The 282,791-nt window shown below is 42.8% G+C and overlaps 20 protein-coding genes and 3 non-coding genes across 43 annotated transcripts in view; 9 read left to right on the plus strand and 14 right to left on the minus strand.

Annotated features, from left to right (window-relative positions):
* The first annotated feature begins 59,562 nt into the window (after window positions 1-59,562).
* Window positions 59,563-60,825, plus strand: lepa (leptin a). Its single transcript, XM_070972505.1, has 2 exons — window positions 59,563-59,712; window positions 60,377-60,825. Exons 1-2 carry the CDS (start codon window positions 59,563-59,565, stop codon window positions 60,710-60,712), a joined length of 486 nt encoding a protein of 161 aa, XP_070828606.1. The 3' UTR covers window positions 60,713-60,825.
* A 792-nt stretch (window positions 60,826-61,617) lies between these two features.
* rbm28 (RNA binding motif protein 28) lies at window positions 61,618-70,968 on the minus strand. The gene is made up of 20 exons (XM_070972098.1): window positions 70,610-70,968; window positions 70,312-70,458; window positions 68,868-68,974; window positions 68,651-68,726; window positions 68,429-68,521; window positions 68,265-68,336; window positions 67,734-67,830; window positions 67,435-67,649; window positions 67,270-67,336; window positions 67,012-67,121; window positions 66,847-66,920; window positions 66,556-66,691; window positions 65,717-65,781; window positions 65,418-65,576; window positions 65,055-65,204; window positions 64,754-64,828; window positions 64,513-64,642; window positions 64,008-64,146; window positions 63,324-63,438; window positions 61,618-62,120 (listed from the first exon to the last, which is right to left on the minus strand). Exons 1-20 carry the CDS (start codon window positions 70,725-70,727, stop codon window positions 61,986-61,988), a joined length of 2,280 nt encoding a protein of 759 aa, XP_070828199.1. The 5' UTR covers window positions 70,728-70,968; the 3' UTR covers window positions 61,618-61,985.
* Window positions 70,969-71,950: 982 nt separating this feature from the next.
* On the minus strand, window positions 71,951-77,885 carry LOC139337596 (transmembrane protein 53). Of its 2 annotated transcripts, none has more exons than XM_070972262.1 (4): window positions 77,588-77,885; window positions 76,854-77,149; window positions 74,607-74,853; window positions 71,951-74,460 (listed from the first exon to the last, which is right to left on the minus strand). In XM_070972262.1, exons 2-4 carry the CDS (start codon window positions 77,088-77,090, stop codon window positions 74,099-74,101), a joined length of 846 nt encoding a protein of 281 aa, XP_070828363.1. In that variant the 5' UTR covers window positions 77,091-77,149; window positions 77,588-77,885; the 3' UTR covers window positions 71,951-74,098. The 2 variants fall into 2 exon arrangements, with proteins under 2 accessions (XP_070828363.1, XP_070828364.1); XM_070972263.1 differs by having other exon boundaries at window positions 76,854-77,141; window positions 77,588-77,691.
* A 2,151-nt stretch (window positions 77,886-80,036) lies between these two features.
* Window positions 80,037-86,997, plus strand: prrt4a (proline rich transmembrane protein 4a). 3 transcript variants are annotated; one of them, XM_070972141.1, is made up of 4 exons: window positions 80,037-80,097; window positions 80,408-81,250; window positions 83,587-83,848; window positions 84,343-84,486. In XM_070972141.1, the coding sequence occupies exons 2-4, from the start codon at window positions 80,521-80,523 to the stop codon at window positions 84,356-84,358; spliced, it is 1,008 nt and encodes a 335-aa protein (XP_070828242.1). In that variant the 5' UTR covers window positions 80,037-80,097; window positions 80,408-80,520; the 3' UTR covers window positions 84,359-84,486. The 3 variants fall into 3 exon arrangements, with proteins under 3 accessions (XP_070828242.1, XP_070828241.1, XP_070828240.1); XM_070972140.1 differs by having other exon boundaries at window positions 80,408-81,256; window positions 83,599-86,997; XM_070972139.1 differs by having other exon boundaries at window positions 83,587-86,997.
* Window positions 86,920-94,649, minus strand: impdh1a (IMP (inosine 5'-monophosphate) dehydrogenase 1a). 2 transcript variants are annotated; one of them, XM_070972143.1, is made up of 16 exons: window positions 93,742-94,647; window positions 92,979-93,077; window positions 92,307-92,355; window positions 91,610-91,711; window positions 91,391-91,465; window positions 91,037-91,243; window positions 90,805-90,892; window positions 90,494-90,693; window positions 90,256-90,346; window positions 90,050-90,145; window positions 89,687-89,830; window positions 89,289-89,430; window positions 89,050-89,193; window positions 88,867-88,950; window positions 88,669-88,685; window positions 86,920-88,538 (listed from the first exon to the last, which is right to left on the minus strand). In XM_070972143.1, the coding sequence occupies exons 1-16, from the start codon at window positions 93,975-93,977 to the stop codon at window positions 88,435-88,437; spliced, it is 1,878 nt and encodes a 625-aa protein (XP_070828244.1). In that variant the 5' UTR covers window positions 93,978-94,647; the 3' UTR covers window positions 86,920-88,434. The 2 variants fall into 2 exon arrangements, with proteins under 2 accessions (XP_070828244.1, XP_070828245.1); XM_070972144.1 differs by lacking the exon at window positions 88,669-88,685 and having other exon boundaries at window positions 93,742-94,649.
* Window positions 94,650-97,108: 2,459 nt separating this feature from the next.
* On the minus strand, window positions 97,109-99,686 carry LOC139337377 (receptor-interacting serine/threonine-protein kinase 3-like). The gene is made up of 8 exons (XM_070971921.1): window positions 99,313-99,686; window positions 98,858-99,188; window positions 98,615-98,763; window positions 98,460-98,509; window positions 98,076-98,231; window positions 97,462-97,544; window positions 97,306-97,372; window positions 97,109-97,209 (listed from the first exon to the last, which is right to left on the minus strand). The coding sequence occupies exons 1-8, from the start codon at window positions 99,465-99,467 to the stop codon at window positions 97,109-97,111; spliced, it is 1,092 nt and encodes a 363-aa protein (XP_070828022.1). The 5' UTR covers window positions 99,468-99,686.
* A 3,103-nt stretch (window positions 99,687-102,789) lies between these two features.
* frmd4a (FERM domain containing 4A) lies at window positions 102,790-208,033 on the plus strand. Of its 11 annotated transcripts, none has more exons than XM_070971654.1 (25): window positions 157,538-157,888; window positions 173,529-173,594; window positions 179,141-179,235; window positions 180,425-180,517; window positions 183,544-183,628; window positions 185,719-185,775; window positions 186,558-186,580; window positions 188,617-188,700; window positions 188,816-188,881; window positions 188,988-189,045; window positions 189,275-189,361; window positions 194,039-194,115; window positions 195,080-195,218; window positions 195,987-196,128; window positions 197,895-198,028; window positions 198,121-198,243; window positions 199,657-199,888; window positions 200,069-200,125; window positions 200,255-200,492; window positions 200,700-200,858; window positions 201,042-201,374; window positions 201,485-202,068; window positions 203,362-203,464; window positions 203,967-204,038; window positions 204,590-208,033. In XM_070971654.1, exons 1-24 carry the CDS (start codon window positions 157,721-157,723, stop codon window positions 204,034-204,036), a joined length of 3,273 nt encoding a protein of 1,090 aa, XP_070827755.1. In that variant the 5' UTR covers window positions 157,538-157,720; the 3' UTR covers window positions 204,037-204,038; window positions 204,590-208,033. The 11 variants fall into 11 exon arrangements, with proteins under 11 accessions (XP_070827752.1, XP_070827753.1, XP_070827751.1 ...); XM_070971647.1 differs by having other exon boundaries at window positions 157,543-157,888; window positions 194,039-194,114; window positions 195,076-195,218; XM_070971651.1 differs by lacking the exons at window positions 157,538-157,888; window positions 203,967-204,038 and adding an exon at window positions 102,790-103,632 and having other exon boundaries at window positions 194,039-194,114; window positions 195,076-195,218.
* Window positions 202,618-202,690, minus strand: trnam-cau (transfer RNA methionine (anticodon CAU)). The gene has a single exon. It is a non-coding gene; the product is annotated as a tRNA-Met (tRNA).
* Window positions 202,821-202,893, minus strand: trnam-cau (transfer RNA methionine (anticodon CAU)). The gene has a single exon. It is a non-coding gene; the product is annotated as a tRNA-Met (tRNA).
* On the minus strand, window positions 203,024-203,096 carry trnam-cau (transfer RNA methionine (anticodon CAU)). Its single transcript has one exon. It is a non-coding gene; the product is annotated as a tRNA-Met (tRNA).
* Window positions 208,034-208,563: 530 nt separating the features above from the next.
* On the minus strand, window positions 208,564-211,814 carry tmem253 (transmembrane protein 253). The gene is made up of 6 exons (XM_070971922.1): window positions 211,653-211,814; window positions 211,447-211,557; window positions 211,291-211,347; window positions 211,093-211,203; window positions 210,747-210,893; window positions 208,564-208,590 (listed from the first exon to the last, which is right to left on the minus strand). The coding sequence occupies exons 1-6, from the start codon at window positions 211,812-211,814 to the stop codon at window positions 208,564-208,566; spliced, it is 615 nt and encodes a 204-aa protein (XP_070828023.1).
* A 633-nt stretch (window positions 211,815-212,447) lies between these two features.
* LOC139337648 (B-cadherin) lies at window positions 212,448-217,193 on the minus strand. Its single transcript, XM_070972338.1, has 15 exons — window positions 216,944-217,193; window positions 216,390-216,479; window positions 216,161-216,310; window positions 215,894-216,049; window positions 215,642-215,783; window positions 215,385-215,557; window positions 215,178-215,306; window positions 214,898-215,083; window positions 214,564-214,808; window positions 214,340-214,482; window positions 214,017-214,241; window positions 213,681-213,905; window positions 213,451-213,584; window positions 213,093-213,236; window positions 212,448-212,966 (listed from the first exon to the last, which is right to left on the minus strand). Exons 1-15 carry the CDS (start codon window positions 217,004-217,006, stop codon window positions 212,718-212,720), a joined length of 2,454 nt encoding a protein of 817 aa, XP_070828439.1. The 5' UTR covers window positions 217,007-217,193; the 3' UTR covers window positions 212,448-212,717.
* A 375-nt stretch (window positions 217,194-217,568) lies between these two features.
* On the minus strand, window positions 217,569-221,001 carry pdp2 (putative pyruvate dehydrogenase phosphatase isoenzyme 2). The gene is made up of 9 exons (XM_070972092.1): window positions 220,914-221,001; window positions 220,356-220,483; window positions 220,050-220,265; window positions 219,756-219,875; window positions 219,386-219,672; window positions 219,192-219,297; window positions 218,877-219,113; window positions 218,475-218,774; window positions 217,569-218,356 (listed from the first exon to the last, which is right to left on the minus strand). Exons 2-9 carry the CDS (start codon window positions 220,434-220,436, stop codon window positions 218,081-218,083), a joined length of 1,623 nt encoding a protein of 540 aa, XP_070828193.1. The 5' UTR covers window positions 220,437-220,483; window positions 220,914-221,001; the 3' UTR covers window positions 217,569-218,080.
* An 861-nt stretch (window positions 221,002-221,862) lies between these two features.
* Window positions 221,863-230,085, plus strand: terb1 (telomere repeat binding bouquet formation protein 1). Its single transcript, XM_070972939.1, has 21 exons — window positions 221,863-221,899; window positions 222,068-222,178; window positions 222,383-222,514; window positions 222,878-223,009; window positions 223,117-223,177; window positions 223,278-223,396; window positions 223,569-223,697; window positions 223,814-223,966; window positions 224,056-224,187; window positions 224,369-224,494; window positions 224,850-224,992; window positions 225,081-225,370; window positions 225,470-225,540; window positions 225,673-225,750; window positions 226,195-226,425; window positions 227,238-227,306; window positions 227,544-227,606; window positions 227,703-227,744; window positions 228,792-228,868; window positions 229,744-229,937; window positions 230,019-230,085. The coding sequence occupies exons 1-21, from the start codon at window positions 221,863-221,865 to the stop codon at window positions 230,083-230,085; spliced, it is 2,457 nt and encodes an 818-aa protein (XP_070829040.1).
* Window positions 230,086-231,961: 1,876 nt separating this feature from the next.
* On the minus strand, window positions 231,962-234,666 carry LOC139337700 (protein TsetseEP-like). The gene is made up of 2 exons (XM_070972412.1): window positions 234,546-234,666; window positions 231,962-233,647 (listed from the first exon to the last, which is right to left on the minus strand). The coding sequence occupies exon 2, from the start codon at window positions 233,638-233,640 to the stop codon at window positions 232,681-232,683; it is 960 nt and encodes a 319-aa protein (XP_070828513.1). The 5' UTR covers window positions 233,641-233,647; window positions 234,546-234,666; the 3' UTR covers window positions 231,962-232,680.
* A 662-nt stretch (window positions 234,667-235,328) lies between these two features.
* Window positions 235,329-237,070, minus strand: LOC139337841 (uncharacterized). The gene is made up of 3 exons (XM_070972627.1): window positions 236,845-237,070; window positions 236,641-236,743; window positions 235,329-236,257 (listed from the first exon to the last, which is right to left on the minus strand). The coding sequence occupies exons 1-3, from the start codon at window positions 236,946-236,948 to the stop codon at window positions 235,919-235,921; spliced, it is 546 nt and encodes a 181-aa protein (XP_070828728.1). The 5' UTR covers window positions 236,949-237,070; the 3' UTR covers window positions 235,329-235,918.
* A 7,970-nt stretch (window positions 237,071-245,040) lies between these two features.
* Window positions 245,041-253,126, plus strand: neto2b (neuropilin (NRP) and tolloid (TLL)-like 2b). 2 transcript variants are annotated; one of them, XM_070972078.1, is made up of 12 exons: window positions 245,041-245,403; window positions 247,502-247,558; window positions 247,758-247,916; window positions 248,681-248,929; window positions 249,134-249,181; window positions 249,324-249,451; window positions 250,032-250,133; window positions 250,369-250,495; window positions 250,822-250,935; window positions 251,493-251,623; window positions 251,723-251,815; window positions 251,903-253,126. In XM_070972078.1, exons 1-12 carry the CDS (start codon window positions 245,337-245,339, stop codon window positions 252,350-252,352), a joined length of 1,725 nt encoding a protein of 574 aa, XP_070828179.1. In that variant the 5' UTR covers window positions 245,041-245,336; the 3' UTR covers window positions 252,353-253,126. The 2 variants fall into 2 exon arrangements, with proteins under 2 accessions (XP_070828179.1, XP_070828180.1); XM_070972079.1 differs by having other exon boundaries at window positions 245,069-245,403; window positions 247,758-247,902; window positions 251,903-253,119.
* A 1,841-nt stretch (window positions 253,127-254,967) lies between these two features.
* LOC139337416 (transmembrane protein 116) lies at window positions 254,968-259,399 on the minus strand. The gene is made up of 12 exons (XM_070971967.1): window positions 259,332-259,399; window positions 259,164-259,207; window positions 258,333-258,396; window positions 257,926-258,057; window positions 256,832-256,936; window positions 256,689-256,738; window positions 256,464-256,589; window positions 256,298-256,343; window positions 256,081-256,152; window positions 255,735-255,888; window positions 255,564-255,646; window positions 254,968-255,471 (listed from the first exon to the last, which is right to left on the minus strand). The coding sequence occupies exons 1-12, from the start codon at window positions 259,362-259,364 to the stop codon at window positions 255,316-255,318; spliced, it is 1,065 nt and encodes a 354-aa protein (XP_070828068.1). The 5' UTR covers window positions 259,365-259,399; the 3' UTR covers window positions 254,968-255,315.
* A 755-nt stretch (window positions 259,400-260,154) lies between these two features.
* On the plus strand, window positions 260,155-264,871 carry LOC139337415 (ADP-ribosylation factor 4-like). The gene is made up of 6 exons (XM_070971966.1): window positions 260,155-260,361; window positions 261,236-261,316; window positions 261,432-261,541; window positions 262,569-262,640; window positions 263,505-263,630; window positions 263,738-264,871. The coding sequence occupies exons 1-6, from the start codon at window positions 260,295-260,297 to the stop codon at window positions 263,822-263,824; spliced, it is 543 nt and encodes a 180-aa protein (XP_070828067.1). The 5' UTR covers window positions 260,155-260,294; the 3' UTR covers window positions 263,825-264,871.
* Window positions 264,872-268,584: 3,713 nt separating this feature from the next.
* Window positions 268,585-272,437, plus strand: LOC139337690 (protein tyrosine phosphatase domain-containing protein 1). Of its 2 annotated transcripts, none has more exons than XM_070972400.1 (13): window positions 268,585-268,710; window positions 268,870-269,127; window positions 269,220-269,300; window positions 269,563-269,681; window positions 270,007-270,144; window positions 270,273-270,544; window positions 270,653-270,955; window positions 271,060-271,314; window positions 271,405-271,521; window positions 271,617-271,718; window positions 271,866-271,946; window positions 272,042-272,152; window positions 272,279-272,437. In XM_070972400.1, exons 2-13 carry the CDS (start codon window positions 268,937-268,939, stop codon window positions 272,399-272,401), a joined length of 1,893 nt encoding a protein of 630 aa, XP_070828501.1. In that variant the 5' UTR covers window positions 268,585-268,710; window positions 268,870-268,936; the 3' UTR covers window positions 272,402-272,437. The 2 variants fall into 2 exon arrangements, with proteins under 2 accessions (XP_070828501.1, XP_070828500.1); XM_070972399.1 differs by having other exon boundaries at window positions 268,936-269,127.
* An 800-nt stretch (window positions 272,438-273,237) lies between these two features.
* On the plus strand, window positions 273,238-276,011 carry cimap1b (ciliary microtubule associated protein 1B). The gene is made up of 7 exons (XM_070972739.1): window positions 273,238-273,292; window positions 274,639-274,754; window positions 274,862-275,065; window positions 275,243-275,344; window positions 275,435-275,556; window positions 275,630-275,770; window positions 275,864-276,011. Exons 2-7 carry the CDS (start codon window positions 274,643-274,645, stop codon window positions 275,954-275,956), a joined length of 774 nt encoding a protein of 257 aa, XP_070828840.1. The 5' UTR covers window positions 273,238-273,292; window positions 274,639-274,642; the 3' UTR covers window positions 275,957-276,011.
* A 757-nt stretch (window positions 276,012-276,768) lies between these two features.
* On the plus strand, window positions 276,769-280,689 carry rabl2 (RAB, member of RAS oncogene family-like 2). Its single transcript, XM_070971332.1, has 8 exons — window positions 276,769-277,478; window positions 277,608-277,637; window positions 277,819-277,898; window positions 278,014-278,093; window positions 278,185-278,296; window positions 278,483-278,580; window positions 279,651-279,734; window positions 280,058-280,689. The coding sequence occupies exons 1-8, from the start codon at window positions 277,372-277,374 to the stop codon at window positions 280,136-280,138; spliced, it is 672 nt and encodes a 223-aa protein (XP_070827433.1). The 5' UTR covers window positions 276,769-277,371; the 3' UTR covers window positions 280,139-280,689.
* A 429-nt stretch (window positions 280,690-281,118) lies between these two features.
* Window positions 281,119-282,791, minus strand: part of shank3a (SH3 and multiple ankyrin repeat domains 3a) — a 149,720-nt gene continuing 148,047 nt past the window's right edge. For all 5 annotated transcript variants that reach the window (XM_070971326.1, XM_070971327.1, XM_070971328.1 and 2 more), the window contains one exon: window positions 281,119-282,791. This exon is cut by the window's right edge and continues 3,289 nt beyond it. The gene's annotated coding sequence lies outside the window, so the exon portion shown is untranslated.

Below are 282,791 nucleotides of genomic sequence, written 5' to 3' on the forward strand. Positions count from 1 at the left end.
AATCCACTTACAGAAGTCACTTATGTTACAGTCATGTGGCCAGATAAAGAGGCTTTGAATTGACCTCACGGACCTCTAAAGTCAGCCTCTGAGGTGTCCCGTGAGGGTGCTGCGGGTCAGTGGAGCTGTCCCGTCAGCATCCACAGACTGACACTGTTCAGCACCATGGACAGCACTCCATAGTGCAATGCAATGGAAACTGCAGAGTGCTTGGGAGTTCATTTCAAACTGACTCAGCGTCACCACTTCACAAAAATAAGCTCTGTATCACAGCATGTATAATGTATGTTGCCTGCTGAGGGAAAAGAACTGACACAGACAGACCTGACAGCCCCAGGGAGTCAAATGAGTGAAGGAGAAAAGTTGATTATAAGGCTCTTAACGACTCCGCTAATTACCATCGATGCTAATTAGCTGGAGCTCCAAGTTAACTGCACGGAGGGTAATCAGTGTCTGGAACGAGACAGAAGTTCGAGTCAAACTATCATCTCTCAACCCTTCATGGAGCACAGTAAGACGTTCTACACTGTGCTGTTGTGTCCCAGAAATGTTAGCGTGCTTTTCATGCTGACATCTGACAGGCCCTCAAGACAACACTGAAAGTTTTAATTGTAAGCCAGTCTTAGCATAGCAATGGAGTTACTTTGATACTTACTTACTAAAGTCATCTTTGTAATCTGAGATGTGGTATGTACAAAATTAATTTTCACCAAGTGACCTTCATAGCAAAGGTTAATGTGTTGGTTTCTTTCCCAGTGTACAGTGTGCAACCAGACTAATCAATGCACCATTTCTTATAACCCACAACAACACACACAACACACACACAGACACACGTCCATTTAGCTTGACTTATGTGGTCTGTGACTGTTATTTTGTGCAGTAAATTCAGGTTTCTCCCGATGCCGAGATACTAGCTTTAATCTTCTCCCAGGCTGTCGACACAACAACCGCCGGGGCTGATTTACTGTGGTCAGCTGCAATTACCAACCCTGAGAGCCAAAGGTATTCCTCAGGGTCCGGATGGCCATACGTTTCAAGGACAATTATTTTTAATGAGACTGCCTTCAATCTATCTGCATGTGAGTCAAGGGGCGCTTGACAAATCTGTCCTTCAGAGGGCCTCCTGCTCACTCTGATCTATGGTTCTGCTTCATTTCCCCTGCCTGTCATGCTGTGTGTAGAACCGCTATCAGTATGTTTCACCTGGCGCAATGTCTCAGCAGTGGAAGGACAGGCCATGTGACTGATATGGCAGTATGGTGTTTCTAGTTCTAAAAAATGAAGGTGTTCAGATAAACTTTATGATGATGAATGAGACTAAACGTATGAAAGTATGTATGGGAAAATGACGAATAAGACATCTCACAGTACATACAGTGTATACAATGTATACAATGTATACTATACATTACTTGTACTTGTACTACAATTTTAAGACCAAAGATATTGTTAAAAAAAAAAAATCAAACAAAATGCTACAAAACAAAATGCTTGCATGAGAAAAAGGTCACTTGGAGAGATTAACCCACAGACAGTATCACCCAGTTCCCCTCAGCTCAACAGTGTTTTATAGTGACTTTCAGCTCCATGTTTGGGTTTCTGACTGGTAATTTTACTATTTTGGCTCCCTTTCACAAGCACTGTTTTTGGCAGCCATTTCCAGCTCTAAAAACCCACTATATACTGCCTGCCCAGCACCATACTGCAGATGGACAATGTTTGCGACAAGCTGGTGAAAAGAATGGAGCATTTAACAGCTAAGAAGACAGATATTTCACTCAAGAGTTGGTGGAGAACAAAATCAGAGCTAAAAAGAGGGCAAATATTGGGCTTACATTCAGCAGGTGGCCAGAGACATGATTCCAAATGAAGGCTAACGTTGCTCAGTGCCTACAGGATGTGTAAATGAGCATCTGCTCGCTAACATGGTCGCATGGTACAACAACTTCAAAGGTGATAGTATGTCAGCGTTGTGCTGCAGTTGCCCCTTAACTCAGAAATGACAGGTTTATGTGGCAACATATTGGCAATATAGCTAAAAAGCAGCTGAGGATGATCAGATGTGGCTTTAAGAGTAAACCAACTCATTTGGAGAAGAAAACAAAGGCCAAGAGTAAAAGAACTACTCACATTTTTCAGACCGACTGCCTGCTTAAACTTTGACCTACTGTACCTGCCACAGTTTCTGTGTAATGAGGGATAACTGCCGCCTATATGTTTGTGCTCTCTTTCGGTTTTACTTCCAAATTAACAATGTGGCTGAACAGTTGCCTCGTATATATATGACTGCTCATCTTTCTTGCCTGCCAGACTCTGTTTTAGCAATATGGCTTCCCAGATTTCAGCAATTTCTTTGTTGAGTGAAATGAATCCAATACAAATGGCTAGATATCCTACCAAACAAACTAAATCTATACACTGTGAGGGTGGATTACATTAAAACAGAAGGCAAGGAGTCGTTCCTTGACGATTTATGATTAACATATCAATTCCGTTCTGATTTCAAAGCACATTCAAGTTTAGTCCTTGGCACTTTTTGCTTACAGCATACAGTATCAAAGAATAAGTGTGCAACATTACAAAATCTGTGGAGGAGCAGATTTAGCCATGCTGGTCATCATCCATGTCTCTGAGCTGAAGAAACAGCTTGGCTTCATTAATCTGATCTATTTTCTCCACCAGACTTTGATCCTCTGCTGCTGCTGAGTGTACATCTCCAAAGGGGCTCCAGCCCAAGGGGAGTGTCTCCTGCCGTAATTCCCAGCTAAAGTCCTGGTTGTGGAGTTATGGCTTGCTGGTTGTCCAGGGCTTTCATGTCCCGAGGGGAACTACTATCTACGAGGAAGGCTGTTCAATTTACCAGCTTGACCTTATGACTGTAGGCAGTAATCACAGTATGAGGTTCTCACTGTGATTACGTGCTTATGTGCGTTAGTGTCTCAAAGGGACAAATAAAATGCATGAAGAAGAATGAGTGGGAGACAGAACAGTGGATATGATCTGTGTGTGTCAAATAGTGTGTCTGTGCTGACAAGTGTCTCCTCTGGAGTCTTAAGCTTTTGTTCAGAAGCTAGCTTACTGTTCTGTCTGCAAGGCCATTGAATAACATTCTTATTACTTTTCTGTGATCCTAGCCTCGGGCTGTTGTGTTGCGTTTGTTTCCTGCCTCCACCTGTGTATCTTGTGGTAATTAGATGCATTGCATGTGTCACACTGAGTTTTGTCTCCTGTTAAACTCTGTGACCAGATAGTGATTGAGTTGTAGCACTCTTTTATCTTCTCCTTGGTCCTCTGATGAAGAGTTCTCCCTGTGGGCCTGGCACTCTGGCTTAATTTGTTGCGTAAGATGGCCTGTAATGTTGCTCTACACGGTAATCACTCAGAGCTGCTTCACAGACACACCATCAGCATGCATACACAGCATCAATAGGAGAATAGCAGCACTGGAAAAAAATCAACTCTGCCAACATGCAAGGCACACAGCATACAATAGATAAAAACCTCAATCTAAATAACAAATCAGCACTCATGTTGCCCATGGCAATGATGGTGTTTGCCTTCTGCTGCCCTTTAAATTGCAGAGATAGATCGGATATTGGACTGAGTGAACTTGGTTACAGAGAGTTTGAGTGTTTCTTTTTAACCTCCAGCCATGCTGTGTGACTAACATTGGCAAACAGGCACAAGCGAGTGTTTGAAGCCTGTAGGAAGCAGCAATGACTCTGAGGACTGTAGGCAGCTGTGTCTCGCAAACAGTTCATCTGGCCCATGTTCCATGGGTGCTGTTCCTCAGCAGAACATGAACACTGTGACCTCCCCGAAGCTGGTTGAGTCAAAACAGAATTTACAAGCACCCACAGACCTAAACATAACCACAACACAAACACAAATTAACCTTAACCGAACAATTTTAAAAGCCCATTGAAGAAGTAAATGCACGTGTAATACAAGTTACTATATAGCCAGTTATGCCGGGTTGCCCCACATGCATTTTTAAGGCCTCAAGCCAAAAGCTTTTTTGCATTTTTCTTTTCTTTTGTTTACATAAGTTACTGTGCTCTGCTCTCGCTCCCTCTCTCATAAATACTTACAAAGAAACACAACCGATCACATTTACAAGAACAAACACACATATTCACAGCCCTCACTTACACACACTGGAGATGTCCCCCTAATACAAATACCATATTTGGCAAAGCGCAAAAAATGTTTGTCAGTGAAACGTGGTGCATGGAATGCCTGTAATCAACAAGAAATACATAGAGCTTTAATGGGGAGGGAATGAAAGAATTGTTGCCTAATTGATTTAATTACTCATTTATCATTAGTGAGGCCAATTTTTTGCTTTTCTTGTCCCGGCGGGTCTGCTGCTGTGCTCTGCTAATACACAGCAGCTTGTTTGCCTGGTAGTAGATGAAAAATCCCTGTCCTCTGAGCATCTGCTTAGTACAGCGGGGATGTTGTATCTCCCCAATGCCCCAGACTACTTGTCTTAACAAAATACAACTTAGATAGATGTGAGCAAAGCTACAGGCTAAAACCTTAGCCTCCAAACGGTGTAATGAATACAAAGATTTCAACTGCATTCTCTATACCGAGTATAAAAGCCACACTCTAATTTATGACAGGACAGTGTTGCGGATGGAGAATAATTTATCTTTATCTTTCCACAATGACTTTAATTAATTTATGTAAATTTTTGTTTTAATGGGTCAAATATGTTTATATAGTATTAGATTTTTCCCCTCTCATGGCTCGAGTCATTGTTTACTGTAACTCCAATTCATGAGCAGAAAATCTTAAAGGGAAATCTCTGATAAAGCCATTATTAGATACTGTCAGAGCACACACTAGCAAACTGTCAGCATGGTCAAGGTTAGTGGTAATAAGTCCTGCAGATCCCCGTCAGAGGGCAAAGCCTACACGAATCTATGCTCCAAAGTGTTCTTTGTTTCTGAAACCTTTATTCAGCCAAAATGTATCCTGTTTCATGGTTTAACTCAAGGACTGCTGGTAAACTCAAGTATTCTTCCAATCGGCCTAATTAGGCCTAAATTGGTAAATTCTGGCCTCTTTGGTCGGCCTAGCAAACTTATGATCGGATTGGATCATTGTTTTGTTGTTGTTGTTGTTGTTGTTGTTGTTGTTGTTGTTGTTGTTGTTGTTGTTGTTGTTGTTGTTGTTGTTGTTTTGGGGGGGTGTTTGTTTGTTTCTGTTTGTGCAACCAAATAATTTGTTTGGCAGAACAAACAGATATATGAACACAAATAGCATCTTAACACATCCCCAGTGCAAACACACACAGCCCAGATGTGACCCACACTTATATGTGCCAGTTATATAATGATGTGATTACATAATTCTGAACCAGTTTAATAGCAGGACATCTTCCCTGTAATCATCCCTAACCACTGTGGGGGAAATCCCTTTCAGTTGCAAGCCTGTCCTCTCCACTCTCCTACTCTCCCCTTGTCTACATACTGACAGTCTTACATACTGACCTCACATTACACACTACAGCACACATACGCATCACTCCATTGAACTTGCCTGTTCGAGTTAGCAGCCTCTATTGAATCGTGTGTTATCCTTTTGGTACAGAGCAGAGCCACTTTTGTTCCTGCTGCTCTGTTTGTGTGAGGAACCCTTGGTATTCTATTAACACAGGTAGAAGGTGTAAACCAAGCACCTTCATGACAGCAAGTTTATAGGCTGTTAAGCCCTGTGCTGCTAAGATATGTAAGTGTGCAACATCAACATCAGCTCCTCATTGGATATGTGAAACTTCACAATATCCAGCACTGTGACGTCATAAATTATTAAACCATACCAATATGCTGCTGTTCTCTGACAAGTTAAGTGATGTGACAGTTGACCGACCTGCCTTGTTAACACAGCTGTAACCGTATTAACCAGATTTCACACTATGGTTTCATGTTGTAGCACTACAGTATGTGCACATCTGGTGTAGAAAGGTCTAGCATCTGACTGAATGACCGTCCCTTCACGTAAGGTGAGAGAGAAAGCCAGTTGGTTTTAGTGGAACAAGTTACATAGGTAATTCAAAATAATTCAAAATAATTTTATTGATTGATGTGTAATTTTGTACTACCTGTGGATGAAAACAACGGACTGTGACGATCCTCTGACTTTTCCATGACAACCATCATGAGGTGTACTGTAGTTTTTCTTTGTGAAATGTTGGCAGCTATTTGAGGTGTTGTCATGACATTTATGTCTTAACGTTTCGTCATTATCAGGTCAAATTTTCTCTAATAATTTGGTTTATGACCAAATTTGTGCAGAACTAATTAAATTCCCATGTGCCTGAGATGTATGTTGTGTTCAGTGCCATTTAGCAAACGCTGGAATGCCAACACACTAAACTAAGGTGGTCCACATGGGAAACATTACACCTGCTAGACATCAGCATGTTAGCATAGTCACTGGCAGCCTGATGTCTGCCTAATATTAGCATTTAGTTCAAAGCACTGCTATGCCAAAATACAACCACACAGAGCCACTGACATGGCTGTAGACTCTCAGTCTTGTCAGAACACAGAAGAACTTCATATGTAACTATGATCAGCATAATAGAAGAAACTATGTGCATGATAGTACACATAGTACATGATACTTAATGCAGTGTCAATAGTAGGTTTGTATTGTGGAGTATTTGTAAATTTGTAATTTGTAAATAGTGTAATTGTAATAGTTGGCAATGGTATATATTGCAAAATACTAGCTAAAACCCTTTGTGTATTCATGTTTATCTTTTAAGTATCATAACCTTTCTAAACTACTTTTTTATATCTATATTTCACCAATTAAACGGTCAATTTGTTAAATACATTCAAGATTTACAAGAAATCCTGTAAACATTTTAGAAAAATGCACAGTTATTAAGCTATTTGTTTTCTTTTACATGTTAACTACCATCATGTGTCTGCTGACTGCTCTTGATGCTGAAAAATAATATATTTTTACATTTAGTACTTTCCCCAAAAAAGATGAATTATGGACTTTCAAACAGCTAACATAATTTTATAAAGTGACAAGCATTCACATTTTGTACAGATAAAAGATAAATTCAACCAGTGTGTCATTTTCCAGACAAAATTGTTGACACATGTCCCCTGTGAAATGGCCTTTGAGTGTCCCTTTCTGTCAGTGTGTGCTATTGATAAGAGACTGCATGTCCTGGCTGTCAATCATTCGATCAGTTAGGAGCAGGCTGGCTGCGTTGGGTCATAATTCAGCTGTGAGTTCATCAACTGAAGTGATATTACATCATTTCATCACGTCCTTTCATCAACCAGACAGCCTTTCAGATACACTGCTGCTGGGGATTCACCCCAGAAACCACAGTTACAAGCAGGTCACCTGCTGAACACAACTGGATCAAAGTCCAAAACTGCAAGACAGATTGAGGACTTTTTTTCACTCACATGGAAATGAATCAGGTATCAAAGGTATGTCAAAAAGCCCTTTTACATCATCTTCTCAAGGTAAAAATATGCATTAAATAGTTTTCTTCTTTTTTCATCTTGTTAAAAAGCAATAGTGATGGCAAAAAAGAAACACTAAAACAAGCATTACAACCTAAGTAATCTGAGGTTTACAAGTAACGATAGAGAGAACATTAATGCGGCTAAAAAGAGATATTTTTACTTTGCTGCGCACACACACACACACACACACACACACACACACACACACTCAAGCCTGTAAATAAAGCCTCTTTAGTGTGAATAAGCAAATTGAGATGTGTATCTATGTTCCAGTAGAGAGTGAGCTGGAGTCACAGAGCTGGATTAGCAGGTAAATATGTAAGTCATTGTTCATCTGGAGGTTAGGGAGCATTGGAGTCATATCAGGAACTGTCACCAGCTGCCATAACATTGCATTGAAATTCATCGAGGCCGACTCTGTCATGAATATGACAATGTAGGGATGAGATGCTCATGCATGCGCAAGCACATCAACAAACACACCTTAAACAAAGACACACAACACACACTCATAAACACGCACATCAGAGCAAACACCTACTTGCCTCCCAGCAGTCGGGATGTAAATGCATTAAAAACTCAGTGTGTGACGTGAAGCAAAAGGAGAAGACTGCCAGCTGACACAGGTGGCACAGAGCAGAGATACAACTTATTACAGCCAATACAAAACCCCCGCTGAGGAGGGCTGCTCAGACAACAAATATGAGCAGCGCGCTGGCACGGGAAAGCAAAGGCAGGAGGAGGAGATGGGTTTGAAGGAAGGAAGAGAGGACAGGAGCAATGGAGAGACAGAAGCTCAATGAAAAGCAAGAAGGGGCAGAATAAAGGGGTAGAGAAATACACAAAGAGATGATGGAGTGAGAGAAAGTGTGTGTGTTTGTGAGAGAGAGAGAGAGAATGAGAAAGAGAGGCGATAAGAGAAGCAGCTTGGCTGAACCTAAAGGGGGTGTGTTGGATTGGGACTGTCCACAGAGCCAGTTTTAAAGGTTGCCTAGTATCACTATTTATCCCACCTGCATTCAAATGATGGCACAGGCTCAAACACACATAGACCCACACACACTATGGATAGCACCCTCTGCAGAGAGCAAAAGCGTATGCATTCGTAAGAGAAAGACTTATTGCGCTCCACTGCACCTGTGGCAGGTTTCCAGTAGTCAGAGGTAGATAAATGGTCTGCTCTTTTAAGCTGGCCTGCAATCTGACCACTGTGCTGTTTATGAGAGAAGGGAAGTAAGAAAGAGAGAGAGTTGGTGAGTGAGAGAAGAGAATGAGAAAGCGATAAGAGAGGTAGGGAGGTGAGGAGTAAGCGAGGGGTGGAGGATGAATAGAGAAATGCACAGCGGATGATTTGTAACATGACTACCTTCTATTAATCTCCCCTAATGCACTGCTCCACTGTAGGGGGGGAGGAGCAGAAAGCAGTGGGGAAAGATGACAGAAGAGAAGAAAATTGGAGACAAGTCAGACATGACTTCACAGATAAATACATGTACAAATTATTATATATTACATGCAGACAGAATGTGAACCTCCCAGTTACCAAATAAGTTTATTACAGCATGACGACACGGAAAGAGTTTCAGCCTCATTTTTCAGTCGTCAATCACACACACACATCTGATGGAAAAGATACGCTTCTATTTTAATCTAGCTGTTGACAGAAGATGCATAATAGCTCATATTTTACTCACAAATTCAATATATGAAGGGCATATTTACACTTCAAGTCTATTTTTTTTTAGCTGCATAACTAAAACGAAGGTGACCTACACTCAATAACTGTACCTGAACACATCCTGTGTAAACACAGATGGAGGACTGAAGCCGCTGCTGCGCTAACGTGCTGCTCATGCTACTCCTCCTGGGTAGACATCTTGCAAGCTATACAGTTCAAATGAGAACATCATTTGCAATATATTGTTTAGATTGTTTTCCTGAAGAATTATTCGGGTAATTTCACTGCAGATTACTTCTTCTGCTCGTCTGCTCTTTTCTTGCTCTGACATATAGCATGCATTTATCATCACTGAAATCTCAAAGGTACACTGAGCAAAAGCATGGGAACATGCAGGGACCAAGTAATTCTAGGACACGGAAACATATGAAAGTGGATCTCAAATGCAAGAACAGGTATGTGGTAACAAAAAATAAGGTGAGGCTTAGAACCACAAACAAATGTAATACTTAAAAAAGTGGGTTAAAAAAAATTCTTAAACATGAATATTAAATATGAAAACAGATGGCCACAATTTAGATTTCATTAATATAGATATAGATGTTTGTGTAGATAAATATGTATCCAATTGTCTTTTTTGGAGAATGACTAGGTGCTGTTATCAGTTTTTACTGAACTTGGACTCGGCTAAGGCCTCATGCTGCTGTCCTTTACCAGGTTACAATGCGTGGCTAATGGCATGCTAATGACATTAACATTGAGTTACCTTGCTTTCACAAGGTTTCAGGAAGTTCAACAAAAGAGTGGCAGAGTGAACTGTTATTCCTTTTGTTCACAGATGGGTGAGATTTTTATCAAACACTCAGATTAGAATTATTGTCAACAAAATCCACAAAATAACCAAAACCAACAATGCACTGATGAATCTGCCTATTGCCTGTGTGTGGATTAATCCTCTGTGCCACAGACCTCTGTCCTTGTCCGAAGGCTATTAACACAACAGTGAGGCACACTGTTGCGCTGAGTGACTAAATGTTCCTCACAGTTTATTTTGAGCCAATCCCACATACACCATCCCACTGCTGTAACAACTTACCAGCACACCAAATCCACAGCTATACATAGTCCCCAGTAAATTCACTTTACTCCTGTGTGAGCAAGAAGGGAAAAAAGTAGAATACTAACAGATTCCCTGTTTTGGTGTCATGATGATATTATTTATTTATTTTTTTTTTTTTTATCTAAAAAATTGCCTGCCTTGTCCTTTAATCAAGGAATCAAGGAAATGATGATGACAAAATTCTTGCTTTCTCCCCCTCTATTCATTAAATTACAGTCTGCCATATCTGGAGAAAACCACAGCCGTCATTTTGCTCTCTTTTTCAGGCTTTTGATCTTCAGCTCTTCTCTATGTAAGGCAGCCCTTAATGTGCTCATGAAACTCATGAAGCTAACTAACTGACAAGCCTGCCAACAAGCCTGTAAGAGCAAAACACTGCACTGAAGATGAAATTATTCATTTATATTATGAATAGATCCCACATCTGTGAAGTTACATCATGTAGACAGCATTTGTGAGGAGTAAATAATCAACCATCTTTCTGCATCCTGTAGTTGCTTCACTGTACATAAGTGTAACATTGATGATGGAAGGTGGGGGGGTTGTGGGGCTGCCTACGTCAAAGCTGTGATAGCGCTCCAAACAGCATTTCCCTGGAGACTCTGTTTCCAGGCCAGATACACATTGCTGATTAAGACACTCATCCTAGTATTGATGCAGCTATAAAATACAAGATACTTCTGCACACATCGATCCAGGTCTAAACACAAGACACTCGCATGCACAATAATGTGTACAAGTTCCAGCATATACCATATGTGCACACACACGTACACATGTACACATACAGTGGATGCTTACACATGACTAAATACACACAGTCAAATACACAAACAACTGGAAAAGAACAAACAAGATTACCACAAATGCATGCAACCAGTAGATCGACGTGAGCTGTATTCAGCCTGGGTCTCCGGCTGTAGATCAATCAGAGATGAGGCTGGAAGTGACAGTTGTGAGTGAGAGGCCTGGAGGCAAGCTGCACTATGGGGTAATCTCCTGTCACAAAGTATAGGCTTTGTCCATGTGCTTATCAGGTGTATGAGAGTCTGACATGCACGCGTATACATATATGTGAGGGAATATTTCTGCTCATGAGGCTTCCACATTCCTATAAACCAGTGCGCGTTTAATTTGTAATTCAGCTGAAGCGTAGGTTGAGTGTTGGGCAGTAGGTATGTGTGCCTAAAGAGATGATGGTGATGTTCAGGTTTTAATCATGGCTGTGAGGTCTCTGACTGACTGCTCCTCTGTTCCTTCTTCCTTTCATCCTGTGATTCCGTAATTAGTTGATTGACCTCTGCTGTCAGGGCCTAATTAGACATGGTAATTAAGGATTAGATAGGTCAGGAGGGAGGTGTGTGTGTGTGTTTGGGTTTGAGGGGAGGGTGGGGGTTAGCATGTGTGTGTGAAGTGGGTTGATAAGGGATGTGAAGGTCGATACATTGCTTTTAGTTTTAGGGGACAGGCAAATGTCCACTCTCCTTGGCAAGAACCTGCCTTGTTGGCAAGATCAATGCAAGATGGATGCAAGAAGAATGTAAACAATGTTAATTAAAAAGTATCACTGTACTAAACCTCCTCTATTGACATCAATGAGCTGACTCATGCAATACAGTAAAGAACTGCACTGTATTTCTGGAGTGGTAACACCCACTGTTTGGGAAGTGCTCAGCTGGCAAAATAAATGAGGAAGGGATGGAAATGTTACCAAACCTTTCATGCTTGTCACTAGCACATTTTACAATCAGTAAATATAAAAGGACTCTGTATCTGATTGCTAAACACTGTTAAATTACAACTTGAAAGCAGTACTCATATATACTGTTGTGCTATTCAAATAAAATTAATTAAACTACATTTTACACTAAAGAAGTAGGTCACACAGACATTGTGGGAAAGCAGCAAGCACAATAGACCAGCAAAGTGATTCAAGTAACAGAAATTACAAAACCACAATAGAATCCACAAAAAGAGCCACCCTATGCATAATACAAAACAGAGAACGAGGAGGTAATAAGAATAGCATTGTCCAAATCAAACACCTGACAATGGCACAGTATATGACAAATGAGAAGAAATCTACAGACTCACATTGTGCTAAATCATGCATTTTCACCAAATTAAATAAGGTGCTGCTTCCCCATTTAGTGCTAGGGAATAAAAGGATGGGACAGAGAGACAAACAAGTCTCTGGAGGAAATTCTGCTTGTGACACTAAGGCTGTCACATCGGGGACAGACAGTTTTGCAGCTTATGGAGTGCAAAGAGGGAGTGTGTTGGCACCAGATAGGGTGCAGTGACAGGCAACCCCAGAGCCACACTTAGAGGGGGCGCCGATCTCTCACTGCTGCTCAGTGGGGGGTTGATACACTTTCTTCTCTTCTCCCTTTCTCTCTCTGCCTCTCAGTGTTTTGCTCCGTCTTTTTCAGAGAAGTGTGCTCTGTTGTCATTTGACACATGGCAGGAGGCTTTGAAAGAAAAATGATTCATGATGAACACAGATGTAAAGAAAGCAGCAGAGAGGAAAGAGACTGAAGATGTTTAATGTATTGAGCACATTATTGGTCATATGATGTATGAAGAGGAAGAAGGGCTAAAAGTTAGTGATGCAAGGGGAGCATGACAGAAAAGGAAGACAAAGGAGTAAGATAGTTTGAGGAGCAAGGGTGAAAAAAAATTAAAAAGGGCGCCAGTTGCATGCGGTTGGGCACCAGTGCCTGGACAATTATGATGCATTTAGGGTGAAAAAGTTCCCAACCCTGGTTAAGATTTAAGATCATTTACTATGTGACTCAAATTTAAAGTACTATTTCTACTGTGATAGAGGCAAGCAGGGACATAATAATCATTTAACCCTTTATAGGTACGTAGAGGCCAACTAATTGGAGCGTCCTGTACAGCATTGTATCATCTGTTCTCCACCAGATGGGCACCTTAGAGGGCACTTCATCACATTTTCTTGCACATTGTGTTTTATCTGCTATAGGGATATCCCAGAGGGCACTTTTTTAGCATTTTTTAGAACATGGCAAAATGGAGCGCAAACCCAGCACATCATAGCATGGGTGTGGAAAAAATACATAACAAATTATGTATGAGGAGAGATGATGGGTAGTTAGTATACTGATAACCGCTACATCTGTCTGAGCTCTTCACTGAGCTACTCACAACCGCCGCTTCACTCCCACACAAGCCACAATGCCATCCAAAGGCGCAGGAAACACAAAGTTGTCAAATATGAGCATTGAGTGTGAACCATGAAATACCAAGGAGCAGCTCCTCAAATGGAACAGAGCAGAGATGGACTTATGGACGTAGCTGGCGATATGACTATAGTGTTTTGGAGCAAAGTGAGAATGGGATGACCTAGTTAGAAAAGAGCGAAGGATAAAAACAGAGTGAGGGAGAACAGAGGACAGAGGTGTCAAGTTGTCAAGTGGTTGCATCACATGTTTGTCATACAGTATGTTATCAAACACAAATCAAATCAATATATCTGCCAAAATATGAGGCAGTGCTTTTTCTTATTCTGCACACAACACTGGATCAAGACTAAGAGTCTACAGCCATGGCCGCAGCTCTGTGAGGCTATGCTTGAGCTAAATGCTAACTTTATGCTTCCATCTTCCATGCACACAATGACAATGCAAATATGCTCATGTTTAGCAGATATATCTGCCATTTTAACCATCTTAGTTTAGCATGCAAGCATTTGCTGATTAGCACAAACTACAAAATTAAGCCGAGACTGAGGGGAATGTAATCTGTTTTGCAGGTTTTTGATCGGAAACAATTATATGGCACTAAACGACGAGTCAGGGGATCACCCACATTATCGCGATGCATCCTGGGAGGAAATTTAATTCCAATCAACCCAAACGATGTCCAGACATTTCAAAAGCAATGCTTGTCCATGGCAGGACCTCATTCTTGTCCAAATATATTCACTTTTGGCATAAAAAAAACAAGATGGCTGACTGCGTTCACTGTTTATCATTATATAATCAATGGTCACAAAGTGTGTCCATTACTTTAAGACAGCATTGTATTATGGATTGTATGTTGCCTTGATGTGCTAAGTTAGTAAGACATGTTCCAAAAAGCAGCCCAGTCTTTCAATGGGTGAATACACAGAAAATGTTGTCCAGTCTTCCAGCTTCCACCCAGGGATATCTGGAGAGATAGCTCACTTCATTGCTGAGTTCTTGGTTACAACTGCCCACACTGACAGGCATAAGAAAAATGTACTGTAAGACTTTTTGACACTTTTCTGTTTTGATTGGATCTCCAGCAAATGAGTTTACTCTATTCTTGCCTACATTTTAATTGTGGTCAGGCATGAATCCACTTCTTTGTCCCTCTTTCCTGTTCTTACATTCCCATTGTTTTCAGTGCACCATACACTTTTCTATGTGAGCACGCCCTTGGAGAAAATCAGATACGATCTTTTTTTGTGTTCATAAAATCATCTCTTCATGGAGCTTCACACGATTGAGCATGTAACTGAAAAAAAAATAGTAGACAATAGGAAATGGAGACCATCATTGTTATTGTAAAGTTTATTCTTTAAGCTTTTTTTTTTTTTCTAGTATAGGTTCACCCACAGGCCCAGTTTTCCTGTTGTTTGCACAAAGTACTAAATGAAGTTTTCACTTCACAGTTAAAACCTGAACAATAAGTTCAAGGCAGGTGAAGGACAAACACGTTTAAAAAAAAAAAAAAAAAAAAAAAAGCGAGGAGGAAAAGAAAATAAACTTTTGTTTAAATAAGACAGATGAAGACAGAGTGTGTCCTTGTATTTGTGACAGTGTGTGACTGAATTTCCTCTTGTGACAACTGTGTCATCCTTGGCCTTCCTGACACTGACTCTAAAAGACAACCTAACTCAAGAGACTAAGTTTGATAGCATGCTGTATTGCACAGAGCAGTCAGGCCTGTCTCTGAACTGAACATATTTGATTCCTCTGTGACTTTCTTGAGACTGGCTGCCATGAAAAGTCCTTTGACCTTCTTTTTTTTTTAACATATTTGTCAATTCATCCATTTCAGCTTGAACAAGCTGTTTGGAAAAACAAGTGTTCCATGAGCTGGACGTAACTCATACATGTAAAATAGAGATAATCAAATTCAGTTTCAGAGTGGTTCTTCCCCGACACTGTACACACTGTTCCTCTGTTCTATCTTAGGAGATAAGCACTGAAGCCCCTTTGTTTGTGGGTGCACAGAGGATCCTAATGCATGCAAACAGAGAGAGCTGTGTGAGCGCGGGTTCAGCAGGGGAAAAGAAAAACAATATTTTAAACCACACATGCACAAAAATGCACTCACATCCATGCAGTACAAGGATGGCTCATAGTGGAGAGGAGAATAGTAATGAGGCGAAGCTTTGTAATATTCTAAACTTGGCTGCAGGTCTCCTGATGCAGGTAAGTGTTCACATCGCACCCTCTTTCCCCTGCGTTGCCTGCTGTGCATAGATGAGTGGAGCTGTCTTATGCTAGATATTCCCCCCTTAAGGCTGCTTCCATTTGGGGTGTGGGGAATAATGTTACACACTCCATTATTTTTATAGGCCTTAGGCATCTCACTCAAATCCATTCATGAATATATTGACTTTCATTTTGCTACATGATTGAGGCTTGTTTGCCTTGCTGCCGGTAGACGGCTCGGACAAACCGTACTGTAAAGCATGAGTAAAGGAAAAACTCCACCAGGTTCAAACACAGTTTCAGAGCAATGCAGTTGCGATAGTGATGCTGTTGAAACTGCTGTGATTATCTCAATTCCCTGCAGGATACAGTATTTTAAGCATTACCCTCTCTCTCTCCCTCTCTCTCTGTAAAGAAATGGGGACTGATGCTCCACGTATGTTGCGATTAAGATGGAGAAAACAGCAAACGTTTGGAAGCAAACATAGCCTAGCTCTGCTTTGTATAAAACCAGAGCAGTACAGAATGAATGTATGTTTCGTATTGAACTGGTTATGTATACTTGTCAGTGTGCTGTAAAATGTGATGTGGTTTATTGTGCTTTTTTCTTCAATAAAAATATCTTGAATGTTCACTGAGGGGCCAGTGAATTTTTTACCTGTATCCCTACATGTCTAGAAATGTGCTTCCTTCGCTCTGTTTGCTCCCCTTCCTTCTGTCTTCTGCAATATAACATAATGTGTGCATCTCTCCATGGTTTGTGCGTTTATATCAATAAGTGTGGAGTAAAGAGTAAGAGTTGCCTTTATATGATTTGCTACTCAGTTCGCACTTGGTGCGGATTCCTCCAACCATCCCAGACAGAGAGACACAGATAACAGAGACACGCATAGCATTCTTTTATATTTTGCTGCTTATCTGGGTCTGGGTTGCAGTGGCAGCAAACTAAGCAGAGCATTCTTCTCCCCAGTTGCATCTTCCAGCTCCTCCTGGGGAATCCTGAAGTATTCCCATGACAGATGGGTATGTAATTCCACCAGCTTGGTTTGGGGTCGTTCTTGGGTTTCCTCCCAGTTGTGTGTGCCCAAATTACCTCAACACAGAGGTGTGCAAGAGGCTGTCACACTCAGGAAACACAGAATTGGACCCAAGTGTAAGCGGAGGAAGGCAGCAGGATGAGTTCAGTGATTTGTTTTGATGCAGTAGCTTACTGGCAGGTACAGGTAGGCAGACAGGTATCAGGCAGGTTCGGGTAAGCATGCTTAATAGACGCTCAAAAATGAAAGCACTAAGCAAGATATAAACAAAGCAACAACTACAAGTCTGACTGACTGATGAAGGTAATGAGATCCAGGGGTGGAGATTACGCGGAAGCTCAGGTGAGGGGAATGAAGTGATTGCAGAGCAGGTGGGATTTGCAGGATAGGGAATGCAAGTACAAAAGTCTGGGGACATCTCGGGTATATGTAAAGAATAATGCTGAAGCGACCTGGGAAAGTGAAAATGTGGTTGTAAAGGAGGACAGAGAGGTGGAAAATGTGACAGACACCCTGATCAGATGCATGAAGTACCATGAATAGAGCAGCATTTTAACGTCCAGTTCCTTTCAGGTTTACTGTAAAAGCACCGCTGTCTGTCTCTAAGGCTGTGACTGTAGGCAAGTGGTCACTTTAGCTTCAAAAATCATTCCTGTCTTCCCTGAGACTCCCAGTTAGAGCCCTGCAACCACAATGACCACATCAAGGGACTCCAAGAAGGTCAGAAAGTCAGAGACCACTTGCTCATAACTACTACAAGCTCCAAAGCCATGGATGCAAATGTATGTGTTTACATGCACACGCAACATGCTTTTGCATATGTTTGTATATGCTGTAAGTGTCTGTTATTCATTGAAGTGCATGGTTTTAATTATGGGGATGCTAACAAGCACGCTGGTCCTGCTGGTGACTGAATTGTCCCTGGACACTAATTTCCTTATGGGGAGCCAAACACAAATATGTCTCTGCTCATGTACTGTGACACTGTCATCATTAGTCACATTTATTCAATGTGACACTGAAACCTCTGTTACATCAGCTACTGTGGCCCTTATACCCCTGGGTGATGAGTAATTCTGCTAATGATGAGCGAAAGACACAGACACAGCTTAGTTAATGTGTCTGAAAATGACACCTTGAATGCAAACTAAGCAGCCGAGAGGTAGAGGATAGAATAACATGTATATATACAATTGCACAGTTAGTTCTCATTTTGTAGTTCTCATTTTCTGGCAGCTCAATGACTGAGACTGATAAATCTAAATTAAAAAAACTGATGTTGCACATGTATTCCAACAACCACAGATGCATAGTGGTCCACAGCATGCACTGGCACTATGTAAGCTTTTTGTGTCTGAAGTCATGCCATGTAGCTGTAGTTCTGCCATGCTTTCTAACAGCACAAAAACGAGCCTTTCCTTGCTGAGTAGTGTTCCCACATACCAGCACATGAGCTTGTTATACGTGATATTCATTTCTAAATGGTCATCCAGGTCAGAGTGATAACAAAATGAACCGCACAAGCTCTCAGGCCGCCCGACAGATTCCCCCGACAGCCCTGGGTCAGCCCCATGGCCTCCTCTCAGCTAATCAGTCCCAGAACACCCTCCAAGGAAGATGGCCAGTAAATATTCTTACCAAACACTCAAATCACCTCCAACTGGCTCCTTCTAATTTGAAGGAGCAGCAGGTAAACAAGAAATTCCTCTTGATTCTGAATCAAAGCAGTAGGAAATGGGAGACTCCACATCAAATATTGCCTACCTGACTCATTGGGCCCAATAAATTTAATTAATGGGATTCATTTTGTTTAGCTTGCATCCAACATTGTTATACGGCATAAAAACAAACTATTGGTGAAAACTCATTACAAAGAGGAAATTGCTATTTGGTATTTAGAACTTATCCTTGTAATCCCACTTGTTGGTATTTTTATGATATGCTAATTTATACCACTTATATAAAATGGCTGGGATGCATGTGGTTTAAAACAATTTTGCAACCACATTAACACTGACACTGTTATGGAGCAAAAAGAGTGAAATGCATAGAATCAGAGAATTCTCGCTTATGGCCAGTTCATTTCTTGAGCAAGAAGGTCGACTGAAAAGAGAATCTACTTAATGAAAATCAGTAGCCGGAATAATGACAACCCAACTTTTAACTGAATCTCATCACTACTTTAGAACATTTCAAATTGTGAAGATATTGAGTGCCTTTCAGGACAGTATAGAGCACAGAGATATTCATTTTATCACACCCTATTTCTATCACTGCTGTCCTCAGCTTACTTGAGATTGTCACGAGACAGCTAATACATGCAAAGCCACAGGCTGCACGCCAGATATACACTGCATACTGTAAGTGCACCCTGTTACAGCTATTTGAGAGGTTGTCCTTACACTAGTAAAGATCTAATCTGAAATAAGGTCTCACGCAACAGGTTCCAAGATAATGTTGAGGATGGAGGGTGGGAGGTTTGAGAGGTCGTAGCCTTTGTGGTATTGTACACCAGCACTCTTATTTTGATACAGCGCTCTCAACGGAGGACATTTAAGACCTGGAAGACAGGAAGAACTTCATCTTCTGTCACCAAGCTGCTGCTGGTAAAAGAGGGATTGACTTAAAAGGATTGTGATGGTCAGGTCTTAGAAATAAATAATTTTATCTCGGTAATCTTAAAAATGTTCCCAGAATATTCTTGCACTGTGTTGACAGGGGAGCATTAATGCCCATCATCCTCATAGGGTACAATAGCAACCATAAAGTAATTAATGCACATTGAACCACGCAACTATGTTGTGGTAACTTTATGAGTCCAGTAATTGTGCAGGTTGTGTTAGATCGTATTAGAAATTGATTGCTTCTTTGAAATCCTACATTATATGAAACAAATCATCTCCTTATTAACACATTTCACCTTGAGACCAGGCTGGGGTGACTTGATGTGTGTAACTGTAATGCAATACAGTCTCCTTCCTTACTGCAGGGCCTCTTATTCAGAGCAGCCGCCTCCTGAGAATAACAGGCAAACGGAGCATGAAGGGAAGGCGAGGTCTGGACCAGGGGAAGATAGCATGACTGTCTGACAGGATGTGCTTAGTTACACACTCTCTGTTCCTACTAGAGCCCAGACAGCCCACCAAGGCCACACATGGGAGAAGAGAGGAGGGAGGAGGCTACAGGATGTGTATGTGTGCGTGCATTTGTGTGTGTGTGTGTGTGTGTGTGTGTGTGTGTGTGTGTGTGTGTGTGTGTGTGTGTGTGTGTGTGTGTGTGTGTGTGTGTGTGTGTGTGTTGATGTGTTTTAATCATGTTGTGGGGACATAAATCTGTTTACACAGTTACATTGTGGGGACTTGCCTTCCTTATGAGGACAAAACACAAGTCCCCATAACATAAATCATTAAATTTTAGGGTTAGACTTGGGTGAAGGGTAGGTTTATGTTAAGGCAAGGTTAAGAGTAAGGGTTAGGACAAGTGGTGGTTATGGATATGATTAGTGTAAGTCCCCAGGAAATGAATGTAAGCCCATGTAATGTCCCCAAAAGTGATGGAAACACAACTGGGTGTGCGTGTATGATGTAAGAAGAGATATATCGTCCCCTTCTTTTGCCTGGAGAGACTCTGGTATGCATCCAAGATGCCAACAGCGGTGACAGCATCATCAACAAAATGTAGCTGTGGCACACACACACACACACACACACACATGCACGCATGCACACAGATTGCTGCTGAGCCACTTGAGAAAAACACTCCAAATGTGTTTAGGAAACTGCTCTGCCCCAGGAGGGAAAATCTTTTTTTTTTTTTTTTTCCTTTTTGTCCCAAACAAACAAACAGCAACACACTTTCCATCCCCACTCCACCAAGAGAAGATTCCTCCTCAGTGTAGCAGCAGGCCCAGCATGAACAAATCTGTTTTAGGAGCAAACTTTTCCCCTTCATCATGTCTACTGGCCATTAAGCCAATTACAGCCAAATGAAACTAAGTGGGACGGACTTAACAGAGTGTCAGATTGCTCTTGAAGGTCAAACAACACTGGGAGCGAATGGCTTCTGTCTATAAATCCCTCAGGCCGGATGTGTTGCTTTTTGGCATTCAACATCAGCACACCTGTTTATCTGATGAGGCTATTTCCCTATAAAGGAAGACTTTAAATGTCTGGCTGTTTGCCCAGTTTACCTTTATGGGCCATCTCTTGCTCTCATCTCTCTTTCTCTCTCTCATCTCTTTTTCATTTCCCAAGGGGGTGATTCAGTACCTCGAAGCAGCAGACATTTTTCACTCTTCGAACCACCTGAAAATAATAAGCCAGGTTGGATAAGGACCTAATAGGAAGAACAAAGATTTGAGGAGAGAGGTACACATGGTGATGAGACTCTTGCATTTAAAAAAAAAAAAAGTCTGTTGTAAGCAGGGTCTGTAATTGGTAATTTTTTTAATATTTTAAACTAAAGTATATCCCTTTTTTGCATGAATACAAAGTAACTAGCAGCAGATATTAAATTACATGCACATACAGTATGCGTATATGCCATTGAGGGGGTGGCATCGCTGAATAGACCAAATGCTTAATGACGCCAAATAGATCTCAGGTGAATAAAGCCACTCATGGAAACAAAACACCCTGCTACAGTAAGAGCATAGAGATTCTTTTTTTAGTGACCTATTTTTGTTCTCCAACAGAATGAATGAGTGAATATATGAATGACTGCCTGGAGGGAGTCTGAATGAGCGTGGAATGAACTTTGACACTAGTAGGAGGAATAGTAAGAGAAGAAGGCGCAGCTGAAGTAGAAAAACAGAGAGTGAACGAGAGACATAAGCAACATATGCTGACGATGAGGACTTCCCAAGAAGGATTTTAATATTTCATGTGTCCTAGATTCCACCCGACCCCCACCCCCCCGAGACCAAAAAAAAAAAGACTGAGGAGCCAGGGACAGAGAGATGGAGACAAGGAGAGAAAGAACAAGTGAGCGATTTAAAAAAGGCGAACGTGGACACACAGTGGGTGCGAGTTAGACCATGCACCCGCAGAGGATCAGAGGAATACTACGGCAGGTCATTTGTTTTGTAACACCTATGAGAAAGCATGTCCCGCTGAGCACTGAGCTCAAACTCACACACTGTGCAACCATCAAGACGATAAAATGAGTTTTTACTGTGAGATTTGCAGTATACACTATCAGTGACAGCCAGTGGCCTTGGAGGTTGTTTACAGAGCAAAAAAGGGCTCTTTACTTACAGGTTTGTTCATCGTGTGCTTGTTTCTGCATCTACTGCACATCACACACAGAACTCACTTCTATCGGACTACTATTTAAAAGATGAGCTTAATATTTTTGGGAAACAGGCGTATTCACTGTCTTCCAGAGAGATACCACTCATATCTGTACAGTGATCGTGAGGCCAACCCCAGTAGATGTTATCTTAGCTTAGCATGAAGGCGAAGAAGCTCTGTCCAAAGGTAACAACATGCATGTACCAGCACCACTAAAGCTAACCAACTAACCAACCAATTAATTTATAACCTATTTATTTAATCTACACAATAAACAGAAGAGTGAAAATGTCCCGTTGTGTGCTTGGCAACCTGACAGTGACGATACTATTATAACCAAACAGCACATAACCGCCTATAAAAGCACAAGCTGTTGTTTTCACACCACAAACAAACAAAATATAGCGTGTCAATGAATGAGTTTTAGAGGCGTTTGTATGCAGATTGTGTTGTTTTCAGATATTGCCTGTTTCTCCGTGTCTCCAGTCTTTATGCTAAGCCAAGCCAACTGGTCACTTCATGTTTGCTGCACATGAGAATAGTGCCTTCTCATGTAACTCTCAGCAAGAAATAAAAAAACAACTTATTTGCCTAAATTTTAACCTATTCTTTTGACAGTCACGAAAGAAATAAGAGAGGAACATGAATGGGTGCCACCAAACTAAAGACAAAGTGGGAGGAAGATCATAACAGCACAGAATACAATAGAAAAGAAATTCTATTCCTGACTGACCTTGACTTTGTTGTTCAAAGACGTTGTTGAAACTGTGCTGAGAACAAAAACCACCAGCATTTCCCACTGCACACAAAACATCATTAGTTGTTTAAAGCAGAATTATTATCTTTGCAGTGCACTGCATATTGTGATCAATCAAGAAAAGAGCCACCAGTAGCCTGCCACCTATATTCGTCTCTGCCACTTGATCAGACAGCTAATTAGCATGAAAAGTAATGTTTCTGCCATCCTCTCAGTGTATTTATGTGCCTGTCAGCCTGCCTGTCTGCGCACTTGTCCATCTGTGTTTGTGTCTCTATTTGTCTGTCTGTGTTTATAACGTGTGTGTGTGTGTGTGTGTGTGTGTGTGTGTGTGTGTGTGTGTGTGTGTGTGTGTGTGTGTGTGTGTGTGTGTGTTTGCACTTTGTGTCTTGCTGGTCTGCCTCTTTGCTAACAGTGTCTAGTTCAGTAGAGCAGGGGTGCCTGAAGCCCCTGACCCTGCTAATAACCCTCCAACTGGCATCCTAATTAATCCTGTTACAGTGGTGGGATGTAGCCTTGCGTGTCGATGTTGGGCGCTACAATAACAAGGAAATATTAAGATAATCACAGCTGCTTCTACCCATTGTCTTGTTATTAGATGTCAGTTGGTGTCTAGCCTGCGTGAGCTCCGGTCTGCTTGTGTTAGGGCAAACTGGTGTTCACCTGCAGCATCGGCTAACACAACCATAAAAAGTGATTTAAAGGTGATGAGAAGCCTAGCACCTCTCTGCTGGCTGCCACTCGGCGTTATCTTTAGGACTGCCCTGCAACTCACTTTCATTTCACTCTTTCATTTATTTTAGAGATAACATTTGCCGCCAGTGCCGACACACTCACACATGGAGGCGAGCATGCACCCACATGCACACACAGACACACACATAATGCCTTACATTCCTTACCTGGGAGCTAGCCCTTACCTTACTTTAACTGGAATAATGACCAAGCTCTCCCACATCACTGTGTGTGTGTAATTCAAAGTAAGCCCAACTGAGACTTACAGAAACACACACACATTTTTTGACTGTGCAGATTCAATGCTAGTCACCGAGAGGTTTCAGATTAAATATGGCGCAAACCACCACAAAATTATGATTCTCCTCTTGGAGCTCTGTCTGCTAAATCTGCATGTTTTACACTGCGCCGTCATCCCTTTATGGGACATCATAATGATAAAGATACTGTTTAGATATTCCCTTATTATCTCTCAGGCTCAGCTTGCAGACAAGTTAATGCTCCCTATGCTAACCAGAAAACGGGAAATATCTCGGGGTGCCTTTTCGGTTTCTATCGCTGGACAATTATAATATTTATGAGAGAGACCCTGTAGTGGAAAAACACAGTTTTATTCTCTAGCTATTTCTTTTCCCTTCTTGTACTGTACATTTTTTTTCTTTTTTTTCTTTTTTAATGAAACACCGCCAAGAAAATCACTCAAGCATTTGTCAGTGTAATTGTACAACACAATGCCATGAATGGATATGAGCCTGCCGTTTCAAACTGCTGACAGGCACAGAATAAAACACCTCGCACTGAACAGGGGATTAGGGCAGAGAAATAGAGTGAGTTAGAAAGACAGCAAAGGAGAGATGATGAGAGTGTGTGTATGTGTGTGAGGTTTTTTTTTTTTTAATTTCTATTATTTCCTTCAAGCCTTGAGAAAAAATAATTCCATTTTAATTGAGTGGGAACAAAACGTTGATTACACTAACCTTTTCCACACGTCATGAAACATTAAAAGGAAGAGCAACAGTTGTGCTGGAGGCTTATTCACATCTCTGTTGTAACACATTCACCCTCATCAGAAACTTGAAAGTGTAAGCTTATCATCCGTGTTAGACATATTAATGTAACTTTTTAAGTATTTTTTAATCGGGCTGTGGATGTTTGAGTGGGAGTGCTTTTATTAATGATGAGATGAATTCATTGTTGGTAGTCTGATGCTACATGGCAACCCAGTCTCACATGGTCCACAGTGCAAAGCGTGCTTTGTGCTGCATAGCAATAATCTAAAATGTCGCATTTCAACAATTTCCTGTGAAAATAAAGTGCATTATACTTGCTAGAAATGTTATTAAAACACATTTTAATGGCTGGGGGATGGGACAAGCCATTGCAGTGGCTGTGATGGCTTTAGCCGGGGCTGTTGTTTTTATTGTTATGATGACCAAGTCGGTGACACATCAGTTTTTAATGAAACAGCAACTACACACAGGGGTTGTTTGTGTGTGGGTGTGTACGTGTGTGTGTGAGCATACAGTAAATTGGCATTCTTGTGTTTGCTGTCCATTGTGGCGAAGCCATTCTTGAACTCCTGTGGTCTATTACCAGCACATCTATCAAGCACCAGCTTCAAATTCTGAGTGTCTTGCTCAGCAGTGCTCTTATAGAAACTGTATCCATAGCACAGTAGAAACAAGCCCAACCACAGCCAAAGTCATACAATTCTAATTACAGGTACAATTACAATTGTAATTGTAGCAGCACAGCAATAACCATCCCCACAGCCACAGGCTCAACTACTGCTCAACCCACAGCCAGGCAGGCCAGCTACAGCTGTGGCCACAGTGGCTGTATACTGTCAGAGCTCAGCCTTTAGAAAGGAGTAATGAGCAATAAATACATGATGTATAATAATGTTAGATCATTGCTCCTTTCTGTAGTATCTGCAGAGCATTACCCTAAACTGGCAGTGCATTATACCGCTCAAGGACTTCACTGCATCACAATCTATTACAGGCCCTAGTGTCAGGAAATTGCATGGATGATCATTCCAGGGTCAGAGTCCTAATAATTCATACAATGGACTGGTGTTGCCTCCACTGACAGGGAAAACAAGGGCCAATGAAGGTAGAAGTTAATTAGATACTAATTCCATCGTCCTTGTTGTCTGTCTTTCTCATACACACTCTAGCTTTTTGGACAGTGATGGAAAGTAACTACGAACATTTACTACAGTACTTCACTTTTCACGTCTATGCACCATAGAGTCATTTCACCTCTAAACTTCCTAGACGGTGTCATTTTAAATGAAAGACCAAAGAGGTAGAATTATGGTGGCACGGTGGAGCAAGTGGTCACACTGTCGCCTCACAGCTAGAAGGTCCCGGTTCAAATCCCGCTGTGGGCGCTGGTGGCGTGTCCTCCACCATGCCTTCAGTGCCTGCTGCTTGAGGAAAAAGGGGGCCTTTCTGTGTGGAGTTTGCATGTTCTCCCCATGCTCATCTGGGGTATCCTCCATAAAATATCCCCACTAAAAACATGCAAGAAGATCACCAGCTGACCAGGACCAGGATGGGTCAAATGCGGTGGAATTAATTTCACAGGATGCATGGGTGAAGCATGTAGTGTGCAACATGTGGTGTGATGTGATAATAAAAGTACGATTCTTATTCTTATTCTTCTTCTTCTTCTTATCCAGTATATTACAGAAAAGCGGAACTTTCTTCTTTCCTGCCCCAACAGTTATCTCACAGCTGATCAGATTTATCTTGTCAACTGTTGAACGGGCCTCAACGTGAGGGTTAGCAACACTGGACTAAAACATGTACTGTATACACAAGCCGAAAGAGACTCCACTTCAACAAACTGTAAAACAGTAAAATGTTGACACATTGATGCATTAGTATTAACAATCTAATAATGTCATATATAGTAATGTAGCTACATGGGCCATTTTTCTGAAGAAAGTTTATCTGATTATACTTTTTTAAGGCCGGACTTTTACTTAGTATTTTTACATGAATGTATCAGTACTAAGATAAAAGATCTTCTTCCTTCTTCTTCCACCATTGCTTTCAGATCATCAGTACCACTAACTTGAGATTCTCAGTTATCATCCACTGTGCATACTTTTCCTCCCTCCATGTCCCTCCCAAACACCAAGAAGTTATTCCCTGGGAAATTATGTTTCATATGATTCTCTCCATGCTGGCAGATGTACCAGATCCTGAGGGATTTGGGAGGCTGGCCAGCCAGAGGCTACCAACAGGAAATTATAACATGGAGAAAATCAGACCTCCAATGGCTGCTTCACAACAATGCAAGTCTTACTGAAGCTTCCCTTTTAACTCCAGGGACATTTTGCACTCCTGCGCTAACATTTTCTTCCAGCTCATTTCTCCAGTTTTGGCTTATCACTGGCAAAAGAGCAGGCTTACTGTGTAATTTGCGTGTTTAGTCTATTTCACTCTGCACATGGAGTCTTATGTGGGAAGACAGGGAATTCAGCATCACCTGCCCAGGAGCTTATTGCTCCTGATTTAAATTTGCATTGGAAAATGTGAGGGATCACAACACATTAGTGAACACTGAACTGGGAAAGCATTCTCAGAGAGAGTTGTGTATGTGCAGAGTAACTGAATATAAATGTGCCCTTTTTATGAAAGCATGTTTCACTGCCAGACTGGGGATTTCATTTAATTGAGTGACACTTATTCCTGTACTCTGCTCGATAACTCTGGGATTGAGCAGACTCTAACCCGTAGTACATGCTACACATGACATATCCATGCTCTATTCTATCTCCACCCACCGGGTTCTTCATATATCCTGCTGTGAGTTTTAAAATCTATGTACTTGTCAGTAATAGCCATTTAGTTTGTGTAAATGGAAGTGTCGCATTGAATTAAGCACCGTCTTTAATTTCATCCCCTTCCCATCAGGGTTCCCAAAGCACACTGCAATTTCCTTTTGATCACTTGCCTGTGACACTGCAGACCAAGGTTTGTGTGTGCATGTATATGAGGCTTTTCTGTGTGGGTGAAACCTGTATGTACTTACATTTTGTTTGCTGTCCCTGTGTGTGTGTGTTTGCATGCATTCATTGTGCACAGACTTTGATGTCAGGCACCAGTTTTGACAGCATCCTGCAGTCTATCTCTATCATTATCGCACAAAACATCACACACAATTCACACTCACTTATTCTGACCCGAGAGACTGATGGATTCCAAGCATGTTTAAAGTAACCAGTGTAAAGTAAACATGAAGCCTGTTCTCTTTGACCTCTCCTACATCTTGTTGCACAAGCACAAGGGCCACATACCTCAACCTGCCACCCAGGAAATCTAATTCTGCCTGTCTACAGCAACCAAAAGCACATGGATTCATTGCCTGAGGGACATTTGTATTTTAATATGTACATAAATATTTCAGTGATTCATATCCTCGAATTGCAAATTCTCAATGACTTTTGAGTCAGTGATCAAGTAACTTATCCATTCACCTTTCTTCCCAAGATGCTAACAACTTGCCAGACTTGCCAGACTGCTCTTATAAATATGTTTTTTTTTTTTTTCTTTGTGTGACCTGCATAAATAAAATCTTAAAATCTGTGGCTGTAATGTCCTCCCCATAGTTGCAGTGGGGCAAGGGCTGAGGCAGACAGTTATTTTAACCTTGAAATCAATCATACATCCATAAAGAAGTCATCCTTAGCGATACTCTTTATGACATAAGATGCATTTTATTAGCCTCGCAAAGCCAGACCACTTGCCTCAATCACTGTGGTCTGACAGCACTCAACATGCATTTCCTCAGGACGGACATATGAGAAAGACAGAAAGTCACAATCACTATCTTGGAAAGATTTTTTTTTTTTTTTTTTTTTTACTGCAGTTGCAGATGATGGAGACTCTCAACAGTTCCAAACGTTTGGAGTGATAGCTTCAGTGATGGGATTGTTATATTTGACAAGAGTTCATAAGTTGAACGTTAAACAGTATGTGTTACTGAACAAGTCCAGCTTTAGTCATTTTAGTCTGGTAAGAACATGGAAAACAAAGACATAATTTTCATGTAGGCTGAATAAAAGACAGCTGACAGCATCCTCCTTCACTCAGACATCAAACCCTCCTTCCTGCTGGTTCGGCAAACGCAATTTTTAAACTAGAAAAACATAGCAGCTGTTCTACCTTATACCAAATCTCTCCTTATCCTGATTTCTCCAACATGTAGGCCTGTGTGGGTCAAATTTAATCTTAACTCCTCCAGCTTGGAAAGCCATGCAGTTGCCCAGTCACATACATATAATACCTAGTTGTTCACAAGGTTCAGGGGTGTTGAGAAACAGTGTGTCCCATCATCATCTAAACACTCCCTGTAGTCCAGTTTCTAGCCGCTGGGCACAACCAGCTCTCAGAGGATGCTTCTCAAACGTTTGTTCTTGTTGGAAGAACTAAACTTGCAAGATGTTGTCTGTCCTCACCAAGCAAAAATGTTGCTGCATTACCATTTATCTATCTACCTATTTATTTAAGTCATATTGCAGCTGCAGCACTCTGGCAGTTTCCTTGGAGGTCTCTGTTCAGAGGAATTGACACATTTTTCACAGACAGGCAAAAGTGTGAGGCTAATTCTCTATACATGAATCATGACACTGAATGTCAGTCCACACGTGTGTGCAAGATGGAGACTGGAGCTGTGAAAATTAAAATGCCATGGTGAATTAATATATGTGTTCCAAGGGCTTATGGCATCCATTGCACATTGACACAGCCTTCTTTAATCAAAGCTCTTATCTCCAGCTTGGCAAAAGTAGGAATCACATTAATTATATTTGATGAAGATGCTATCCCTTTGGAATGTTCTTCGTCATAATCCTTCGCTGCTAAGTCTCTTGCTGTCTACAATAATGGGATGCCATCTTGAATCCCAAGGTCCTAAGCAAAAGTTAGACTGCTGATGACAGAGACTGGGCTTTCATGGGATTTTAAGGGAAAGCTGGTAAGCCACTTAACATCCCAAAAGTCAGAACATGAGGCGGGCTGCCAGTGGCTCACCATTTAGATTTCAAAGAGCTGATTGCTGAGCTCTTGCGAAGTGTGGTGTCACAAATTTCAGTTTAAAAGTGCTATACACACATGTGAGACACGCATACTCTCTCTCTCTCTCACACACACACACACACACACACACACACAAATAAATACAAACCATCTGGCAAACTTCCACTTCCACAATGTAATTGCACAGTTATGTGACTTTTGCATCACGTAAACCAACAGGATGTTTTCGTTTTTCTTTTTTGTGTTTTCAGGCTGTCACAGTGGTTGGCAAAGGAATCTCTAGCAGTAAATATGCAGTGATTGAGCAGCCTATTGAAACTCAACGTAATCCTGTTGACGTTTACTTCAAGACTCCTGTCAGTATTGCATTAAATTGCTTCATCCAAAGGGCACACAACAAAAGAACACAACGAAAGAAAAACAGCTTCATACTGAGTAATAGTCAGCTTTTTCTTGGACGGTTTTCACTGAAGGCATGCTGACATGTCACAGTAGGAAAAGCACAGGTGGAAATAATAAATTCTATAATGGTGGAATTCCATTTAGCCCCTTCAGTTTCAGGGTCCTGGAGCTGAGCACGCTGGCTCTCTGCCACACTGACATGATTTTCTTGGATGTGGCTTTTCCGACGATGACGAGTCAAATGTCTCTCTGAAAAAGGCCTAAAGGTTGTAAGTTGAAGCCAGGGTTAATAGAGGTGATGAAACAAGGCGTAAGCAGAAAACATGGCAGAGAACGTGTGAGTGTAGGCGTGTGCATGTCATGTGTTGGCTGGGTCGAGCCCCTGCAGTAAGCCACAGGACAACACGATGCCCTCTGAGCACTGTAGTCATTAATCAGCCACTCATTATTGAGCGGTGCAGTGAGATTTACACACACATCACACAATCACATGGGCGTTCAAGCCGAGCACGAGCACGAGCACGAGCACGAGCACGAGCACGCGCACGCGCACGCGCGCGCGCACACACACACACACACACACACACACACACACACACACACACACACACACACACACACACACACACACACACACACACACCACATGGTTCAGTTCTACCTCACTCTTCTGACCTCCCCAGGCCCCTCCTTATATCCCACAAACACATAAACCGTTAGTCAGCATGTGGGACTGTGGACTGCAGGGACATAGAGGGCAGAGGTAATTTTTTTTTAAAAATACAGTTTTACAGTTTGTATATTGTTTGATGTTCAGATCTCATAATTTTTCACAGGCCACCTTGGTCATTGAGTGAATATCCAGCAGACCTTGAGTGGACCACTTAATGTTACTTCATGAATCTATTTATGAGAATGCCAAGCCAGCAACCGAATGAGCTTCACTGTTAAAACATTTCCCTCTCCCGCTTTAGTTAATTAGTATGCTGCATATTTAGCATATCCAAATGACCATTTAATATTTATCATTTTAGTGTCAGCTGTCAAGGCTGCAGGTGTTCTTGATTACCTGCCCTCAATTTGTGTGTACGCCTCTGTGTGTGTGTGTGTGTGTGTGTGTGTGTGTGTGTGTGTGTGTGTGTGTGGCCGAAGCACATCATTATGCAACACCTGTTGGGGCAAGAAGTCATAATGCATGGCCTGTCACTCATCATGGCGCTGTTTGGCTGAAAAGCACAGCTCCAAAATGAAGTGAAAATGTCTCGACTGTCAATCACTCTCTGATAAGTGCTTGAAGAATTATTCAGTGTATGACTGATTTCAAAGAACGGCTTCCATTCACCCCATTACACGAGGACACTGTCATATTCTGCCGCTCTTACCCTTTCCTCCTCAAGGACAGAATCATATTTATCCTTTAAGCGTGGTTTCAGGAAGGAGTGTTTCATGCCCACTTTGTTTTGCCTCAATGCATTCATAACCCTATCTCCAGTTCTTCAAGCAAAATATTACCATCAATCAACCACACACACATCAGTCCCAGCTGTCTTACAATGCTGTCACAAATAGCCTTCGTCTGTTGGTGTGGGATGAAATCTCTTTGTTCCATACAAGACAAAGATTTATAACAATTCCCAGTCCGTCACCACCTACTGCTCCTTCCCGTCCACATACTTTACACACCATCGCCGTCTGTGTCAGTTTGGAATGGAGACTTGACTAGCTGGTGATCCACTGTGGCCAGTTTAAATCTGTGTCCAGCATGTTGACCCCAGCAAGCGGTCCCAGAGTCTGCACATATGTGTGTGCGCATGTTTTTATGTGTGTCAGTGCTGCGGCACTGCCAGTCATCACTGTGCTATCATGGAGGAACAGAGGGCTGTATCTCTGCTGCCTCACACAGGACAAAGGTTGCAACTGCAGCGAGACTCATGTCCTCCATCGCATCTAACACATGTAGAATGAATCTTACACAAGCCGTTCTCCAGTGTCCTTCCCCATCCCTCAGGAGGGCCGATAACAGTGGTAGGACTCCAGCTGCTTCTTCACTTACGCACACCACGCATGAACACTCAGAGAGGCACCCATGCATGCACACACACACACACATACACACAAACACACAGACACACACCCCTCAGACTCCCTGCTGAGAAGGTGGAGGATGAGTGGATCACACTGACATTTTCTCCCCAAGCAGTCACAGCCCAGAGACTGCTGCATTGTTTGTGTGTGTGTGTGTGTGTGTGTGTGTGTGTGTGTGTGTGTGTGTGTGTGTGTGTGTGTGTGTGTGTGTGTGTGTGTGTGTGTGTGTGTGTGTGTTGATGAGAAGTCAGCGAAAGAAAAGCTAAGTAAAAAGAAAGAAAACAGCAGGAAAGGTATATACAATGGGATCAGGTAGCAAGTGGGACAGGGTTGTATCAGGTGTTAGAGCATTTTCAGCTGTTGGATAGACATGAAACTCTCTTGTATTATCAGTACAAAGCATGAATACCAGAGCTAAAATAAATATGGTCTATTGATAAAATGTCAAAGGTACAAGTGCCTGTGCATAAAATTTTTAGCTGATAATATGCATCCCAAGGAGCACTGCGGTAAGAAACATCCAATCATCAGGCTTCAAATGTCTGTTGCCCATGCCGCGAGTGGCGAGCTGACAATAGAGGTTAAGCGTAGTAGACGTTGGTCAATACTTTGAGCTGCTTGAATCAATTTGGGATTCTAAATCAATTTTAGATCAATTCAGCAACTAGGGTGCTGTGTCTTGCTCCTGGCTGCATTGATAAAGTGTTTGAACTACAAACCTTCTGGCAGGTCCCTTCTCCAACTTAACCACTGCTAAAGCTCAGAGGTAGTAGTCTTTAGAGCCATTCAACATAGTAAAGCGATGGAAAAACATTATTCCTCATAAAGTAGTTTTCAACCAATGGTCCGTTTTCCACAGCAGACATTTTTGTCATATATAATGCTAATATTAACGCTGGCTCACCTCTAATCATGTGTCCCATGACAGTGAGCTGGCATGCACAATACCAGGATAATGAAACCAAAGCATCTAAATGGCATTCAGCCATGATTAATGTTATGGTTCACACCTGTGCTCTCCTTACCGTGACATGTCTAAATGTCCTCTGTGGACAAAAGGCCCATGACTATAGTATAACTCTATAGTATGTTAAAGGACCATAACACTGCTTTTCAAATCATGTTTAGGTCACATGTGGGCATATTGACAGATTGGTCATATCATATCAGTTTTCCTTGTTTTGCTCCATTGTTTTCTATTCATTTCCATACAGTACCAAAGATTAGTTAGCAGACTCTTGAAACCTACTGGAGTTGTTTAATTCATGATGCTGACTATCAAGTCTGCTTTTTCTTTTATTTTTGTCAAAGTTACATTATAGTTGTTAAGTAATGCAATGCAAATTTGGATGCACTACAGAATATAAGCAAGCTTAAAGACTGTTTTAAACCGATTTTCACACTGCATGGAAATGAATAGGAAACAATAGCTGCCTGCAACCGAACACCAAGATACTCGAAAAAATGCATAATGCATAAAAAATCTGTATGCATTGAAAATGGTCAGAAAAAATATTAAATAGACATCATTTGCAAAGAGCTAAAACTGGGCAAGTACACTGATACAGTCCTTTAAATGACATTTTTAGTGTTTTAGTGTTCTTGAGTTTCGAAACATTCATTAAAACATCTAAATGAGAATTTACAGTTGAGAAAATGCTCCTCAGCCTTGCAGCTCTGCCAGCGTTGCAACTTAATATGAGATTTGAGTGGTAAAATGATGTTCTCATTCTAACCTATTGATTGTAATGTTATATATGTGTACCCACGAAAGGACAAAATAAGTACAAATATTTGATCTTAACATAAACAAAACACAGGGGATTGGTTTCTGGGGAGCAATGCTACTGACAGATGTCTTCAAAAAACATAGCTCATAGAGTTTTCCTTCTATTAATATGTGTGGGCATATTCTCAATAGATTTACAGCAAAACAAACAAACACTGTTGATAGAATATCAATCTCCTTTTTCCTTCTCCAGTGACTGTCCTTTGGGTATTCCAGCCGAGTTTGCTGTTTTGTTTTGTTTGTTCGCTTTTGGTTTTTAGGCCAGCATTTCATCATCCATCACACTACAAGGCGGGATATAAAATCATTCCATCCGCTGCTTGACAAAGAGCTTCATTCTTTTTCCTCTGAGTGATGCAACTTTATCAATATTTGCCCAACAGTGGGACACTGAAGGCTTATACAAGCGCTGATATATGATATTGCCTTAATATTGCTGAGAAGTGAATTATGCTCCCTCTGTGGGTTCTGTTTTCTCATCCTACTCAGCAGGTAAGCACTGCAGATAATTCAGGTAAAACATAAAGGCTGAAAACAAACCCTGACTGTAGTCTTCTCTCAGTTTTACTATCCTGTAGTTCGTGTCTAGTAATTACTGGAGTGATCCTCTTAGATGTTCATATTCTGCACCAGTCAATAGCTTTTCTGCTAATTCACTCCCCAAACAATTAACTCATTTAGAGTCCTCTCTCAAGGCAATTAATCGAACTTGGAACTGATGCTGGTTCTTCTGGGCTGACCTGCTCTTAGCGACTTCATGGATCACAGGACGAAGGCCAACAGCTGTGTCACACATAACTCTGAAGATGTGAAATCACAAGATCTTTTACAAATACTGCCAGAGTTATAAGATAAGATAAAGAGCTTACAGACATGCTAGTGGCTCTGTGAGGCTATAGGTAGTCTGTCGTTTGACCTAAATGCTGATGTCAGCATGCTAACACACTCACATTGACAATGCTAACATGCTGTTAAGCAGGTATGTGGCGTGTTAGCATGCTTACCTTTGCTCAATAGCACTGATGAGAATCATTAGTCATTAGTTTTGCAGGTATTTGGTCATTTGGTATTTGGTGGCAAGCAACTAAACAACCTACATTACTTATGTACAGCACTTGAGGTACTTTTTGTTACATTACACTTCTGTTCCACTACATTTCAGAGGGAGATATTCAACTTTTTCCTTCTGATGGCACTAGGGGAAAAGTCAACGGGACACTGAAGTCACTAGGCCTCATCCTCTAGGAAGTGTACCAACTTTGGTGCCAACCCATCCAATAAATGTTGAGATATTTCATTGCAGGACTAAAAACTTTGACCTGCAAGTAGGGGATTACAAGAGTCAGTATGATTCACCTTCTGTGCTGCATGACTGTCTGCATAAAATGCCTTGGTAACCCATCAAATAATTGTAGAGAAATTTCAGTCTGGACCAAAGTGATGGACCAACCAACCGATAGACCAGCATTGCCCTCCACAGAGACAGGCTGCTATCATGACTAAAAATGCAGACATCCACATGTAAATACACAAGGCTAGTCTGTCTCCAGGGACCACTATTTTGAGTGCTACAGGGGCTCATTTGTTGTTTATGGGGCTAGCTCTGAAGAACGGGGAGTAAAACTATGTCACCATATAGCAAAAAGTAATGACAAAACAAACAACAACAGATCACACTTAAAACAGCTGAATTCAAAGTGAAGCACTCTGGAGTTTTAAATTGACCTTTTGATACAATTGTGTTAATTTTTAATGTGTGTAAAATGTTCCAAGTGTGTGAAGCACAAAACCTAAGAGCAGTATTCTGAAATTCAGTGTTTTCTATCTCTGACTCTAGAGAAGAGCATAATATGTTCAGTATTGTTTGCGTGCAGGACTAATTTCAAATTAAAAAGTGCATCTTGTAGTTTATCAAAGGCTTGTTGCAGGATTTCAGTGAGCAGCATTTAAAGCTAAGTAATATAAAACTGTATCATCTGCATAAAATTGGGCATTACAATTTGTTATATAGGCTGAAATATTGTTTATATAAATTGCAAACAACACAGGACCCAATACTGAACCTCATGGAACCTTTAGAAATACAGAACGATCATTTCCCACAATCACACACTGCTATGAGACAGGTATTCTCTGAAACCATTTACAGGACTTGGAATTAAAACCAATATCGCAAAGCCTCTGTAGGAGTGTTCATGATCAATATTATCAAATGCTTTGTTAAATCTACAACGAGGGCAGCACAATATTTCCCTTTGTCAACAGCAGATAAAATACAATGTGTAGCCAAAGCAATAGCAGTGACAGTGCTATGTTTAGCTCCAGTTGATGTACCACAGAATGTCTTGATTAGAGCTGATTATTAACTAAAGACTCCAGGACTTTATCAAGACATAACAGTTTGGAAATTAGTCAATAGTTGTTAAGATCCTTTTTATCACCACCCTCATGCAATGGAACTACCTGTGCAGATTTCCAGATCTGAGGGATAACTCCAGTAGATACGGAGAGATTAAATAGATATGTAATTTGTTCAGCAATGAATGTGACACAGAGCTTTAAAAAATAAGGGTCTAGTTTATCCTCTCCAGGTGCTTTCTTGCAATCAATAACTTGAAGTACCTGTCTAGCAGCAGAGGAAGTGAAGGTCTGTAGTCTGTACTGAGAGGTATAGTTTAAAGAGGGCACATGGACCAGCAGCTGATTATAAAGAGAGGATCCTGGGCTCACCATGTCAGCAGCAGCAGCAAAATGTGTGTTCAAAGCATGCTAAATCTCTGATGGCTGATATATTAAGCCACCAGTAAATATAACAAAAGAGTAGAATAGATACAGAGGATTTGTTTTTATTTACATTTACTGCTTTCCAAAATTTTGGCAGGTTTATATAGAAGCTACAGATTAATTCCATGTGATAATGGGCCTTAACTTTTCTTAAGGAAATGTGCATGTACATTTAATTCACAGTTGTCTAAAAGGCACCCAGTGGGCTGCTCCACCAGCACGCCTCGGCTTTGTCCTTTGCCTTGAGTATCATTGATAATTCTGTGGAGGACCAGGGGCTTGATCTGTCTTTAACCCGAAGCTTTTAAAAAGGAGCACGTCCATCAATGATGGCAAGTAATGAATTTATAAAATGCTCTAATGCCAGTTCTACATCAGGTATTTCAGAGGTGTGATGTATATTACTGTCAGCAAGGTCACTGAAAAAAGCCTGAGCTTGATCTTTCCTGTCTAGCACTTATAACTCAGACTAGAGATCAGGAAGGCCAAGCACAAAATCTCCAGTACTGATCGCTTTGTCCTACCTATTGCACAGAATCAAATTTATGAGGGTTGATTTCAAAGGGTCCTTCATATTAGGTCTGGTCGGCTCATCCATCAGCTGTGACAGATGGAGATTGTCATGCATCTGTTTTGAACTATTTGAATCAACTAGTTTAGGTTAAAGTCACCTAACTCTAATCTGCTAACTTATTAATTGCACTGGAGACAGCTGAGGATGATCTGTTCACACCACCAGATGAACTGAATTATTACAACATCTAAAAGAGTGATGTACCATGACAGCCTTTAAAACGGTTAGAGATAAGCATGTCTTCACATATACAGCAACACCACCCCTCTGTATATTCTGTACAAGTTTATGTGAGAAAACCTCAGTACCATGTATCCTCTGTTCACACCAGGTTTCTGTCAGAAGCCGGATATTGGGGTCAGTTTGTGATACAAGAATTTTCAGGAGATCTAATTTAAAGTAATTATGCAGACTTCTGATATTTAAATGCTTCACCTCCATGCCATTTCTGGATTTGAAAGCATGTGGGTTAAATCCAGAGTCACAGGAGGGCTTACTTACAAATGGCAACGTAGAGCTTTTTTTGGCTTTGGGTTTTAGGATTTTTAAATTTTCAGGGTTATAACTTCAGCTGGTGGTGTTTACGAGGGCCTTTAGTGATCAGTACAGAAATGTCAAACACAGGAGTGGAGATTGAGAGTGGAGGACAGGGTGTGCTCTGACTGTCAAAACCTCATGCAATAAATTCTTTGCAGGAATGTGGTGTGAGTTCAATGTTCAATGATAAAAGATGGGATCCTGCATGATTTGGGTGGAGGTGATCATATTTAAAGAGATCCATCCTGTTGTAGAAGGTGGTGACGCTGTCCACATTGGGGATGTTTCTGGTACTGCAGCAGCCCTTGAGCCAGTTGTGCTGCCGCCTCAGTCGACTAAACTGTATGTCGCCAAAACAGGGGGAGGGCAGTGGGCCTGAAATCATGCTGCTTGCTTGTGTTCAAAATACCGGTTGAGGCAGACAAAATCCTCTTTAAGTTTAGGCATAGACGACATATAGTAGTTACACATCCACAAGCATGATATATGAAGCAGCTTACTACAAGGAATTACTAAGAAGCTTATAGATGATTTAAGACAGATAAATTATACATTAAAGATGTATGAATTATATACAGTGCATGCAGGGCATGTGCAGCAAAGTGTGCCTCAGAGTGATTTAATCCGCTCAGTGAAGCTTGTAGTTCAGGCTGGACACATGGGTTGTGTATCAAGTACAGTCTGACATTTCAACAAGGTGGCGCATTTAAACTGCCACCTTCCTGTTGTTCCCTGCAGCTTCTGCTGTACCTGCAACATAGTAACTGCTGTTTCTGACTGAGCTGCTGCTTCACCATCCACTACCCCAACTTCCCCCTAGTTCACTGACATGTAGGCTTTACAGAGCTGTCTGTGAATCTGCTGAGTGCTCTTCTATGTATGTTGTGGGGTTTTGATGGTGTTCCCCATGGAACCTGCAGCATGCTGCCTGGAAATCTGCAGGGATCACCACCAAATGCAACTGTGAAGCCATTTTGCCCATAAATGGCTCTGACTGAATGACATGTGCGCCGTTACCTGGACACACATTGGGAATGGCATTTTGAGCTTCAAACTAGGCAAGTGTGTTTGTGAGATGTTTTTTTTTTTATTATTCTTTTATTTTTTTTGCATCTGTGTATTGCGTGTACACAGTGCGGGATCAGCAGATTCCAGCCTTCACAGACTATTGGCTTATACAACAGCATTACTCTCCTCTTTAATATCTTCAGTTAATGCGAGTCTCTGGCTAATTGAAAATGAACTAGTCTATGTCTCCCCGCAGTGCCTTTATAAAGCTGTTAAAGAGACACACACCCTTTCAATGCAGGACAAACATCAGAACCTCCTACTGTATGCAAAGAATAGTTTGCGCTTGTGAATAAATCAATAAATTCTTTAGTGCAGAGGCTCTATACCAGGCGAAGCTGTGGTGCTTTTATTCCTTGCCGAAAAGGAACAGCTGATAAATCAGGAATATGTGGAGATAAAACCACACATAAAGCCAGTGCAGAGTGCACGTCTCCAGTGGCAGTGATTTACAGCAGGCTGAGCTAAACTGCTTACCGTCAGGAGCTGTAATGGATGCCAGCGTCTGCTCCTAATTTCTGTGGCTGGGGATAGATATTGCTGCTGTTATTTTCTCCCAAGGCGATTTCACTGATGTCTCTCAAGGTACCCTACTGTGTTATATTTGAACCATATGGGTGCAAAATGGTGCAATTAAAAACACGCTGAAAGCCTCTGAAATTGATCACTAAGACAGGCAACTTTGGTTTCAATAAGCACCGCAATATACAAAATGTCTACTGACTCTCCTACTGTGGATCTCATGATGAGTCCCGAGAGCTGAGATGAGAAGAGATGAACATTAGTGAGAGATGAGCTGGAAAATTTAGAACAGAAAAAATATATATGGTGGTAATAAATGGAGGTTGTAATCCGTGTGTTGGGATTGAAGGATGCTCTCAAATGTACGTACAGGTGTGCACATTAGATGAGCAGGGAATCCCCTCCCTGTTTCACTATCTTACACACATAATTAGCATAGTCTCTGCCACACTGGAGACAAATATTAACTAAAAACTATCTTCTTTCTTTTGACTGTCCTCTTGCTGATCGTGGTTTAGATATGAGAATGCATTAAGTGCTACAGTGAGAATGCAGACTTATTTATGATTTGCAGAGGCTCGTGCATTGGCTGCTCATCACATAAAAAAAGGCTTACATAAGCTGCACTATACTTTATGGATGTGCTGCAACAGGTTTGCCTCTAGATAGTGCTCCCTCCTGCCACCTGCTGTCTATGGAGCCCATTGCAGCTGCTGTGAACGTCACTCAGCCTCGACTGGTTCAGTTCTTCCCTGCTTTCATTGGATGCAGAGCTTTGCTTGTCAAAAAAAATCCAACATTCATCCATCTGCAGCAGAGGATAATACATGTAAATTGGGGGGAAAAAAGGTCAGGGTGTCCAGTCCTCAATTTTCAGCAGGACAGGACTGAGAAAGAAAGCATGCCTCCACCCCACCATTTCCAGCTGCCCTAAAGCTAAATACCAGCGTAATACCAAGCTGCACCACCAGGTTAGGGGTGAGAAATGCTCCTTCTACCTGTGCTGTTTCAAGGATGATGCAACCCAGTTTTCTGTGATATGCAGGTCTCTTAAATAACCAGTAGATGGCATCAGCAGTTTAGGATTAACACGAAGCCTCAAAGCTCACTATCAACGTAGAGTATAATAATAGCTGTCAGATCAGACATGGCCTTTGTAAATACTGTTCTTTTATTCAAGTCAAACACTGCAGCTTCAAGACTGAAACAGTGATATTCACCTGCTTACCATGTGACCATCAATGGCTGTGAAAAACTTTGATAGTATTATCATTAGTTTGATTGTGTTGATGTTTTATGATTTTGGTTGGATGAGATTGGGTTGCAATTCATGAAAATTACAGATACCTAATTATGAAGCGAGGAGCGGAATGATGAGCCACTGCTATGCCCCACACCCCTGAAAACAGTGGTGGTCATAGCTGCTGTAAAGCTGTGACACAAAAAGACAAATTGATAAATAGATTACAACGGCAGCGGTTCATGCGAGTGGTTTTGTGTCACACCTCACCTCTGCTCTGTGAGTGCATAATCTTGGGCTTCAAGGGACAACCAAGATGCTGCAGTTTCAGTGTCCAGCTGGCACATTTCAACTCAGTGTGACTGAGGCAGAGGCTAACACGGCCTTGCAATGAAATCAGCCCCTCTGATGTCATACATCACCTCAGTGGAAGCCTCTTTCTTCAAAACAATGAATGAATGAATGAATGAAGAGTGAGTGTGTGTGGGGTTTTTTGGGGGGGGGGGGGGGGTGAATGAACTGCTACAGGAGCCACCTCACAGTGACAGGCTGCTCCACTGTGGCTGATGGCCTAGCCCCTTTTGATGGCCGTTAACTAGGTTTAGGGTCTTGCCTGTCCTCCCACAGCCCACTGCTGGCTGGGCTGTTTGACCGCTCTTTTGCTATTTTTATCCCCGTGGTGCTGTTTCTGTTTCTCAGCCAGCCAGCAGAGAGGAGAGCAGAGGTGCGGGCGTCTCTCATCACACCCACCTCTCTCTCTCTCTCTCTCTCTCTCTCTCTCTCTCTCTCTCTCTCTCTCTCTCTCTCTCTCTCTCTCTCTCACTCTTTCTTTCCAAAAATAGCCGTGAGTCGTGATCAGCTCGTCCTTGGGGGGGGGGGGGGCTGAGAGAGGACTGTATTATTGCTTAGAATCAGAGGAGGGGTTATGGATTGATACAAATAGTCACCCCCGCCAAGCCAACCCCAGCGCAGGCTGAATTAATGTGTTGCTATTTTTGGGAGCCCCGTGTTTCCAGGGGAGACCTAATGACGCAATGACGTCAATGCGGGTCAATCGCAGACTGGAGGAATTGAGTGGCTTCCATTTGGGGCTTTTGCAGTATTTCCTACAGAAAGGATGGAAACGAGTGCAAAATGGAAGTGTATTTCCTCAAAAAATGCATCGAAAATAGGGGTGAATCAAAATGCAGAAGTGAAAATGATCACAGTGGCATCACGTCGCCCCAACCCTTCGAGCATCAGCGATAGTAAGGGAGGTGTGTATATAAGGATGCTTTTTTTTTTTCCTCCTCATCCACAGCGCATCTGTGGGATGATACCTGCCAGTGACTAGTCTTGTGGAATAACATTTTCGAGAACATTTTTGTGTGTTGGTTTGATTTGCTGTACACAGCTCCGGCTGTTTGTTCTTCGTATGATCTCTGTGTGAACGTGTTGTGTTGTTTTCCCTGCGTAACGCTATGTGCTGTCTATCTTCTCTGCCATTACTTACATGTGATTATACTCTGTTTTATTTGCAATTTCTGCTTGTTTTATTTTTTTTCTCTCAAGGGCTTTACACAATCCCGACCTATTCCAAGCGCTCGCATCTAGACGCACAGAGGTAACGAGCACCTTCTCCCTCATCTCACATCTCATGAAATAACACAGCTATTGGCCATATTCTTGCATTTTACATGGTTGTGTTCGTGTGCCGGGTTTGCTCTTGAAATTGCTGATCAGGATTTGTGTGTTAGTAAGAGAAATGTCAGTTATTGTGGCTCAAGATTGTGCGCGTCATGGTTGCTCGCAGCTCGGCGACCTGCCGACGCGCACAGCCAAACGTTGGTGATGCGTGGAGATTTCGTCTTCTCCCAAACTTTGAATTCGCCTGTGGATCGTCTCTTTACGGTGAAAGTTCAAAGTGTTTATGAGGTGTTCGTGGTGTTATATCTGTGTGCTTATTTCCCACTGATTGTTAGCACATCCATCATTAGAGGAGGGTTTTTTTCAGTGGGTAGTAAGTAGGCTACTGGCCAGGTGACGTGGGTTTAGGCAGGATGAATTGACAGTGCAACCCCTTGCTACAAGAAAAACCTCAGGAGAGATGCATGTTGCATGCAGTAAGATGGTGTTCCTGCTTGAACACACATACACACGCACACACACGTACAGACATTATCGGACACATTCAGACAGACAGACAGACGCACAAACAGACACACACACTTGCACACATGCACAGTGTCGTGAGAGGAGGTGGGGGGGATTTTAGGGCGTTTACCGGCAGGGCTGGTGTGAGGCTTTCAGAACCATGGACAGCTCACATAACGCTCCTCCAATGTGGTCTACTCTCGCCTGTCCGCACTAGCTGCAGCATCTTTGTTTGGCAATAGCACTTCATCAAACAGCCCACATAACTCTGCCTTTCAGTGTAAAAAGATCAGATTCTCTGGAACAGTAATATTTTACATCATAGTCAATTGTAGGCCCCACATATGACTTGTTTTACCTTTTGCCTCCAGCTATCAAGTTTCTGCTCTTTTGCACCTGTGTGAAATGATGTCATCTGTCCACTATTTGGGTAATAGGTGTACTGGGGAAAAAAATATAATGACAATGTTGCTTGGTGTAAAATTCAGTATATAGATAATTTCCATGAATAATTGCACCATCTCATATTTACACCAACTTGGAAACCACAGAAAGACTGGGTCCACATTTAACGCCTGACCACCTGAAATCCAGATTTTCCCTCCCCGGCTTTGTCCCTGACTATAATTTGATATGCAGTCTCACACACCATGCACTCATATTCACATCTTTTTGACTTCTGTTCCACCTTTTTCTAATTCACGACCAATACGTCATTGTCATCCTCTGTCAGAAACTTGTGAAGCTTTCTCTGGGACGTTTCAGTGTTATTCACAGGTCGTCTAGTTTCACTGAGCTCCCTTTGTTCATAGAGTAGCAAAATATGTCAACCTCAAATGATTTTTTGACTTTATGTTGTGCCAATTGACATTACACTTTATTGTCAGTTGCTTACTTTGTGAGGTGTAAGCTGTGATGAAGCTAAATCACAGAGAAATTTAGGAAGCTGCATAGAAATCAGTATTTCTGATGCAATTAGGACTCCTTGCATCTGTGTTTTTTATTGTTTTATTGATGGTCATGTGTACTGGGTTGGGTGCATGGGACCTCTTACTGTGCAATCTTTTGATTCACTTTTTCCATCTAGTTTTTGCTGTGATGATCAGCCCTAATAGAGCGAACACACAACGATCAGTGACTGATTTTAAGCACGTTAACGTCTCTTCGCTTTTTAAACTCAGCACCTGCCAGTAACTCAAGTGGAAAACAGAGACAAGTACATTTATATGTGTTGTCTGTTATGGCATGTCAAAATCTGTTTTTTAAAGGAATGCAGTTCTGACTAAAAAGGAAGAGGAACAAACATTAATTGTACAAACATTTAGATGACGTCAGAAGGCACAAACTGGCACTGACCTGACGTTTTAATTTAAAAAGTGTCAATCGTGTATTCACATCCAAACGGACTTCAACATTTACAAAGAAAAACCTCTGCATGCTAACATGTTACCTTTCTGGTCTCACAGTGAAATGTATATCAAATTGCAGGGACACTGAAGTTTATGGGATTGTGTGGCCTGCAGGAATGTCACACTGATAATGTCCGCACTTTTGATTGTTATCACGTGTGGCTAGTTGGGTTTTTTGTTTTTGGGTTTTTTTTTTGTTTTTTACTTTCTTTTCAGTTTCAGTCAATTTTCAGCCATACGAACTGAACTGAAACAAGAGTGATGAATGTTTTTTTCTGTTCTTATTCAAATCTTGATGTTTGGGTGTCAGATTTATACTCAATGTGAGGCGTTTGAGTCCTGCAGAAGAACATTTACATTTCAAATGAGGATTGTTTATATGTGACTCATTTCATACCTAATTTACGTTCAGTCTCATGGATCTGTAACTGTGTGTTTCAGATGCACGACCAGCTGTGTATGATCGTGGCCATGATTTCAGCAGAGCCGCCGCGTTCTTTTCAGGTCTTTTTGCGGTCTGGGCTTGCTGTCAAATGACTATCCAGGAAGCCCTTACCCCAAAAAGCATCTGCAAGGGACCCTGACATCCAGGAAAACTTTCTGAAAATTCCCTCTCTTCACTTAAGCTCAACTGATATATTGTGAAGCCTTATTTTTTGTGAAATAGTGTACTTGACTTCCCTATGCAACATAAAAAAGTGTGTGTGTGTGTGTGTGTGTGTGTGTGTGTGTGTGTGTGTGTGTGTGTGTGTGTGTGTGTGTGTGTGTGTGTGTGCGGCTTCAGTAGAACAATAAAGGAATAGTGACCCATACTATAGACCATGCCACTTAAAAAAATCACCTGCTGTTAATCCTGTGGTTCCTGTGGTTAATTCCCGTTGGTAATCATCACCCTGAGTGATGCGGTCACTAACAACAAAGTGACTGGCTTAAACTTTATTTCAAGATGTAAACTGACCGAAAACCAGCAGGTTTCTGCATCCTAAAGACCAGCATTGACACCCATTACAACAATTCTAAACGAGTCTGAAGCACCACATAATTTCTCCAGAAGGTGGCAGCATTGCTCAAATTTTTTTGACTGTGAGGAAATTCGAAGTCCGCAGGCGCCCACACAAACACACACACACACACACGCACACACACATCAAATCCATTGGTACATGTGCAGTTCAGATGATGGCTGTGATCTTGATGATGTGACCCAGTGTGTTTAGAATGAGCCATGAGTTAGTAATTCACCATATTTATTCATTATTGCAATGCTGTAATGCAACCCAGTTGTGACACGTGCTAACTGTTGTACATTTCTTTGATTGTATATGTCTGTGGTACAGTTAAAAATGCAGATATAGATGTGTCCTTAAAGTAAATGAGAAGCTGTTGCTAGTACTTTAGCGGCCTATGTGGCATTATGTAAAATGGAAGTGAATTATGAGCTCCTCAGAACTCATCAATACTCAATAAACAGCTTCAAATTTGTCACTTCCCTTTCATTAGTCATTTCTGCCAAAATCTGTGTTTCTGCTGCCAAGAAGTTCTTTGGTGTCGTGTAACCCTGGATAAAATCACAACCCAAAAACAGGTGCAAACCACTTTTCCGCGTTTCATTTCTCCACTGCAGTGATGCGAGTTTACTTCCAGTAAAACACACGCAAACACGTGATTAAACAATTCTTCATCACTGACTCAAAATCACTCTGTACAACTTGCAGAAAGAAATCAAGCTTTCTGTTTTCTGTTGATGGTGGAGGAGTTTGTTTTTTTAACCTACTTTCAGAGAGAGAGCTTATGCCAAAATGCTAAAATCACCCTGTATTCAAACATGTGTTTTTCCTTGTTGTTACTTCATTTGCATGTTTGGCCTTGACTGGTCAGAATGTGTGCAGAGTTTGACACTAGAAAACTGTTGAAGGGGAAAGGTTACTCTGCGCGCGCCTTACATATCAGTTTTATTTGTGACAACATTACAACTCTGGAAGCCAGCTGTGGTCCAACATGCAACTTACACGATTGTGGAAAGTTTTCAGTGTGGCAGAAGATAACTTGCCTTCCAGCAGTTAAACTTTTGAAACTGTACTTGATTAATTTAACTTTTTAGTGGAAAAAAAAAGTACTAGTATGCAATCAGGGCATTTTTATATGTGGTAAAACCTCTGTTTCAGTAGGGGATCTTTAAAGGGTGGTGAACACATCTTTAAAAGAGTGCTTGCAAAGTCTGTATCATCAGAATCTACAAAATCATATCCAGACAAAGAGGTCTCAGTAACTATGTGAAGAGCAAAAATTTAACTACAATTTCAGACATATGTCCTTTTGTTATAAGCTACGTTTTTCAGCTCTTTTAGACTCTCTCTTAAGATTTGTCATGATGTCATGAGTTGTGGTTAATTTGTGTTTTTACCAGTCCAGAAGCTCAACCAGCTACCTCTTCAACGTCACTCGCGAAAACTTTTGTCAAAAGCATGATTTGTTTTCCTGTCATTTGAACTGAACCGCTCAGTCTGGAGTAAATGGGGGGATGCTCTTTTAAACCTGTCGTGGTGATCTCAACGGCAGTTATATGTGGCTCACACAAAACTCTGTGGAGAGAAGGAGGTGCTCTGGTGATGAATGTTTGAGCAGTTCTGCAGGATGGATATGCATGTGCAGACCTGGCAGACGTAGTACTGGATTTTTCCTTTAAAAAAATTCCCTCAACCACAGAAGGCTTCACCCAGATCCTTCTTACCTTGATACTGGAAATGGAGCAAGAATGAGGCTGTTTCTTTTCAATATGCGACAGAAGCTATTTTGTTTGACACTTGCAAGGCCACAAAAAAGTGTTGTTGCTTTTGTGACGTCGTTTTGTGATCTCACAGTGAGTTTTATACACTGAGTCTTTGCTGGAGTCCCCACTGGGGGTTGTATGGCCAAATACCTGAGTTTCAAACATCTGAGAAAAATCTGGATTCACCTACAAATCGAGAATATTTCTGATATATTTTGTTTACCATGTAGGCATATGAAAGAAAAGTAGCCAGGACATGAAACCTTTTAGTATCTGTCCATGAATGTTAAATGATTGGTTCACATTATGTAGGTGCACTGACATGTGTACAAAGACAGGGGTATTGGTCGCTGTAATTGTTCCTCCTGTCCATGGTGGTTCTTAAAGCAATTACAGTGTAAGTGCTCATATGTGAGTGTTGTTTTAAGATAGACTTGAAAAATTACTTTTTAAAAAAATCTAATTTTGAACCTTCACAGAAATGTGTCAAAACGTTTAATTGCTGAGTGGCTGATCATAGTATGATGCTTAAAAACTGTGTTTAAGTCACAGTCATACCGGTATCATAATGAGAGACAATCTATAGCTTTTCCACAACTCTGTAGATTGGACTTGTCATGTTGAATTTTGTTCTCAGTGTTGTGAGGACTTGACTGGTTTACTTTCCCATTTTAAAAAATCATTGGAAAGAGGTCACAGCGGTCACTTGTCCATTCACACAGTGTAAGAGGACATTCACTGTATTGTCATCAAGGTGCCATAAAAGAAAAGACAGAGCACAGAAGTGAGCGTCAACCAGGAGGTTACGATTCTCAAGTCGGAGGCGAAATTGTGTCTCCAGTCATTTGTTTTTCAGACTTATAAGAGCAAACCCTCAAATGAAGTTGCCAAATGAAAAACTGGGGAAGAAGAGCAGGAAGGAGAACAAGAACGAGGAGAAGCACAAGGAGAAGCAGAAGAATTAAACCCCTCCTCCTGGCACGAGAGGATGGAGATGTTTCTCTGCAAGTGAAATTAGTTCAGTAAACTAAAAGAAAAATTGGTCCCATAAAAACAATAACAAGTGAGGTGAAAATGGATGAAATGATGATTTTTCAGACTTTCAACACTCTGGATTAAAACCAGATGAGAGAAGGAAAACAAAGTTTCAACTATACTGAGTCAGTTCCCTTCTGTTTAGGCAACAACGACAAAGGAGTGTTTTGCTCAGTGCTTTCCGATCAAACAATTGCTGGTCTTTTCCAGTGTGAGTCAATAACACAAACGCACCTATTTGTAAGTCCATGGCACAGACCTAATTAAGGATATTTGGGATATATACATATTTATCTAGCAGAAAAGGCTTTGTTCCAGTCGTTTTCCTTGTCCTGGGGCTTGATTTGTCTCCAGGACTCGTCTGAAGTAGTCAATCAAAGACTCTGTCATGGGAAAACTGGTCAAGGATCTCAAAGACTTTGAGGTCAGTGGTGTGAGGGAATTTTCTATCACAGGCCTTCTGTGGTAAGGCGCCCAAAAGTCTCAGGGTTGGACAACACAGAGGCCTCAGACAGAGACACATTAACATAGTATTTGGAGGCCATTCTAGCAGACAGTAGATAGGAAGTCTGTCCTCGTGAGGTAGCCAAGGTCTTACAGATAAACTGTATAGACTGATATCGGACCAATTCAAGGAGGAATGCTCGAGGAGACATTTTAAGAGAATTAGGTCAAAAGTGTCCTCAGTTAGAGGGATGGATGTCAGGGCATACGCAAGTATGGTATGAGCTATTGTTTGGGCTTTGACTATCCAATAGAGTACCGGAAATGTAGAAGGAGGGTACAGAATATCCATAATAGGGAAATAGTTTAAGGAATAGAAGGGAAAACATTTGACATTGGGGGTATTAATACACCCAATTAGATCGGACATCTTCAGAGTTTCATGTGGCACTACCTTGGTTCACTTGTGGACATTGTGTTGCTCATCAACTTCTCCTCGATGCATCAAGCCTGCAATAAATACCTCTGCATAACACGTCTGAAGTCTCCTGGTGAACTCCCTCCTTCAGCTCACAAGAATTTCCACCACAAGTGGCATCAAATTACTTGATGTTCAGGTTTGCAGGAGATAATGTAGGTTCTCACACCAAAAATGTTTCTTTTTGCAGATTCTGTAAAATGGACAGACCCACAGCAGCTGACTCACTTTTAAGAGGAGCCAACAGGACTGAGCAGTCAAAGGCAACAGAAGCTGAAGTACACCAGAGCAAAGGGCTCAAATCTGACTTGCCTTTGACTTTGACCATGTCTGCCAGCCTGGCTTGCCTCCATGCATCGGGCACGATTTCTTTGACGGTATTGCGTCCTACATTTTGGCTTTAAACATCACACATCCAGTCACAATTCACATATGTAGATCTGCTTTGAAGGATAAGTCGTAGGCAAATCCAAACTTGAACTGGTGTTTCATGAGATTTCTGTCACAACTTAAGAACTCTTGCTGGAAACCATCAGCTGCTTCTGGCTTACTTGGGTGCTGACAGTCTGTTCCCACCTTTTTCTTGCTGTCTAGAATGGTGTCAGCAACTTTGGGGGAAGATGTAAAGGAGGTCATTTCCAAAGCACTGCCTGGTAGTACAGATGATATTCAGATCCTACAATGGACCTGTCAGACTTTCCCTGCCCATCCATATTCACAAACTGTTAGACGGTTTTAATGCCTTCCTGTGAAGTGCTCAACATAACTATTATTCTTATTATAACATTGCACATTAAATTTTGCTGATGACAAATCTGAAAATTAGCAGCATTACATAAGGCAAACCATCTCTATTACAGTAGTATTTCCTCCCTCTTAGCTAGCAGGGGTCGTTCCACAAATGCATCCTCCTCTTCTCCCGCTGTCACCTTGGACACCATGAGCCCACCAAGCCTTTCCTCACCTACAGCAATTACTTAGCCGGAGACATTTCAGGCTCCCTGGGACCATATGCCACGTGAATTACGCAGTGCAGTAGCGAGCGGAAAAAAGGCCACTTCTTCCTGATTACTGCAAAATGATTCGCATCCTCGTTGATGAAATGAGGAAACATGAAATGAACCCAAGCAAAGCACATCGCCTCACCGTACCTGAATAGCTTTGCGGATTACAATAATAACCCAAAAATGAATGAAATTGGGTGCCCTCTTGAAACAAATGAAAACCGGCGTGGAGCATGTTAAAAGAGACAACTGTCTATGACACAGGGGAAGGACTAGTGGGGCAAGAGATACACCTGAGATCACATGACAGAGAGGATCCAGAATCCAGAATCTTTACTAGCGTACAAGTGGAGGTGAAAGGGCTGATGTATGATGCTTTTGCAAAAGAACCTTTGTGCACATTTTGAGGAGCTTACCGGTGTCAGTGTACATGAAACACTCAACTAAGCCAAGCAGGAGTGAGGTAGAGTCCTCACTAATTTCCTCAAGAACACAGCCACAAATGAGGTTGTCAGAAGAAGAAGAAGAAGAAGAAGAAGAACCCAGTCCAATTTCCCATCTGGTGTTGCTACGCTTTCTGCAGCAGACTGCATCTTCAACCTTGAATAGGAGGCAGCATGTACATTGGAGTTAAGAGGTTAGTTTTGAACTCTTAAGTTCTTACGCTGCTCCCTCTTGACAACCTGCCTTTATCTTTCATATATGTAGTAAGAATACACAGTGGCGGGAAAGCTTCCAGTCCAAAAACTGATTATATGCATCATAAAGCTCAAAAAGTATAACTGTGTGTTTGTTTCATATGCTCGATGAGAAATGAGTAAACGTGACATCTAAAAACAACAGAATAGATTAATATTGTTTTCTGTCCTCTTTTAACTATTTTTATCCATTCCATGAACTTTCTAATGGATCAGGATTTGGACCCATCACCATTTGATGAAATGAAAACATACACCTGATGGTGACAGATGACCATGGTCAGGACGGCCCATTTCAACTTAGCAGAGATGTCACAGGCAGCATTGCTACTGGTGCAATCAACAAGAAGAAATATCATTCTGGATTTTTTTCTATAAGTGCTCTGTGGACTGCTTGGTGCTAGAAGACATTTGGAGATCATTTTGTGAGTTAGTGTAGAAAGCATGCACTTTGCCATACTGGCCAATTTATGAAACTTTAAAAGATCTTCAGAGTATTTTGTGGCCTCCATAATATGGAGGCAATATTATTGCTTTCAGGACTATGTTGGTCAATTAATGTGAACCTTCAAAAGACCTTGAATGCCCTTTGTATTCAAGACTATGTAAAATAGTTCATCTTAATGACAGCTATATTTTAAATAAAATTTTGTCTGTGATTAAGATATTCAAATGCATACAGTAGACATACTGTATGTCATATGTTGTTGTTTTTCTTTGTAAAGCACTCACTTGGCGCATGTGATTTCTTTCTTGTAAAGCACTTTGAGCTGCAATTCCTGTATGAAAGGTGTGAGAGAAGTTTATTATTATTGTTATTCAATGAAATGAAGTTACGGAGTTAAATCCCCTCCAGTGATAGTCATTTCTCAATGTCTACAACACGCTAGAGATGAAATTCCAAAGAAAGATTTCTGCAGAGGACTCATTTACGGTAAGTTCCTTTCAGTGTTTTGGCTAAAACATCAACACTGCAGGGATCTGGCTGTCTGAAACAGGAATTACTGTAAAGTGTCCTTCAAATGTATTATTGAACATCCACAGAAATACACAGCGTCTTGATAGCATGCTGGTGGGAAATAGCATCAGCCAGATGAATGCTAAAATATTTGGGATCTTGCATAACATGTCACTAGTAATAGTCTTCATTAAGGTAACAGTTAGATAGATTTGAAGGTATCAGCTGAAAAATCCCATCCTCTCCCTTCATGCCTGCCTGCAAAGCCATTCCCCCAAAACACAGGAAGGCGCACTGCTACTAAAGAAGTGGTGATAAGAAGGTTATTTTCATAAATACATAAATGAACAACTCTGTTAAATGCCACAAATAGCCATTAGAAAACAGTCTGTGCTACGGCTGAACACAAGTCTGTCACTGTGCAGGAGCACTGCATCATTAATATCATTAGCACTGACAGTATCCAACCTATGTCTCATTCACATGTACGAAAACAGCCAGCATTACCATGATGAATGTAGCATCTGTTCTCTTTAAAATATGAAGGAACCAGTGCCGCCAGTGTTGCTTAACATCTTATTTTATTGAAGATGTTGCTGGCTGTGACTGGACTTTTACAGAGCTCCGACTCATTGTAAGGTACCCCCCAAAGAAAGGCTGATTCAGGTCTTTTCAGACCGGTTTTATGGCGTTAACGTCACTCAAGCGTCTGGGGGTGAAAACAACACATTGTCCTGAATGGCAGCACATGCAGGATCACTAAACACAAATTCTCGTCATTCCTGTGACTCATACAGGTTCTGCTGAGTGGAATTCCTGGTTTCCATGCAGCATCTGGACAAGTAATCCAATACGGTGTCAGGCCCATTAACATGGCTGAGTCGGTGCTGCTAGGGGAACGGGTCAGTTACACTTAACCTTCAACTTCTGGTCTATATATTATTCTACATCATTTAAGGTAATTACATCCCTTCTCCTAACCTTAAAGGGTTAATGGATACTTTGCAACTCTGTGTGCCAGTATAGTTTGATAAAAGAGGGGTACACACATCTTCTGAGGATGTGACTCATAAGCTCCCATAAGTCATGTGGCACCTCATGAATTATTAATGAAGCCTTGCAGCGTCCTTCTGTCATACTCCAGGAGGTGACTTCTTGTCCCACGGGGATACAGTCCTGATTGATCCTCCATGATCACAGCGATAAGGGGCATCGAAACATAAAACTCTGGACCCACAAAGCTGCTTGTTGCACTTCTGGCTGCTAATGTAGCCACAAAAGTACAAATCTTTGCTGTTTGGAAATAATTAGTGCATGCTGAGAACCGTGGGCTAAATAAACAGATTCATAAACTAACAACTCTGTCTGGAAAAGAGGAAATACCTTTGAGTCATCCTTTTTATGAGAAGCTTTTTGCTGAACCAACTGAGAAAAGGCATAAAGGTTTTGATAAACCTTTGAGGTCAAATCAGTAACACCATAGATACCAGCGATCCATCTGAAATGTAATTATAAAGCATGATGGCCCAGTTTATTTTCAGTTTAGTGCCAAGATATAATTAAGGTGCATTCTGCTGTGAGGTAATATGAATAACCTACTCAAGAATAACCATCTACTACATTATCTTGAAATGTTTCCTGTATACTGAGACATCACATACTGGCAGGCAAAGCCCTGATTTAGAAATAGTTTTAGCAACAAGCAGCTTTTATTCTTCCCAGATGTCAGGAGAATATTTTCTGCATGCAATGAAACCTGCTCTGTCGCTGGCAGGAGGACTCACGAAACCACCGGAGAACAGCTCTGAAGAAACTTTGAACAGCATTTGGAAACTATCCATCCGATTATATCATTCACTCGCTCCTTCATGTTTTTCTTTCATGAATAATACACTATTCCTGATGGAAATACAATTGGGACACTGTCACCCATTTACTTTCCTTCCCAGAAATATGTCCTTTGCTGTGTCGTTTTCCCATCAATTTTCAGATCCAATCACATTTCTGTTTATTTTGCTCAAAGTGTGGTCATGACTGTGTGTTAATAGTTGTATGAGACCCTGTGTGTGTGTGTGTGTGTGTGTGTGTGTGTGTGTGTGTGTGTGTGTGTGTGTGTGTGTGTGTGTGTGTGTGTGTGTGTGTGTCATGAGCATGCTGGAGCACGTGCATGAAGTAGCTAACAGTTTGCAGGATTTACTGTAAGTTACCTTGAGAGAAAAGTGAAATTACTGTGATGGTCCTGTTTTGTTCCCAGCGGGTGCACACCTCCCTCTCGCACATGCAGATGATTGCACTCTCTGACCTCTTTGTTTCAGAGAAACAGAAACTTGCCCAGCACACCCACTCCACTCCTCTTCTGTGGAGAAACAGCAACCTGTGTGGAAAAATACATAGATTTCAAAACACCATTCCAAGAAGAGCAATGAATTAGAGAATGTGAAGGAATTAAACAAATGACACATGTATAAAAGGTTCCATTAGAAACATCTGGAATCCATCCTGTTATATGAAATAATGTCATTGTTGTTCAGCAAGAGACTGTACTTAAGCCTCAATTCATCAGAACATCACTTTTGGGAAAGTGCCTTGTGTGCGCCATGAAAAGATGAGGCTGATCATTAGTTGACTATCAGCAACCCTCATTAAGCCATGGAATAAAAATGTATTACTAAGTACTTTTATGGAAATCTGTCATCTATACTGTATGATGAATGTATATGAGTATTTTGCTTTGCTCAATACATTTCAACAGGAAAAATAGCTGCAGTACTCTATGTGCAGAATATCCCTCAAACTGAGCCAGGAAGGGTCGTGCATACATCTGTACTGTATGTATGGATGTTTGACCTGTGACTCAGCTGTTAGGATCCTGTTTTACTTTGGTATCCTGAGTTCCTGTTTTATTTTGGTAGCCTTCCTTTGTGTGTCGTAGTTCTCTTTACTTCCTATATGTTTCCCTCCTTTGTGATTTGTGATTGCGTCCACCTGTGTCTGTTTAGTTCCCTCTCTATTTAAGTCTGTGTGTTTCTTTTGTCTTTGTAGGATCATTCCCGTTGTATGGTTTTCCTGTCTCCCGGTTTCTAAAGTGGGTATTCCTGGTCTAGTCTGGTTTTCCTCGTTAGTTATTATTTTGTGGTTTTTCGAGTATTTGTTATTGGTTTTTGGATTTTTGTACTGGATTTTGGATTGCCGTCTTTTGTTAATAAAGCACCTGGGACTGTTTTTGCTCAACTTCTTTTGTCAGTCTGCACTTTTGGGTTCACACCTTAATTTTTCCTTGCTCCATAACACCAAGCCATAACAGAATGATCCCACCAGAACTGTACCCAGCAGACTTTTTTCCTCCGCTGGAGAAGACCCAAGATATTGAGTCCATTTTTGAATTTTTGGCTTTTTATGTTTGGGATGACTCCTTGGACCCACAGGAGGCATGGGCTGCTCTAACCACCTTAGAGACTTTGTTATATGGCAAGGCCTGGTTCTGGGGTCATCCTGCCGTGCCGAGGCTGTGTGAAGCAATAGACTCCCTTAAATACATCCTGGAAGAAGGCTTAGCTTGCAAGCCATCAGACCCCCAGCCTGCTAGCATCCCACCCAATCCAGTTCCTGAGTCGGCTAGCCACTGGCCGGTTAGCTCCCTGCCAGTTCCAGTCCATGAGTCGGCGAACCACCAGTCTGCTAGATCCCTGCCAGTTCCAGTCCTTGAGTCAACTAGTCACCAGCCTGCTAGCTTCCTGTTAGCCCCAGCCCATGAGTCGGCTAGCCACAGGCCAGTTAGCTTCCTGCCAGTCCCAGTCCATGAGTCAGTTAGCCACCAGCCTGCTAGCTCCTTGCCAGTTCCTGTCCATGAGTCAGCTAGTCATCAGTCTGTTAGCTCCCTGCCGGTTCCAGTCTCTGGGTGGGCTAGCCACCAGCCTGCTAGCTCCCTGCCAGTTCCCATCCATGAGTCAGTTAGCCAACAGCCTTCTCCCCTCCAGCCATGTTCGGTGCTGGAGTTGGCAAGCTTCCTGACTGAGGATGAGAGGTCTCCATTCTGGGGAACCCGGCTGGCCTTCAAAACAGCCTCCACTGGAGGGAAAAGGGTCCGCAGACATAAAGCCGCGAACCAGCCCAAGTCTCAACCCCAGCCTCAGCCCTAGTCTCAGGGTCCCAGTTACCAGCCCAAGCTTGAGCCACAGCCACAACTACCGCCAGAGCCACAGCCCAAGCTTGAACCACAGCCACAGCCACCGCCACAGCCAAAGCTTGAACCACAACCACAGCCACAGCCACCGCCAGAGCCCGAGCCCAAGCTTCAGCCAGAGCCACAACCAGAGCCACAGCCAAAGCTTGAGCCAAAGCCACAGTCAGAACCACAGCCCAAGCTTGAGCCAAAGCCACAGCTACAGCCAGAGCCACAGCTCAAGCTTGAGCCACAGCCAGAACCATGGCCAGGTCCACAGCCGCAACTGCAGTCGCAGCCACCCACTGAGCTAAAGCCAGAGCCGCAGCCGCAGCCACTCATCGAGCCACAGCCGCAGCGACAGCCACCCACCGAGCCAGAGCCACAGCCGCACCCACTCACCAAGCCAGAACCAGAGCCGCAGCTGCAGCCACCTACCGAGCCAGAGCCGCAGCCACTCACCGAGCCAGAGCTGCAACGACAGCCACCCACCAAGCCAGAGCCACAGCCGCACCCACTCACCAAACCAGAGCCAGAGTCAGAGCCACAGCCGCAGCTGCAGCCACCCACCGAGCCAGAGCCACCCACCGAGCCAGAGCCTCAGCTGCAGCTGCAGCTGCAGCCACCCACCAAGCCAGAGCCGCTGCAGCCACCTCCTGCCCAGGTGCCCCGTCACCGGTTCCCAGCCCAGCGGTCCTCTTGCCTGCCTCCAGTCCAGGAGGGGTCCACCTTCGCCACCAGCCTCCAGAAGGGTGTCACCTCCACCGATGGCCCCCGGAGGGATATCGCCTTCACTGCTGTTCTCCAGGGGCATATCGCCTTCGCCGCCATCCTCCAGATGGGTTCATCCTTCGCCGACACCCCTCAGAGGGGTACCGCCTTCACCAATGTCTCCCGAATGGGTATCACCTTCGCCGATGGCTGCCACTGGGGCTTCGCCTTCGCCGCCATCCTCCAGATGGGTTCCACCTTCGCCACTGTTCTCCCGAGGGGTATCGCCTTCGCCTCTGCCGACGGCCTCCGGAGGGATACCGCCTTCGTCGCTGTTCTCCCGAGGGGTATCACCTTCGTCTCTGCTGCCGGCCTCCGGAAGGATATCGTCTTTGCCACTGTTCTCCTGAGGGGTATTGCCTTCGCCGACGTCCTCCAGAGGGATACCACCTTCGCTGCTGTTTGCCAGAGGGGTTTCGCCTTCGCCGCCGGCCCCCAGAGGGATATCGCCTTCGCCGCTGGCCTCCAGAATGATATTGCCTTTGCCGCCCGCCTCCAGAGGGATACCACCTTCACCGCTGTTCGCCAGAGGGGTATCGCCTTTGCCGCCGGCCCCCAGAGGGATATCACCTTTGTCGCCGGCCTCCAGAGAGATATTACCTTCACCTTCGCCGCCGGCCTCCAGAGGGATATCGCCTGTGCCGACATCTTCCAGAGGTGCTCCGCTTTCCCCAACGGCCCCCAGAGAGATATCGCCTTCACCGCCAGCCTCCAGAGGGGCTCCACTTTTGCCGATGGCCCCCAGAGAGGTATCGCCATCGCCTTGGCCAACAGCTTCGAGAGGGGCTTTGCCTTGGTTGAGGGATTCGTCTTTGCCAACAGCCTCCAGAGACACTTCGCCCTTGCCAAGGGGCTCCGCCTTCGCCGAAGGCCTCTGGTTGGATCCGCCTTTGCTGGCCATCTGTCCGTCCTCCTGAGAGGTTCTGCTGCTGCCGACCTCCCGCCCACCCCCCTACCCATCCTCTTGAGTTGTTCAACCGTCATGGAACTCTGCATTTTGTTGTCCCGGACATTGTTTTTGTTCTGGTTTTGTTGGGACATCTGGGATCTGTCCCTTAAGGGGGGGTACTGTTAGGATCCTGTTTTACTTTGGTATCCTGAGTTCCTGTTTTACTTTGGTAGCCTTCCTTTGTGTGTCGTAGTTCTCTTTACTTCCTATGTTTCCCTCCTTTGTGATTTGTGATTGCGCCCACCTGTGTCTGTTTAGTTCCCCCTCTATTTAAGTCTTTGTGTTTCTTTTGTCTTTGTGGGATCATTCCCATTGTATGGTTTTCCTGTCTCCCGGTTTCTAAAGTGACTATTCCTGGTCTAGTCTTGTTTTCCCCGTTAGTTATTATGGTTTTTCGAGTATTTGCTTTTGGTTTTTGGATTTTTGTACTGGATTTTGGATTGCCGTCTTTTGTTAATAAATCACCTGGGACTGTTTTTGCTCAACTTCTTTTGTCAGTCTGCACTTTTGGGTTCACAACTTAATTTTTCCTTGCTCCACAACACCAAGCCATAACATCAGCTCCTGCATGTGTGGCTGGTAGTCAAAAAAGTTTTGATGATTTCAACTTTTTTTCTCTGACATTTGATGCGCAGTGATACAGTCATATTGAACTTGGTGTATACAAGAACTGAACAAACGAAAACCAACATTAAGGGTGTACAATGATAAAGATAGAGATTTTGGGACAGTCTCTTTCATATCACTGCTGGTGTGTGTGTTGTTTAATATATCTAATTTTTATAGTTTCAGTTTTTTTTTTCTGCTACTGTACAGACATGCTTTAACACACCACTTGATGGTACATCCTAAATAAACACTGACATAACTGATCAGCATTAGGCAACGTTTAGAACGAGCGGTGAAGATAAGTGTCAGTACAGGAAATGACATATATGGCATATTGATCAGTCGGGCTGCAAACGTTTTGCTTGCAGTTACAAAATTAGAAAGGTCGTTGTTATCATTATCTGTAAGCGAGCACCACTCTGATGTTTACACTTTACATGGAGGTGCAATTATGAATGGGGCTATGTCAAAAAGCAGTACTTGAAAGCTGAGTGTTGAAATGCCTTTGAGCAAACATGTAACCCACTGCAGCTCCAGTGAAGTTGTTGAGCAGTTAAAGTTAGTGTGAGACACATTTTTAATTCTCTTTCCAACTATTTCCAAAGGGAAAAAAGTGAAACGCTTCCCAATTTTGACCAACTTGTTTGGGACCCTGTGTGACTCAAACATGTCACAGGGCAGTTACCATAAATGCACTTCATATTCCAGTTGCCTCTAGTCCAGTGCAGCACCACCAGGGGATTCAGGGGTATGAGATGTAGAGAGGTAAGTGAGGGGGTGGATGGGGGTGAACGGGGGGTCGGTGAGAGGTGAGTAAGAGATGAGTCAACAGCACTGCACTATAAGATATCCTGATGGAGTCTAACAGTGGCATACACTCAGACACCAGCGGAGGTAAGGTCAACTCTCCTCTCCATCTCCTTCACTGCTTTATTCAGGTTTCAGCTCTTCCATCTGTGTTTCACTGTCTGTGTTCTGAGTCACACATGGTCTTTTCTCCATTTGTCAGAGCATCTGTTTGTTTAACAGCTAGCAAGTTTTTGGGATGTTCAAATGCTTGATTAATTTTTATTTTGTTGAGTAAAGGAGCGACAGGTGTGGTTATTCTTCTAGGTTATAGACTGTCTGGTAGCTGATGTTTTTACTGAGCTTCAGTCTGCTTGTCACAGAGCATGTAGCAGAGATTTGAAAAACCGGGGGTTGAGGATAATCATGTCAGCCAAAGTCAGTGATCTTTGTACCTGTTACACAGTTAGAAATTCATCAGTGTCTCCATCACAAATATTTGCTGCCATAATCAAACATATTGAGTAAATTACTGGAAGAAAACTTGTGTATATGCATGAAATGATGACATGCAGATATGAGCTCATGTCCACTGTCTTAGAGAGATGACACAATGGTGAAAGAGCAAGTGATAGAAGTGAGAATAACCTGTATGATCAATAATCATGTCCAACTTCATTCTTCTCCTAGGCATACCAGTCTCATTCTGAATTCCATACACCCCGAGGAAACACTAATATGGACTACACTCTGGCGCTCCTGCTTTCTCTGCTGCACCTTTTAAGAGTGGGTACAGCTGCTCCTGTGCCAGGGGAGGTGGTCAAGATGAAGTCAAAAGTGAAATGGATGGCTGAACAGCTGGTGGTTCGGCTGGACAAAGATTTCCAGGTAATATTTATGGCTCTGTTCATGATTGTCACCAAGTACATTTACTCAAGTACTTGCACTTCACTTAAGTATTCCCATTTTATGTTAGTTCATACTCCTTTTGAGCTAAATATAAGCAAATATTGTATTTTTTTACTCCACTACATTTGTCATTTGCCTTGTCACTCATTACCATTTTAATTACCCCCACCCCCAAACCATGTATCTCCAGGTCGGATTAGTTTGACCATTTAGAAAGATGCTTGGATTAGCCTGAAAATGAATTGTCACGAAGCTGAAAACAAGGCCGTTTTTTAGAGATCCATATGATTTTATGGAATATGATGCATTTGTGGAAATTAAAATACCCAACTGTATATTGAGTAGTTAAAATGAGCTCAACTTTAAACATCTACAGCAGTAAAATGAAACATACACATTAATGCAGCAGCAATATAGTACACTGAAAGGAACCATTTTACTGCATAATGAATACTTTTACTCTCATACTTTGCTCATAATACTTATTCAAAGGTTATTGAAGGTTTTGAATGCAGGATTTTTACTTGTAGTGGAGTACTCTCAGTGTTAGTGCTTTTACTGAAGAATCTGAATTCTTCTGTCCCTGATGGTGACACAGCATCTGAAGTGTTTTGACTGGATTGTGTTTGCTTTCTTGCTGCAGGTCCCTCCTGGTCTGACACTCAGCCCTCCTGCTGATGATCTGGACGGGCCTTCCTCCATAGTGACGGTCTTGGAGGGATATAACAGCATGATCTCCGATACCCTTAATGGTGTTGCCCAGGTCAAGTTTGACATCTCTTCACTGACGGGATACCTCGATCACTGGAGGCAGGCGCACTGCAGCGAGCAGCGGCCGAAGCCTTCAGTGCCGGGGCCGCTGCAGGAGCTGCAGAGCCGGAAAGAGTTCATTCACACCGTGAGCATTGAGGCTCTCATGAGAGTGAAGGAGTTCCTCAATCTGCTCCTGAAAAATCTGGATCATCTTGAGACGTGCTGAAAGACGGACAGTGGGACCACTAATTGTAAGTTGCTGGCCTAATAGTTGGACCACATGTTTCAAGTCTGCATCAGTGATGTCTGACTTTGCATTCCATCCTCGCCATGTTGAAATTTTGCAATGTCTTTTGAAGGAGATTTTTTTTTTCTTGAAAATGCACTTATTTATATACACATGTATTTATTTATATATTGTTTTTAGAAAATATGTATTTTGTAGCAATCAATGTCACAAAATTGTTTTCATCCGGATGGTTTTTTTTTGTTGTTTTTTTTCTGCACAGCAAAAGCTGTGCAGAAATGTTTATATGCAAACTGATCTATGCTTTGCAAGGTAAATCACCTACTTATAGGTCTGTATTATTACACCACTGTTGTATCAACAATGAGCTGTGGACAACATGGATCTATGTATTAATTCAGTGATGAATCCACTGTGCAGCTAGAGGAAACATCCCAATGAACAGTAATGTCATCCCTGGAAATTCCTGAACGCCAGGTTGAAACTTGCCAAGAATAACAGCTGTGTTTGTATATGAAGGACAGGAAGGGCAAAGGGCATCGATAATTTCAGCGTAATATCATCAGCTCTTCCAAAATGACTATTTATATCTGCAGATGATACTTTGTATATTTTTGCACAGTTGACTTTATTTTTCTAACTTCTGGATGTGAAAGTATGAATAAATAAATATTTAACAAAAACATTTCTTTGTAATATGCAAGTTTGTCAGTGTTGCGTAATGAGGTGAAAAAGGCACGTAGACCAGGTTAAACTATAATGTCATCTCTGCTGCCCTTGTACATTCAGGTGTTCCATGAGTGGGACGTGTTTATCCAGAGCTACCGGCTTATGATTAACTAATGTAATGGCTACTTTCATAATGAAGTGACGCATCCGCAAATCCAACAAATATGGATTTAATACAATAATGTAGAGAATCACAATAAAGGACAAATTCAAGGGTTTACATATATTTTCATAAACAGTCATGTAAATTATGGGTTGGTCAGTGGGGGTTTTATAATAAAAAACAGACATGAGCATGGATAGGATGACTGCACTGATCCACTGCACTTATTCTAAAACATCAGGGTGACGAGGGTCTCTCTCTCTCTCTCTCTCTCTCTCTCTCTCTCTCTCTCTCTCTCTCTCTCTCTCTCTCTCTCTCTCTCTCTCTCTCTCTCTCTCTCTCTCTCTCTCTCTCTCTCTCTCTCTCTCTCACACTCACACACACACACACACACACACGCGCGCGCAATCATATACACATTCAGCTATTAAACCACTTGTTTCTTTTCATATTGGTGTCACTGTTACCCATCAGTTTCTTCTTGTACTGCTCCACCAGGCTGTCGAAACGGTCCCCATTTCTGCCCTTGAAATGTTTCTTTGCCATTTTAGTCTTCTGGAAAACAACAAAATGGAGACAGTCAAAAGGTGTGAGATCAAGAAACAAACTAACACGCTAACATGCTAACAGGTTCTTGTTTCAAAAACTAAGAGTTAAATAGCAGATTAGTGTCCAATCTAAGATGAATGATCATGATGGGTAGTGCTTTAGATGGAATGTGTTAATTTATTGATATTAAATTTTAAAAATACCAACTGTGTAAGTTTAAATTCCCAGTTTTTTACCCACTTATTCCCTAACTTCACATCTTGTTCCCTTGCACCTACATGTATCTACATGTACATACTGTCCTGGTACACTGCTAGTACAAAAAAGTACTTTAAAGAAAGAATGGGAAGAATCTCACTGTAAAATCATTCCAGCACATTTAATTCAGCACCAAAAGTTTGCACTCCGTTGCGTTTGAATTTAATGAGCCACATTTCAATGGCTTGTGAGAATTGCTCTTTGAATCCAATCACAGAGAAAAGTGAGAACACAATGTCAGAAAAAAATCAGTGAGTGATCAGGGTGTAACTTCCGGTTTAGCCTTCCACTAATTTGAATGGGATAAAATAATTTAATCATGTGGCTCTTCTAGACTTTCCAAATGTTTACTGGACCAAAGAAGGACTAGCATTAGCAGAGCGGAGCGGCAACGAACCAGACCGGCTGACAAACACACACTGAGTGAGTGAGTGATTCATGCAGGCAGAGTCAGACCCGCAGCTCAGGCCACTGAGCATGATACGTTTCCACAAATACAGTTACTGTAAGAGTTGTACAATAGTCTGAGTGACACTGAGAAGTTTGCACTAGCTAGTAGCAGGTAGGAGGCACGAGTCGGTGAATGAATTAGTGGACATGTGGTCACTCCAGAGTCAGTAAAAAAGAGTTGTTCATTTCAAAGATTCGCTCACGACGTGCAGATTACGATCACACACCTACTTTCACACTGTCAGCCCCGACAGTATGACAGTATGTGTAACATTTGTCACGCTTTGTGATAAAATAATTCATGTTTCCACAATGTCACTATTCTTCCAGCTTTGAAGAGATTAAGGTAATGAGGTCTACCAGGCCAGACTGCCAGCAGCAGCCAGTTTGAAGCTTGTTTTGATTTGGTTCTGGAAAGTTTCAGCAGCTTCTTCGTCACAAGATGTTTTGTGAGTATGACCCAAGATTACAAATAACCATATACACAGAGTTTATATTAACCTGGTTTCTGGGCTGCGTGGGCTTTTCCATCTGTTGTCTTTGATGCTCTTTCCTGCCGGATCCAGGCCTTGCCCGTTTGGGTGGTGGAGCCTGTTGCTTTCCTTTGTCACGCATTCTGTAAAACACAAAAGATCACAATCTGTAAGCCTGATGCCCACTGATGAGTCATAGCCAGTTTTGTCATATGGGTTTTTCTAAGGTTGTGTTTATCTACTGTTTGACATGACTGTATCAGAGTTTTCAAAGGACTGTTCGTACCTAATAGATCAAAACAAGTAACATCATTTGCCCAAGCTGGGAAAGACAACTTAACATCAGCAGTAAGTGGAGTGAAACAGGCCCGGTCAGTTTTTCCAGCAATGAAACTCTGTGTGTGAGGTTTTACAGTTCAGACTGCTCAGCTGTGATACTTCAACAGCCTGAGACAAGGCTCATCGGCAAACACATGAGAACAATATCCACCACCAAAAAGTGCCGTAATATTGGAAAATAGCCAAAGCACTCAGGTTAATGAGAGCAGAACATGGTGATTTTGCTGTGTTTACTTAATAGAGATAGATATTTTAGCCATATCCTGAAAATGTAAGTGCTGTGCATTTTGCTATCAAGATTTATCTGCTTCAGCACTACGTGAACGACAGTGCATTATAAACAAGAGACCAGCCGAGGTCATAAAAACAGCACCTGTTCTTAGGCCCACGATGGGAAGGCAAAGGTAGAACCTTCCTCCGCTTCTGTCCTTTCTCCAACTCTACGTGCTCGACCTCGGGGTTGGTCTGGAAGCCAGAATAACGTCCATCTCGCGTCTGCTGTTGAGGAGGAGCTGATAAACACAGAGAAGTGGACAGAGAAGAAATGTGAAAATACAAAAAGAACTTGAATGATAACAGCAAAAAATAAAATGGCCAAGTTTGGTTCAGTGTTACAGCCAAAGGTTATCTGGCTTCTTCACAGTGCTCGTGAGCTGTGCTGTATCTTTGCTGTTGATCATGTTTTCACGTTTTACATGGAATCATTAAGAATCAGCATGTATGTATCAGAGGTGTTTTCCATCATCTATCACAAATTGTCCAGAACAGCAACTCATTTCAGGCCACATGCATTAGATCCTCATGTCCAGCTGCCTAACATGTTCTCTGAACCAGACAAAGAGGAAAAGAACATAAAGACAGAAACAATATTTTCACACCTCTCTCCTTTCCTGCCTGCTCTGATGAGGACTGTGCTTTATTTCCATCATTCCTTGGTCCTTTTCCATCTCTGACTGTCTGGAGCTGAGGTTTCGCTCCTCCTTTAAAATGCCGATTTGGTAAAAATGCCTGCAAAAATATCGACACAGTTTTACTTACAAATTAGGAAAAAAAGCTTTTTTTTCCATTTGAACAGGGAATCTCAGGTGTAACTATCACACAAAACTGATACAAACAGACCTTGTTTTTTTGTTGTCGCATTTCTCTCATTTTAAGTTTCCTTGAATCCTCCAGGGAGAACTCAACGATGGGTCTCTGCAGGGTGACATACAGTGCATAGTTACACATCAGTAACACAACACTGCTTGTGGACCAGGAAAAGAAATATGTAAACATTTGATTTTTAATCCAGAATGCCAAACCAAATAATCACCATAATGTTAACTCTAAAAATCCTCAGGGCAAATAAACACCGCAGCAACAGAGCAAAAACACGCTGATAATGATTTCAGCACCTGAGTGCTCCGTTGCAAAAATGTACCTTGTGTGAGCCAAAGATGTTGGGGTTGTTGTTAAGGTAACGAAGTGTGCTGAGAGCATGTTCGTGGCTCTGGAACTCAACAAAGCCATAACCTAACGACTGTCCCATCACCTGACCCTTCTCTGGCTTCTTGTCATACATCACCCGACACTGAAAGGAGAAACAGGAGTCACATGCACACACAGCATGAATAAGAGAGACAACAGCACCCCCTGCTGGGCAGGCAGGCACATGGTTGATTATGAACTGTGTGACAGCCCAACATTCATGAATATAACTCGCACAAAAGCATTTCCAGGATTGTTTAACAAATGATAACTTTAATAATGATACGACCTATTCAATGAAATGTCTGTTTCTCACCTCTTTGATGTGGACTCCCTTCTTTTCCTTTATTGCTTGGAGGCAGAGTGCTTTGAGTTTCTTATTGTCCACTGACTTGGGCAGGTTATGAATACACAGGCGAGTCTTTGATACAAACACATTTATGTCCCGAAGCTTGGCTCTCTTTATTTCTTCAAACTAAGGGAAACAGACAACACCAAATATGTGTCAACATAAGAGCGCTTTGAGAGATGATAAGTGGAAGATAGACTATTACACATTAAAAATCGTTCTTCAAGTAGAAATATCTAAAATGGCAAATGAAAAATGAAACTCACTCTGGTTCTTCTGACCATGTCCGCTTCAGGTACTCCCTCTGCAGCCTTGGTTCCAGCACGGACCACTGGGTGTTGCAGTCAAAAGAGAATATCATACAGTTTGAGAACAGGTTCAGAAGCGATTCAGCAAAGGCATGTGACAATCTAACCTATTTCAAGACTTTAATAGGGACCACAAGTCAGATATGGCATTCCTAAGTAGCTGTTAACACACTAGGAGTGGGCAGTATACCAGTTTTTTCACCACGTTCTACAACGACATGAATTTTGCAATTTCATCAGCATATTAAAAATAATGTGCTTTACTGTGCGATAACATGCTGGTAGAGGGCTACACAAGTACTCATAGAACTGCAGTTACATCCAGTAACTACTACTTTCCTTGCCGTAACACTGACACTGGTTACATAAAGATGTGAAGGTAATGTTATGAGCAGCACACGACAAGTTCTCTGTTGCTGGCTGCAAGAACCAACACAAAACTCTACATCTATTTCCACCATCCACCAGTATCCTTTTTATTTTTGTAATACTGTGATATATGATGTCATCACCTTAAAAAAAATAACACTATGATATAAATTTTGCACCCCTATAACACACTGATGTATTTGAAAAGTTATCTTGTTTGTTGTCTCTCCATGTAACTGTATCATGACAGATGTTTCACACTGAGATATGCTGGTTCACAGTTTTCCTGTGTAATATTATGGATTATCAGTCAAATCTGCATGAAATGACAGCTGTAGTGAAGATCTGCGTGCAAGACGAAAGGATCACAAGTAGAGCTGAGGTGCTAAAGAAGGAGAAAAGAAGAGCATGAAATGGGTTTAACTCACTTCCCTCTCTGGCCAGATACAGGTTCCTGGTGCCCGTTTCTACTTTCACCTTGTTCACTTTCAGCTGAGCAGCATCTTCTCTGCTCACTGCTGCCACAATCAACAGCTTTCTGCCATCGACACGGATGCCACCACTCTGCAACAAACAGCCCAATGTTACAACACGGCGGCAACATCAACTCAACACACAAAACGGGACAACAAATGATGCAATTCCATAAAAAAAGGCAGAGAAAGGGAATATTTCCAATCAATCATTCAGAATGGAATTCATATAAGATTGCACATCACCTCTGACTCATCCTGTGCTGCAGCCAAGCATTTGTCTACAGCCTCTTTGGTCTTGAATTGAGCAAATGCACAACCTGGCAAAATAACAAACCCAGAACAAGTCAACCAACCTGTTTTCTCAAACAACAGACAGAGGAAAGCTTCACTCAAGCTCTGTTGGCTGACCTTTTGAATGTTCTGTGTCTGGGTGGAGACAAATCTTTATGTACTTCATCTCTCCATACTTCAGGAGAACTTCCTCAAGACCCTCTTCATCCGTGTCAAAGGACAGGTTCCTAAATCAGACAGGAGTCCGATGAACAAAGATGGCGATGAGATACTAAATGAGTACGAATGAGCAGAGAGTTTTAAAATGGAGAAATTACGACACAGTAAGTTAAATTAAAACAGGTGTAAGACTGAGTAGCAAGAAGATCTGCAAACCTGATGAAAATGGTTCTGCCTTCTTTCACATCTGAAGGGAGGGGTTTCCTTGAAGCTTTCCTTTGAGCTAGAGCGAAGAGCAGCAGACAAGCAGCATCAAAACATTTGTACGAAAGAAAATATTCACATTATATGCAAATATATGAAAAACATAAGAAGATATACCTGATTCATCCTCTTCATCGTCCTCATCGTCACTCTCATCTTGATCATCATCTGACACAAGACTACTCTTATCATCATCGTCTTCTTCCTCATCATCATCATCCTCCTCCTCCTCCTCCTCCTCCTCCTCCTCCTCACTGTCTTGTTCCCCACTCTCATCTTCATCATCTGATTGGGACTCCTCCATCTGCTGCACAGCTGCTTTGGAGATGACTCTGTGGGAAGATGTGGCACAAAATTAATAAGCTCTTAACATCCAGAGGTATATCAGGACACGTATACATGCTTGAGGTTCATACTTTTTCTTCTGGGGTGCTGCTGGTGTCTTTTCTTCATCCTCATCTTCTTCATCACTCCCAGTGTCTGACTCTTTTGCATTTGACTCTTTCTTATCATCTATCAGGTAAACAAAACAGTGTCCATGATTATCTTTATTTTGATGTTATTTTAGTTACTATCAGGAGAAGTCAATCAGTCAAGTTGCAGTTTACATCCATGTCTGTCCAGAAAGTAGTGAAGACTTTGAAGGAATTTAACAAATAAACTATTAAGTGTGTTTTCATGCAAAATGGAAGCATATTAACATGAATGATTCCAGTGAATTCTATTACTGTGTAAGTTCACAGAGTCAGATTTCCAGTATGTGTTCACATGCTTGGCCAATTGGCAGACAATGTTTCAAATATGGATGTTGCTGCAAAGAAGCTGCAAGTTGTGTGGATGCTTTAAACCCATCTTTAACACGGCAGCACAGAAGATCTGACATCACATTCACGAGAATGGGACAAACAAGCAGACAACCCCAAAAATGCCTGAGCCATTAAAAGTACCTGTATTTGAGGGTGGCTGTGTGGCAGTATACTGGTGCTTAGCCACAGCCCAGTCAACTGCTACCTGCCGACCTGGGAAATAAACAATAAAACGCAGTCACAAACTAAATAACAAATAATTAACCAAACTGAGACATCTACAGTGAACAGTGTCTCTCACTAACCTTTTATCTCTTTCAGGTTCAGAGCAGTAAGCGCTCTCGCAGCCTGAGACACAGTTTTAAACATGACAAATGCAAATCCTCGCATCTTCCCATCTATACACAATGAAGAAAAAAACACATAGTGTCATCATAATAAAATAACAACCTTCTCAAGGGTCACACGACAAATCAAAGTGGATTATCTGTATAAATATAAGATATAATATAAAAGCCCACTTTTACCAGGTTTGAGGGGAATTTTGGCCTCAAGAACGGTTCCAAAAGTGGCACAAACTTGCTTCAGATCATCTTCGGAGCACTGTAACACAAGACATGGCACGTGCTACAGGTAAAACAACAAGTGTACCACTTTAACAGCAGAAATGTCACTGAAGTTCAGAGAGTGGATCAAAGTGAGCTGGTAAGTTGCTGCTTTTCACAACTATACAACACACTTTACCTTAAAACTGAGATTCCTTATGATGAGTCTGGCTTTCATCTGGTGTTTCCTGAAGCCCTTGTTCTTCTGTTCATTTTCCTTTGGTGCTGCAGCTGGATCATTAGGAGCTAAACGAAAGACAGGAGCAAGGTTATAAAGTATACATAAAGCAGTGTTTCCCACACGTTCATTTATTTGTGGCGGCCCGCCACGAATACATTTTAGCCGCCACAAATACATTTTTCAGCTTTTGACTCGACCTTGCCTCCAGACTGTTTGCTTTGAGAATGTCGCGTGTTGTTACAATTCTGGCGCACTGGGTGGCGGTATGCATTGTAACGCTGCTTATAAATTAATAAGACGCAGAAGAAAAAGTCGTGGTGGAAGAGGCCTGGCTCGAACGACGAAGGTAAGACGTGCCAGTACAAAGTGGTCAAATAAGCCCAAAAGTGGTCCGAACAACTCTAACTCATTATATCAGCCTGTGTCCGTATCATACCTGGAAGCTGAGACATGTGCAGAGACATTAACTGTTAGTGTATGTTAGCCGACAGGCATCAGAGCTGCTGCCGTAATCTTAATCTCTGCTCATTAGTAATTAACTTGGATGTTCACTCCTTTACACAGATGAGTATAGAAAAATATTTTCTAAAGAAGAAAAGACCTCGTCTTGAAGAGGAGGTAGGTTCCGGAACTCACGGGGTATTATCAAAACGGTATAAGACGCTTCAGAAACGCATGGAGTAGTGACAAGTCTTCCATCAGTGTGAAATGTATTTGCTTTCAATATTTCCAAGCTTCAACTAGCACCGCAGCTGTGGCAGCAGATGCAGCTGCGGCAGATGCAGCTGCGGCAGAGAGAGAGAGAGAGATGCGGCAGTAAGAGGGAGAGAGGAGGAGGAGGAGGAGGAGGAGGAGGAGGAGGAAGGGATAGTAGTAGCGGGTAACGTTACGCACTGAGATGTAGGGGAGGAAGCAGGCAGCAGGCAGTGGTTCCAGCTAGGGTGGAGATATTTTCACATTTTATGACTTTATTTTTTACACATTTAATCCTTAGGTAAAAATTGACCTCAGAAACCACTTGGGAGGTGAACACCTGGCTGCCTGCCTGAGAATTTCCATCAATGGACCTGACCCTGAGGACTTCCCTTACAATAAGGCCTTGGAGTATTTCTTTAGGAAGCCCAGAAGAATTGGTTGCTCAGATAAAGAGTGCAAACTTTGCAACCACTAGTGATGTAAATGTCTCTATAAATGTAAATATACTTGTATATCTAGTACAAACTAAATAAATACTCCAGTAAAAACTAAATAATCCAAGCTATTATTCATATCTTTTATTACTATGTATATCTATTAATCTTAACACACACACCCCACCACAAATAGATCCTTGATCTGTGGGAAACACTGTAAAGTGAGCTCTCTCTCGGTCGCTAGTTTTTGAACGCATCATTATACATACCTGTTTTCTTTTTGTTTTTTAGCTTCTTCTTCGCCACCGACAAGTGAAGCCTCTGCCCATCGTATTCTTTTACTTCTTTCAAGGCTCGCTGTGCATCCTCCGCCATGGAATAGGTGACATAACCAAATCCCCGACATTTTACTGTACCTGATTTAGAAATAAAAATGTGTTAGTTATGTTTACATCCATGTTTTAATTGATCTGCATCTCAGGTGCCTTAACCAACGTACATTAGAGTACACTTTATCGCTGACACATTTAGTAAAATACCCTGAATAAATCAAAGTGACGACTTCACCTTTCTCTCTGACCACGAAGCACTGCTTTATCGGACCAATTTCAGAGAATATTTCCTCTAAGCGTTCGTTCGAAGCTGAATCCGGTAGGGAACGAACGAATACGGTGTGCGTTTGCATGGCTGTCTGCTGCCTAGCTAACTTAACGTTAGCTCGCTAATGTTAGCCTTTTGAGCTCGGTAATAACTCACAAACGGATGGCTGACTTGTTAACAATTAGGCATTGGAAGCTAATATCAAACTAGTCGTTATCACAAGAATCCGTCGGATGAATACGTGTTATTGGGTGCCACTAGCTTTCAGACCAAGTCGCATGTTTACATGTGTGGGCAGCCATCTTGAAAACCAAACGGAAATGGCCTCGAGCCTACACTTCTCTTATTGACTTGCAGACCCGTGCGCCGCCTACCGTCCCGGAGTATTAGATGTTGCACGCTCCTGGTTGTTTATTTAACCAGAAACAACTACAATTAAAAGGAAACATTATATACAATGACACGGTCTACATAAAACATGAACAAGTAGAAAATTGTAAAGTAAAATAAAATTTAAAAAAAATTACAGAATTACATTAAAAGTAACTAATTTGTACTGAATATAAATGATACAATGATAGTAATATGCTGTAATATTGAATGCAGATTGGTGTAAGTCAAGTACACATAAGGAAAACACAGGACTAGAGGGTTAACATCAGATGAATCTTTAATATAAGAGATATGATGAACACATGCCATATATTGAAGTTCCGGTGAACACGCTGGGGGAGGTGAGGTTGTACTGTCAGAGGACTTCCCGGTCCAGCACAGAGGAGACTTTTTGAACAAATAGGAGAATTTGTTGTAGATTTCTTTCAAGTGTGCAATAGTACAAACACTATTTATTATCCATATTGGCAACAGTATTTTTTTATAAACTCTACATATTGTTCATAGAGCCGTGCAATTCGATGTTGTTGTTTTGTTTTTTTTGCAACAGCATTTCACAAGTGCAATTTAACATCTGACATTGGCACTTTTTCCAGCATGCAATAAAGTTTTATCTAACAGGATGATAGCAGGTGCCAGAATTTACTGTCATTTCTCTTCACAGTCAAGCTCAATGACTTAAGCCTCTTGCTGAAAGTGCTCTGAACACTTTATTCTCTATTCCAGTTTTTCTCCCCATCAGCTACAGAATCTGTCGTACTCTTCTGCAGTTACCAACAATTTACTTTTTGTGTGCATATTTGTCTTGTTTGTTCATTCAAAGTGGAAATTAATGGCGCACACACACACACACACACACAAAACTTTGTCACTGGAAATTGATAACTTTCCTTTTTAAATGCATTTTGGAATTTTCTATAAACAAGTCAGAAAAAAATAACATCACACCTCGAACCAGATGCCTCCACATTTATTTCCAAACCACATACAAGGCAGAAAACATTAACAACAAAATGTTTCAATCAAAAATGCATGAAATTCAAGTTATGAGAACCAAAGCTTTACAACATCAGAGGCGCCATTTCATGTTCAACAACCACATTCAACAGACACATCATTCATCTGTATTCAGTACATGTTAAAACAATGGAAATTCACAAGCTAACTATTAGCAGACATGATCAGTGTCAAAGTCCTACTTGTTATTTCAGGCTTTGGTAGTTTGCGGAAGCACAGTTGATATTGATTTACAACTGAGACTCATTATCTCTCACAAGAGGTCATGTGAGGTCCTGAGTGTTTTACGGTGCTATTGTGTTGTGCTGTTTTTTGTTCATCACTGTTAATGAACACCAACACAAATGAATTTCTTGTTGAAGAAGAAATATTCTTCAAAGCGACAGCGGGCCATCAAAAGAATCAGTTGTCTGCATAAACATGAAACATTGTTCAGTGACGAAATGTTTTGGCTCAGAGAAAGTTGAAAACAGTGCAAGCACAATGGTGTCTTGAAACAATTTGCTTTTTTGCTTCACAACATAAATTATGAGAGCTGAAACTCTAAACTCTGTGATTATATACCCAAAATCCTCCCAAGATCTTTAGTTATTAAAAAGAAACTTCTCCATATTCCAGTTGAGAAACTTAAATGTACAACTTCAATAAATCTTCCTAACAAGCAAACAGAAACGACAAATATACGATCCTTCATGAGCGGCGCCTGCTCAATGAGAGAATCGAACAGAAATTCAGAGCAGAAACATTTACACGTGGCACTTTTTGTGATAAAAAAGAAAAACAGGAGCGTGCTCATCACGGAGCTGATTTTGTAGATGTTGCTGGATCTCACCATCAACAAAATCTTAGCGACTGTGTACGCAGGTGATACAGAGTGGAACAGATACCTGAACTCACACAACTCAGTTTCATCTGCTTCTGTGCATTCAAGGTGTCAGAGGACTCACTCGAAATTTGACTGAAAACTCAGTATTTCCAACTCACTCAGATGTGTGTCTTTTATGTCGCTTGTAGCTGCAGGCAATTTCGTGCAAAGCGCCATTAATGAAATGTGCTATGTAAATAAAACTGCCTTGTCCTACTTCATGATGCCTGGAACAAATGTGCTTGCGACTATCTGTGTTCACATCTTTCCACTGACTTTGTTCGCGTTCATCGTAAAGAGTAGCTTCAAAATGGAAAATGGAAACGAACGACAGCACTGAACATACTTGCGTTTGCTTTGGAAATTTACATTCGAGTCAACAAAGGTGTTAGTCTAATGTGATCCAGCCTTGTTCAAATATGTGTTCTTTTAATTCCGTTATTCAGATTTTATTCATTGTTTTAAGAGACTATTATTCATACTGAAATAGAGCTGCAATAAGCGGCTGATTAGTCAGTCGACATTATGTTCATCAGCAACCACTCTGCTAAATCATTTCAGTATTTTTTGAAGCAGAAATGCCAAACGTTTGTACATTTCGGCTCCTCAAATATGAAGGTTTGATGCTTCTTTGGTGATACATGATAGGACACTGAATATTGTTGATTTTTTTTACTGTGTTTACTTTGAGAGAGTATGATTAATGATGCTAAGGCCTCTTGGACTTTTATTGCACATTTTGGTGTACCACTTTGGCCCCGGGCTGCTATGAGTTGTGCAAACCTCCAGGCATCACTGTGCTTACTAAATTTAAAGCCTGGAAGCCTCAAATCTTTCTCCCTGACACAAATAGAAAGAGAGAAAAGACAAAAGAAAGATGGCATCCACACATGAGAAAATAGATTGACAGTAAACTTACAAGGAATAAATTAGATTTTTTTCCAGTTTGTTTATCAAACCTTGTTAAATGTATCCTGAGTATATCTCATTTGGGACCCGTTTTTTGAATCAAATTGAACTGAATCGTAAGTCGACTGCATCCTTACTCCCCCTACATCAAGTACTGTAATTAGTGTATGTATTACATTAATTGTTTTCCCAAAGTACATTAGCACTGCTACTCTAAGACAACGCAGGCTAACGAACAAGCTAATATGTCATTATGTTTAAATGGAACCATCTTACATCTTGGCCTTTAGCGGGGCGATGTGGACTGAGTGGAGAAACGTGTTCAGGCTGCTCAGATACTCTTGTGGGTGCTTCTTTAGGTGACCTGCGTGTATGGAATCCTCCCATTTCTTTGCTGTGACATCTATCCCGCGCTTCCGCCAATAACCGATCAATTCCTCTGTAACTCGTGCTTCGCTGATCGCATCGTTCTCGCAAAAGAAGAACAGTGCAGGAGCGGTGATGGGACTGCTCCAGAATGCATCGATGCCTGTTTTAAAGTAGTCCACTGTTTGGTGTTTGAAAATGCGAAAGTATAACAGGCTCGTTTGTTTTACCAGCATCTCCCAACCTGGAAAGACAGTCTTACTGAGACCTGGACAGGCAGGAGAAAACCACACTTCATTCATTTGCACTGAAAAAAGCATTCACTCCTTTTCCTACATGTACAGTATCATTTCATGTTTAAATATACAGTTTGAAATGAAGTTAATGAATGTGTTAGATCATGTCAATACTGACCTATGGTCATTGTCTCCAGAGAGCCCACCACCAAGCTATCATACACTTGGCCTTTGATCCTCTGTGTGAGCGTCTGATACTTCTGCATGTCCTGGGAAATATGCACCAGCAGCTGAGCAAATGTGTAGCCACCAATAGAGAAGGCATGGACAAGCAGGGGGCGGGAGACAAAGCGTTCACTCTGGAGCAACTCCAGCAACTTCTTTCCACGATCCAGACCCCAGCGAGGCCACAGGAACTCTTGGACCTTGTGCAAGACAAACAGAAACATTTCCTTGTCAGTGTCACTATGACACCAGGTCATTTAGGATTGTCTGAGAGTACCTGAGACCCAGCCTGGGACCAATAAGGGTTCAAATCCACATTTTATGTGGATCACTACAGGTCCCAGGTCTGTTTCACATTATGTGTTATACAAGTGGATCAGGGAAGAGCCGGCCGTGATCAGACAACGCTGATCACGATGAGAGCAGCAGTCAGACGTGTCCCGGACAACACAGATGACAGCAACTTAGCAACACCAATGCTAGCAGACACGGCAATGAATGAGTAATCGTTATTACAGGTTAAAAGGCCAACGAGATGCAACAAAACTGGAACGCCAATTCTAAACAAGTCACATTTGCATTGAAATAATGGGTGGATGAGCCATGACGTTTCAATCAGCAACAGAAAACCTGGATGGATTTTACCAAAAATCCTGGCAATAAGGATGCATCATGCGTGACAGCCAGGCACAGGGCAGAAGGCCACTGACATTACATTTGGCAACATGTCTGTTTTAATTTACAAGTTGTCAAATGTAACTCGGCCACGTCCCAGCTTTCAAATTATAGACGGGTCTCATCGGGCTCCTGGTAGTTCATTTCCGGGTCTTTTTGATTTTAGCTTGTTGCATTACAATACAGGCGGACATAGACAGACATAGCTCAACTACATGCCACAGAATTCCCTTAACTTATCTTTAAATCACCTCTGTCTCGTTACCTTAAAATGAGAAAAGAATATTAATAATAGAAAACAAAATGTGGAATTAAGCATATGCAGATTATTAACCGGGCCCAAAATCTTACTACGGAAAAATATTTTCCTACAACTCCCTTGCTTCAAGCACTGCAATTTAAAAACACAGCAGTGAGCTTCAGCCAGCTTGACTGAAGGGCCCATCCTTTTCACTCAATATTTAAAGGAGCTCTGAAACCCATTTCAAGAAGCAGCTTGAGCTAACTCTGAGATGGGAAACTCAGAGCCAGACAGCTGATCAGAGTCATTTCAATTAAAACTGACTATGATCACTCTGAGTAAAGCGCATGAGAGGTGAATGAAAAAGACGATCATCAGTGGAGCTCTGATTCTACGATTCACCACAACCATGGATAAATTAAGAGAGAAGCTGCCATTTCAATCCAGTGAAGATGGAATTATTAACTCTGGACTGTGTGCATTTATGTTTACAAAACACCAGCAGCAGTGAAACAACCTGAGCTGGAGAGCAAAAAAGTGTCAATACACTGATACATTTTGCTCAGCGCAGACCACTCATCATTTACCAGGCTTGAATTTCCTTAATGGACGATAAAGTGCTGGAATCCTGCAGAACGTTACACCAAATGTGCAAATATATTCACCCAGCTGTAATCTTACACGGGACAAGATGCTGGTGGCAGCACCTGACGATGAAATATAGATCACAGACATAAGTTCACTTTTAGACCTGTGATAGTTACTCAGAAAGAAAGAAAGACCTCATAGTATATAGTACTGCCATGCAACCTCCTCAACAAATATTCCCTCAGATGAACCTTTGCACCACTGACGGTGACACATGTCTTATCTGTTGTAAATATGTGTTTGGGTATTGTTTCAGGTCAGATATTGGCTAACACTAACATGCAGACAGGGGTGATATCTAGGCACATGTCAACAGTCATGACAGACAGATCAGACCTGAGCAAAGAGGAACAAAATTCTGCATGCTCGGATGATACACACGTCTATTCTACCAACATTTTAAGCAGATGATGAATGGACTGCACTTTCAAAACAGCTGTTTCTGCAGCAGCATTGAAGAATACACTTCAACTATGCTGTTGATGTTTCATCCTAAATCGTAACAATTCGACTGATCTGCTTACTTGTAGCATACAGTGCAACAGTTCTATGTAACTGCTATACAAAAAATTAACTGTATTCAACATCAACTTTAATTTGTCATTTGGTCAACATCCGATCACACGCTGTCCTTACCTCACTCTCTACTACAAGCACATCAAAGCCGGTGCGGAAGTAGATATCACAATACTTAGAAATGGCTTGGGGACGTGAACCCAACCAGGGCAGCATCAGCAGCAGGGGTTTTTTTTCCTCGGAGGCTGGGGTCTGACATCCTGACACCGGAGATCCTGATTCATTGATGTAGAAAGTGACATTCTTGCTGAGGCGGTGGGCAGTGACGCATCTGCTCAGCGGGGTCCTGTCCAGCATAGCGGCCGCTGTCAGGCTCTCCGGTGGGGTAGTTAAAAGTAACAAGGGTCTCTGCGGGCCTGTCCAGTGATGAAAAAAATGGAAGTAAATATGACGATGAGAAGCAACAGTACGAACCATTTAGTCAGAAAACACGTCGACATAATCACAAGTTTTGGTATTTGTATCTGGGTAGTATCTGGATAGTTCACCTGAGGCTAACTCATGGCTAAGTAAGTTACTGACCAGTGTTAGCTAACAATGTCTTAACAATACAAATTCAGGTTAGCTTCCAGATTCTCCTGTACGTTAATACATGATGTAAACCTGTCGTTGAACATAAAACTGTCTCTCACAGTTAACTTGGATGACTTCATTGGTGTTATTGTGTTGAGGGTCAAACCGTTCACTAAGATAGCGACACGGCGCTCACACCCCTCAGCTAGCTTAACTTTACGTAAGTTTTAACGTCAAATCCCTGACCTTCCTTCCCTCTGTCTGCTGGATGTGTTACTGACCTGCTTTTCAGTTGTTGAATTAATGAATGAGCAGAACTCTTCCAGGGCACACTGTCGCCAGCATTGAAATGTTTAAGATGAACTAGCAGAAAACACATCCTATGATCCCTCCCTTCCTTCCTCTTCCTCTTCACCCCTGCGAGTGTCCTCAGTTCACTGACAGTCGCATCTAATACGCACTGCTGCCCTCCTTCGGAAATAAACCCAACTAAAATAAAACTAGCCTGACCGGTTTAACGTCATCTGATGTAATTCTTAAACACATGCCGGCTTTTCCCTCAAGGCTTCCGTACACAATGCGCCAGACGATGCTTCTGTTCTGCTGCGGCCATCTGCAGGGGTCATCAGCGTTACTCACTCAAGACTAAACTGATGGGAGTTACAGGGTTACAGTGTAATGAATTTATAATGACTTTCGTTACAGGCCAACTTTTTGGTACCTGCTTTCATGTCCCGAGCTCTCTCAAGCTTTTAATATTACTCATATTGGCAACAGTATCTTTATAAACTACATATTGTGGATATACATCCCCGTTCCCCTTTTCCCCACTGTGGGATCAATTAAGTCTTATCTTAAATTTCCATAGATATTGGCATATTCACAGTCACCTCAGTGCAAAGACATGTGAGTGTATCTGTGACTGTCTGTGTTAACCCCTCAAAGAGGATGTGCAAAGAAAAGAGACTAAGACTAGTATCTCGGACTCAATATGCAGCTTACATCTTCATCTTATCCACACCCCTATCCTAACCGAGACCATGACTTGTTTTTATCTTCTTTGCTTATGCAGCTTTGTTTCTGTATCGTCCTGACTGTCCACTTTCCCAGCTGGACCCCAGTCCCTGCTGACTTTGTCCTGTTGGAGGATGATTTGTCTAAACAGAAACCAGTTGACCCGATGAATTAGGATAGCAAGTGTGAGGCGGCAATAATTTGGCCGTGTCCCTCTCTGAGCTCACATGTTTGGCCTGTCATTGTTCCTTTCCAGTCCCTTTAGTTACGGCTGGCTTGGTGCTTTCCTGTGTCCTCATCAGACAGCCAGTTAACCACACCCCTCGGGAAGTTCCTATCTTCACCACTGACTGCGTAAATGTGTAATAGCCTCGACTGTCTTTCAGTCTTTGTTTGTGTGAATCTAATTCTTATTTTATTTTGCAAGCAGAACTTGTGCACAGGCTGGTAGTAAACTGCTCTCTTCATTATTGGCTGTGGTATTTGCTGTCACAGCCAACATTATTCTTGGCATGCAGGAACAGCCTGCGTGTCTTTGTGTTTTGTGCTAAATATATGTTTGGCAGAGTTGTTTGGGGTGCAGTTTGATCCGTATTTATCCAAATTCGTTGGACAGAAGAAGAATCAATGTGTGCTTGGCAGAATGCCCACACTGCAATAATCCTGGCTTGAAAAACCGTGTGCCCTGCTAATTCAGCAACAGTCAGTGGAGAGTTTAAAGCAGAACTTTTCAGATCCTTACATCAGCCAGACGGACACAGCATATAAGTGTGACTGTGCTTTAAACACCCTGACTCTAAAAGCATCCAAAGGTATGTGGATCAGTGTCTATTTTAGAACCATCCTTGGGAATTGAATTAGGCCACGAGGCTACTGGATTTCCCCCCACTGGGTGAAAACAGCACAAGTGAGCAAGTCTGATGACATTGTTGGGAAGAAAAGAAAGAAAGGAAGCAATGTGGCAGCATCAGAGAGAGATCATTCATGTCAGAGGCTCGTGCCACCGTAACTGACATGGCAACAAGGTCACGAGTGGTAATCATGGACTTAAGGTTAGCAATTCTTTGTCCGTTTGGTTCAGAGGTACTGCATACGCAGACAAGTAACCACAATCATCCATTATGCATGTGTGTTATTCAGAACGAATCTTCTGCTTCGTCCACTGTTAGTGACATGTTTCAAACTGAGCTGTTCATGCGATGGCTACTTTAAGAGGAAGGGCACAGCATCAGGCGTAAATTATACTCAATGGCATGTATTGATCTGCAGTACTGGTTACTTTAGTGCAGGGCGCTGCCTGCGTGCTGGTTGATGTGTATGCTTTGGCCCTTATGACATATTCATGCATTTTCCTTTTTTCTTTCCTCTTTCTTCTCTCCTACCCTCATACTAAACATCACATACCGTGCATCATACACACACACCAGAGAGATGTGTGTGAGTGCATGCAGGGAGCAGAAACAGCAGCACGGCTGCTATGCAACTATAAAAGAAATGAGCGCTGTGTGGATGGTGCCTCAGATTTAGGGGAATGGGATGGTGCAAACAGTCAAACTCACTGTCAGATCAGTGCAACGGCAGAGTGTGGGACAACGGGGGTTGTCTCGAGGAGGTGGGGTCTGTCCCATGTGTTGACTGTCTGATGGAGAGAAGAGGGGCACAGTACAGTGAGTATGAGAGGACACAGAGCGCTACGCAGAGAGAGACTGCAGGCATGCCGCGACACAGAGCAGCATATATGTTTAAAGAGGCTGCAGCAGAGTGGGCTACTGATGAGGTAAGAGAGCTGAAACAAAACCGGCTACAAGCAAGCAGTGACTTAACGTCTCTTCTCATGAATGAATCTTTGCACTCTAATGTTTGTGCTGCGTGTATGTCACAGCTCTTTGAAGGAGAAAGGGTGTCAGGTTTTCAAGACAGTGTTTTTAATGTACCATTGAACCTTTTTCATGTACTCTATTTACATTTTAGTACCCCAAGTGTAGAGATTCATGCTATTTACCACAGATTTCCCTGCAATATCAAACCTTTGATGAGTGGTCGTCCTGACTGTGTCTTGAATGTGATTTACCTTTCTTTTTCTCCAGGTGCACGTGAACCCCAGACAATTGAGGTTACAGATCTGCCAAACATGTGACTGGACAGTCCCCCTCGAAACCTACAGCATGTGACTTTGCGGTGGAGTTTGTAGACCCTCGCCATGCTCTCTCTGTGGAATAGTTATCTTCTTCTCTCCCTCTCCTTGCCTCTCTCACTTCATGTCACAGCCTTTACCGGAGAGAATGTCAAGGAAATGCCACAGCCAGACTCCGACACACCAGTGCAACGTCTCACACAGCCCTCACAGAGACCTCATGGATCTGGTTTAGCAGCAGGGAGTCCCATGTTTGGACCTGAGAATGGTGACTTCCTGGGTCTACCACTGAACTGGCCATTATTGTCATCTGAGGAATTAGATAGCCAAGGTGTGATTGGCGAATACACTGATTTACAGGAGAGCACAGAGACACCACTTTTGTATTCTAATGAGAAGGGATTTATCATATCCAGACCCACAGACAGCTCTACAGAAGATGCCACCTCCAAGGAGAGTACACAACCTCAACCTACCCGTGAACAACAAACATTAAAGTATCAGTCGACTGAGACCAGGACTGGATCTTTATTGCATTCTTCACAGACTGGAGATAATCAGCCAACATTTCCAGCCTCGCAGAATGAGACGACTGACAGCCAGTTACCTTTTCTTCTGTCTGGCTCACTTCCATCAGACCAGAACTCCACATCACAGCTGTCTGCTGGACCTGGGCCCAGCCCTGAGCAACCCATTTCACCAGTGCCCTCTGGCAATTTTGGATGGACCACAGGTCCTTCTGTTATCACACAGGGAAAGACACAAGAGGAGACTGTCAGCATTGAGGAGGAAAAATGTAAGAGTCCTTCCTTGAATGAAATTGAATGCATCAATCACTTACTGACATCAATAACAGTTGACACTTGTCACTTATGCCCTGGTGTGAGTGGTAGGATCTAATGTGTTGTAAAATCTACCAGACTCCAAGTCTACTTGTGACTGCAGTGTTTGTGATATGTATTCTGCTGGCAGACACAGTTGTTTTACATTCACAGAATGGTTTGCATCACTTCACTCCCCCTAGCTTTCACGCTCCTCAAAATTCTCTCTCTAACTCTTCCATAAAACACTCTCTCCCATCTCTGGCTCTGTCTGTCCTTTAAAAACAGGTTCTCCCACTCATTCCTCCACTATCATGTTAATGTACAAACATTTACTTCCCATTACAGTCAGTGTTGATCACCCTCATCCAGAGGTTAGTGGATAATGTGGTGCACGCCTGCACATGCAGTGTTTGCAGTACATACACACAAACACACACATGAACACACACACACACACACACACACACACACACACACACACACACACACACACACAATGGCACTCACTTGTCAAAGCAAATGATGTGTTGTGTCCACAATAGAGGGAGAAGGGCTTTGACAGAACTGTGTGAGAAATTGCCCTTCCTCAGTCTGCCAATGCATTTAATACCAGCCACAATTTCCAGCCTGTTGGTTGAATCGCTGTATCAAATAATATACTTGTAATTGTATCACAAGAGAACCAACGCGTCAAGATGAACACAGTGAAAATCCCTTGTTTAAAAGGTTTCTCACTGCTTGTTCCTGCATTGACACAATCACTTCACCCCTAATGGGGGACCAGAAATAGGACACATCCCATTTATAGCCTGTAGGTTCCCTGATTCTGGTGGCTCCACACAGCTTGTTCTGAATCTTATTTCACTAGCTAATGAGATGCTTATATTATTTATTATTTATTGGTTACAGAATCATAGTCAGATGTGAAAGTTAAGCACTGCTGCAGATTCTGGTTGAAAGCACGCAACATGAATGTTAGCATAACCTTCTGACAATGCTTAATAATAGCCACACACAATGAGAGCAGCAATGAGGTCAATACTGGCTAATCAACACACATCTCTATCTCTTACACGAATGCATACACACACACACACACACACACACACACACACACACACACACACACACACACACACACTACAGTATGTGCTTGTGCTCCCGCTCTCTCTGTGACCCAGTTAGACATTCCCAGTTACAAGCCTGCTCTGTTTTATTATGGATTAGCTTCACACATGGCAGATATATCCCTGCTCTTTGTTGGACAATATAGACTGTGGATGTGTTTTACTTTGGCCTGTGTTCATTGGTTAGACTGTTATCTTTGTTTCATATGTAAATTATGTCATCATTAGTAAATGTGCCAATTATGAACTAAAGACCAAATATGAAATATCAAGAGTACAGAGCCACATTAGCAGGGAAGTGAGGCTGCATTTTGGGCACAGCATGGTTTTAAGTCAAATGCTACCATCCACATGCTGACGTGCTATTGATGGTTAGGCTAACATGCCTTGTCTGCAGGTAATTGTCAGGATATTCACCACCTTAGTATAGTGTGTCAGGATGCACTCTCCATTTGTCAGCTAAAAGTTGCTAGTTATGTCTGTTATGTTTTAAGATGGGGCTGCACGGTGGCGCAGCAGGTAGTGCGCGTGCCTCACAGCAAGAAGGTTAATTGATGACTCTAAATTGTCCGTAGGTGTGAATGTGAGTGTGAATGTTTGTTTGTCCTTGAATGTGGCCCTGCAATCGGCTGGCGACCGGTTCAGGGTGTACCCCGCCTCTCGCCCATTGTAGCTGGGATAGGCTCCAGCCCCCCGCAACCCCGAAAGGGATAGGCGGTATAGATAATGGATGGATGGATGGATGTTTTAAGATGTATACAAATCACTGTTCTTTGAGTAATAATGTGTTTCTGATGTGGTTTTTCCACAAAATGGTTCTATTAACCCCTCAAATTTACATCTGCTCCATTTCCCTCATTCAAAAATCCTAAACCTGTGATTATGCAAATTTGTGTAATTTCCAAAGTTTAACTCCATCTCAGGAGATGCTTTCTATTTTACTGACACGTCAGTTCTCAGTGTTCATGATCATGGGTCCACCCCTTTGAGGAGAGATAAACTTTCCACTTTCAGGTAGTGAATGTCAAAATATTCTTCTAGTGTAAGCCTCTGCACATTCATCACCCTGAGTAAAAACATTCTTTTTGAGTGGAGGGGGACGTCATTTTTTCTACCTTTTGGTTGTTTGTTGACAAAAGAGATTATAGGTAATGTTTCATTTTATTGCCTTTGCTTTACAGATGTCTCCAAAGATGATGACCTGCATGTCTCAAAGACCAGTGGCACACTCTCACTTGATGCTAATACAGACACATCTCCCACACTCTGCAAAACATCAAACCAGCCCTGGACTCCCACCTACCCAGATGATTTTACTCCCAACGAGTCCCTGCACCCCTCTCTGGTTCTCAGCCCTGCTCTTTTTGTCCCTCTGTATTCAGACTGGAACTCTGCCCTCGCCACATGGGGATTTGCATGGGAAGCCCACATCTATGGCCTGGGGTCTGTCTTCACTGTATTTGGCCTAATCTCTGTGGTCTGCTTGCTAGGTCTGCCCCTGCGGTGTCCTCCAGGAATCCCCTACCTCACCCTGCTGCACTTGTTCCTTCTTGCGTTTGCAGGGATCCAAGCTTTTCGTTTGCTCTATGACGCTTACAGTCACCAAGATCGTCTTCCCCCTCTCGGCTCTCTGCTGCTCTCTGAGCTTCCCTTCCCCTGTTTGATCTCAGCTTTCTCCCTGGCCATCCTGCTTCTTTCATTACGCTTCCGCATGCGTCTTTCTCTCCCACTTGCTAATTCCACCTCATTCTCAGTCTTGCCCAAGCCTTGCCTGTTACTCTGTGTGTCCCTGTTGCATTCTGCAGTCTCTCTAGGATGTGTTTGCATGCTCCACCTCTTCCACAGCCTCCCCACCCTGCTCCTGCTCTTCCCTCAGGGTGTGTTTGTATGTCTTACTGTTTTTCTTTCATGCTCCTACCTCATCTTCTACTGTTTAGTCCAAGTCGACACTAAGCACATCTACAGGCTGAATGACAGTGGAGAGAGTGGAGGATCGCCTGAGGTGATGCGACCTGCAAGTTGCCCCTTTGCCAAAGCAGAGGACTGGGGTAGGGCAGCAGGAGCTGGAGTAGGGGCTTCATTCTGTCTGTTAGGGTGTGGAGGCCTCCAGCTCTATGGGATTCTACATGCTCTTGGCTTGGGTGGGGTTGATGGCTATGGGTTCCAGCCTTGGCCCTGGTGGGGCTACCAGGTAGGTTGCAGGCTCTGTGAGGTCGGGGTGTGTCTAGGTTTGTCTCTCATTGGTACACACCCCCTATTCTGTCACAGCAACTCCTCTATCAAGACCATAGCTCATCCTCGGCCAGGATCTTGGTCACGCCTCTCCTGCAGCTCCCCTTCCCGAGGGCTCACTCTGCCCTCTCAGGGAGCTGCAAATTCTCCTGTCCTCTCATCTCATGACTCCTGGTCCCAGGATAAGCAGGAAAAGGTGGTGGTCTGTAATGTCATCACTAAGGGACAGTCAGAGGCCCTTCCTCTTTTCTCAATGGCAGATCCTCCTGGAAATGGCCTAGATTGTGTCCCCAAGTCCAGCCAAACTAGGAACACTGTACTACCTCTACCTACACCCCCAAGCCCGCCACACAAGACTAAAAATGCAGCTGAGTCTCAGCTATCATCGCTAGATAGCTTACGACTGGAGACGGACTCTACTGTGGACCTGCAGCCCCCATCTCCCATAAACTTATCCCGCAGCATTGACCAGGCTCTGTTCAGTGAGTCCCTATTCTCTCACAGTATCTTTGGTTTGCCAAGGCTAAACCACACTTCTTCCAGCCTCTCTTTGAGCTCTCCTAGCCAAGGTTTGTCAAAACAAGGGCTTAGATCTGTGGAAGATGCCTTATTCCGAACCTCTTCCTGTGGAGACGTGGATCAAGAGAATGCCCTGTCCAGTTCAAAACCTTCCCAGCCACATGTCTCATTGGCCTCTCACAGCAAGCCATCAACGTCACCAGAGCAATGGGACTGGAAAGGGAGCGTCTCTGGCTCAACCCAGGGTCTGTGCAGCAATCCGAAGGAAACAGGAAAGGTGCGCTCACATTCCTGGGCCAACAGAGGTCAAAACTTTGCTCAGAGCAGCCTCCCACGAGCAATTCCCCACCTGTCTTACCACAGGCGTTACCGGACCCTGAGCTTGGCCTCTCAGGACAGTCATGGGTCTGGACGACTGGCAGGGACTAAACACCTGAGTGAAAGCAAACAGCTGGAATGGGATCTGGCTGTACAGGCAGAGTTTGTCAACGTGTGCAAACAGATTGATGCTCTGAGCGTTTGCAGTGACACCATCGAATTGTAGAGAGTCATAAGAGTCCAGTTTGAATGTACATGGCATTGTGCAGAAATACCAGACTCCAATCAGGTTAGATGGAGGAATTCAATTGCACATCATAAAAGTTATACAGATGAAAATAATTACCTGAACTATTGAGAGGGGATTTGAAATTATTAATACAATATGTAGACCCAACTTGTTTTCTAGAAATGTACGGAACTGTTGATATACTGAAATCTTGATTTTAAAGGCTGACTTCATCACAGTGTCTTCAGCAGCTACACTATGCTCATCTCCTAGCAGTTTTTGTTTGTTTGTTTGTTTTTGTTTTTGATATTGTGGCAGTATTCCAATTTAAATACTCATTCTAGTTATACATCCATGAATGTCAAGGATTCAATATCTAGATTTTTAATATTTGTATAACTGGCATGTTGGGCTTTTTAAATATTTGATGCTATCCTGCAGAGAGAAACTCTAAGAGTCTATGAAAGAAATATAAAGGAGTGATCAAACAATATTAATTTAAACAAAGTTTCATTTTACACCACTGGTGTATTGTTGTGCTTTCAAAAAGGACAAAACATATAATATGATAAGTCCCTGGTACCTCTTCCCCACTCTGATTATATGGACACATACATCCGAACAATATGAGGAGATATTAAAGTCTAATCTATCAGAAGGAGCACAAAATGACTGTCTGTTTGTGATGGTGAAGCGTATTCTGCCGATACATGATCGGCACCTTCGTGGCCATTAAGATGTCTACAGAGTTGACAGATTTATGCTTCATCATGGGAACATACATTTTGTGTAGCATTTTCCTCACAGGTTTATCATTATTTATGTTATCTCAGTATGGTGTAAAAAAAACATGGATATACTGTATATGCTGGACAAGTTTGTCCTCCATGGTGTTCTGTTGCCTGCTTAGCCAAATATTTAAAACTTTATCAGATCAAATGTCCTGTGAAAGTTGAAATAATCTTTGTTTGTTTTCTGGTTAGATCACAACTGGATGGCAAACTGGAATTGTGTAATGCTAAGGTTAGAACTTCAGGGCTCACTTTAAGACATTTCTCAGGATGAAAGATGAGTATTGAAGTGGTTAAATTGTGAATATATTGCCCTCTAGTGGTAATCAGAAAAATCACCTACACAGGAGTCAAAGGTAGCTAATGGCACTTTTTGCTTCATATATTTCTGGAGATACAACAAAAAAGGCCAAACAATATCAAACTGACCTTCTCAAATTTATCTTTATTCAACACTATTTACAATAAATATACTTTAAGTTTTAGGGTGGGTGATAGAAGACAAATATATTTTCTCTGTTTTCTGTAGCCCTCAAGTAAGAACAGCTGTCAGATAATGTTGTCAACCAGCACAAGAGCTCATTTGATTGGCTGCAAGTTATTGCAAAAGAGTTTTATCAGTGATATATGTAATACCAAAGACACTGAGTAGCTCCCCCAAAATACACAATCACATTGAAAACTGATAAATCAACTTTTTGCCTACAAATCTAGAAAGATATAAATCTAAGTTGGGCGAGTGGTTTGTTACTACCCTGCTCCACTGACTCTCACCGTTTATTTATTTTTTTTAAATACTGAGCCTGAAAAAAGACAAATAGCTCTATTATTTACAGCCAGAAGCCATGTAATTAATAATGTGTACTGTCAAAATTAAATTATGGAAGATCAGAACATGGATGTTGTATGGAATTATAAATCAGATTGCTGAAATGTAAAGCATCACCAATCTCCTGTCTGGTCACACAAACATTTTGTTGTCCCGTATTTTCTAAGACAAATAAGACAAACAGAGGAAAATCCAGAGAGAGATTCCACATGGACGCTCCTTTAAGACACTCCTTGCTACAAATGTGTATGTGTGAATTAAGGCTGATGCTAAACTTTGGTCCCTTTTGCAACAGTGCAGCAGAGAACTCAGAACTCACCGGCTGGGGGTGAGATTACATGCAGTATGATCAGAGCAGAGCATCCATCATGTAAAAGCCCAATTTTTACCTGTCAGAGAAATTACACTGAACTTGCTTGGTGCAGTAAGAAGACAGTGAGAGCATGATTGTACTAGATGTACTACACTGTATGTCTCCTTCTGGCTCAGTAAGCTTTATACACAAGGCTAGAAAATGTGACCATGCATATAATTCTAGGGTTATTTTACACCTCTGTAGTCTGCTTTCATTAGCAGCGGAGAGCTGTTTTAAAGCTGTTTTAAGTTTCTGTTACTTTCCTCTTTAATGAAATAAAATGTTAAACATTTAACAAATAATGTCAAAAACATGCTGCTGCTCATGCTTTTTCTTGCATGTCTTTTACTCTGTAAATAAAGTATCTGACTGCCTGATTTCCTGCAAGAAATGTTGTTTGTTGTGCACTCCTCTGCATCATGGTGTAATATAGGCCAATGAGGAGATAGGCTTCTCATTAGATCAGCAATGATAAGCTTTTCCTGAAGTACTTAATGACATGTGCTGTCTTTTAGGAAGGGATCTGCAGAGTTAATTACCCCCACTACACCTTGGCCTGAGAAGGAAGAAGACGTATAAAGAGTTTGTATAATGGACGTAACTGCACATGAACTCTTTGTCCCCTATTTTAAACCTTAGACTCAGGTTAAAGTGTGTTGTTTCATCTATCTTTGAAGGGGTCAGACATGGGACAGACAAAAACAAGGGAGGGTGTGGATGTTGTACAGCAGCGACAGCTCTGTATTTGTAGTCTGATCACGTGAGTCTGGTGCATCTGCTCATAGCTGCTGGGCTTGGGACGCTGGGTCCTGAACGAGTGTTTCCTCTTCCTCCCGCCTCAGTAAAGCCGCTTTTCATAACTACGCATGGAAAAGAAAAGGACGAGTGTAACCATTTCCTGTGTTGTGATCACATTTCACTGCTACAATAGCAATCTTGGATGGAGATGACAAGAGGATGGAGGTGTGATAACCACATGGATGTACTTACATGGCACAAAAGAATATCTAATGTGATAGCATGGGTAAGAAAAGAGGAAGAGAGAAGACTTTTTGTTATGAAATAAATGCCATGTATTCAGGGAGGAAAGCTCTGCCTCCAAAATATTCAGACAATAGAAAGTAAGTCCAGAAAAGTTGCAGAGGAGGGCGGTAATGTCAGAAGTTGGGGGCCAGGGGTCAGACTTACGAGTGGAGGCCATGGACTCCTCCCTCCATCTGAGCAGACATGGTCCTCTTCTCAAACTTCAGCTCTCCAGAGTACATCATCGAGCTGGAACAAAGACACGCAGCACATAATGTCCTAACATCCTTACACAATAAAAGCTTACAGTAAACACACAAACATGCACACACACAATTTCACACTTACCGTAAAATTGACAAACTCTTGGCCCCTATGTCCTGACAGCCATGTTGGATACCAGCAATGAGGTAAGGAACAAACTTGTGGATGGAGCCTTTGTCTTGCACTGATCCTGAGACACCTTGAGCCACCTTCACCTTATCTCCCTCACTGGACACACAATTCACACAGAGCAAAGACAAAGTGTGTAACCATGACAAATTATGTTTGTACAGCAAAGGTCCTCTGTAATCCCCTTGCCCCACCTGAAGTAGCGTTTCTGACTGTTGTTTTTCTCCATGGCATCCAAGGAGCCCATTCCTCTGTACTTTTTCAGACGCACACCATCTGAAAAGAAATATTCTCCCGGAGCTTCAGTGGTTGCTGCGAGCAACGACCCCATCATCACTAAGGGCAGAGACATGAGAGGATCAAAAACAAGATGAAGTGATGCGGATTGCAAAGTACAATAAGTGAGGACAAAAAGACACAGGAGTAAATAAGCAATAAAATGCTGCTTTTATTTTAAAAAAGCAGTGAAGACAAACAGTGCCAATCAACAGCCATACTTCCTCACGACTCCTGCCTAATGTGCCATTACATTACTGTAAATCATTAGAATTTAAGACTTGAGGAAACCAGAGAATACAACATATTTTTCTACCTGTAGATGCTCCCAGGGCCAGAGCCTTCACCACATGTCCAACAGTCTGGATGCCTCCATCAGCGATTACTGGCACTCCAAAGCGTCGGGCGTACTCTGCAACCTTGTACACAGATGTACCTTGGGGCCGGCCGCATGCCATCACTGAGAAAGAAGAGCATAATATGGTGTTGTGGCAGCAAAATATCCTCAATACAACTGAGATGCATACATTTTTATGCTCCCTGCTTGAGGTTTATCCCATTTCAACGAATTTTGTGTCTCTTTCTCAATTAGCCATTCATCTTTTCTTTTAATCTTTTGGATATAAAAGGTTTTATCTACAACCAGCTGGCGTTCACAGTACTGCACTCTTTATTGTACCTTCCTGGGTGATACAGATGGAGCCGCAGCCCATTCCCACCCTCAGGGCATCCACACCAGCGTCTATGAGGTTTTTAGCCTGAGCTGCTGTCACCACTAGAGAGAGACAGACACACAGAAAAGAGCTCACTATGGGAGACAACTGCTTACAGGGAGTTTTCACAGCACAAAATAGTAGAGAGCTGTGAGACAAGAGGAGATCTTACCATTTCCTCCAACTACCTGTAGTTCAGGATATTTCTGTTTGATGTAGTTTATCATGTTGATTTGATACACTGAGTTTCCTTGAGAGGAATCCTTTAAAAAACAAAGGTGAAATAGTTTCAATGAGAGATGAAGCATCCACTGTATCACTGGATCATTTGTGTGACTGTTCTGTGCTATGACATCAGAATCAAATCATGAACTAGCCAAAAGCTTATTTGTACCACAGTCAGAACTCACCAGGACGACCACATCAACCCCAGCCTGCATGAGGAGGTCCAGTCTGAATTTGTCGTCCTCCCTCGTACCGATAGCAGCGCCACACAGCAGCTGTTTGCGGGAGTCCTTGGAAGCCAGAGGATAATCTCTGTTCTTCTTCAAGTCAGTCCGAGCAATGATGGCAACCAGCTCATCACTGTCATTCACTATGGGGAGCTTACCTGGGAGAGTCAGAGTGGAAAATGAGTGAAAGAAAAAAGCTCAAGTGTGTATCTGATCCAAGTACTGGTTACTTTTTCTCTACAGTGGTGTGGCCTCCTTCACAGATTTACCTTTTTTGCTACGTTGCAGTATATCATTAGCCTCTTTTAGCGTGACTCCAGCGGGCGCAACAACTAAATCTTCCCTTTTTGTCATTGCCTGAATCAAAAAGAGGTTAAACTGATTCAAACAGTGATGTACATGTACATCAGTATGCCCCCCACTTATTTGACATTATATGATTGCTGCATGTATGATGTTCTCATACACATGCACACAGGAACACATCCATTATACACACACCTCTTCCAGGGGTCTGTCATGGTCCTTCTCAGACAGAAAGTCTATGTCTCTGGAGGTGACTATGCCAACCAGCTTGCTGCCCATCTTTCCAGTCTCCGTAACAGGGATTCCAGAGAAACCGTGGCGTATTTTTGCCTCAAACACATCCCCCACTGTGTGCTGGGGGCTCATCACCACTGGGTCTGTAATGAAGCCTTGCTCAAATTTCTGGCAAGAACAACAACATGAATACAAGAGATGAGTAGTTAAAGGTGTAGATTGTTTTGTTTCAACATCTTATTCTGAAAGCAGTGTCACAGATGACTTTCTCTGTATATCATAAGTTCAAGTCTTCGTTGACTTGATCCAGCTTACCTTGACTTTGCGCACCTCATTGGCCTGGAACTCAGCAGTACAGTTATGATGAATTATTCCAATCCCACCCATCAACTGAAATCAGCCAGTCAGAGAAAAGACATGGGAGAGAGGCATTCATTGAAAGGACTGAAAAAGTCAACAAGGCCTTTGTTGTTCATGCATTTCGCACTGTGGAGCAGGATGATGTGTGTGAGGTTGTGCAGCACTGGTACTCACTGCCATGGCGATGGCCATGGATGACTCTGTGACTGTATCCATGGGAGATGAAATAAGAGGCGTCTTCAGGGTTATCTTCCTTGTCAACGCAGAGGTTAGATCCTAAAAATGGGGTGTATTTGGAAACAGAAACATCAGCTTATGATCTTGTAACACTGATAAAGACAATCTTGAATGTGCTCCGACTCACTCTAAATTACTCCAGTGTGTGCATTGATGCTGGGAGATTAATCTACATGATAATACATTCCTGCAAACAACGTCTCACCAGTGTTGCAGCTGCAGCACAAAGGCAGCACATTTGCTGGCCAAATGTTGAAGTTTATTTTTATTTTTGCAGTGCAATGAACCTAAAGCCAGTTTGGACACATTAGAGTCTGACTTGTTGCACAATTCACCTGCTGAGTGTTAGATGACGCAGGTGTGTGTCTGTTTTGAACACCTGCTATCCAGCGATAACCCATGTGACCTGTGCATGAAATTAATTTACCGTCCCAGCAGAGCTTGCAAAGACGAAAACAAAGCAAGCCAAATAAACAACCCTGTGCTCAAAGGAACATAACAAAGCATTGTCTGTACCTGTGAATTGTTGTCAGGAATAGGAAGATCTGAACATTTATGGCCAAAAGAAATGATAGTCTAGCATTGCCATGAGAAAAACAGGGGAAACACATTACATGCACCCTAATATACTCACCACCTCATCAGAAGTAAAGTCTATGAAACCAGGGAGGATCAAGAAGTCACTGAGAGGAGAAACACATGTGGTCAGAGAAAAGAACCTCCTTTTCAGGAACTGGAAGAGTGCTACATAAATAAAAGTAATAATACAAGTAACAATCGCCATCCCAAACGCGGATCGAGTAGCTTTATTTATGTACGAGTAGACAGCACATATCCATTTCTATAAAGCGACACTTTTAAATTTAGCTGACAGTGAGCAGACGTAATCTGTCTGCCTCTTACCCCACTGAAATGTTCTGTAGTTATCCTCTGCACACTGATAAACCTCCGCGTATAGCCTCCATTAAGGAAACTACACTGACACCCATTAACACACTGATGTGTTCACAAACACACACTGCTTTTAACGTCTGTGACACCACTCAAAGTCATCCTTGAAAGTAGTATTACTCATTATAATCCTCCTATAAAACCCAAGCAGATGTGTCATCACTGATATTACTAAATATATTAATGGAAGACATTGCATAACTCTAATGTGTGTTTCTGTATGTGCACATGCAGACATACCATCTGTGCACGTGCATCTGTGTCAGTGTGTTAGATGCGTCCTGCTACGACATGCAAGGCCATAAAATCAGTCAGTAAAATGCATGTGCTTCTTTTGCCCGTTAGCATTTCTTACTTGTATGTTAGTCCATCACCGATAGAAAAGAGCTGTTGTGCTGTTAATCCATCTTCGGGAACATAACCTGTGCCCCCACTGATCAGGTAGTCTGCCATGCTGAAATAGAAAAACACATGCACACGACACAGCAAAAATGAATAGGTGACACCACCGTCACATCCCCATACAGTTAATACTAGATTTGAATTGTAATTGATAATAGTTGTTGTTACAGATTGAATATTCAAATGAACATTTTATTGATTACTTTAACACAATCCTCCATTCATCACTTCCCATGACTGCGAGCAGTGTTCATGAATCTATTGTCCCTAAAAATAACATGTTCGTTTAGTCAGCCTTTTATTTCTGGTGGTATTAATCCCTTATGCAAAACATGGACGTTGTTTCCTTCCTCTCTCTCTCTTGACCTCTGTTTCTTGCACTCATGCTGTGGCCAGATCCTATTACAAATGTTTGGGATGAGACAGGAAACGCTAACAAAAGGAATTCGTCCTTGTCAATGGAGACTCCTTCTATGCACCTATGACGGCAGTACAGTAGGTAAGAGGATTTAGCTGGCTGACCAGGTAGCTAATAAATGGGCTTGTAAGAGCACACAAGCAATGCTGTAAGAAAGTGAAAACATCTCAGCTGCTGCAGGAGATGCAGTGTTTGCAGGTTATAAGGCTTCACATGATCATTTCAGCAAATCAAAGAAGGGCATGACCTTACAGTCTGCACAGTGTGGTGAAAGAGCGAGCAGGAGTATGAGACTGACCTCTCTGGTTCATATCCAGCTTGGATACGTGTAGCGCTGTATCGCTGGGCTGCGGTCTCATGCCCATGTCCATGTGGCGTTGGGTGGGCATAGGCCCCATAGGAATGAGGTTGTTCCCCATCTCTGTTTGAGATACGTGGCCGTGCTGGTTCCATGTCCCCTACAATCCTCCGATAATCGATTTGGTAATTGTCCCTCTCCCCATCTCCAAACCGGTCATAACAATGACCCTCCATCTCTAGGAAATCCAGGGCTACGACCTCCACTGGGCCCGACCACCTCTCACACGCAGACACACACACTCTCTTCAAGTACTTCTGACTTGTTTCTCACACACAAACAAAGTCACAGCAACAGCTCTCAACAGACACAGAGCAACACACTCAAATTACTTTCCAATTATAAGCACTCATAAACACCCAATGCTTTGAGTGCATGTTCACACAAACACCTTTCAGACACACCTGACATGGGAGGAAGCCGTCTTGCCATCTGTTTTGTGGCTGCTGCAGCAGTGATACCGAAATAGCCAGAAATTCAGGAGTTGACAAATTCAAGCTTTCAAAAGTCTGGAAAATGCAAAAGCAGTGGCAAAAAAAAGTCCTTTAAAACAAAATTGCTTGCCCAGAGGAGAGTTTGTATTCCACTTTGCCAGCTCTAATCCTTGGAGTCTGAGGCCATGAACGCCCCCAGGCAGGGGTGCAGAGTTTTTAGCTGTTGATGAAGTTGACTACACCTGCATGTTCCCAAGCTGGAGGCATTAGCAGCCGCTGGGGAGGAGAGTGAGGTCTTGTTCGTAGGTGGCAGAGATTCGTCCCCCTGGAGGCCCACAATGCAGTGCTGCTTGGTTATCTGTGGAGCTTCTCTGCCCTCCGTTCTCCCGATGCCTGCTGAGCTTAACTCTGTTTCTGACAGTAGCAGACGTCACTCTCCCACAAAGAGGATTGGAGGCATTAATACAGGATGGGGTGGGGCGAGATGGGTGTGTAGGGTGGAGTGAGGCAGGTATACTAGCTGACCTGTTTCAGTTGCGTAGGGAAGAAGGCTAAAGCCATCCTATCTGACTGTGTTCAGACCTTTTTTTGAAGAAGAAGATGAAAAGGAGATGAAAGTGAATTTCAGGTTTTGCCTTCTTGCTCTCAGTTCACATTCACCACTGCTAATAGTAACTCTCTCGCTGAGTGTGTAGTCTCATTGCAATGATGTGATATGAAGATGTGGTTCAGGATGATGATCAATCACCATGTCTGGTGACTATGGACTTTACTATCCTTGTATATGAATGTGCTCATATTCTATTTATTCAATATACCTTGTAATTTGTAGATGTCATTGGTGCTGTGGCTTGTTCACTCAGTGTTGGACACCACTAGCTACTTGGACGTGTATTCAGGACACCTCCCCTCCCCTGACTATATGATCTTAAATGTGTTGCACTACACTTTGCTTTAAAAGTAACTCCCTCCGGAGATAAAATAAAGTTAAAAGTAGATGTTGAGAGCAATAGGACTGAGAAAAAGAAGGATTGGTCATGATGACACTTGAACACACTTTCCCCCTCAGAGGATTACAGTTGTTTAGAGGTGTGTGGGGCTTTTTTTTGCAGAGCTCAAGGAGACAGAGCTGTGAGTGAGACAGAGGTCAAATCCCAGCGTGCTGTTAGGCTGCAAGCTTCACTCCTTTGAGACAGAGAGAGGAGAGGCCGACAGACAGAGAGACATATGCTAGTGTCTGTGTGTGACTGCCAAACTTTTAAGAGCACCACATTGCATTAGATTCTTTATACTAAAAGTTAAGAATGGCCAAGGAAAAATAGGCTTATAGACACATACAGACACTCACAATTAGTCAATGCAGTCAGTTTTAAGACTTTACCACCGGCAGTCAGAAATAAGGTTAATGAATGCAAGGAAAGGTGGTTTGTAAGGGCTTCATAAATCTTTATCAGATCCCGGTTTGGACCATTATTCAGTGTGAGCATAATGAACAGCAAACCTGTACATCAAAGTGAGACAGGAGAGTAATTTGTTGTCTGGGATGCCCTCGACACCATCATCTGCAGGTGACTGACTGACTGCTTGTGACAGTTCCTGAGGGATTGAACCAGAAAAGCCTCTTACCCAGTCTCTCTCTCTCTCTCTCTCTCTCTCTCTCTCTCTCTCTCTCTCTCTCTCTCCCTCTCTCTCTGCCTCTCTCTCTCTCTCCTCAACCCGCTGCCACCCCCTTTGCAAAAAACAAGCAACTTCAATATTAACAATGGCAACATGTTTGTTGCAAATAATTAAGCCATGACCCCTAAACAACACACCAGGTTACTCTGTAAAATAAAACAAAAGAGCAGTTGAGGAGACAGGAGTTTCTTTCTGAAACAATGTTTATTAAGAATATATTTAACAGATATATATATATTAAAAAAATACAGTGTAGTCAAATATCAAGAAATTCAATATATACAAATGAATAAAATATATACAGTTTTCAGAAAAGATCAAACCATAGGAGGAGAGGCAGGGAAAGTCTCCGTCCTTAAAACAAGAATGCTCCAGTCTCAGGATCAGCCGCCTGAAGAAAAAAAAAGTGAAATTAAAAATTTGATTAACGCATAGATTAAATTACTATTTGACTATTCTATGTCAGATCCTACCGAGCCTCTCCATTAGACTGGGCTGATGTATTCTGAGGGCATCGTAGAATGCTGCCTTGACCATCACCCCACCTGGACGAAATGTCCTCTGATAAAGCGCTCTCATTCTCTCCTGGCTTGTCTCTTTGGCTTCAATCACTGAGTAGGTTTCACCGTGGACCATGTCTCCGAGTTCCTCTGCTATTGCCATCACCTCGGAAACACTTTGAATCAACACTGCCCTGTTGTCATCGACGAATTTTGCTGTTTTAAAATATAGATGACATGTACAGAAAGCATAATTCAGTAATTAATGTGGCCGTCCAATATAATGCTCTTTTGAGTTCTGTTGATAATGAAAATTCATTAACAGGAAATGTTAATAAAAAAAGAACTTCAGCTCAATAATACTCACCTTTATCTGCATCACTCACTTTCCTGGGAGAAACACTGACAGAATCCTGCTGGCAAAAGAAACTTTTTCAGCTCACATTGTGCCATTTATTACACCAGCGCACTGCTAAACGTATAATACACTGTTTCAGAATACCATTCAAAATTATGCAATTTAGTGTAGTATGACAATAAAACACTGGAAATAATATGAATTTCAATTATTGATACAAAACAGTCCCCTGACAAATTGACTGCTGGCTACATGTTTTTGTTGTCAAGACTCTCTTGATCTAATTGAGACTACCTGATTAAATAAAGCAACTTCATTTGTTTTCATCTTCTTGTAGGTCAAAGGTCAAAGTGCATTTGGCATACCTGTACTGAAGACCCTCCAGTTTGTGTTTTTGTAAATCTGACATAATCCACCATATCAGTTGACTTCGGCTGTTCTGAAAAAGAGGAAGAACCATTGTGCTTTATTGTGGAAACTGAAGAAAGACCTTAGTGAGACTCACCCAACCCACAATCCGGACCGGACAGTCTACCTGGTGTCTGAAAAGGAAACTTGAATGCCACGCTTGTTTTTGAATGTTGATCACTGGATGGTGACTCCTACAGTCAAACAGGGAGAAAACGTTATCATCATGTTTAAGTACCAGAGCACCATATCTAATTTCTAAAATGAAATTCATGACATGTACCAGTCTGGTCAAGACTTGATGGACTGCATCAGGGATTCCCTTCTTGTGCTTTGAGAGCACATACTCGGTGACTTCAAGGCACTCTAGAACAGAAGCGAGGCTTCATTTTAAATACATAGTGAATGTACATAGGGTATGTAAATTACAATGAGCATGGATGAACAGCACCTTCACAGTGAATGCAGGTATTAAGTGTCAAGCTAGTCTATAAAAGGCTTCTAAGCTCATTTGACTTAAGCATACAGAACTATTCAAAAGTGTCTGTCACAAGAGCTTTTTTGTGGTTCAGTGATCTAGAGTCATTTATGCTTTTCTGGACTGGAAAACAAATTATTTGTTTGGTATTTTGGGAAAATGGTCACAACGGTTTTCCCCTGTCATATCAGGGGATACTGACTAAATACAAGTTTTAATGATTTAATTATTTTAGGCCACAACAATTTCAAATGCGGTCTGAATCACATCACATTTTATCTCCAATAAAGTAGCCATTGTTAAAGAGAAGAAGCAAAACATCAATGTAACAGGTGGTTCTAAACTGTTGAACGGTGGTGTATGCTTGTCCTTTAGAGTAGGAAATGTTCTCATTAGGCGACGGCGAGCATAACAAATACCTTTAAAGGTAGGCCTCTTGGTGGGATTCCCTTCCCAGCACGTCTTCATGAGGTCAACCAGCTCTTTCAACCCGTCTACCTTCATCTGGTGAATTTCCTCACACAGGGGTCTGTCCCCCATAGGGATTTTCAGGGCCACAAGACTGTAATCAGCCGCTACAATGCATGCGATATGATGTGAGAAATATACTGTATACACTGTACAGTGTATGTAGTATGTGTCCAGTTCACAATGAACCACTGCTTAGTTTAGTTGAAATGTGATAAAATAATACAGATGAGATCAAACAAACTGGAAGGACATATGGTAGGATTTGATTTCATTGAATGAAAGACTGGGCACCTGAATGGCATAGAAGTGGGTAGAAAATGGTCTGTACATACCTGGATAGGGCTCTTTACCGGTAACAATGGACCAGAGCAGGATACCATAGCTGATCAAGACAGAAGAGGAGATGATTTTTTAAGTAACATACAGTTCAAGGTTTTATCATATTCAGTGGTATTCTTATTGATGAGTTTTCTTTATTAATGTCAACCTGTATCTGTCAAAAGCACGGACTGGTTCATATGATGCCTCAAAAGCCTCGGGAGGCATGTACTTGTATGAGCCTCCAAACTGTCCTTTTTTTTCTGTGTTGCTGTTCAAAGCACTGCTGGAGACCCTGGACAGACCAAAGTCTGCTAGCTGCAGTGTAAGAAAGGAAGCATTACATCAAACAAGCAATAAGTCAGCCTCATATTTAATGTAAACATCATGGTGGAGGTTGGTGGCAGGCTACCTTGGCGTTAAGGTCGTCATTTAGCAGTACATTACTTGGCTTTAGGTCATGGTGCATAAGGTTCCTTGAATGGAGGAAGTTCATGCCGAGAGCCACTTGATGGACCAAGCGGAAGGCCAGGGGCCATGGTGGAGGGCCAGACAGGTCGTTCATTAGGGACTGAACAGATCCTCTTCCCATGAACTCCATCACTATTCCCTGTTGGATGTGTGATCCAACGGCTGGTGGACATCCCTGATAAATTCCATAAACCCTCAGCACAAACTCACAGGAAGCCGTTTCCATGTGATTAGCCTCTTCACACAGCGCTTTCTCTTTAGGCACGAAGAGGCTGGAGTGAGGTAAGGAATTGGTAAAAGGCATGGACAGAGAGCAGAGGACACGTGAGTTTAATCATTAAATTAAGTCCTGCTCCAGACAACTACAGAAAAAAATGCAGAAATGTCTACTTTTACCAGACACCATCATGAAGTATCTTAATGGCCACATCAAACCCCCAGTCCTTGTGCCTGGCCTTGTAGACATGACCAAATCCCCCACAGCCGACTGACTCCCATTTGTCCAAGCTTTCATTACCAACTGGCTCACTCTTGTGGCTCAGGAGTGCCATCTCCTGCTGAAGTCAGGTAAAGTCAGGTCAGGTACAACTGTAATCTCAGTCATTTAAATAATCGTAGGAAAAAGCGTCATGAAGTGGCTCAGTGACTGTTTAGCTATTTGCCTTTATACACTACATTCTGATGACTGCTTACACGGTGCCCTTGCTTTTACATTCATAAGAGCAAGAGCAAGTTTCTGCCTGTAAAGCTACAGCTAAACATTTTCCACTAACATTCCCCTCATATTTTATTCCTCTTACATGATCAAACAGCTGGATTTTACTCACCATTGTATCCTCTCATGTGTTGTCCCTCAGAAAAGATTCAAGAATTAGTTTGTACCAAAGCTGTGGCAAAACGAGACGGTACAAGTTGCAGTTTCCTGCCCGTGCTGTCCGAGCAGCCTGAAGCTGTGGCTGAGGGGAGGAGTTTAAACTGAAGAGAGCTTGAGTTGGGCAACATCTGAGTAGACTGCATTAACTGTAGTAAGTTGAAAATAGTTTGAGTCACATTTCCCAATGGCATAACAGAAAATTAAGTATCAAAATAAAAGTAACTGGGGGAAAGCTGAGTTAAAACACTTTTAACCACAAAGTTTGACAGGAATTTTATCTATATGGCTGCTCATATCACAGCCAGAGGAGACAATGAAAGGCCTCAAATGACAAACAGCATTAAACTTTTAATCACTACTGAGTTTTCTGTGGTGAAATCAAGTGCCAGTGCAAAACCAGAACATGTGTTTCATTTTATTACTATTTATATAGTGGCTATAAAAATGCTGTGACACACTTTTTTTTACTTCCTTATAATACATGCATGGTTGCAGGCTTGCGCTGTGAGAGGAAGTGATGAAGGGCAGAATGAATAGCGTGATGGTGTGGTTAGAAAAAAAACTTTTTTTCTATGTCAGACTGTAGTTTCAACAAAGTGGGGATCTGCAGTTTTCCTCTCCTTTTCCCATTGCGTCTTTGTGTTTCCCTCTCCCTCTGTCTTCTGTCTGTCTGTTGTGTGTGAGTATGATTCTCTGCAGGGTATTGCTGGCAAGGTTTGTCCGACCTCCTCCTCATCTGAGCAAATCCATCCATCCATTTTCTATGTCGCTTATCCCTTTCAGGGTCGCGGGGGGGCCGGAGCCTATCTCGGCTGTCAACGGGCGGGAGGCGGGGTACACCCTGGACCGGTCGCCAGCCGATCGCAGGGCACATACACACAACCATTCACACACACACTCACACCTAGGGGCAATTTAGAGTCACCAATCAACCTAATGAGCATGTTTTTGGTCTGTGGGAGGAAGCCGGAGTGCCCGGAGAGAACACACGCACGCACGGGAAGAACATGCAAACTTCACACAGAAAGGCCCGACCCGGGAATCAAACCTGCGACCTTCTTGCTGTGAGGCACGCGCACTACCTGCTGCGCCACCGCGCAGCCCCTGAGCAAATCCTACTCACAAAAAAAGAAGAAGAAGAAGAAGAAGAAGAAGACTCACCTGCTACCACAGTAAGCACTTTCTGCCTTTCAGCCCAGTATTCCTCAAATCATCAGTTCATCTGCAGGATAACGACCCTCCACAAAATCTCAAAAGTATTTTTGACACCTTTTACTTACCTGCCCTCCTGACTCTTCTTTTTTTTTGTGCTCATCTCGTCCTCCAGGAAGTCGCGCTGAAAACAACAGCATAAGCAGTTGCACATGAAAAAAAAAATCAGCTTAGAACACCAACAGCACATAAAAGCAACACAAGGGAAGCAGTATAAGTAGAGAGGCATACAGGCCATACCAACAATGTCCACAACACACACTGAAGTCAAGGATTGTAAAACAGTGACATGTTTCCTTCAGGGTAGTCTGACCTTTAAATGTATTCAAAGAAGGGAGTGCCTCTATGGTGATGATGTTTTTCAGTTCTTTCCATGGAAAGAGAAATTAGATTAACCAAGTTCTGAGTGCACCCTGGGAACATTTTGCCTGAAAAAATCTGATTGGTAGATCTTGTGCTGTAGTTGCTGGTATGAAAGGATGAAAGCTTTGTGATATTTACCCAACAGCATCTTGGCCATAAATAGCAGCATGTGTATTTTTCAGCTCTGGTGCAGAGAGGACCATCCTAAAGATTCATATAAAATGTAATGGGTAGCCTGCACTTGTTACAAAAACATGCAGCATCCAGCTTTTTAAGTAGAAATGAAGTTGTATGCATGTAAATCACATTATCATAGTCTGATACAGATTGAAATGAGCTTGGAACAATTTTCTTTCTGGCCTCAAATGGAAAGCTTTTTTAAAAACTGAAATTTTTAGAATTTTTTTAGTACATTATCAATATGCACATTAAAAGCCAACTCTTCATCAAGCAATATGCCTACATATTTGTAGGAAGCGACAGTTTCTACATTTGCACCTTCTAAGAAGTTTTTTGATTGAGGATCAGTTTTAATTTTAACAATGAAAGCTGCAGTGATTGCTGCAGTGAGCTCTGTGGCTTGACTCAAAGAGGGTGTCACCATATAAATGACTGTGCCATGACCTCAATCGTTACTAAAGATAGAAAATACAATAGGGGCTAAAATAGATCCCTGTGAGACACCTTTTTTTTTACGTTAATTGAGGCTTAAGTATAGTTTTCCTCACTGATGCACTGAGTTCTTTGGGATCGATAATTTCTCAACCAATTCAGAGCATTTTCAGCAATTTCTAGAGCTAAGTCTCTGTAATAGCAGTTTGTTTTTTGACAAATCAACAAATTGAGCTGCACAGCCTAACCCTAACCCTTTTTGCATGACTTTGTATAAGAGGGCGTGTTTCACACTATTCAAAGCTGAACTGGTGTTGATCCAGATTGTACTGCTTGCTTTTATTCAGGTTGTAGCAGTCATCATTTACATGATTACATGATTTTTGAACTTCCTTCTCTCATCTCTCTTTATCTGATGCTCTCTTATGCACACACAAGACAAAAGCCACACCGGCTGTTTTCTGTCTAAATGATTAATGCCCTATACTGCTCTAAAAAAAAAAATCACAGTCTGGAGCACAGGTGTCCATGAACATGACAGCTACCACGGATCTAAATCATATGTGCGTAATCACACATGCACACATGCGTGATTAAGTGAGGTGAGGTGTATTTACTCACATCCCATGCTGCCTTGCTGCTTCAGCCGGCATCGATAGGCGCGGTCTGCTCCTGCTCGCTGCATTTCCATTGCTCTCTCCCCTCCCTCTTCTCCACCCACCTTCATTTACGCTCAGCACGGCGTGGACCTCTCTCACCAGTGCCTGCTCTCTCCACCACATCTCTCTCCTCCTGGCTGCCTTTTAGCTCATCCCCTGTCCTTTGGAAACTGTCCATTATACTCTCGTTTATTTGCTTCACTCTCTGCCCTTGTCTCATGCTGATGATATATGAGGCAGGGGCTATAAGTCTAAAGGGGATCTCTCTCTCTCTCTCTGCACTGGATCTCTGAGTGGAGAGGTGAGTTGAGCATCTATCTTTCCCATCACAGTGGAGGAGTGCTTCATACTGGGGAGCATCACGGTTGCAGGTTACACCCTCTGGAGCAGCGACAGGACGGCCCCCGGAGAAGGACTCAAAACCCCACATGCACGTCTGGATGTGCTTTGTGTTGTGAGGAGAGTAGACTGCAAAACGGGAGGCAGAAGGCAGCAACAGAGGGAGGGGAGCATTTAGCAAGAGGCACTCCAGTCACAGGGGTTTGGGGGAGGTGGGTGTGGGGTCCGCAGGGAATGTTTTAAAAGTGAAAGGAGGAGTGGGGGGGAGGTCTGCTCTGCTCTCAGATCAAAGAACTGGAAGAAGGAGGGTTGCTTTTCACTCAGTCTGAAGAGTCGCAGAGAGACTGGGGAGTCACAGGCTCTCCAGGGACTGTGGCTTTACAATCACAGACCAGAGGCTGTCTGCAGCACTGACTGAGAGACAGAGGTGGTTCAGGACATAGAGAGAGGGGGGGCAGTCAAAGGACTTCAACTGGGCACTGGCACTGAGGTGAGCGTGCTTCCTGAGTGAAGGCTCAGAAGGAGAGGAACAAGGAAGAGGATAACGAAGAGAGTCCCTTCAGGAAATTGCAGACGTTCCTTTTTCAAAAGAAGCTATAGGAGGATCCCATCATGGCTGTCCAACTCATGCCTGAATCAGCCGTGTGTTTGCTCATGGTGAGTCTCGGAGGGGTATAGTATTTCCGGCGCTGTCTACTCTCTGTCTTTGTTTCTTCTTTCTTTCTCTGCTGTGCCTTTCTCTCATCACTCTCTCCGCATGTCAAATGCTCATGCAGCAGGAGGTGAGCTGTCATCTCATTAGAAGAGATCTTGCTTGTTTGCTCCTCCTCTTTACTTCAAGCCTAAAATCTTCCAACTTCCCAGTGAGGCTTAGGAGCTGTTTTCCGAACTAAAGAAATGTGTGTCTTTTGCATCCAACTCAGAAAACTCTCGCTTTTGTCTAACTCCTCCACGTGTTCAGCTACTGCAGTGGTCAAGTGTGGGACAAATCCGTCACAGACTATTGCAGGCATGGGGGATGCGGTGCTGAACATGGTGGCTGTGCATGCTGTAGATGAAAGTCATTTAATATATCTTATTATATTGGTGTGAGTAACATGAATCATGTGTCTGTGGTGCATGTGAATAAGTTACTAAAGGGAATTGCACTGTGTGTGTTTTATGAGTGTGTTTGAGAGAGATCAGCGTGCGATCATTTCCCGTCTTCAATAGCAAATCAATCTAATTACACATTGTAGAGAAAACAGTTTTTCCACAGCCTGCAGCAGAGGATTTGTAGGATCTTGTTAGTGTAGAATCCAGTCTCTCGCTGACATGAAACAGATTGGCTTGGCTCAACCTGGTTCAGATCTGACCATAGAGAGCAATGAAACAGAAACATGCTTAAATCCATTGAACTCCTCTCTCCCCTCTGTCCAGCCGCACAGTGAGACAATGGCCGTGTGGCTTTGCTGCATGTGTAGAATACAGATAAAGCATGGACTCCTCTTATACAAGCTTCAATGAATTAGATGTGCACCCCGTACACAGGATGACTTTGTACATGAGAGCCTGTTCTGCTCATTCTCATTCTATAGTGTTGGCATTCTGCAGTCCCAAGGGGAGTCACGCATCACCGCACTACCTGCTATCTCCACCTGTCATGGCTGTCTGTTACTATGGCGATAGGCCATGCACCCCACTCGAGAGTAAAAGGAGCAGGGTGGGAGAAAAGTGTGCGAGATGATGGACAGGGCAGAGGGAGGAAGGTGAAAAAGGAAGTGTGAGTGATGAGCGCAGGAAGCGAAGGGGAAAAGAAAAGGGGATGGAGATGAAACTGGGCTTTTGTTTCCTCAGAAAGTAGCACACTACAACAGATATTTCCACCTTTAGGATTGGTCCCACCAAAATAGACTCACCTTGAGGTTTTTTTTCTTTTTCTTTTTTTGGCCTTGTGTGGCACGGCTGCAAGAGTGGGCTTATCTGTGGAACATCTTCTCATATTGCTGGGAGACAGTTTGTGTCCCCTGACTCATTTTACATTGCCTCTGCCTTAGCAAATAGCATTAGCATAGAGGGCGTTCCCTTACAAGTGCTCTTACTGTCACAGCTGTCATAGACCCTGCTGTCAAATCCAGCTCGCACAGGCAAACTGGCTTACTGTCACAACTTTTCACTGTCACTGTTCCATTTACCATTATAGCCCCACATCAATTTTCTCAGCATTCAGAGCTGCACTTTGCCAGTTAGCAATGAGCAACACGCTCCATTATGGACACCATTAGCTCTTTTGGTGTTTTCTTTAGCCAAGAATTTATTCACGACTGTTAAGCTCACCAGGCTGATAGCATGACTTAAATCTTTTCTGTGTTGACTTTTCCTTTAAATATATACATGCTGAACATCTATTGACACCAGATAACTCATTTCAGAGCTCAGTGATTTGTTCCCAAAATCCAAGGCATTTGTATTCACGCTGACATGTTCAGAGCTTGAACCTATCTTAATTATTAATGGGGGTTTATGCACTGCATTTGTGTGTGTGTGTGTGTGTGTGTGTGTGTGTGTGTGTGTGTGTGTGTGTGTGTGTGTGTGTGTGTGTGTTTCGTGCATGCATGTGTGTACTTGTGTTTGTGGGTGAGCCAAGACTAATATTGATCATGCTTCCTGCCTCTGTGTGTATTAATATTTCAGGTGAATAAGTGATTATCTAATCACCGGAGCTGCTTTAATAAGCATAATATGCATTGACAGCACAACAAATAACCAACATCAAACATATGACAAACAAATCATTTATATAGATAGAAAGACAGATTGAGAGAAAGAGGGAGAGAGAGAGAGACTTTAATCAGTTGCCACAAACAGGAAAAATTAAATTTTCTTGTTTTCTGTCCTGCATCCGTTATGGCTGATACAAATAAATAAATACAGTAAAGTGTGCTTTAGTTCTCCTCTGGGGTTTATTGGTCTGGAACTAATGTGATTGGCCCAGACTTAGACTGGCTCATGCTATAAAAGCGAATGTTCTCAAGTCTGTCAAAGAGACTGGGCCAAGAGGGGGAGACTATTGTATGAGAGCTATGGTCGGTATCCTCATATGTTGTGAATAGATTAAATCAATGTAATAGTATGAGTGGGAGGAGAAATTGATAAAGGAGTCTTAGGGGAATTACATTCTTTTATAAAAATGCACTTAATCTTTATAGAAGATTAATTAATCAAATACAGGCATGTTCATATAGATATATATAGATATAACCAAGATACAGAGGATTTCGTGCCAGTTGTATCTACATGAACAGGCACAGCTTCTCTTCTTATGCCTGGTTTGGTGGGTTTCTGTTTTAGAGAAGGTTGATGAGATCGATAACAAGTCTGTCTCCAGCTAAGATATGAACAGACATGCTGTCAGATATCTGATATCTGATATCTGAATAGGTCACAAATGAGATGGAATCATTTGACCTCAGCGGGGCATGCCATCGCTTCACTGCTGAGATCTCCATCACTGGGTTTTGACATGTCTCCCAGCTTTATGCTTCTCCTGAAGTGGAATGTGTGACAACCAGGGTTGTGACAACAATCTCCCTATTCAATACTATCACGATTCTTGTATGCCAATTTGATATGTATTGTGATTCCATATTACAGTTTTACTGGATTTGCTTATTTGGGTTAGCTTTTTTAATACTCAACCATGGGAAAGAGTGCAATCCAACACTTCTAGAAACAGCATGTCATGAGCCATATTTCCAAAAAAAATGCACATCACATGTCAGCCAGTCGTTCTGAGATTTATTTCAATGATGTCATTGCTTTACTGCATATAAAAGAGGTAAATAAAATAATTTTCAAGTAAGCTACATTTAGCTGTTCCTGCCCATCAAAGTAAGTGACCTAACATCTTATTTTCTTATGGCACTATAGTGCTCACAACACAGGGGGAGACTTTAAATTAACACATATGAAAGTGAACTTGAAAATTGACGTTATCATGGTTACAATGCAAATTTCCTCTGACACAGTAATGGTAATTCCAGTTATGTGTTAGCACTGAGCTACACATACGTATAAATGTATTTTCCACAACTTTACAAGACTGGAACCTCTTTTGATCATGGACTTGTGTGATTGCATACAAGTCTTTCTCTTTGTGCTTCAAACTAATGTCTGTGCTCTTGATTGTAGGTTTCCTTTCATAAATCAGAACTGGAGCAGCTATAGTCTTTGCTGCCTTGTTTGGCCCTGAGCTGATTAGCTCTGCTCTTGAGGGCTCTTGAGAAGAGGACCTCTAAGCTATCTTCAAGATGGATGTACCCTGTGGGGTAACTTGAAGCACAAAATAAATGCCAATAAAACCTCATTAAATGTGGGTTTTATAAAGAGCAGATTTAAATCTGTACCTTTTGATTTGTTGAGCATGTAGGTAATAAATAACAGCAATGATTGCAGACTAAATAAAACAACATCTCAAACAACAGCTTTGTTGTTGTCCTGGTTTTTTTTTTTTTTTCTGGTGCAGCTAATCCAGGATTTATTATGAATTCAACACATGCTGATAAAGTGTCACATGCTTCTAATTAGAGAAGGGGATGAGGCTGTCAGAAAATGGGAACACAGTTTATCTCAGTGTTCAGCTCTGGCTTATCTTGTTTTATTTTGGTGAATCTCTTGTTCTGTCAGAGTGGTTGTCTTTTTCCATATGCAAGCGCAGTTGATCAATATGCATTTTGCTATCTGTTACACTGGGCCCTGCAAGTACAGCTGAGAGAAACCAGGGCAAGTTGGTATCTTGACACACACAGAAGCTAAGTGGATTATCTTCATATTGCTGGAGGGTTCTGCTCTGCATACAGTGAGAGGACAGCAGTTCGCAGCTTCACTGCTCCTCAGCGATACAGCAGCATACGTGTTAGAGGTCTTTTGTCTGTCTCCTGCATGAAAAACGCTCTGTTGAGGTAGATGACATCATTGCGCACCTGTCAAAACAATCACCACGTCTATGAAGTGGCAAGTGTGTAGCTTCCACTCTGCCTGGTGTGAAGTCATGTTGATAGCCTGATAATGGAGGTGTTATTAATACATGGCCAAGCATCCAGCGATGAACCTACACTGAAAGAGAGGCAACCCAAAAACAAAGACCTTACGCTGGCCTTCATGTTGGCGTCCATGTCTCTTCATTACTGTCTCTCATTCAATTATCCTGTCACTGAGCATGGAGACCAGATGACTCAGTGCGATCAAACCAGAGGATTCATCCTGCAGTAATCAAATCACTGCTCTATGACGTGATGTACCGAGTGTGTGTGTGTGTGTGTGTGTGTGTGTGTGTGTGTGTGTGTGTGTGTGTGTGTGTGTGTGTGTATGTGTGTGCGTGTGTCTCTGTGTGTGTATTTGTGTGTGTGACTAAACTACAATGTGTATTAGCTTGTGTCGATCTGTGCGGTTATCCCTAAAAACCTGGAATATCTATATAGTAGTCCAATAATGAAACATGGGTTATTATCAGTGTTTGGTGATTCTTACTGTTTTTTTTTTCCACTCTTGATCTGATGCACACCATGATAGAGCAGCCAGGGTACAAATGGAGGAGGGCTGAACAGTATGGGGGAGGGTTAGCGGAATGACATCATACTGAGATAATTGATTACTGCACTGTAACCATGGTGGAGGAGGAGAAGCAGATAACATTGTGTGTGTGTGTGTGTGTGTGTGTGTGTGTGTGTGTGTGTGTGTGTGTGTGTGTGTGTGTGTGTGTGTGTGCGTGTGTGTGTACATAACTGTACAAAAGACTATTTGATACCTTTGGTACATCTGGTTGGAGCATACACATAGAGTCAGTCACTCACATCTCATAATCTTTCAGTAGCACCATCAAATACTCACTCACTTTTAAATCTGCCCAAAATCCACAGACAGAACTACACACACACACACACACACACACACACACACACACACACACACACACACACACACACACACACACACACACACACACACACACACACACACACACACCTTCACTACCAGAACTGTGAGTATTGTCAAGCCTCTCCTTCTGGACCAATTTATATTTTATCCTGCATAGATTCCTACCTCTTATGGGTGATTAGCATAAATGAGAAGCAGAGGCACGGATGGCATTTCATGACTGCATTTTTTTATGTTGACTCACTGTAAGTGCCACTTTATGTTCTTATCATACTACTGAACTGTTCTTGCTCTCCACTTCCTTTTGTTGTTTATTTGTCCAGTACTACTTTCTCTGTAAGACATAAAAAAGCTAACTCATAATTTTCTGTTATTTCTAAAGCTGCAGTGTGACTGCAGAGCAGTCATGCTTGAGTGATGTTAGGAGAGCTGGTTCTGCTGATGTCAGCTAGTTAACACTCTGCAGTTGATGTAGGGGGGAAGAAAGACTGACTTTACGACAGAGAAAAATCATATTAGGTGTGCTCAATCTCCTGTTACTCTTATGACAATGAAATTATTAGTATTATTTAAACCGCTTGACTGTTGGTGCTGTGCTGTGTGATAAATGTTAACATTAATAAGTTGGAGTGTTTGGGAGGGGCTATGGCCACAACTTAAAAATTCAGTAAATGCAAAATAAGGAGGAAACATTGCATGATTACCAAGGGCTCTGAAATATTTAATGCATGCAATTCAGGAAATCTTATGATATAAAAACATTGCAAATACCAAGATCAAATTTTGCATTTCTCTATTAGAAAATCCTGCATCTCTTTCAGACAAATTCATTAAATTTATGCTGGATGTTGTTTAGTTTCAGTACTTTGTGCAATGTGGCTGAACACATTTAACTGGCTTTTGTGCACATTTTGAAACAGACGAGTGAAGTCCCAAAACAGCCAAAATTTTTTTCTTCTTTCATTGAAGTATTTTTGGCCACCAGGGGGCAGAAGAGCACTCTCACGGACAGCCGTGCTGTTAGCTCGTCGTAAAGTTGTAAATAAAGTTATTAGTAACGTGATAGCGAACACCTAGCAGACATGGAGGAACATTAAATTGTCTTCATACAGGAGTGGTGCTTCTGACCACCTGAAAAATGTAAGTCTGATTTTTATTCGACTCGTAGCTCTGGTTTTGGTCTCCTTCACGTCCTGAGTAATCTGCGTCCTTAGCTTGCTAACTGCTCGACTCTTGTCAACAGCTAACGTTAGCTAGCAACTAGCTGTGTCTGCCATTAGCTGCCAGGCAGGTAGCATTCAGTGGATTTATTTGATTTATGTACTGGAATTAAGCTTTGATGAGAGAATTGACATGGAACCAAACCATTAAACTAATACTATGAGTTTAAATGGACAGGTGATAATTCTTTGTTATTCCTTGTCATGAATGAACACTTTGATTAAATGTCGTCATTTGATTTAATGTGACAGTAAAACCGTTGATTAAAGTTTATGCTGTCATCTGGATGTTATTACGTAATTAGTTGCTTCAAGGTTGAATGCAAAACCATTTGCTGAGTCCACAAAGTCATGGACATGGCTGAGGTTTGATATTGATTTGAGCTTTGATTCTCTGGTGTCCAGCTCTGAAAGCTGTCCATGATCACAGTATTGATTGGCCTGTCTAAGATGAGAGGGACATCATCAACAGCTGCTGCTGCAGAGCTGGATTTGGATGTAAACTCTTTGAAATGTTTCATCACAGATGTTAAAGCATGCTGTTTATTTGTTTTTGATGTGCCAGTTTGCTAAGAATTTGATTTTTTTCTGAGTGAGAGGAAGAGAGAACATGTAACCGAGAGAAAAAAGAAAGTAACCAAGAGGAAGCGCAAGCGAGAGAAATGGTTCTCACCTCTCACCACATGCATAAATGTAAAAGGGTTAGTGTGGATGTGTGTGTGTGTGTGTGTGTGTGTGTGTGTGTGAGAAAGAGAAAGAGTAAGAGTGTGTGTGTCTGTGTGTGTGTGTGTGTGTGTGTGTGTGTGTGTGTGTGTGTGAGAGAGAGAGAGAGAGAGAGAGAGAGAGAGAGAGAGAGAAAGAGTAAGAGTGTGTGTGTGTGTGTGTGTGAGAGAGAGAGAGAGAGAGAGAGAGAGAGACCATGGCATACCATTAATTTCCTGACCTGTTTACATTGCAGCCTGTTTAAGGACTATTGATGAGCTGCAGAGGTGAGGACGCCTCAATTCTAATTGACTTCACCAGAGTATCTGCTCGCTCAGCTGTGGTCATTTGTGTGTGTGTGTGTGTGTGTGTAGCCAGGGGAGGGTCTCAGGTGTGAAGTGTTTTCAGTGTGTAGTGTGTGTGTGCACTGTGCATCCCCTCCTGCATGTTAATGTATGCAGCAGGGTCTCAGTGGAGTGTGGCAGCACTCCTTGTGCATCTAATGGTCGACCGGTGGTGAGCCAGTTTATCAACTGAGCTTAGCTTGTGAAGGTGACGTGAGGAAGGGGTTAATGAAATAGCCATTAACGAGCGGGACGTGACCCAGCATGTGTACCCTGGCAGATGCTCATCAAAGTCTGCCAGTGCATCCCGGTGCTCTGTTTCTCTGCCCTCGTCCTGATGTTTATTAGGGCTCTCCATCTCTGTTCCAGCTACCTCTGCTGGTGCACTGACATGCACTGAAGTTGCTCAGATGAAACGCGGCTGGCTAATTATGCGATTCTCGGGTTGGTGCAGTGTGTGCGTTTGTGCGAAAATGTGGGCTTGTGGGAGTTGTGTGTGTGTATTCACTGTAAGATAGAGGTCATTTCATTGATTGAACAGCAGCCTGAGATAGAGCTGTGTCTTTATTTCTTTCTCGCCCACGCACACTCCTACGTTTACACACTACCCATATACGCACACATGACCTACTCTATGGTGCAGTCAGTCAATGCTTTCAGAACAAGAAAAATGTCGAGATGAAATTCCTACACCAGCTTTAAGAGATCCCCATCTTATTTCAGGTGGCTTGCAGGATATTGCCCACAGCAAAGCGGACATATGACATTTATCTGACGGCTGTCCCCTTTAGAAGGTCAAGCTGCCGTGGAAATAAACCTTTCAGGGTAGATAAATGAGGGCTTTCTGCTTGCTGTTGCGGCATCAAAACACAATGAGCTCAGTGTGTTCCAGTTTAATCAATCATAGCCGAATCTGAGGCAAACCTCTGGATGCAGTATGCATTTACCAGCGGAGGAGAGGTCATTTAGTGCACTCTGTCTGCTGCTTTTTTGTCACTGGTTACGGATCGCATCTCATGCCTTTGATCAGTGTGAATCTGCTGTGACTTTCGGCAGTGAAAAAAAAGTTAAAGGGGGTTGGACTGGATTCATATATTTGGTCTTCTGCCGCATGCTTGTTTTAATGTAATGAATACATAAATTATTTTCCGGGGCAACAGCGGTGGCACATTTGCAAGATGCCACCTGTCATGTGTGCCAGGATGCAGGTTTAGGGGAGGGACGGAAGGGTGGCGTGGGAGGCGGAGAGTAGCAGAGGCACCAGGCGGTCTGATTGGCTCACCATCTGTCTCTGGGACTGAGCAGATGTCTGAGTGGAAAGACCAATCTCTATTTGCTTCCGAGTTCACTTTCTCTTCCCTCTGTGTGTGTCTGTTGCTGTGAATATAAGCATGTGTGTATGGGTGTGGATCATTTTGTGTATCGTTTTATAGTGTGCCTGTGTCTGACGCTTCACACTCTGGTTGACACAGGTCCCAGTGGGGCTGATTGTCCTCCATATGGAGTGAGTTAACAGAGAGCAGGTCCTTGTCATAATGAAGAGCTGCCTTGTTAGCAGCACTTATGTGATAGACAGGCAGGGAGAGCTGATATGACCGCAGTGAATCCCTTTGCACGTGTAATATGTTCAAGCTTTCCAGAACGAACAAAAATAAACTTGTTTTTTTGATCAACATGAGAGATAGAGAGAGGGGCTTTGTTGTAAACTTCACCCTCTCTTGCATCCCCTGTCCATCAGGATTATCTGAGAGTCTCTAACAACTGATTGTTAAAATTTTAATTGGCAGAGGCACACACAAGCAAAGCACACATACGACACACACGCATACCTGAGCATGTGCATACTTATGAAACTATTTCGCCGTTTTTTTAAATGAACCACTGTGCCAGACATTGTGGGGATCACAAGCAAAGAGAAAGCACCAGAGCACATGGATGAATTTACACCATTTAATGTGCACCACGTTACGGTTAGAGGTGAGGTGAAATGACCTGCTTTAATATGTAGTAGTTGGCAAAGTGTCGGTCTGTTGCAATAGAGATTTCCTGTTGGCTTGTAACAAATGGTAGTAGGGGTGAATGACCTGCTGGTTTCATTTCGCTTCACTGAAAAAAGCATGTGCATACTCAGTAAAACCAGGAGGAGGCCAAGCATCCTGTTTGCAACAGGAAGCAACATGGTTTTGATAGATGTGGCTTAGCATTTGGCTAAATACTGAGAAGCACTAACCGTAACACTTAAGAATATCATTATCTCATCTGTTTCCACAGAGTCAATGGTGTCAGTAAATTTCATAGTTACCTTAACACAAGTTCATTTTTTTAAAGTGTCTGTAAAGATCGTAATAGCCAATAACCACCAGTAGGAAGGTGCAAGCTGAGAGACTGACTTTGTAGCATCTCTTCTGTAGGATCTCCCACTTCCACAGACAAAAGTGTGACCTTGGTTGTCTTAGCAACAGCTGCTTTACTGCGAAACACCCTGAAAAGATCTTTAAAGCTCCCTTTAATGCTCAGTACAAAAGGTTGATAAATGAATATATGATTATCCCCAAAGTCCTTAAAATATACTTACAGCAATACAGTTGTTTGCTTTTTCTCAGAATTTGTAGAAATGGTCTGCTTCATGACTTAATGATGCATTCATTTGAGGTATCATAGCGACCTTTTCACAAAGTGAATATCAGGTTCAAGTTTATTTATATTCCAGCTGTAAAGATAACGCAGTGGAATATGCTTTCATGACAAGGGTGTGAAGACTGAAAAAAGACAAATACAAAGCACCTAAAATTTGTGGGTGTCTAAAAAATCTACTGTTGACTACTAACAAACACCTATTTTCATTATCAGTTAATCTGCTGATTATTTTTTGGATTAATCATTTGGTCTATAAAATGTCAGAAATTAGTGAAAGATGTCCAATGTTTCTCAGACTTAAAGGTGACATCTTCCAGTTTCTTGGTTTGTCAGACAAACAGTCTGAAATCCAAAGATATTCAGTGTACAATGACATGAAAAACAGAAAATTATTACATGGACTAACAGCCACCAGAGAAGACGTGGCATTTTTTCCTAAAAATTACTTAAACAATTAAGTGATTATCAAAATAGTTGCTTAAATAATGCTCTGACATTATTGACTAACAGTCTGACAATCAACCAATTGCTCTGCTAAAATTTAATGAAAGATTGTTTTATTAGATGTTCAAATAAACGTACATACAACAAGGAAAAAAACACATAAGATATACTCAGGAAGTTGCATTAATAATGATGTCGAGGGACTCACTATTTTCATGGTATGATCACTGCGAGTGCTGGGTGGCTGTATATGAGAAGTGGTGGTTTGAAATGTGGAAGCGGTTCCACTTTTAAACATGATAGCAGAGGTTTGACAGGATTTAGAAGAGTAGGGGGGATATTACCACCATGCATATTTTACAAATGATTTACCATGAAGCAGTGACGGAAGGAAGATGATGAAAGGGCAGGACACAGCAGGAGAAAGAGGAGGAAAGGAGGATGCAGTGAACTCTTTATTGTAGCTTCTGCTGTTTACCTCTAGAGGGAGCTGAAGACTGTTGAATCAGATCTAAATAAAGTCGGATACTTTCCATAAGGAAGAGCAAACTATGCTTATTTGAGCTTTAAATGATGCTTCATTCGTTTTGTAAGGCTTATTGGATCCCTCGAGGGAGCGCACTGTGTCTTGTCCTTTGAATGGTATGTCTTCAGGTGGTTTGAGCACAGTTGCTTAGTTCAAATGTGCAACCCCTGCAGGTATGAGCAGGTCAGGGAGCAGGAAGGCCAACAGTAGATGCTTCTCCACAGCATGTTACTGTAAATGGCATCTCCCCATGAGCCTGTTCACATTTGTACACACGTGCACACACACACACACACACACACACACACACACACACACACACACACACACACAAGGTAAAAGCAGTTCATAGCTGTTACTATTAAAGGAAGTTTTTTGTCCCAGTTAATGCAGCTGGGTGCCGTTAATTAGCTGATATGACTGATTGATGACTGATTGCTGCTGATTTTAAGCATTACAAGACCTTAGCCATACTAATCCCCTCTGTGATGCATAATATATTACCCAGCAGACACACCAGCCGTCAGCTTATTTCAGTATTGCTTCATAGCCATGTCTCATCATGCACCAATTTTTACCAGGTCTTGTTTCAAAATGACTCAAATTAGATTCAAAGTCATTCTTTGTTAAGTGTATCCTCTACGTCGTTGTAGATGCCAAAGCTTACCAATCTGTATCAATCACAGCATTTGTTTTTTTCCTTTTACATTTGTTTTCTTGCTTTTTTTAAACTTATCTTTTGCCCGTACATGAGGAACTGAAGGTGCATGCTTTTTCAAGGCACCGTTTCCAGGAGGATCTGTCCAATACACCTGCAATCTTCCTGTGCTCCCGATAACTGAGCAGCTTTGTTTGAGCCGTCAGGAGTCAAGTTCTTGCACATAAGGTCATCTCAGCTGTAGCTAATGAGAGAGGAGAGAGCATTTCACCCTTCTGCTTTCATCATCCTTTTATCAGGCCAGTCCAGAGTGAAAACCTACAGAATCAAAAGTCATCTTCTTCCAGCCTCATGGGCTTCTGCTGCTGGTGAAACCTGCTCTCATAGTCTAGTTTTTCCAAGAGAAACCATGAAATATCATGTGAACTGAAGGACACACTAATATTTATTTCTGTTGTAGAGTAATAGAGTATAAAAAAGGTAATACCTCTGTTCTAATGCCAGATTGCTGTGCATGGACTAAGGCTTGAAGGTGCTCCCATAGGTGTCACAGTGGTGGCTGTGCTGGTGATGAAGCAGCATTTTGAGTGAAGAGGATTCACATTCCATACTGTACCCTGCTGTTTGAATATCAGTGGAAACCAATTAATACCATTAACCATCACCACAATTCAATTTTCAGCCTTGAATTTTGTCGACCTCATTATCTCATCATGAAATTGAAGAATGATTTCATTCTGAGAAGGGGTAGTATCTGATTGACATGTTAATAGATGCATGTTGGTGCTATGGACCCTTGGACAAGAATTCAATTATAGTCAGATCAAAGATGCAAGACAACAAAGAGATGAATGCGATAAATAAGAAATGTGTTTTTCTGTATTAATATTCCAGTTAGTGACGGGACTCTACATTTTATCAGTGAGCGATAGATTGAACTGTGTTTTCATTATCTATCCTATTATTGCATCTTCCTTGCATGCATTTTTGCATTATTCATGACAACTGGAGATTAAGCAAGATCACATTTTGCCAAACAATATGCAAATTGATTTGTTATCCTCTATATTCCTTTTTCTCATGTCAAATCCTCTTAAGGTGATATTTGAACAGAGGATATGCCTGCATGTTCTCTTGAGCTTTAGCAGTAGAGGGCAGTGTGTGAATGTGGGTGGGTGATAGGACAGGACTAGTCCATTCAGTAGTGAGTGTCTGGCCATGCTTTGGGCATGTGAGTATACAGCATGTGTTAAAAATACAGAAATAGGTCAGATTTCTGTGGGCCTGCAAACCAAATCAGTATGCTTCACACGTAAAGCCTGGGCTCTGATTGGAGAACGATTTTCACAAGCCATTATATGAGTCGTGACACATGACAGTAGATGATTAATCTGGATTAGGGAAGCAAAGATTGTGTTGCTGTTAACACCAAAAAGACACAGCAAACCTGTAATTTAAACATGTGGTCACTCTCTATGTCTCTCTCTCTCTCTCTCTCTCTCTCTCTCTCTCTCTCTCTGCCTTTCTGCAAGGCTTGGTGTGCTGTCTGCACAAAATGCGGGTTGCCCCTGACAACAGTTGCTAGGAGACCATTCTGGAGTGACTTCATAGCATCAGGCATGCTCACGATGAATAAAACCAATTCACGTTTCCTTTGAGCTCAAATGTGCATTTAAAGAGGCGAAATATTTTATAGTACTGATATCAATGCATCAGTGCACACACACACAGTGTACGGTGGGTAGAAAGTGTTTTCATGTGAGTGCTGCCTCGTTTGCCTTCTTAGCTGGTGTCAGCTGTGTTGTTGTGGAAGAAATGTTGAACGCTGTCAGTCTGAAGGTTATGTTTTTGTGTGAATCTGGCTAAAACAACACATTTCTAATCAGTGGGACCACAAAGGCTGCTTCTTTGGCAGATGAAAGTTATGGAAATGAGATTGATTAAATATTCTCTCTCTCTCTCTCTCTCTCTCTCTCTCTCTCTCTCTCTCTCTCTCTCTCTCTCTCTCTCTCTCTCTCCGTCGCTGCCATTCTCTCTTGCCCACTCTCTCAATCCCGTATGTCCTTCTCCTGCAAACCCCTGCCCACGTTACCCACTACCATCCATCTCTCTCCCTCTCTAATTCTCTGTCTCTCTGCAGTAGTGAGATAAGATGTTCCTCCCTCTGAGCAGTGGTGAGGTGTGAGAGAAGAGGGGCTTTCCCTCTCTCCCTTTAACTACCTCCATGATTGCAGGCCAATGAGGGCAGCCACACATAGCAAATGTATATCTCTGCATATTGGTGAAGGACATTTTCTCTTTGTGTGTGTGTGCGCACGCGTGTGTACGTGCATGGACGTATCATTGTGCATGTGCAGCATGTTTCTTGGGATTGCTGTTTAATGAACTTTAGATTGGATGTCAGACAAATTCCCTCTGGCAACAATCAGCCCAGCTCTTTCAAACATGGCCAGGACCCTTGGCTCAGGGAATGGGCTGAAGTAGTCACACTCCAATATATCATAGTAAATCTCAGCCATGGCCATGAGTCTGGCAGCAAACAGCAGTACATTGTGTTAATATGTTGTTGAAAGCTCCTGGAGCAGGGTCAAACCTCTCTCCCTCTTCAGATGTTCAGTATGTGTGAGACTTTCGCAGCTATTGTGGCCTATCGCTGCTGGAGTAATTCCTGGATTAACCCATCTACTGTACAGCAGCTTACCTCAAGTCTCCACCAGGAATGAGGATTTTAAATATTTAATAATGATAATGTGGTTAATTGATTTAGACAGTAATTAACACTCCTCTTGGCTTACTACTTTAATCCCACAGAAATGCACTACATAGATCTGTTAATATTAATTTAACAGATCTGTATGGTTTAATTTGGATGCTGAAATAAATGATGGCAATAGACTGAAGACTGGGTTAATACTGACTAAAAAACTCTACAAAACTAAATAAACCACACCTTATCTTTCCATTCCAGGACAATGAAACATAAATGTTGGCGGCTGAAATGTGTGTAAAACCCTCGACAACATCTCATTTTCCATCAGACCACCCACAGTATTGACAGTGATTGTTAACAGGTACACATCTTGTCTCTCCAACTCCCTCCTGAGTCGATGCTATTGGTCGGTATAGAGAAGAAAGTCCCTTCACAGTGTAAAAAGAGTCAGCAGCAGTTCCCTCTCCACAGACATTGATTTAGCTGTAATGCTGTGACAGGGTCGCACATTGACTTATGGGTCCCTCTGTTCCCAGCCAGACACCTGGGCACATTCGCTGAATAATGATGAATATGACTTCTCTCTTCCTTTCTATTCTTCTCTTTCTGTCTCTTTCTCTGTCTGGTTTGCTCTGCCACAGGGCTGCCAGCCTGCTTTGTTTAATTTGGTCACCTGGGTTGCTGGACCAGAGAAGTTTTGAAATGGTCTCGTTTAAAACATGCTGGACCAAATTTCATGATTGAATATCAAATAGTAAGTGAAATAAACTAACTAAAAAAATGATGTCTGCCTAAATAAACAGCGGAGTATTGGAACTGTCACGATGGCAGATGGGACGACAGATTAAAAGACAAAAAGACATCGGGTTGGAGCATGGAGTTGGAGCGGCGCTAAAAGAAAGAAGAGAACCTCTAATGCTCCTTTTCTTGCTGTGATGTAGTTTAATTGATAATCATTGCAATTAATTCCTTTGTTTTCCCCATCAAGTTACGGTCTGTTTAGCAGCGGCTAATTACCTCAGCCCATTGGACGTCTGCTTTTTGCAGTCTAATTGCAGCTCTCAGTAGAAACACAAACAGCCAGAGAAAATTACACACCATTTTCACATTTGTCCATGATGTGGCTCTCATATATTCGCTCTGTGCGGATGCTGTTACTGTAAGATTTACATTTGGCGGCATGAACCAGAAAGAATCAGAAAGAATTAAGTACTGCAGAATACACAAATCAAACAAGAACCACAAGGCATTAGAGCGATAAATCAACACGCTCTGACCAAGGTGTTGTCAATTCACATCTGCGTGATGGAAAGACTCCGAAGGGATTCATTTTGGGGTCCAGCTGGGGTGACAGGAACAGGAGTGAGGAGAGGGGAATGGGAGATGGGGGATGGGGAGACAGAGACACTGGGGATGGGTTTAAGGGTAGCATATTGCAGTGTGCACTGCACTGTGCAGTATTGTCCTGTGATTATAATAGTTATCACCCCCTATATCCTGTCCGCCCATTCTCTCCTTTATGTATGGCTATGTGCAGGTTTAATAGTGACTGGGAAGGGTTGGGGGCAGGGACTAGGTGTGTATTTGGTGTGAATGTGTTTGTGCCTGTGGGATTCACTGACAGGTTAATATTCACTGTCAGCAGTAATGCGTGATGGTGATATATGGGGCTGTATGTCACTGCCTTGCCAGACACATGCAGCCTGGTGAATGAAGGCACATTTTCACCCTTGTTTTATCCTAAAACAATATTTCTACCCTGGAAAAAATACAGTTCCGCCAAAAAAACATACCTTTGTCATAAAACCATTGAGTACCAAGCACCAAGCTAAAGCAGGCAAGATATTTTCAGCCTGCAGTTCTCAGAAAAGAGAGTGTAACCAAAACCCAAAATGGATCAAATGAACCATTGTTTGGTGAAAAACGAGAAAAGGCACTCTGCGAATCGTGAGGGGTAAAGGTGCTCTAGTTTTATTTATGAGGCTGCATTTAGGAGAGTACCTTGGGTCTACCACTGCTCCGAGGTCAGAGGTCAGCTGAGTAATGAGATTTGAGCTCTTCCCACTGCCTGTCTATGGAGACCTCTGCGGCACTTATCCAATTTTTACATCATCAATAAGCATGTGTGAGAGAATTAGGACTTGATAAAGTGTGTGCCTGTGTGTTCATTTGTTTTCGTCTGCTTTGTGTCCTTGGTGTGTGTGTGTGTGTGTGTGCGTGTGTGTGTCTGTATGTGAGAGAGTGAGAGTGAGAGAGAGTAAGCCCTGTGATATAATCATATGGTCTGATGACAATGTTCCGTGTGAAGGGGTAAATTGTCTGATGTGAAGTGGACCAAGAAATGTTCTCCTATGGGAAATCTCCTGTTTAAATATGCTTTATAAATGAAATACATGACTATGACCCTGTTCATGGAGGCTGATTCTAATTAGATTAAATTAGATTAGATTATGCATATTGCATCATAGTTTTAACCTTGTAGGCCCCCGAACAGTGTTTCGTTCATGGCATGCATTCTCAAGAAATTGTACAGATTTTTCAGTGTGACCAATTTGACCAATGTATTTGCATGCACACACACACACACACACACACACACACACACACACACACACACACACACACACGCATAGGGCCACAGTGGCCGTGCCACCTGCAGTTTGACTGTTATTGATCTCGTCCACACATTGTTGTGCTGAGTTGTGTGTGTCATCCAGAGCAGCCTGCGATCAATGCTGCTGTGTGACAGCAGGTACCGGTCTATCTGCTTTTTCACCGCTGCAAAGGTTGTGTGGAAGTATCACAGTAACCATGTGGTGTCACTTTGGCCGCACCAATCAATCAGCAGGCCATTGACCACCAGCTGTGGGTATTTAAATGCATGTTAACACACACGCACTTCAACACCAAATCATCATCAGACTCAATTATGTCTCTCGTGGAAAAGAGAAGCTGATGGTCGATCATCATTTATTGGTGCTTTACTGCACAGCGATGACCCAGTGAAACCACTTGTTTAGCAATTGATTAAGGGAAACTTTCTGAGGTTATTATGGTCTTATGTGGTGTAAACATGAGAATTTGAACGTGAAGGTCATTACTGTTAGTTCAAGTATGATAGTCGTGTAAAGTTCTGGTCCATGGCACAATCAGGATATGTCATACTATGTATAAAAGCTAATGAGGGATCCTCAACGGTAATGTCAGTTCTGGTTAATTTGGTTAATGTAATGCTTTTTTTGTCTTATGTGGGTCAATACAGAGAAGCCAGGCTAAAAATAATTGAGAGAGAAAAGAAGAGCGAGAGAGAGAGAGAGATAGAGAAAGAGTGCACATCACTTGGTGTCATGCAGTCCGGGCACCACACGAGCATCTCAGTGAGGCTTAATGCAGTCAGAAGGCACCTGAGCCACCGCTGTCTTCTCACTGCATGTTTACATCCAAGCGACTCAGGAAGGCAGTGGGCGCAGGAATGCAGCGATTTTATTAATGTGTTTCAGTTTGTAATGGTCTCTCTGCATCCATGCACGTCTACCCTGAACGGACATTGTTGCCGTGGTAACGGCAAGATGCAGCTGGGAGCAGGGGTGATGGTTTGTCTGTGTTTTCGTCTGTTTAAAAGGAGGAACATTAAAACAAGCACACGCATAAAGATGCGCGTTCAGTGGCACTCAGGCATCACCTATTATTTTGCTCTTAACAGCAGCTCTGTTGTACACACGCTAGAAACCTTCAGCGAGGAAGAAGAGCATGGCATCAGACCGCTAATATAACAGCCTGCAATACGCCAGATGACCCTGTTACATGTCCTGACTGTATACAGTACAAGTTACTTTACAGGTGCAGCTGTGTGAGTGTGGAAAAGAGGGACAGGGTTTATGTGAGTGTGTGTGTTTGAGAGGGTGACTCATGCTTTGTGTTTTAAGAGAATAGAGGGTGATCAGGTTGCTAGGCGATTAAGAGCCACTATTGTCTGGAGGGACAATAGTGGCCCCAAGAGTGCCCTCTACTCTTTTTCTCTGTGTCTCTTTTGCTTTCTTTCTCCATCTCTTTCACACACACGCACACACACACACACACACACACACACACACACACACACACACACACACACACACACACACACACACACACACACACACACACACACCATAAATGTACATTTTGTCTGACCCCCCCTGCCCTTTCAGCTTGGGGCTTGGGCGGGAACAAGGAGTTGACAGTGAGCAGGAGGACCAAAAGAGAAAAGCATTATGGGAAGCTGAGAGGGTGAGAGAGGACGGAGAGAGAGAGAGGAGGAGAGGGAGAGGAGAGTGCGAGCACGAGCAGGAGAGCTGTGCCATGAAAAAAAGACCTGCAATCATTTGCCACATTGAAGGGAACAAATGTAGCTGGAGGCAGTGAGGGAGAGTGAGAGAGAGGGGGACAGGCAGGCAGGGAGTGTGAGAGAGGGAGAACAAGACGCAAAAGGACACAGAGAGAGAGAGAGACAGAGAGAGAGAGACAGAGAGAGGGGGAGACCTTCCATGGACACTGCACATTAATACCACAGCGCTTTGCACGGGAGGATCATACACCAACTGACAGGTCGGCGGAAGGAGAAGAAGCGCAGGGAGTTTGGCACTGCCCTTGCTCCTCCTGCTCCCCACTGTGTGTGTGTGTGTCTCTGTGCCTGTACACACACACACACACACACACACACACAGCCTCTGTGAGCCTGTCAGTGCGCTGGGCTCTCTGGGTGGGTAGGGAGCTGCGTTGTAGAGATGTTCGCTCTGAGGATGAGACAGCGTTTCTAACAGGATCTATTTGTGGACTGGGATAATACATCGACACAGCTGAGGGGACCCGAGCCCACCGGAACCAACCGAATCAGCCATGGAGGGACTGCTGTCTCCAATGAGGACGCGGGTAGGTTACCATGGGGATTACAGAGCATCCCAACTGCTGTTTCCTCCATCAGCTGCAGAACGGCATACAGGGAGACAGCATGTCATGTCATGCAAGTTGCCGGGCTGCTGAAATGAATCGGCCTGTGCCGCTGTCACCGTGGTGATGCTGGAGCTCGAGCGGAGAAGTTTCCAAGCTACCAGCGTTGCTAGGGGCGATAGGCAGACTGCTGGGAGACACGGACGTCTCAGATTGTGTTGAGAAATGTTTAAAAAAACTAAAATACAATTTTGGTCTTCATGCAATGTGTTTATGGATTTGCATTTGTGTGTGTGTGTGTGTGTCCGTGCACAGTTAACAAGGGGTCGCTTTGAAAGAGTGACTCAGTGTTTCAGAGTGGTGCCTCTCTCCCTCCAGTACAAACCACTGGCCTTTTGATACAGGATGGAGAAAGAAGGATGTGCAAGGAAGGAACTGGCTCCAGTTTGTACAGTGAATTGGGTGAATATCTGAAAGTGGCGATTCACTATTGTTCTTGTTCTGCATCACCTTCTGTGTTAGATAGTCGCGTCTCTGTCTGTCTTCAACATGGGAGCTTTTAGATTGATGTCTCAAAGCACGCTGTGGTGAAAGCTTCTGACTGACAGTAGATGTCTGTGTCATACAGAAAAGGCTAATAGAAAAAGATAATTATGTGCGTGTGCCTGTGTTAGCGAGTATGCGTTACTGTCAGAACACACTAAGTTGTTTGTCTGTATCCGTGCGCCTGCATGTGACATCCAGCACAATTGTGTGGACAGTAATGGACCCTGAGAGGTGGCTCCCTCCCAGTTTATATTTGAGACGAAAACCTGTTGGTTCCAGCTGGGATTTTATGTTTGAGACATCAGTGTGTGTAATGTGTAAGAGAGGGAGAGAGATAAGCAGTGTAATACAGAAGCTGTGATTGTGTTATTAATATTTATAAAGGCATGACTGCATTTTTGTAGGGAGGGTGCTTTTCAGTTTCTTACAGTTACAACCATAACCAGACATCACTCAACATTTAAATAAAATGGGACAAATTTGAAATGTAGCCCTATTTATTTATTTGGTTTTGGGGGCATTTTTGCCTTTATTGGACAGGGACAGGAGCAGACATGAAACAGGGGCAAGAGATCGATATGACATGCAACAAAGGTCACCGGCTAGAATCAAACAGGGGATCCATTCGGCTACCGTGGCACAAAATGTCGCCCCAATCTGACCTCTACTAAATTCATTCTTGAAGCATTCTTTAGTCTCTACTCTTTCTTATACCTTCCTCCCCTTCAGCCTGCTGTCCAAGAGGACAGAGGTGATTTAGCAACCCAGCTCTCACTTACACATTCCACCCTCCCTTCCCCCTCCTTGTTTTATCACCACTCGTGCAGACCTGCACAAGCAAAAATAAATTCTTTATGCATCCTCCACCAACTGTACATTTGCATGTATTTTTATGGTCTGTTTGATCAAAATCCAACATAAAGGATTAGCTCAAAACCATATAGCGTCTCCCACACAAGCCTCGACTTGTGAGGATGCTGAAAGGGTTAACCCCCTGGGATGACCTGATGGTGTTGTCACACGCGAGTACCCTCGTCTGCTCACCTCTCCTCCCTCACCTTCACAACTCACCTCTCTTCTTCTCTTCATTCTATTGTAGTTTTGGCCCCTTTTTTTCCTTCCCCTTGTGCAGGATGCACCACTCACTCCTCTTTGCATTTAAGCCAAGAGCGTGTCTGTGTCTTTCTCGCTTCCCTGTCCCTGTTTGTCTGCCCACCTGCCTGTCTGTCTGTCTGTCTGTCTGCCCCTCGCTGTTTTTTTGGCAGTTAACATGAACACTGTAATTGGTATTTGCAGATCGGCCCATGATCTAATCCAAAGAGAAGTGTTAGTGGGCTGTTTGGAGATAGACTTGGCTTCAAAGACATGGCATGGAATCAAGCCTACCATATCTGTGCTGTCTGCCACCCTGGCCAGATTTGCCAAAGAGCTGTGGGAATCATTTTTAATGACTAAATGACTTTTGCATTTATCTTCATCAGCCACATTGAGCTTCACATGCCCCACAGTCAATCTGTGTATCTCACTTTTGGCATCAAAGTCGCTTTAGTAGATTTATGTGAATGAATCACAGCATAATGAGTGCAGGAGTCTGTCAAAGTTTACGCTGCATAATCTCACCTCAATGTGCATTTTCTCACCCTCGCAGATAAAAGGAGGAATCGAGTGAAAACAGTGACTTTGATTTGACTTCCTTTTTTTTGTCCTATCTTTCAGTTCTCACAGCTGAGATGAGACAAATACGAAGGTAAAGAGGGGAACAAACTCATGCTATATAAAATGTTAGTGTTATCACAGTGAAAGAGAGCTGTGTCAGGGTGTTTCTCAGTGGCAGCAGAGCAGTGTATACTCCCAGCATCTGTAGTAAATCTGAGAAAAATCACTTCAAAGTTTGTCTTCTGTCACCATACAAAGTGATGGCAATACATTTTTTTTGCTCATATAAAAACAAAACCGAATTCAGTGTTTTTCACATTACAAAAGACAAAACAAGAAGGGGGAAGAAATCAATTTATTCTTGTCTTTGTTGGGCAGTGTGCTTCTAAGTCTTGCTTCAGGGATACACAAAAGGTGACCTCAACCTCAAGATAACAGACAGCGAATAGCAATAACCTGTAAAAGCTACACTGCTCCTAATCCTTGGCTCACTAAAATGGGGACTTTGTGCTGAGATGGCTGTGTGGGCTATCTAGTGGACTTTAGAAGAGTTGTACTCATATCTCCTCAAAGCTCCCTTTCCTCTACCTCACTCAGGCACGTTTTCTATTTTCTTTTCCCTGCACTCTGCATCACTCTTCCTCTGTGTTTCTTTATTTAGGATGACAGTAATGGGCAGTGAAGCAGGAAAATGAAATAAAATAAGCATCAGTGAGCTGTGCGTCTGTGTTCCTTTTGTGTAGTTACATAGAACGGAAAAGCAGGTCAACACAAACACACAGAGCTTGCAGAATATAGTGAGCAAAGTAATCCTGAGGGAATCTGAAAGAAGTAGCCAATTTGTTATCTTCAGTGTCCATAAACTTTGCTCACATGTATTCCTCGTTATTGTACAGTCTCTATTTATGCCTTTTTAATGCGATGTTATAGTTTGGCTGTTATTGCAGTCAGGACATTACTGATTCACATAGACATTATTGCACACGATTTCCACATCTCTTCTCTGCTTAACCGTGCACATTAGGTACTCCTTGTCTTTTTGTGGCAGAGAAGAACAAAAAGACTCACTCACAAAATCTAAAAGAGAAAGATCAAGTTCCCCTTTGGTATCCCCAGTTGTATGTAATATATGCATATAGGTCAGTAGAACAAGGAGCTCTAGCTTCATAGAAATCTTCCCATCGAGAACTTGTGCTGTTTTATGGCACACACATCAGTTAGTTTATGGATGTGTGTGTGTGTGTGTGTGTGTGTGTGTGTGTGTGTGTGTGTGTGTGTGTGTGTGTGTGTGTGTGTGTGTGTGTGTGTGTGTGTGTGTGTGTGTGTGTGTGTGTGTGTGCATCAGCTCTCCAGTGGACTCCTCCTGCGTGTTAGTGGATCAATAGGGAGTAGTTATCAAGAGATTAACCCTGTCAATGCTCTGTCAGTCTAATCAGTGGCTCCACTGCTCTTCCTCTCTCTCTCTCTCTCTCTCTCTCTCTCTCTCTCTCTCTCTCTCTCTCTCTCTCTCTCTCTCTCTCTCTCTCTCTCTCTCTCTCTCTCTATCTATCCTGTCATTTTTCTGCTGGCTTGTTCTCTTTTTTTGGCACAGTGTCACTGCCTCTCTCGCCTCTAGCCTCTCTTCAGGTCGTGCGTGTGCACATGCTTCCGTGTGTGTCTATGTCCAGCTGCCCGTGACAGATGGAGCCATTACTGAAATGACCATGGGCTTGGACATACATGCACACTCACCCACAAACATATTTATTTCATTAAGGAATGGCCATTGTACAGATGCATACACACACACACACACACACACACACACACACACACACACACACACACCCTCCTCTCATCTGTGATGTTGCTCGAGCTGCACTGCATCACATTCATACATGCAAACCATCACAAGCGCTCCAGCTTGACATCAGCCTGACTCATCGTTCTCCCTACGCTCCAAAATCCCTGCACGCTCTGGGTACCACATGCTTCTTCTGCTCCCCCATCCCCACCCCACTGCACCCCTCCCTGCCTTTACCCCACATCCATCCACCTGGTTCATTAGTGGGCAGGCGGCTGTCAGGATGGTTAAGGTCAGGGTGGCATGGAGGAGAGGATGTAGCAGCCAAAGGAGAAGTGACCAGACCCACATCCCTGAAGCCGACCGCCTCACTGCTTGGATGAAAATAATTAGGAGAGAAAGGCAGGGCTGGTGGGGTTTGGATTTGCAGCACAAGGTGGGACTGCCTTTGGCAACCCACTCAGACACTGAGGGACACATACACACACACACACACACACACACACACACACACACACACACACACACACACACACACACACAGTCAATGCACAGCAGGATGGCTGGCAGCATTTAAAGGCCAAAGTAAACAACAGAGAGGGGATGTCTGGTGGCTGGAACCACATGGGGCACATGCAAACAAACACACATGCTGACACACACACACACACACACACACACACACACACACACACACACACTCATTGGATGTAGAGCTACATCTCCCAGCTGTCATGTTAGCAAGTGCATTGTCAAGCGTAGTCTCTATTAGGGGCACCACAACAATAGTTTTTGGAAGAAAGCATGTTTTTTTTTCAGAGAGTATGTGTCTTTGCATTTTAGTTCTAACAGTGATACATTCATGTTTAAAAAAAACATACTTGTAGTCATTCTTATTACAAAGTTGCCTCAGTGATCGTTACTGAACGATCATGGAAATGTTTTAGGAATATGACTGTCACTTTGATCACTCTACTCTATAAAGTATATGAGCTGCCATATTGTATATAATTAAATATTTATAATGTATAGTTTAGAGAATACGCAATTACTAATCCGTCTGCTACTTCAGCACCACAGGCAGAGCCATGGATTTATCAATTCACAGCGCAGTTAGGCTGCTGATATTTCACAGCCATGGTTGAGGCCATAGATTCCAACGTGCACAAACCTCAATCAAATAAAGGATCAATGAGTCAGGCAGACTAGACTAACACATTCAACAACCTTCACTCTCTCCCCCATTATTCCCTCTTAAATTGCATAGTAGATGCATTCTTTGGTTTTGATAACCACATGAAGAGTAACAGATAAAAACAATGTTTTTAATAATATGTATTTGCTTTCTTAGCCTCTGACGTCTTTAGACAGTACAAAGAAAATGTAAATCCCAACCTAAGATTCACACATCCGCTGGGACATGGCTCTATGCATTGAGGACATAACAGAGGCAAACGAAGATAAAGAGCGGCAGAACTGCTGCTTTATTGTGTAAGATTACATCAGTGGGATGCCATGTAGAGAGATAGAGGGAGAGATCCTCCCACAGTTCGCTGTTTGAAGCTTTTTCTCTCTGCCACACATCTCCACTTTCCCCGTTTGAAGATTTGCTGCTGCATGTCGGCCATACGCCATCTCTGATCATAAGCGTGCATTTGTGTGTGTGTGTGTGTGTGTGTGTGTGTGTGTGTGTGTGTGTGTCCACGTCTGTGAGCGTGCCCTGCTGTGTCAAGCATGTCAAATGTGCTCTTGTCCCCTTGAAGAGGCCTGAACGATGAGATCAATCAGAGCGCAATTGAGCAACCGGAGAAGCAAACCAGTGATGCACTTAATGTTAGGTGTTGTCATGGAAACACAGGGTGCAGATTTTCCACTTCATTGGCTGCCGTCAGTCTACAGGCATTTTTTTTTAAAATTATTTCCAAGAGAGGTAGTTGCAAGATTAGAGGGAAAATTAGTCAAGTGTCCACTAGAAGACACAGCAAGACAGAAGTTTCATAATGAGAAATTCACTGGAACACTATACTGCAATTAAATACATTTGTGTTTGTGTGTCGGTGTTACAACCATGCACCTCAGATTAAAGAGCCTCTAGCAATCCTATTATGTATATTGACTATCTGTGTAATTGCATAGAATGGATAGTCCCAAGAGACCTTTCCCTGTACTGCTTTTAGCCTTCAGAGAATCGGAGTGGCAATTACACTTTCCTATATTGGTATGTAATCACAAGCATGCCACAGACACACTCAGACACACACACACCCCTTTGATAAACGAGCAGAAGATTGGTAGAGTCTCTCCAAGGGTGACGCTGCATTGAACTGGGGTCGTACGTCATCCTATCAGTAGATCTACATAGCACAGACCAGTTTACGATTGCACAAATACTCATGCACTCACACAAATAGGATTTTCTGTCGTCCCCTCATCTTATTTCTTATTAGTATCTTTTCCTGTCACACACACTTAAGCATTTCCTCCACTCTTTATTCTGCAGTTTTCCCCTCAATCCCACCAGAGACCCACCATTTCTAGCTCATTTCTCCAGTCTTTTTTAAGCCATCTCACCTCCGTCCCTGTACATCATCCCATGGGCTCTGAACTATGACCTCCTTACATGAGCAGAGAGGAAGCTGGCAGCAGTCAGTAGTAGGATTTGATTGGCTGACCAAAAACTGGACTTATGTCCTGAGAGAGAGAGAGAGAGAGAGAGAGAGAGAGAGAGAGAGAGAGAGAGAGAGAGAGAGAGAGAGAGAGAGAGAGAGAGAGAGAGAGAGAGAGAGAGAGAGAGAGGTGGCTGTTGAAGAAAAGAGAGAGGCAAAACACAGCATTTTGGAACTGAATTTCTAAGGTGCTAAGTACATCCATATCAAGAGAGAAAGACGCTGTAAAACAACTCAGCATTTAATACAGCAAGAGCAACTGTGCTGTTCCAACTCTGACCTATTCACATGCACTGAGGGGTGCTGGCTCTATTACAATTACGAGTGCAGCCAGAGGTGCGGGTTGTGCAGAAAAATCACTCCCCCACCACCGCAGGGACTCAAGCTCAATCCCTGGCTGCAGTGTTTCTTGCCTCTGGCCTGGGTGCCCCTTTGAGCTTAATTGACAAAGTCGCAGGTTCAAAGCCACAGTGGATCATATCTTTGTAACTACACTGATAACTACTACGGGTTGGCTGGAGCACACATTTAGGGGTGTTTACTTGGACCTGCATGTGTTACTGCCTCCTGGTGAAATCCTCCTGGCAGATGAAAAGAAGCAACTGGCGAATCCATGTGTATCTGAGGTCCACACCCTCACCAACAGAGGGAGTTGTTACTAGCTACAAAAACTGCAGTGCAGAGGGAATTGGTGTTTCCAAAATTGTGAGAGCAAAACGACAAAGACGAGGTACTCTCCCAGTGATCACAAAAAGCAGTATTTACTCTTGTTATTGCAGAAGACAAAGTCATAACATTTCATGACAGACTGTAATGTTACAGATTGTGCAAATCTCCTGAATATTTTATTTTTGTCTTGTTCAGTAGAAGTGCTTCCTTCCCCTTTTTTCCTAGTTTAGTCATTTCAGTTTAGAAAGTCTGAAGTGCAAATACCATGCACAGATTTTACATTTGCACTTTTTATGCTCCAGCGCGCTAATATCTAATTCATGATTTACAGACACGGCTGCTCAAGGAGGCAAAGACCTGAGCACTCTCCAGTACACACATTTTGTGCAGATGCACACACAAAAAGTGCATACCCACAAATGCATGCACACTGGTCAATTTGCATGCTCCATAAGATCCACATGCACAGCTCCAGACATATGGACCCATATGCTGCCACCAGACTGCCTATTGATGTTTGCCTGTCAGCTGCCCAGCAGCAAGGCTGCGGCAAGCAGGTTCACAGCTATTGGATGGATGGATGGATGGATGGATGGATGGATGGATGGATGGATGGATGGATATGTCCAGTAGAAAATTGGGCATGGAGGGGGAGTTGATTCTGTAGAGCTATTCTTGATTTTCAGCTCTTGATTTTCTGATGCAGTAGTCCATGACACTGTAGGCAGTTTAATCCCATCCAGCTTCAGTGATCTTATTGGTGCTTCTCAGGAGATGCAGATACTGAGGGGTCATTTGTCAAAGTATATTTCAACACATGTGGGAATCAAACCTTTGATTTTCTTTCCTTTCAAGCTCACCTATTTTCTTGCTTCATTACCAAAGTGTTGGTAGTACAAAGTGTTTTCTTTGACCCTCCTTCAGTTTTTTTCCTCTCATCGCCAATCCGGTTTTCTAGTTACGAACACTGCAGTGGTTGCCAAGTATCCTTTTACCTCCCCTCTCCCATGTGTAGACAGCTGCCATTACGCTGAATTAAACCCAAATATGAAATCAGGGTTGCCAGATTGACGCTCATCCATCCTCCAAGGAATACTTACATCATCCTAAGTGTCCCGCTGACCCTCGATGCTCTCATTATTGCTTGTTAGAACAATTAAATGTGACATGTGTCAGATTTATAACTCACCCCTGTGTGTTTCTGTGTGTGTGCACATACACGTGTTTGTTTTACTCTGAACAGATGTGAGCATCTGCCATTGCAGTTAAGGCCATTAATACATGTCTAGAGGTGTTTGTATGTGGATGTGTCTGGTTTTCAGCAACATCTGTTGTTATTTGCCGTGCACTCTGTTAGTACATGCCTCTTTGCAAGGTGTCTGACATACCTGATTTTAAATATACGTTTGTATTTTTGTGGCATCGATTGTCAGTGTAGGTGTGTCTTTTCAGCTAGGAAATGACTGGATCCTGCACCTCCTGCTGTGGTTTGTTGGAGTTGCAGATGTGTGTTTGACCACATTTCATAGCTACACACACCACCAAGAGCTTCAACAACAGTATTTGGTAAAAAAACTGGTAAAATTTCTTACATGCAGTCAAGTTAGAATTCTGGAAAAGGGAATTTTCTTCACTGATTTGTGAACATCTCTCACATATAGAGTACTCAAAATTCCACTTAAGCTTTTTTTTCCCACACACATATTTTAAACTACGTGTTGTCACTTCTGCGGGGCTTGAACAAAACTATGGGAAGTGCCTAATAATACATAAACACTCAATCAATCTGACATGGAATGTTGCCCTACAAGTCCTGAAGTGGGTGCAGTTGGATGTTGGATAATTATTATGTGTGCTGATCTTTTCGAAATAATAGTGCTGCATAAAAAAACACGCTTGTAAATCATAGTTTGTGGTGAGTCAAAAGTTTGTTGTGTCCCAGAGACATCCAGTTCCGTGGTAACCAGTGTGTCGCAACTATCCTGTTGGGCCTGTGTATGAACGTGCACCCACTGTACCTGTTTATCAGTGTTAATTGTCTGATTTTGCAATATGACAACGTTGTATGAGACAGTCACCGTATCACTGCAATTGTAATCATGTGTCCTTTGGCTTCCTTGGAAGTGCTGGCCTCTTTGACATCTTGCAACTATGTTTTAATTCCTCTAAAGTCCCTTTTCCTGTGCTGGTTCTGTTATTTCATCCACCTCTAACCTCCTCTCAGAGCTTTTCACCAGTGTGCTGTGTTTCACACTGTGACCACCAGAGTGTGCTGCATGATGGGATTCCTCTTGCCCAAGGCTTCCTTCAATCATGAGCTGCAGCACTTCAAAGTCCAGGTGTAGTTTAAGTCATGGAAGAAGAAATGGCCCACTTGGCCCACTGTGTCCATGTCTTCTTCAGTAAAGTTTAGGTTAGAATAATCTTTTCACAGCAGTAAGCGAGCATTGAGAAGGTCAGCGCTGGTGAAGAAGAACTCCTGGCATTGCTTAAGATTCGCAGCTTTCAGAAGCAACTTGCCTCCTCCTCGTCATGTCCTGTCTGATGTATGGAGCCAATAACCTTCAGCTGTAATGAGCAGTGGTCTGCTGCTCTGCTGCTGTGTGTGAGTGCTGGCCATTTGGCCCCAATAAACACAAAGCTTTATTGGACAACACCGCAGTTCCTCTCTTCCATCATTACAGCTCTCCCAGAGAAAGAGGGCTTGTGGAGGGGACCAGGTGGGGAAGGAGGAGAGTGAATCTGTGTGTGTGTGTGTGTGTGTGTGTGTGTGTGTGTGTGTGTGTGTGTGTGTGTGTGTGTGTGTGTGTGTGTGTGTGTGTGTGTGTGTGTGTGTGTGAGAGAGAGAGAGAGGTGACCAGAGAACTGTTATGTGTATAATTAATGACCTCATCCTGCTCCTCCTGCTGTCCAAGGAGAGAATGTGTGTGTGTGTGTGTGTGTGTGTGTGTGTGTGTGTGTGTGTGTGTGTGTGTGTGTGTGTGTGTGTGTGTGTGTGTGTGTGTGCGGGGGGGGGTGAAAGACAAAGAGCAGACATAGCAAGTAAAATCGAGAGTGAGAAAATGACAGGAAGGAGAAAGGGGACGACAGCAAGGGACAAAGATTGAATGAGGGAAGCATATGTTAAAGGCTGCACTTGATTAATAATTATGAGGTTTGTCAGTGACCGAGTGGCCGTCCCATTACCCCTGCTGTCTGCTAGAGGGGCAATTACATAGGATTTACCCCCCTCCATGCTCCCTCCCCAATAAATTCTCCTTCTTGTCCCCCAGTTCCTCATTTTTCAATTCCTCAGCTCCTACCTGCTCCCCTTCTACCTTCTCCACTGTTCCCATGGCGATAACAGGAGCTGAATGTAAATAAGTGGTAAATACCAAGGGACGGGACTGTGGCTCGGAGGGAAACCTGAGACTGATCAAGCCTTGCCTGTCACAGCACATCGTTTTTTCTGACTGCTGCCGAGGTGAGGAGGTGTAACAAGGACAAAGGCGAGAGGAGGGTGGGAGGTGACTGGTCTGTCTAGCAGGGGACTCCAGTGGAGGCTGTGGCCCCAGGGGGTTAGTCTGGCCCCCTTCTGTCAGCCCACTCCCTCTCTGGATCCTTCCCTGAAACCATCCATTGTAGACATGAGGCTTAACTAGCTGACCATCAGCGCCTTAAATTAATAAAAGTGAAACTATACAGGCACAAACTGCACAGCTGTGATTTTTCATTTCATTTTTCATGTTTTTCATGTTTACGCTGTGATGAGAAGGACGGCCTGGAGTAATGTCACAAGGTGAAGATGATCTCCTCAAATTACGTATCTCTTTCCCCGAACCCCAAGGGCTCTCCTCCTTCTCCTCGCGTTAACAAAGGCAATCAGCCTGAGTCATTCGGCCAGCGTTCGGCATTGGTTTGCGTGGCAGAGGAGGAGCCGGTGCACCTGTCAGAGGTGTGGGGCCCATCTGTACAGTAACAAGCAGCTTAGTCCCATGCCTGCAGCAAGAGGTGGAGCAGGCACAATCTGCCTTGGCCTACTGCACTCAAGGGAGAACGCATGCGTGGGTTACAGAATGAGTCGGTCATATCGGCTCATTACATGAATTGTGTGTGTGTGTGTGTGTGTGTGTGTGTGTGTGTGTGTGTGTGTGTGTGTGTGTGTGTGTGTGTGTGTGTGTGTGTGTGTGTGTGTGTGTGTGTGTGTAAAAAAACAGTATGCACAGGTGCATCCCATTTGAACTTTGCATTTGTTTGTGCATATACTTTGTTAGTTTGTGGTTTGCATGCCTGAGGGATCATAATGATTCATTGTCTATAAAGGAGGGGAGTCGTGCTGTTACGAGGGGGTAAGGGTTTATGAGGGTTATAAGCACAGCTGCATCCTGCATGCAGACAAATGAGTCTTACGTAAATGGCTGAGGAATGAGAGCTGTTTGGCTAGAGTGTGAGGAATTCAGGAAAACTTACATTAGTTTGTGGGCTTTCAGTAGTTAGCCTCAGTGCCAAAATGGTTGGTCGATTAATCAAGTGTTTAATCAACAGAAAATTAATAGACAAGTTTTATGTAATTGCAAATAGAACATCTTTGAGTTTGGGACTGTTGTTTGACAAGGCTTGTGATGACATGGCTTTGGCCCATGGGAAAATGAAATGGAATCTCTTATCATTTTCTGAGAATTGAACTGAATGATGAATTGATTAATTGTAGATGATAAACTCCTTAATCTTAGAATCAACAACCATTCGTATGCATTAGTAAATAATCATCATATAGGACAGTGATCCATTACAAATTCTCTGTCCACACTATTAAAGCACACATGGACACACACGCACATACACACATATTAAAGTGTGTTAACCCATGTTTCCCCCTTTCCCAGTATCCCAGTATTTTCCCCTGGGAGTACGATCATGTATAACCCATTTCCCCTCATGATCTGGCCTGTAAAGATTAAATATGTAGCCGTATCATCAAACATTTAACGCTCATGCGCTGCTACAAATCAAATTTCTAATCGTGTGTGGACTTTGGGGATGGGGACTCACGTGCATGCCTTGATCCTAAGTTGATGTGAGTGTGCTGCTTGCACGCTAGAGTAATTCTTAAAAGTCGTGCAGACTTGGAGGCAGACAGGCATGCCTGCTTAACGGAGTGTTAATTGTTAAATCAGTGCTAGGCAAACAGTGTTTTCTTACTCACTTAATGCTGTTGGTGGGTGCGTGTGCGTCTATCTGTGTCTATTTCTGTGCATGGCGGAGGCTGGGAAGCCTCCTCAGCACAGGGTGAAGTGGGCTAAGTTTACTGGGGCAGAAAATGCTGAAGCGTGACTCAATCCAGCGCCTTCATACAACCAGCCTCGAAAATATGCCTCTGTCGCATTCTGTCTGCTCAGTGCCTCTCAGACACACACTCACTCTGTGGTGGGAGGCTTGTATGTAGGACAAGGAACACAGAAGCATAGGCTCCAACCAAGTTTGAAAACGTAGAAGGTGTGTGCACTTTTATGAATGTCTTTCTGATCCCTGCGCATATCAGATGTTCTGTTCATTTTCTTCTCTGGTTAGACTGAGTATGAATGGGTCTGACTGAAATCCAAGGTGACTTTCACTGCAGCAAGAGTGACATAAGATAGTAGAGTGCACCTGCCTCTCCCCTCAGAGGCCTTTCTAGAAATCACCCCCATACACACACACACACGCCTGCGCCCAGAGAGACACATATATAACAGAGAGCCATTCACCGTAATGTGGGATGACAGATTTGGGGTGCGGAGTGACACAGCAAAATTCAGATTACTAACAGTGCTGCAGAGAATGACTTAGCAGAATCCCTTTCATCTGCACTTAATGTCCTTCGTCACTGGAGGCTGACAAAAAAAGACACACGAACGGAGATGAAAAAACAGAAAAGGACAGAACACCTGTCAGCAAAAAGATGAAAATGCTGAAAGTTAGAAACATACCTGCATTATATAAAGACTGTTTGTAATAGTAATGCTCATAATAACCGGGCAGAGTGGTAAGCATATATGCTTATATAGAACATGCGATAGAATAACACACAGTGTGACATACAGGGAGTCAATCAAACCATTTTAGGTCATTTGGCAAGACACCTGAGCAGATGAGGACCAGTGTGTTGCATTCTCTGCAACCTTATGGACTTTAACACCTACGTGTCCAGTTTATAAGGCTGGCAGTAAACCTGTTAGACAGTTAGCTGCAAACAGGTGCTTAAGAGGCTTTATTAACATGTCTGGAATAGATACTATTTTTGAGTCCGTGAGTGTGTGCGCACAAACCTCAAACCACTTGGAAGTTTGCCCACAGTTTGTGTAGCACATATCCCTATTTTCCACACCGGGTCAGTCAGATTCACACAGACACACACTCTCTTACTCAGAATTAAAGGCCAAAACCATTCTCAGAGCTTTTATTATGAATCAGAATCAGAAACGCTTGTTAAGGCCAGTTTTGTGATGCACAGTCTGAGCTGCTGTCAAAGGCACAACTCTGATGTTCTAGCTGCTTACTGGATTACTGGGACAGTCAAGTTCCATGAGGAAACCGGTGGTGAAGAAAGATGGAAAAACTTGTCAGATTTCGACTGCTTTGGCGCGTTTCATCCCAAGGTACTGTAAGAAGGAGTGGAGTTGATTTTTAGGTAACACTAGCTGGTGGACCAAGTCTGTGGTTTCAAAATGTTAATGCAAATCATTTTGAAGAGTTATTTGTTGCATTCTTGACTATTTCATGATACTTTTATGCATATGTGTATATTAGGTTAGGAATATATCGTATTGCTTCCTCTTGTGACATGCTATTGATACACTGGTGCCAAATGCTTATAAATTCTGCCTTTATATTTATACAAATCTGTGCAGAAACAGTAGCTTGGCTGTTCAAACTCCCTCGTGTGAAATTCACACAATAATGTGTTTTTGTATATGCATTTGTAAGTACATGTGGGTATACCTTGTATGGTGGGATGGAACATAATGTGTTGTGTTTATGTGTTATGCATAGAGATGAGGTGGTACTCAAGTCTCTCTGAGATGGTTGTTGTAAGCGTTACACCTACTATTCATTCCACTACCTTGGCTTGCTATCTCTAACACACAGACACACAAACACACGCTGGATTATACTCAGAAATCTGGGTTTTAACCCTAGCCGTGCCACTGAGTAACACTGGGACATGCTGTCCTGTGTTACCTCTCTGTTGGGGGCTAAGCTCCTCACTAATGACGAATGCTGGTCTAGATTGGCTACCTGCCGCTCCCGACACTCTTCACTGCAATCAGTCTCCACGTGCCACCTGCTTCACAAGTCTTAGGGGCCATATACTGTCCATCTTCACCATGTGGGAGGGTATTTATAATGCATGAGCAGCATGCAGATGAGAATTAGAGGGATATTTCGGAGTTATTAATGGTGGGGTGTTACACATTCACAGCAGGCAGCATTAGGAGTGACCTCAGGAAGACTGGAAAGCCTCCTGAGGGCAACAAAAGACTGATGGATCTGTGCACTCTGTCTTTAACACCCAGGGATGTGTATTGTGCCTGTGCGTGCGTGCGTGCGTGTGTGTGTGCGTGCGTGTGTGTGTGTGTGTGTGTATCACGGCTGTGCAGCAGACTCGGTCACAGCCCAGTGCTCCTGACCACAGAGTTGATGTGAGGACTGATGACAGGTCAGAGGGTAAAGGTCATTGGTGCTCTGGGTCTGTATGGCTTAGGTGGAGGACAGGAGGGAGAGATAAGATTGAGAGGGATGTCTCTGAGACACAGTGGGGCTGAGGGAGGAATGGAACAAGAAGGGAAGATAGAAACAGCAGGTGGAAAGAGGTTGAATGTGAGACATAGAACCAAAAGTGTGACGAGTAAAGGGTTTGGGGAGAGAGAGGAGGAGGTGTGGCCATCAGGTTAGATGCTTGGATTTTTAGAGGCACACCAAAAAACATGGATTCAAAGAAAACAATGTATTTCTATGTCAAAACTTCTTACCAAATATGTTGTTTGTTTCATCAGCACTGCGTTTTGCCTGGTTAATATTGGTTCTCTGCACGAACCTGATGCCCTGAATGTAGTGCAAGCGACATATAATCTTTTTTACACAGAAAAACCTATGAACCTGGCTTCTCTGATTTCTGCATGACAAAGACTACTGAGTGCAGCTGATTTGTGCAGTGGGAGGAATGGACCCATTTTTACATAATTTAGTGCATCCAGAAATCGAATCCAAAGTGTACCACCACTAAAAGTAACATTAGAGGTTTAGAAATGTTGTTATCCATATACACATTTTTGCTTTAATGTTGTAATCCTGTGATATTCAAAGCATTTCAGTGAGGAGGGGGAAATGTCCAGGCACCCACCTCAACTTTAAGATAGAGGTAAAACTCACAACACACCGACTCCTACTTATCCCATAATGCAACTTAAGAGCATCTTTCATTAGACCCTTGGTAACACAGGTTTTCTGTCACATATTTGAAGTCTCAAACTCAAGAAAACCCCGACGACATCAGTGTGATGTCATGAGGGTTAATTTCTCAGACTTGACAAAGCTCCTTCAGACCCACAGAAGACATGATCCAGCTGTTTTTGCAAGCTGAGTAGCACTGTGTGATGATTAGACTGACCTTCAGGTCTAAAATAAGCTGAGTGTCTCTTTACAGAAAAATGTGGTTCCATCACTCCAGAGCCTCTCCTTTTTCTGCGCTGCAAGGCAAAATGCTCTGGCAAAAAAAGATTATTAATCAGCTGCATGTAGAGTAAATGCTGGTAGTCAGTGTAAACTATATAGAAACCTGATTTTCCCCCAACTTGCTTTCTTGTATGCATTTTAAACGTAGTGTGTGTCTCCTTCCGTACAGCTTGTTGCTGTACACAGTCATATCCTGTTTGTTGGTACAGCTCAGCTAAACTCACTTTCCTCTTACCCCCTGCAGTCTGACTCGGTCTCTCTGTTTCTTTCTTTTTGTATGTCTGGTTAACTGAGAGAGAATGGGGTGAGGGTGGGGTGGTCTACATTCCACCCGCGCTTGCCAAAAAACAAAAACAACCCCTCTCCATGGAGCGACCCACCAAGATCTTTCATCCCCCTTTTTCCCTTCTTTTTGTCTACTTCCTCCCTCACTGAAAATCCCCTCTGCTATGGACTCCTAGCTTCCCCTCCACCCTTCTCTGTCCCAGTCAGCCCTCTACCCCATATGCCCTGTCCCCCCAGTCACTGTTACATAAGCTTCCAGTCATAGATCCAGGCCATATCGTTCTTGTTTTCCCCCTGTGTGTCTACTGGATCCTCAGCATGCAGGGCCAACCCTTAATGAGGCCCCTACAAAGGCCCATTGATGAGAGGCCCAGTGTGACAGAGGATGACCCCAGCCATGAGCACCCAAAACTGGGCATCAGCTGCCCCGGGCTCTCCCTTCGCACAAAGAGGTCCACTGTGGACGGAGACCTGAAAGAGCACAGACAAAAAGAGGCAGAGAGAGAGAAAACAGGGGGAAAGAGGGAGGAGATATCCTGTTCAAGCAACTTTGAGAATGTCAGAGATAGAAGTACATCAAAAAATGAAACAGATGCATGACTTCATCACAGAAGAGTTGCTTCTCTGACTATTTGCCCCCTACTAAACTTGTGCTTCCTCCTCCTCTCTTCCTCATCTGTGCATCCCAAGAACTGTGAGACCCACCCTCTGCCCTCCCTCTGCCAGGGAGCTGTCAGGGTCTTTATCTCACCCATGGATCGTAAGTCAGATCTGAAGAGGGGACCACAAGGCTCTGTTCCTTCACAAATGCTCATTAGTGACCATAGGTTGCTCAAAGGAGTAATCAGAGCACTTTGATGGAGCCCCCACACTCTTTTTGGACACATTTTGAGTCCTAACTAATCGGAATCCAGACCATTTTTGGAGCCACGTTCAGTGGAGATAGACGTGTTTGTTTATCAGATTTGGACTGCGAGTTGTCTTGAATGGAGAATGAAAGAAGAATGTGGACAAATCAGGCTGGACTTTTAGAAACTGTCGTGGGACGATCATTGGAGATTTGGGATGTTATATAACTGGCTCAACTTATTCCTTTAAGTCATCTGTCTGCAACCCATGATTACACCTAATAATAGAGAGGACAAGAAAAGGCTGTAGAGCCAGAGTTCAGGTCTTGATTGGAGGTTGATTATTTTTGGTGGCGTTTCTTTTATCAGTTGAATGATGACTCTCGCAGCACGACTTGAGGACTTGGAGGTGACCCTGGAGCACATGCTTATGGATGTCTTTGTAAGTTTGCCCATTCCTCCTTTTCTTCAATTTTGTTTTCAATCCATCACATAGTGCATTTAGCTAAATGCATTTATCTTCGTCTTCTGTCAATATTCTTCTCTGTGTGTTTCATATGGGTGACCTCTCCAGTGCGTAATTACAGTTGAACACCAGAGGCCAACATATGTTCACGTCTCTTTCCAGATGTTCTCTCATTAATTGGCTTAAAAAAAAAGTGTTGATTATACGTCAAACTTTGCACTTGGAGAATTAGGGAATAAACTGGCTAACCAGGGATCTAACCTGGACTGCACATGACTCCTGAGTTAAGACTCTGGGAATGTTAACTCAGCATGTGAGTACCTTTCTTCCAACCAAAGTATTAAATATATGTACTTGGCTTATTTATGCTTTTTGCGGTCTGCAGCCATCGTAGTTATCTGCAGATAGTCATAAATCTTTTGATTAGGAATGAATGAAATCTCCAAGTGAAGGAAGACAGGATTGAGAATGAGGAAATGAGGGATGAAAGAGGAATGAGAAGGAGAAGGAAAGTCTGATGGATGTGATAGTCAGGTTTCTATTGCCCACGACGCTTGGATAGAGGTAGATTACTCAGGCCTCTGTGGTTTACAAAGCATTCGAGCTGTGGGAATGAAAAACTGCTTTGCACTGCATCCCTCGCAGACATACGCAGATACACAAACGTGCACTCACATGCATTTAGATACGTGGCATGCAGGCACATGCAGTCAGACGCACACACATGTAAATACGACATCAGTATCCCTGGTTGCTTTTATCTGCTGGCTGCTGTAATGAGTTTGGTCGTTAAGCTGCTGTTTTCCTTTAACATTGTTTACAGGCACAGGCATCTGTTGAGGGAACAGTAATCTGTCCTTTTCCTGACATATACTGTGCTTCCAGTGAACGCCATCAGCACTCGTTCCACTGCTGCAGGGCATCAGTGTCACTGATATATGCAGATATTCTGCATCCATCAACCTATTTTGGAGATTTGGCCATTTTCATATATCCAATAGATGATTTATGACTGAAGCAATAAAGATTAGCGTTTGTGGCCAGAACAGGATTTGGATTATTCATGCACTGCATGTGGGATGGAAAAAAACGGGAGTCAGGAAAATGTTTCCTTCCTCTACACTTCCTCTCAGCATCCTAATTAGCCTGCTTATTTATTTATTTCTCTAATTGCTGGAAGAAGCTCGAAAACAGAGCGTTATCTGGCCACTTTGCATACTTAAATGAGAAATATTCAAATCGCCTACACCCTTTCCAGGCTGGCTGCTTGCTGAGCCTGTATATGGCAATGAATGCTCACATCCAAATGCACATGTACACACACACACATGCAGACATGAGCTAAGAAGAAGCCTATTTCAGTGTACCATCAAATAAAGGCAGGGTGAATTAAATAAGGCTTACCAGCAGCAGACGTGTGTCATGGGTCAGGCATCTTGCACTACTGAGAGGGCTTTGTCAGTGTTCCAAAATAGGAAACTAGCAGTAATATTATGTGTATGTGGAAGTTCAGTGAATTTAACTGGGTGTCAGCGTACATGTAAGTGTTAGACATGTCTGTATGTGTGAAATATCCCAACAGTGAGCAGAGACAGGGGTCGTTAGAGGAGTATTAAGGGTCATTAGAATAATGACAGTGCTTCTCCATCCTCCAGTAGAGAAGGACCCCCAGAGCCCTCTGTGCTTCTCATTGGCTTGAAGCTGCAGCTGAGTGCACAGCTATATTCAAGGATGCACCGCTATATTTTCATTAGCAAAGCAGCGCATATGAATGATTCAGGAAAGCCGAGAGGATCCAAGGAAACAAACCTCTTTTACTACACAAAAAGGAGGTCACTATTTTGTTGCCTCAATTGCTCACAGGAAGCTGGAGTCGAAGTGGAGCCATTTGTAGACTTGTAGATTTTTTCAGGTCAACACTTTTATTTCTCCTGCATTCAAGGCCACTGTCATAGATTTAAAGTGCATGGCTGCACGTGGCATGATTGCAAAGTCATGCCTACCAGCTTAGAATTCAGAAATCTAATAAGAGAACCTATCAAGGAACACTGCACTGCCATTGTCACAAAGGCGAATATAGCCGACACCCATCCACCTCGGTGCCCCTCCCAGAAGAAATGAAATGTCTTTTAGAGGAGAAACATGTCTGCTCATTTGAGAGGAAAAACAGCAATTATCTGAGTTACTATGTAGCTTGATCTCCATGACATTTGTGCCACAGAGGTCTCATTCACATAACGAACATAGCAACGCTTCCACATACACTGCCACAAGACCCTTTGACATGAACAAAATAGAGGCATGATCTGTATCTGGCGATTGGATTTTTTTTTTCTGGTGGCTGTAAAACATCCATTCATGGCGTCATACCAACTCCTGCCAAAGCTGCTGTGTATTGTGCTTCTAGTCCACTGAGCTGCAAGGGGAGGACAGAGAGAGAAAGAGATGGCAGCTCCTCTGTCAGGGGCTGCCTCACAGTCTCTCACAAAGGCTGACAGTCACGTCAGGAAATGAAGCGTTGTGATTAAAAATGCATTCAATCCTTGTGTAGTTTAATTGAATCTCCTCCTTGTGCCCCACCACCCACCCACCCCCAGTCCTCTCCCCCAACATCCTCATCCCGTCTGTGATGCAGGCCTGGAGGCAGAGCTAAGCATCCCTTCTCTCACTCTTCTTCCTCATTTACTCCTCCATCCCCCTCATCTCCTCTGACAGAGGAAGACCTCAGCTGGATGGGACTGTTTCCATCACAGCTGTACGCCTCTGCTCAGCACTGTCTCCTCTCTCTCCAGCAGCCATAAAGCACTAGTTCATATCTTTGTGAGGCCTGGCCTGCCACAAAAGGCCCTGTGGTCTGTGAGAGCATTCAGTCTGCAAGGAGCACAAACACTGTGACGCACTGATACCAAGAGCTTGTATCCTCTCCACCCAACAATTGTATCACTGCATTGTGCATTATGCGTGCGCCCATGTGCATGTGCATGTCCTATTCTCTAGCGTATTTTTCTCTTTTGACCGTGCTACTATAGATGTGTGGTTTCACATAGAGGCTGTTGGTATTTTGTCTGACCATTCTATAATGCATGTGTCCTCTGCACAGTGTCAAAATTGTTCAATCATAGTGAGCTGACCTTCTCCTCCTTCCTCTGTCCCTCACTCTCTTGCTCTGTCTGTTTTCTCTCTCCTCTCCCACTCTACATGATTCTCTACCTTGCTCTGCCTCTCTGCTACCAAACAGTTGTCATCCCGTCTACATTAATCTGACAGTGGTATTGATCGGTATGAGGCTGGAGCCGCAGTGTCAAGTCCTCTCAGGGCCAAGGCATAACTTGGTCAGTTTTTTAACGATTTTTTTTTTTTCCTTTATTTGATAGCAGACAGTACAGAGGCAGACAGAAAACAAGGCAAGCTTATTTGTACAGCACCTTTCAACAACAAGGAAATTCAAACTGGGGACAGCGTGGCTATGTGGTATTCACTTTAACCACTCTGCTGTACACTACAGCCGGCTGATTTTTCATGGTCTTGCCTGGTATTTTCAATATTTTTTTTCTTATTGTCAACAAATCTGAAAAAAGGAAACAAAAGAAAACCATCATTGCATTAGTCTCTCTAGCAGTACTTTTAGACTTCCCTACCCTGTCTATGGCGTTCAGCCTGAAGTCAACTCATTCCTGCTGAGGATGTAAATCTTCAAAAACTGGTAGTTTTTTCTTTTTTTGTTCAGTCATTTTAAGTTGTCCTAAAACAGCTACCCCGCTTTTTAACTTTTACTCTAACAGGAGTAAATAATGCATTTATTTGCGACTATCTTTAGTTGTGGTATAATACACGTTAATCACAACTTGGTGTGTTAGTGTGTATTTACAGCACCAGGATGGTGAATGCAGCATCAGCTCAAAATAAACTGCAGTGCTCATGTCCAGTGACATGAAGGAACATGTCACCCAGTGCAACAGTGTGGCTCACTTGCTCTGGTCTATGGGACAGAAGAAAAAGTTATACCAGGCTGTGGCTAGTACTTGCTAGCAGGATCAATTCATTGCTAGTCTTGATGTTTTTGTGGCATTTTTTGATGAAAAGAAAAATGTTGAATTAAAAAATATAGAACACACTAACAAGTCATGTTTTATTATATGAAGTTCCAGGAAAACTTCAGTTTCCCCCATTGTTTCAAATGAAATTTGAATAATATAGCCAGCTTTAGCGATCGGATGTGTCTCATTTTCTTGCCTCATTAGTCTTCACTCTGACTGCAGAATCACTCAAATAAATAGAGAAAAGACAATTATCATAAACCTGATCCAATTTTTAGGTGCACATCCATAAACTAATCAGCAGTTATTATACAGCCCTCAATTTCTATTGTATGCACGGCCCAGATTCTGACGTCAGCCGGGCCGGCACATGCAGAGGCTTTCCAGAAGTCTTGGGTGAATAATTCAGAAGCCTTGTATGCTATTGAATACTCAAATTGGTCTTCTAGCGCCTCATTCAAGTCTGCCGCTTCCCTCATAATAGACTAGTGATTGGCCCATTGCAATGATATATTCTAATTCCATTGAGGCAAAGATGACTGTATAATGGACTGCACTCAGAGAAAAATAGTTATTTTTTCCAAGACAATGCCTACACACCTTGTCAAGGCTATAAACGGAGTCTGTTCAAAGACAGAGGTGATTTTTCGGTCTGTCTATATTCCTTTGGTGCCACTAGCAAAAATTTTAATCATGTTGAAAGACACACAAGCAGATATGGTGCGCACACACACAATCACCTCACAGCGGGTTGAGCAGATGTTGCGCCGAGCGACATGGTTTGACCAGGACAACCTGTTCCCCGTGTTCCACCAAATCTCTTCGAAATACAAATATGCCCCAGTTTTCACAGTGAGTCACACAAATGTCCCCGTTTCCTGACAGATCTCATAGGCTATCTGTTACCTTTCTAAGCATGTAGAAGTGTTTCCCAGGCCTTCTTACACAAACACTTCTGAGGCGATGATAATTGAAGTGGATGCTCCCCTGTAGAGAAGTCATTATGATTGGTTCTGGCCTGATGAAGGGTGCGAGGCCCGGCTTTCCGCTCATCTCGCTCTCATAAGATAGAGAAAGACAATGCAAGCGTACACTTGGAAGCAGACACAGAAGCACACAGCAAGAAATTAATGAAATAACTCTGTCAGGGTGGTATTGTTTAGCTGCATTCTGTATATGTGTGTTTTCTGTGTAATGGTGCCATAACTCAACGCTTTGTAATTTGTGGAGTCTTGCAACATAAACATTCAACCCCCTCCCTCACTGCCTGGGATGGGGAGAGAGTCCAGCTAGAGGGCATTTCCATAAACACACCCACCCACACACAAACACACACACACACACACACACACACACACACACACACACACACACACACACACACACACACACACACACACACACACACACACACACACACACACAGTCAGGAACAGGACCATAGGGATGAGTCAGACAGCCATGGGCAGAGACTGGCTGGGTTATGGGGGTAAATTAATACGTAACAATGCCAGGATTCTACAATCGCGAAGCATAGCATCTTCATGTTACGACTGTGAACAAAGACTAAGCAGACACACAGACACACAGCAGAAATAAAACCTAGACAGTCCAGATGCTTTGTTTGCAGCTCCCTTATTAGCATGTCTCGTAGGCAGGTAGTGATCCTCTCTCTTTGCTTTCTTATCTTTCTCCTCTTTGTCACTCTCTCTCATGTAATCTGCAGATGATTTCTTGGAAATGTATTACAAGCTGTTAGTTCAGTTTGAGGACAGCAGCTGGTATGAACTGCTCCAGAACACAGAGGCATGTCAGCATCTCCCAGCTTTCTGCCTGATTTTTGTACTTTTATTCCTTATTATGTATGCAGCTTTGTATTTCACATATTCTTTATTACCAAGCGTGAATCCCATTTGCCTTTATTTTTGTGTGGTTGTTGACTAAAATGGGTCATCGTGCATCTAGCCCGAGGCATAGAGAACAGTAACATATTGTTTTTTTGTTTTTTTTTCCTCCTGTCAAGATGAGGGTTTATTACCTCACTGGATTTGAGGCAGTGGAATTTTAAAAATCTCATAAGGCAAAAAACAAAGAGCTGTGGCGGAGAACAGACACGCACAAACTATACTTAAACTGTTCAATTAGGGAAGGGTATTGTCATCTCCCTGTCAAGGTGTCGTTCGAGATCCCAATGAAAGCAGCATGGGTTTGTCTCCTGAATCAGCGGTGGCAGTTAATCTCTGTCATCAGGATCTGAATTAACATCAAGCACACACATCACACAGAGTACAAGTGCAAAGAGAAATGAATCATGTCTTTTGGTTCTCTTTTCAGTTCCTCCAGCATGTCGTCCTGCAAGACCTGAAAGTCTGCTCACTAAGTTTATAAATAGCCCTCTGATAGTTCTCATGTAGGCCACAGTCACTCACACACTGATGTGGGCCAGGGTATTGAATAAATAATGCTTACTGGGGATTACCACTGCGGATGATTTTCTCCTGTATGCTTGTCGCGCGGCTTTTAGCACAGTGTGTGTGTGTATTGTGCGTTTGTGTGTTTATGTAAGTGTGACATATACTAGTATCATGTCACTGAAGCCGTTGGGGGTGCTCATGTCAAAAGATGATGTAGGGGATGGAAAAGGGCTTGTTTAGTTGCTCATTCTGGCCGATGACTTAATCTGATTTTATACCCTGTGACCCACCATCAAATCACCTCTTAACTATGATAACCAAGCTAAATCTTTGTGCTAATAATCCAGTGCTGCTGGCTTACAGCAGCTACCTAGCTCATACAAGACGCTTGCTGTTACATGGGTTAACCCACCGTACATGCGTGTGTGCATATGTGCATGCCGAACATCTGTGCATGCCTGCATGCGTGTGTTGATCCACTTAAGTTAATCAGCTGACTGTTCAGTATTGATATGCAGAGGCAAACAGAGCTCAGCGGTGACTGATGATGGGAATATGACAGTAAGTCACTATGTGCAGCTGTAACTCATGAGTCCAATAGCTTTAATGGACATGTAAAGACCACCGTAGTGGATACAGAGGACTGACTCAGCTCTCTGTGGCTGCAGCCATCATGATGAAAGATATTTGCAAGGGCTGGAGCCTCACAGCTGAAGGTCCACCGCAGTCGCAGCTTTTGTGGAAAAAATCCGGGGCAATTTCCACACCGTTCTGCATGCAGACGCTGAATCAGGTGATAGGATGATCAATATCTGCATTCATCAGGACTGTGCAAGATTGACTGCAAGGATGTATGGTGTGTGTGTGTGTGTGTGTGTGTGTGTGTGTGTGTGTGTGTGTGTGTGTGTGTGTGTGTGTGTGTGTGTGTGTGTGTGTGTGTCTATTCCCTCTTTGTGTCGTAGTCCAGACAGTGCAGGGAGAGAAAGCTGGATGTGGGATTTCAAAGATAATCTCCCTACCAGATGGCAAAACATCCCATATTCCTTTTGAGGTTCCCCACGTGATCCCCTGTAAGGACTGTGTGTGTGTGTGTGTGTGTGTGTGTGTGTGTGTGTGTGTGTGTGTGTGTGTGTGTGTGTGTGTGTGTGTGGATGGTGGGGGAATATATGCTCACAGACAATTATTATTGGATCACGTGACACGAGTGCGTATGCTAATAACAGCCGTAACGTCACATTAATCCAGTGACCTGGTTAAGCCCCCAACTGAAGGAAGTGAGTGTGGGAGGCAGGGAGGGGGAGCTGCCAGAGCTGGAGAAGAGAGCGGAGAAGAGAGAGCACAGACAAAGCGCGCTCCCTCTCCCTCTCACACACTCTCACACACTCATTCACCTCCTGAGCGGTAGAGTGGAGCGTAGCTGAGAGGAGCAGAATGGGAAGAGTTTCAACACAGGGGGAAATAGAAGCAGAGAAAGGCACATAGGACTGGTGTGAGGCTGCTACACCCACACACACACATACACACACACACACACACTTTTCTCCTTACACGCCCACGCAGGCTCGCGTGAACCCCGGCTGCCAGGCTGGACGGGACGGCGAGGACGCCCACCTCACACACTCGCACACATGCTCACACACCTACGGAGACACACACTCTGGAGCGTACCATGGTGCTCCAGGGAGCAGTGACGCCCGGGAGAACCCGCCGGCTGATGCTTAAGCTGCCGGTGGGGACTCTACGGAGGAACAGCGGCGAGAGGGTAAGACACGAGCTTCCCTCAATTCCTTTTTCTCACTTTCTCACTTTAACTTTGCGTCTCCCTCTCATCTTGTGTCTTGCCGTGCTGTTGTGTGTGTAAGTGGGATTTAAAAAGGTTCTTGGCTAATCCAGGGGACGGTATTAGATTTGAGTTGGTGGAAGGCAAGTCAAGAGCAAAGCTTTTAATCTCTCCAGTGAACAATACTTCTCTGTGTTTCTCTTCCTGTCAGTTTGAGTCTGTCAATCTTTCCAGCACTCCGTCTGTCTCTGTCATTGCTAATGTATTCCACTGCGGTCCTCGGTTTTCAAGGTTAGAGGGAAGTCTCACTGTGGGAGAGCTGTCTTCAAGTGCAGCTTGTTTGCCCGTCACTGTCAATGCAATTGAACTGACTTGAGACACGAGTTAGGTTCCTTTTATCAAGCAAAAGCCACACATAGCCTCGCTTTCAGCCTGAATTGATGTGCTGAATCCTGTCATGCCCAGGTTTGTTTTTTTTCCACAATGGAAATCAGTTTGTCTGCCAGCCATCAAAAGCTTCAGTGTTTATGTGTTTGTGTAAATCTAGTGTGTGTGGTACGAACGCAGGAGATAATAGTTTCCAGCTAAGCTTAGACACACAGGAGGCTTAGACATGGAATATGTGTTGTGAAGTTAACCATTGTGTCAGTTGTAAGGACAGGCTGTGGCCTGCCAGGTGATTCACCTCTTTTGCTCTCCAGCCAAGTTGTTTACACCATGAGAAAGCTGCGTATGTGCGTAACAAAAGAAACACACAAGTTTGCAGCTGCGAGGGTGTTTGTGACTCCCCATTGCATTCATTCTGTGATGCGCGTCAGCTCTCTTTCATGTTGCAAATACACGGGCATTAAATGAATCTCTGTGTGTGTGTGTGTGTGTGTGTGTGTGTGTGTGTGTGTGTGTGTGTGTGTGTGTGTGTGTGTGTGTGTGTGTGTGTGTGTGTGTCCAGGTGAGGTAAGCTTTAAACTGCGATACCAAAGTCATGTGTGCTCAGGATCTCACCGAGCTGAATTCTAACTCGCTTTTGAAAATCTCAGTCTTCCCACTTGATCTAACATGACTTTAGTTTCATTAACACCCCTCTTTGAGTGAATGTGACTTGCCACAAGCTCTTCTGAGAATCACTTGTCTCTTTGTAGTTCTCCCTTTGATTGAACGTGTCCACAGAGAACACAGTCTTACACACAAGCGCACACATACTGTACCCATGCTGTCGTAAATTTCACAGCCTCTGTATAGTGAATGAAAGCTGCTTTCACTTTAGTAAGCCCAGACATGCGTGTTCCCTCCCAGCCTTAATGCAAAAGAACTGCTATAGCCTTCACCTCTCCCTACACAGAAACACAGAACACAACCTGGTTCCCTCACCAATGATAGCTTTTCTGGTCAGGTTGCACTGAGGAAGCAACGGTGTAAGTTACAATTTGTTCTGATGTTTTCAGGTCTCACTCCTCAAAGACTTAAGGTCGTTTATTCTGTACTGGCGGGTAAACTGATTAACTGCGATCTAACTGAATCTGGCTGGCTGTCATAATACTGCTTGATTGGAGGAAACTGAATATTCACTGAATATTCACTGTCCTTTTGAGAGAAGTAATTGCTCCCGGTTGATTGGCTGGTGCCTGCACACATGCACACTCTCTCTCACACAGTCGCTCAAATCACCATAATTAATGGAGAAAAGCAGATTTTCTCACACAGGAATGGAGGGAGGTCTCTCTCTCTCTCCCCTGATTGCACTCCCTCTCTCTGCCTCCCATTCTTCTTGCAGCCAGCTGTGTGCAGACAGACTGGAGGGGGATTACTTGTTGTGATTTACATACACTGGCTGGAATTATTCTGCTGTTGTGCAGGGAAAATGACGGATGTGCATCAGTTTTTTCTATGTAAGGCAGTGAACGCGTCAGATGTTTCAAACCACAAAGGCAGAGAGAAGTGTGAAAGACATTTGAAAAGACAATATAAATCATCAAGCTGTCAAACTGATTCCTGTCCTCAGTGATGGGAGTTGAACAAAGCTCAGTGATCTACAGGTTTTTAGCCCTGAGGCTCTCTAAAGGTTGACTGTCTGTTGGATTATGACTTAACCATCCTGTACTGAGCCACCAAAATACTTTCACTTCTAACACAGCTGCAGCTTTGTCCTGCTCTGACTTGTCATGTTAGATAACTCATTGCGTTATCACCCAATCTCCGCCTTATGCAACCTCGTGACTGCACACAGGAGTAACAGCATACAGAAAAAATATTGACAAAATCTGTGTATCCCCAAGCAGCTGACAGAGCACAGAATGTTGTCGTGGAAATGTTTCTCGCTGCAAGCTTGGATCCACTTAAAAGGGCTTTTGTGCGCTGGGAAGCCTAGTTTTTCATATCCTTGAGCAACTTTTTGCCGTTAAACACGCAGAGGTTATTGGGTGTGTACTGCCACTGGCTAAGCATGCTAGCAGCCCTTGACTCATTCGACAGATATTTGAAACGGGGATTCTGCAGATTGCTTTTCACCTTCCAGATTGCAGAATGAAAAGGACAGACCACGTTCTCATCTGCATCCTGTCACTTATCTAATGCAGATGAATCGTCTCACGTCTGTGTCAGTAGTTTCTGATGGATGCGGGTTTCTGAGACAGTAAATTGAGTAATATCTACAGGGAGAACATAGCCATCCTTGTTCACGGTCAACAGCTATGAGACAACTGAACAAAACATGCCTCATTAACTGCGGAACAATAGAAGAGGACACAAACTTGATTACTCCCCCTTTTTCTCCGTGAATCACTTTCTTTTCTTCATTTTCTCCTTCGACTCCTCGTTACTGTGGCTCAAAAGTCCTCTTTCATATCCAGCCTTGTCATGCTCTGCATTCCCCCTTTCTTTGGTTCTCACACACCTTTCATTACGACACTTTTGAGAAAGTCAAAGTGGCAACACATGAAAGAAGTGTATCAGCGTGGACAAAATGGGATAGAAGGACTTATCCCAGCAAAACACTAGGTGTTTACAGTATAATATGAGGATGATAAATTGTGCAGTTGGCGTTGACAGTTTAAAACAGCTTCTTTTACGGGATGTGAGCGGTCTGAATTAGGATTATCCACCGCCTTTGTTATCCTACTATCATGTTAAGCTGCTCAGCTATTTTCTGTGGAATTAAGAAGAAAACCAACAAACAAACAAAGGGAAGAGAGGACGCGAGAAAGAGCGAGACATGCGTGTGTGTGTGTGTGTGTGTGTGTGTGTGTGTGTGTGTGTGTGTGTGTGTGTGTGTGCGTGTGCGTGGGGGGGCTGTTTGTTCAAAACAGACAAAAAACATTTCAGATTTGTGGAGATTGAATCGCTTTCCAAAGAAACGTGTTGTTGTCAGGGGCACCGCGGGGGAGCAAGGGTTTAAAGGTGGGAGGGGTGGATCACTGTCGGAGAGGTTCACACAGACACGCACATATAGAGATTTAGACGCATACGCATGTCGAAAACATGCGTGCATGAGCGGAATAGCAATGCAAACAGATAATAATGACTGTAATTTACCGCTGAAGGCCTGAAAGCCAGAAGCAGCCGGGCCAAGTGGTGGAGAGCAGGAATACTAATCGATCCTCGTTACCTTTTAACATCTTGTCTGCACCAATCACAGAAAAGGTCAGCGCTGGACTCGGGCGTTCTGTGGGCCAGGTCGGTACTCTTGTTTGTTTCTCATCAGGCTGATCTAATCGCCTTGGCGTTAGCGTCAGGATCCATTTGAGCGGCTGCAAAGTTGATGTGGAAACCGATGAAACAGCATTCAAAATAAGTTTCTATTTCATTTGCTTTTGACGTGCCTCTGTTAGCAAATACAAGTTTTGAGCTTTTTGCCCCCACAGCTCTGCTCTGCCTTGCAACAGTATTGATTCCCAGGGATCTCAACCCTCCCCTCCCGGACAGTAGGCGAGAGAGCTGTGGTCAGTCAGTCCAATTAAAGAGACAAAGGGGAAAGAGGGGAAGAGAGAAAGAAAGAAAGAGGTGGGAATAACACGCGCTAAAGGCTCCTGAAGGCCCCTCTTGCACCACACCCTGTTCAGCATGAAAGGGGACCCCCCTTTTCTCCCCAAGGCAGCTCAGAACGAAGAATGTTTTTGAGCAAGGGAGGAAAGGGGGGTGAAGCACAGGGGAGACTCCCACCCTCCTCTCCACCCTGTCTCTTTCATCACCCTCTGCTATGATTTTTTTTTTCCATCTTTTATTCCCCGTCCAAAATCAACCCGCAGACCTATAGACACACGGCACAGCTGCGCACGAGTTCAAAGTAAATCTGAACAGAGCAGCGATCAAACAATGAGGAGATGATCGCCTATTGACTGCGAGTGAAGGCTGAAGGCAGTGAGCTGCTGATAATGTGTTTTCTCTATGGAGACAGTTTGCTAGCAGGGTAGCTATGGTGAGAGTGGACTCCTCTGTCCTCTGCCAAAACATCCCCAGTGGTCATGTGTGTGTGTGTGTGTGTGTGTGTGTGTGTGTGTGTGTGTGTGTGTGTGTGTGTGTGTGTGTGTGTGTGTGTGTGTGTGTGTGTGTGTGTGTGTGTGTGTGTGTGTGTGTGTGTGTGTGCGTGTATGTGTGCATGTTCCCATCCCCTGCCACCTTCATGCAGTGCTCAGAATGATTTCTTCATTAGCTCTGCTTCTCTGTTCTCAGAAATGACTGCATGGAACCCTTTTTTTCTAAAAGAAAGAACGAGAGAGCAGAGAAAAAGAAAAAAAGATGAGTGTGGGTTGATGGGAAGGAGTCTGTTAAATTCCATCTCCCCCAAAACAGGATGTGGAGACCCCGAAATGTTCCTTAAATATCCCGGCACAATCTGTGCCCTTTGTTAGACAGAGATAACACGACTCAAATGTGAACGGAGGCGCTGTCTGTGACTCACTCATCTGAAGGGGTTTATTCATAGTTTGTGTGTGTGTGTGTGTGTGTGTGTGTGTGTGTGTGTGTGTGTGTGTGTGTGTGTGTGTGTGCTGTATGAGTTTATGTGCGAATCTTGCAATGACAGAATAAGAGGAATAGAAGGGAGGGATGGGCAGAGAAAGAAAGGATCTCTGTTGTACAATTTTCAGATTTTCTTGAAGATGTTGAAGGTAATAGGAGTGTGTGGGTGGGTGGGTGTGTGGGTGTGCATGAGTGACAAAAAGGGAGAGCGGGAAAGGGCTAGAAAGAGAGAGCGAGTGAGAGAGGTGCAGTTGCTTGTTTTCCCGTGGGTGTACTGCAGTAACATAGTAATCCTCATTAATATTTATCTGCCAGGCAAAGTGGAGAGAATGATTAGCTTGAGTGTGTGTGTGTGGTGTGTATGTCTTCTTGACTGAACAACCCTTTGTGTGCATGTGTGTGTAGAGCACATTACAGCATATAACACGTGAACTAGGTCAACTTCTGTACTTAAGAGACTAACAAGTCCTGATACTTCAAAGGCTTTGTGTCATCATGGGGGTCCCTCATTGCACGCGTGCACAGTAAACAATATTTCCATTTTAATGATTCCAAGCACACATATGAACAGGGAAACCAAAGCTCAGGACATGCACATGCATTCACACACACACAGACATAAAGAAGATCCCTGCTTTCATCCCTCTCTCGAGCCATATTACTTTATGTTATTGATTTTCCTGCTCGCACCTCTAACACAATCACATTAAACTAGACTGATCGGAATTGAATTTTAGACTGGGTCTATACGCGTGTGTCACTTGTAATCTCCGTCACATAGACAGTGGCGTGTGTTGGTGGGTTGGTGGGTGTGTTGAAAATGAACCTATAGGATAATTAAGCCTGCAAAAGCCAGGTTTTTTGTCAAAGACAAGAAAAACATTGTCTTTCTGTCAGATGGACTTTTTACTATCTTTACATGACTGTTTTTCTGAAATTTGTGTGCCGTAGTGCCTCAGCTGAGAATGTTCTTGTGAATTCTGTGACCCATTTCCCTCCACTGCTCTCTCTCTCTCCCTCTCCCTCTGACTTGCCTGCACTCTAGTATAACACGCCTGAGTGGAGATCAGAGAGCAGGAGGAAGATTGAGAGATACAGAGAGAGATAGGAGGGAGAGATGAAAGAGGGAGAGATGGAGACGGGAGAAAGTAACAGAATACTGAGAGCAGGAGATGGAGTTGAGAAAGTGAGAGTGTTTACTCCTGATTTTCCTGTTTCCTGCCTGTGTCAGGACTCGGATGTCCACACGACTGACTGTGTAGTCTGTACAGGTTTATTTATCATCAATACTTGGATGAATGTTTGAGAAAGAATGAAATAATTCCGTCCATCACAAGACTGATTGTAAAATCCCAAACAGTGTCTTGTCTCAGTCTTGTTACTATGGTAAAAGCCGGCCAGCTGACACTTTGGTGCTGACTGTTTACATCACAGGGCCTGTATGACCTTTCCCAGGAATCAGCGGGACATTGCACACACATGGAATCATGGGAACAGTGCACTGTCATACCTAACCTCCCGCCTCACTCCCCACCACAACAAATATTTACACCCCTCATAAATTACAGTGGCTGAGAGGTGAACGTCCACAGCCTTCGTGTGCAGCTCCAGCCCAACTCTGATTCATTCTGGAAAAGTCACACTATATGAATGCCACACATTCCTCGTGGGTTTCTCAAGAGACCGCTGAGAGGGAAACCCTGAGATAGAGAGATGGGAATATGGTGCTCTAGAACAAGGGATGTTGGAGCATGTGGTTAGTGAAATAAGTTTAAGAAGATGCTTAGATGTTTATTGCCATATATGGGATTCCGATTTTTTTTTTCGTGCCATGAACCTCTGACAAGCCCGTTAAATTAGCCATCTGTGCAAACTGAGTCACAGAGGAAAGTATACCACATACTGTGAGAGAGAGAAGGTACTCCTACAGCATCAATAATAAGTACTATTTTCTCATGTAAAAATTAAAAATATTATTTTCAGTATCAACTTTGTACAGGGCACTATAGTTGATCAAAGCCGTGGCATTAATGGCAAGGGGATCATGCAATAATTTTCATGCACACGCAACATCTAAGCACTACAGGAGTGACCACCTGCATCAGTAAACCCCTACATGAATCAAAGTGGGCTCCGAAAAGGCCATTTAATCCACCCACAGTCACACTGGGTTTGGTAGGAAGGCAGAGAATTACTGTACCGTCCAGAGTTATTGAATTCTGTATTGATCAAGGCTGTCTAAGGAAAGTAGAAGGGAAGCAGGAAGAAAGGAGTCAGCTCGGCAGTAAAAATCCATTGGACATTTGAGCTTTTTTCATTTAAAATGTGTAGATCGACGCATAAGAAATCCTCAGTGACCCAGAAGATCAGAAAAGGTCTGCTGGAGCTGGAAAAAATACACTATGGGTCTGTGTTTGCTTTCAGAGCTGTTTTAACATTCATATTACACATGAGACAGACAGCGTTGATCATTTAGGCTGTATTGTTTTAGCAGTGCTGTTAAGCCAAGAGTTTATCACACACTGGCAAGGATAAACACACACAAACTGTAGGCTTGGCACAAGTTGTATGTGGGTGTTGTATTGCCTCCATGTGGCCATTGTTGCAAATGGGTGTGTATGTAAGCAAATGTAAGATAAGCTTCACTGTGGATTTCTGCCTCAAATAAACAATTACATTCGACATAATCAATCATGTTTGCATGCTTTACACATTCTGTGCGAGGATAATGTGTCGAGCTGGTACAGAGCTGCAGATGGGTCGGATATTATTGAATTTTTGCAAGAATTAGATAGGTCAGGTCAGGATACTCCAGCCGGGGAAAACTATCTCCTTTTTTAAAATCATTCTGGCTGAAGTCCCAGTGCTGTTAGAAAGTAGCACACTCATGCCTTTGGAGACCAAATATCAGTGCTTTTCAGGTCAAGAACTGTAATTAAAGTCTGCCTGTGAACAGTATGTATGTGCATGTGTGTCTGTCAGTGTGTGTGTGTGTGTGTGTGTGTGTGTGTGTGTGTGTGTGTGTGTGTGTGTGTGTGTGTGTGTGTGTGTGTCACCTTCACAGATTCAAAATGACAAGCATGCAGATAGTATCAAGTGTGACCAGGTGTGTGAGAAGGTGTGCTTAATTCCCCCAGTGTGGGATCAATAAAGTCTGTCTTATCTTACCTTATCTTATCTTATATTAAACCTACAAGCAAATTGTTCTGTCGTCTTGAAAAGTGAGACAGTTGGATGAATAGAGTGCTGTCTGTTCTTCTCACTGGCACTGACTGGTTGCTCTCCATGTGAGCTGCAATGTGAGCGTGCATATCACTTTAAAAACAACCAGTGAGGGAGACTCACAGACCGGCTGCATTTCCTTAGTGGGAATGTTTGTGTTTGTGACGTTCAGACCAACGGACAGAGGGTGCATTGCTTCAGTGAGAGGAAACGAGAGAGGAAGGGAGGAGGAAGAGGAGAGACAGAGTCAGCAGGGACCACTGGCTGTGTGGGACTGGGACAGAAGAACTAGCAGAGTTTGACCTTGAGGAAGCGTCAGACTGCTGAATCCCTGAGAGACTGAGAGGACAGAAGCAGTCGAGAAGACAGCCACAGGGGTTATCCTGTCTCTCTGTGGCTTACCTCTAGAGATGACCCAGTTATTATCTGCTGGAGCTAAGTGGTATCAAGAGGACAATAAAGACTAATTCCTCCTCATTACCTGAGCCTCTGTGGATTTTACCTGTTATTGCTCACCTGAGCAAATAAAGGTTTGCTGATGTGAAGCCTGTGGATATCCCACTGATATCAGCTCGTACTGCTATACTGTCCATACCTCTGGAGGTGCATTTCTCATCACAATGAGCTTGTAGGTGAAGTAATGGAGGCAGTCTTGTTGGGTCTAGACGAGGCGGTCTGCACTCGCCAGAGTCTGCTGTGGACTCTCACCTCAACGGCCCTCCGACGCCTTCGTGTGCATGCCAGGAACCTTCCTGCACCCCTTCATCTATTGCACACACACAGGTGTGTTTCTAGGCCACTCTACCAGGTAGGCTGCATCCCACACACAAAACAAAACAAACAAGCAAGGTATGCATGTGCATATCCATGCATTCGAACTGGCACCCTTGCACAAGGCATTTACTGCATCTACATGTGCTAAGAGATACTTAATGCAGGGATTACATTTGCAACCACCTATTGTCAGCCGTGCCACCTGCGGAGATGGAGATCTGGTTGTGGAAACTATTATAAATGAAGGAGACCAGACTTGTGTCAAGGCTTGTTACTGACGTAGAGCGCGAACACAGGATGTACTGTAGGCCAGGTATGTCCTTCAGGCCATAGACCAGGGCCATAGACGGGGGCAGGGTTAAACATGACTGATTTGTTTCATTAAGCATGGGTGACAGAACTGGGTTAGATGTGGTGGCATTGTCTCTGCTCGTAAAATGGGACACATAAGTTGGCACTGTTTTAACACACAGCTCAGGTGCATGTGGAGTGCTGTCCTGCAAGTTCATCTGCTGCATAGAAAACACTGCTGTGTGGCTTTATCCTGACCTGGAGTTCTTTTGTTGTTGTTGTTGTGCTCAGGAAACGGAGCCTTAAAGGAAGTTTTGTTGCTAGGGTCACTATTAAGGAGCCGGTAACTAAGCTGTTAAGCCTGTAAGTGATTCTGTAGATATGTGAAAGGGGGATGCTGGCACACAAAACACACACAGACACTGCATAAGAGGCTGTCTGGTCAGTCACCATGCCTCCAACGCCTGACATGTTTAATCTAACTCACTGGAAACTTCTGAATCACTAAATGTGTCTGCTTGCTGCAAAAGAACAGCTTCACTTGTGTATTTTAATTGTTTTATGAAAAACAAATGTTTCTTTAGGGCCATGTGTTTGTTGAGCTGTGATTCAGCAAAGTGGTTGATCAGTATTCCCTTCACCACGTCTGAATCGGTACTCAGGGCTTTCATGGAGCCATTAGTATTCCCCAGGCGTCCCACCTGCCCTGTATGCAGCTGGCACCACCAGGACAAACCCAACAGGCTCACAGAGAGACACCCACCAGGCCTGTTGCTAGATACCGAAAATCACACTGTGTTGTACAGTACAAAGCCATGCAGCATCAGTGGAGTAACTTACATGCATGTACATCCACACAGGCACAAACATGCTTCCTGTCTTTTTGCTCTAATTCCCCTTTTACTCTCAAGAGGGGAATAAGTTGGATTGTTATTCTAACTTTTGTCTTCAGATGTGTTTTCATGTGGCTCTTAAGTTTAAGCATCCTGAGGGAGGGCAACACAATCAGAGGAAACTGAAATAACATACCAGACCTCCCTAAGACAAACCCATCCTTAACACCCCCTCCTGGTTTAGAGATGCACATACATCTGAAATAGGCCACCCTCAAACACCTCCTAAACAGAGGTCTTTTAACACTTTGCCAAACATCCGTTGGACCTCTGTGCTTTGATGAGCTACAAACAATATCTCCCCCTGGCTGGGGCAAGGTGGTGCAGTCCATGTTGGAGCACTTAATAGTGGAGGGAGTTGCAAAAGCAGGGAGGAAGGGGTCAGTGTGTCAGGCTGCAGGATGGGGATATCCCTGGCTCACTGCACTGCCTCCCTGCTCGGCTTCCTCTAATACTCTTAATGAGATACCCAGCCTCACACAACTGGCAGACATACAATGGTGAGAGAAAGGGACAGAGAGGGGACTTAACTGTGTCTTTATATTATATTAACCTGTTTTCACTCCCTCAAACTCCTTTTCTACCTTCTTTGATCCTGAAATGATTTCTGCTCTAGTGCTCTGATCTAATCCTGTTCCCCCGTGTCTCTTTTTCCCCTCTGACACCCTATTTTTGCTTTTTTTCCCCCCCTGCTTAAATTACTTCTTCATTTCTTATTTAACTCTCTCTACTCTCTTTTCAACTCTCACTGGAGAAGACATCCATCACCAGCAGCCCTACATACTCAATCAGGACACCAGCCCAGATATTATTTTACCGTGCTCCAGTGTGTGACACTTATGTCAAGGTGATAATGTTACGCTCAAGGTGCTCTGCATGTCGCGTAAAGCAGCGCCCTGCGTGATTGAGCTGTGGCGTTACAGTAAGCAGCAGACTACAACATTTATGAAATGTTGTTTGCTCACACAGACGTGGTCTTATTTGTCTCGTGAGAGAACGCAGCCGTCTGTTCACACTTTCATACATCAGGCTGAGTAACATCAACTCAACAGCCTCAAGTCACACGTTTTCCTCTGGTGGTGTAACCCATTAAATTGGGTTAGCATCAACAGGCGTTGGAGGGCAGTGCTATGTTGTGCTGTGCTAGACAGTGTCTCAGGGTAATTGTTTGTCATTTCTCATATTGCCTTCCACATTGTATCTATTCCCCTCTCATTGGTCTCCTACCAGCGCCCCCTCCCCCTACAAGTCACCCAACCCCAAAGGCAGGATATCCTGCATGGGGAAGAAGCAGGGGTAAGAACTATAGCAAACACAGGTGGCTGGACTTCCCCTGAGCTGCAGTAATTTCTCATTTACCTGTAATCATCGCTCTCCCGAAGACTCACTACAAGTCATCATTTTGTTCTTAAGAATGTGAAGCGGCACGCTGTTGAGTAAAACTCCTTCTCAGTGTGTTCAACATCCCTGTAGATCATTTCAGGCTTGACAAGATAAACATGCCAGATACACCAAGTTGATTTCCTGTTACAGTGCCTGCTAATAACAGCAGCTGTCAGGAAACGGGTTCTCCAAGATGTCATGCAAATGGAAGCTGTTTCCTAGCAACACAATTCCACAGTAAAAGTTTTATACATATTTAAAATCTCGCATTATGTCACATCTGTCATGCATTTTCATTACAGCTCCCTGCTCTGTTAGCTTGCGCTGCATCGTATTTAGGATGGAAACCCAGACCAGTTTATTCCCACTGAACTCATGTGGTCCTGCTTCCTGTGAGAATAGCTCTGTCGCTGGTCATATCCCTCTCCCTGTGATGAGTCCCAACCCATTAAAATAACCAGGACACACAACCCTCCCTCTGTCTCGGAGCTGGTTCGTTTGCGTCTGTTAAGTTACTTCTTTTGTTTGTGGTCTGATAAGCTGTGGGCACTCAGTCAATCCATGGTGTTTTCAAGCAAGTGGATTTCTTGGAAGTACAGTCCACTGTGATTGCCAGCAGCTCCCCTGAATCAGGGCATGGTTGTACTCGCTTCAGTTTACGTCTCTTTGACTCTCATGTTCAATTTATCATCCATTTGTTCTCTTATTCCACTGAAACAGATGTCAATAAATAGACTCATGACAGGCAGGCAAATATCCAGAATTGGAAATCTTGGTTTCCCCTGTTTTCCAGCCAAGTAATTACTGCATAGAGGTTGAAGTTGAACTTGTGACATCCTACTGAAGAATTTTGATCACTATCCCTGTCTGGCAGCCATCTTTGTTCTCATTGCCAAAGTTGGGATCTGTATGTGAGAAAAATCTTTTCCCAGAACCAGCAGAGAGACGTTTGGTGGTGGGAGGGGTAGAGGGCAAGAACGGATATTGTCTCAAATTTTTCCAGTGCTTTGTTTATTCTTTTTTTTTTTCTAATTTCTAATTTGTTTGCAACTAGCTGGAGGCATGTTTGTGTTTGATACCCTTGCATAGGCGCACACACAAACACCCCTCTGTAGATTGTGTTGGTGGTTGAAGCCGTTTACAGTGTCTCCCTGGGGATAAGGTCTTATTTGCATAGTTCGTCTGGAAAACATTTCCACTGCTCCATTCCCAGGTTTATCAAATACCCAGCGTGTGAGTGTAAATGTGTGTGCGAAAGAGAAAAAGGAAGAGGGGGCAATGCTGTGTGATGTCTGAGAAAAAGGGTTCCTTCAGCCATGGAATCAGTTTTCCACCCCATGAATCATAAATCATGATCAAAATTTTATCTTTCATTCATATTTTCTGCATTTCAACAAGTCTCTTGGTGATTTGCAGCCTTGTCACATGTTAAACATTTAAGGCATGACAGCCCTCCTCCCTCATGTAGCATGTCATTTAGTCACTGTGCACCATAAGCTTCTTAGCCATGCCAGAATCTAATTTCTTTGGTAATGTGAGAGTGTGGCACACTACTTGATAGGATGGCAGCTCACTTGATTAATTGCAGACGTTCACATGTTCACACGCTTACTTCCTCACACGTGTACCACACTGTCATCCCGTCTGATCCTCCTTTAAATGCACAATATGCAACATTTCTGTGTTAAAATGTCTAAAAGCGAATAGACCAGTTTTATATATTTTGTTGAGTCTTGTACTTACAGTATCCCAAATGTTTACACCCAGAGACATCTGTAATTTCAGTTGGTGGCATGTCAATGGTGACACATTGGCTGCAAAATCTTGCTGGTGTGTTGTTGCGCCATGGTTGAGGAGCCTACTTGATAAATCTGGCTGGTATCCCTCCAAATCCTCTAAGTGTGTCTGAGTTGTGGCCAGAGTCGCATTCTGAGTATCCAGAGCACACATGATGCAAGGTATTTGGAGGTGGTCCTCCCCTATTGAATGAAGTGATGGTGGTTTAACTGTGGCATTAGTGATGGGGATATAAGGGCTTATAATGTTTTAAATTCAGAGGTTAGGGCTTCAGTATAGAATGGTAATCCCAGAGGATTACTAGGGAAATCTGGTGAATATCTGAGGAAATCCCTCTCAGGGACTCTCGGATCCTCTGTTTGTATGGATATTATATCCCCGAACAGTGTGTCCACGTGTGTTTACCGAACAGAGGTTTAAAGTTTTGTATGTGTCTTCACTTTCAGAGTTGAGTAAGGAAATATCATCATCTCCCCGAACCTCACATTTTACAACTAGAGTCTTGCCTCAGCCATAATCTGACACAATATGCTGTGGTATGTTGTGAAGACGCAGTCGCATTAATACTGAATGAGAATGGAAAATATGATGCAAGTCATATTTCCCATGGTCCTTTGGGGAGGTAGGATCAGCCACGATCCTATGTTTAATAAGTCATAACAGTCATCATTTTGAGATAAATGACGACTCATGAATTTTTATCATGTGTCCTTTAATACTGTTAATGCCATTAAACTCTCTCAAGTATGAACACCTGTGGGCTAAATTATGCATTCATAAATTGGACACACACAAAATTGCAGAAAAAAAGTAATGCGCACAGTCATGCAGGCTGGTGTGTGTGTGTGCGTGTGTGTGTGTGTGTGTTTGTGAATTTTAAAGTTTTCACAGACCACTGAACAAATAATTGTCGACCACTGTCGACAAATAATTCAAGTGCTGAAGCTAAGAAATGAAGCCAGTTTTCATCTGTAACTGTGGCACATGACTGATCAGGTGTCTTCATTTATTGAGCAAAAGCTTTCCACCCCCTCCCTTCAGACTCTGGCCGCCCTGAGGCAAAATGGCCAAGTAGAAGACATTCAATACCTTTACAATGACAGTCACGGGATTCCCTTTGGACAAGAGCAATTGCACACACACACACACACACACACACACACACACAGACCACACATACTTGCCAAAGGGCTCTCCCTGCAGATGAGCTGGGTCATTTTTCATTACCCTGGCTCAGAGGAATCAAGTGTGTAGTAATGGAGCACAGTCACATTGAGCCAAAGCTATGGAAGGATAAATCCCGACCGCAGAGCACAGTGGAGAGACAGACCTGACAGACTGCAGGTCACAGCCTGTGGAGGAGCGTATAGCTCTTTTTAACTCCTCTGTTTGTCATTAGAATACCTCAGACTAGATCCTGGGGGAAGACGAGAGGACGTCTGAGGCTGCAGCATCTTCTCACTATCTGCTCTTATCTCTCCATTGCTTCTGTTTTCTTTATTGTGCTGCCTCTGTTTGTCTGCCTGCCTCATCTCCTGTTTGCTCCTACTTTCCGTCCTACCTGTCTGCTTTACCCTTTTCAGACTCTTCCCCTGTGAAATCCTTGCTTGGCTGCCTTCACTGCCGAAGCGTGTGTTTGTGTTTCTCTCCTATATGCCTGTCCCTATACTGCTCTTGCACAGAAACCCTCTTTCGTCACCTGAGCCAGTATGGCCCGAGGCTGAGCAGGGGGAGGTATGATGAGGGGTTGTTGAGGTGGAGTGAAGGGTATGGTGGGTGTGTTAGAGGGTCTGCAAATTGTAGATGTATGTTGACTGTATAGAGCGATCTATGTCTTAGCCATCCACGGATCACGACACTGCTGTCAGCTGGGTATGATCACTTTGTGATGGGAAACCTTCATTGTGCTCCTTTTTACTTTAGATTTATACCCCTGGGTCATACTTTTGCCTGTTACAGTGTCTTAGCATTGTCTTACGGTGCCTCCTCCTTTAAGTGCCCTACATTTCTAGCAGAGTGCACGCTAGATCTCCCGGAAAGTTGTCATGACAACTTTTGTTTGTACTTTAGGTTAGAGAGCGTGGGGGAGTGAGGCTGGTCAAACATTTATGTGCTCATGTGTCTCTCTGTGTGCGTGTCTGTCGCTCTGTGTGTGTGTGTGTGCGCGCGCGCGCGCGTGTGTGTGTGTGTGTGTGTGTGTGTGTGTGTGTGTGTGTGTGTGTGTGTGTGTGTGTGTGTGTGTGTGCTTGACAGTGCAGGTTGTGTCCATTCCACTTAGCGAAAGAAGTAAGTGCTTTTAAAAGCTAAGACTTATTTTGTGGATGGAAGCTCACCAAGCTCCTGTAAAGCCGCTGCTTTGAATAATGTCACTCTGTCTCACTAATTAGCCTGGAGGGTCTTTGGAGCCCCTGAAGGGCGCACACACACACACACACACACACACACACACACACACTCACATACAAAGGCGGAATATGCAAAGAACAGAGCGGATTTGGGTGCTTTTTTTGTCCAAAACCCCTTTTCTCCTCTACCCTGCTGTTCTGGTCTCTGGGTATGTTTTATAGGCTAGTAGAATACATTAGGACAGTGAGACACACACACACACACACACACACACACACACACACACACACACACACAGGAGGTTTCAGACTGGACTGTTTAATATTCAGCATGCTAAATGATTAAATGTTTGGTATTCTATCCAACCATCGGACAGAGGATAGAGGCCACAGGAGTTCAACTGCTCTGCAGTACACATTGCCCTTGAGTTTAGGCCACAAGCTGTGCGTGTGTGTGTGTGTGTGTGTGTGTGTGTGTGAGTGTGTGTGTGTGTGTTCATTTGTTTCATGACAAACTGAAAGAGAGGGAGAAGAAGCAAGAGAGATAAAGAGAGGTCAGGGATGAAAATTCATCAATCAACAAGGTTCAATGGGTTTATAGGCACTAGACAACAAACACACACACACACACACATCCTGTATGCATTTATACATAGGATAGTATTAGCAGTGCAGAACCAAACACTCCTTCCTACGTCACTTTGTCTTTCTGCATGCATTGCCAGCAGCATCAGTGAACACAGGGTCACTCAGGTCTACGGTGATTTCTGACTGTGTAAATTATGGATGAAGATAGGAGGTGTGGGGGTAAAAGATCCTTCCCCTGTGAATGTGTCACACTCACACACACACACACACACACACACACACACACACACACACACACACACACACACACTCACACTCACACACACACACACATAAACACACTGACAACTTAGATCCTTGAGGATCAACTCCCGTGATCACTAAGGCTGTGTTTCATTGAGATAAAAAAAATAAAAAAGACATGACATCACTTGTGCCTATTTGTCCTGAACCTCTGCACCTTTTGTAAGGCTGTCGGCGCTCTGGCTCCCCCTCTCGCCCCGATCACTTTGGCCTTTGTCCCTCCTCAGAAGCTGCTTTAGTTACCGAATCACCTCCCATTTATTTAATCCAAAAGACAGACAAGATGTCTGGCAATGTCTTCAGAGGTACACACACACACACACACACCAAGATATACAGTACACACACACACACACACACACACACACACACACACACACACACACACACAGCTGTTGTTCCTGTAATGCCTTTGTCCAGCAAGTGCTGTCTCTGGACTGGAATTTAAGGAATGTCCAACCCATGTCAGGATAGGGCAAAGCTGAGCAGAAAACGGTGGACTGAGATTGAAACAAAGGGAAACATAAACCATGGAAGAAAGACGGCTTGTCCTTCGTTTGGAAAATAGGCTAAGTGGAATAACCCATTTTGACTATTTTGAATACAGCTCATCCCCGTAAAAACAGCAAGAAAAACGTAAAGCAGATATGAGTGAGCAAGTGCAAAAACATTCAAATAGTTGGTGCCATGCAAGGACAGTGAACTGCATGCAAAAAGTGACCAGTGGTGACTTGCTCTCAAACTGACACACTGTGGCGCAGTATCATCACACTGTGCCCCTGAAAGGCTTTCATTTTCTTCAGTGTCAGCAAGGGAGGTTGCTATGGTCCTGTTTTAGAGCTTTGTGTATTAAATATAACTTCAGGCTCTATATGAGTGCCACACGTGTAGACGTGTACATGTATTTGACCCAGTTTTGTTTTTTGTTTTTTTTAAGCCACATAGTTTTGGCATCGGTAAAAAAAACGTACATTGTGGATTGGGAGCAGGGAAAAGAAACAAATGAGTGAAGAAGGATGCAGACAGAAATCAGTGGCTCAGCAGAGTAGAATGGTCCATTAGCCCTCCGTTGTGTGGCTGTGTTACTGGCTGGCAGCCGGGAAATAGCTTTACAGCACAGAGATACAGAAGAATCTAAGACAACACTCCACAACTGACTGTCATGACATAGTTATGCTGGATATTCAAAAAAGCCTTTGATTCTTCTGGATATCAGACAATGTGACCTTATAGTGGGAAAAATGGGAAAAGAATGAAAAGAAGAATGTCAGACCTTCAGGAGTTTATCAAGAACAAGGTGAGGTTGTGTTATGACTCCAGAGTGTATTCATATTTGCCATACCAATACAAAATGATCGCTCCTTGCCTTCCTGTGTTATCCTCACTCCTTCTATAGAGAGTCATTCTGTCTCTTTTGCAAAGTGTCACCTATTTGCCCACATTTTGCAGATTATTTAGAGAATGTTTAGTGATTTGTTGTGCCAGTGGATATATGACTGCAACCACTTCTGCTGCATGTACCCATGATAGCAAACTACAGATGTGCAGTAAACGTGTAAGAAGCAGCTTTTGTATGTCTCCCAACACGAGCCATAAGACTATTTTTGTAATTCATTGGGGACTGTGACTCCGCTTGAGATGGCGCAGTTGAACTGAGGCAGAGATGGATTTGTGTGTGTGTGTGGATTCAGCACAACTAAAGTTAGGATCACGCAAAATCTACCATAAAAAGCATGGTTCCTGATGTCTTCATGATGTGTCCTGAAACACCTCACAGCAATATTCCTTGTGCTTACGTAGTATTTTAAATGCATAAACATCTCCATCTGTCAGTTTTAGTGAAAGTTGTGATTCTTTGTAAAAAATGTGGGGAAACATCTGAAACAATGAGAACCGTTTTGGTAAAGTCTGGGAACGGAGCTCGGTAGTAAAATGAGAACAAAGCAGAGTTGGCTACAGAAATATCTCCAGTTTGTTTGAAGTGCCAGTGTGTTTCTGATTTTAAAAACGCCCTAACTGGAACCACATTTCAGTCCCAAAGTCACTCACGGGCAGGGAGGGTGGAGCTTGCAGACAGACACACACATACACACACATATACACACTTGAACAAACAAAACAGATCTCTCCAAGTCAGTCGTTTCTCTAGACATTCCTGGCTGCCTTTCCATGACCCTCCCTGCTCCGTCTCACTCTGCCACTACATGAAGCACTGGATGGAGAAGAAGACAGGATTTGGCTCTGCTGCTGTTTTTCCATCAGGTTTTCAATAACCCATTCAACTGAAACTGTAGACTATCGAGAGCTCCAGTACATTTTGCTGAATCTCGAATTGTAATCTAATCTGCACCATATGCAGATAGTGTTGCATTAAAACTGACAACGAGTCATGACGCCTGTTCAGCTATAATGATCTCAGCATCATAAATCATCACGGGGCTGCTTGTGTCAAAACCACAGCTTGTTCTCAATGTGACGTGTTTAAGATTGTGTGTTTGTTTAGTCTCCATAAATATGGGAGAGACGCAGACAAAGACAGACGGAGCAAGGAGTGTGGAGTGTGTGTATCAGTCTTAACTGCCTACCGCAGCGTCCCACAGCCAGGGTTAAAGAGACTCTCCATCTTGCTTCAATTAACCATTCAGCACTGTTTATATCACATTCCACCAATATAGGTTACCTTTTCCAGCTCAGACCATCAACCCCATTCCCCTGCTCGACACTAAAACCTGACTCTAATACCCACCCCTGTTAAACCCACCTCACTCATCCAGATCTTTCCCCTTTGGACCCCTGCTCCATAGAAATACACCAGATCAGCACCTCATTACGACCACACCTCAGCCCGGAATAGAAGCCCACTGGCTCCATAACAAGGCTCTGTCAGGGCCCAGATATGTCACACCTACAAGTGTTTCTCACCTTGTGCTTCTTGGCAGCACTCTCTGTAGGCCATTGAAAGGTGACCACTTATGGGGAAGTTAAAGGGGGATGAGCATCGTGCAGACACTAAATCACAGCTGCATGTTATTGTTTCTTCCTGCCTTGCTTCCTTTCTTCCTTCCTTTTCCTCCCCCTCTCATTCAGCTTCTCTGGAGCACCTCACATCTATTCCAAGCTGGAACAATCATTCATAGTCTTGTAGCTTAAGTGTTCAGGATCTTCCTACTGCAGTTTTTATTTTGCTCTTCTCTTCTGTCTTTGTCAATTTTAGTCCCTTTCCTCCGCTGCCCAAATTGTCCCCTTCCCTCTCCCTCCCTTGCATTGGCCAAACAACAGGGCCCTTGTGATAGCAAACTAAGGAAGCTACCAATAAAGTGAGATATGTACTTGACCGGAGAAAGCGAAGGAGGGATGGGTGTATGTATGAAAGCCAAAGAAAGAGTCATCTGGAGATGTTTAAGTTGGACAGGCTAGTTTCCGGTGTCTGGAACAGGCCAAAAATATCCAGAAACAGAAAAATCCTGCAGGAGGGGAAAGGATACACCTCGTTTCTCATGTGACCTTCTGCATTCAGCAAACTAAGAACTATGAATTCTGGCCTTGCAGCATATGCTGTGGTAGTGACAAACTGAATTTGCATCCTTGCGTTGCCTATTGTCTGGGAAGTGAATATTGCTGATGAATCCTGCAGATTTAAGATATGATGCAATTATGGTGCAAGTGCATTTGGCTCAGACAGACTGTATTTAAGACAGATTATCTAAATAAAAATTTAAGATAAGCGTTAGACAACGAATGGTAAGTATTTCTGATGTTGACAGCCTAGCAGAAGCTGTACTATATATGTACATACATACTGTACATGTGCTACACATGGGATCATGGGGATTACTCATGTTGTAATTCAATAATAGAAAAAAGGATAGCCTACGCTTGCCAAGTCATTCAAAGACTGTATTGACAGTATGTATAGACTCAGCCTTGCCTTCACAGCACATGTTAGTATCTATTTATGGTACCAAAAACTGGACTGATTTTGTTATGTTAACAACTTGTGGTTTCAACGGCTGCTGCTCCAGCTGTGTAAGGTGAACACAAGTGCCCAATTTAGGTCATACCAAAAAAAGAGAGAGAGAGTCAGTCAGTCTAAGGCTGCAGCGGACTGAAGGCCAGAAATCATTCAAGCAAGCCAAACCTGAGAGCAAGAGGATCTTTGTTTTAAAAATGCAGACAGGAAGTGACAAACTGGAGAGCTGTAGGACAATGTAACCATGTTAGGTCTATGGAAATCTGTCATAATACACATGGGGTAGGCTTAGCATGTAACTTATATAATATAACTTTATGAGAAATAAGTCATACGAGGTTAAGGGAACTCTCCCCCAAATGGCATGCATATCTGAAAGTAAGGCTGACTTAGAGTTGGCAGACTGTGATCACTGCTCATTGTTACGTATCAGCAGCGCATCCCTTGTTTTAAAGGCAGACTGTTGGTGCGCTCTGCAGACACACGTCTGTTTGGGTTTGTAAGCACACGCACGCACGCACGGAGAGAGAGAGAGCGAGAGGTCTGCAGTTTCTCATGGCTGTGAGCTGCTGCAGAAAATTTCCCCTCATCTCCTCCTCTCCCCGCCCCCACATCTTGCCTCCATTATTCCCGTGTTTTCGAGGCAACTGCGATGACAGCGAGAAACATAGCTGGCAAGTGAAGGCAGCCCGGAATACGTTCGAACGTTAGCCATTTCTTCCGGTCGTCCCCCTCGGTTGCTGACCGTTGGTACGGTCTGCTGCTACCCGCACGTTCACTCACCGTTTATGCACGGTGCCGGTAGCGAAAGGGGGGTTGGACGACCGGGACCAGCGCCGTGAGAAGCCCACTGCCTTCGGAACGAGGGAGGTGAAGCCAGCATTGGAAAACGCTCCACAGTCGCCGTTAATTAGCGCCGAGTTATCTCTAGCTTGAATGGCGTTGATATGAGATGTAACGGCTCCATGAGTGGCGTTTAGAGGATACTGGGAATCTACAGTGAGCAGTGTCGCTTGTAATTAACGTTAATAAGTCACTAACATGGATGCTGATGTGCCTCCTCCCCTAGGCCGGCCTGGTAAAGGGGTGTTTTTTGACGATTTTCTGGCAGTAACACGACTCGTTTGGTTCTGGGATTAATATTTTTTTCTCCCTCTCGGAGCCGGTTTTTGTGTGGGAGCCTCGGAGTGAGCGCTTCTTTGCAAGGTAACTAACTAATGATAACGTTAACGTCGCCAGCACTGACCAAGCATCACTGTCAACTGTCTATGTGTGTGTCTGTGTGTGCGCCTCTGTAATTTTGGTGCCAGCTTCAGCAATATAATGACACGTTGTGAACATGGCTGCTTTATATATTGTTCATTCTCATCTCTTGGCTTTTAATCTCACCGTTTCATGCCAGTGAGTCAGGCCTGGGTATGTACGTTAGCCAATGCAAAGCTGACTGGTAATAGGTCAGAAATGCATGAATCACACACCAGGATAAGGTGATGGAGCTAGTACCACATGCATTGTTATGTTTCTCCCAGTGGAACTTCATTCTAACGTAACGTTTACAACATATCACCAGAGCTCAGTGTCTAGACGCTGTAAATATGTTAAGTGATTTTGTCATGTTAAAAAGACGAAGGCTAAACTGTTTCATGGTCCACCATCATTACATTACAAGTTGAAATCTTCCACATTTTCTGTTTTTATTTTGTGTAATGACAAGAAGCTATTCATAGAAGCTTTATGACATTTGGTTTCATGGTGAATAGTGTCCAATACCACTTTGTGGTATTGGACACATGGTTTTATGACTAAAACCTATAAGCGTCTGTCTCTGCCAGATTGGGCTGCCTAATTTTAGCCTCCAGGCAGTGATTTGTTACCTTGACGCTAAGGTTTGTACTATTCCCAGGTGCCTCAAGCAGAGTGCCTGTGTGTGTGTGTGTGTGTGTGTGTGTGTGTGTGTGTGTGTGTGTGTGTGTGTGTGTGTGTGTGTGTGTGTACTGCCTGCATTGCAGTTTAAAGTATTGCAGACAAGATGCAAAAGATGTTTGGTCAGTACATTGTAGTCTTGTCCTTTCTTTTGTTACATGTTGTGGCGCAATACAGGAGAAAGATTAATTTAATCCACAAAATGTTTTCAAAAATTAGATATTTATTTACAGAAATACTTTAGATAAAATTGGCATCATAGGATTGTTATGTTACTGATGTTTGGTTATACAGAATTGTGTTTGCATCACTGACCAACTACTCTGTAATTATAATCACTATATACAGTATAAACATGGAAAGTTTTGGAAAGGTAATGTAACTCCAAGACAGGAGGGTGGGAGATGAAAACAAAAACCAATGTTGGAAAATGTGTGTGTGTGTGTGTGTGCGCGTGTGCATGTGTGTGTCTCTGTTACTGTGTGCACAGGTGCACCCAATCTAAACCTTCAAACCACAGGAGATCAGTGGTGAGTGGGAGGGTAAACTCAACCCTTCAAAGTAGCTAGAAGCCACACAAACACACACATACACACACCAGTAGTCATTCAGGAGAGTTCACACAGGGATGAGTGTTGAGACACAACTTTGTCACTCCTCTCCCTCTCTTTCTTTGGTGTCTTCAGCTCTCTGCTAAACTCTCACCTCCAACCTGTCACCTCAATGCAAGCTGGCATGAGTGCTGAGAAAGTAGGTGTATGCTAGACTCATGTAGTGGACACACCCTTACCAAATTGCAAGAGCCTCGGGTGACCAATATGATCCTCATGGTGAGGACATACAAACCGGTTTACGCTCACGTTTGTGCCATCATTGTCTTTGGAAGGAATTGTCATCAAATGTTTGACACTGAGGAGGTCTCTCCCCCTTTCTCCCTACTCATTCTCTTCTCAACATTTCTTACCCTTCCACACACCCACACAGCACCCCCCCTCCCCCCGTTCTCCCTCCCCATCTCCCAGATGTGAGGGAAGTGTGGGAGGAGCTTGGGGTGTTTGTGTTCCTCAGGGTCCCCTCTTCCTGTTAAATTGTAGAGAAACTCCACATGTGCTGAAAACACCAGCACGCACACACACACTCACACACATACGTTAACATGCTGAATACTCCGGCACAGTTTGTACACCTTTTCTTGAAATCTTTGTCTCTTGAATTCTGCCATGCAGGAATAGCAAACTTCCAGACAGGTCTAGAGAATTGCCTTGGCTTTGTCTGTCACATGAAATGTGTGGTCTAAGTTGTGTGTATGCAGCACATATTTCCCACAGTTGACTGTTTCATCATTGCACCTGCTTCACTGTTTACGCCTGAACTTGGCAGACGGATATCATCAGTTTTTTTACAGCACTACTCAGCAAGCCTTGTATCAACAACACAGACAAACACTCCACTGAATGTTGTGTGCAGGCAGCTTCACTCATTGTGGTCACTGTTGTCCACTGATGGAAAATAGATTTCCTGCTCCAGGAGGAATGCTACAAATGTCCATGAGGAAGAGAGCAGAGCAGGACGTTGTCTCTATTGGCCCATTGTGTAGTTGGCTCATGAACCTTGTAAAGACTTCACTGACACAACACACACAATGCACTTGCCATGCAGCCCATGTCTCTCCTACTATTAATGTGGGGATATGTCTGGGTATGGTACATGTACAGTTACTTGAGAATGTAGTAAACCACATAGCACTTCTTATTAAAAGAGCAAAGGATATGCAATAAAGCATCACATTTAAATATATTCCAAAGCAATTGAGTGGAACTGAAGGTTAAGTAAGCCTCCCATACAAACAGGTGTAGCAGTATAAATTACTATGGCAACTCTTTTAATGTTTTGAAAGACTTGAACAAATGGAGTGCACAGCAATACTTTATCAACTAGTCAAAAGCATGTTTCTGTACACAAGTTCAAAAAGCAATAAGAGAATTTCAAAGAGTGTAATGTCAAATTGGCTACTGCATAAAATTGCAAGAGCTGTGTGGAGAGATAAATACATGGATCGATGACGTAGTCTAATATCCAATAAGTCAGTATCAGCAACTGATGTCGATAATGGATCGGTGCCAACTGTAATAAACAGGGAAATTAACTGGTCTCCTTTGTCTTTTGCTCTCTTTTTCTCAGATGACAGAAGGGAGGCGATGTCAGGTCCATCTCCTGGATGACAGGAAGCTGGAGCTCCTTGTACAGGTGAGTCTGTCTTCCTCCCTCCCTTCCTCTCGTTCTTTCTTCCCTCTCTCTCTCTCTCTCTCTCTCTGCAGACTCTCGTTTCCTTAGAGCAAGGGAGGAGTGATGTCTGGCATCCTGAGGGAGTCAATTACTGCTGACCAAGGGAAATTTGGTCAGCAGTAGGTGACTTTGCGCTTTCTTGATGCTCACCTGATCTCTACACACACACAAAAACGCATACAGGAGCATGCGTGCAATGGACCCAGCCCTGCTTTACTCTCCCTGTAGAAGCTGTGCATCCCAATACAGAGTTCAGGCCTATCGATGTCCAAAGAGAAACTCATGCTTTACTACTCATTCTTCATCACCCATCCCCACTGCTGTCCCCAAATGCCTCAGCACTACTAGAATCATCCGACAAAAAACATCAGCTATCAATCTGTGTAACTGACAGTGTGCCATTTTATCCTCTAAAAGTCTTGAAAAACAAAGCAGCATGATTCCCCCCTCCTCTGACTTTGAACCTTCAATCCCTCAGCAGGCCTTTCTGTAGTAATGAACAAAGTCAGCAGCAGCTGTACCCACAGCACACCAGTCCCCCCCCCCATTTGCTTTTTAGAGCCCCTACCTTTTTCAGACAGCTATTTGCTACTGTGGATATTGTCTGCGTTCTGTTTTATACCCTGGGATAAACCTGGTTATAGAAGTTTTTCAGTATCACATATTAACATACATTTTTGTTAGTTGGTATTTTTAGTTTAGAAATAACTTCTCCCTTCACTTTCTCTTTTTCTTCATTGATTGTTGATGACATTCACTTTGGTCAGCTTTAAGACCTCTTTCATGGTTTTGCTTCAAAGGCTGAAGCATTTTCCCTCAGAAGCTCCCTCCACTTTTCTTAACCTGCTTTAGCCCCCTTTTGGATCTAACCATTAGCCGATTCCACTGGAAAAATCAGAGATAGACAAAAGAGGGTAATTGCCTCGGCAAAGGAGAAGGAGAGCAAGCGAACAGAAAGATTGATGCAGAAACTCAGAGGGTTGAGAGGGAGAGAGAAAAGTGAGATGGGAGCTCAGGAATGGAGAGAGGGGATGACAGTAAAGAGATGGGAATAGAGAGGAGAAAATGGAGGGGAGAGCCATGGCGAGGTCTGCTGACTTTCTGATTTGATTACTCTGGCAGAACTGATCCTCTCTTTCAAATTTGTACTTCTTTCTGCTCCTCTTCCACACTCCCTCTCTCTCTCTCTCCATCTCTCTCCTCTCTTCATATCTTCTCTCACTCAGTTCCTTACTTGCTTTAACCTGCCTTACCCTGGCTCTGTCTCCTTCTAAACCTCCAAATACAGCTGTAGCACCTCATATTTCATCCATCCACCCTCTCTTCTGCTCATGCTTCATCGTCTCGGCCATCAAGAAGGGAAATAACAAGGAGATAAACAAAAGGGATGTGGCAAGTTGAATGAAAACTTAACAGTAATCTTGGTTTTCTGTAAAGAGTTTTCCAGGTACTTGAAGATTGGTTGTTAGTGGGAAGATCTGTTCTGTTTACCATATAATACACACAATGTAACTAATAGTATTTTTACAGTTTAACTGTGATATTAGCAAGAAAGAAGTTATTGTCAAACCATTGTCATACGTCTTTCTCTCTCTTTCTCTTGCTCTCTGTCCTCACTTCTCTCTATCGGGCAAATGATCAGTCAGCCATTACATTGCTAATAGGACCACAGAGAATCACAATGTTATTCTTAGTTTCCCAGTGAAATAGAAAGCAGTCAGGCTCTCCACATATTTCCATCCATCCATCCATTATCTATACCGCCTATCCCTTTCGGGGTTGCGGGGGGCTGGAGCCTATCCCAGCTACAATGGGCGAGAGGCGGGGTACACCCTGAACCGGTCGCCAGCCGATTGCAGGGCCACATGCAAAGACAAACAACCATTCACATTCACACTCACACCTACGGACAATTTAGAGTCATCAATCAACCTAATGAGCATGTTTTTGGTCTGTGGGAGGAAGCCGGAGTACCCGGAGAGAACCCACGCATGCACGGGAAGAACATGCAAACTTCACACAGAAAGGCCCCGCCTGACCTGGGGATCGAACCGGCAACCTTCGTGCTGTGAGGCACGCGCACTACCTGCTGCGCCACCGTGCAGCCCCACATATTTCCAAAAAAATTGTTTCTTGAAGAGATGATCAAAACTCATAAACAGTGCAAACGCTTGTGTTTTTCAAATATGAAGGCAGCACTCCAGTATTACATATTTCGCTGGGCTCTTTCATTCCGTCACTTATCATTTAACAGTGGTGTGGTTAAGGAGGTCCTCTTGACATTTTCATTTCAGCTCCAGCCCATGCGCACCAGCCGGCTGGCCTCTGAAAGGCTGGATCTCATTTCTGTCACTGACTTGTAACATTGACCAGCTGTTTGATCCCAGAGGTGTCGTTCACCTTTTTCCTCTTCCTCATCCCCTTCCTCTAATCTCTGATAGATTGTCCTCTGTGGTTTGTTTATGGAGCAACGCCTCATTGGCAGGGAACTGTGTGCCAGAAGGCCAACACACCTATTGAGCAGGCCATAAAGATTGAAGCTAACCACCAAATATACCACTGGGTGAAAATATATGTCAGTCATATGGCTATCACTCCCTAAGGCTAGAGTGGTGTAGGATAAAGAGCAAAGGTGGTGTTTAATTGTGTAATCGATGTTTATATGAAAATCTACCCAAATAAAGCGACACTTTGGGGTTTTAATTGAAGATGTTAAAATGCTACAGCATTCTGTATTCATCTGTATTGAACAAAGTATTAGTGAAAATATTAAAACACATAGGACATGTGGGTAAAAAGCTTTTCCTTACCCACCCTTGGACTGCAAAGGACTGCAACTGATAAATCAGCAAGGCGCCAAGGGCCTGACTAGCTGTTTTCAGAGACTGGACTGTGAATTGCTGCCAGCTACCAAGTGAGCTACTGTTGTGTATTTGTCACTTGTCTAAAAGTTTTCCTTAGCATCTCTCCTCCTCACTTGCACTGCCCTATAATTCTTGTGTTGTTAATTACCTGTGCTGCTGAGGAGGCACAGGCTAAATGTCTAATAGTAGTGATGCTGCCTAGGCTGGCAGAGAGCTTTACTGTCTGTTAGATGGCTCCGAAGTGTGTTTGTAGTGTGTATCTGTCTCTGTCTTTGTGTGTGCGTGTGCACAGTCTGTGTATGTCTAGAGTGTGTGTCAAGTTATTGTGTGTGTGTGTTCAGTGTGCCATATCACTTACTATATTACCCGTCATTCACTGTCTGTATCACTATTGGAATCTTCCCCAACATTATTACGCATCCGTTAAATATCTGCCATCTCACAGATAAGCTGTAGTGCCAGGATGTGTGTATGCATGTGGAAGCGGTGAGTTGTCACTCGAGGAGGGAACCAAACTCAATTATGTTATCCAGTGCAGCCCATGTGATTTTTACAGTCTGCTTGGTATTCATGACAATGTTGAGGAAAGAAGCTCAGCTTAAACTTACAGGGGTCCTTTTCTTCTTTCTCATGTTCACTCATGCACTTCAGATGTTCAGCAGTGTAACTCTGTATCATCTTTCCAGTGGTTTCCCGTTTGTGTCCACGTGTCCCTGTCCCCCACTCAGTGGTTGTTCTGCTGTGGTAGCATGGATGCAGTTTAATTGATGTTGTTGCCAAGACAGTTGACTGCTGTATGGTAATGAGAGACCACCTCTGTATGTGTCTCAGACTGAACCAAAACATGCATTACTACTAATACTATAAAGATAGCCTGCTTGTAGACCTAAAATTTCCACATCTACTGTAAAATGTTTTGAGAACTTCAAAGAGATCTAGTGTTGCTCTCTTGAGTGGCTGCTCTGCCGTTTAGAGAAACAACAGAGCTAATCAGAGCCTGTGTGGATGGGACTACCAGTTTTTGTCAGACAGACAACTCAGGATGTAGTTATGGACATAGTTATAGTCATGTCTATGATCTCATTCTTTGCTAAGAGAGGTAAATTAATTATTCTTACTGTAAATATGCATTTTTTTCAATGATAAGCAGTAGTAGTAATAGCATAGCAGTATGGGAGTCTCCAGATAATTTACCAATACTGCAGGGTTTCATAGTTGAGCTTTGTCAGAGGAAAGGAGAGACAGAATCAGCTAGTGCAGTAGCCATGTTGTTTTCCTATTTAACATTATCATCTGGTACATAAACTGATACATGGAAATATGAGGCAGACTCAACCTATATGTTAGCTTCTCCTCCAGCTCTCTCTCTATCACTTCTGTTCTCTCCTGAGCCTTTTTCTGTTGCAGGATCACTGCAGGCATCGTGCTTATATGAGATCTAGGTCATTGGAGTTGTGTGTGTGCATGTGTGTGTGTTTATGCTCGCTGTCTGCATGACATCACCTCCTTCTCTTTAAATAGCTCTCAGTAGGTTCTGTCAGTGTAGTTGTGCAGTGAGTAGATAGTACAGGACCTCAGGGGGAGATTCTTAGCAGTGTGCACTGCACACTATGGCACATGTAGCTGTGTGGTGTGGTGCGTGCGTGTGTGTGCGTGTTTGTGTGTGTGCTTGTTTGCACATGGTATGGTATGTTTTCCTCTTGTCCTCCATCATGGATATGGACAGCACATGTTCCCCTTAATACTGAGAACGGACAGCATGTATGTAGTGTTGGGAATCATGTGTACATATCTGCATGCAAATTTGTGTGTGTGTGTGTGTGTGTGTGTGTGTGTGTGTGTGTGTGTGTGTGTGTGTGTGTGTGTGTGTGTGTGTGTGTGTGTGTGTGTGTGTGTGTGCGCGCGCGCGCTTGTGTGTGTGTGTGTGTGTGTGTGTGTGTGTGTGTGTGTGTGTGTGTGTGTGTGTGTGTGTGTGTGTGTGTGTGTGTGTGTGTGTGTGTGGGTGCGCGCAATGAAAATGTAGCCAGCGAGGCACACCCATGGTTAACCTCAGGGTGGGGCGTGCTGCTGCTCAGGATGTCACAAACCAGCAGCATGTGGCAGCAGTCCCCAGCCTCTGCCCGGCCTTAAGATGCTCTCCATGCTCTGAGCATTGTGATGAATGGAGGTTGTCATCACATATTGCTTGGACAGTATTCCACAGTATTAACTAGCTAGCAAGCTTTTATGCTAGCTGCGGCCTTCTCTCTGCAATACTGTGGCTGTGGTGGCCCAGAGCCATGACTCTGCAGTAGAGGTGTGGGTCAGAGAGGTGGAAAGGAGAGGGAGGGAGAGGAAGGGCAGGGTACCTGCACTGTCAGCAACATCCTCACACTCCATCCATCTTTCTTGTGCTCTCTCTCTCTTTCTCTCTCTCTCATTTATTTCTCCCTCTCTTGTTCTTTTCCTCTTTTCCCCGGTGTTTGTCAGAATGCTTAGTCATTGCCGTAAATCAATAGCTGATAGAATACATTAACATAAAGCTCCACCACATGTACACATTCCAATTAAACCAGTGTGATAAACCACTAGACTCACACACAAGTTATAACTGATAAACAAAACCATACAGAGAGCAATACTAATATTTCTGTCTCCCTGCAGCCCAAGTTGATGGCTAAAGACTTGCTGGACCTTGTGGCCTCTCACTTCAACCTCAAGGAGAAGGAGTACTTTGGGATTGCATACACAGACGAAACGTAAGTCACAATCAAATAGTCCAAGACCTATTATGTACACAAAACACTTTTTTTTTGTTTGTTTCAGCATTAAGCAATGAATTAGCACTTAAATTTTATACATATACCCACTTATTCTCCTTAAAAGTAACTGAGTTAACCTTTCTAGCAGCATTAATGAATAATTTAAAAAAATGTAAAAAAAAAAAAAAAAAAAAAAAGACTAAGTGCAGACTGTGTTTTTTGTTTTGTTTTGTGTAGGTTTTTCATGTTTACATATGAAATGGCTTCTTTTTTTTTTTTCTTCTTTTTTTTTCACTTTTAATTTCACATATAAGTTTTTTTCAGCTGCCTTCATTCTGGTCAAAATGACCTAACCCTGATCATCATGAATATCACACTGAACCAGAAACTGATGTATGATAAAGGGTGGGGGCTATGATTGTCTTATCTCTGGGCCAGCAAAATATCAGAAGTCTTTGTCTACCAGGAGGCTTGCTCCAAGAACTGGGCTTGAAATGCAAAAATGACATTCAAATTCATTATATTGTGTTTGGTGACCTAGAAAGCACCAGCGGATAGTCCAGAACTAGTCATGCAAACATTCAAATGATTTACATACAGGCAAACATTGCCACGACCTTTGTTTGCTCTCTTTTTTGTTTTATCTCAAACACCCACTGATGTCAAGGAAGATTGGCCTCTGCTCTATGGCATTTACAGGACTGTGACACGTACTATAGCCAGTGTCAGTCCTGCAAAGCAACACCAGCTTTGCAGTCTTAGTCCCCCTGGGCTGATTCTATGATGTGTAGATTTGTTGTATGTGCCTGGGGAGAGCAGACGCTTCAGCTCTGACCGCTCAGTGGTCAAAGAAGCTGTATGGGGGGGGGGGGTTTAGAGACAGCGACAGAAGGAGGGAGAGTTTGAGAGAGATGTTGCTCAGTTGCTCAGGAGACCATGCAAGGTTACCGGGGTGACAAGCTGTCTCTGCAGTTTTTCTCTCTGTTGGAGAGGGAGAGAAAAGAGTGGAGAGGGGGAGAAGTGGGGGAAAACAGAAGGGAAGAATGGTAACAGGAAAGAAAAACACAGGGGCTTAAAGGAGAAAATATTGAGTATCTTGAGATGAAGTTTTGTGTATCCTTGTTAGATATTCAGATATCTCTGAATAATGGCATTGACTGGTTGTTTTGTTGTTTTGTCTCATCAGGGGCCATTTTAGCTGGCTGCAGTTGGACCGCAGGGTATTAGAACACGAATTCCCCAAGAAGTCTGGTCCCATTGTCCTCTACTTCTGTGTCAGGTGAGTCTTTCTTCATTAACCTAACTTAGACTACGGTCTCGGATTGGAGATGCTGGTGGAAAATATGTGTGTGTGTGTGTGTGTGTGTGTGTGTGTGTGTGTGTGTGTGTGTGTGTGTGTGTGTGTGTGTGTGTGTGTGTGAGAGAGAGAGAGAAAGATGGAGAGCGTGCGCCTGCATATGTGTTTGTACATGCACACATGCCTCCATGTAGTAATAGGAACAGATTAACAAGGTTAGTTATGACAGGCCCCTATGAAATGGCATTGACCCAGGTGTTTAACTCCCACCACGGGGCCTCTCAGCCAATCATGAGCCTCTTAGACCTCATCAGTATGCACTGCATGCAAATCCCATCAAATAGCTTTGCGGTGACTACAAAGTGCCATACTCCAAACAAGACATCGGAATGCTTTCCATAGAGAGTAAAGTCTTACCATTTCTTCTCTATGTGATTACTATACATTTTTATCCCTAAGCGATTTGACAAAAACTGTTGCTGACTTGTTTGTAAAAAGTTCACTTGCCAGTGTAATGCTAAACAGGGTGGAAAATATTCTAGCGAGGCAACCTATGATGGGGTATGAGCCCTTGCAGTGTGCTCTTCTTGCTGTTGCTGTTGGAGTAATCTCCTCAGTTTAAAGCCAACTCTTGTATGACCTGTTATGATGGGGTTACTGAATCACCCTCCAATCCCACACTCTCTCAGCCCTTTGTGCTGCTCATACAATGGCCCCAGTCATATATAAAACACTCCTGACTCACACACAGGCACTGGATCAGGTGTGTATATGTGACAAAAATACAAAATGTGTCTGTTTGTGGGTGCATTTTTGTGTTTGTGTGTATGTGGGTGTTTTATCTTCAGTAGGCTGTTGAAAAAGAAAGAAAAAGGCAGCTGACCTGACAAGAGATTTTCTGATCTTTAGCCTTAAAATGAAAATGCACAGCCCTCCCAGCTCACTCTCCGCCCCAAAAATGAGAGCCCAAAAGAGAAAGCCAAGGCTTTGTGTTGGACCCAGTGGTGTTTTTTGTCCCCAATATATCTCTATGATGTCATATACACCCCAGAGACCAAGCCTTGGTTAGCAACGTACATAGTAACGTGACGCACATTAACTCTGCTAAACAATGTCCTGAGCAGTCATTTCCAGGTTGACATTTACAGCACAGCTAAAGTCACGACATAGTGACTGTATGGTAAAATCATAGTCTTAACACATACACCTATTGTTCGTTTTATTTAGTGAACAATGGTGTCATTGCACAAAGCAACAGTGATACTGTCAAAAGATATACATATATATGTTTGGCTGCTATCGCTGCATTACTTTCAGTGAAGCTGCATTTCAGCTGTATTTCAGGACAGCTATAAAACCATATAACATAACTATGTGTGTGTATGTGTGTGTGGATCAGGTTGAGGGTCATTTAGGGGTGGTGTAGGGTGTATTTACATAGACTAATAGGTGTTCAAGGATGTGGTGCTGCTGTGACATTGTGAACTTTGACACCATTTTGGGGCTTCATCCCCCCCTTTCTCTCCCACATTTTAGTCCAATCTCTAAGCTCAGTCTCTCCAAATGTCACACTGACTGACCCCCCCCCCCCCCCACACACACACACACACACATACACACACATCCCACACTATCTCTTAGACGCACATGCGCACATACACACATACGAAGATTCAGAATTCAAATGGAACAACTATCAGCCCAAATGTCAGGCCTGAATCCATTATCAATCTGAGCATATTGCTTTCATTACACACTACAAGGTTTTTTGTGTGTGTTCATGTGCGTGTGGGTGCTTGTGTGTCTGTGCAGGTGCATGCATGTCATGTATTTGAATGCTCATGTGGTATTGGTGTGATGCGTGTGTCCTCAATAAATGCTAGGCAGATGCCCACCTCCTGCTGATTCAGTGGGTGCCTTGATGCATGCTTGCTACTGTGCTGGCAGTGTGTGTATTCCTCATCAACACTGTGGCTTTAATTAAATGTTCACATAGAATATTGACAAGGCTCCTCTCACTCTCTCCTGCAGTTCAATGGGTAACGCGATTTAAGCCCTCCAATATTGATCCTCCTACAATCCCTCTCACTCAATACCTACACACTCATAAGCACACAAATCGACACATTCGTTCACATGTCTTCATAGGAACATGTGCTTAGGTCACATTTTACACACTTGAAGGGATATATAAGGCCATTTACTATGCCAAAGGTCTTTAACATATTATATTTTGATGTGCATTTCCACCAGAGAAGAGCTAACAATGAGTAGCCTCCTAGGGTACCATTGTAGCTCCCCTCTGGCTCTGCATGCATTCACGAGCTAAATTTAGACTGCATTATTATGTTAGTTCCCTCCTCACCACTGTGCCAGAAGTGGGTTACTGTGCTTCTCTCTCCAGTGTGTGAGAGTGTGTGTGTGTCTGTGTACATATGCATGTGTGTGTGTGTGGGTCTGTGTAAGTACTGTATGTGCATGTGAAATCACTACACACTGCTGATGATGCAGAGAAGCAGACAATGTGTATAGTGCCTCATGTGCACATTCACTGTCACTGTGTGTGTGTGTGTGTGTGTGTGTGTGTGTGTGTGTGTGTGTGTGTGTGTGTGTGTGTGTGTGTGTGTGTGTGTGTGTGTGTGCGTGCGTGCGTGTGTGTGTGTTCAGATTGTGGAATGTGCTCACACTCGCAAACTAATAATGGATCATTGCCAGCCACTGTGGTGAGAGAGAGAGAATTGGTTGAGGGTGGATTGAAAGGACATTGGTATTGGTCAGCCTTTGGTACTGTGTGCCCCCCTCTGGTCACATTGGTCATTGCACCATATCTGTCACATCTGCATAATGCTACTACCTCAGCCTCCATGTCTAACTGTTTCTTTTATATTATTTGTGTGTGAAGCAACGAAATCAGCAACCTCACTCATCTTTTTTATGGGATTGAAGGTCAACTTATTGTTGCCTTTGTGGCTGGAAATGTATTGAAAGTTTCCCTTTTATGTTTTCAGGTTCTACATAGAGAGTATATCCTACTTGAAGGACAATGCCACTATTGAACTGTTTTTCCTTAATGCCAAGTCCATCATCTACAAGGTAAATTCATTATATTCTTGCCATAATATATATTCTTAATACTGTTGGTTTATGATAGAGGAGGGATGTATTTACCTTGAAATGCTGTAGGTGGTATGAATACTCTGTAATATTGCATGTAATTACAAGGTTTTCTTGTGGACTCAAAAGATTTTTGCTGGTGGAAGGATTTTTGCTGGTAGAGGGTGGAGGTGTACAGCGAGTATATTTCAAGTTACAATGATGTATAGCGCTCCATGCCTCTCCATTAAACCATTTTTGGTTCTAAATGAAGAGACACAACCAGAAGCCAGCTTAGACTTCGGTGCTCCACACTGATTTGGTGAAGCAGAAAATGTGAACCATTTGCATCAGCTGTTACCCAACATGTTATGTGCTGCACCACATTCCAGCGACTAGCATATAATTTGACACATTTACTGCCATCTGTCAGTGAGTGCTGAAGCACATTGATTTTGTCTTTTTAAATGGAATTTGAAATGAGGCTTTTAGATAAACACTGGTAGCAAGTTGCCTAAGAAGAAAATTCCAAAACAAAAAGCAATTAAAGCAATTATAAGATATAAATTAATTACTTGTTGCTTGACTTGACTTAAATTGATCCCAGTTAGAAAAGTCCAGTTGTATGTTTGCTGAGTATTCAGTTAACTGGTTCACATTCTAGTAACCCTATAGCAGTTATTTGTGATGTCCAGAAGAGGGTGTATGTGTCCTGATGGAAAATCCCAGTAGAAATCTCAGCCAAAGCTTAGCAGAAACCAGTGATAGTGTCATAAGAACCATTATTTTCTCTTCTGGCAGCGAGGGTAAACTTCATCAGAGCAAAATCCAGCAAATTTAAATGTAATGTGTTATCCATGAATGAACAAAGAACCAACACTTCTGACCTGTAATGTTTGAAGTTTTGAAAGGGCCAAAGGTTTGCTGAATGCTTACCAGTGTGTCATACACAGGTTTCTTGTATGCATGAGGTAAAAACAGGTGCTTTCTTGGCACAAATAATGAAGGGAACCTAAGTTTACATTGGAGGCTTTAGGTTGTGTAGTTAAGCCTTGTTACAGAATGAACACAACATTAAAATGCCCCTGAATTATTTATTATTATCATCAATATCGTATCACAAGTCACTGATAAGAAAATCAACCAAACATCTGTGTTAAGTACATGCTCTCCCCGTCAGCTTCAGCGGTAGATGACCCTGACAGCACCATGGAGGGGTAGAAGCAAAAGAATTATCACATGGTATTTTTAGAAAACATGTTATATATGCATAGTAGATGAAATATAATAGACCAGGATGCTGTGAGAAACTTTTTCTGCAGTGCTGTGGGAACACATGCAGTACAATAACACACAGTATATGATCATCTGTGGCCACGCTGGGTGGTACACCCAGGGTGGGTTTGTCTGTCTAGTGTTTTATCCTGGCCGTCTGATCTCCCAACCAATTAAGAGGTGGATTGTAAAGGGAACATTCCTGGCATACTTGACCCACTACTCACTAACCACTAACCCTTATCCTTCTCCCTCTCAGTGCACACATAGCCATCCTGTGTATATGTACATGGTTGGTGAACACACACAAACCTACTCTAATTATCATACAGTTAAAGAAACAATTTCGGTGCTGTCCAGCATCCCAAAAAGACCTCTCCACCTCCTTCCTTCTCCATCTACACTCTTTCCTGTTCTCCATTTGTCTATCTTTTCCCCAGGATTGTCCACATGTCCTCAAATAACTAAAGAAAACACCAACACAATTTAAGAAACTGCATTGGAAAATCTTCTGAGTAATCAGAAAGCAGAGCATCTATGTCTGCTCTCAACCTCTCCCACCCCCTTTAATCTCCCATCTCCATTCACATGAAGAGGTCATGAAATTAGAGAAGGGAGAGCAAAAAATGAAGGGGGAGTGGTATGGAGATGAAAGGAACTACTATCTTGGATAAATGGATGTTGAGCTGAGGCACATCTTTGCTTATTCCAAACATCGGCACAGTGTGTGTTTTATCTAGTTTCTTTGTTGCCAGCAGTAGGAGAATGTAACTTTCATGGCCCCTGTCCTCTCTGTCTCTCTTCTCTTCTTGCAGGAGCTTATTGAAGTGGACAGTGACGTCGTCTTCGAACTGGCGTCCTATATTCTACAAGTAAGATAAAGCGTGTTTGTTTTGTGTTTATGTGTGGGAGTTGATTTTCTGTCTGGATACTGAATCCGTTTTTCACCGTTAGCACATGGAGCCAAACACACCAGTTATTCCAGGGGCCTGTAGCTCTGCAGTGAAACAGTTCAGAAACAGTTTGAAGTTGTCTTCCAAAACATCTCCACCAGACTTTTCATCCTCATTGATGATGATTAAACTCACATTATTTACTGCGGTCATAATTGTGGATGATTAAACTCACATTATCTAATTCAGTAATCAATCTGTCAGGAATCTGCAGTTGCTCTGGGAGGTTTTAAATCCTAATAACCTCAACTCTCTTTGTTGGTAGCAAAATTCTTGGCTACCACCTAAATTGCCAGTACAGACAGTCAGTACTAATATAACACAGAGCAGAAGGGAAACTCTTTTACGCCACAAATTCTCCTCAACTCCAGGCCTGTCTCTCTTCTGTCCCTTTCTCAGAGTAGGTCAGTCCATCAACTGTGATGCAAGGTCATGTTACACTTTGACTGGGCTGAGTGGTTTTCTGCGCACAAGTGTGTGTGCCTGTGTGAATGTGTGTGTGCGCGCATGCCCTCTATGCAGGTGCAGATGTACAGTATCAGGTATCTGCTCTGTAGGCCTTCATAGGTTTCACTCCAGACGGAGGTTTAATGTCCAGCACAGCAGGCCTGACTGCACACTCACCTATGCAAACAGAACATAAACGCACATTTAATGGTCACTGCTCAGTGCTCACTACTTTTTCCCTCTCTGTTCCACAGGAGGCTAAAGGTGATTTCACCAGGTAAGCACAACAGTAACTTGCAAGAAAGTATATGTTGTAGCTAGGTGTGTTATGGAGTTGATGAAGAGGGATGGTGCTACAGTTTGTTAAAAGCACATATTAGCTTCCCTTTGGGAACAAAGGGGAATGTGTAGAGGAAAACACCATTTCCTTTTCTCAGCAGCCCCAACATGCTGCCACACAGCTGAGTTTAGATGTCATCATTCATTTAGTGAAACAAAGTTAACTCTACCACTCTTCATCTCCAATTTTATGTCCCATATTCTAAGTTTCTGTCCCAATGACAGGGGTATTTGGCTTAATACATGTTGATTCAGAAGGGGGAGGCACAGACAGAGACATAATAGAAGTGATGTCACTGGTCTGTCTGCTCCTCTGCTCTTCTGAGCAATGAGGACTGTCTTTGTTTTACACCCTCCCTTTTCTTCCCCTCATGCCCTGTTTCTTGTTTTGGTTCACTCTTTTCAGTATGTGCTGCCACTCATGAGAAAAGCATGGATTACATGTACGTGTGTGTGTGTGTGTGTGTGTGCGTGCGTGCGTGCGTGCGTGCGTGCGTGCGTGCGTGCGTGCGTGCGTGCGTGCGTGCGTGCGTGCGTGTGTGTGTGTGAAAGACCAAAGGCCTTTGTTGTGAGTGACTTCCATCAAGACAGGGCTCACTTTTGGAACATGAAAGATTTTCTAATATATCAGAAGAAAATGGAAAGAAAAATCCTATTGACAACATATCAGTCTTAAAACTCACATTAGGTAAACCTTACAGCGATGGAGCTTTCCAGTCATGTACATGTTTCATGTGAGCTATGTTCCACATGTGGCTCGTCAGATGCACATCTGTGCAATGTATGTCATACCTCATCCATTCATCCCTTTGTTGTAGCACAGATAACAGACTACAGCAGCGAACACCTCTGACCTCATTTCCGCCTGAGAAAGGAGTAAATAAACACAATGTCCTGCAGAGGGCTGGAATGTGACACACTGTGGAGACATTCCTTTCACCCTCCTCCCCCCTTCCTCCCACGCACATAACTCCCATCTCTGAAAGTTCTATAGACCCTGCCCTCTCTCCATAACCATACACTATACAACTCTTCCATATTACGTTTCACCATAGCGCTCTTTGCTGTACATCTAAGAATACCCATTATGTTGATTAATTTATTGGCTTTAGGTATCGTCTTTCTAAAATAAGCTGTGAAGTATTTCTCCTTCTCAAATACAAATCTATTCAAAGACTTTCCTTGAATCATTGTGTATGATGACATGACTTGTGAAGATGAACATGTCATAATGCCATGGTGCTCCCGTACTTGTTCAGTTGAGCTCTTGCCTGCTCTTTCTTCATCTTCAAAGTTGTGCACACAACCACATATAGAGTCCTTAACGAGTAGTTACTTGAATGGACATCAACCAATCCAGACATCTGCGTTCACACATTGAAGAACAGCCGGACAGGGTGGATGGGATCTCTTCCAGGGCTTTAGCTCATAGGTTTTCATGTTCCCAGGGCTTTCCCCAATCCTCTGGGGCCTTAGCGGAGGCTGGAGAGAGACTAGGAGATTATAGTGGGGTATTAAGACCTCTTGCCACTGGAGGTCTGAAAACTGAATCTGGGGCCAAGTCTCTTCGGCCCTCTGCATGGTTCCCTGTGTCATTTACTCTGTCCTCCATCCCTGTTTTCATCTCCCGTTATCTTTCTTTGTGTATTTTTCCTGTTAGTGTTTGTTTCTGTCTCTGTCCCTCTTTTCTCTCCTGTTTCTAACTGCCAGTGTCCCTGCAGCTGTTTTGAGACAGACAGCGCCCTTCCGCTGAAATAGAATAGCATCTAGGCCATCAGTGTTCAGTCCTCTCTCTCTCTTCTCTCTGACTAAACATATTTCCTTTCCTACCATTTTTCATTAAAGTTAAAATTTCAGTTCTGGGAAATATTCATATGTTTCAAGTGGTTTTGAATGAAACTGTTAGGCCTACAGCAGAAAATGATTGTTCTTGCAGAGTACTGTTGACCATGTCTTGTGGTTTCTCCCTCCCAGTAATGATGCAACCAGGTCTGACCTAAAAAAGCTGCCTGCCCTGCCCACCCAGGCCCTAAAGGAGCACCCATCTCTTGCCTACTGGTGAGAGACTAGTCAATTATCCAGAAAACCACCACAGCATTATGCAACCTCATATATTATTATTTTTCCCCTTCTTGATAATTTACTTTTCTGTCTTTATTGCACTGTCTTACAGTGAAGAACGGGTCATAGAGCATTACAAAAAGCTCAGTGGGCAGTCCAGAGGGCAAGCTATTGTAAAGTAAGTGTGTACGTGTGTGTGTGTTTGTTGCTGGTTATGTTTGTCCTCTGTATAGAAGACTGTGTTCTCTGTAACCCTTATATATCTGTCTTTCTGTTCCTCACAGTTATATGAGCATTGTGGAGTCTCTGCCCACATATGGAGTACATTACTATGCTGTAAAGGTACAGTTTTACTACTCTGCCTTTTCTTTTTACACACACACGTGCACCACGCACATTTTTTGTTCACTCTGGACTTGCAAGAAGACAGCTTGGCATTGGAGATGTGATAAAAGCTAATTGTAGTTTGTCTTTCTGTCTCTGTCCCTCTTTTTTCTTTCTCTCTGTCAATCCCCCCCACACACAACCTTTCCTGATGCTTTTTTTTTGTGTCTGTGTGTGTGTGTTTTAGGACAAGCAGGGGATCCCTTGGTGGTTGGGTCTGAGCTATAAAGGCATCTTTCAGTATGACCACCAGGACAAAGTCAAACCAAGGAAGGTGAGATGATGCTCCCTCTGATCTGTTTTTGTTTCAGTCCCTCTTTGTTTAACTTCCAAAACTACAAAAGTGTATTTTTTTGTGATTTATCAAAGCTTTAATACACCATTCTGCTTCTGTGTAAAATTTATAACCTCCAAGATACCTTTTCATTTTTGCCACCTGATTCTTATGCCATATTTTTTAAAGAAGAGTGGGTAGGTAATATAACTGAGGCGTTACTTTACAAGGAAATGTCTTCTCTCGATCTCTCTGTTCTTGTTTCCATGGTCACCACTGTCCATTCTTTCCATTCAGTGAGTCAGGATATTGTGTTTGGAAAGAGCACTAACAATGCTGTACAAATACAACTGTCTGGAGACGTTCAGTCTTGGAATGTTTTGCATCCGTCCTGCTTTTATTTCTGCCTTTCTGTGAATGGCGTCCTCCTCCCAGTCTATGCGCCCGGTGGGTAGTCTGTGAGAGTCTTTCTTACATCACCTCTGACCTCCCAGTCGTGTTTAGAGCCTTGATCTCTGGCATTCATCCTCGTCTCATAGGGTGTTAATGGGGTTAACAGTATCCCTGTGTGCTGTTTGACCACCAAGACGCTCACACACGTGCACTCTGATACTCTGTTACTCATAAAGGCACGCACACAATAATGAGTGCACACACCTACACGCACACAGGAGTTAGACTGAACTCTGAACTCACCAGCCTGATGAATACTTCCTGTCTGCCACAGCTTTCCTGTTTACCACTAGCATTGTGCTCTCTGTGTGTGTATGTGTATGTCTTGATTAGTGCGTTCCAGTCTAAACGACTGTCTCACCACTGAGCTCCATCCTGCTTCATTCCCAGTTACTCCAAATCTTGTGGCTTCTTAGGTGTTAAAGGGCTCTCATATCTCACAGGCACACAAATGCCAAAACATGCTGCGAAACCTGCGAAAAGGTCACAAACTGTGTTTTTACCACACAGTGTGTATGCATGTTAGTTGACAGAGTGATAAATAGCAAGTTTGAACTTTTTCTGAAGTAAATGCCACAAGAAACAAAAAGAAGACGGTATTTTAGAGGGAGATGGAGCGAAGAAAGAGTTAATTGCGTTCCCACACAAGAGACTTATCAAGCATTCAGCTGTCATAGCAACAGTCAGTGTGAGTCATTGGTCTGTTAAGCTTCAGTACTGACCCCCTCACTTTCTTCCCGTCTCTCTCTCTATCTCTCTCTTTCTCTCTCACACATGCACTTTTGGAAGTAGAGAAAGTAAGATTGGGCCACCACACATGTGTGATTGCAGTCTAAGGAGTTTGAACCAGCAGAGATTTGTGGATGACACATCTTGTTAATACAACATCATAAGACTAACTAAATCCCAACAAGCACAGTGAAGTGTTCATTTCCAAAGCTGTTCACCATTTCACAGGAAGAGGCACTCACAAAGGTCATTAGGAGCTTTCCATGTTACATTAGTAATGAGACTCATTGCTCTTTCAACCAACGGAAGGAAGAGCAGTTGATTAGTCAGTGAGCTAGCCAGTCCAGTACCAGTAACCACTGACTCAGAGTGAAATCACTAGTTTGTCACTGCTCAAGTTTTCATTACTGTGACTCTGTGAGGTGGAGGCAGAACACCAATATTGAGACATTTTGAGCCAATTACTGTCTTTTGTCATAGTAACAATTATTTATGTTCTCAACAAAAACCCTTTTTAGTGATTATTAAGAGACTACGTGACTTCATGTTGTGCTATACAATAGATGTGTGTACTGGAGGCAGTTGTGTTTAATTAGTTCTCTTTACTAGGGGAGATCCTGTTGTTTCTAAATGCAGGCCATCTACCACACCTTCCAGTTTTATTTGAGGGTGTTAAAATACTTTTCCCCCTCTGCTTACCGCAGGTCACATGCACACACGCACACACATACAGTCCTCACAGACAGAAGTTTATAAGTGAACCACACACCATACTAATGCCTCATTAGTGTGTTCTGACTCATTAAGGCAGAGATTATAGGGTCTGTGTGTTCACTGACTAACTCACTGAGTGACTTAAAGCTAACATGGAAACGCTTCTGTCAACACCGTGAAGAAGCCGCAAGAAGGTTCAATCAAACACAGCAAACTATGGTTTCAATTAAAGTCATCCCCCTGCATATTGATCTTTTTTTCTGCAGTGGACTGCAGAGAGTGCACACCCACTGACTTAAGTCAGCTTCTGTCTGTATTTCATTTAGAGTAAACAGGCACATGCAGCCTGCTCTGATTAGTTTTTCCATAAATGTCATCCCTCCAAAACACCACAACCAAAACATAAACAACAGGAAGTGCACCCAGAGTGTATCTGCATCTCTATGACAACTGGTGGATATAGTATTGCACACTGGAGCCCCACCCATGAGTCAAACAATAGTGTTTGAAAGCCTTGGGTCCAGTTCTAGAAAATAATATCTGGCCCCACTACAGTTGTTCTGGCCTATGCTATTTAAACTTTCTATTCTTTCCATAATCCCCATGGAGTCTGCTGCGCCGAAGAAAGGCCCTTACACTCTCGCTTACAATCAGATGTGACCTTTTCATCCATAATGGATGTGTGCTTGTGTGTTATTATGAGACCGACGTGGGTCTGTGCACATGGGCACCCAGTTATTTATAAATAAAGACTAGTCACTTCCTCTCCTTGTGTGCATTTGTGCCATTGTGTGCAACTCGTTTACAGTGAAAAGGAAGGGGATTTATAGTGTATGCACGCATACATGCACCAGCCTCCCCATCAGAACAGAAGCACCCGCCCGCTTTGACTGAGTTCCTAAGAAAGAATCTGTCAGCATGTTGTTATCAGAAGTTGATCAGTTGAACAGTGTGCCATCAAGACTACAAAGGTTTCAGTACTGCATTCGGCTTATGTAACTGAAACAGCAGGGAATCACAAATGTCTAATTTTAAACTTGAGGGTGACTTAATTTCACCTTGTACATCATGTGACCGCCATTTAAATATCTCAAATATGTTTGAACACTATTTGCACACTTGCACATGAACAGCCTGTTCCGAAGAATTATATTCTAACTGCAGTGCTCCTTCATGGTGATGGAGAGGACAGTTCTTGTGGTCTCATGCCTAAACGCAACTACAAACACCTGTCTTATCTCCACAGCTTCGGCCCATATGCAGCCAACACACACACACACACACACACACTCACTCACTCACTCACTCACTCACTCATTATCTACCCTACCCGCTACATTCAGCACCATGCTACATTAGCACTTCACACTCCATTGAAAATGTTCGGTACAGCAACAGTTTAGATAAGAGCTGTGATTTTCTTTCTTCATGCTTGTGCACACGCTTGCGCACACACACACACACACACACACACACACACACACACACACACACACATACAATACATAAATACATACATTAGGTTGTTTACGTACTATTTTCATAATATTTCTCCCACTCCTACTCATTGCTTCCTCTCATCCCTCTGTCCATTGTTTTCCCAGGCTGTTAAAATTCCTGGGCTGTGACCTAGCTCCCTTTCTCCTCTTTTCCTCCCTGATCCTGCCATAGCCAGGTCTCTTTTTGTTTCTTTTCTCCTATTTCTTGCAACTTAGCTTTACTTTCTTCACTTATGGTTTGTCATTGTACATCAGAGGTTTGTGTGTGTGTGTGTGTGTGTGTGTGTGTGTGTGTGTGTGTGTGTGTGTGTGTGTGTGTGTGTGCGTGTGTGTGTGTGCATGCGTGTGTGTGTGTGTGCGTGTGTGTGTGTGCGTGTCTGCTCCAGCTGACAGACGCAGGCCCACAGACTGTGCTAATGTGTGTATGTGCTTGCACACAGAGGTCTGACTAAACAAAGCAAGGGCACTTCAATTGCAGGGGCCACCAAAAGCTTCTTTACCCCCTTCATCACTCCTCCCCTGACCCCTCGTGACATACACATACACATACACACACATGCACGCTCACACACACGCTTCCCAACCACAGAGCCCAGAGCAGGAAACACAGTCCCTGAGGGAGAGAGGAGGGGTCAGGAGGAGGGGAGGCACTAATGCCCCCTCCTCCACAACCCTCCTAGCAAAGCTACAGGAGAGGAGGAAACTTAACTGTACACACTTTCTGTCCACCAACACACACACGCACATGCCTACAGATGGTGAACAGCGACCAACTCGTAACGTTCTGTTCCCCTGCGTCTGGGAGGATTTAAGATACACACATGCTGTGGAGTACGTCTTGGGGGAAACTTTCTCACCCAGCTGGCTTTGGCTGCATTTAAAGAGGAGCTGATGGTTCATAAAAGGGGCGGAAAAGAGAGAGAAAAAAAAGAAAAGCTGAGCAGAGGAAAGAAAGCCTCCTCCCTCTCTGAAACTGTCTCTCTCCAAAGTGAGGTCATCCAGCGAAGGGATCCACTGTGGACGAGACCGCCTGGTCTGGACCTGATCAGAGAGCTCCAGACTAGGTTCTCTTCTCTCCCTCCACCTCCCTCTCTGTTCCTAACTCCTTTTCTTCCTCAGCTTCTTCTTTTTTTTCCTCCTCTTCCTCATCCATTGCATCTTCTCTAAAAACAAATTGGAACATACAGAGAAGAGAAGAGAAGATTTGGTAGAAGACTGGGGATTTTAATGTGAAACCATGTGTGAGCAGCCCTGAAGAGTGTGTGTTTCTCCTAAACCTCAGGTGTTCCAATGGCGTCAGTTGGAGAATCTCTACTTCAGAGAGAAGAAGTTTTCAGTCGAAGTTCATGACCCCAGGAGGTAAATTTACATCACAATTTTAAGCTGGTGTTATCTTGCTGCAGTGCTTTTGTTAGTGCTTTTGTTAAGAGTTTGTTTATCTGTGTTTTAAGGTAGCTGAGCGTGGAATTGCATGATAGACTCTGCTCTTCATTGATTTGATGGCTATTATCTCATACCAGTTTAGTGACTGAATGTTAGTGCAGTTAAATTTTCTCCAGCTAATGTTAAGAAGTGGTAGAATTTTCCCTCAGTTGTCCCTCAGTCATGGTCACCTTCCAGTAGCTTTTACTGTAAATTACCGCTGTGCCGTATGTGAATGTGTTAAGATTCATACTACATGTGGTACAGTCCAGGAAGGGAGAGATTGGAATCTAATTCAGTAATGGTTGCAGCATTTGTCTTGGCAATAGAGCGAGATATTGGGGATGTCCCGGTGGAGCCTGACACAGATTGATAGGCTGATTATTAACACATTTGTGCAGCTGCATGCATGCACAAATGCATGTGCTCTCTCACAGACGCACAGGGTGAACCCTTGACAGTTGACCACAGAAAGATAGATGGCTGCACGATAGCTGTTTTGTGGAGGAAGTGACCTCTCTTGTGTTTATTCAACATGGCTATATATGTGGAGTGTTATTCTACAGACAGAGAGAGGGAGGGAATGGGAGAAAGAAGAGACAGACAGGGTGAAACAGAGAGCAGTGGTGTTTTCTTTAAAGGAAGCTGTCATTAGGGTGAGCTGGTCAGCTACAGATATGTGTTTAAAAAAGGATGAGTCAACAATGGGGAACAACGTGTGTGGCTGTGCAAAAAAAAAAAAGGTTTTTATCAGGTTTGCTCTCTCAAGTCTCTACTATTTTTGGTGGCAGTGGTAGTGGTGGAGTAGTGGGGTGGGAGTTTTTACATGGTTTACATGGTGGTGTAGCCATCTTTTGTATTCAGTGTATATAAGGAGGCTTTGTGTCCGCTCCTACTGTAGGGCGTCGGTGACAAGGAGGACGTTTGGTCACAGTGGCATCGCTGTGCACACGTGGTACGCCTGTCCTGCCCTCATCAAGTCCATCTGGGCCATGGCCATCAGCCAACACCAGTTCTACCTGGACCGCAAGCAAAGCAAGGTCAGTCGAGACCACCAGATACACACCCATACCACAGACCACAGACATGATTAGAAATGTACACAACGTGAGCAAGCATGGTCAGTCAGAGAAATGATCTGCCACTGCCTACACTGGTATTTTTGCTTATTGTGCTGTCATTTCTTGAGTGCCTTTAGACGCTTCATATCCCTAAAATCTGTAACCAAAGCAACCTAAGGAAAATTTTATGCAAGTCAATTAATTGTAAAAATTGCTAGAAGTATTGAAATTGTGTCAGAAATATAAAAAAGAAATGCAAAAATCAGAAGTTTTTTCATCAAATTTGAATATATAAACACACAAAACATATTGAATCCAAAGCAATTCTAAATGAAGAAATGTAGAAGATAATTCTCAACCGACACTATGTTCATTTTTACACCATATCTGTTTCTCGTACTCTCTCTGTGACATGAACCATCGACCTGCTTCTCTGCTCCACTGGCACCACTTTACTGCACCACCGCACATCTCCTCATTTTGCACAGCATGTAACGTAATGATGTCATCAACATGCGTCAGGAGCGTACAAAATGATAATGCAAAGACAGAAGCATTAGCTTTCTGTTGCAAAACGGTGGAATGTTCTAGCTACGATGGATTTTATTGTTGAACAATTTATATAAGGCTATGCAAACAATGACGTTTGGGGGCCAGTTGGGGGCAGTGCGCGGGAGGTCAGTTTTTGTTAGGTTAAAATGCTTAATGATGTGCTTTGACAAGCCTTCTCCTTTTTTGTCAATGCAGTCGAAGATCCATGCAGCACGGAGTTTGAGTGAGATCGCCATAGACCTCACAGAAACAGGAACTTTGAAGACATCCAAACTGGCCAACATGGGCAGCAAGGGCAAAATTATAAGTGGCAGCAGTGGCAGTCTGCTCTCCTCAGGTCAGTATGTAATCAGTGTGTGTGTGTGTGTGTGTGTGTGTGTGTGTGTGTGTGTGTGTGTGTGTGTGTGTGTGTGTGTGTGTGTGTGTGTGTGTGTGTGTGTGTGTGTGTGTGTGTGTGTGAGCGTGCTCGAGAGAGAAGAAGACTATAGGGGAAAGAAAGTGTGAGATGTGTGTGTCATCTTTGTGAGTGTCATTGACAACTGGGCAGACAGAAGCAGCTGCTTCTGGAAAGAGGCCAATGATTCTGTGCTGAATGTTCTCACACTATACATACACACACACACACACTGTCTTTCTTTATGTATAGAACACCACTCCCACCCTCCATGTCACACAGACTCATCCTCCAGAGGCCTCTGGCCCCTCTAAATTTAGTGGGTGAGGGAATGAAAGGGGCAGCAGATCAGTGAATGACTTTGCAACAGCCATTAAATTGACTCTTATCTATGTTGAACAAGTAACAAGTGTGACACAAAGATTTGTAATTAACCGATTTTAGAATTTAGAGGAAAATGCCTTTTAAACGATTTAAAGGAAAGTGGGTGCAGTAATTCAGCTGAATAGAAACACACATAGTGTAACCTGGTTAGCTACTACTGCATTATTCACTGAGAAGATGATGCGCACCTGACCAAAAAAGCTTCATTTATGATTGAAGAGGCAAGCATTTGTGTGCTATTTCGAGTCCAGCACCCCTCATTGAATCAGTTACTGTTTACAGGAAAGAACACTACTCTCTTTCAGTAACAATGTCATGCATGCTCTGCTCATTTGGTCTCTGCATAGCTCATCTTCCTGTTCAGCTGTTTTTTTCTTAACCTCTCTTCCCTTTGTCTCTTCATCTATCCATTCCTATTCTCCTAATCTCCCTTTTATCTCCTCTTTGTTCCTCTTAAGTTCCACCCCCTCCCTATATCATACAGGGTGCCTCTGTCTTATCTGTCTGTGTCTTGTCACTTGTCTCCTTGGTGTCAGTGTTATTTCATGATCCACTCCTGACCGGAGGACATCTCTACCCAGCAACATAGACATGTCACAGGCGCTGTGATGTCACATCCATGCACTTCCCCTCTCCACCACAGCAAACACGTCTCTTTATGACTGTGGCTGTACAAATAGCCAGATCTAGTTTTTCTGATAAATATGAAATCCTTCATCACTGCAGTTGAGGCGCCACAGAACATCAGTAACACACCTAATGGAATATATTGTAGCAGTAAGAACAGCTTGATGGGCACTGCTAGGATGTGTGCACCTGCAAAACAGAAGGTATAGAAACATTGAATTTAGATATTGTATATCTTGTAATAGCAGAGAGCCATTTAATGTTTCTTTCTGCCACAACTGTTTAAGCAGTGGTTAGTTTTGTATTGTTGCTGTGTTTCACAGTGAACCACATAGTGTCACAACTGAGAGAAACAGAATGTGTGTGTGGGGGGAGAGTGTATGTGTTGTTTTCAACAAGGCATGTTGCAAACAAGAATGGCACCATTTCAGGGCCTCTGAGATTGTGCGTCACAGACTTTGTCCTGAGCTGCCCCCTTCTTGAAACACTTACACTCGCACAAGCACACCACTGAAACTCAGTTTCCTTATCGAAATGTTCCATTCACTTCCCTGTAAACATCCTGCGTGGCTCACAGGTGCACGCACAGTTTTTACCTCCTTTCCGCTGTCTACCTCAATAGAAGCCCTCACAACTCTAAACACACACACATGCCCCTGACTCCTGTCCTCATGTTATGTGTTGTCTGTACCCTGCAGGCTCTCAGGAATCGGACAGCTCCCAGACAGCTAAAAAGGACATGCTGGCAGCACTGAGGGCAAGGCAGGATGCACTGGAGGAAACACTAAAACAGAGACTAGAGGAACTCAAGAGCATCTGCATCAGAGAGGCGGTATGAGAAAACACAGATTTAGCACATATTTTGAAATGAATACTTTTTAGCACTTTCTTTCTAATTTTAATTTCCTTGTCCCCTTTTCCTAGGAGCTGACAGGAAAGCTTCCTAAAGAATACCCACTGGATCCAGGAGAGGAGCCACCCACAGTGAGACGGAAAATCGGAACCGCCTTCAAACTGGACGAGCAGAAAATTCTTCCTAAGGGAGAGGTAAAGCTTCAACTCCCTGTTCTCCTCAGTAGCACTTTATCATACCCAAAAACAAAACAGGAGGTCACCTAGTGGTGTCAGTGTTTGAAACAAATGCGTGATACCATAAGTAGCAGTCACATAGTTAGTCAAGTGTTTATGACATTTTGAGCCAGGTGTTAATGATCCATTTATGGACACACAAAACTGGTATTTATACAGTAAAGATCAAGTGCAGTTTGCTTTATTTCAAACCAAACACTTAATAGTCACATTATGGTTGGGATGGTGGCTGACACACTGTAATGATAAGTTAACTGATGCCTATGTATTTGTTAAGTGATTAAAGGAAACAGAGAACAGTGAAAAGGCACGGTCTTGAGACATCTTAGACCTTGTGAAAGTAGTAATACTGCATCTTTGCCTCGCTGTCTTTTTGTGCCACGGGTAGATTTTCCAGAGCAGCAGAACTTCTAAAAATAGTCTGGCAGCATTTTCGCCACAGGAAGTGGTGATAGTAGGATTGTGTGCGCCTTTTTGTGTGCAAAGTGTGTGGGTGGGTGTGTGTCGCTGAGGTTGTATGCTTTGAAAAGAATCCAGGGACACAATATCACAAAACTGCCTTGCAAGCAGAAAATGTTTCTTAATTTAGACTGAACACCTTAAACTAACTCACACACGCACAGAGAAACAGAAGCTGCTCTGGCAGGAGTATGAAGGGATTACTAGAGAGAGGGATTCCTCACATCTGAGGTAGTCCAGTAATCTGTTGACCCAAGTGAATACATCATCACTCTGTCTCTTCTCTGAGTGTACACATTGTGCATGCACGCTGTACACAGTGTGTGAGGATTGCCATGAGTTCATTTCCTTGTCTATATTCACATTCACAACAGTATACTTTACATTGTGGTGTCCAGATACATATTTTGTAGGTCAGTAAACATGTATGGAATCTCTTTTGCAGCATTACAGTATGTTTTACTTGGTTCACGTAATAGTCTCTGTTTCACAAATCTCAGGAAAAGTGTGGAGGAGGGGAGGATGGATTGATGGAGAGTTGTTATTATTGGGGGACCGAGTTTCTCAATAGAGAGTATCCAGTGGTGAGAAAGTGCAGGGCTGCAACACAGATGAATTATTTCCGCAGTGTGTTTTCTCTGGCAAGGCTTTGTGTATTTGTGTGTGTGTGTGTGTGTGTATGTGTGTGTGCGTGTGCGTGTGCGCGTGCGTGTGTGTGTGTGTGTGTGTGTCTCACCAAATACGTTGCATGGGAGAGTTGCAGACTGAATACATGTCTGCTAACTAAGCCCTGTTATTTTTGGATTGCTTGTAGATTTCTGTTGCTAAAACTGAGTGAGTACAGTATCATTGTGCTGGTGTTACTCAGAATTTGCGCTCATGTTTGTATGTGTGTTTGTGTGCTTATCCCAGGAAGAGGAGCTAGAACGTTTGGAGCGGGAGTTTGCTATTCAGTCCCAGATTACAGAGGCAGCCAGGCGTCTTGCCAGCGATCCTCATGTGAACAGTAAGAAGCTGAAGAAACAGAGGAAGACTTCTTATCTGAACGCACTGAAGAAGCTCCAGGAAATTGAGAACTCTATCAATGAGTACCGGGTCCGCTCTGGCAAGAAGCCTACGCAGAGGGCGTCGCTTATCATAGAGGGTACCAATATACTCTTCTTATCTCTTCATTTCTATTAGCTATAGATGCCACCACACACAGCAGTATTCTTCTCAAGCTCTGTTAAGCAAGATATGGAACAGTTGTAAACAATGCTTTAAGATTTCAGTCCCATCGTTCCCATCTTTAACCTCTTGTCGTTGTCTTTTTCTTATCTTATAGAGGCTAATATTGGTTCTGAAGACAGTTCATTATCTGACGCACTGGTCTTGGATGACGGTGAGTCTCTATCATTCACATTACTTCCGAAGATCCTAGTGATAACTTGCTGATACTTGTGACTTTGAGGCTCATGATAATGATTCATCTTAAGTGCTCTAACTTGATCCAATGATTGCTCTGTTTCAGATGATTCTCAAGTTACAGGTACCCCTACCTTCTCTCCAGTAGCATCGCCTCACAAGGGCCTCCCTCCTCGACCACCATCTCACAGTCGACCCCCTCCACCACAGTCCCTGGATGGCCTGCGCCACCTACACTACACACGCTCTGACTACGATAAATCTCCCATCAAACCCAAGATGTGGAGTGAATCGTCACTGGATGAGCCTTATGAAAAAGTCAAGAAACGCTCCTCTCACTCAAGGTATGAGGGAGTTAATCTTAATTAGGCCTTTAAAATAGAGCTACTTTAGATTACTGTATGTATCAGCCTAAGAATGACTTTGAGCTTTGCACAGCAACAAGAAAATTTAAGATATTGTTTATTTAGTCACCTCAAATGTGTCCAATATCAGTATGTGTATTAACATGTATTCTAAGTTCTGCTTATTTTCCTTGCTTTTTTGTCAAGTCACAGGCGTTTCCCAAGCTCTGGCAGTGCAGAAGCAGGTGGTAGCAACTCTCTACAGAGCAGCCCCATCAGGAGCCTCCCCCACTGGAATTCTCAGTCTAGCATGCCATCGACCCCAGACCTAAGGACTAGGACCCCACATTATGTACATTCCACTAGGTCAGTCTTTATACCTTCAGTTCCTGTATCTCTCTGGTGACTGGTGCTTTTCCTGCTACTTTTCTAGTCAACAAAAAAAAATCACCTGGTCCTAAATGATTAAATTCACCAATTTATTTGGTAGATCTGGTCTAGCTCAGTCACTAACTTTTTTTTTATTTTTGGTGATTCTGCATCTTACAGGTCAGTGGACATCAGTCCCACACGTCTGCACAGTCTCGCTCAGCACTTTAGGAACCGCAGCTCAAGCCTGGAGTCCCAGGGCAAACTGTTGGCGTCCGACCCTGATGCACATCCTCACACCCTGGGCACCCTGGGCAGCCCTGACTTCTTCCTGGGCCCAGGACGCAGCTCCAATGGCTCTGACCCATTGGACGACTGCTCATCCTGCACCAGCCAAAGCAGCTCAGAGCATTACTACCCCTCTGGTGGACCCCCCGGCAGCAACCCCAACTATTCTACTCTGGGAGAGGATTCACCCTCCAAAGCCAGGCAGAGGCAGAGGCAAAGGCACAGGTAAGGGTGTACACAACTCCTTTTTATGCAGTATGTACTGTACACTCATAAAGACGTTAACAGTTCTATAGTGAGACTGATGTATGTGTTGTCCTTTGTTCTGTCTCCAGGTCAGCAGGTCACCTGGGTTCCTCCAACTCTGGCTCCATGCCAAACCTGGCAGCTAAGAATGGCTCTGGTGGAGGCCCAGGTGGAGGTGGGATGGGAGGGGGACACCACGGAGTCTACCTCCACAGCCAGAGCCAGCCCTCATCCCAGTACCGCATCAAGGAGTACCCTCTTTATGTGGAGGGAAGCCCCAACCCTGTGGTGGTTCGCAGCCTGGAAAGTGACCAGGAGGGCCACTACAGCGTGAAGGCCCAGTTCAAGACCTCCAGCTCCTACACGGCCGGGGGACTGTACAAGGAAGCCTGGGGGGGAGAGGAGGGAGGAGAGGGGAGCGGCCGACTCACGCCGTCACGTTCTCAGATCGTACGGACTCCATCACTGGGGCGAGAGGGTGGTGGAGGCGGAGGAGGGGGGAGGGCCGCAGTGTCTGAAGAGCTGCGGTGCTGGTACCAGAGGTCCTCAGGGAGCCTGAAAGAGAGGAGCCACTCACATTCAGGATCTACTTCCTCCGAGACAGGGTCACAGCAAGGCACCCTGGGACATGGTCGAGGGAGTCGAGTAGGGACACTCGCCAAAGGCTCGCCAGGTGGGTTTTCTTTTTTCTTTGTTCACATTCACCTCATCTGATGCATCATGAGGTTTTTCTAGATGAACGCTTAGACCCCATTTACACTTAGGGAAAACGCACATGTTTTCATGCGGTTTGGCCTCACGTTTACACGCAAACAGAGTTTTTTTTCAGGGAAAACGATCATTTTTAAAAACTTCGGCCAAAGTGGAGATTTTCTGAAAACACTGGCTATTTGTTGGCATGTAAACTGAGTTAAACGGTGTTTTAGGTTCCGAAACGTCACAACATGTGACTGAATACTTAACGTCATGTGAGCGACCTATGTTTACGCTCACACCCATAGTTTTGGCATAGTTATGATGTGCTCGACGGCGTATTTATCCGCGTTCATGTAAACGACAACATTTTTGAAAACGATGTTGTGTGCACGATGTTATTTTTGAAAACGGAGGGGCCAAAATATCCATTTTCCAAAACACCCTGTAAACATAGGGTTAGACTGTCCCATCTTATCTAGGTAAACAGACCAAACAGTGTTTGAACAATTGCAATCACAGAAAAATTTGCCCCGTGTGAGGCTTGAACTCACGACCTTCAGATTATGAGACTGACGCGCTGCCTACTGCGCCAACGAGGCATGACTTGACCTCTCACTTGTGTGTATTTAGAGTGTAGACTTATCTATTTTTTGAAATATTGACATTGGGCTTATTGATTGATAAATTACAACTTTGTGAGAGCAAATAGGGGAAGAAAAAAAAAAGCAATGCCCCGTGTGAGGCTCGAACTCACGACCTTCAGATTATGAGACTGACGCGCTGCCTACTGCGCCAACGAGGCATGACTTGACCTCTCACTTGTGTGTATTTAGAGTGTAGACTTATCTATTTTTTGAAATATTGACATTGGGCTTATTGATTGATAAATTACAACTTTGTGAGAGCAAATAGGGGAAGAAAAAAAAAAACAATGCCCCGTGTGAGGCTCGAACTCACGACCTTCAGATTATGAGACTGACGCGCTGCCTACTGCGCCAACGAGGCCTGTTTTTCCCACCGCTGTGTTAGACACGACCCCTGAGGCAAATGGTCACTGAGGCCACACACCCCTCACCCCGTGTGTGAAGCATAGTTGAAATTCCTTTGCTGCTCACCTCAGTGTAGCCTCTATTTGTGTGTGTGTCTGTGTTTGTGTGTGTGTGTGCGCGCGCGTGCATGTGTGCGCGTGCGTGTATCTCCAGGCATCTCTGTGTTTGTGTATTTGTTTGTGGTGTCATTTAGCGTGACTAACTGTCAGTTTTCCCCATAGCTGCATCCCCTCACAGCCAGAGGAGTATGACGCCCTCCAGTGAACACGCAACCACCCCCACACCCCCTTGTAGCCCACAGCACATCCTCAACTGGCAGAGCGGGTAAGAGGCACACACTCAGCAGCAGATCTGGGTGACAAGGTGTTTGAATATAAATTGACATAAATTTAGCACAAAGTGCATCTTGGCTTCTCAGCTTCTTCTTTCAGTCTTTATCCAAACCTCACTTCAACTTCTAACCTCTTCAAGAGCTTTGACTGACTGCTGTAATGTGTCAGCTCGTATTGTTTTCATTGTTGAACTAATCCCGAAGAATGATTTTTATGTGATCTCAGCTTCTATTTTGAAACCTTTTTTCGTACTCATAGTCAAATGATGTCACTCTTTTCATTCTGTTCTGCTGTTTGTGTTAATGTTTCACTCACTGCATCTTTGCTCCTTGTGTCTTCACTGTTTTTCCTGTCATCTCTCACACCCTCTGATCACCTTTTTTGTTGTGGAAAATTCTCTTATTCCCTAATATTTGTCATTTCTTTCTCGTCCGCCTCTTTCTGTCTGTACTAACCCTCGTCTCGTTGTGTGTGTGTCCTCTCTCCTGGTTTAGAGGCACAGCAGACAGCTCTCCTACTGAGGACGTCTGTCAGTCTCCCCCTCAGCCCAGCTCTGACGCATAGAGGTACTGTCTGTGGTCTCGGCCTGTCAGTGGTCTAAAACTACAGTGTACTGTTGGGAAAACACAGCAGAAGCATAACAGAGGGAAAACTACCCTGACACAAAAATACAGTGTGACAGCAGTGCCAAATTTACTCACAATCAGACTGTTATTCATAGAGGTCTGTTAGTATACAGGTCAAAAAGTCTAAGCACTGATGCAACATGTTTATTCGTCACTTACATCAACTGTGGGGGCTGATAATGGGGAATGTGCACTACTTCTTGCCCTTTGACGGTGGAGGTATCTGTGTCATGTACTCTTTCTCTGGCTGTATCTGTATCTGATCTCTGCATGTGCTCTGCTCTGTGGTCTGACACTGACACTGTGGCTAATTCCTTACAGGATTTACTAGAAATACTTAACCATCTGCTGTATGTGTTCTTACAGAGAACATTCCCTAACAAACGATCAATCTCAGGAGCAGATAAACACTTGAATATATGTAAATGATAGTATTAACTAATCTACCTCTTCTCTGAAGTCTTATCATGGTCTTGTGTTCTCCTCTGCAGGTCTTTCAGTGACAGCTGTTTTCTCAGCAGCCCCCTGTGTTCAGAACTGGCAGATGTGCAGTGGTACGGACACGACAAGGCCAAACCTGGAACCCTGGTCTGAGACCTTCTTACAGGGGCTAGAAACAGTCCCATTGACCTCTCCTACTGCCTGTCCACTGTCCCTCATTACTACCCATCGACAACCAACAACCTCATCCTTAAGGCCCCACAAAAACCCTGCCCTGACCGGACCGGCGGACTGAACATGAGCCTCCCTTCTCCCCAAGTTATGCCCTCCATCCATCCCGCCACCTCTTTATTATACCCCTCTGTCACAGCTCAGCTGGACAGGGACACGCTCGCTGGGCTCTGATAAGAGCTGATTTCACAGGCCAGACTGAGAAATGCCACCTCAGCTGGTGAACTGTTGCTCTACAGCACCACAGAGCCCGTTCTTCACTCACCTTCAGCACACACGCAGTTGGTCAATGGGGGATGGAGCACAGAACGATATCAAACATACAGCTCAAACTCAACAGAGCCAATGTCGGCTATTCCAGGATCTGTTTCATATCTCATCTTTGGTCCCCCAACCTTACCAACTCCAGTGCACTGCCGCCCGATCAGAGGATACCTGCTGGATTTGAGCCACCAGTTAAAAAAACATTTCCATACCGAATGAACAGTGCTGGATTTCATTATTCCCATCAGTGTTTGTCTTTTTTGGTTTATTTCTCCCTGCATATTTATAGAAAGAGAAGACGACACAGACTTCAAAAAAATATATAGAAATAAGAATCTGGATTAACAAACATTTAGATGACAAATTCAACTCCTCTCAGTTTAACCCACAACCAAAGACAACAACTGGATTGACTGGTCACACCAGGGTCCCTGGGCTGGTGCCCATGCAGAACAGTAACTGCAGCTGTATGAGAGTGAATTCACAGTGACGATATCAGGATGGTTCATGGGACTCTATCTGGGACATTGATGAGGACTATAGCAATAACAAACATTCTACAAGTATATGAACTGGTTTGAATCTACAGAGTGAATTGAAGCAGGCCTTTGGCCATGTTCTCTGCCTTGTGATGCTTGGAGTAAAGAGTTATCAGTGCATCATAGGGAGAGGTTGGATTTGTGGTTATTGGGTTTGGCATTAATCTATGCTTATTTCAGTGACTTCATCATTCATATTTATTTAATGTCTTCAGTCTTGACAAGATTTCTCTGTCCACAGCAGTTCGTTTGGCCACATGGTGCATTGTGATCAGTACTAAGACATTCTGATTCCACCTTTTCACATTTTTCACTTTCACTCCCGAAAGTTAAAGATGACTGGCTGTTGACATCTGTTGGCGTTACGTGTGTTTGATATTGAGGCTGTTCAGTGATGAATCTCTACAGTGAATTATCTTTTTTTATCACTTGTGTCTCTTCTTCTCCTTTGGTCTTGGCTCTTGCTAGTTCACACCATGCTGAGTATCTGTCTGTCCCTTTTTGTAGCACTGTTTTCTCATCGTTTGGTCCGTCTCTTCAGCGTCACAGGAGCATCCTGACTGAACGCAGACAGTCTGAACTCTCAGTGCAGGCTAGAACGTACACAATGGCTGTCACAACACCTCATATTATGGGCACGCATGAGTGCAAGTTTATCAGTGCCAAACATGTTGGTGCTTTACATTTTTTACTGTAATTTAACACTGAAACAAGCTTCAAACCCCTTCATGTCCCAACAGTAAATCCCCAGAGTCACCGGAAGACACTCGACAGGCTTCTCTATGATTTGGCATCATGTGTAGTATGAATTACTAACATACTTTGAAAAGCACAACAGCGTTTATGAGGGCTGGACCTACAATTTGTGTGTTCTCATTTTCCACTCTCGACATTTTAAGAATGAGTTGCATCAAAGTGCAGAAGAGGTAAGTGAAGACCCACCGATGTGGTGCTCTTTTCATTAGTACGTGGACAATTTCAGGTTGACGATAATGACTACCCCTCTGTTGGGGCAGAAGAAGAGCCATAGTCACAGTTTTCTCACTCATCAGAATCAACAATCAGATCTCCAGAAAAGGGTTAGAAAAGCACACCTGGTTTTGTATGAAGGAAGTAAAACTCTGCATGGTTTAGCTGTCCCTGGATCAGTCTCCCTCATCTTCCCCTAACCAGAGCTTATGTTGGATTTTCATTTCATTGTTGCAATGAAGTAGTCAGGTGTTCATTTTGCTAAGATTATGACAAATTCTACATCTCAGTGATAGAGGCAAGTGTTTTTTTCAGTCTTGTAGCACCATTGTGTCTGGATAAAAGGTTTAACGTGCTGTATGGCATGGGAGGAATGGAACGTAACTCACCCTGTCCCCCACAGTGCTGCCTTTCCTTTATGCACTGCATGTCATCTGAAGGGTTAGCCCACTCCCTGCATGGTTGGTTCTCCAAGAGTTGTCCACCCATGCCTGGTCAGAATTGATCAGTCTTATCCAGGACTGGAACCAGCACTCCCTGGTTACCATCTCATCTGAATTAATTACCCTTGCATTTCCAAGTCACTTATTAAAGTACAAGTTTCAAAGTCTTTGCCCAGCTTCTATATGCTAAAGACACAATCCCCTGCATGCCCTGCAGATCCTCTGAAAGACAAAGACCACAAAGACATTCTGAATCCGACTTCTGTATGCTAGCATTAGCACGTCATGGTCCATAGTGTGTCCTTGCCCCAAGAATGTCCCATTATGACCTTGTGGTAATCTCTGAGCCCGATGTGAAGAAGTGTGACGCCCTCCCTCTGTAGCTTCAAACATACCATATTCTCTGTGCTCCATAGAAATGTATGAGGTTTTTGTAATACTTCAAGAGAAATGAACTAACTCTTTTATCAGTCTTTTCCTGTATGTACGGAGGGGCACTGTAAGGTTTTGTGGGGTTTTTAACATTCACGCTCATTGTTTTAACAATGTTCCATTTTATATGAACCAGTATTGTTTTTTTGTTTTGTTTTTTTTGTTTGTTTTGTTTTTTTAGTTCTGACATTGTAACAACCCCTTCAGGTGCTACAAAATGACCAGTTACTGCTTTGTCACGTAGGATCTAGACATCTCTTCATTGTTATCAATAGATTCAATACCAGATGTGGAAAATGAAGCTTATTTTAACAGACAGTTTAATAGTAGAACACTTCCCCTACCAGACAATAGAGCATGTAACTTGATTTTATCAGTTCTGTTCAACTGTAACAATACATTAAAGGTGTTGTAGAAAAAATGTGGAATCGCTAAAAAAAAAAAAAATAATAACTGAATTCCACAGTTAATTTATTCTTTTTTCTATTAAAAATTTGTATAGTAACTTTACATTTTTCAAAACTGTGTTGTTGGACATTGATGATGAATTTTCAAGGTGAGAAGCCGTGGCGGTTCTTCAGAGAAAGAAAAATAAATTATTGATGAATGTTCTCAAGATTATGCCTTTGTCTGTTTTTTTTTTTTTGTTTGTTTTTTTCTCTTCCAGTTTTTAAAATCAAAAACATGAAGTCCTTTAGTCACTTCCAGGTGGCTCACATCAAATCCCTCCAGGCCCTTCTGCTGAAAGGTCCGAGTATCAGTCAGACTTATCAAAGGGAATCCCCTCATGTAGTCACTCCTCCGGACACACTCGCACTCTTGTCATCACATCCAGGCCTCAGTCACTTCCCTCTTACACTCTGGCCTCTAAGAGAAGGAGAAGGAGGATTTCCTGTGGATTCAAAAGGAAGAAACGCTCCAAAGATAAAAGATATTACTCATCACCCAGCAGCAGAGCACAAGATTAAACAGCGGCACAAATGCATCGTGGCAGGTTTTTCCACACATTTTACCATTTTTGACTTGCCACTATGTCACATGGTTGGCTGCCAGCTCAGATCATACCGAACAATCTTTCTTCCTGTAAATGCAACATGGAACCGCTGAAGTGTACTGGCAGGATACGCAGACATCTGAGCAAATGGATCATTTGTGCAACACTAGCTGCACAGCCTGCAAGCACACGCAAACAGTAGTTGTGATACTTAACCGCATAGAAAAGCAGTTTCTACCAGAGTAATCAGCTGTCTGTTTCTGTGAGCAGACACACAGCCTCATCATCCTGCTTCTTTTAGTCTCCGTCTGTGTCCATTCACTAATGAATCCCATGTTCGTCTTTGTACTCATTGTGTTCCCATAGCAGCTCTCACAACCAGGCAACAGCTGGAAGCTGTTAGCCAGACATGCCGTGAGAAACTAGCTCCTCTGTGATTTTTTTCAGTCGCACAAGTCTGTTTGTCTGTGTGTCTGTGTGTGTGTGTGTGTGTGTGTGTGTGTGTGTGTGTGTGTGTGTGTGTGTGTGCGCATTGCGTGTATGTTTGCTTCCTATAGGAGTAGTGTATGACCTTGCTTTATGTTCTTAATGAAATCCTCCATCCTTTTAAAGACTCAAACACACCACACCCCTCACTGTGTCTGTACTCTGTGTACTCTTGTACAGCTATCTTTGTGAGGACCAGTTTTAGTTTTCGACCATAAAATGAGGACATTTTTTCATCACTGTGCCATTTTATTATAAAGGCACTGTTTTAGGCCTGGGTCTTGGTTTTAGGGTTAAGGTTAGTATTAGGCTGAGGTTGAGGTTAGTGTAAAGGTAAACGTGAGTGAGGGACATAAATATCTGCCCTGAAAAATAGGATCAGTCAACAGAACATTTATTTACACTCAGTGATCATTAGGTTATAACATTGAATTCACAATCTACACATCATTATGTTTTTTTCACGCAGGAGGATTGACAATGTTTACATGTAGAAGAGGAGATTACCACACACAGCTTCAATGATTTTATTACAGGCATTACAACATCACTCAGTACAAGAGTGAGATATAGTGTTATGTATGTATCCATCCCATACCCGATGTACAATATACAGTATATCCTCATAGCTACAGTACAGTTAGTGCATAGACAGACTTGCTTTACTCTATTTTTGATGAAACTATCTTTTAATGTTGTTTGTTCTACATCGTATATCTCTGTATTATTCAATTGTTTAGCTTGGGGACACAACTACAAACGTTTTGTAATTGCTAAATTAATACAGGCACGTGTGTCAGTTTCTTTATGGCCTATTGAGACATCTGAATATTTTTGGAACGTGAAGAACTCAGGTGTACCCATGGAACTTCAGCAGTGGTTGTGGATGACCACCAGGTGTGGCATGTGCATATGTAAGACTTCATCAGACACTTTGCTAATTAAAACACTGCAGTGAAGTGAACTCTTGCTTATTCCAATCTTTATATTTGGTAACTGAAGAGAAGCAATTTCATCCTCTAACACCCAACAGAGGAAGTTGATTTGGAGATCAGACTGTAAAACATGTCAAATCACTGGCAATGCTGCCCTCTAGTGCTGATCACAGAGCAGCATCTTTGAAAGTCATGAAAACTATCAGCAGTTTTACAAATGTTCTATGAAATAATGAGAGTTTCTCAGCTGTTAAAACATGCATTGATTTAGCTTTGCTTAATAATCCATTTATGCATGTTGTTCGCATCATTGCTTGTTTAACATGCTGTTTATTTTTTGGGATGTTTTAACTTTGCACTTTGTTTAGGGAAAGTGAAATTCAAGTTTTTGGGACTCCCAAAGGAGAAGTGATATTGAGCCATCGGTCAGGTGACATGACATAATTTCACAATGTCTAAAACAATTTCCCCAGTCAGGATTGCATAAGCTGTTCATGGCAGGACAGACCCTGATCAACAACAGTAACTTGAGTTTACAAAATGCTGAGCAAGCAGGAGTGTGTCATTTCAGAGCTTTGAGGTTCACAGATTGAATTCCACTTGTTCCAGTTGTTGGTTGGTTTCCTCTGGATCCTGTCCCAAAAACAGGAAGAAACCATTCGATCAGATTTTATTAAATCCAACAATTTATAATAATCTGGACTGTTGGTGCTTTTTGAATTTGATATCTCTGATTTATTAATTTGTATTTCCTCCCATAAAACATGCCATCATCCACAGCATCATCATCATCATCATCACAAAAAATGAGTTAAACCCAAAAGCGCAATCCACTGAATCAGAATCAACCAAAGCAGCCAAGTTAAGGGTAAACCAATGTCTGTCTTGTGTTCAGGCTTTTCTGCAGCATTTACCTCTGAGAGGCGGCTGTAGGTCTGAACATGGCGAGGACTGTAGCGACGTAGGCCTCTCCAGGACAGGAAAAGTATGTAGATTGACGCCAGAAAACACTTTAGAGAAAATGCTATGGCGCTCCCCTTTGCAACGTATGCACCAACACGCTAGTGAGAAGGAGTTAATGGAGAAGAGTGCGGAGGACAGCTGACTCACAGGACTCACATTTTATTTCTATACAATCAGTATATAAAACTACAAGTTAAAACAAGCTTTTCATGAGAAAAGTTAGGAAACAGAACGGTCTTCACACAGTCTCAGCGTTATATCTGAATGTAAAACTGTATCTACAGATCTCAGGATTACCTGTTGGTTTGTGCCGAGTACGACCGGCTGTGTGGAGCTGAGGCTGTTGGCCAGGAGAGCAGAGAAGCCAAGCAGCAGACTGCAGACGTTCAGACCCATCAGAGTGATGATCTGTTCGTGATCAATGCAAAATTAAGAGAGCCAGCAGATAACATAAGCAAAAGAGCCATATGAGACATAATTACTTAAAGCATTTACCTTAAATTTACTAGCTTTCCTCTGCACCTCTATCGCCAGACAGCCAGCAGCCATGTACTGTAACAACACAACAGTCATGAGCCAGTATTTGACTCTCTCATTCCCTTTAAAAGACTTGCACTGAGTGTATATCTGTCGAAGCAGATGTGGACTCACAAATAGGCTTGACCACACTGGAGTTGTCATGGAGATAGAGCAGTTATACCTCACACATGCATGAGTGACTGTGGTTAGTGTGCAAGCTAAGGCACTGAGGATCTGCACCACCTGAGGGGAAACACAGGCAGCAGGCTGACACTTTAAAAACTTAAAAAACTATGTCAACCAATGGTTCGGACAAGAACAAGAAAGGAGCGCCTCACCCCAGCGACTAAAAGTCTGGTGTTCACCACAGTCCCAAACCAACGAGGAATCCTGGCATCGATTAGCTCCCCATTACTGCTAACCTGGGTCAGTGGGCGGGTTGAGGGCGTCTCTTTAAAAAACACATGGTACAACCCCTCCTGAAACATGTTCTGCGCCATCTGTCGTGAAAGAAAAAGTAACTTACAGAAAAACAAAGTCGATGTTTAAAACACACACACACACACACACACACACCTTTGATTCAGTCTTTGACCGCTTACCTTCCTCAAATGTTGTAAAGCTTTAACTCACTTATCCACACGACCTCATACCAGCAGCAAAGGCCATCTAGCTGAAAAAGGAAACATTTAAACAGTTTTTCTCATTGCTGCTGCTGCTGCTGCTGCTCGGTGTAGAGCGTTAGATCCAGAGGGTCAAAGTTCACTTGAGTTGGATGATAATGTATGTTTAAAGTCCACTCTTGGTGAAGTGACTCAGGGACATCATTAGCACTGAAGCTTATCAGCCTGAAGGCAGTGTCTACTTACTTGCAAACACTTACTTCCACTTCACCAAGTTTACAAGCAAGAACAGATTTTATTTGTGAGGCAAAATTTAAACACACACTCAAACAGTTTTTAATAATCAAATAAAATGACAACAACAAAAATGAAAGGGACCACAATGTAATGTTAAAAACACAATAACAATAAGATGTTACGAGGAACATAATAAAGAGCAAAGGCATCATATAAAAGCACATAAAAAAACTGGATTGCAATTGAGACTATTCACATTTAAAGGTACGGTATACAGGATCAGCATCTCATTTATATATGTAGAAGAAGAGCAATATGTCATTTAGCTTGTTAATGTCGTTGTTTACTTGTAGATTCCAGCAACAAGATGCAAATAACAAGGCAGGAAAGATAAGATGGACACATGAAGAGAGCACAAGCATCTCCCTTAGACAGTAACCCAGTAACAGCCACAGACAGCAGCAGAAAGAGGTCACGCAGCACTCTGAGGACCTTGGGCAGATGGACATAAACATAGAGGATCTATAAATACACATGGGCATGTCAGACCCATTCTGTTTTCCCTGGCAGTGTTTCTGTGTCATCGTCCTCTATCCCACCTGTGTACAGGTCAGCCAACCTGCTGAAGCGCGGCCCCCAGAGACCGAGGCTCTGAAAGCCCTCCTCCTCATCCGAGCCTGAGGAGCTGATGGAACTGAGAGAACCCGCGTCTGAGCCAACACCCTCATAGTCAAACACCAGGAGACAGTCATAAGGAGGAGCTGTGGGGTCACTGTCGGCAGCATGCAGGTTCTACAGGGGAACCAAGGAAACAGAGTTATGACACTCACAAACTTACACTTACACTTATATTAAAAAAATATTCTTGCAAACATGTTATGCAGGTCGGTCTAATACATAAATTTTAACATCACTTACATCTTCAAGGAATTTGCAGATCTCTTCGTTGGCATGGAGTTGGAGGCGATAGCTCGGGCAGCTCTGGGCAGCAGGAAACACTTCAGTGCAGAATACTTCAGGACGGTTATCAAGCCCTCTGTGGAGCTGGCTCAGGTCAAACTCCTAAAGGAAAAAGAGGAAACCTTCAGTCATTGACTAATATCCCTCTGAAACAATTCTGACATGAAATATAGAGCCGTCATGTCTTGACTTTAGCATGATTTTATGTCACTTGCCTATCTGTACTTGGACTTTGACACCTGTTACTTTTAGACAGAATATTTCTATAACCCAATGTTATCCAAATAACAACTGCTTTAAAACCTCCTACTCCCACCTGGTCCTCCTCTCCTCCTCCCTCCTCATTGTAGCAGAAGATGTTTTCTCTGGGTACGTCTTCAAGAAGAGGGCCATCCTTCTCTGACCTCCTCTTCCTCCATCTCAGCAACAACAGCAGCAGCAAGAGCAGTACTGCAAACAATAGAAATAACGGAGCAATTAAGGACAGAGCAAGTGACCCAAAACAAATGTATGACATCGGGTGAATGGGAAAGGCCTGCTACATACACAGGACACCGAAAATTGCTCCCAGAACCGAGGTCGCTACAGAAGGACTGAGGAGACGTGGGGCGGAACGGGGGATGAAGCAGGCAGAGACAGCCCCTTGACACTGGCACACTTCTACTTCCAGAGTGCTGTCTTGGTAGAGCATGCCAACATCATAGATACGCATCAGCACATAATACTCCCCAGGCAACAACTCCCTTTTTGGGGCCAGGGCTGCCACGTTGCCTACAAGGTGGAAAAAAATGCAGGATTAACACTTGAGAAGTGACTTGAGTCAATATCTGTCGTAGCTGTCATTTAAATGACTGCATTTTGTCACAGCCCGTGTACTCTTACTTGTGGAATGGGTGCTAATAGTCCAGTTGATCCTGTGCTCTGCTTGAAGCTCCACAGTGAACGGTCCAGCGTGACCTGGTCCGTCAAGGTCCACTATATCAAGCAGTGCAGGGGAAGGGTCGCTGTTACATAGACTGGCTTTCCTCTGCTTGATCACAGGACGATGGTCATTCACATCTAATAGACTGACAACCAGAGTGCCTGTCCCTGTAGCTGGGACAGTATCTAGAGGAATAAACAGACAAGGACTTATTGTTCAGGCAGGTAAACGGGAAAGAAGACTGTGACAGTGTTGTCAGGTAAGACCAAAAGAATACATTTACCATTGTCGTAAGCCAAAACTAGGACTGTGTATTTGCTGTCTTTGATGTAGTGTGATTCTCTGTCCATGCTGCTTTTAACTTTGACTGATCCTGTGTCTTTGCCGATACTCAGCCACCTGAAGGTGTCATTGTGTATTTCATATCTGAAAGCAAGAGAAACAAACATTATAACTCACACAGAATACATGCTGTGGCCATAGCGTGTATGTATGTGTTATTATTACCTAACGCTCTGTTTCCTGGCTGTGTCTGGGTCCAGAGCTCTGAGGCCGGCCACAGAACTCCTTACTTTTGCATCTTCTGAGATGCTTACATGGATCTCTGCTGGATGGAAAACAGGAGGCTCGTTCTTGTCCAGGACATCTACAGTGACCGTGGCCGTCGACGTTGACACGGGTCCAGTAAATGGCACCTCATTGGTCACCACCACCAGCAGAGTGAAGGCAGGAGTCGTCTCAAAATCCAGCTCCTTGGAGGAGATGAGAGCAAGGAAAGAAATGTGACATACTCCACATGTCTGCACAAAAGCATGAAGAAAAAGGACAGATGTTTCCCGACCTTGGCTGTTTTGAGGATTCCCTCCATTTTATTGGCGCCTGTGGTGATGTTGAAGTCTCCGCCCTCGTTGCCTTTGATTATTGAGTATTTGGTGTTTGCATTTGGTGACCGTAACTGATCCTTGTCAGTGGCCTTTAGTCTTATTACCTCCACTCCAGCCTCATTCTCAGGGACTGATGTGGATATCTGGGAAAAAAAAAGCAAGAACCTTGGCTGAATGCAGTTACAGATTCAATTTATTTCTACATTATTATGAAGTATTTGTGCTTTTCTAACTCACAAATGTGGTGGTGAACAGCGGGGCATTGTCATTGCTGTCAGTAACACTAATGATAACAGTGCAGGTGGCCGTCAGCCCCTCCCCTTCCATATCAGCAGCTTCAATGGTCAGCTTGTACTCTGGCTGAATCTAACACAGGGAGGTGGGTTACAATGGAAATGAGGAAGGAGAACGTCTTAGAAAGAGAAGAGCCGTGTTGTATATTACCTCTCTGTCCAGTCCAGCTGCAATCACAGTGATCGCTCCGCTCACTGGGTTGATGGCAAACATGTCCTCTTTGGGATTTTGAGGCACCTGAGCCTTTATCCTATACCTGATAATGGCATTGTTTGTGTGCGGGTCATCTTTATCCACTGCTGTTACCTTTATGATGGAGTCACCTGTTGAAGAATACAATAACAGTCAATGTTAGCGCTTGAAATTAAGATTTTTAGGAGGTTACGTTTTCTGAGTCTTTGTCTCACCAATCTCAGCGCTTTCACTCACTCCACCGTAAAAAGGGTTCTGAGTGAATTCTGGAGCGTTGTCGTTCTGGTCGATGACGTTGATGATGAGCTCCATGGGCTCCTCTGCCTTAATGCCATCATTCAGTGCATGGGCCAACAGCTGTAACACACACCACATATATTCTTACTCTTATTGTGCTATTGTCAGGATGAAGACACAGCAATAAAGTTTAAGTGTAAAAAGCAACATGTTTCTTTTTCTCAGCTCACTCTGTACTTCGCTGTTTTCTCCCTGTCAAGTGACTGGGTCACATACAGCACCCCAGATCGCCGATCAACAGTAAAAAGACCCTCTGGGGGCTGATCAGCCCCCGGGCCACTGATCTTGTAGGTTATCGCCACCCTTTCCTGATTGCTTGACTTGATCTAAAGTACAATAATACAGATATATCAGTCAAGTTGGCTTCAGTCACAGCAAATACATTTATTGAAAATGTATTCAAAATTGTTGAATTTGTTTGATATGACTGTGGTTACCTTCACCATGTATTTGGGGTATGGACCCCTGTCATTCTCTGGAAAGTTAACTGCTGGAATAACCCACTCCCTCTTCATCCGTCTCAAACTGCCAGACAAGCGTGGAAGCTCAATGGTGGCGCGCTGCTCGAGGCCCGTGTCCGAGCTGTTCTGTTTGAATCAGGGCTCACCATGTCAGGTCAAATGTAACAATTGCATTGATAAATCAAGTTTAAGAATACAAAATTACCTCTGAATTTTTGCTTCTTGGAGCATTATTTGAACAATTGTCATTCAAGCAGCATGGTTGAATTTCTGCTTCAGCCAGAAAGGCTAGAAACTGAGGAACAAACATTATTCAGATATCACCCAGTTCAAAAAATTCAATCTTTAAGCAATAATACTTAATTTCATGCAATGGGAGTGCAATATTTTTTGGGTGTAGGTAAGTGCATGTTTCATATTCAAGAACTAAATATAATAATAATAGAAAATAATCATTTTTTTGTACTGCATTTTTCAAAAGAGAGCACTTCAATATAAACACATATTAAATGTTTTACTTGTCAGAAAAGAAAAACAGTAAGTAAGAGTTGTTCACGATAAAAGCAATAAATTATGACAAAAAAAAAATGCAGTGAAAGACAAAAGCTGATTAACACACATTATCAGTATTAAATGATATACAGGTGGGCTAAGCAATAAAGACAGTTTGCAGACTGTGGGAGGAATTAACAAGTTGTAGTGTAGTGAATAAAAAAAACAAACTTACCTTATTACTCTACCACAATTTTGAACACTCACCTGAACCTGGCACAGCAAAAACAGCACCCTCAAAGTCCTGCTGCGCCCCATCATTTCCTTCATTATAGAAACCTGTAGATCTGTCCTCCGCTGTCACCGTTCTGACCGCCTGGACTGGATCTGCTGCTTTGTTCCAATGGCAGCTCGCCAAGTTGGTGGCATTTACTAACCGTCCTTCTTGAGAGTTTTTCACCTTCAGAGTTCCCCATTCAGTCCAATATATAGATCATCTTCCAGACTCACTATCTGGTATTTTAACTGCCTGTGGCTGCAGTAATCATGTGCTTTACTTGGCTTCTAATGATGCTGAGCAGTTTGATTTTTTCAGTCAAAGGTTGGTGAAAAACAAAGAAGTTTAGAGGTGACCTCAGGCACTGTCAGACATGCAGGTGTGTTTATGCACTTCCACCTTTGACAACACTCTCCTAACTGGCCAAAAGGGAGTGTTTACATAACACTTGAGGATCAGATTGGCTCCCATGACACTCAGCAAATAATATGTTAGCAGGATTTGTTTTGAAAACTCTTCTTCCCACACAGCTTTGGATGTCAAACTCTCTATTTCATTTCATTAATCCAGCTGTCTCAGTGATTAATAAAACACACGAACAAAACAAAACAAAATAATTTCTCAGTTGTTTAATTTGAAGCATCTACACCTCCAGCGAGTGGAGTGTCATCTTAAATACACGTAACAATCACACTGAAGACATTTACTCAAAATTAAAAGTATACTTTAGAGAAAAACAGTCAAGTAAACAGAAAGAAATGTCACGGATGGATTGTTCAAAGCAACTGTGCCAGAAAAATAGAAACATACAATTCAGGTGAGGTCTATAAAACATCCAATATGAATACATGAAAGAGTAAAAGCTTTACTTTTACTTTAAAAATCTGTATTTTGACCTGGTTTATGCTACACTTCTGAATATGCTAACTGCACAGATGAGTATTGTTTAAAGTACTTGTGCATTATATAACAATGAAAACTGTTCATTTCAAAAATATTTCTAAATCAATTTATGTAACAGGTAACTTTTTCCAAAAACATCCAGAAATTGATGCTGGCTATGGTCTGGATCTGGACGGAGCTGAATGTTTTGATTTTCTCTGTCCAGCATTGTGATAAACCTCCTGTTAGCTGCGGTGAGTCCTGGCCAGGTCAGAGTTCAGATACACCACAGTAGCTGTGATATCGTCCCTGTACATTCGAGCCAGGTCCTCTGGCAAAGCAAGCATAGATGCCAGTCTCTCCTGGCAGAGTTCTCCATACTCCCCAGAGCCGAGAGCATGTCTGATAAGGTGCGTGGCAGCGTTGGTGTCTAAAGCGGGGGAGGCACGGGCCTGGCGTTTTAGCAAGAGTTCATGCATCTGACCCAATTTCAGTTGTCTCTCAGAGGGAGAGACTGGAGCCTGGAAAAAAGAAAGAACCATTTTTACAGGCAAATTTACGGGATAAAAACAAAGGAAAATTACAACTGTGAAACAGGCAAATAACAATGCATGTCACTTTGAGTCCACACGCGCAAACCTGTAGGTGAATCCCACTCAGGTGCTCTCCAACGAGTCGCACAGCCTCCTCGTTCCCAAGTTCATCCCACAGACCATCGGTGCCGAGGATCAGGAAGCGGTCCTGAGGTCTCAGCTTGTGATAGGTTATCTCGGGCACCACGTCCAGATAAGGCGGAGTTAGGTAGTTAGGTGGAGTGTACTGGTACAGGTTGAGAGAGTCCAGGTCCACTCCAGATTCCAGGTTGCTTAAAATGCTTTGCTGCAACTCATGGCTCCACTTAAATCTTACGTCGCCAAACGCACGCAGGGGCATCAGAACCTGACAACACGATAAAAGTTTAGGACCAGGACTCATTCACTGAATTCAACAGTCAACTCATTGTGCGCTGCCTGTTGGCATTATACCATGAAGAACTCTCACCCCAAGCAGCCTGTCATCTGTGACCACTGTGTCCTTCTCCGAGGGTGGGTGCTGGGCCTTGATACGCTCCACCTCTGCCTGGTTCTGTGAGTTGTGGTCCTGAGAAAGGGGCAAAGCGCTCCATGACCCGTCCTCCTCCTGCACCCCCAACACCACTCGGCAGTCACCAGCATTCGCAACGTGGATCCCATCTGTGCCAACATGAGCCACACAGGCAGTGCAGCCGGCAAATGCAACCTGGACAGATAGTGGTACCAGAATATAAACATAGTGTGACCATGAATACAATGAAGCAATAAAGGTCTATCTTATTACCTGGATGGCTGTGCTTTTCATCAGGTCACTGGAAAAAGGGACTTGAGCCTCCAGAGAGATGTCAGCATCAAGCCGTTTGAAAGCAAAATCCAGCGCATCAGGAGGACTAAAAGAAAAAAGGGAAAAAAACAATCACACACAGACATAAATGTTTATACAGACTTGTTCGCATTTGGACATGCATGCTCTCTCACCTCATGCCTTCACCATGTTCCTCACTGTCCAGTAATTCTTGCCAGAAGACTCTGAGGTGGTCAATGTAGAGTGAAGCAGATTCACGATAGTTAAAATCTGCGTGGTGTTTGTACCACTGCAAGATGGGAGGAACAGGTTGGTCATTCTCCATGCAGTTCTCAAGCTCCTCCAGGCTCTGCTTTGACATCATTGCAACTGCAGTGTAGTACAGCAGCCGCTCACTGACAGCCTGTGCACACGCCCAGCCCCCGTGGCCGTCGAACACTCCAAAGAGCATGCCCTTTGACTGGAGAAGATCAAGAAAATTGGATTCAAGGGGAAGGAAAAGTAGGGAGACAGATGAACAGACAGACGGGAGAAGTTGCATACCTGTAAGCAAGTGGCTGCACTGCGACGGTCCTCATTGGGAGTGTTAGCAGGCAGCTGGTTGCTCTCAAACTTCCTCACAGCACTGAGGCCCCTGCCATCAAACTGTGGCACGCTCACAGTCTGAGACACAGACACACAGATCAAAAGGGTTACTCATAACATAAGTTATTCTACATGAAGCTTCTCCCCCTCCTCCGACCCAAGAAACATGCTTGGCTACTGTATGTTTTCATATCTGACATGTCACTTTAGATCCTTCCTCAGTCTTCAGAGAGACACAATCATATCAATTACCTGCTCATTAGATCGCAGAATATTGTTGATTTGGACCTGGCTGAGCTGGAAGTCTAGATCCTGACGAGTCGAGAGGCGTCGCCCACCTTGAGGCCCATTTCCTGTCTCCTCACAACTGGAGCACAGCTGCTGTGATCTGAAGGTACCCCAAGATGAGAAGTGACAATGGTGGGCTGGCCGAGGCTGAGAAGAGGGAATTGCCAAAAGGTGGGGAGACTGTATGAACAACAGAGAGCGGTGACATCATTAGAATATCATATACCACACATATGAAAAACAAAGCAAAAAGTCAGCCAGGATACAAACCTGGAATGGGGCAGAAGAACAAAGTGTCAGTGTGTAGCTTGAAGCTCTTTGAAGGATGCTGGCGTACAAACGTCCAGACATCTCTAATGCAACGCTGTTGGTAGGCTGCCACTTAATCACCCTGGCGTCTATATCAAATGAAAAAGGAAATAAATAAGGTTATGGTGATACCTGCACGATCGTTGTGAAGAGAAGACATAATAGTATGATTAGTCACTTATAAAGTAAATAGACGGCAAGCTAGATGTTTTGACAGCTAGCCAGCTTCAAAAGAACACCACGATCAAGCTACTATAAGGCAACATTAACATTAACCTTACCTCCAAATGACATGTTTGTGGAGTTACTAAGTGCAAGCATGCTACATAACATTGAGCTATTAAACGTAGTTAGCTTGCTAGCTGGCTAGCTCTGCTCACATGTAACACAGTACAGTAGAGTATTAGCGACTAGCGATATACCAAAACATATGTGAGCTAAACTTCCAAACACATCGTAATATAGCACATATGTAAACCAAAGTACGCTGAATAAACATTTAGTTAGTTAAATACGTACAAACTTAGAAGAATTATGAATGAATCAATGTCAATTCGTCGAACACCAACCCCACGCATGACAGGGACGTACCGTAGCGTCTGACGTTGTCAACTGACGCACTGATGTAGTCCCTGTTAGTCGCATTTGGGAGAAGAAAGTGTCAGGAAAAAATGTAGGAGAAAACTAAATAGACGATCTTTGTTTAAAACACCTTGAGCTCGACCAAATATTCAGAGGCACAATATTGTTTGCTCATAGTCTTTCTCAATGCACGTTTTCTGGATGTTTGTTATTTGGTAATTAATTCTACACAAGGCCTGGAATAAAGCCCTCTTCTCTCCCACATCTAACAGTAGAAAATCGAACTAATTATATGATCATTGTTTATAATCAGACACACACATAATATTTCAAGTTTATCAGTTGGCAACTCTCAGATGCAAGCTTGGCCCATAGTATTTACTGGCATTAGTAATACCGGAAGCCAGTATTTCATTTGCAAGTAGGCACACCCCGTTTGTTTCTAAGGTAACTGACCGTGAAGTTCGACGTTCCACCAGTCACGATGATGATTCTTGAAAGACAATCAATAGCGAACTAGCTAATATTGCGTTGTGGCCTTAACGTAGCCTAAGTTTTGTTCAGTGAGACATAGCTACTCCTGAACCAGAAGTTTGGACATTAGCGTCAAGAAAAACTGTACTCTGAACGAGCTGCTGGTTTTGCGGAATTTAACTTCAGCTCGAATTTTTCAATCATGTTAGCTGGCTAGCTAGCTAGCTTGTTCTGAAAATAGCATTGCCGTTAACTAGCACAAAATAACGCCGGATTGGCTAGACGTGGGGAAGAAGAGAATTTACTCTTGTCATTTTAAGTTTAAGTTGACTATTGTTAACGGCTTTAAAACAAAACAAAACAAACAAAAAAAAAAAAAAAACAGCACAGTAATTAAGTGTTAAAGAGTAAAATGGATAAGACAGTGGTTTGCACCAACAGCCGTAATAGTAAGTGACATTTTTACTCGATGTGCGCGTTTTGTGTATGTATTTGTAGATGGACATAGCTAATGTAACAGACACAAATATTTATATTGTAATATAAATATTTTATATTTACAAATATAAGTTTTACCTGTGTGCGTAACATTGCTGATTTTATCATTCTGTTTTCAGCCATAAGGACAGATCTCAGTTTGCTGCTTGAGTGTCTGAAGTTTCAGATGAAATGTCCTGATTTGCAGAAACAAGCTCTTCTCGCCATTAACTCAATCTGTGAAAAGAGAGGTAAACCATCAATGAGAGAGACATGACTGATCTCTATATCCCCTAACCATCTCCTACAGACCCATCAGTCAGATTTGTTACTTCCTTTCTTGCTCATTATATACATTCTTATCTTTTAAGTCAGTGATACATTCACATTTTCAGCGTAAGACCTTGACATGACACTTCTCCACTGTCTGCTTTACTTTTTTTTTATAATTTCAGAGGATACTGTGGACATGCTGAGAGAAATGGGGGGTGTGGCATTTCTGTACAACCTCTCCAAATCCAGCATTGTTCATTCAGATGTTAAGGAGACTGCACTCTTTACGCTTGGCTCACTAGCAGAGGCCAATGGTAGGCATGTGTGTGTAATAGTTTCTGAATCCCAGCTCAGGGGCGCATCTTGCGAAGGATGCACTCCAAAAATACATGTCCTTTGCTGCAGTTGAAGCCTGGGATGAACCACACATTGTGGGATACTATAAAAGCTGCAAAGGACAAGCGTGGGGTAGCTTTTCTGCCATGTCCTGCTGTGGGCATCAGAGGCTGCGGTCCTTCCTGAATTAAGATGCAGCATATGTATGTGTGTTTTGGTGTTCAACAAGCCAGTCATATGTGAATTATATCACTGTGTTGGTACAATGTGGTGATTTCAAGTGCAAGTTGTTTTAAAGTAAGTGAGTGCTTTACTACGCTGCTTATATTTCCTCCTGGCAGTGTATTGCAAGAATTCTCTGTGCAGAAAGGAGACATTTGCAGACATTGCCGGTTGTTTGATGAAAGAAGACATCCCGCTGACACAGAAGAGAGTGTCTGTCTATTTGCTGTCTGTGTTGGTCTCCAGCAACAGTAAGATTAAGGCCTCTCAACTGACATAATGAGTTAAAGCTACAGGAACACTGATGTGCTTGATGTGCAGACCTTTGTAGTCCTCATATGTCTGTGTGCTATTGCAGAATCAGGACAGACTTTAGCCCAAACCAGTGGCTGCCTGGATATCCTACTGGACCTCTTCAAGTATGTTACAGTACTAAACACTGTAATCTTATGTGCCCAGACATGAGTCACTCCAAGTTTCTATAGTTTGACAAAAGTTTAATAGTATATACTTTTGCAGGACCACGTTCCCTCTCTCCACAGAGGCTACTTTGAGAGCTGCCAATGCTACTCAGACCTACCAGCTTTGGGCATCTGTGTCTAGTGCTCTCTGTGGATGTGTCAACAATCCACAAAATGGTAATGATGTCTATATTTGTTGCTTGCACTGAACAGTTAATATGAAAAACATTGATGCTCTTGCATCTGAACAACTACTTTCAAGTCAAGCCACGATAAACTGCAATAAGTTTAATATCTGGACTAAGAACAAAAAGAGTTTTTGCTCAGGTTTCTGTCTTTTGTCTTCCAGAGGAGGCTCAGCGCATTTGTGTGTCAGCCTTTCCCATTTTAGAACTGTGGCTTAAGCAGATTACTTTGCCACGCACTGAGCTTTTTCAGCCCATATGTTCCTTCATAGCAATGACAGTTGCCAACAACTGTAAGTGAACAAAGCAGAATGACTTGTGTTAAACCTGTGATTTTTAAAGTGTTTATGTAAAACATCTAAGCTGACACTAAAATCATTAAATGTTCATCATCGCTTTGTTTTTACAGCCTGTGTTCAGGAGAATTTTTCTGCCTCAGGCGGCCTAGATACTCTCACCCTTGCACTGGTTCGACAAGCTTCTGCAGCAGATACAAGCCTGTTGTCTTGCCAACTTTCTGTCACTATATCCAAGACCCTGTCAGCTTGTATCACAGATAACGGTGTGTATCACTCTCACACACATACATACACCATTAACAGTTAGTTCAAACACCCACAGCATCTCCTTTTCCATTTCTATTCTCTGTAGCTGCTCTGGCTTCAGGTCTAGCTCAGTATGGGTTGGTTTCGCACCTCTTCTCCCTGCTGGCTAGCCCACACCTGGACCCTGAGGACAGGCTCCCTGTCTTGATCACACTTGGCCACTGCACTGAGGCCTCTGGTAAGACTGCACAGTAGTGTGCTGTTTAGGTCTGATAATTCCTTGTATTGTCAGAGTGTGTTTCCACTCTGTTTTTTAACACTGTAGCCGGTGTTTCCACTGCTTCAACGGTCTTCCTTCTCTGGAAAGTACAGCCGAAGGATTTATGCTGTCCATGTATTTTGTTTCTTCCTGCCTGTAGAGGAGCACCAGTCCCAGCTGGTGCAGTGTGGAGGCCTGCCTCTTATCATAACTCTACTCACAGAGGGTCCAAGTGAGGAGGTTAGGAAGGCTGCTACATTCATATTGCAGACCTGCAAAAAGGCCAGTGAGTCAAAACAGTCTTTTTTTTTTTTATATCAAAATGTACCTATTTCATACAGTTCTGAATGATTGTAGTTTTGTCATCTTAGATGGACTGTTTTAAAGGCCTTGACCATAATCCCAAACATAATGCATATTGAAGAGAAATGATGGAAAGCATTAAATGGAGTAAATGCTGAAGATCAAAATTTATTTCCTCTCTAAATCGTAAAACAATTTAATTTGTTCAGTTGATTTATTTTACTTCAATGAGAGTCAAAGTGATGAAATGAATAAAGAGAGTAAGTGATTCAATAATACGTGGGTTGAAGGCAGGATGTGGAGCTCTCTTAATGACTCGTTTGTCTTTGTCTGTAAAGCCATGTCCTTGGGAGTCCCTGGTTTAATAGCAAGACAGGGAGAGGGTGAAAATTTGGAGGCTCTTACAAACTTGGAAGGGTTCAGGAGCTCAGCCAGAGAGTTGCTGCACAGGATTGATTTGCTAGAGAGGAGACAGACAAAGGTCAGACATACATTCATGCATATGGCCACAGTATAATCAGTATGTAACATGGTGACTCATGATCTGTGCTTGTGTTCATCTTTTGGAGGTTGAGGATGAACGGGTAGACACAGACCCATCAGCAACTGAAGGCCGAGGCCAACCATCTGTAGAAATAAGGGGTGACAACAACATTAAACTTCATACTGTCAGAGACATGATCAAGAATGAGAGTGACAGTGAACTGAAGAACGTGGGCTCCAATTTAAGTATGCAGGAAGAGAAGGCTAAAAGCTGTGGAGGGGATGTTCGGTGCTCAGTTTGCAAAGGTACTAGAGCCCTAATGTCTTCCCATCTGCAGTCACAAGGGGGAGGCAGAGAGCTTCACACGGCAGACAAGTCAGTAGCTTTCCTCAGTGAGGGTACTTAATCAGAAGAGCTTACATGAAACAATGGTTTTCATAAGAACTTTTTTCTCTGTTTTTGTTTTATGTTTAGTCAGTTGTTTAAGCCCCCAGCACCAGTGAGGCACAGTGTACCAAAGGAAATTAAATGCACTGATGAAGAGGGTAAGGGTCACATCTTCATAGCTTATAAAGAAAAAAAAGGTTAGAAAATATTTTTCTTGCTTTAATTTTTGTTTTCAGCAGATGTATAATTTTTTAACATGTTCTTTTCAAGTTATATGTTTTTATTTTCAGGGTTGCAGAGCTGTGAGATGAGTAACAGGGAGCAAATCCCAGTGAAAGAGCACTCACTCTCTCATGTCCGGTGTGCAGGTAGGAGAACATGATGCCGTCCCTCAGTGATTGGCTTTCCATCTCGTTTCATCAAATGTTTTCTGAGAATTCAAGCGAGTCTAGTGAATGGGTCAGCCAGAAGTCTTTGCTGTAGAGTTTTCCAGAGAATCTTACTTCTCACTTCTTTTACCCACATAATTACTTTTCCAAGGTGAGCAAAGCAGCAAATATTTAGAGTAATGACAAAGTAGCTCCAGACATATACATGTTTGTGGCAGCGTAATGTGTTATTTTAAGCACATTTTGTGTTTCTTTTTGTCCTCTACGTGTCCAAGTGTATTTGGGAAGCTATGAAATATGTATTAATACAATAATCATTATTGTATTCATACTTAAAAACTTGAAGGGATCATTTAGTTTGATCATTGGATTTTTGTCATATGTAAGCTAACAGCTTGCATCCCTGTTCTTTCTGTCCTTTAGGTTGTGTGCTGTCTTTTGAGGAGGTGACCAGCCGCACTTTTGCATCTCTCCAAAGCTCCTGCCACCACAGCTGTGATATGCACAAGGCCCTCCAGGAGGCCACAGAGCAGTTCAGGACTCATCACTGCAACCTTCTGTTCAGAACAAAGTACCAAGACAACACTGAGGAGCAGACAGACCCAGACTATGAGACAGCAGCAGAGCCACAGCGAAGCTGGAAAAACTGGAGCAGTAAGAGACTTCAGTATTTGAATGCACAGTAAATCCCTGTTATTGAAAGGTGTAGTTTGAGTCTCACAGTCTGATTGGTCAAAGTGTAAACTACATTCCAATCACATGAATAGTTCCTGTAAAAAACAGCAGAACTGATTGTTGTGCTCATAACGGAAAAATTTATTGTGTACCTTTTGAAGAACTTAGAAAGTTACTTTACTGTTTGATTTTCTGCAGAAGGATTTTTGTCACATCAAAACAGAATATTAGGTCAATTAATTCATCATTCAAAACAGCCACCTTACACCAAACAGGACAGCCAGGAAAAATAAATAATCAAACTCAAGAAAAGAAAGAAAGTACAAGAAGCTACAGGAATGGATATGTTCCTCACAGTTAAAACTCAGTGCTTTCTTCCGTATGTTCACTCTAAAGTATTTCCCCACGGTTGCTCACAATTACCAATTAACGGCACTTTCGTGTGAGTACACGTTCTGCTGAGTTTTGGTTTACAGTTTTTTGGCCTTTTATGAGTGCTCAAGTTTTACATTGTACAACAGAGACCTGTAACATCCCCTCCGACTTTTATCATAGTGCATTACCTCAGTCAACAGAAATGTAAAAACTTTACCAGTTAATACATGAGATCCTGTCTGGAGTTGATTAAATATGAGAGAACGTTTCAGTCAATATGCCAGTGTTGCTGTTTTTTACCTAGTCCATTACTTCATAACTGTTTATTTCCTAACTTTAAAATCATCAGTTTGAAGCACTCACTATTGTATTTGACCACTGCCATAAAATGTCTGTTTTCTACTCCACTGTGAAAGAGGTCTCTCTGACTGCAATAGGGAAAGGCAAGAGCTCCCTTCCAGAAAACCACTGGAAGAAGCACAATGGTAAGAATTATGCAGCAAGAGGATTTTTTACAGCTCCTGCAACATACCGATGTCTTAATATCAAATCACAATAAATTCTCTAACAAAGTTGTTCCTGAAAGCTAAACAAGTTATTTTCATTCCTTTAAGCCTTTGCCTGATATTATCTGATGTTTGCCAATGAACTAACATACATACCTGCACAATGTTCTATAGGTGTGTAATTTGGGTGTCTCCTTCTTCTTCCACGTATCAAAGGCATCACGTTGACTCCACTGCACAGAGGAGCTACAAAGGACATGAACCCTTACAGCAAGACTGGTATGTATGTGACATTATCACAGCAATATGACATTTATTGTTGTCATTCATGTTTGTCATGTTCACCAGCATTGATCTCATCAATCCTCGTCCCAGGTCCAGGCTTGACTCCCCTGAAAAGGTCTCATCTTCCTGACGGTAAATACGTGATATCAGATGCAGGTATTTGCTGTAGATTACTTTAAGTGTGTGTGTGTGTGAATGTTATGATTGAGAGCCTGTGGTGGGAGCTGTCCTCCGCAGTGTGTTCTTGGCAGCAGACAAACCAAAGAGCAGAAGGAATGTTGAACTGCAGCCAGTGTTCTCACAGTGCAGGCCAGAGCTGGTTCAGAGCAGCACAGCTGTATTAAGCTGTTTCACACTCTGTATAACACCCTGTGTGTGTGTGGGTCTGTCTGTGTCTGTGGGTCTGCGTGAATGTGTGTGACAGAGCAACAGGGGGACAGATTGAAATGTTGCGTTCTGATGCTTTTGTGTTATGCCAGTGACACTGTAGTGAAAGGAGAGGCATTCTAGTCTGTTACACATTAGGATTTTTCATGTTCTCTACTTGAATTTCATTCGCTGTACTTTACATTGAAAGTATATGTTTAGATATTTCGTGGTTATATTTGCCCCCTGGCTACTTTTTTTCCTCCTGCTTTCCAGTTTTTAGTGTTGGATGCGGAGGCACTGTTGTGGAGTGCAGTCTTTCAGTGCTGTCATGCTGAGATTTACTGTATGTGTATACCTCTTCAGCCAAATGCATTTTTCCAATGCTTACTTGTGCAAGTCCACACTTTGAGTAGTTTTTTCTTCCACTGCGCAGTCCATATTTTCATTCTTTCTCTGTCCAGTTCAGCTGTTTTTTCCACTCTTCTCTTCTTCCATGATTTCTTCTGTATTAATTTTGTCCCCTTTCTTCTATTCTCTTGCTTACTTTTCCTTCATCTGCCATTCTTTTCCCTATTTACAGACGTGTGTACAGATGTACAACCATAACTGCTGAAGCATTGCTGCTCTAATGAGGTGTAGGTCAAGAGAGGAAAGAAATGATCCCTGTATATTAAGTCTGGGGCCAGTTGATGTATTGTTGAGTCACCGAATGAGCTGTGAAAACCTGGCGTTCTCTCATTCTTCTCTTTTTTTCTGGCATACAGTACACACACACACATACATGCAAACTGTTTTATGTTTTAAATACAGAGAGAATCAGAGAGACTAATATTGGACATCGTGCTTTTGATGATGAGCCGAAGACTAGCACAGACCACTCTTCCACTGTAAGATTTGAAAGAATATTTTTGCTATTTATATTGCCTGTTTAATGCCACGATTGTATGCTGCAGTGTGTTGAAGTGGTGAAAAATATTTGAGGGATAAAAGGAGGAAATGTACAGTGAAAAGTAGGGATGAGGTGTGAGAATCAGTTCCCATTTAGAGCCAGTTTCAGTTTGACCAGTTCCTGACTCACTTAGCTCTAACACATCTTCCTCCTGCATTGCCTGCACACTGCAAACAGTAATGCTGAGGTGCAAAACTGATTTAAAGTGAAATCTAATCCACGCCACAAAGGAGAGAAATGGACTACAAGATGTGTGTAGTTTGCTGCTATTAATGAAGACTAACATCCTGTACTTTGCATGCAGGCAAAGGTTTCATTTCATTTCAGTGCATTTTGAAAATCAACTAAAACTTTGCTTGACATGCACAGTGAACCTCTGGCTACATTCGTTTCCGTATGTAGAAAATGGTAGAAAGAATTTGGTTCTCTCTTGCATTGCAAATTACCAGTATTGTCTATTAACCTTAGTCACACATCTTTAGCAGATGATTTTGAATAGGAAAAACTAATGGACAACTGTTTTTGCAAACACATTTTCTCCTATTTCAGCTATTTAATATTAAATTTCTGGAGCTTTAGTCACTAGTCCATGTGTTTTGTCCGTGTTTTGTTGTTGTTTTTAGCACAAGTGGAGTGTAGCAGCAGACATGTAGCTCGTGAAAGGATGAGCTACACCTAAGAGGCATAGATGTTGAATACTGTGCACGTGTCATTTGTCCTATCATACACACACTCCTGTCCATCTGACAGATTCATCTAACCTTCACTTAAACTTTTATCTCTTCTGCCTTTCTTATGTCTTGTTATTCTCAGAGACTGAAGAGGAAAGACTTCAGCCGTGAGGAGGTGCACTACCTACTGTGCGGAGTGAAGACTTTCGGTTTCTCCTGGAACTCCATTTTGTGGTCTTACCCCTTCAAACCTGGACGCACCAATGTCAGCCTGGCCAAGAAGTACAGGCAGCTAATGGTAAGAAGAGAAAAACTCAGACAAGTAAGATATTTGCTGTTTTCCATCATAACTTTCAGATTGCATTTAGATGAACTTCCTGATTTTTTATTTTTTTTCTTCAGAAAGCTAAAGCCCAGGATGCTGGCTGTGCGGAATGCTGATCCTGAGATCCTGGGCCAGCCCCTTAATGACGGCCCTCTGTAAATAATAGCCTTGATTTTTCTGAAAGACCTCCTCTCTTTTCAGTCCAAAACACAAAGAGGCATTTACTTCATATGCTCATAATATTTTACACAGTATTTATGTTGATTTGTAGTAGCCTTAAAATCGTTTTTGCGGCAGTTTTTAGTGCTGTGACAGATACTGTGAATTGTTTCTTGTTGTTACAGGTGTTGGAGATTCTTACATTTCCCTGTCAGCATCTTCTCTGTCAAATGCATTTTTGTACTTGATTCAAGCAAACAGGCTTTCATAAACTTGTAAATGGGAAATGTAGCTGCTGACACTGTAAATGTTCACAGTGCAAAGTGTCACTTGAGACTAAATCAGAAGCCAACGGTACTTTGTAAGGATGACAGATTTTGGGTGAATTACACATATAACCTTTGAGTAAGAGCCTTTTGTTGTAGCACCACCTCTTGATGAATCACCACCATTGTGTTGTCACATGCACGTCTGCCAGAGTTGATTGCAACAGCACATGAATTGTGGCAGTAAAAAGGCCCAGCCCGACACACTTTGGCAACCACTTATACAAATACAGAATCATAACTGGGTCAGGTCACATCTGCTGTGTACCAGTTTTGATAATGTCAGAAAGTGTAGTCCATCAGAAGTGAGCATGGTTGCGACTATTTGGATGGGATTTGACCCAAGTAATCCAGGAAAAACTGGTCTGTTTCAGCACTTATGGGCCAGAACATACTGTAAAGTCAGTTGTGTTACCACCGAGTTTGTGGTTTTGAAAATGACTGTATTTACCACGTTTTTGGCCAATGTTGCTTTTTATTTCTGGCTAAAATGCAAAGGAAAAGAAATAATTCCTGCACAAGTATTACGTGTGTGCTACTTCCTGTCATGGAAAGAAATACCAAGTTCTGTTTTCTTTGTTTTTGTGCTTTGGCCATCAAAGTCCATGGCAAGACAGGAAATCAACAAGGAGAGGGGGGACTCAAGTCCAGCACATTTGTTTATGGAGCAGAAAGCCTCTGGTATGACAGGAATCACAAATAGTGCATATCTTGCTGTTGTGCATCAAGAAGCTGCTCAGCGTGCTAACGATCCCTCACTGAAGGCTAACTTAACTGACATCACTGTCTGAAGAATGCCTCTCCCACTCCAGGGGGACTCATCAGTGTGTTGCCAAAACCATGGGACTTAACAGTGTGCCATGCCCTGAGGCGTAGCCTGTTAAAGTTAGGTGTGGCTCCAGAAAACAGCATTTTTGGGAGTGAACTTATGGATTATGAGTGATGAAACTTGGAGAGGAGCACCACGCTGATTTCCTGGTCTAGATTGACGATCGTGTTTGGAGCAGCCACAGCTCGATGACGTTGCAGAATGGCCCTCCCTCCGTTAGTCCTGCCTCGGCAAAGTCAAAAATTAATTTTCTAAGTTTCATTTTTAGGCAGACAGAAGTGGCCTCTCATACCAAACCACTGAGTCTGTGAAGATGTTGGGATAGCAATGCAGTGAGGGCAGGGGGAGTGTGGTGGGAGAGGCATGTGAGGAGCAGAGTTCTCATGGACTGAAAGGCAGTCACACTGAAGACTTTTGACCCAGGCCCCCGAAAACCTCCTTCCTCTGGAAAGAATGTGGCTCCGTCTCTCTCCCCCCTTCTTCTCTTCCCTCCCCTCTCGTCCTCTCTCCCATGAGACTGTGAGAAGACGCTGCCTCTCGTTCACGGTCTGTGCTGCGTTGCCTGAAATTTGATTTCCCTCTGCACGCCATGTCCCATACATGTAGTGGTGTGTTGTTATGGGCTGAGCACACAGAGCTACAGTAGCTGTGTGGCCTCATCAAGTATCACCTCAATATTTCATGTCTATATAGATAACAGATGACCAAGGCCATAACACATGTGGAGTAATATTTTTATTTTCACAAGCAAGCCACAACTTGGGTTAAAAAATCCCAGTATTGTATCGAAAATACAATAAAATGACCACACCTGTTGCAAAGTCCTAACATGACTATGTCAAGACATAAATGTTTATTGGACACTTGTATCCTGCTTTTTCAGCAGTATGCATGTACTCCATCTTTGGTTGCATTGCTACTGTCCCATGCCTGTCGTTTGACATCAACTTAAATCCATCTAAAACTTATCTCTTTGTACTTGGTCATCATGGAAGTGTCATTCTTTGGTCACACTACCCTTGTATGGGCCTGTTAGAAAGTAGCGCCATCTTTTTCTTAAAGTCCCTGCAAGAAATACGTTTCAACTCTTGTTCAGTTTGCATAGAGAAAGATCTCTGTTGTCCAACAATACGCTCAAGTACACTCATATCCCTGTGCTGTCTGAGCCCCGTTAGCCCTCACCCACACACTGTCTGGCTATAGAAATGTATCAAAAACATACTGTATATGACTATTTTGTCGGGCCAAAATATCAGTTTGTTCCAGAGTTCATTTAGCACATTGGAAGAAAAGAGAAATCGACTGGTTGCCTTTATTTGACCATTTAAGGTGTAAAAAGAAACATTGCATCTGTGATTCTTTGAGATTTCACGTAAAGGCTGAAGAGGGTTTCACAGAAAAATATCCATCCACTTCTTTTAGAAATCCTCTTGCGTGGATTCACATCAGCTCAGTGGAGGTGCTCATGTCTGTGATGGGACTGTCATCAGGGATCTTGACATCAGTGGGAAGGAGGTCAGCGACAAGGTCATTTCCTTTCAGCTCCAAGTTCTGTAGGAGTTCACTGACACTTTCCTCGTTGACGTCACTCACAAGCGGCTCCAAAGTCCCTGAAGCCTCCACTTCCATCACCTTCTCCAGAGATTCTGATGTTTCCTCAGGCGTTTCCAGCTCAGGCGTAGACGTCACAGGAACCTCAGCACTGTCTTGGCATTCCTCAGTCACCGCGGGGATGTCTGAGGGCTCGTCTGCATTGTCTGGGGCAGGGATGGCAGCTGGGGAGGGAGGAGTTTTGATGGGTTCAGGAATTGCGTCAGGCACACCAAGGTCGATCAAAGCGGGTGAAGAAATCATTGGCTCAGGGAGAGACTCTTGGGTAAGCATGTCTGCCTGCTGCTCCAGAGCCTCGGCTGGGGTTGGTGTTGACTCTGAGACGGGCTCAGGGGCTGCCTCAACTTCTGCCTCAGGATTTGAGGTAGGCTCAGGTTCTGGAACAACCTCTGGAGCTGGTTCTGGAGCGAGCTGAGCTTCAGGAACAGGTTTTGGTTCTGGTTTGGAAGGTGATGGTTCACTGACTGAGACCAGAGGCTCAAGTTGGTCTGGGTCGGGGGTTTCCTTTGCCACTGGCTCGGGCTCAGCATCATTCAGAGGGGCAGCAGGAGCTTTTACCTCTTTACACTCTGATGAACATTCTTCAGAAGGCAAACAGGCCACTTGTGTCGCCGGCTCCCCCGCCACCACGTCTAGATCCTCTGTCTGAACGGCCTCCTGAGTCTGCATTGCTGCAGAGTCTGGTGCTGCTGGTGTGGCTGCTGGCCCCTCTGTGGTCTTCTGTTCAGTGGCAGCAGTTTTACCACTGTTGGCCGAGGGATCTCGTCTTCTGTTCAAGAAGTTTCCCATGATGAAGCTGCACAGAAGTTAATAATGACAACATAAATCATTTCAAACGTCTAATTCTGCTCTTTCAGTGGTTTCAGACAGTAAATAAAAACTCAGCTCAGTAGTGTTGCTGGATTTGTGTTTTGAGTTGGAGCTGTTGCTTTTCTTAGAAACTCATAAATATATACTTCAAGGTTCAAGGTAACAAGGTTCAAGGTTAAAAAAAAAAAGTAAATGGAGAAACTTTTTAAACTTGACAGGAGTCACTGAAGTAGTTCAGCAAAAGATATTCCATCTCGTGTGTTATGGTACATTATGTTCTCTTGAAGCTTTACGGGCTGCATGTACAACATGCGCTGTATAGTGTCGGAATTTGAACGCGTCTGTATACCAGTGAATGTTTCCGGCCTGCCCAAGATCATTGAAAGCATTAGTTTGATTGATTGATTCTTTCTTCTCTGCTTTGCATCGCATGCTACCTCTCGGATCTAAACTGTCATGACCAATAAATTCTGGACAAGTTTGGACGCGCTTTGAAAACGTTTGCCACTTCATTGCCCTCCAGAAAGGCAAATTATAGTTTATGATTTCCCTTTGTTTGCATTTTCTAATTATTCTGGGAAACAACCACACCTTGTTCCAGCTGAGGTCTGTGGGAACATTGGATTTGCGGTTTGGATATGTGGTTGAAAATGTTTTATTATTTAACAATGGCATATCAGACATGCGGATTATATTCATTTTAAACGGAAAAAAACATTTGTGCTGATTATTAATTGCTGGTCAAAGTAAAAGGAACAAAGCAGCTCATGCAGACGACCCCGCCTCCCTCTCGTGCTGAACAAACTTCAAACTGTCCGAAGTGAACAGAAGTAAAAACAGCTCCTGCCATAACGCGCGGACCAAAACAGATAAGCGACACCAACCTTTTGAACCTCTTATCGTCGAAGTGAACGCAGATAATGCCTCAGATGATCTCGCACTCTCAGCTTGGAGAAGTCCGCACGTCAAACTGTCTGTTGGAGCGCGCACCACAGTCCTGCAGACGCTCCTCCGCACGGTGCGCGTCCACTGTCAATGCGCGTGCCCTGCGCCAACCCCAGTCCACCACACTTCCTGTGTCAGAGTGACTCTGCCTGGCTGATGACAAACCTAAGTGAGACGCCAAGTTAAACTACACGTTTGTCTTTTCACAATCTCACATAACATCCAGGTATGAATCAATGTTTCCTCTGGACGAACCAGCGATTTAGGGGTTAATCACATCACATCACATCCATTTAAATGAAATGTAATGTGATCACGACGGACAAGTAGCCTAAACATGCTGATCAGCAGCTGACTGATTGCAGGCTGAACAGTAAACCCATGACCCATTTATTTCTGAAGCATAACTGAGTGACGCTGAGGTGATGCCAACCATCCCACGCTCATTCTACAGTGTTGATGAGAGCTCAAGATGGAATACTGAACATTTATGCCATTTTCTCCGTTAAATGCTCTCCACCGTCGCCTGGTTAACACAAGGGAAACTTGAATCGTGAAGCCAGAGTGTCTGATGAAGAGCAGTCAGTCTATGGTTTTTCAGTTTCATGCAAATGAATATCTCACTAATAAACATGACTACAGCCTGCTTTCTCTGATATGTCCACATGTGGATGTGTGCTAAAGACAGTGAAATGTTGTAAAGAGGTCGCGGACAAAGAACTGCTATTTCATCATTTATTCATGTGGAAAAAACTACAATATGTAGTGAACATGAATTAAGAGTATGCTCGATGATCTTCCAGCTCAGTATCTTTTTGTTTGTCAGACACACAGCTACAGTACAGTGGCAGTTTCCTCATAGACGCAGATCTCTACGCACTGAAACTCTACGGTGATGGACTGTAACATTGCAACAGATGATCTGTGTTAAGGGGAATTCACAGTAATTCCTGTTGGGTCAGAGTTCGCCAACAGTTAAGTCAAACAAAAACTGATGAATGTGTGATGTGTTTGTGGGATGTTAAATATATAAAATATAGCGGCTCCCTTCACACTGAAGGGAGCACAGACTTTGTGAGGCCAGACCATAAGACACATTCACACCTCATTTTGACTTTGGTTAATGTTTGTACCAGATTCCACATACCAGAGACGGTTCATTAAAGGATCAGTTCTTCAGTGTTCAGGTTTATGGAGGAGCTGTGTGCACTCACAAGTAACAAGTCATAGAGGTGGTTTTGGTGATATCCCCCCCTCAGAGAATATTTTTCATTTAGTGCCAACACTTTTCACATTTCTATGAAGCTCATCATCAGGTGAAGAAGATTTCTCGCACAAGCCGTAAGGCGTCATCGTCCTCTGCTGCGCGCTCCTGTTTTTTCTCAGGCTCCAGTCCAACATTCATGACACCGCCGTGATCCTGAACCGGCTCTGACCTCTGACCCCCAGGTCCCTGATGCTGTGGGCTCCTGGTGTACGGCACTTTTTCCACCTCTGTCATGTCCACGTCTGTTTCTGAAACGTACGTCGTCTCCTGGGCATCACCGCAGTCTGAGGACGCCTCCTCTAAAACCTCTGTCACCGGTTTTACTGTCGCCTTTGAAGGGATCTCCTTCATCTTCACAGAGGGGTCTACTGCTCGGTCTGCAACCTGTGTGAAGCGTTCAATCACTCATGTTTACACAATGCTTCAGGGAATATGCTGCATTTTACATCCACTTTGAAAAACAGTCTGATATGATTGATATGGCTCAATACAAAGCATTTCTTTTTTGCTTCTGAAGGCACAAACTGAGCCTACATGCGGGTATGCTGTACAATAAGTGCACAACATATGCTTTTAATAAATACATAAATATATAAATATATTTAATACTTTAAATTTATATTTTGGATTTTTTTAAATACAATCTCAACATTCTGAACAATACTGGCATGTTTTCATGTTTTATATTTCACTCCTTTCTATCAATAACTTGATCTTTTAGAGCGCCACTTCCCTGCATGGAAATAAAAAAGGAGAAACAGCGCCACCTTAAGGTCAGCCGGGAGAGCCGCGTCTTCACAGGCCGCGTTGGTAAGATACGAAACAGCCGCTTCCACCAGCTCTCTCTCATTCATACAATAGAAAGCAGCTCTGAAAAAAACCACAGCCGTGCATGTTTTTTCAGAGAAAGCGTCTCCAGGACGTTGAACTGAAGCGTAAACGGACTCTTTGTGTCGTTTTTCGTTAACTACCTTGCAGTTTTGCGTCTCCTCCTGCTCTTCAGCGACTCCTTCTCTTTCACTTTCTCCTCTTTCTTCGCCATCCATGACGGCAGCGCCCGGTGTCTCTCCGACATGTTGCCTTTATATTCTGAAACTGTGCATCATTTCCACGCCTGAACAAAGGTTACTGAGCTGCTTTTTATCCACCATTAGCTGACTGAAAACACAAACTGGTTGTCTGCTGTTTAGGGAAGTCACGTGACCACGCTGGCTGACGGGAGTCTTTAGCGCCACTCAGCGGACAAACAGCATAATGCGCCAAGTGGAAAATAAATAAATAAATAAATAAATAAATCACTTTCCTGCCTTCAAAATATGAAAAGCTTTGCTCACTCATTTGTCTTTAATCCAAACATTTGCACTTGATTTTCTGACATTAGCGGATAACGGTTTTGAAGTTGGGTTGATTTTGATACTTGGCTTCATAGAAATGTTATTATGTGTGTCACTGAAATGAGTTTGATTTTGAATGAGTCTACAGGTGTGAATCAGACAACATACCTGTGATTGAACTGGGACAGAGGGATAGTAGTGACAATACTGCTTAGCCCTTTGTGTCCTTCTTGCATGTACTCCAGCTAATATCATACATATTATTTTATAGGTAAAAGAAATTCAATGTACATGTGGTACAGTATACACTGTTCAAAAGTCAAATGCAGCTATCCTTTCTACATCTCTCTGTCTGCCTCTCTCTTTACCCTCCTTCACCTCCATCTCCTGCAAATGTACCAGGACACTTACATAAACACACATAATCACACGCACACACACACGTACTGTACAGTGTATTGTTCTTGGAATTAATCAGGGTTGCAGTCGTTTGCTTGTTGCGTAATTAAAACTGTGCTGCAAAGTCTGATCATGCAAATTCACTTCTCTCACTCAGCTCACCCACGTTTTCTGTTACTTAGAGTTGTTTGCAGCATACAACCTTTAGAATATTGTAATTATATATTTTGCTTCTCCCACACTTATTCTGATTAGTATGTTGAATCTCAATGGCAGTAACGTAAAGCCACATGTCCTCTAAAAAAATACCTTTATCACCAACACCACTATTTCTTTTTTCTTTTCAAGATGTGGTCAGATAGCAATTGTTGCCTCATGTGTTTGGGGGTTTTTTTTATTGCTGAAGTGCTTCCTGGGTGTGTGTGTGGACATGCTGAAGGCTTCGAGCCTTGTGTGCCTTATTCTAGCAGACAGTAGATAATCCATGCTAGTCTCGTTGCATGACACATTTTTCCTTCCTTTTCTCCTCTCTCTGTCCTTTTATCACCCTCTTCCAATCTCTGATGTTCAAAACAACCTTGTATCCGACTCTCACTTTCTGTCACTTTGTACCCAAAGCTGCCTTCACTCACTCAGGCCTTTTAATTATGTCTCTAAAGCCTCTTCCTACAAGTGCTTAGGCCTTGATTGCAAATACCAGCTTTGTATATTTGACTAAATTAAAAAGTGAGGGGAAAAAAATCTCAAGGCGAAGAGCATGTTCACAGCCAGATGCATGCACAATGTCACTTTCCCTCGAGGTTTTAGGAGCAACACGTAATCAGAGGGCTGAACTGGTGTCAAATAGAAAAAAAAAATCCTCAAAATCTCCGACCATATTATTACGATTTACAGCAGACATTAACAGAGGAGCTTTTGAAAAATATCTCTATTACTGACCCACATTTAGTCATTGCTATAGCATATTTCTATTTTTATGTAACACCACTGGAAAATGAAAAATTGCTAGACATGAATGAACTGGTTCCCAGTGAAACACACTCTCTCAGACGCCTCCTGCAAAGCTGCATTGTTTCCACCTCTTTTTAATAACAACAGTTTGTTTGCTTATAGAAGCCAAAATGAAAAAAGCTTTATTTATAACGCATCTTCATCATCAACTCATTACCATCGTTATTAAAATAATTTAAAAAAAAATAAATGATTTAAAGATTCAAAGATCTTTGGAGAACCTAAAGTGGACTCATCCTCCTCCAGGCTTCCTGCCACATCCACAGATCAGGCCGTGCTAAGAAGATTTCTGCTTGCTCATGGAGTAAAGCGTGTTGCTGCTTGACTTGCTGCTGAATTTGTGGGTCAAATGTGGCCAAAATGTCTGCTAGACTTAATGACATGAAAGCATCAGTACTGCTTTGATGTTGATGTCAGTGTTTTGAAAGTTTAGGATGAATATTCTGTTTTTTGTACTATTTACAATGCACCACACATTATGCATGCATTTTGAATAGGGCACGTACTGCAGATTTCACTTAAAGGTGAGACGCTGTTGTGTGAAGCTGGATTGAACAGAAATGAGCTGAGAAGGAAAGTTCAATGAGTAATTTTCACCTTATCTGATCTATCTCTCCTTTTCCTCTTCACATGTCCTTCTTACTGAACCAGACTAATCTTCTAGTTGTCTTCCTAAGCTTAACCCTCTTTTGAGTAAGGGTCATTACCATTGGCCATCTGTCCCAGAAACGCTCATTGTGATTGGCCATATGGCGTCAGAGAGAGTAAGATTTAGGAGGGAGCAGAATGTTTAAATTGAATGAAGATATTTGGTCATGAACGGAATGGTGTTATCTGTCAGGAGAGACCTAACATCCTCCCGCCATGTTAACCAGGATCAAATTAGTGCATGTGTGTATTACAGGTGCAGACTTCAGGAGTAAAACCTTTCTTTCTTTCTTGTTTAATAGCACAAACATCTTCACATGTCTGAGTTTAGACACGCAGTCTGACACCTCAGGAAGAGAGGAAGTCATTTTTACCTTTAAGGAGTCTTTTAACTCCCACTTGATTGCTGCAAACCGCATGGGAGCCAATTATTCCCAGTATAAAATCAGGTTCAAAGACAACATGAAGCACAATCTTTCAGCACTCATTCACTGTGTGTATGAACAATTACTGTCTGATGATGTGCACAGCGCTCACGTGGATGTTTACATTGATCTGTGACATCTTTACTGATGCACAAACATCTTTTTTAATGTGTTTAACACTTGATGCTGATCAAAGCAAATGTAAATGAAGGTGTGAATTGATTGAATCTTCAGGGAATCTCTGTGGCAACAGAGAAGCTAAACAGAAAATGTGACCGTTAAAGGGGGGGTCAGCTATTTGGCGAGGCTGTCCAACAGTGGAAAGGCCTCCGAGAGTTGAGAGGCATGAAGATGGAGGCAGAGGTCACTCTGTTTCTGCTTGAGTGTTTGTGATTTGTGTGTCAGATGTCTCACACACACACACACACACACGTTCAGGTTACCCTCTAGGTTGTCAAGATGTGCTGGTGTTGTGATGTTAGCTGTAGTAGCAGCAGGGTTGTGAGTGGGAGCTGGTGTGTGTGCTCTCATCCAACCTGCATGTTCTGAAAGGGGGTATTTGTTTGGCTGCTGAGTTCAGATATCAACCATCTTTCTCCACAGTGACTCACCCCACCTTTAGAGGGGGGGCTTTTTTGTGAGGTAATATTCACAGGGAATACGCTGTATGGGCTGGTGAAGAGCGTTAAAAAAAAATGGATGATTAGAAGGTCTTTAGTCTGCTGAGCTACCAGGTAAACAGAGTTTTAACAGTGAGCAAAATCAACTCATCATCATCATCATTATCATCCTCTCTCCTCTCCTGCAGGGCGCTTTGCAAAAACTTTTTCTCAGTGACACTGTTACTTCATTCCTGCTTTATTTCCCATCTTTGAAAACAAGGAAAATGCTTTAGGGAACAAATTCTCAGATGACATATGCTGGATAACAAAACAAAACACAACAACAACAACAATAAAAAACAGTTTCCCTCAAAATATTTATTTTGTCGAGGATGCACGCAGTTTGGGTTTGATCGAAGAAAACAAAAGACTACAGGAAGAAAAGGGAGTAAAGGATTTTACGTCTGGTTGCATGACGCTGAAGGACTGCAAATGGCACCCAAAGCTTGCTCTGAAATTGTGTGTGTGTGTGCATGTGTGAGAGAGTATGTGTGGCCATGTATTACTCACATTGTGGGGACATAAATCTCTTTTCCGTAATTGTGGGGACAAAATGCAGGTCCACATAATGTAAATCATGAAATTTTACATTTATATTTTTATTTTTATTTTTATTTTTATTTGACAGCTCTTTTGGAATTGGGTTTGTACAGAAGAAGGGATATGAATTAGCTCAAGACAGGATTGGAGTGAAAGAGAAATAGGGAGACAGTAATCTTCAAAAAAAAAAAAATCAGTGTAATTCAAATTTATTTTATTTATATCATGCTTTTTTTTGGTTTGTTTTTTACAACAGATTTGATTTGAGTTGTTCTGATGGCTTAAGTGCAGTTGTTTTTCTGACATTTGTCGAATGAGTTTTCATTTCTCCGTCTAATCTGTCATACAGGCCAGAGATAAGAAGGGAGTTCAGCATCATCTCTTCCTGCTGCTCGATATCCCATACATCTAAATCTGTCCGAGAATAGGATATTTATGTTTACTCTCAGTGGTTGGGCCAGTCTGGCTTTGAACCTTAAGCTGACTATTATGTCAGGAATCATCTACGGGGATGATTATATTTCCTGTTTTGTGTAGACAGCGCTTTTGATGAGCTGTCCTTGACAGCCTTAACTTTAAGTTATGAAAGTAAATGCTGTTGGTATGATGAAGCAAAGGCTTTCATTGCTGTACCAGATAACCTATGTTTGTCTCCTCAGCCAAGTGTAGGATTTAACACAGCGGACTGAGCATGAGGGTGATTAGTTGTGACATAATCTACAGTTGTTACATCAAATGCCCATGGCGCGAGCAAAGGCAATAAAATCTGTTGCGCTTAAAAAATTCACAAATCAATGTGATGATAAATGAGAAGTCAGTGGGACGCAGCAATCTGTTCCACCCTACTGAAGTCGGGACTTGTACTTAGGTTACTGTGCTTCCTCATCAACAGTAATAGGCCAAATCCACAGGGATTTCCTGCCAATCACAGGCTCGGGGTCGTATCTTAATGACTTTTCCGCTGAAGCTGATAAAAGTGCTTTTCTTGTAAGTTCGTCAATCTGTTGTCTTTTACAGCACTTGGCAGATCAGGCAACACTGGCACAGATTCAAAGCCAGCCCAGATAGTGTGTTTCTCCAGAAGTAATGTGCTTGGAAATAGTTAAAGGACCCCTGGGACCTCTCAACCCCGTTGTTTCATGCTGCTGCTGAACTGCATGAAACATTCTGCCGTGTAATCCCTGACCTTAAACACGACCCTTTCCTTGAAAGCTCTCTTTTTTTCAGACAAAGTTGTTTTGGTTTCAAGACACGCACATGCACTCATGCAGGCAGCACATGCGTGTTCTCTCACAATAAGGAAAGAAAAAGAAAGAATGGAGGGAGTGAAAGTTGATTTCTCCCAGCAGTGTCACCTGGCTCACTCAACCGAAGACTGCCAAATTAAAGATGTTAATTTCATCCTTAAGAACGCTCTAATAAGAGCAATCACTTGCCTGGTTAAGGCTCCAATCAAAATGCTAATTACAATCCCGGCCCTGCAGACGAACAGTTGAGGATTCATTATCATCCTTTAGTTCTACTTTTCTGTGTCTGCCTTCCTTTTGGTGGTGGTGCGTCCCACTTACAAAAACAGTTGCGACATTGATGTCCCATCATCTTCACGTTCCAGCTGATTTCTTTTCTTGTGACTAATGCATGAGTCTAATCTCCACCAGGTGGAGGATCGGCATTGAGGTGATGTTCCACTGTGCAGTGGCTCACTGTTGGAAGCTTGAAGAACTGGTCTGCATGCAAACGTTTCATGTTTCAAAAAGCTTTCTAGTGGTTTGCTTTTTATTTATTTATTTATCTATGTTACTTTTTTCATATAGAAATGATGAGAGTGAAAACTGGCAAAACAATTTCTCCACAAGGTCCATCATTAACTTCAGCTGCATTTTAGTAAGGGCAAAACTCTCAAGATATATATACTAAACAGTCTTCCTCAGCGTGTTGAATACAGAGAGAGCCCACACACATCACGTCAAAGACTGGTTTTGCAGAGCTTTTTATTTAGAAAAAGAAAGAACCAGGGCCTAGTAATGTGCAAAATGGAAGAAAATTTTAGACTTCAAGGACACCTCAGTGTTACAAAAGCTTTCCCAGTAATACAGTAACTCACAAGGGTTTCAAAGAAAGCATTTCCACTCGCTTCAGGTTACTGGAACACAAAGCTTTCCCCAGCAGCACAGGTAGACAGTCTGGGGAGATTTTCGGCTTTTGTTCCACTTTGATCCCCGCCTCTGTCAAACCCCCAAAAACCTCTGCTTTCTAGGTCCCTGATTGCCTCAGAAGAAGCAGGCAAGACACCAGCGTGGTTGCCATGGCAACAGATGCAGATTTTTAACCTCTTTGATGTGCGGTAAACAAAGGTGTATGTGCATCAGTTTGTGTGTTTGCGCGCGCGTGTCGGCAGGCTGAGTGACTGACACACGGGCAGTGAGTAACAAACGGTGATGGCGGACGAACGGTGCATCTGGTCATCTGTAACAGCTGGTTTTCACAGAGCTCGTCGACGACCAGTCGGCCGCACTTTCCCGCTTCAGTTCATATGTCACACAGCAGCAGTACCTCCAAACCAAACACAGCCCAGGAAATAAATGATTCATGCATCTCGGAGACAACACTTTCACTTTATAATCATTCACACGGGAATCGTGTTTTAAAGCAGAGGCCCAGATGATGCAACTTTCTAATCGTGCATATATTTTGTGTGTGTGTGTGTGTGTGTGTGTGTTCATCTCCTGCTGAATTAATTTACCCCGAGGTTGTTACTGCAGAGGAAAAATTGGTCCCACCTTACTGAATAATGATGGCCTTGGAGACTTTGAAAATACGGCCCCTGGGCTTTCTGATAGGATGTGTTGCTTTGTGCTTTGCTGGTTGTTTGTGCAGTTTGGCGGCTGCTCTCTTACTAAGATTTATTTCAAAAGTTTTATGCGAGCAACAGAAATTCAAAGATGCAGGAAAGGATATAAGATTCATTACGATCAGAAAAAATAATATAAGTTGGATGTTTTCAACATAAATTAAGCACGCTGGTTAACAGTGGTGCAAAGTAATAAAAGTAGTTGAAATTAGCTCATACTTCTGTACTTTTACTATACTGTGCAACTTTTTCAATAATTAACAGCACAGTCTTACTCTTTAAAATCAAAAGTTACATTTATTAGCAATTAAAGGCACCATCACTCAGTTCAACTCACTCAGGTGTTCTGATGGTACAAACTCACTTGGTCTGGTATGACCAGCAGCTTATGGTGACTAATCTTTGCTGACGTTAGCAAACCTTAAAGGGAACTAACATTACTTAGTTCAGTGACAGTATCAGTATTTTAACAACCATTGAAGGGTTGTTATCAGTTTTTTGCCATGAAGGATGACAGTGACGATCAATCTAAAGTCATATGGGAAATTAAAATACCCTCTGTTTTATAGGTCACACTTAGGCCCGAGCTTCTTGTGTGATAAATGCCAGTTTGTTCAGAAGAAACTGCAAAAAAACTGTATATGCATATGACCATCCAAGCATGGAAGGCTTGGGTGGGAGGATATCAGAATATATCACTCATTTGCACAGAGGCATCTGTCAAAGTGAGAGTGTCTTCGGCTGCCAGGAGCACCCTGACGTTGTCCATCTCTGTGAGCAAAGCTGCCGATTTAAAGCAATTGCACTCAGCTGAAGTGGCACAAATCTGCCCGTGGACACGCTGACAGGTTCTGTTGTTAAAAGGCAACACATCAAAGGAAAATCTCTATCCCACTGACTCTTGGCCTCCATTTTCATCTTTGTGCAGCTCTGGCCGGCTTTTTAAGGCTTTAGGCGCCATGTGTCCTTTGAGACAAATGAGAAAAGACAACAGGGAATGTGCCCTGCTCTCTGCTCAGCATCGATGTGCATAGAAATGCAATGTGTTGACTGATTTATGCCCAGTGAGCCTTTTGGCACAGGTGTCCTGTGTGTTTGTGTGTGTGGGCGCGCGCGTGCTTGACTTCTGGACACTTGCCTTGTAGCAGCTAATTAAATTTTAAAAAATGGAAAGTCCTCATATAATTCATCACTATGCCAAACACGCTATGAGAGGATTATCATATCACGTATTACTCATGTTATAAAGATGCACATGCGCAATCAGCTTTCCCCCCTTCTCGCGCCAACTGAGCCCAATCTTAAAACCAAGAGCCGCCGCAGACAGATGATCCGGTTTTCTGAGAGGGCGGATCAGTCTCAGCCAGCCTGATACAGACTGCGGGAACAGCAGCGTCCTTGCGCTGGAAGACTGTGCTCATCTGACAGTTTTTGATGACGAATCAGAAGTTCATCAGCTCTTTTCTGACCCAGAAGCGTCTCTCAGCCTGACCAATGGGATTAGGATGAAAAGGTGAAAGTTGGATTTTTGGAAATCAGTGCTTCTAACGTACGCTAATCCGGACCGCTTGACCGGGCGGAGGGATGTGAGGGATGCGCACTTGGTCAAGTTTGAAATCAAAGCCCAGAAAACGGACTTCAGCTGAGAGGATGCATGTAGGTGAGTGGGACGATGCGTGTTTGCGTGATTTGAGGCGTTTGATGAAGTGCGCTTCCTTTTCTGTCCGTGTCTGAGTGAGAAATGGAAGAGAGGCGAGAGTTTCTTATCTTTGATCATTTCTTGGCGAGGTGTTGTTTTTCTTGCCAGAGTCCTGACACATTTAAGCACGCTGTGCGCAAACTTTCGATATTTTCAGGTGCAGTTTGCATGTTTCCCGCAATATGTGCACAAAACAAATCCTGTCATCGCAACGAGGCGGGATGAAAAATAGTACGTGCAGGGATTTTTACATTTCATTCCTTGAGACATCTTAAAGGACATGGAAATGTTGGTGGTTTGAGCATTTCTCTGGCGTAACGACCCGTGGTGCTGAAGTGACAGCTCCGCATTTGCGCCCTCTGCTTCGCTGGTATAAAAGTAAAGACTCATTTTGCAACAAAGTAGTGAGAATGCACATTTTCCAGAGGGGTAAACCTGTTTTCCCTCCTGCATCAGCTTGAGGTGGCTCAGTGACTGGACAGGGAGGATTTGGGCTGCTGCTGCTGCTGCTGTTGCCTCAGTTCCTCCTCCACACACAGTGGATGGTCTCTTGGGAAGTTTTTCAGTGGAATAGATTCACTGAATGAACAATTACCTGCAGTTCTTCCATGGGCTGTCATGTCAGTCAGCTGACATTGTAGAGATTGACAGTGCAGCTAAATTTCTCTGCACTTGCCTGAACTTGACATCAGTTAACTGAAGTGAATCAAAATTCTTCGTCACATGCTGCAGATGTATGCTTGAGTTTTCTCAAGGTTATCTCGTCTCATACTCTATAGATTTTACATTTTGTTGACCCTCATTTTATCGTATCGGATGGTATCATGGAATAAAGCATTTACAGGTTCATGTGAGTAGAAGTCAACCAAGTCAAATCATCAACAGCAACTGATGCAACTTTCTGTGCCGGATACAAGAACATATAAATTAGTAACGCTTGGAAAACTGGAGTGGCGTGTCCAGACTTCTTGGTTGGGGTGGGCAGTCACTTATGCAGGGGTGGAGTGATGTAGGCGCGCGCGCACACACACACACACACACACACACACACACACACACACACACACACACACACACACACACACACACACACACACACACACACACACACACACACACACACACAGCAGTAATAGCAATAGTAATAGCAGTAATTTAGAATTTCTGCTTTAATTCTGAACATTGCAGTACCTTACCATTAGTTCCATTCTTGTGTTTTAAACCTTTATTTAAAAGATAGACAATCCTACCAATCACAACGTGCCATACAAATATCATATAAAGCTGCCATACTTTATTCTTTAATTTCTCAAAAAGAAATTGTACCTCCAAAAAATAGGCTACATACAACAGAAAACAATTAAAAATACTCAAACAGTTAGTTCAAACTAAGGTTCCACCTCTCACTGGGCAGACAGCCAATCAGGACAAAAGGGTGGCCAGTCAGATTTCAGGGGTGGCTGGTGCCTCCCTAAGCCACAGCCACATACAACAGGCATACTGTACAAATGTCCACAGCGTGCATGATAAGTGCTGTTTTGTGTCTTGCAGTTTGTGAGTGGACAATCACAGCAACATGCCAACATGCCACTTTGGTGAAAACTCAAAGCAGACTTTTAGTGACCTGATGCCCTTGGGCTAGATGCTCTATGTAGGTCACATTTTATGTAATAGACACAAATGTGGCACAAGGTATTACTTCATGACACTGGGACTTTTTTGTTTACCACGAGACATCCTTACACACACACACCATGGCAGACGGCAGATTGTCAGCAGCTCCTATTCTCGTCCACTACGTTACATATAAACCTTAGACAAAAAGGGATAAAGAGGATGGGAGGAAGAGTTGAGCAAGCAGATGGTGGAAGCAGCATGTCCTTATTCTTTCCCTGTCAAGCTTTTGAACTCCCCACCCTGGCCTGTTATATACATTCAGGGATTCAGCTGAGTGCACTGAGACAACAAACACAGACACACAAATCCCGCTAAGCTCGCCTTCTTCTCTTCATTCCTTGATTGTACCCTTCTTCACATACTGCTGGCTTTTTTTTCACAGTCTGGATATTTCTCCTATTCATTGAGGAGGGATTTGCTCTGGCACAAAAGACCAAAGGTAAGACTGATATATTCACTGCATTCCTTAGATAGAGGGACTGCATTAAATAAAGACACATATTGTAATTTCAAGTCCAGAGCACCGTTTTTGCACATTTAGTTAGACAATTGCCCCTCAGGTGTCACCTGTCCTCACATTGTATCAATAAGTGCACAAATGATTCTTCATGTGTCTCTTGGCTCTCATACTCTTACAGATGGAGGTGCAGGATCAAAAGGGGTCAAACCCTCCCAGCGGCCGCAGCAATCTCGTCACTGTGGGAACTGGGTACGAAACACAGATGGCGGCACCTTTAGCTCCCCAAACTACCCGAAAACGTACCCTCCTAATAAGGAGTGCCTGTACGTACTGGAAGGTAATCAGCAACATGCACCTGAGCCTCATGAGTGAAAAAGTTGAGCTCCAATTCCAATTTTCATGACTGTTGCAGATTGTGAAATTAAACTAGGTCCGATTCTTTTGTGAGCTCTGATGGAAATCAAAGGAAGTCCGAGGAACAAAAGAATACTTGTATTTGCGATGATTAAGATGATCAAGAATGCAATCTCTTGTTGCTTTTTGCCTCTGTCTTTGGACAGTAGCATCAACATTGTTCATCATAAATTGGTGTTCGCATCACATTTAAGGATTTTGGACGGTTTTCTCTTTTTCGAACTTTTCCCACTGTAATCGTTAAAGTGCAAACAAGCTTGCAGGCAATAACTTTTCTCACAGTACATTCCTCATTATCTTGCACACCAAAGAATGCATCAAGGTTTTTTTTGTCGTGCTGTGCATCACTTTCCCTATAATTGCTCCTGGAACCCCCAAAACAGACTGGCCTACATTAACGAGATCAGCAACATAAAGAACATAAAGGGGAGAGTTTAATGATCTTTTACAAGTAAAAAGAGAATGGAACTATTTATTTGCAGCCTAACAGTGTGCAGACCTAGCAGTGATATATATATTTTGTCTTGTCCCTGAATATATTTGTCTGGATGTGCACACACTTGGTAGTTCTTTTGAAAATTGGAAAGCAGCAAATGCTTTCTCTCCACGCCGCCATTCTCTGTTCGCATTATATCCCTGAATCACCTCTGTGGCAGTAGATGTGACACAGCGCTCTGCTTCCCTCAGCCCTGCCCCGCCAGAGGATAGAGCTGCTGTTTGATGAGACCTTCTACATCGAGGCCTCATTTGAGTGTCGTTTCGACCACATCGAGGTGCGGGACGGCCCCTTCAGCTTCTCTCCACTGATCAATCGCTTCTGCGGCTCGGCCAGTCCCGGGCTCGTCCTCTCCAGCGGACGCTTCATGTGGATCCGCTTCTTCAGCGATGAAGAGCTGGAGGGGATTGGCTTCCAGGTCCAGTACAGCTTTACTGCAGGTGGTTAAAGCACAGTGGGATGCTTTATTGATCCCTGCATGGCGATTTTTTCACCATGCCATCCTGGTACTCTATGAATGTTCATATGGCCTGCTCAAATAGGGTTTTGATCAAGTGTTTCTGCAATTATTAGCCAATCAAATATCTGTACTTCCGCTTATGATCCCTCTGATCATCCGTCTGTCTCTGTGTTTTCACCCAAAGACCCTGAATTTCATCTGCATGTGGGAGGACTCTTAAACCCCATCCCAGGTAGCACACTCGCTCACCTCAGTCTACTCAGATAACTTCAGTTGTACATAGTCAGGGCGATTTCACCTCTAATATCCTTTTATCTCCTGTGTTTTCCTATTACCTGCCTCTCTGTTGCCCTTTGTCACTGTCTGTGGGTCAGAGTGTCAGTTTGAGCTGTCTGGGGCTGACGGCCTGATCCGCTCCAGTCAGGTGGAGGAGGAGTATAAAGTGAAGCCAGACCAGGCCGTGGACTGCATCTGGACTATACGAGCCCCAACAAACCACAGGGTATGGCATGTGGCATGATAAACTTTTAGTTATCTAATGCACAGAAGCAAAACGAGCTTACTTTCCTACCCTCTCCATATAAGTGAGAACTGGATCTAAGAAGAAAAGTAAAAGTACAGTTAGAAAAGTTGAGAAGGGATATAAAAACTACGTCTCCACAAAATTAAGTTGAGGAGAGGGGATGTGATTCATTTGGGTCAAAGTGAGCGCAGTGGTTGAAATGGTGAGTCTCCAGCCTGCAGTGCATTTTAATCTCCATGTCTGTTGTGACGTGTTTGCTCCCGTGCTTCATAATCATAAAGACAAATCATCAACTGCATGTCACAAAAATCCTAGATAAATCACATCCTCTGTTATTAAACATGCACTGACAGTCCATCCGCAGCTCGATGTGCACGTGAAGTATAAACATATGCACTGATAATCCAACATAAGCACACATACAGTAAAGATGGCTCAAAATGATTTGTATTTGATCCTTCAATGCAGCGATGCCTTCAAATAAGACGAGCAAAATACATGGATCTGCATGAAGAATGAACAAAATGCACAGTAATTCCCCCCTCATTGCTTCTTCCAGATTTACCTGCGATTCTTGGAATACCAGATGGAAAACTCAAATGAATGTAAGAAGAACTTTGTGGCTGTTTATGATGGCAGCAATGCTATTGAGGACTTAAAGGTAATATCATTTACACTATGTGTAAGATACAGTATATTACTCCAGACTGTAAAATGAAAGCTTCTTGATCTGATTTATTGCACATTGCATTCCACAAAAGGGTTATTCTTTTCTTTCCTTTCACACATGCATGTAATAGTTGAATCTTACATGTGTAGCAACTGCTCTACAGATCGTGGCATCAGTGAGACTACATCCAAGACTGTAAGAGAAAATGGCATGTGCTCTCTTTCAGGCCAAGTTTTGTAGTACAGTAGCTAATGACATCATGCTGGACACTGGTGTGGGAGTGGTGCGGATGTGGGCTGATGAGTCGAGCCGTCTCAGCCGTTTTCGGATGCTGTTCACCTCTTTTGCAGACCGTGAGTTTCTCCTTGAGGTCGCTCTTAACCTCTGTCATTTGTACTAATGCCCTGTTTGTTTAGCACCCTCTTGTGGTTTCTTTCAGTACTGCAGCTTAGTAGCAGTTGTAGCAAAGCATTCAAATATATACAATGTATTAAATTATGACAGAAATGCTGGGTTTCCATGTATCCTTTGGGAAAAAAGAGAAAGAGCATATTTGTTATTCAATTCAAGAACTTGCTATAAATAGGATCCCTTTTACTTGAGAATTAAAAGGAACAGATGGATTCCCTCTGTCAGCCTTTTTGCATCACATGCCGATACACCTGTGTTTGTGTTTCAGCACCTTGTGCAGGGAGTGCCTTCTTTTGCCACAGCAACATGTGCATCAACACTTCTCTTGTGTGCAACGGCATCCAAAACTGTGTCTTTCCCTGGGATGAAAGCAACTGCAAAGGTACGCCAGTTGTGCCCAAGCACATTCTATCTTTGAAAATCCCCTTTGCTGTATTTCAGTGTGTTATTATGTAGTATGATGCATGTTGTGCCGGGCTCTGTTGTGTCATATTATGAAGATATTTGCAACAGGACACTAACACAGCCCCCAGTCTCCCCCAGTTTCAATCTCAAATGTTCCATTAAGTCTTCTATGTCATTTTTAACCCTGATACCACAGAGCAGTGCACATTTCTAAATGTTGGACAGTCCAGAATATCCCTTCAAAATTTCCTCTTGGCAGGAAAACAATGATCTCATCATCCTCACTGGCTTTCAAGCTAAAATACTTGAATGCCTTTTGGTTGTTTAGTGGCTCTTGAGCACCTCAGCTGATTTGAATGGCTGTTAATCACGGCTTTGGTTCTCAGCAAAGGCTCTGAATTGCTCCTGGCATCCAAAGATACAGATTGTCCTGATGGGGGTGGCAACAAGTATATGACTGATGTACTGTCAGTGCCTCTAAATGTCCCTCATGTTTTATCTCTCTTTGTCACTCTCGACATATCCATCATCCAGAGAAAAAGAGCAAAGGTGTTTTTCACCAAATTACAAAGACTCATGGGACAGTAATCTGTGTGTCTACGGGGGTGGTGCTGCTGCTCCTCATCGTCTCCATCCTGGTGCAAGTCAAACAGCCACGAAAAAAGGTAATTAAGCCAATTCACAATGGAATTATTTTGCGTCATGTCACAAAATATTGCTGTAGAAAAAGCTAATTCATCAAGTGTGTTCATCATAATTTGAAGGTGTTGGTACGTAAGAATAACCTGTTCCCGCGGGGCGACTTCCAGGAGGTGTTTGACCCTCCACATTATGAACTCTTCACTCTCAGAGACAAGGTCGGTTTCACTGCTTTGATACATTAATAGCTGCACATGGTGGTTTTCTTTAAAAATCACAAACACAACAACATTATCCTTTTTTAGGAGATGTCTGGGGACCTTGGGGAGTTATCAGAGGAACTCCAGTCCCTGCAGGCACTCAGAAGGTCCTCATCAGGCTCACGCTGCATTCATGAACACCACTGTGGCTCCCAGGTTTCTGTCAACTCCATCAAAGCCAGTCAAGGTGCACATGGCATGGGCAGGGGATCCCTGGAGCTTCCCCCTTTCAGAGGAGACTTCCAGAGCACCTTGCCGCCCCTCAGGGATTTAAACAGCAGTCTGCGGAAGAAGAGCTGGCCTAGTATGAAACCAGGCCGAATGCAGGGCCATCACAGTATGGGAGAGAGAGCACTGGGGCGGCAGGATAGAGTGATGGAAGAGGACGAAGAGGAGGAGGAAGATGGAAGGTATGATGTGTACGTACGCAGAGCAGGAAGCCGAAGGGGGAACTTCGAAATGGCCCAGCAAAGATCCTTGTCCATGGACTTCTGAAAAGGACAGACAGTAAACACTACAGCAACAGCTTGTCAATCGGTGCCACAATTTGGTGGCAGGACTCACAATTTAACACCACAGAGTGGATGTGTCTCACTTACCTTCTTTATAATAAGAATTCATTCTAAAAAAAAGTGATCCTTGACTTGTTTTTGCTCACCACCTCCTCAGTGAGGTTGGGAAACACAGGATCTGTTACAGAGCAGTTCTCAAGGAGCTCCAGCACTGCTGACTGCTCAGACTCTCAAACAGCTGACAGGGAGCTGTTATCATATTTGTGATCAGTGTAAAGGTGAAGACAGATGTTGATGCTGTGTTTTGTTCTTGTTGTCGATGTATTTTGTTCAATACTTTCTACTGTAAAGCAAGTAGATCTAGTTCTGCAACAATGTTTTAAGAGCGTGCGTGATTATATTTTAGGCCAACTGTGGAAAAATCACTTCTCAGCCTTTGTTTCATCTCTTATTACCCGTATTAAAGAATAAATATCTACTTTTCTGCAGCTCTGGTTTAGGAAAAGCCTCATCTTGCCTTTGCTGTGGAGTTTTAACACTGGATATAAACATACCATTGGCAGTTAAGCGGTGCTGCATCACAGGAGTGAGATTCTGTATGTGCTGATCAGGAATCTTCTGAAAGGTGTGTCACACAGGTAGGCTGGTTGGAATTTCCCACATAAAGTTAACTGTAAAAGTATGATGTTGTATAATCTCATTATATAACCAATAAAAGCACCAAAGTGTTTGCTATTGGCACGCCTCATCAAGCTCTAGAAAACTTGTTTTATTTTCCTTTTTGCCAGTAGGCACTGAATGTGACTGATGGATTAGCAGGTGATAACTTGCCCAAAGCAGAGACGGCAACAAACTTTGGACCAAAGCTTGCTGATTAGCAAGGCCAATACCCAATAAAAATGGAGCAGTGTGAGTGCTAGCAATGGCCTTGACAATAGGTTGAACTGAACTGCTAATTTCTTTTACTCATAAATTAACATGTGCACAATGTACATATTTGACAGTTTGTTCTAAATGAGCTTAAGGAAATGTGCTTATGAGAAAATGTGATCACAGAAGTGTTGTTGAAATTTGCCCGAATGTGTGTTTTCATTTTCTCACACATGCACAGCTTTGTCGTCAGTGTGCCAGCCTGCGTAGATAACCTTTGAGCTGCATGACAAAACACATTTAGAAATCCAGAAAGTCATCTCTAAGCTGCAGCCTCGCAGTTTAGTCAGCAAATCTGTGGGCTTCATTCATCATATTCAGAAAATTCACTGAGCAGATGATTAATGGAGCAACTATGCGCGCACACACAGACAAACACAAGAACATGCAGGCTTGTGGCTACAGTATGGCTGCTGTTTACGCCAGTGAGCTCCATCATGCACTTTGTGTTTGATTTGTAAGAATAATTAATATGATAACATAGGATTTCCTCTGGTTGGCTGCTTTCTGCACACATAAAAATGTGACAAAAGATGATAGTGATGAATAGTATAAATGAGTCACTCGTGACGACTATGAACGGGAACAATATTTATCATATCATATTTATCATATATTTTATCAAATATATTACTGTATATTTGCTAAGTATGGCTGCTTTTTCAGTAACCCTGTGGTATGCGGTCATTATTTTATATCACATGGTATCTGTGAATAGCCAGGATATCTGGGTCACATCAGATAAAGGATTGCTTCAAGGATACTCAAATTAGGCCAGTAGTTGCAGGTGATGCAGGCTATAAGACTCTCATTGCAGTAAAAATGACCCAACCATAATAATAAAACTCAGCTTATCATCATGTAAAAGAGTTTATTATTTACTCAACTGACCATATTGAACACAATGGAGAAAAAACAGCTTTGAAGAATGTGAAAAAACATTTGTACAGGTGAGTCTGTGGCCAGAAATGGAACTGTGCACAGCCACACCTGAACATCAAGCTTACTTTACAGTACAGCAGATAAATGAGTGGCGTGTCACGTGATCACTTACATAAGCAGTAACAAGTTGGTCTTCAGTCAGCTATTAAACTCTTCAACTCAGACACACATGCTCTAACCTGAGGTTTAGGACACTCAAACACGAGAGTGCACTCATCTTTGTGTGTGTGTGTGTGTGTGTGTGTGTGTGTGTGTGTGTGTGTGTGTGTGTGTGTGTGTGTGTGTGTGTGAGAGAGAGAGAACAACCATATAGCAGAGATGCCTCATGTGTGACCTCAGTTGCACAAACACACATTCTTTCTTATGAGATAACGTGAAAAGTTCAGACACAGGCGTGACAAAGCAGAAGCTGCGTTCCCTCTCTCGTCTGCAGCGACTCAGCATTCCTCACTGTTCTCAAACACGTGTGCTCTGAGACTGAACTCTCACGTCACCACAAGTGACATGTGTCTCTGAAATAACACAATGGTGACTGCAAACTGTACACCCCTGACAGGTTTTCCATCATTCCTGTCTTGGACTACAGAGTACTGTGTGACTGTTACATAACAAGTCAATAATTAAACAACAATAAGAGCCTTATCTAACAATATAAATACACTTGACAAAACATAATGAAATAGAAATCATGCTACAGAATAATTCAATAATTCTCTATGAGACCTTTTAAATCTTAATAGAACAGTACATTAACAGGACATTTATAAATACAACACAGTTTAACAATTTATCCAGAAGCCCTTTCTGTCCCCAATAAAACCATGCTACTATACTGTGTGCCACTATGACTTTGTTGCATTCATGAAAAAATCAGCCGCTGCAATGAAAACAATGCATCAGTCGTTGCTTGTTTAAAGAGTCTTTGTGTTCATCTCTTTGTTCTATTTTCTTAAATGCTCAGTCGGCGAATGACATTTTATGTCAATAAAATGAAGTCATGAAGTGTGCAGGCGTCCAGTCAAGTCTTCCCCGGCCCCGTGTTGTTGCACAACAATGTCTCTCAATGTGTTTGAGTCAACAAGACGAGCTCCTCAGTGATTCATCAAAGAAAGCCAGGCGTTCATATGCCACCAGGGGTGTATTCTCCCCAAGAACGGCCTCGGTGAAGTTGGGCCGCCTCCAGGCGTAAACCATACTGTTCAGGAAGCCTTGTAGGGACACGCTGGCAGCCTGAAATGCACAAAAACAAAACAGGTGCTCAGACATCAGAATAAATGTTCATTTGCCCATTTGAAATCAGGCCTCGTTCCTCTGAGACTTACCTGTATCATATAAAGGCCAAACAGGCTGCTTTGTTCAACTTTTGTCCAGAGCATCAGGTTAGACAGCAGAAGGAGAACAAGAGCTACAGCAGAAAGAAACACAAGACATCAAGCTGACGTGGAGTTTAAGCTGCTAAAACCTATTAGCTTCAAATAGGTGTGCGTGTGCACCTGGGGCCCAGCAGAATAAGATGACCATCATCATATTTCTTGCTGTCGAAAACACATTTTTGAATCTCCGTCTTGAACGTCCATCTCCCTCCACAGGAAAAAGCCCCTCCTGCTCATGTCTTTCATACCACTTGCCAACCTTATAATAAATGACCTGAACCAAGAGAAAATACGAGATTACAGCCTTCTTCACACGTAAATATACTATTCAAGCTTTTAGATAGCTGCAAAATTATAAATCATAACTACATGACCATCAATGCTTAAAGCAAATACATACAAGGAAAAAGTGTAAATGAAAAGTGTCCAATTGCCTCATAGAATAATATAATTGTTTGTGACTTACAGAGCAAGAGAACATCACTGATATCACAATGAGGAAAAGAAAAACTCTGATTAACGTGTCATGGATTATCTCCTGCGAAGAAAAGAAAAAATCATGTTAGCACAAATGCACCTCACTCATCCTTTGTTTTGACTGATTAAATATAACAAATTGTTTATATAAAAGTATAAGTACAAAAAAAATACAGTAAAATTAAAGAATACTCTCTGAAACTCACAGCATCAGAGCAGGAATCGCTCCAGACATGCAGGAACAAAATACAGCTGAGAAAAAAGAGAAATCAAAAGGGGCATGAACACAGGGGAACAGACCTCTTTCCCGTCTGTAGCTTCTTTGAGCATAGAGACTTTGAAGGAAGTTAATCATGAAGGTTGTGCGCTCACCTATTGCAGAATTTGCTATCATCACCGACAAGTGTGCTCGCTGCTCTGCTAGTGGCTGGAATCAGCACAGAAGGCTTAATGAAGGGAGTGAGCACGTATACAAAGTATACTGCAATGGGGAACAACCTGTGATATGAGTGAGACATACAGAATTAAAAGAGATGTACACTCCGGTTACGATAATTAAAGATATGGTATTTAAAAAGATGCAGATAACAAACTCACCACACAATGACATATACAGGAATAGTAACTATTGTCCTTCTACACCGACTCTGTAAACCAAACAGACAGAGAGAAAGAAATGTTTGAATTAGTCCAGACTGTTTTTGCACTATTTCTAACCTACAACGCGGTGGACGCCTCACCTGTCCACCTTCATCCTCTGCAGGTCTTGCTCTCCACCCTTCGATTGCGCTCTTTGACTTCCATGCATAAACCACCACCAGCAGAAATGAAATAAAGTAAAATGTCTGCAACAGAGAGGACAAAGACACAAGGATGCAATGTGACAAAGGCATGTAACAAAATATGATTTCACAATATTTTACAGTGATGCAAAATGTGGACATATGTATCATGAAACTGAAAGATGGATCAATTGAATCTGATGAGTTGTGACTTCCCAAACTACTCATTTTTGTTTGCACACTAGGTAGTTTGTTTTCATTCACTTTTGTCCGACATAATGTGAGTGTACTATTTAATGGGTTATTTATAGTTTGTGTCTTTGTTGTTGGTTCAAATGAATACCACCCTCATTACAAAGCCCATTGGAGCCCACAGATTCTGGAGGTTGGGGTCACTCCGTTTTCACTTCCGTCAATTCAGAAATGTAAGCTGACGCTCTCATTTTTGCTTTGATTAAATATTGGACTTTTAAAAGGCTAAATATTTTCCATATCTGCACGTTGAAAGAAATCTACATTCTGGGCTGAATGAGACTGAGTGACGCTCTTTTTGTTCCTACATTACATTCTTTTCTATGTTTGTTTTATGAAAAGTCAATATCTACTGTGTCCTTAACACTTCTCGCTGTAAAATATAATGTTCTTTCAGGAAACTTTACATTGAAGTCGATGCAGAGAATAGGCTTACAACATGTGAACACTTTTAAATCTGAGCAGTTATTAGAGCAGACATACAGTTTCACCACTTTGCTTTACAGGTGCAACATAAGGAACTCAAGGTTTTGACGTGTTTTTTCCTGCTAGAGTGACGTGACAGTCCAACTGACTCAGGGGAAAATCCTGCATTGTCGAGACACTGAGAATGTGATCAGATCTCAAAAGACCCCAAAAGTACAAATACTTCAGCTGTGAAGTACCAAAATCCAAGTGGGCGTATTTACCGAAAAACGTAAACTTCATACGTGACCCCTTCCCCCACCAGGAAGCAAGCTTGTAAGTTATTCATTTTCAGGGCAAAAGGGCATAACAGAGTGAAAGTAACTGTTGCTCACCAGTGACAGCGGCAGCATGTATTGACAGATGGTAACACCGTTGTCAGTGCTAACTTTGTTCATGGCACTGGTGTACATCAGGATTAGAGCAGCCAGGAGGTCTGCGAGGGCGAGCTGCACCAGAAGGTGCACCTGCAAATAAATACATGAGCGGTAAAGGCTGCTGCTTCACTGCAGAACTGTGATATTCACAAGAAAACAAAAATCAACACACTTCCAGTCGCCTTTTTTGATTTGGCAGTGACACGGTGCAGAGCTACACCAACGTCAACAAACTGTCAATAATATAAAATGTGTAAATTCCATCAATTAACCACAACATACAGTACATGCTACCAAAAGCAGACACACAGAGAAACACACACAGGCATGCACACACACACACAGATACATGGCACCTGACTCACCTGTTCATTCAGACGCCTCCATCTCACTATGGAAACGACCAGGACAGAAAAGCTCCCAATCACACTGCAGTTAGTGATGAATTTGTGAAGCGTTAAATCCCACCATAGATGCTGGTGCTACACGATATCAGTGCTACATTCATTTTAATCACTTTCTGAACCTGCCTGTAAGGTTTCAAATGAATGAGGAACATGAAGTTGAGGATTGGTGGTAATTTGCCACCAGGTCAACACTAAATCTGAGCCATGATATGTTGCCTGAGGGTGAGGTAGACTTCTATGTCTGAAAGGCAACTTATCTCAGTCACATGTGACACTGGCATAAAAAGCTGTAAAATGACACACACTTTCAATCATAACCCTCCTGTAGGCTCCATAAAAACTAACCGGTGGGGGCATGAAGGTTTTGCTTTTGCTGTGGTCCAGCACCAGCTTGTCTTCTCTCTTAATGTCTTACTTTCTTTGGCACAGTTTAAAAAGTAGCTGTAACTGTCCTGTGAGTTACAACCCAGTGCTTAATATTACATTTTTTAGTAAGCAACTGGGTGGCAATAATACATAGAACAGAAGCTGTGAGAGCAGTGGACAATTTAAGAAAGAAAACATAAGTCCTCCTCCTGCTTCATCTTGCCTGGCTGGTATGACAAACCTCAAAACAATAGAAAACTCTCAACAATCAGAAAACTCAAATTAAAATATTATTATTGTGCTGATATCATAGACTCATTTTAAAACATGTTTATATGGAACAGTCTGACTCCTGGTGTAAATTAATAGCATTTGTCGCAGGTAAGATAAACCAAACATGAACAATATGAGGAAGCATTTTACCTGGGAGTGAGTAACACTAAGTACTCAGTAGAGAGTACATCAATCTGTGAAACAGAATTCAAACACGTTATCAGAAATGTTCCTGTTATTTTCTTGCAAAGAAGCTGTTTTCTTTTCATTCCATTATAATTAAAGGAGTCATGCACAGAGAAGTAATGCTTACTGTACCTGCACTCCACTCAGTACACCTTTCAGCTTCATGGTAAATATCCAATTGTGAGTCTATTCAAAAGTCACACTCTGCTTGGCTCAGAGCTACGACCTGCCTCCATAGCAGGCCTTTGTGAATATGTGTCTTCTTATCAAAGCACACCTCTATGGAGGTCTGTACCTTGTCACGTGCTGCTGTTTTGACTCCACCTGCTCTCAGTGTCTGCTTGACAATGCAGTACTGTTGCATGGGAATCCCCAGGTGGAATGGGGAATACCTACAGTCTTTCAAGAAATTAATCAGACAGGCAGGAACACAGTGTCACAGAGTTAATTTCCTTTTTTACATATCTACTCTCTTTTAGTTATTGGAGCCTTGTTTCCTACCAACATGACAGATGTCAGTTATCTGCCCTCCTGCCATGCTAAATGTTGATCATCTAATATCATAATTTCTCTCTAATGCATTACTTTTTGCATTGATAATCAGCAGCCATTGATACACACATACTAACTCTAAACTCACCGGATGAAGGAACCAGATCAGTCGGTTCACAGCACTCTCAGTTTATGATAATAGTCTGTTACAGAGACATCTAGTGGTAGGAATCAATAGTCCATTTTGTGACGTCAATTAAACCAAGGTTTTTGAAACAAAAAAAAAAGAAAGAAGAAGAAGAAAGAAAAGAAAGAGTCCACTGTGTTAAAGACAGTCTTCCGCTTATGGCACAAATAGATGTGTTAAATATGTATGAAAAATAAAACGTTTTTTTAAAAAATCATTGGTAACAGATGTTGTGTGTTGATAAAGTTGATTCAAACTGATGACGTCGTGGATTCCACGTTGGCCCGGACGTGGCACTCGGCAATAGTCCTGTGTGAGAATCGGAGTAGCCACATCGGTGTAAAATTGTCGTACGTTGCCTCTGCCGTGGCTAACATCAGTGCTTCTTTCGCTGGTCCACACATCCTCGGTCAGATATGGGGCTCACCATCTCGTCGGTCTTCAGCCAGCTGTTTGGCAAAAAACAAATGAGGATTTTGATGGGTGAGTGTGTTCGGCTAACGTTAGTCAGCGGCACGGCTGTTAGCTTTAGCTCCAGCTAGCTAGTTCTTGATGAGCTTTTCGTGGCAGTACGGCACTCAGACATGTTAAAGTATAGGAAATCGGGATAAAAGCGGAACCTAAACAAAACAAACAGATTTTCAATCAACTGGCGTTTGAAAAGGAAAAAAAAACATGTGAAATTATTTTTTCTTAAATGCTAGCTAACAGGTTTCGAGAAGTTTGGCTATGAAGTAACGTAATGCTAACGGAAACTTTTTTTCCGAAAACATTTTAAATGAAAGTGAAATGTTTTACATTATTGTAGCTTCATTACTTGTGACTGCCATTGCTAAGCGTTCCTCTTACCGAATATCCTTAATTACGTCTTAACAGTATCTTGTGATAAAATTGCCTTTTATTCATATTGTATCAGAAATGCATCCTTTTCATCAGCTAATAAAACGAGTTAGACGTTAACTCTTTCTGACTTCTGCTGTCCGGTTGACTTGTTATTGGGTAACTAACTCCTAATGGTGTTTGATGGGTAAAAGTGTAAAAGTTCGGCCTGTTTCCAGCTAGTCAGAGATGATAGAGAGGGATGTGTGCTCCATTATTTATGTTGATATTAAGATCAGCTCTAAAATTTGTGGCTTGTTTTTCCCTCATGCTAATCGGTGAAAATGGCTCACCACATACGATTACCTTTGTGTAGTCACGTGTACTTTGTTATTGCATGTCCTCTGTTGTCTCATGATTAGATCTTCAGGAAAATGCCTGTTGTGCAGTTTTGCAGCAGGTTTTTATCTATAGCTCAAACTTCTGACCTCTCCTTATATATATATACAGTGATTTTAATCACGCTTTGTCTCTATAGTTGGGCTGGATGCTGCCGGAAAAACGACTATCTTGTACAAATTGAAGCTTGGAGAAATTGTAACCACCATCCCAACCATCGGTAAGAGATCCACTAACCCTTACTTTAATGTTCAGTAATGGTACTTTTGATTATTGTGTTGGAATTTTTTGTTTCGTGCCACTTAAGATCTGTCCCTTCAATTTCTCCCGTCAAGGTTTCAATGTGGAGACAGTAGAATACAAAAATATCAGTTTCACTGTATGGGACGTGGGTGGCCAGGACAAGATCAGACCCCTCTGGAGACATTACTTCCAGAACACACAGGTATGAATGGGACTACCTCAGAGCTGTGGGACAGCTTCGGGTTTCATATCCCAAAGCTAAGCCCATGTTCAGTGTAATAAGTGCAGCAGTCATAGTTTGCAGCTTTCAAAAACGTCTACTCAGATAAGCAAGTAAAGCTGTTTGAATACAGTACTTGATGAACAGATCTCATGTCGTCTGAGTATTCACTGATGCAGCTTCACCAAGGGGACTGGAATGATGCCAAATTGGCCACAGTTTCCACTGAACATCATTTTAATTCATGTTTCAAGTTTGGTTAAAGATATATTTTCCTCTGGTCACAGGTTTGCTGTTGGTAAAAGTAGATGAATTAAATACTCACATTTGCAAATACGTACTTTGTACTCTTTCATGTAGTCTGCTACTGTTGATTGAATAAAAGAATACAATTGTTGCAGTGACCCACATCAGTCCTGCATCAGCCGAGATACAGATTTATAATTTCTGAAAAATGTGTAACTTCGTATCCTAAAATGTCATCATAAAGACTTCTTCTCTCCCAAACAGTTTTCTAGTTGCTCAATTTTGGATCATATTTAATAATAGGAAGTTTCTGAGGGTCTTTGTACTCTACATAACCATGTTTTAATCTCTGTTCATTCATTTCCTAAAACTAAATATAGCTTCCTCTAAAGATTATTTGCATGATGCATTTTTAATGTATTTACATATTATTTTCACAACTAATCAATCAATTGTTTCATTGACATCTTCAAATGTCCAGACCCAAAGATAGCCAGTTTACAGTCAGAGAAGATGTATGAAAGCAGCAAATATCCAGACTGGAGATGCTGCAACCCAGAGGATTTTTTTCTTAAAAAAAAAAAAAAGAAAAGACAAAAAAAATGCACAAAACGATTAACTGATTTTCAGAATAGCTGCCTTTTGATTTTCTCAACAAATGGAATATTTGACTAATCATGGCAAAAATTCTGAAAAGAGAACTTTAACCACTTCAGTGCTTGATTTTTTTTTTGTTTGTTTGTTTGTTTGTATTTCCATGTAGGGCCTCATCTTTGTAGTGGACAGTAATGACAGAGAAAGAGTGGAGGAGTCTTCCGAAGAGCTTTCGAAGATGGTAGGTATTTACTAACTTCAACCCTGAAGGGACTGTAATGCAAGAAAGTGATTTCTGTGCAGCATGACATGCTGAGTGGCTGTCTGTGACTTAGAGCTGTCTCATAATGTGACCTTGTCAATCAGGACCAATAATATTGTTGCTCCTCAAATGTGGATTTGCATCATGTCCTTAGTTTTAAACTAAAATGTAACGTTCTGTAGGCATTATTTATGTCGTAGAACACAGTATCATCTACACTGGATGACCATCCTTCACACCACTGGGATCTGTATATAGTCAGAACCTGTGTCTGTTGGTTAATGCCTTCAGGAAATAACAGTTTGTCAATATATGCACAAAACACAGGATCTGTATACATCTGCATTGTGTTGTTAATCCATTAATTTAATCCTTGTATTATAATTACCTCGTGTTACTGAACTGAGATTTTGGTGACTCATCAACTTCTTGATGAGTCAACAAAATAGTCTGGTGTACACCCAATGAAATGCCACCAGGGCTCAAATTTAATGATAGCATTGCATTTTTGAATTTTTGTACACGGCTCACATTGTTTGTCATTATTTTAACTTGCCATTACGTCACATGCCTTTTTAGTTTTAACTATGAAGTGTTGTGAGCCAGTTGGCATTGACCCTCAGAGTTAAGTTTTGTCCTTTTTTAGTAAAATATGAGCAAACTGTTTTGTTTAACCATGGCTTCTTGAAACGTCAGGGGTTTTCAATCAATCATTTGCGTTTTTGCACCATATATTCTGACTGCATTTCTGTCCAGTTCATGTTTCAGTGTTTTGTAAAAATCAGTAAGACCTCTTGAGAAATGATTGTATTTTTATTTTATTTCTGTTTTCTGCCCATTTAGTTGATGGAGGATGAGTTGAAAGATGCAGTGTTGCTGGTGTTTGCTAACAAACAGGACCTTCCCAATGCCTTATCAGTCAGTGAGCTCACAGAGAGACTCGGCCTAAACACCCTCCGCAACAAAACTGTAAGTGATCAAAGTAGACACGTGTTCCTTACACCTGCAGGAAGATTCAAAGCTGTAAGCATGTGCATTCATCTCTAACTTCCACCATATAATCTGTGACCCTACAGTGGAGCATACAGCAAACCTGCGCCACCCAGGGCACTGGGCTGTATGAAGGACTTGACTGGCTATCCACTGAGTTATCCAAGAACTAATGAGGGATCAGCTGGACAGATGACCGAGAGAGCGAGAGAGAGAGAGAGAGAGAGAGACTCAACACCCCAGGACAGGAGAGACATTCGATCCAGCACCAATGTTCACAAAAAGGACAAGGCTGGTGGACAATATAATCATCTTTGGGAAATTTTAATATCTCATATTTTTTCTTTTATCATCAGTACTATTACCTTATTATCTCTTGACATAGTCTCTATTTTTCTCTTTTTATTCCCAAACTCTGACACGGCAACAGGTTGTATTTCCACATTCAGTTGCATGATGAGCAAATGGCCTGTTGGGAAATTTCATGGAAACAATGAATAGAGTAATGGGAATTGTTTTTCCACTTGACATCTTGGCTTCTGTCTAGGTCGCATTTGTAGTAATGAACCACTTGTATAATTGTTGGACTCGCTTATCGCCGTTGTCGAGCTTAGGTTGGGGGGTATGATAATACAACCTTTGAGCTTTGGTGGAGGACACCTTGTCGGCTGCCACAAGCTGTCCATCTCCCCAACCATTTGTGGATATTTGACTCCCTTGCAGAACTGACCCTTTGCTCTTCACTGCTATGTCCTCAATCTCATACCAACTCATTTCTGGAGAGGCCTGTGGCCCGAAGAATGAGATGGATGAGGATTGTGGTGATTTCACAGGTAGATTTTGTTAGTGGTGTGGAACCGTGTGGCCTCCCAGTAAATGGATCCAAAAAGGAATGTTGTGCCTTCTGGTCCCTCTTTTTTTTTTTTTTTTACAGATCAGATTAATCCTTTCCTTATCTTGTTCTAAGACCTTCCCTCCTCAGATGCTTCAGTGAATCCTTTGCTTTTGAAAGACAAAATAATGCAACAACACACTTCCTTTTCCGTTGCAGTGTATGCTGTGGTGCAGCAGAACCACACCAGTGATTGCTTCTCTGCAACTTGACTTCACTATTAACCGAGATTTTATCCTGTTTGAACATTTAAGAATTTGTGCCCACTCCTCTTCCTTCCCTTTTTCAATAGCTACACAAAAAGGATTTAATAAAAGTTTCAGTTCTATCCACTCCGTCAACAGAAAGTCATTTTTTGTACCTCAAACAGAGAAAGGAAGTATCTTTTCAGTATTTACACATGGCCAGTGTCACATCAACACACTTTAGTAGCATGTTTTTGTTTTTTGTCCTTTTTCTTTGGCAGCGGCTGACTTTGTTGTAGGCAAATACTGTATTATATTCTCAATTATTCAACCCCTGTTGAAACAGAAAAAAAACATACCTGCACATCAATTTGTTTCTGTATACATTCCAACCTATAGTTCCAGGTGCTGGAGCTGCCACTCTTAAAATTATTCTCTAAAAATATTTTGCAAAAAAAAAAGCTCTTAATAAAGCCTGTGTTAAAAACAAACAAACGTGCATTTTGGACTCATTGTTGAGGACAGGCAATTGTCATCTTGCTTGGACTTGAAGCTGTTACTCTTTGAAAGCATGTCATTAAAGATCAAGATTTGTTTCCTAACAACTCACTGAGACAACTTTTAGCAGGAACTGTGCCCAGTAAGAGGAAGCGTAAGAGTTGTTTTGCTGTGACCCGTGTCTTAAGACAGATCTTGTGCCTGGCCTGTCTTTGGTGTTTATCTCTATGCTTCTGTGTATTTGTGCTACATGTTAAGGTCGGTAAGTGGTTGTATCCTGAATGAGAGTCTGGAGCAGTTTGCTTGGAAGTTAAGGTGAAAGTGGACAGTGGACAGAACACTGTAAAAAAAAAAAAAAAAAAAAGATGCTATTATACTTTGTACAACCTCAAAGGAACACCTAAGATTTGGTCAGAACACCTGCTCACACACACACATGCAGACAATCTGATTAACAGAGTTGTTTCAGCGAGCTAGAATAATGCAAAAGTGCACAATAACAAGAACAATGACAAAGGTGCATGCGAGAGGCAAAAAGCCTCTGCATAAATATACAATATACACATTGTCAGAAGGTAAGTAGATGTAGATCAGGAGAGAGTGGAAAGCAAAATCTCTCAATGGAGGCATGTAGAACACGAGCTATCTGTCCCTATGTGCTGTAGTTACACACACACACACACACACACACACACACACACACACACACACACACACACACACTTAACACAGTGAGAATGTCTGTAACCATGATTACCGTGATTGGTTGTTTCTGTCCTGTGAGAACGATGCGGTCCAGGTTTACAATGATGTGATACAGTCAGCACTGCTTGTTGTGGCCAATATTGCCTTTTGCAGTTGAAATTTTTATAGTTTTATGTCCCACTAACATCTGAGTTACTCTCATAATGTGACGCATGGCTGCAGTAAAATGTGTAACAGGTTATGATTCTCTATAACAAATGATGAGAAACAAGCTTTGTGTTTTTAGTAATTACATAAGTCCTCACAGAGAGTTTCAAAACTGCCTCTGGTTTCACTCAGTTAGCAGAAAAGCAGTTTTTTTTTCTTTCCCATTAATGTCCACGGTACAGTCCATGACTGATTAGTCCTTTTTATGGTTGTTTTTTTTTTTTGTTTTTTTTTTGAAGGGGAGAAGAGAGAGAAGGTAAACTGAGACAAAGGGTGAGATTCACACTGCTCCCATTGCTGCACTGCAGGGGGCGATATGTCCACTCTGAGCCGCTCCAGCAGACATGGGGCGATCTACAGCAGCACAAAACAATAATCCCAGGGACGTAATGGGACAAGAAATCGGCCCTGGCATATTGGACCAGACCGGCCCACCACATTTGATAACGCGCACCGTTTCGGTCTTTTCAGTCTCTTGAATGTGTATACCAACTGTGCAACTCTTTGAAACCACGTATCTTAAGCCATGCAATGAGTTAATGGGAATCAATGAGAGTGGACACCTTATATATTTCCAAAAAGTTTATTAACACTACAAAAAAGTACACTCCACCACTCCATCACAGTAATGGATCTTTAAGCAGAATTCATTGTATTGGGTGTACCTCTGCGTTTCAGGGAGGAAGAAAAAAGAAAGAATAGAGATGAGAAATGATGGATCAGATGCTACAGTAACTGCTCCAAGAGTAGTACTCAATAAATTGTGAAGTGACCCAGTCCAAAAGAATGAGTGTAGCTGAACACCTGAATGAACTTTGAACTCTGTGCATGTATGTTTGAGAGATAGAGAGATAAAGAGAGAGAGAGAGAGAGAGAGAGAGAGAGAGAGAGATTTAATTGTTGGTCAATCTTCAAGATAAAAATAGCAGCTTAGAAACTGAAAACTTAAGAGGGATGATGACACATGAATGAGGGAGAGGGCTACATACACAATGTCTTTAAAAAAAAACAACTTGCATTTACAGGTATTATTAACCAACTAGAATACAAACTAACCTGGCCATAGGACATTAGCCAGAAATATGTTATTGACGTTTTATCATTGTCAGATTTACCAAGGGGTTTGGGTTGCTTTCCTCGTGACAAGTGTTCTGAAAGCAGTCCAGCTTACTGCAGGTTTTACTGCATGTCCCTGTTCAATGTCGCCAACAGCACCACTGTCATCGGCCACGGGAGCTGATGAAGGCCCTGCCATGGCAAACGTAGCAGAATTTTTTGCGCATTTGGCAGCGTTGGCTTGAAGAGCCAGCTTCTTGTTCTCTCGCAGTTTCTCTGCACCTTTTTCAGCATCCGACCCGGGATCCGACCTGGTACCTACCCGGGTCTGACCCGGAACTTTCCCGGGACGGTCCCGGGTAAGTTCCGGGTCGGTCCCGGCAATGTCCCGGGAAATTTCCGGGTAAATACCGGGAAATTTCCGGGTCGGTCCCGGGTAAATACCGGGAAATTTCCGGGTCGGTCCCGGATAAGTTCCGGGTTAAATTCCCGGGACTTACCCGGGTCCGACCCGGGACCAGACCAGAGGGCAAGTGTTTCATGATATGATGATATGATTGTCCCGTCAAATGTCAGTGAAGAAAATAACCTATAAGCCGCAGACCAGCGTGTCGAGGGCCGGTCGGTGGTTATGAACAAACTCTTGCTCTGACTTTTTCTTTTTTTTTTTTTTTTTGCCGAATGCATTATGCCGGCCAGACCAAAGCGAAAGCGGTTGGTGTTTAACGATGTGATTGGGCCAGCCTAATGTCAATCGGGCCGCTGATCGACTGTCTGGTATTATGGGCCGGTCAGACCAATATTTAAAATAAAAAAGTGGCCGACTATCGGCCCAAATAGCACGTCGGCCCACCGGGAAAATGCCCACTATGCCAGATGGTCAGTCCGTCCCTGAATAATCCTATGATACACGTGTGTGAGCTTTATGGCATGCATGGTCCTTCTGGTAAAATCAAGTGCAGAGAGTTTATGAATTCAGGGTTTTAAATCATTTTTCAACAACTGCTTGTTTTGGGGTTGTTATTCCACTCATCTGTAATATATTTAAAGCATAAGCGTTGAAGAGAGAGACGGTGCTGGTGTGTTTAGATATGAGGCCGGGGCACATGCTTAGTAACAGTGGTGAGAACAACAATTCACATTTTCTCTGCATCACAATCTCAGCAAAATCATGCATGAAGCTTCAGCTGATGTCAAGTAATTTGGACCTTCATACACTGTGTTTATAGGTGAAGCTATTAGCATTATATAATTGGCTTGCAGTAATGTGTGAATGTCTGTTCTAATGTATTTATGACAGCTAATCAGGCTTAGTGAAGCTGGGTCAGCACACAGTTGTGTTTGTGTGTGTGTGTGTGTGTGTGTGTGTGTGTGTGTGTGTGTACCTGTAAGTAGCAGGGTGGGTAAGCGGAGCACATGTGTGTTCTGCTGCTATTTCTTCACTTTCCTGCACTCCTAAACCCTGGAAATATATTAAATGGGATTTACAGCTTCACTGTCCAACATAATCAACAAGGTAAGTTTTAAATTCCACTGATTGCATTATATTATATTGGAATATTTTATAGTATATTATATATCCATTGTATGCTGGATACGTTATTTTTGATATCCTTTGCAGCCCTGTGGCTTATTTCATTACATTTCTTTGCACTACACATTTTAGTTGGCCCAGCAGGGACATAGTCCTTCTCCACAGTGTGATAGCTCAGGCTGATCTTGGGGGTTTCCCCTGGTGCAGGATGATGCCGACCTTGACCTCGCACTTACCAGTACCACGGCCTTCATACACCCAGGCCAGGGAGAACCTGGTGAAGGCCATCCCACCCAAACTCCTCTGTCTGCTGGCCTGTGGAGGAAAAGACTGTCGCTATGAAGGACCAGAGTGCTGGCAATTAAATCAGCAGGTTATTCGAGGCCTTTTCTCTTCCTGGTGAGACTATGTGACCGCAGTCTCATAGATGTTAATGTTCTGCGCTGTATCAAAGTGGTAGTTTACTAATTATGAACTTCCACCTATTGCAGGGTCACAGACGACATTATTGCCATGGCACGACCGTCCAATCTCCTAATTGAGAAGTACAACATTATAGAACAATTTCGAAGGTAATTGCTGTTAACTATTGCTCCTGTGATGTTTGTGTGGTTCTCCTGGATGTCTGCAGCATGCGGATTATACATGAGTAGTTGTAGGAATTAAGAGCCTTCTGGACAGGTCTTCTTTATTGGGTAAAATGGGGATAAGACGTTTGACATAATTGTGGACACATTCTGACTTTTTAAAGGAGTAACAAAAAATATTACTTTTGAGACTCAAACTCATCACTCGTGTCAATTGTTGTCTTCTTAATCTATGACTTTTTCCCAGGCTGAACATCAGATCAGTCATCAACATGCAGTTTCCAGGGGAGCATGCTCACTGTGGGCCGCCCCTGGACCCTGAAAGTGGTTTCACATACTCTCCACAGACCTTCATGGACAATGACAGTGAGGCATATATATTATTTATTCTATGATACAGTAATTATGCAACATGGGAGTTACAGTTAGGTATTTTTGATTTCAGGTGAAAACTCTTAAGACTGTCCTTTTTAAATGTGTACCACTCATGAAGTGGGAGACATGAATAAACACAAATACTTAGAATTTGAACAAATATTATGAGAGACAGTTGTGGTTTGTGCCAATGGATTGGCAGCTAATAAGTTACTGTGTAGTGTGTTTGTACATTATAAAGCACCCTGCAGACACAGGTAATCCCTTTAATGTCCATTACATTCTTAAGAGCATTCATGTGTGCTCATATTTGCAGTTTACTTTTACAACTTCGGGATGCCAGATTTCGGTGTGTCCTCTCTCGTTGGTATAATTGATGGGGTGAAGGTTTTGGCCTTTGCAGTGAGGGAAGGAAGAGTGGCTGTGCACTGCCATGCAGGCCTGGGCAGGACAGGTATGAATAAACACACGTACTGTGGCTACTGTCCATCTACTCACTGTGTGTGTGTGTGTATTATCTTGTGCACCTTTAATGTTCTCATGCATGTTCAGTGTGGTTGCCTGTGTATCTCTGCCCAACAGGTGTCCTTATAGCCTGTTACCTGATCTACACCCTGCGCATCAGCCCCAGTGAGGCTGTCCACTATGTGCGGATTAAGCGGCCTCGCTCCATCCAAACCCGGGCACAGATCAGCCAGGTGTTTGACTTTGCTCGCTTGCTTGGTACACAGCTGGTCCAATACCCAGACCTCAGCCTGCGGCATGGAGCCCCTTTCACCCTGCAGCACTACCTAAACCGACAGGCGCTACTGCTACATGGCCAGGAGGCACGCACCCTCAGACAAACCCCCAAGGTCGGGACTATCGTTACACCACATTGTTCCTGTGTCATGAACATACTCGACCATACTGTAGAACAGTTGACCTCCTCTTTCCTGACCTCCTCATGACCATTTCATTAGGTGGTGTACCTCCTGTGTGTGCATCTCTCCTGCCTTGCCCTTGGTCTCCCTGCTCCTCCAGAGGTCCACGCTGAGCTGGAGAAGAGGTCAGCATTGAAGACCCTGGCCAGGACTGTGAGGGAGACCCTGGTGGCCCAACAGTACCTGCCCTTACTGAGGGATGGTCACAGGGGCTCGTGGGTGGATTCAGGGTCAGTACACTCCTGGGACGAGCCTCTGGGATTCTTGGAGAGGAAGAGAGAGGTGCTCCTGGACAAACGCAGCTACAGCGACTCCGACCTCAGCAAGATCGCAGTACAGGAGGTCCAACTCCACTTTAGTCATCCAGAACGGCATAAAGTTTCTGACTGTAAAATCAAACTGGCCATAGAGGCTTTTCTCACTTTCTTGCATTTTCTATCTTGAAGGATCTGGAGTTATGCCCATACCGCACCTCAGCACTTGGAGATGAGAGACACTGGTGTGTGCAGGATCTGATACGGCCAGATCTGAGACCAGTCAGTCTGATCCTTGCCACACATTCAGCAGCCCACCCGACCACCAAAAAGGAATCTCATGCACTCAACATTCCAATCTCGAGCATGAGAACAAGCAACAACTGTGCTAAGAGGTCTAAGTGCACAGCAAAGAAGGCACTTCCCAAATACAGCTCCAACATTGAGGTAAATATGGTTCTCACTGTCAAGAAAGCTGATGACAAAGGAAGCTTTGATGCGAACACTTTAAAATCTTCTGATCTCTGTCATATAAAGTTGCACAGAAATCTACATCATCCAGGCCCAACCTCAGTTGCCCGTGCTGTTGCTAAAGCGATGGCAGAACAAGGTCCTCCAGGAGAGACCATTCTGCAAAGATCGGCTCTGCTGCAGGTGAAAAGCTGTGGTGCAAACCTGGTTTCACATCAGAACATATCACTTCAGCTCATAAGCTACTGAATTAATGCTGTTGCTCACCTTTTCAACAGGAGGAACTGAACAGTAGCGACTGCGGCTGGGCTCTACTGGTCACTGAGTCAGATCCTCACGTTCTCAGCTGTATGTTGTGGACCTGGCTGGACAAGTTACGGGTCAGTTGCATTAACAAGAGGACATAATACCAGTATTCCCATTTTGTCCTGGGGGTGTGAAGTAAAAAAATCCCCTTTGATGTTTACCCATACTGTTCTAAGCATCTCTCTCTCAGTCTTATCTCTATTCCCTCAAACCTCATCCAGGACCCTGTTCTGAGTGCAGAGGATGTAGACAGGTTGAGTTGTGCTGCAAGCAACAGGAAACCTCTCAGTGTCCTCAAGAGGGTGAGGAAACTATCATATTATAAATCATCTTTGAGTATTCCTACTTTGCACATCCAAAGATTTAAGAGGTTATTTTCAACATTGCATTATTTCAGCCACAGAGACACACAATCTACTGCCTGCTGAGCTGTGTGAGCACAGTGACCAGCCTGTGTCCACACAGAGAGGAGGCAGTGCTGCAGCGACTGATACGGACACTTACAAGGGTAAGACAAACGTGGAATCGCAGTGTTTTAAAGTGTGTGTGTGTGTGCTATTGCTCCATTAGAAACCCTTGGATATGAGTGTGTGTAGTTTAGTTCAGTGATTGCTTTTTTATTAAAAACCAACAGCGCCCCCAAGAGGAAATGGGAAGCCTTGCAGCTCTGATGAAGGTCCTGAGAGCAAGTTTGGGAGAAACCTTCCACAACTACAGATACCTCACCAGGACCTGCAGCACCAATGCTACACTTTGAAGAGCAGAGTCCATATCGGAACAAAAACTAACAGAGCAGCTTGACCAGGGGCAAAATCAAGAGGTGTCATTGGCCATTTTGGCTGAAGACATTTTGACATGTCACGGTGGGAAAAATAAATAGTACAATAAATGATGGTTAAATTCCATTTAGCTGCTTTAGTTTCAGGGTCCTGGTGTTGTGCATGTTGGCTCACTGTCGCGCTGTCACACCTTACTGGGCACTTGAATAGAGCAGAGCCATTCTTAATGTTATTAGTAACACCTTTGTGCTTCTTTGCTTTTCCTACACAAACAAGTAAGCCTGGAGCCCTTTGTGATCTTTGGAGATCTTCCCACTCCTGTCTCAGCCTAAGCTGAGTCTCTCTAGTTCAAATGGTTCTCTCTGACACTCAGATATTGTGTTTGTATTGTTTTCTTGCTGTCCTTTTCACACACTACCACCACTCACACAAGGCAATAAATGCATGAAAATGTGCTCCAAAAAGGGAGCATAAGAGGATTTTGAGTGAAGTCTTAGATCATACAGACTTTTGTGTTTTCATCATTTTCAATGTCATTTCAGTAGTATGTAAGATACTGTATCTTAGTATTAGCAGATTAGATCAAACAGTGTGTCCACGCTATGATCCTGTGGCCTGTTTCAGCCTTTCATACCTAATAAATCATTTACACCATCTGCACACTTGTGTTTTATGCATTCACATTTTGGAAATTCCTGCACTCTCCACACTCACACACACACCTATACACACGCCCGTCAAAGAGTCATCTCCATGGCAATGTTGTCATAGTGAAGTTGACAAGACTAAACAAGTTTGGGTTCAGTGCACATGCTGTGCTCCAAAACCTGACACAGAGGGAAACTCGACAGGATCAGGATCTTTATCAGGTAAAATGAATTCATCTGTCTAATTTAAGGCAGTAACTGAACTTTTAACTGAACCAGACTGAACGCAGTGATTGACTTCATACATTGATGGACATCTTCAGGTGTTGTCACAGTATGTTATGCATGTTCACTGACTTTGGTGTAACACTGCTTTCACTTTACCCACAAATGACCACTGGCCTCTATTCTAGCATACAGTGGCTTGTCCAAAATGTATTTCATTAACTATAGATCATCTAAATAAGTGACAGTGATTACTCCAGTAAAGCTTATTTTCAGTGATGTGTAACCTCGGTAAGTAAGTTACAGAAATTGCTATGAGTAAATCAGCCGGTCAAAGGATTTATGATTCACTAGCCTGCTGCTCTATTTGACTCATTAACATAGCAAGTGGTTTCTTTCATAAACGCGACAAATGCAGGAAATAATCAACCACAGAAACACAGAGAGGTAGATATATATGACTAAATGCAATACATACTATAGATGTTTTTTTGTTTTTCATAGTGTTTTTATGTTTGGTTGTTTTTTTTTTAATACCCTGAATATCATTCAGTCATATATTTTCAAAGTAAAAGTTACAAAATGGACTTGAACATGAACTTATCTATACCTCCCAAAATATTACAAATCTGAAATGATTTTTAAAACATACAAATCAAAACATAGTTTAATTAGGCAAACCAGCATATTTTAACTGTTATCTTTTGAACCTAGTTTAACAAGGGTGCTGAGTTCTAAGTATTTTCTTAATTTCGTTAAAATTATATTGTGACTAATATTTTTGCTTTGAGTGCTGTATTTCTATGAAGCACATTGGTGACATTTCTCCCACAAGGTTCGTTCAGTTTTTGCAAAACTTTCTACAGCTTAGTAGTGCTGCACTGCACAGGCTGTTATTGTTATCATTCAAAAACTACTCCTGTGATTGGCTGGTGATATTGCTGTTCCCGGTGACATTACACTGAAGAATGGTGCAGAATCCATCCAATCCAATGGTGCACCTCCATCACATCGAGAAGTCAGTGAAACCTTAAGGAGTACGACCCAGAACCTACATAACATGTCTAACACCAAAATCTATCCCCAGTCTTTCCCAAAGTACCTGCATTTAAGAGCTTGTTGTAAAGGGTCTCAGGTATCTTCAGGCCAGAATCTGAAGGAACATTTACCAAGTTTATTTTATATTTACCTACAGACATGTTAGCGACAACCACAACCTACTCCTCTAAGAGCACTGGTGACTGAACGGAACACCAGAAGTACTCCTGTTATTGTTTTTTCTTATTGTTTTTTTATTGCTTTTTCTTCATAAATAAAGAGCCAATTTATCATCTCTCTCTCAGGGTAATGTCAAGCACTGGAGCTTGGGTTGGGACCTGGAGGCCCCACAGGCCAAGAGGGCCCATCGCTGCCCTCTACGGTAGCCCAGGGCCCAAGTATGCGCTGCCTGGCCTCACAGGTATGGTGAAAATGGCTAGTGAGCTTTTTTTCAGTCAATGCCATCATTATTATTATTATAAAGAATTAATTATTATTATTGTCTTTGTCCTCGTGTCTTCCATGTAGGTCTTTCTAAACACGACCCTACTAAATACAAAGCACCAATGTTCAGCTTTGGGACACGTCATAATCTGATCAACTGTGACTGCTCGCCTGGACCAAGATACCTCATCCCCTCCAACATCACCAGATGTGGCCAAGGCGGTACTCCTGCATTTTCAATCCACAGCCGTCTGAAGGAGCCAGAATCATTCCAGGCCCCTGGACCAGGTCAGAAAAACCCCTTACACATTATGGGAGAATTTTTGTAAAAGCCCAATGAAATACTGCTGATTGAGCTACTGAAATAGGCAATAGACAATTTGCTACTTTTGTCATGAGCCAGATGATTGTCATTTGAATTTAACAGTCAGCAGTGTCTCTGAATAACAGTCTTTGGTATTTCAGGCAAATATTCCCCAGAACGTTCAGGAAAGATGATTTTTCACTCTGCTCCTGCTTTTTCTCTGTCTGGAAGGAAAAAAGATGGCAGCACTTGTGAAACACCAGGTAACGTGCTGCATTTGGTGAGTTTGATCTGTGGATAACAAAGTTTCATAGCACAAAGAACATAAAGTTCGCCTGTCGCTCACACTCCAGGTCCAGCCACCTACACTCTGCCCCCTGTGCTGGGGCCCAAAACTGTGACCTCAGCTTCAGCTGCCGCCTACTCACTCTGTGGCCGCAGCAAAACTGGAAGCTTCCATGAGGACCTGAAGAAGGTACACAGTCATAAATACAGTTTAGAAATCCTGTGATTAACTCTTATTCTCAGTACTTACATTTCCCCTCCAGACTCCTGGCCCTGCTGCCTACAAAGTTGTGGACCCTTGTATTTACAAGCAAAATCCTCCCCAGTACAGCATGACAGGTCGCAACTTCACACCTTCTGAAAGCACAAAGAAACCAGGACCTGGGGAATACTCTCCTGAAAAGGTGGGAAACCTCACTCTATGTCTTACTTGATCATCACCAAGCCCCCCAAATATTTTGCATTTTGTTCACTCACTGATATTCTTCTCTTCCTAGGTGACCTTCACAAGAGCAAAAGGTCCGAGCTACTCTTTTGGACTGCGTCACTCAGAATATATCGCACCCCTCATTATAGATGTGACTGAATAAATAATGTCACACACGGACATAAAGATATTTGAACTGCAATTTCACACAGCAGCACTGAATAAAGCACAAAAAGCAAACTGCTCTAGATTATTGAGAAGCATATTTTATTGCCAGTTATAGCCCCTATTGTATTGGTACTTGTCACTTTGTAAGGGTTATGACCACATCAGTATTTGAAGTAAATTATACTGAATTAACCAGTGGAGCATGTCTGACATTTGTACTAATGTTACAGGATTTTAAAAGCAGTATTTATGGCCGGTTTTATTTTTCAACGCAATTCCTGATGATGGTTTAGGAAAAAACTATTTTGATTGGTTAATTACCTATTTCAGTAGGCAACTGCAATTAATTACTGGGTTATTTACTGTAGTATTAATTACAATTGGACATGTCAGAGCAGCAAAAGCACTAATAATATTAAAGATGTTCCATGTAGATGTCCCAAGCAGTCATGTCAGGGAGCCTGACCCACATAGAAGTCAGCATTAATGCAAATACTGAATTTGTGTCTTCTGTTTATGTGCACTTGAGCTGTTTGGGGGAAAAATGGTTCAATAATCATTATATCAATTATTGTGTGATTTATATTTCTATCTATTTTTTATGAATTCACAGAAAAGTGTTTCACTTTGACATAAATATCTTTATTCTGTTCACGAATGTCCACAAAATCCTAATTACGTTAGTTTCAGTTATTCCATTAAATAAATAGTAACGGGGATAAATAAATAAAAAAAAAGCCTGGAAAGAACGCTTCTTCAATTTTACTTGCGCATTTTTGACAGGCACCTGTAAGGACAGCAAGACCCATGACGAAGTGGTCCTTCGGGCGTCCCCGTTGCATGGAAACGACAACCGTCGGAGGCATAATACAGCGCTACAAACTTTAATATCTGGATACCTACACGAGTGAAGGAAATAAAGCAACTTTTCTTTGTGTAGAACAAAAATGTTATACGCAATGTAATAAGCTATATTGGGATCAGTAGCCTTGGTTAACAAACGCTATCGACGCTAATTCAGTTAGCAGCGCTGGCCGACTGTTAACTAGCAGTCGTTACCTCGTTTAGATGCATAGACACAAGACACAAGAGACTTTAAAAAGACAAATGTAATCAATGACTACCTTTGTACCACTCTCGGTTTCAGCTAGCATCAGTTTTGTTGATGTGAGGACCGATGAACGAAGTGAAATGGACGACATAAAGCTGAGCCACGCGATGTTAACCTCAGCTAACCGATGGCAAGCTAGTTAACACTGTTCTCGTTGTGAGTAGCCGTCGGATGCTAGCTCCCATAGGAGCTTAGATCATTTATTTCAGGTATTTATACATCCGGCTAGGCTAGCACTGGCAAATACAAACATCCCAGTCAAAGCGATAGAAAGTAGAAAAAAAGAAAAGAAAAGGAAGATGGCTAGCGACGTCAGCAGCATCCCTGAGCTGGACCAAAAGAAGTATGATGCGGATGAAGAAGTAAAGATCATCTGTTTGGGAGACAGCGCAGTTGGCAAGTCAAAGTGAGTATTAGCTGCAGTAAGCTCCTTGTAACTACGTTGTGTTTCATCACATTTTGTGACTTTGCTCAGTAGATTGTCCATTCTTCTGTATAACATTACGTTGTTGTTGGCTTTCTCTCTCTCCCATAGGCTGATGGAGAGGTTTCTCATGGACGAATAGTATCCTTTAACAGTTATAGAAATGTTTAGTGAAACATGTGTGTCAGTCATTTTTCCAAGTCATGTCATATCAACCTACCATTGCCACCATTGAGCGCACAGGAGCATGCTGTTTGAGGTCATGCTGGCATGCCTCCAACAAAGCAGCTCGAGAGGTTAAGATCCTTAACTCTTTCTGCAGTCGTCCCCAGCAGCTGTCAACCTATGCTTTGACTCTCTACAAACACACAGCTACTGTGGGAAACAAGAAAGTCGCAGTTGGTATGTATTGTGCAGTTACCTTTGTTGTGCTCTCAGTGACTGCAGGAAATGATTTTACTCAGTTGAGAATCGTCTGTAAATCTTAAATCAGTGGGGATCTTTTTTTGACACATAGATTTCTGGGACACTGCTGGTCAGGAGAGATTTCAGAGCATGCATCCGTCATACTACCACAAAGCACATGCATGCATCATGGTAAGACACACTGTGGGATTCAAGGCAAATACCTTTCAGCAACAATTAAAGAAGGCTGAACTCCTTTGTGAACTTCTCTTCTTTCTCTTAGGTGTTTGACGTTCAAAGGAAGATCACATATAAGAATCTGGCTAACTGGTATAAGGAGCTGAGAGAGTACAGACCAGAGATACCCTGTTGTGTGGTTGCCAATAAAATTGATGGTGAGTCTAGCTCTGACACTGCACACATAACAATGAGTATTCAGTTGTATTAAAAGTGAATATTACGTCAGAAGAAGTAAACATGTTTTGTTTTTGTTTTTTTAGTTTGCACTTGTTGGCTACTTGCTTGATCCATTTGTTTCATTGTTTGACCAACAAACCTGATTGTTTTTTTCATGTCTGCAGCTGATTTGAAGGTGACACAGAGAAGCTTTAACTTTGGGAAGAAGCAAGGACTCCCATTTTACTTCGTGTCAGCGGCTGATGGGACTAATGTAGTTAAGGTTTGAAGACTGTTTTTTTTTTTTTAAGTATCCTGCAATATTAAAGCTGGAGCTGGTAACGTTGGAGAAACCAGAAAGACGAAGATAGATTTGGAAAGTACACAACAGAAAAATCCCGTCCCCTCTCATCATGCCTCCCTAAAAACACATGAAGGTGCACTGTATACTCATTAGAGAGTGCTGGGAGGAAGAGAAGGTTCTTTTAATAAATGCATAAACAAACAATTTAACTGCCGTACTCATATCAGTGCAAGCAAAATAGCTGTCACAAACGCACCCTTCAGTCTTTGAGGCTGAATCGGCTCCGTCTGCCTGGCAGTAAGCGCTCGCTGCTGTGGGCGTGTGCTTTGTGCTGCTCTGTTCGCTGCTGAATGAGTCTGCAGGCTCAGGGGGTGTTTGCTGGAGCGCAGTGCAGCGCTGTCATCGCTAGCAGTAACAGTATTATGTCTCATTCACGTTTAAAAAAACACCTGATTGTAATGAATGTAAACAATGAACATGGCTATTGTTAGTACTCGCTCCTGTCAAGCTCGCATTGAGAAACTTTGGCTGCACTTTCTCAGTCATTCTTGTGTGACTGACTCGCTGTAGCTTTAGCACTATATCTGCTTAGCTTTGTGAGAGACTCCGGTCACGCATGAGCAGAGTGTGAGCAGATAGGCATGTAGGCCATTTCATTACGCCTGAATGAAATGATTGGATGAGCTTATTACAGGCTTGCAACAGCCACATATACTGAGTTTAGTCTTTTTCATTGTCAGAGCAATTTGATTTATTGATTGCTATCAGGATGTATAGTGAATTTCATTCATACATTACCAACCCTAGCTTTAATGCCTGTGATCCTGAAGTGCATTTCTTCACGCATTTCAAAGTAATTTCTAGTTTTATAGTTAACTGTATGTAATTTTTATGGTCATTCTCAACATTAAGTTACAACAGGATTAATGATGCTCCGTTTATAAGACAAAGCATCAAATGAATTCAGCCTGTAGTTCAGTATGATCTCACAAATTGTCCGGATGAATGCTCCTGTGTGTTGATAGTTCTGACTGAAACTGTCACAACAGATGTTCAGAGAGATGATCAAGAGAGCGGTGGACTACAAGCAAAACCCCAGTGACTTCATGGATGAAGTGATGCAAGAATTAGAGGTACACCTCTCTGAATATTAAAGCACAGTGATCGCTGATGTAGTTTCATGCAGCCCTGGCTAAAGGACGTTTGCTGCGAGGAATAAAAAAAATGCTTTATGCTCTAAGGAGCTCCACAGTTGGTTTATAATCTGCCATTGTTGTTTTAATAGAAATGTTTCACTTACTCTAAATCTGCATTATCTGAACTAGCTTATTCATTCATTATTACATTTTTTATTCATATGGAACATTTTTGAATTTATTTCCTTTGTTTGCTGCTGAAATGAGTTTTGGACCGAAGGATGTTTCTCTTGATTACATTTGTTGCACTTTTCTTATAGAACTTTGACCTGGAGAAGAAGGAAGATAATTCAGAAGCAGACGAGGATGGATTGAAAGCAGAAAGTCCCGAGTCAGTCTGATAGATGTTTACAGATCCTCCAAACCCTCTTATCGTCTCATGGATAATTTATCCTCCTCTGGGGCTGATGCTGTGAATAGATAATGTTTTTAGTCTCTGTGATGGACACCATCAACAGGCACATTGTTTGTCCTTACGTCATTTTGGTGGCCTGCTTTGTGACTGTACGGCTGGAGTTTGGTAGACATTCTTTTAGTCAGGTTTTCAGTCACTGCCCTCCATCTGTCCGGTGACATTGGCAGGGAAATAAACCTGCTGGAATAATTAGGAATTGTGTTGTTTACCAGGTTCACTTGATTTAGCATTGTCATTCATACTTTGTCTAACCATGTCTACTATAATAATAGTAGAAAATCGTACAACGAGTCTGAATGTTTGCTTATTTTGTGTCAGAAGAATGTGAAACAGAACAAAGGGAACGTGTGATTATGAACTGCATTTGCTGCTGTTCTCGATGTTTGTAGTGTTGTGTGCAGTGCCAGCGGGGAGCTGCTTCTGTTGGCGTCTTTTGTTGCATTCATTTAATGATGGAAAATGAAGATTTGATGTACCATGTTGTGTTATTGTGTCTTTCGGACTTGGTGTGATCCTGTGGTATGCCTAAGAGCTCGGAGTAGTCAGCCTCAGCATGTGAGATGCAACGGCCAGTCGTGTGAGTAGACATGAGCTGAACTGAACTCGTGAAACGCTCAGCCAGCTGTGTCCTTCATGAGGATTTGAGGTGCTTGTGTGTACATTCATTTATTCATATTAGCAGGAATGCTGGATGAATTTTAAACCTGTTTTCTGGCAGATGGTGACGCTCAATTTAACACACCAATTATTTCTGGATGATGATGATGATGATGATGGACACAGGGGCCATGCATGCGTATATTCTATTTCTACTTGTTTTGTGTGGCATTAACTCACAATAACTCACAATGGAACATGGTTTTACTGCTGAGACACTGAATTAGCAGAAACAAGACTTTGATGCAGTTCATGTTTTAATTATAAATTTATTACATAATATAACAAACATATATCTCTGTGGTGGAGATATCCTGGGCAACATCTCAGATCTTGCCTCAACCTTCACTATCGCCCTTACTCTGTGTGAACAATGCTAGGTAGCTTCCGGTTAACTTTTATTTCGACTTGGGCTTTCATGGATTAAATGGAGGGGGTTTCTTATGCTGCAAGTGTCCAGAAGTTGCAGGGAGAAAAGTCGTAGATGATTTGCCTGCTCATTGGATGCTGAGAAGGGGAAGTTCACCTATGAGACAAGGCTGAGGCGTTGCAGTGATACATCCACCATTCTAAACTTCACAGTGCAAACAAGGAGAAAACCAACAATGAAAGAAAAACCCTTAGATGATAAGATCACTGGTTCCAGTGGGTGACCAGAGCCCAGTGGGTTTTTAAAAAGGTTACACTGCTCCCCCTACACTATGTAGATTGTGCTTTGTTGATTAGAAAATAAGACAAAGATAACCCTTCACTTAACTTATTTGACCTAATGATGTGTAAGTCTGTTACACATTGCTTTGTAGCATCATTTTGCATTTGTATTTGTGGTAAACTTACACAACCATCTGGACCAGGTATTCACTACAGCATTGTTTCTTCTAACCAGGCCAGCCTGTGTGAGACTATACACGTTCACCTCTAAAGTGTTTGTGTTTGTATTTATATGGGAACAGTAGGCCAAGCTGCATAATAACTTTCATCACAGTAAAATCAAGCAATTGTGATACTTTGTCTCAAAATTTAAATAGAAATGTTAATGCAAAGCTCACAGGTAGATATACACAGGCTATAATATATACATATAAATACATATCTATATATATATAGCCTGCTTCTTCACAAAATAATAACAATGACTGCATTTCCACCTGTAGGAAATGCAGAAGGATCTAACAAATGTCTGTAGTTCTCAAGATTTCCAGGAGATGGCACCATATTATTGAGTCTAACAGCTCAAGAATGCTGTAACTAAGATAGTCCTAAAGCAAAGACAAATATACAGTTAAAAGTTAAGTTATTTTTTGGCACATTTTTCCTTTGTGTTGTTTGTTCCTCACTGGATCACCTCATATAGCATATCCAAAACTCAGAAACTGAAGGTCTGAAAAAGGAAAAAGGAGTGCTGCAAGACAGAGTGGAGCATAAGGAGCGCAAATGCCATCTGGGAATGGGTGTACGAAGCAGTGACACTGCATAAGCTGTACCTACACAGTTACAAGGTGAGTTGTAGTTGTCTTGCTACATAAAATGTGACAATGTTTTTGTTCGAGTCGCTGTGGTAACGTGTCCTTGTCTGTCTCTCCCTCTTGGGCAGAGCAGTCCACTTTTTGAAGACGTCACTCGGTACAAAACAAGAATGCAGAGCAATGATCTGGAATAGATGATGAATGTATGTGTGCATTTTTCTCTTTGTGTGTGTCTGTATTTTGTGTGTGTGTGAGTGTATGTGTGTGCGTGTGTGTGAGTGTGACACAGCCACTGCCGGGAATCTCTGATGGTAATACAGTAAGGCTATAGTGGACTAACTCCAAGGATGTAAACCCTAACAATCAACCACACACTCTCACTGTCACGTGTATTCTCATCGTCTCTCTCTCAAACAAATACACACAAAAAATGCAAACAAACACACAGTCACGCAC

Source organism: Chaetodon trifascialis, chromosome 10 (genome assembly GCF_039877785.1).
Source record: "Chaetodon trifascialis isolate fChaTrf1 chromosome 10, fChaTrf1.hap1, whole genome shotgun sequence".
Taxonomy (NCBI): Eukaryota; Metazoa; Chordata; class Actinopteri; order Chaetodontiformes; family Chaetodontidae; genus Chaetodon; species Chaetodon trifascialis.

Coding starts and splice junctions, on each gene's coding strand:
- LOC139337596 (XM_070972262.1), bottom strand. CDS start 77,090: ATGCTGGACAGGACCCCGCTGAGCAGATGCGTCACTGCCCACCGCCTC. Junction 74,854..76,853: donor TGCTTGTAGTAGAGAGTGAG/GTAAGGACAGCG, acceptor GTCTTGCACAAG/GTCCAAGAGTTCCTGTGGCC. Junction 74,461..74,606: donor TCTGGAGACAATGACCATAG/GTCAGTATTGAC, acceptor CTGCCTGTCCAG/GTCTCAGTAAGACTGTCTTT.
- impdh1a (XM_070972143.1), bottom strand. CDS start 93,977: ATGGAGGGTCATTGTTATGACCGGTTTGGAGATGGGGAGAGGGACAAT. Junction 91,712..92,306: donor ACTTTACTTCTGATGAGGTG/GTGAGTATATTA, acceptor CCCCATTTTTAG/GATCTAACCTCTGCGTTGAC. Junction 89,194..89,288: donor AGTCAGAAACGCTACTTCAG/GTGGGGCAAGGG, acceptor TTGTGTGTCCAG/TGAGGGAGATAAGGTGAAGG.
- rabl2 (XM_070971332.1), top strand. CDS start 277,372: ATGGCTAGCGACGTCAGCAGCATCCCTGAGCTGGACCAAAAGAAGTAT. Junction 277,638..277,818: donor AGGTTTCTCATGGACGAATA/GTATCCTTTAAC, acceptor CTCTTTCTGCAG/TCGTCCCCAGCAGCTGTCAA. Junction 278,297..278,482: donor GGTTGCCAATAAAATTGATG/GTGAGTCTAGCT, acceptor TCATGTCTGCAG/CTGATTTGAAGGTGACACAG.
- frmd4a (XM_070971644.1), top strand. CDS start 157,721: ATGGAGGCAGTCTTGTTGGGTCTAGACGAGGCGGTCTGCACTCGCCAG. Junction 186,581..188,616: donor GCTAAAGGTGATTTCACCAG/GTAAGCACAACA, acceptor TCTCCCTCCCAG/TAATGATGCAACCAGGTCTG. Junction 202,069..203,361: donor ACTCGCCAAAGGCTCGCCAG/GTGGGTTTTCTT, acceptor TTTTCCCCATAG/CTGCATCCCCTCACAGCCAG.
- terb1 (XM_070972939.1), top strand. CDS start 221,863: ATGGATAAGACAGTGGTTTGCACCAACAGCCGTAATA. Junction 224,993..225,080: donor TAGAGAGGAGACAGACAAAG/GTCAGACATACA, acceptor CATCTTTTGGAG/GTTGAGGATGAACGGGTAGA. Junction 227,607..227,702: donor GAACCCTTACAGCAAGACTG/GTATGTATGTGA, acceptor TCCTCGTCCCAG/GTCCAGGCTTGACTCCCCTG.
- tmem253 (XM_070971922.1), bottom strand. CDS start 211,814: ATGGCGCAGAACATGTTTCAGGAGGGGTTGTACCATGTGTTTTTTAAA. Junction 211,348..211,446: donor CAGTGTGGTCAAGCCTATTT/GTGAGTCCACAT, acceptor GTGTTGTTACAG/TACATGGCTGCTGGCTGTCT. Junction 210,894..211,092: donor TACTCGGCACAAACCAACAG/GTAATCCTGAGA, acceptor CCTTCTCACTAG/CGTGTTGGTGCATACGTTGC.
- LOC139337648 (XM_070972338.1), bottom strand. CDS start 217,006: ATGAAGGAAATGATGGGGCGCAGCAGGACTTTGAGGGTGCTGTTTTTG. Junction 216,480..216,943: donor TTTTGCTGTGCCAGGTTCAG/GTGAGTGTTCAA, acceptor TTTGTTCCTCAG/TTTCTAGCCTTTCTGGCTGA. Junction 213,906..214,016: donor TATTAGCACCCATTCCACAA/GTAAGAGTACAC, acceptor TCCACCTTGTAG/GCAACGTGGCAGCCCTGGCC.
- prrt4a (XM_070972139.1), top strand. CDS start 80,521: ATGCTCTCTCTGTGGAATAGTTATCTTCTTCTCTCCCTCTCCTTGCCT. Junction 81,251..83,586: donor CAGCATTGAGGAGGAAAAAT/GTAAGAGTCCTT, acceptor TTTGCTTTACAG/ATGTCTCCAAAGATGATGAC.
- LOC139337841 (XM_070972627.1), bottom strand. CDS start 236,948: ATGTCGGAGAGACACCGGGCGCTGCCGTCATGGATGGCGAAGAAAGAG. Junction 236,744..236,844: donor AGGAGACGCAAAACTGCAAG/GTAGTTAACGAA, acceptor GGTTTTTTTCAG/AGCTGCTTTCTATTGTATGA. Junction 236,258..236,640: donor CTCTCCCGGCTGACCTTAAG/GTGGCGCTGTTT, acceptor CGCTTCACACAG/GTTGCAGACCGAGCAGTAGA.
- LOC139337700 (XM_070972412.1), bottom strand. CDS start 233,640: ATGGGAAACTTCTTGAACAGAAGACGAGATCCCTCGGCCAACAGTGGT.
- LOC139337415 (XM_070971966.1), top strand. CDS start 260,295: ATGGGGCTCACCATCTCGTCGGTCTTCAGCCAGCTGTTTGGCAAAAAA. Junction 261,317..261,431: donor AACCACCATCCCAACCATCG/GTAAGAGATCCA, acceptor TCTCCCGTCAAG/GTTTCAATGTGGAGACAGTA. Junction 261,542..262,568: donor ATTACTTCCAGAACACACAG/GTATGAATGGGA, acceptor ATTTCCATGTAG/GGCCTCATCTTTGTAGTGGA.
- LOC139337416 (XM_070971967.1), bottom strand. CDS start 259,364: ATGAAGCTGAAAGGTGTACTGAGTGGAGTGCAG. Junction 258,397..259,163: donor TTAGTGTTACTCACTCCCAG/GTAAAATGCTTC, acceptor CACTAACTGCAG/TGTGATTGGGAGCTTTTCTG. Junction 255,472..255,563: donor TTGGCCTTTATATGATACAG/GTAAGTCTCAGA, acceptor TGTGCATTTCAG/GCTGCCAGCGTGTCCCTACA.
- LOC139337377 (XM_070971921.1), bottom strand. CDS start 99,467: ATGGCACTCCTGAGCCACAAGAGTGAGCCAGTTGGTAATGAAAGCTTG. Junction 98,510..98,614: donor CGTGCTTTTGACAGATACAG/GTTGACATTAAT, acceptor TGTCTTGATCAG/CTATGGTATCCTGCTCTGGT. Junction 97,373..97,461: donor ATCAAGTCTTGACCAGACTG/GTACATGTCATG, acceptor GTTTGACTGTAG/GAGTCACCATCCAGTGATCA.
- LOC139337690 (XM_070972400.1), top strand. CDS start 268,937: ATGATGCCGACCTTGACCTCGCACTTACCAGTACCACGGCCTTCATAC. Junction 271,315..271,404: donor AATACAGCTCCAACATTGAG/GTAAATATGGTT, acceptor TGTCATATAAAG/TTGCACAGAAATCTACATCA. Junction 271,947..272,041: donor CTCTCAGTGTCCTCAAGAGG/GTGAGGAAACTA, acceptor GCATTATTTCAG/CCACAGAGACACACAATCTA.
- lepa (XM_070972505.1), top strand. CDS start 59,563: ATGGACTACACTCTGGCGCTCCTGCTTTCTCTGCTGCACCTTTTAAGA. Junction 59,713..60,376: donor GGCTGGACAAAGATTTCCAG/GTAATATTTATG, acceptor TTCTTGCTGCAG/GTCCCTCCTGGTCTGACACT.
- pdp2 (XM_070972092.1), bottom strand. CDS start 220,436: ATGTCTGGACGTTTGTACGCCAGCATCCTTCAAAGAGCTTCAAGCTAC. Junction 219,876..220,049: donor TTCTGCGATCTAATGAGCAG/GTAATTGATATG, acceptor TCTGTGTCTCAG/ACTGTGAGCGTGCCACAGTT. Junction 218,357..218,474: donor TGAGTGGGATTCACCTACAG/GTTTGCGCGTGT, acceptor TCTTTTTTCCAG/GCTCCAGTCTCTCCCTCTGA.
- rbm28 (XM_070972098.1), bottom strand. CDS start 70,727: ATGCAAACGCACACCGTATTCGTTCGTTCCCTACCGGATTCAGCTTCG. Junction 68,337..68,428: donor GAACCTGAAAGAGATAAAAG/GTTAGTGAGAGA, acceptor TTTATTTCCCAG/GTCGGCAGGTAGCAGTTGAC. Junction 65,577..65,716: donor ACATGGTCAGAAGAACCAGA/GTGAGTTTCATT, acceptor TGTTTCCCTTAG/TTTGAAGAAATAAAGAGAGC.
- neto2b (XM_070972078.1), top strand. CDS start 245,337: ATGCGCACTTGGTCAAGTTTGAAATCAAAGCCCAGAAAACGGACTTCA. Junction 245,404..247,501: donor AGCTGAGAGGATGCATGTAG/GTGAGTGGGACG, acceptor TTTTTTTCACAG/TCTGGATATTTCTCCTATTC. Junction 247,559..247,757: donor TCTGGCACAAAAGACCAAAG/GTAAGACTGATA, acceptor ATACTCTTACAG/ATGGAGGTGCAGGATCAAAA.
- cimap1b (XM_070972739.1), top strand. CDS start 274,643: ATGTCAAGCACTGGAGCTTGGGTTGGGACCTGGAGGCCCCACAGGCCA. Junction 275,557..275,629: donor TCCATGAGGACCTGAAGAAG/GTACACAGTCAT, acceptor TTTCCCCTCCAG/ACTCCTGGCCCTGCTGCCTA. Junction 275,771..275,863: donor GGGAATACTCTCCTGAAAAG/GTGGGAAACCTC, acceptor TTCTCTTCCTAG/GTGACCTTCACAAGAGCAAA.